This window comes from Aythya marila, assembly GCF_965140915.1.
Source record: "Aythya marila genome assembly, chromosome: 2".
Lineage (NCBI taxonomy): Eukaryota > Metazoa > Chordata > Aves > Anseriformes > Anatidae > Aythya > Aythya marila.
In genome coordinates, this window is record NC_139043.1 from 45,150,114 (window position 1) to 45,438,471 (window position 288,358).

The 288,358-nt window shown below is 39.8% G+C and overlaps 2 protein-coding genes across 2 annotated transcripts; both read right to left on the reverse strand.

The window, feature by feature from the left end:
• Positions 1-29,090: 29,090 nt before the first annotated feature.
• MRPL3 (mitochondrial ribosomal protein L3) lies at positions 29,091-56,695 on the reverse strand. The gene is made up of 10 exons (XM_082754852.1): positions 56,625-56,695; positions 55,606-55,784; positions 54,488-54,579; positions 53,558-53,656; positions 49,626-49,725; positions 48,302-48,362; positions 41,059-41,167; positions 39,438-39,515; positions 38,384-38,461; positions 29,091-29,329 (listed from the first exon to the last, which is right to left on the reverse strand). The coding sequence occupies exons 1-10, from the start codon at positions 56,690-56,692 to the stop codon at positions 29,180-29,182; spliced, it is 1,014 nt and encodes a 337-aa protein (XP_082610978.1). The 5' UTR covers positions 56,693-56,695; the 3' UTR covers positions 29,091-29,179.
• Positions 56,696-62,261: 5,566 nt separating this feature from the next.
• Positions 62,262-241,063, reverse strand: CPNE4 (copine 4). Its single transcript, XM_082754794.1, has 15 exons — positions 240,882-241,063; positions 171,614-171,793; positions 161,151-161,222; positions 158,552-158,626; positions 147,081-147,164; positions 146,076-146,165; positions 112,817-112,915; positions 104,912-104,998; positions 104,232-104,291; positions 100,538-100,671; positions 85,438-85,492; positions 76,310-76,361; positions 71,094-71,227; positions 68,591-68,827; positions 62,262-62,500 (listed from the first exon to the last, which is right to left on the reverse strand). Exons 1-15 carry the CDS (start codon positions 241,059-241,061, stop codon positions 62,369-62,371), a joined length of 1,671 nt encoding a protein of 556 aa, XP_082610920.1. The 5' UTR covers positions 241,062-241,063; the 3' UTR covers positions 62,262-62,368.
• Between the last annotated feature and the right edge of the window lie 47,295 nt (positions 241,064-288,358).

Below are 288,358 nucleotides of genomic sequence, written 5' to 3' on the forward strand. Positions count from 1 at the left end.
TATGACTAATCAGTAAATACTCTAGAGGTCTTACTCTATTATATGAAAAGTGTAATTTAGGTTTAGGTTCGGCGTTTGTATTAATATTTCTCCCTTGGCTTTATGTTCCCATTCCTGTTACTACCCAGCTGATCTCAGAACTAAACAGGTGAAGTTGCATTCCTACTTTATGAGACTGAAGCAACATGTACTGCACTGGTGAGCATTAAATAGCAATCTTTACATGTCCTTGAAGAAACCCGAAAAATTTCTGCCTGTAAGGACATGAAAAACTGTTAAAACAGAGAAGATGATAAATTGTGGCTGACAATGGGCTGCAGGATGAGGCCTCTCTTTGAAGAAAGACCTAATAAATTAAAGGTGACTTACAAAAGCTTTCCTTTTGAAGGAGATAAATTCAGAGATCTGTCTCACAAGAAGTGTGTGTACCAGGGAATTCAAAGAGCCTGCCTGCTGATGAGCACAGAGGCAATGTGTCTCCATCTTCTTGCACTGCAATCTCTTGCAACAAAGCTAGACGTACACCCTCGCGAATTTGCTTTGCATCCTCACATTTCCTGTGATAAAACTTCCCTCGGGGCTTAGTTATTTCTCCATTGTAGCAGCTCCTGTAAAGTAGGTGCTGCCAGGTGCTAAGGCAGACTTACATGCACTGTGTACAAAAAAACTGGCTGTAGCAGCTAAGTCACTTCTGAGGGGGTCGGTGAATACCAAGCTCCACATGGTTAACAGAATCTCAATTCTAATATGAGCCACCTAAGGCACAATGTTGTGGCCTCGGCCTTTTTTGGTAGGAGTATATTTTAGTCAAAACCTGGCTGAGGCACTCAGGATAAAGCCTGACTCTCTGTGCAGCGCCTCACAGTCCCAGGGCTGTCTCAAGTACAGAATTTTGCATTCATCTTTGCTGAACACTGGGATGCTCTGGTCAGGATGTGGTCCCATGGACCCACAGCCAGCCTTTTTTAGAGCAGACCTCAGCTAGTATAGCTAATGAAGAGTACTGCAATCAGCAACAAAACCATTAGGATCTCTTGCTGATTTTATAGAAAAGTAATAACAGCAAGGAAATCCTCTGGAGGATGGCAAGAAAAAGAAAAAAGTACATGAGAAACATAAAGGCAGTTCTAGTCCTTTCGCTCATTCCTCAGATGATGAGACCTCAGACCTTTGTGGCGTTTATTCACTTGATACCAATTTCTAACAAACCATAGCTGCACATAGACATACACTGCACCTTAGGAGGGTCTGAAGCCACGATCCCTGAAACAGAGACTTCTAACACTTCTGCTAAGATTTGAAACATGAGGAAAGCTGTCCTGTCTCTATGACCAGCCACTTGAGGGAGCCAAGATTACGTGCACTAAGAGCCAGCAGATTATATAAACATTTTAGGAGTGTTTTAACTGGAACCTCTCTCTTCTTTTTTCTATAATGCTAAATCTGTTGGGTCAGAAAGTGTTGAGTGCTACTGTCCCAGATTTAAATTTTATTTAATTTAGCTTCCAAGGAAAGTCTTGCAATATTTTGCTGTAGTTGTGTTTAGTCTGTCCCCCTTGATGACTTTTGGTTATGTGTGTCTCAGTTTCAAGCAGATTTGATAGCTGTTCAGATGTCTTAACATTAACTTTCTACAGGTTGTGTGAAAATAGGCAGAAAACAGTCATGGAAATGGGTAGAGAAGTGATATCTTTTTATGAAATCAACTGGTATAGCAGGAAAAAATAAACTTATTGGCCCACAAAATTGTCATTGGGTCCAAGACCAGTATCTCTATTTTAAACATTAAAGACTTGACAGAAGAGAGAGTTATAGGAAATAACTTATAAGTCACAGGAAATCAGGAGCTCGTGGTTATAGAGATACTCAGATATTAGTCACATTTTCAATACAGTCCCTTCTTCCCTCATCCCCTCACCACAACTCCCTCTCCCTACGACCCAGATACTATTTTCTCCCTTCTCATGAAATCCAACTACTACTGTTATGTTAAACCAGCACTTTCTGGAGCATTATGATTCCAGTAGAAAACTCAGAGATTTGTCCTAGTTTTTTAGCCCATGGGATTTACGATAAAGTAAAGATTTCTCCATATAGCCAGGAGACTTCTCAAACTTGTATCCCACAAGAAATGCTGCCTCTCCTAATGGGACTGTGTAAGACTAGGCAAAACCTGTTCAGTCTGAGGATATCTTGCACATCAACCACCTCAGTGACTTTGTGTGAGGGTGGTGGGATCGTGTGCCCACAGTGAGCTCATCTCTGAAGGACTTTGGTATCCTACACATGACAAGAGTGAGTGAGGAAGAAAGAAAACTGTGAGTCAAGGTGAGAGACAAGGGGATACAGAACAAACTAAATAAGAGAGTTACACATAATGCTTACCTAGCTGCTACAAATAACACAGCATACCTTACTCTCCAGTTTTACTGAGTTGTAATCTGTGGATGAGTTATGGGCAAAATGGGTTTTGCAAAGGCCCTTCCTTGAAGGAAAAAAGGCAAGACATGGGTCAGGTTTCCTTTAAAATGCTGTTTAAGTTTCAAAAATGATTGCTACAAGCCTATGGAAATTGACAACACAACCCGTTGATTTTACTTGTAATTCATCTCCATGCATGCTAGGGAATAGTGCTGGTATTTTGGCAGCAATGTTGCATTATGAGCTCTAATTTGTGTTCCTTTTTTTCCCTCAGGTGGATTTATTTCTTGTCCACATCAAAATGCAAAGACTGCTCCATCCATCAGGTCCATGGCACGTAAAGGAGAAGTTATCAAAATGCATCTTATATCCTGGCAAGGAAACCTGGGAGTCAGCAGAAGCATTCAGCGAGCAAATAGGAGCAGATGCCTGAAACAAAGTTTTCATGTCAGCAGGTACACTGTCAAATAAACCAATAAATCAAAAAATAATAGCTAATGACAGCAGTGACATCATTGCTATGCATATTGAAATACAACAACAAGTCCAGCTTATAATGACACTTGACTGTAAGAATAAGCTTGGAAAGACTCCACCTGGGGCTAGGGACAGGATGAATGCATGACAGAACAATGATAGTAAACATTGTGCCTCCTGCCCATAACAAATCTTTCTTCTGAATAGACAAGTGACAAAGCAACAGCATTAAACCCATGTAGCTTTTAAAATGAGCTCATTTTGTAATGCATATCTGTGTATGTCTTTTTCTCACTCTCTTCATATACATATTTATATAAACACACACAGATACAAACATATATTTATTTCCTCAGCAGGTGGAATGGCCTTTAGGTAAAATACCTGATAATAAAGCCTCATGGCATAAAAAACAGCCTCCTTCCAGTAGTCTCAGCTATGCATTGCAGAAGCTGTTGTGAAGGAGTAAGTAGATATCAGCACCATTCACCTTGTGTTGTCTTGTCCTTGTATTCAAGAAAAATGTGCCTATGTTTAGAAAGTAGAATTAGTACTGAAACAATTTTCACATCACTGGTCCTTCAGCCTCCTCAAATAGTATTTGTCGTATCTGCTTTCATCCAAGAGGATGGGGCCACATAAAAGCAATCACAAGGATGGAAAAGTGCTCAGCAGGAGGCGAAGGGATTATCAAAAAACAGAGGAATGACTCCTGAATGTTTTGTAGTCCTGGGCATCCATATGTCATTTAAACTATGTAGAGTGTTAATGGATAGATCTAAAAATAACGAATGCATTATTTATTAACTTATTAGAGCTTTCAAAAAATAGGAGCTGAATTCATTTGGCTAATAAGCTACATCAGATCACATCCATTGGAAGACGCATGTATATAAATTGGCTGAACTTGGCATTTACAGGTCTTTGTGAGGCCATTCAGGAAGTTTTGTTTTGTTTTGTTTTTTGTTTTTTTTTGTTTTTTTTTTCTTTTTCCCAAAGGGATCACACATGGAACAGTAATATTTTAGAATATTTGATGGCATCTATGTGCTGTTCTATATCTGTTCCTGCCCAGCTCCCCATCAGATAAACATATGTAATTCCAGATTTATATCAGAACAAGATTTCTTTGTAATCCCAAGGAAATACGATACCAGAGAGCAAATTAAATGGAGAAAACAAGCCACTAACATAGCATGAAGCCTGTTTGTTGGGATCTCATGACCTTCCAGCCTTTTGGGATGAGTAAAACAAAATGCTGAGTGTGATTTGCAACTGTGACAGCCTGAATGTGCTCTCTCTGAGCACCTGCCCATGCTGTTTTCTTCTTTATTCACATCTCTGTCTAGCTATGGTATATGGATAAAGACTAGCAGGACAGGATGGAGTGCTTCAGTGGAGACTTGTGCTGTGGTCTGATGTCTTTTTCAGTCCAAGGAAAGAGGTTCATGGGTTCCTGGAGACTGCTCTGAATGACATAGGCTAGGTTCAGGAGCAAGGCATTGCTCTTGAATATAATCAATTTTTGTGTGAGTTAGCAAAGTGATAACTGTTCACTGTTAAATAACATTGCAGTGATACACATGGAGATTTATATAAAATGATCAGGAGTTGAGGACTTCAGAGCCTGTGCTGCTCTTCCCGGGCTGTTGGGCTGGACAGTTACAGAAACAGCTCTCCTTTGGTCCAGTTCAAAGTCAGAGCAGGACCACAGGTGTTATGGTCTTCTGTGGGTATAAAATAGAGCTCCCTGCTCACCCTTCTCCCATGTTCCAGCCAGGCATCTCCCTGTCCCCCTGACAACCATCCCTTCCCTGCATACCCAGAACAACTCAGGACAAACTGGTTTTATGCCAGCCCTGAAAGATATCAAGGGAATGAAGGAGAAAAGCACAGAAGTATTTATCAGAATCATGGATATAACCTTTTGCAAAGGGAAAAGCCCTTGATGGAGAAAGAAACCCACAAACCATAGAAAAATTTATTTGGAAACAAAGTAGGAAAGGAAAAAAATATTCTAAGCTCTTGTCTTGAACACATGCATTACATATTTTATTTTATTTTTTATGTATTTATCCACTGTATTCTTCTACAGTTTTTGTTTGTTTGTTTTTTTACAGACTCATCTGAAAAACTACAATGTATGTTAGCCCAAGGACCCAATCTGAATGCACAAGTGCTGTCTGGGTGCTACCAATAACTTCTGAAACTATAGGTCAATTGTAATTACATTTGGCAGGCAGAAGTTTGTTCTACTTACTTTAATCACCATCTTTATTATGAGGGTGGTGAGGCAATGGAACAGGTTGCTCAGAGATGTCCCATCCCTGGAGGTGTTTAGGGCCAGGCTGGATGGGACTTTGAGCAATCTGGTCTGGTGGGAGGTGTCCTTGCCCATGGCAGGGGGTTAGAATTAGATGATCTTCAAGGTCCCTTCCAACCCAAACCATTCTGTGATTCTATGAAAGTGCAGGTAGGTACAAAAATGCCAAAGGATGTTCCAGGCTGCAGGCTGAACTCAGCTCATCTTACAGAAAAGAGGGCTTTACCTCAAAGCACAAGGTCTTAGTACAGGCTGCATATTTTTCATGATACATAGGAATACTTACTGATTTTATGACTTGTATTCCATTTTTTCCAGACGTCCAGAGACTGTGGCATGAGATGCGATTGAAAGAACAACCATTACCCATATTTGAAAAGGAAAACCTACAAAAAAAAAAAAAAAAAAAAAAAAAAAAGGAATAGGTTTTGTTTTGAACTCTTAGGTTTCATTTTTCGTATTCAAAGAGAGAAAAAAAAAAAAACAACTTTTTTTCCTGTTCTACCTGTAAAATTATATTACTTCTTGGTTTTGAAAAGGTCATATCACCTGATGTAGTAATTGCATGCAGCTGTTATGTAATTGTTCCTCATATTTCTATAAAAGGCAGTAATTGGAAGAGTTTCTTGAAAGTTATTATGTGGCAGATACTTCCTGGGGACAACAACAATAGCTATTCATCTGGAGGCAACAGTCCCCCACAGGGAGCTCAGAGCTGCCCGTGGGAGCTGCTGTGGACCTGGGGAAGTTACGTGCTCCGTCTCTTCGCCATGAAGACAAGAGCGGAGCGTGGGCAGATGAACTTTGTCGGCTCCATCTGTCTCACAGGCTCAGTGAGTCAGCTCGGAAAGCAGCACACGCGTGCACACACTGTCCCTCTCCTCAGGACCAGGATCAGAAAAGCTCCACCTGTGAAGGCCAGCAGCCAGCACTGCCTGGCTTGACTTTCCTGCCAGACTTGCCCAAAGGGCCTGCATTGGACCCTGTGTCCTCATGGGATGGAGAAGAAAAGGTCTGGGGCTCTGAATCCCTGTTTTCTGGAACATTCACATGGGAATAAATAACAATATATGACCCTCCTTGTATTGCTCCTTTCTTGAAACCCCACCTCTAGTACTGCATTCTGCTCTGGGGACCCCAGCACAAGAAGGACGTGGAGCTGCTGGAGCGAGTCCAGAGGAGGCCACGAGGATGCTCAAAGGGCTGGAGCACCTCTCGTATGGAGACAAGCTGAGGGAGTTGGGGTTGTTCAGCCTGGAGAAGACAAGGCTCTGGGGAGAGCTTATAGAGGCCTGCCAGTACCTAAAGGGGGCCTTCAGGAAAGCTGGAGAGGGACTCGTTATTACAGGGAGTGTAGTGACGGGACAAGGAGTAATGATCTTGAACTAAAAGAAGGTAGATTTAGATTAGATATTCAGAAAAAAATCTTTATTACAAGGTTGGTGAGGCACTGGCACAGGCTGCCCAGAGAAGCTGTGGATGCCCCATCCTTGGAGGTGTCCAAGGCCAGGCTGGATGGGGCTTTGAGCAACCTGGTCTGGTGGGAGGTGTCCCTGCCCATGGCAGGGGGTTGGAACTGGGTGATCTTTAAGGTTCCTTCCAACCCAAAGCATTCTGTGATTCTATGATTTCCTGCCATTGGCTGCAATGCCCATCCTTCCCCAGCCCACAAAACTGTATTTCAGTCTTGTCATCTCTAACGTTACCTGTAAAGGATGATAGAGGATATGAAGTAATACAGAGTACTTACATATTGTATTTAGATTAAAAACTGACTTCAGAGACTCATATTTTATCAGTAATGTTCATGAGTTTCTGTTAAGAGGGGTTGTAGATTGACAATGCATTTCCCCCCAGTTGTCTGAATTGGATTTCACTGATTTCACCCAAAGGCTGGCAAGAACAAGGTGACTGATATATGCAGAAGCCCCCAAGAGAGTAACTGCCAAAATAGCTCATCTGAGGAGCTCCCCCCCATGGGATTGCCACCTAATGCTAACCACGACGCCAGAGTTAATTGCAGCAGTCAGCTGTTGCATTTCATCTAGACGTCCTGCTCAGTTTAATTAACCTTTTGGGAATCAGCATTTTGTTGACTTACAGTACCTGCTTTGAATTTCTGGCAGTGTTATAGAAATGCTGTCTTGATTGCAGAGTGGCTTGTCTCATTTAGAGGGGGGTGATACCCGAAGGCAATGCTTTTAGAGACCAGTCCCTGGGCAGCAGGTGGAGCCTGGGGCAGCAGAGAGTGGACAAAGGCAGCCCATACCTCTGATGATGGTTTGACCTGGTTCATGCCCCACCATCCTGGAATTGTTCATTCCCCTTCCCCATGGGCTCAGCTGCGGGTTCCTCGCTCCTCCCAGTCCCCTGAGCACACTTTGTACGTGTTCATCACTTTCTGTTTACAGTCATTTCCAAGCATCTTCTTCCTCCGGTTGGCAGCTGCTCTGCCTGCACTTACCAAATAACATTCGTATTCTGCCTCTGAAAAACCAGGAGGTGACAAACCTGCTGCTTGCAAGAATCGATGCCTGTCAAAGGCAAGTGCCACGCAGCCAGGCGAGCTGCTCACTGCTGTACCTGGGAGGGGGACGGACCATTCCCACCCATATGCTCAGTCTTCTGCTTCAGTGAGGTGTTGAAAAGTCTGAGGAAGCATCTGGCCAGGAATGAGACTGAAGTTTGGCTAAGCAATGTGTGTCTTTGGGCTTGTGGCTATCCAAGAGCCTGTTCTACCTTAGGATACAGGTTTGTTCAGGTGCCTTAAATTGTGCTGCCAGAAATACCACCGCTTAAGAAGGTTTTTTTCCAGTCTTTCTGAATAATGCTGTACTGCCACCCTCTCCGATGTTTCATTTATTGACTGTGGCTTTTTCTGTCTTTGCTTAACTCTGGGAGGTATCTTAGGAGACTCTGAGAGGGCACAAGATGAGGTTATTGCAGGGGCTGAAGGGAACAACCATCCATGAGGCTATGGCAAGTCAGACAGCTGTGTGGGCTGGAAGGGACTGCTGCAACCCTGGGGAGCAGCAAAGGGAGGTAACTCTGTAGTGGAACTGGGAGACACCCAAAACAAGAGGGCTGGCATGAAGGCTACAATGCATAGGGCTGCCTTAACAAACCTTGTACTGCTAACCATCCTCATACTGTTCTCCATGTCGGGTGAATCCCCAGCTGTTGCCCTGAGGATTAAACACCACCTCTCTGGGCCTCTCCTTTCCTCTGATGTGCCATGAACTGGACAAGGCAACTGTGAGGGCAGCTTTAGTGAAGGAGCACATAATTTGCTCTCAGCAACTCCCTTTGCAGCGGGTTGACCTTGACCTCCTGCCATTCACTCCGTGGTTGACTTTCTCCCAATCTCTAAGAACAGAGGAAAATCAATGAGGCTTTGTCAAATAATTTTGAATTGTGTTCTGGGCAGAGAACTGAAAAAGCACATTAAAGATATCCCGGATCAATAGGATTCATGCAACATTTGAGCATCACTTGTTAGCTCTCATACTAATGCACTCTCATTTTCGCCACTAGTTTGGGGGGAATTCAATGGGATCTGCTGTAAAAACGGTTTTCTCTTGAAAGGGTAGGAAGTATATCATCTGTGAAAAAGCAGTGAAAATGCTGTTTTTCCCATAATCATATATAATTATCAAAAATACAGCTTTTGCTTCCCAACAGGGATCTATAAACTTCTTACTCAGAAGTCTGACTGTAATTTAACAATATAAATTAAAAAAAAAAAATAAGAGCACAATATAAACACAGAATATTAAAAAAATATGGATCTAGGTCATGTAGAAAGCTAATGCACAGACATTCAGCCATTTTCTTGGTAATTTAGCAGTCAGTTCAGAAGACAACATAACATTTAGTCCCTTTTCAGCAGAAAAAAAAAAGCAAAGTAGTCTGCTATCAAAGGAGTTGTCTTCAGCACATTGTCTGATCATGGTTTGGTGTTTTTTTTTTAATCCAATTTCCAGGTCTATCAGTCTTGGTGTGAAACAGAATAATTACTGCTGGTTTGTAAAGAAAGGTGATAATTTGAAGCACATTTTGAGCTCTTTTTCTTGAGGGAATTTAGCTGAAAAACTGTTCTTTTCAACTTCAGTTTTCAATATTGTAAAACTGCTCTGCCATTCAACGTAGGAGTGACTGATTTGCTGCCATATTGCTTGAGACCACGTTTACTTGACTGCTTGTGTATTTCCATTTCTCGGAAAATTCTTTAGCAGAAAATGCTATCATTAATTTCATCCCAATTGGTTATTTTTTTGAGAAAGTGAATAAGGCTCAACTCAACTGCTTCTGTTCTGGGTTTTCAGGGGGTTCAAAAGGGTCTTTGCTTCATCTGGTTGATATGTTTCCCATAAACAGAGCTAGTCACAATTTCAGAGATTGAATTCACAGCAGTTGCTTTGCCAGGGAAAACATTTTATCGTTCAGTTGTTATTATAAATAAACACAAGGTTTGATTCACCAGTCCACCTACACTCTGTTTTGTCAATGGAGTTAAAACAGAACAGCACTGGTTTTATCAAGGGAGAATCATGCTTGTTGTAGTCTATTAGTACAAAATGCATTTTTTTCCTTCTTCTAATAAAATTATTTATTTTAGGGCTTCCTTTTCTTCCTCCACTCCAGGATACTCCCCATATTATCCTGGATAAGAGCAGAGGTTCATATCTTATCAAAAGCAATGGGTCACTTACCTTCCAAAATCTACTGGATCATTTGAGAAACCCCATTTCGTTTTTCATGGTAAGAAACATTTGGATGGGTTGTTCAGGCTTTACCTTTTCCCCTAAAGATCCAAGGAAATTCCCACTGTGATTACAGTAACATCCAAATTAATTATGTACCAAATTCTCACAGATCTGGAAGGAGATGGGCCCCTGGCATTCAGTCCTGTTTGATGCTCCTCTGCACGAGCTCCTTCTGCTCATTGTGACTTCATGCATTGTGACTCTCACCCTGCCAAACCTCTCCAGCCCTGTGGCAGGGACCAAGCTTCCAGGAAATCCTCTCTGAACATCAGCTATGAAAAAACAAACCAAACCAGCCGAACAAACAACAAAAATACAAACCACCACCACCAGCCCAACATATTGCCTTTCATTGCGTCTGTTTGGATTAAACCCCTAAGCTCCTGAAACATTTTATTTATGACCTTTCGCATTTTATTTTATATTGTCCTTCAGTTAAGCAACAGCAGAGAGTGCATGAAAGTGATGGCTGTTCTGGAGATGATGGATGAGGCTCCCTGCGCTCCCCACTGCTTGCAGCCCATGAGTCATTTGCTAATTTCCTCAGCTAAAACTGACAGACAATTACCAGGCATTTCATCACAGTCAACCAGATTATTTATTTTTTTTTTCAGAGCTTGCTGTCTATCTTTTGATAGCAATGTCTACAAAAACTGCTGCCTACAACATTGTCTCTCGAAGCTTTAATATTTTATCGTTTCTTTGAGTTCTTGCTCTTTTTCCTCTCTCAGCATTCAGATCCTTTAAATATGGCACAATACAGTGCATCTTGCATCTTTGCTGCTCTGAAGATTTGTTATGTACCTGCTTGTTTGCAGCACATTACTCAAGAGCTATTCCGTTAACCATTTTATTAAAATATCGGAATAAATTGCATCGTTGACGGGGATTTATTTTCAAAAGGTTTTCTAAAAGGAAGTTGTTGGGTCCGCCAATTACTTTTTTATCGAAGAATACAATTTCCAATATAAATTTTCCACCTGTGTGTGTGCCTGGTGCTCAGGGCGCCCCTGTGCTTGGCAGCTTCCAGCTGTGATGACCACCTGTGCAGATCCTGGCTTCCAGCCTGCCTGCTCCTTGTGGCTGCAGGCAAGGGCACTTCCCCGACAGCCCCAAGGAAAACAAGTGCACGGATGGGGTGGTGGCTGGGTGCACTGCCCCTGAGGAGGAAGGCTGCTGGTGCTTATTTAAGTCCTTGGCATCTCTGGGAGGTCACAGGCAGGTGGCCCCAACTGATGTGCAATTTCGTTTTTTTTCCAGCCACATTTAAATAAACCAAATGCCTCATTTTAAAGAGCCTGATCTTCCCTTGCAGAGGATGCTCCAGCTTCAGAGAAGTGATGTAGCTTACCGTTTTAAAAGGAAACAACTTCTTTGGTAGGATAAACAATGCACATCTGTGCAGTCAGTCAGAGCTGACATGATCTCAGGAGCCAGTGATATTCCTCATTCCCAGGAGAGCCCTGTGAGTACAAGGCTCTGCAGTTTGTTTTCATCTTCTCTGTATGCTGCCATCTCCTCAGCTTTTTAACTGTGTTCAGATGCTAAATCCCCATCACTAATGTAGCAGAAATAGAGGTGACTAGCTGAGAACACAGACTGGGAAGAGGCTGCATAGGCTTGGTAGCCATCACTCCTGGCCAGGTCAGCTTCATAAACTGGGAAAGCTCCGTGTTAAATTCAATAATTACTTCAGTCTGTACTTCTCAAGCCTGTTTTAGACTAAACTTTATCCCTGGCCCTTTTAAATCAATTTTATTTCCTGGTGTTTATCTCTCCACTTTCTGGCATCTTTATGAGAGAACAAGCATATCTCCTTGGTAAAAAGGCCCTTCTTCTCTTGGATGGCAAGTTCCCCACCCCTCATCCTTGTGCCCCCTCTGCACCTGCATCCTCTGAACTGCATCTTCAACACCAGCAATCAGAGCTGCACAAAGTACTCCAGGCTTTGCCCTCCCTACTGAAAACACCTGGAAGCTTAATCCTGTTGAATGGCATAAAATGTAGAGAAGTACAAAAATCAACCAAAATCAAGCATAATTTGGAAGTTAAAATGTGACGTTAATTAATCTAGTTTCAAAACCTACACACACACGCTCCTCTTATTCTTGGCTAGAGCTTAACAGCTGGCAAAAACTCAGACGCGAGAAATGTTTCCTGTTCTTATTTACTCAACTAAAAATAGCTGTCAGTGTCAAAGCATCCCATCATGTTTGCATTCTCTATGTGTGCATATATGTAGATATATGTCTATGCACGTATTATATAAATCTCTCTATATGCACACATACATATTTATTATATATACACACACATGTAAAATGTATAAAAATTTCTAAACAGACATATATATATGTGTATATATATGCATATACATGTATACACAAATATAAACATATATACTATTTTAAATGAAATAGAACATACAAAAAGAATAGCCATGCAACAAGTTCATATATAATGCGTTTTATAACTGAAAACTACCTTGCAGATGTAATGGCTTATCCTGCCATTCAATCACTCCAGCTTCTGTAACTTCATAAAATTTGAGTTTATGAGTTTTATAGTTACTTAAACTAAATTAAACTAAGAGAGTAACACCTTTCCCTCCATCTGCAATTCCAAAGCAGGATTTGGTAATCACGCATGGTTCGTTCTCATCAAGTATTGATATCACAAGCATTTATAGCTAGGGTAATCAGAGGAGGAAAGGTTACTGTCTATGCATGTGAACATTCATATGCATGACTTCTGCCTATTCTTTGTCTTCCCCTTTGATTCCCCAACACATCAAAAGGCTCACGGAGGACCCAGCTGTGCGGCTGCCTGCAGTGGGAAGGCACTCCAAGGTAGTTTGCTGTCTTATCACAATGGCCCAGAGAAGGCAGGTGGTCTTCCCAGCTGGGCTTCCTGAAAAGGGCTGCCTAAAAATGATTGTTCAAATTTCAGTGCTCCCCAGGAAAAAGTTGAGTCCTTCCTTTAATATGTCTGTTTTTGTTAATACGCTGTCCCAGGCTGATGAGCAGTGCCAATCCTCAGGCTCAGTGCTCTCATCAACCTGCCGAGTATAACGGGTGGCCAGGGGTGGTGGAAAGGGAGCTGGATGCTTCACACAGCTCTGCCTGAGCCAAACCTGGGTACAGTTTATTGGTGTCAAAGGAGCTGCCCTAGCTTACAGCCCTGGCAGTCTCTGTGGATTTCCACCCCAGTTTGCCTTTATTTATCCTATATTTTTGAGAGTCTTTGGGACATGCTGTTGGGAATATCCTTGCCCCTTCTGACCAGAATTGAGCTTCTTTATCAAGCCAGAACATAACATGTCCTTGAGCATGATGAATCCACCCAGACTCACTGATTTTGCAGATATCCTAGACCAAATCCAGGAAATACATGTGGGGGACATGAGGGCTTTGTTTCTTTGTGGTTAACATTACCCAGTGAAAAATCACCTTTTCACATTATGTGGTTGAATGCAACCAGCTGGTTGCCCCAGTCAGGTGGGGGCCACATTCATCACTGAATCTTTTTATTCCTGAAGCCTCTTTCCATCTTTATGGAGAATCTGCACAGTTGGGTCACTTCCATGAGTGTTGCTGATCCTGGCAGACTTAAAGTGGGAGTGTGACTGCACTCTAGGGTGAAAATAAACCTTGCCTTGATAAATACAGAATAATGAAGAGAAAAAAAAAAAAAAAAAAAGTCAACAACAATGAAAAACTCAATCCTTTGGATTTGGCATTTATTTTAAACTGGTATTCCTGGAACTAGTTTCATAACCACCAGTGATAAAATCCAGCAAGTTTGTGACTGCAAATCATGAGAATAGAAAATACATATTTTTCTCAAACAATCCTCTTTCTTTATAATGGCCCATATAAGAGCATAAAGCAGGCCCATAATGATAAGAGCTTTTTAAAGGCAGCCATAACAAAACATTTGTGCAGAGGAAAACTAACAAGGTGGAGTTCAGAACTACTAGAAACAAATAGTTATTTCAAAACGTGTAGAGAAAAAATGCTATCACATTAGATGGAAAATAGTAGCTTTTCAGTGTTTGGGAGAAAATTGTATAGTCCCCCAAAGAACATCCTCACTTATAAAAAAACATGATGTGGTTAAGAAACACATGTAAATAATAATACTGCTATCCTCACAGAAGTTTTATGGATTAATATGGCCCTTTAGTCACAATCCTATGTAAAAGGGCTTCCTTAAGGACAGCCCTTCATGCTGGCAAGCACAGGGATGGTTTTGTGCCCATTCAGGTGACCCTTTACTGTAAAGTAAGTTTCTCTCAACTTCTGACCTGAGTGGGTGGGTTCCTGAAACAGAGCTTTTGGAAAGAGCTCTCCTTCATCCACACTTTCCCAGATGGCTGTACAATAGTGGGGTCAAATGCTGTTTGTAAAAAGGGAAAAAAGAGGGCACAAGCCTATTTAGAAGCACACAAGCTTCTTAAGTGCTGTGTCTGCATCAATGCCAACCCCATCCTTTCTCAGTGACCCAATAACATTCAGAGTTTTCACTATGTCCTTTCCAAATGTCACAACATGGCTCTAATTTCAGCTTTGCTCACAAGTTAGCTTGAGCTGCCAGATAAGGACATGGTAAAAATCAACCCCCACGCCAAAGAATTGAGCACAACTAAAACTCAAGAAGTTAATACCACATGAAGCAGAGGCTTTGTAGCACAGCAGAGAGACCTTCATGCACCTTCCCTGACACACCTGTGTCCGGAGTCCTCTAACTGAAGATGGGTACAGTTTTAAGGTATTTGCACTACATGGGGGTGACAGTCACTTATTTTGGGACAGATTGGTGAAACCTCACTCTCACCTGAGGGAGCCTGGCAAAAATCTTACAAGAATCCCATGGTGCATTTTGTGTTGTCTTTAAATGTTTCTCCACAGAAGAAGGTTGTTACTAATGGAAGCAGAGGAAAGGAAAAAATCTTTGGACACACATGGAGCAATTATAATTAGGTGGGGAAATTACTAGCAATACAAAAGTAACTGAGAAAACTAATGGCTCCTTTGGTACTACCACACTTTTCTCTCTGGTCTTGTTCTCATTTGTTCGTTTTGCACTGCTGAGTGTTGTTTGGTTGCTGGCAGATCAGATATGTCAGCACCTTACAAGGCTAGGAAATTCCCTGGGCTTCGTCACAATTCCTCTTCACAAACACCAGCCCACCCCACACCCCAAAAAAACCATAGGCATCTTCAACATAACCGAACTGGCTGGTGAAAATCATCTTGGGAAAGGAAAACAAAAACATTTTGTAGTGGGTTCCAGGCAGTGCTTTGCAGCACTGCAGGCTGGCGTGGTCAGAGCAGACATGTTCCCTGCGCGCTGCAGGCCCTGGGCCCAGTGCGCTGCCTTGTGCTTCTACTGACCCAGGGCAGGAACTGCTGGTTATCAGTGACTAAAATGATGAACTACATCCCCACTTGTGTCCTGCTAGGTTGTTTTCTCTTCTCTGGCCCCAGCTGTCCATGCCTGGCAGTGAGCAGCAGTTTCACTGCCCCTGTGTGCCCACTCATGTGGGCTTCACTTGGTCTGAGGTGTTAGATGTGCTGTCAGTCTTGCTACATCTGTCTACTTCTGTCCATTGCACCTTTATCTGGAAACCTCTCATTTGCTCAAGTTCCTTCCTCATTATTTGCTTCTCCTGGTTAAATAAATTAAGCACTGTAATGGAAAATACTCCTGTGCCCAAGGGCCCACAGTGAGCCACCCTGTAACAGTGGCTTGCATCCATGCAGGCCATTCACAGGTTTCCTTGGTTCCCTCCCTCTGTCCACGTCCTCTGCTATTCCTTCAGGTCAGATTCCTGTCCCACAACACAGAGCTGCTCCCTTTCCCTCAGAGCTTTGTTTGGAGAGCTGATGTCCCCTTTGAGACCCCCTGCATGGACTTGACAGTGGGCACATTTTCCTGCATGACTTTGTGCTGAGCACACTTCTCAGCAGGATGCAAATGTTATTGCTATTGACAGAGCAACAAAACTATGGAGGGCTTTTACAAGCAACTGAGGACAAAAAAATACCTACACCAAAGTGTTTACAGCTCAGGTAGGAAGAGACTAGCTGTTCAGAGTTCAGCCAAGGTTTTCTGGAGGGAACCAGTGCCCCCCCATCCCAGGACAGATTTCTGGTGTGCTCTGGAGAAAGGAGTGGATTGTGGCCCTCCATCAACCTGTGGGAGCTTTTATCCAGCATCTTCCTGGGATACTTCAGCACCATGCCCATGCTGTGCTCCTTTTGGGCTCTGTAGAGAAACTGTGAGGCCGGGGGAGCTCAGCACTTCCCAGGGCTATCTCCAGTCCTGCCACTTGGCAGGATAGGCTTCTGCAGAGAGGCTGAAAGGATTTTTGGTAATAACAGGAACAGCAACCATTTGGACTTCCCTTCCTGAATCTCCACATTGAAAAGCCTAAATTGTGTCTCGTTTCCCTTCTTCCGTTTCTCTGAAAAGAAACCTAGCAATCATTGTAACAATGGCTCTTTCTATTTTTGATGAGCCTGTGGAGAAAGCTAAACTGCAGAACTAATGGAAACCCAGCACCCAGTCAGAAGAGTTTCTCTGCTTTTTTAATATTAACTGTATTCTGATTAATGCAAGTCAATCCATCCCCAGATCGACACGGGGGTGCTGAACCACACTGATCGAGCCAATGTGCAGCAGCTGTCTTCCTGTTATTTTCACCTCTTTAAAGCCTCCCACCACCTCTCTCTCAGACACTCATTTGAACTCCGCTTAATTCACGAATTTAAAAGGGAAAAAAAAAAATAAAGGACTCAGATTGATGCTATAAATAATTCACAGCCAGTTTTATCCAACACTGGTGAAAATCAGAGAGGCTGAATCTTCAGCCACCATATGTTGAACCTAAGTCATCTATCAGGAGAGGGTGAAATAATATTTTTGGAAGTACGGAGGAAGCATAGGAAGAGGAACTGATGTGACAAAACCAGCTTACCCTTCACTAAAGATGCAGAGGTAAATGTCTGGTGCTAGAAACCTTATCAAGGAATATCTTTACTTGGAGGCACTGCTAGAGCAAGGACAGCCCATATTGCTAAGGCTGTATCTAATGTGCAATGTACTCAGACAATTCACAGCAACCCAAGCTTTTCTGTTCGGCCCCATGTTGTGCAGTGCAACAGGGCTGTTTGCAATGGGTGTCATGCATCCAGCAAGAGCCTGGATGAGGATGGGCCAGTGAAAAACTGAAGACAGAGCCCATGGAAATAGGCAGGTCCATCTATTGTAGCTAAAGATTATTGGCAAAAATAAAGATAACTTTGATGGAGTTTTTGCTTGAAAATGTGTTTACAGTGACATGGTTTGCTCCAGCATGAAACACAGCTAGTGCTTAAACTATAAATAAATTAGAAAAAAATCCTTGTCCTTTCTGAACAAAGAGCAGACCAAAATTGTGCTGTCTTTTATCATATTCATTTTTGACCCTTTCACAGCCATGAAGATCAACTTGCTGGCCTGTAGCTGAAATATAGACAGATTAAGGTGGTCTTCACAGAGTCCCAGAGTGTCACTGGTGCCAATGTGCCTCAGTTGCCTTCCTATCATCTGCACACCTCTGACTCTCCCTCAGACATTCGTCTGAACTTTGCTTAATCTATGACCTCTCAGAGTTACCTCTCCCAGAGGCAGAGGTATTGTCTTTTCTGAAAGGGAAGCCCATTCAATTTAGCAAAAAAAAAAACATATGTAAAGCAAATGTCTGAAAGCATAGGGCCACTTTCTCCACCTTGCTTTGCACCCTAATTAAACACTGACATATAGGATTGCAAGAAAAAAAAAAAATGTAGTCAATCCAAAATGAAAAGGGGTGAATTAGTAAGATTTGTTTTGATAATAAAATTCACAAATGGAGCTCATCTCCTGCTCTCTTATTTTCCTGGCATGGACACTTGTGGGAATGGGGAACAAGGGTTGGATGCAACTTACATTTACAAGTGACTTTGCGTGCTGTTTGAATTTCACAGTGTTTGTGTGAGCATGAGACTAATTAAAGGGAAAGACAAAGAGAAGCTGCTAACAGTTTCTTTTTATAAGAAAAGAAGCTAATTATTAACTTCTTATTTTTGCTTTCTGATTCTTTCCAGGAGTCGAACAGATCTCAATATGTAAGTGTATAGCAGTTCCAGTAAGGTGGTTTTGCTAAGGTATCAGCAAACACCTATTTGATTTTCCCTGTGTAAGAGAGGCAGCATTGCTGCCTGCTCTGCCAAAGGAATTTGTGGTCCAAGGCACAAACCAAGACAACTGCACAAACCCTCCTAGCATAGCCAGTGCAGGGTGGGTTGTCCTGCCTGCTCACTGGGAGCCCTCAGTCCTTGTGTTTGACCAGGAGCTGCTGCAAAAAAAAACCACCTGAAACAGCCGAAATGGCTTGGTTGGCTCCTCTCTGTTTGTCCAATGGACACAGTAAATGAGATTGTGTTTGGCTGCTGTAATTTGCCGGTGACCCTCGAGAGAACCTGCAGGGCAGTGGAAACCCTCTGTGGGCTGCAAGGAATAGGAAATAGCTCTGAGCTCGGAGAAGAGTTATCAGCACTCCCCATAAAGTCAATATCTAGCAGCAGCTGCACTGCAAGGGCAGTGCAGCTAACACCAGCTCCTGCACATCCCACCTGAATCATCACACACTGAAATGCTGGGCAAAACACAACTAATCTTGAAGGGGAAGATAGAGGTGAGGAAAAGTTTTCAACAAGCACTTAGTTTCCTACCATCAGGGCCACTGGTGCACACCCTGTAATTAGATGACCTGGAATTTTTCACGCCGAAGAATAGCTTTGCTCTGACTTTCTGAATAGTGATTTGAAGTCCCCGAGGACTTGCTTGGCTTTGTTGCTTTGCAAACTGTGCCACTGCAACTCATTTGAAACCTGTGCTACATCTGCTCAGCACACAAAGGAGAGCTGAACTGCACTTGTCCATGCAAAATACATACACAAGGTCTTCCTGCTTTTGTTAGTAATAAATTATCAGCAAGATAAGTTCTTACTTTATTTCTCATAAAGGGATGGCTGGTTTACAGATGGGTGAACTTATTGAAAATCTTAGCACCTGAACACTTAGTTCAATTTAATATCGTAGCCCACAGCACTTTGCAGTAACTGCATGAAACTTCATGATGAGAATTACTGAAGGAAGGTAGGAAAGTATTGAATTTTTTAACATTAAAGTAAGTTAATTTTCCTGGATACAAACAAAACTTTTTCAGGCTTTTATTTATTTATTTATTTATTTATTCATTCCAGCCCGAATTTAATCCAAATTCTCTATTGCACATTTACTTTTGGGGGCATAATTAATGTCGCTTAGGGCAGAGACTTCTCCAAGGTACTCAGCATCACCATACTCGAGTTCCCAGGGGAAATCAATGGATGTTTCACTGACAAAAAGGAACTGAAGGGTGCAGCACCCTGTGGTCCATGTCCCTCATTATATTCCCAAAATAAGTCCTCTAAATAAACCTAAAAAATAGTAAACAAAATGAGCTAGCAGCCTTCAGCTGTGCCCTGGGCCAAGCACAGACATGTTAAATACATTAACCTGAGTATGGGAAGCTGCAGGGGAGCAAAAATGGAGGTTTCTGTAACTTGCTGCAACACTTACCACATCAGCAGAGCCCTCAGAGCCCCTCAGGCTGGAGTTATCCTCAGGTTCAAAGGCTTCCCTGTGCTAAAGCAGTGACGGCTGTGACAAGGCTCGGGAAATCTGGGTCTGCAGGGCTCACTGGAGATGACAGAGATCAATTTTGAGGTTGAAGGCATAACCCTGTTGTTACCTCTGGAGGACAGGAAGAGTTTGGCAGGGCAGGAGCACACCTTCTCCAGAGCTGGAAGCACACTCAGTCCCGCAGTCCTCCAACACAGGCCATGCCCTACAGCCACTGCCTTCCCTGCCACCCCCACACAGCCAGTCCTTCAGGTGGCAAGCTCCCTTGGCAAAGCCTGCCCTCCGCTTTCTTCCGAGTTATTGTCGCTGTGGAGACAGCACACCCACACACACTCATTCCACAGAGGTTCCCTTGGGTCAGGCTTTGCAGCAGATCATACAAAACTGTACATTTCTATATTCAGGGATTATATATATATATATATATATATATATATATATATATATATATATTTAAAGCATGGCTTTGCACTGAAATGCTATGAAATTAGGATTTATATCTACAAGGTACATTTTAGTTAATTTTGACAATTTGCCCACTTAATATGTGAACCTATAAAAACTGGAGCTAGATTTTATGGGGTCCAATCTGTAAACTAAATAACTTTGGGGGAATTTAAGTTTTTCTTCGAGTACTCATGCTCTAACCCACAAAGGGAAAAATGGTCAGATCCTGCCCTGCTCTTCCCTATCTAAACAGAAAGAAAAACTGAATGAAGTGGAGAGGGAAAGAGGTGATTGAGGAAAAGCAGGTTAGATTTACATGAAATTAAATTTATTCTCCATCTCTCTGCAGTGAAGGAGCCATATATTTTGTTTCACACAGAAGAAACTTGAACCAGTGGAATTCCACATGCAGAGATAATCAGGATCTATAGCCTATGCTGGCGGTTAATATGAGGTATGGAGAATAAATAAATAATTAAGAAAAAAATGAAAAAAAAAAAAAAAAAGGAGGAAGGATAAAAAGAGAGGGAGAATAAAGCTTAGCTGTTATTATCACCATTTAGGATTTTGTCTGTCAACAGCTTTCTGGAGATGTTAACATCATCTATGCTGTGCAGAACTGTCGGGGAGCTGCAGATGTGATCAGTCACAGGCACTGCCAGACACATGTTAAATTCCAGGCAAACCTGTCAGAGTACCAGGAGTGGAACTATGAAACCCGTCACACCACAGACGTCAAGTAGCAGGGGTGTGATTACATCTAGGTCTGATCCTGTGCTCTCCCCCCACTCAAAAGTTTCACTGTAGGCTGTGTATGGTGTAATGTGTATTGTGCCGTGGGTGTGTATGAGGTGCAGAATGAAGTGTTTCCTCTGCCAAGCTCCTTCCACTCCTTTCTCTCCCTCCCTCGATCCAATGCACTGCATCTTACTTCTTTCTCCACGTCCTGGAGGCTGTTGTGGTGAGGCCGTAACATACCCAACAGGTCACCAGCAGTAATTTAGTTTGTCATTAAACAACTGACAGCCGCTGCCACAGGGAGGCAGATGGAGACAAATGAGATAAGGGCAGAGGGGCAGAGGCTGATGGACACCTCAGTGCAGATCCTCAGCTTTCAACATGAGAAATTCCCAGGTCCTGCTAGCCCCAGACCAAAATACTCTCAGCACTGAGTGTTCAGCAGCCAGCACAGAGGACTGCTGTTTAGGGGACTGTTTAGGACAGCTCATAGGAGTCACTGAAGACAGGGCTTGGATTTAATCCTGCTCTTAATTTGGGAATTAAGGCCCAGCTGCGAGCAACCAGCAGGCACTCTCCTCAGAAAATAATGGAGAGTCCCGATGCCTCTTCTGAAAATTTGTGCCTGAATTTCCCCTTTCAAGGAGGCTGTTTATCTTACCAGCTGGGGTTAAAACAAGCTCATGGCAAAACAAGCTCATTTATTCTTCCTCCAGCCTTGCCCTTCCTAGGAGTTTTTCCAGGGATCCTCACTCACCCCACACATCTTTGTCCTCATTCCCTCATTGCTCCTCTCTCTTTTGCCATCAGCATGCAGGTGTGGAGCTCAGCTCTTCTTCTTCAAAGCCTCCTTCTGTGTAGTCCCTGTGTCTCCAGCACCTCACCAAATGCTTGTCCTCTGTGGTGTTTCAATTTAAAACCCACAGGCTGTGGAATGGAGGATAAATCTTGTACTTTATCAGCAGCTGATGAACTTGTGCTCTCTTGAAGGTTCTGCTTACCAGCTTAAACTTGTACGCATGTAACAGCGTAGTTGGTGGTTGTAAAAATACTTCATAAACAAAGAGCTGGGCACTAATAATTCATTAGTTTTCCTAAATATGTTTGAATAGATGGGACACTTACATATTTACAAAACAGCAATTATTTTAACGTCGATGTTTACTAACTATGAAATTGTTTTGTTGCTATCTCCCTGTGCTTGCAAATAAGCAATTACTTTTAATAATCCACAATGAAGCTCATTAAGTGGTTTAGACAAGGTGACCAGTTAAAACGCTGGCTTCAACAAGAGCGGATGACAGCGTATGATTGTATTTCTGATACAGGCTGCATTTCAGACAAGAGCAAGTCCTGTGTTCGCATCAAAGCTCACGTTTTGGACACCAGTAAACACAACGGGTCTGCTGGTGGGAGACGCGCAGTGGGGGAGCAGGCCAGTGCTTTCCCTGCCTCATCGCCAGTGAAGTTTCAGGACTCCATTTGATTTTCCCCTTCAAAGAGTGAAGGGAACAGACTGCTTTGCCAACTGGAGCAGTTTCACTGAACTGTAAACAGACAGTGCTTGAAAGCCTGTCACTGGGCCTCCCATCAGAAACAAGCAAACAGCAGTGGAGCAGTAAAATGAGCCTTCACCGGGCACACTCTTAGCACACACATAACTGCAGACGTTCACAGATATAAGAGCTGCTGGGCCAGGTATTTTTCAACAGCATGAAAAGAAAAAGCCTCCCTGAGACAACTTCCAGGCCGTGAGTGCAGCAGGGGTGGGTGGCGGGTGCAGGCCGAGCAGCAACGCCACAGCCTCATCAGATTCACGGAGCAGAGCTGGAGAAATCCTGCCCCAGGCTGATAGCCTTTGGGCTCAGAGCCATGCCCTCATGTCTCCAAAGCTGGGTGAGAGAGAGCTGAAGGACTTTCCGTGGCACCTTTTCTGCAGGGGTGAAATTGCAGTTTAGAAATCAACTGGCAATTTCACAGAAAATGATTGATTTTTCTCTTTAAGTGGCATACAGGGAAAGAAGTTTTCTGTTGACCTGTGATCAAGGGAAATGGAAGACGGGGGAAGAGAAATCAAATCTGTTTCTTGTCTATCAGGCTCCTTCTCCATATGTAGTGCTAAACTTTTAGGCCAAATAAAGAAAATTTTGAGGCTAGACTAAGGAAGGCTATGGAAGCTCCTGAGGAAAGATCTCCCTTTGGAAACAGATCTTGCAGTTAACAAACCTCTTGCAGAGAACAAACCAGCAGACAAAAATGCATTTCTTGGTAACTGCAGAGAAAGGTAGAGGGATTTTGAACCATGTGCACCATGAGGTAACTCTCCTATCACCCTCTGCCAAATTCTCTCATGCATGTTTTGTGTGACACTGGGCACATGCATTCAAACTCTTTACACGACTAAGGCACCAAATCTGAATGTGCCGCTGTGAGTTCATTCCTGCATGGAGCAACAACACATTGTTGCAGACAGGATTTCAGGATTTGGTGAGAATCTGTGTAACTCTGCTTTCACAGAGGCCACATGCAGAAAAGCCTCTGCTCCAGCAATGTTGGTCTTCCATTTCAATCTTCTAGAAATAAAATAATAATAATAAAAAAAAAAAAGAGAGAAATATTTATAAAATTACTGTGCCTTGCTTATGAAAGATGAATCATAGCGCTTTTCAGTAGAGAAGCAGGTTGCCAAGGGACCCTCTTCAAGGTTATTGTTTTGAACACCTGCAAAAACTACATTAAAAAAAAAAAAAAAAAAAAGTTTTTCTACTATTTAGAAAGGAAATGAGAAAGGAAATGAAAACAGACAGATGAAAACTCGACTTAGCTGGCTGCAATCCTGTGTCACCCAGAAAAATGTGAAGCAAATTACAGAGCACAAACTGAACAATAGGAAATTGGTTCAAACAGATTTTTTGCTAACAACCTCCCTTTCCAAGCCCATTCCTCTCAAATCCCCAAAAGCTGGCTTCATCCATGGTGTGAGTCCAGTATGTACAGGTTCTTTGGCAGAAGAATTTACACACCAGACTCTGAGATGCAGCAGTGAGCACTGGAGCACAGAAGGCTCAATCTCCAGCGGACGCTCATTAGATCACAGCAAATAATTTAAGCCATTGTCTGCATTCACCCTGGAAACTGCATTTGCTTTCTTAGCTGATTGCCTCTTTTGAGTTCTGTTTTAGTATACAAATTTATTGCCATGAAAATGCATATTAATTTAGTCCAAAAATCAAATTATTCACAATCAGTGATTTTCAATGCATCATGGGCAGTGGCTACATGGGGTGTCTAATTCCCCAAATCACTGGTTGCCCACTTAGATCAGAAAGCAAGACAATACCATGGGGGCTCAGTATTCAAACTCAGAAATGAGTCTGCTGTGGCATGTCAACCATCCATGTAGGTGGGAGTCCACCTATGGCATCCTACAGGAATGAGGAAAGCAGGGCAAATAGAGAACTATGGCATTATTAGTCTTAATATCATCATGGACAATGGTGCTGCTGGAAATCCTTCTTGTGATGCCTACATGCGCACACACACACACCCCTCTAAAATGAGGGGAGAGATGCAAGGAGAAGCTTATTGACAGAAGGGTAGGGGGCTGAACCAGTGCTATTTACACAGCAGTTCTCCCCAGTTTGTATCACATCTTCCTATCTTCACTGATGCTTCCCGAGGTAGGTCAGCAGGCTGCATTAATTTAGTGACCATTAGCCTTAACATATGCCTTTACTACCTGACAGCACACCTTGCTGCCATACCTGCACAGTCCCCAGAGAAAACTGCCAGCTTTATATGGGTTCGTTTTGCTGCCTTGCTTCAAGCACAGCAGAGAATTAATTGAAATTAATTCTCTTTGCTGGTGTGATTTATTTATAATGAGAACGCTACATGTAATTGACTTAAATTCCTCCACCAGAAGCTGAACACTTTCTCCAAAACCAATAAAACCCCAAGATCAAGGTCAGCATTTTTGCATGCATTTACAGCTGTTAAGAGCCATCAAGTGTGCTATACAAACACAATAAACTGTACTACGCTGTGTTGCACACTGTGGTGTGCAACAGTGCAGAGCAACTTGCTGCAGGTGAGAGATGCTCATTAGAGTGCAATTAATAAGCAATGTCTGTGCACTGAAGGGCATAAGAGCTAATTATTAGAAGACACTGGGTACAGAGGCATTCCCAAATGAAATTTCAAGGAGACGTGGGAATGAAATAAATCAGGAGAGCGAGCCAAGCTGAGCAGCGCTACGAATACTGCACTCATGAAATGAATGAACCCACCACTGTTCTCCGCTGAGGTTATCAGGGCAGGAAGCACCTCTCTGCTCACCAGCACAGGGCAGCATAAATCCCATTGCACTGGCAGGAGTGTCAGGCTCACCGCTGCTGCGTGTTATGGAAGCAGCTGGAGGGCACCAGTCAGCCTCCCTCGTGGTTTGTATTGCTATCAGTGTAGTGATATAAAGATGTAATTCAGCAGTTCGCAGTTTTGGGAAGATCTGCCCAGCAACTGTCTTTCTGTGCTGGAAGGTTTTCTATGGCCAAAAGTCCTCCTGGAGCTTTGTCACTTCCCATTCCATCATCATGATTTCATGGACATCTATCTGATTGTGCTATACCTCACCTTTCGGAGGTGTAGCTGGTTACGAAATGCTACATTAGCAAACACAACTCATGAGTTAGATTGTTAAAATCAATAAAGAAAAAAATAATTTTATTATTTTAAGAAAAGCTCAGACCATACCAGACTCTGAAATCCACAGGGAAGGTGGAGGAAGGTGAAACTCTACACACAAACTCCTGTCATCCCTTCAGCTTATTAGCACAATATTTCTTAAATGCTAACATAACACAACAATTTTTTTCCACATCAAGTGAAAATAGCAAAGGAAAATGTTTATCAGTCTCACATAATGACAGAGCAATGGTATTTAGAAGTATGGATTTGCGGGAAATAAACTCTCCTTGTTTATCATCAATGGCTGCAATTATGTTGTCAAGTGAAAGATGAGTGTTTTGATTTCCACTTCCTGCTGTCTTTTTACCTTCAACTTATATTGTATGCTTGCCACTGTTTATTCATGTACCGTTACAGAACCACTGAGAGGGGTTATTAATCAAGAGTATTTATTTTTCAGAGCAGTCACGCCATGCAGTCATGGATACAGCTGACGCTTAACCCTACATCCTCCTCCAAAGCAGAGTGTCGATGTTAAAAACATCCCCTCCCCAAACAGCCTAAGGATGGGGTAACGTGCTCCTGGACACGGAGCACCCACAGCCCTTATGTTCACAAATGCCTACCAAAAACAGGCTCAGTACGATAGAAGTGCTTGGAGTCAGGCTTTTGCCCCGTGTCACAGGCAGCTCCAGGCACAGCTGAATGTGCAGGGGATGGATGCACTGGTGAATGTCAGTGTTTTGCTGGAAATCATAAGAAGAGCTGCATGTTTTCTGATGAGATGGTAATAAAGTAGAGGAGTCAATAAACCTACTTGTGCTCCTGGTTTTAAAAGCACTTCTGCTTTCTGCTGCACCCCCACGTGATTTCTGAGCATCGCAAAGCAACATGGTATGTGCTAGGGACAGCACAGGCCATTTCCCAACCCAAGGACATGGAAGAGCCTGAGGAGAGCACACATGACTTTCAAGCATTATATTCTAAGTGGAGATCAATAATTTGCTCTCTCTGTGCTGAAACAGGGACACAATTCACAGACAATTGAATTCTCAACTGCTTCACCACTAATACCAGTGGCAGCAGAGCTTGCCAACAATTAATTCCCTATACAGCAAAACAGACTACAATGTAGAGTAGGACCCTCCTTTATGGGATGCAAGTCTCCTTGTAACATGTTCAGTTCTTCCTTTGATAACCTACAGGTAACATGGACTAAAAGCTTTTTTATTTTACGGTAGTGATGTTGCCTGTGTACATGTTCCTTACATGTACATATCCCTTAGCACAAGGCACTGCTGGTTCATCTGGGACAGGGGGACTCTGTATTTGCCTAATTTTGCCTGTTTCTAATCCTTAGATTGGACAAAAGACTACCTTCAGGATAGTACCTTCAGGATGTCACTTTCTACTCAGGCAACGGAAGCTAGATATTGAAGCTAAAAAGTAAAGTGAGCAGGAGTAACTGGAGGGGATCACTGAGTTCTGGAGCTTCAGGCTGAGAAACCAAGTAGGAGAAAGCACATCTGTCTGTGACAACCTCCCCAGTGATAGTCCAGGGCCATTAGAAATTAAAGTAATAATACATTTAGTAACAAAGTAATTGAAACAGAAGATGTTTAACTCCGAATTAATAAACAGCTCACAGGAGTAGCTCAAAGGCTTTGGCTCCTGCCCCAGGCAAGCAGCTCCCCACCATTTCCATCCTCCCCCAGTGGCAGCAGCACAAGTCCAGCCCCACAGCCTCCTTGGTGTGGCACCACGATCACAACTCACTCTCCTCTACTTGTGATGCCGTTTCAATATAGGCAAGAAACCTTCTCCTTATGTGAAGTACACGTGTGCTAGCGTTATCCCATAAGCCAGAGCAGGACAGCAAGCTATGCAGTTGAAAACACCCCGATTTACACGTGTTCAGCAGCAAGTACACTTGAAATGCTGCAACTTCTAAAACCTGTTGCATTATCAGGAGGTGGAACAACAAACACCCCTTCAGGAAATGGCAGCTACCCCGTACAGGTGACAAGTTGCACTCCTTGGTAGTCTCACAACCAAAACACGACACCCCACTGGGTGTTTGCTACAGGATATGGGCTTTTTGCACCACACCTGCTGCGTGATACCTGCACTTGCAGAGCCAGTGTTACTGAAGAGAAGGGGAAGCAGGAAGGGAGTGCTGTTATTCAGCATTCTGATTAACTCATTTGAATCACATATTTAATTTTTAAATTTGACTGAATCCAGCTAAGAGGATATTTGCAGAAGTTTTCATACCAGTGCCTCTCTAATGATCTCTCCCAGTGTACTTCTATGTGCTAGCCCTATGTAGCTTCTTTAGTATGTGGTTTCTTCAAGCTATTAAAAAAATTCAAAACATCCTCAGTGGCTGAGAGATATAAAGACAAGAACATCACTTTTAAATTGGTATTAGTAAGGTCTTCAGATTTTTTTTTTTCAAGATATTTGACGCCTTGTGATGAAGCTGCAAAGATGAATAGACAGCTCTACTACAGTATTAATAACAGCTTAAGATATGTAAATTCTTGAACTACTGCAGGGCTTGTAAATAAGTGTTCAGATGGCACTGACAGTTATGCAGATACTTGCGCTTCTGGTATGTGAGAGGATTTACAGTGTTCAAAGACCAGACTTATAAATAGTAAATCACATGAAGAATGAAAGAAGTGTACAGATACCAACTATTAAAAGGTGGCGTAGAAGGAAAACAAGCATTAGTATAAAGACAAATCCTTCACATTTGGCCTGGTTTCTTTGTAAGAGCTCTCCTGTAACAGCATGAGAATCCGATACAGAGACAACTGTAGAGGGAGTGGTATTTCTCCAGAGAGCATACAAGGGATCCTCTGTGAAGTTCAGAAAAAACTGTCAGCAAAGGCAACAAATAGTCTTAGTGCTTCTCTGCTACTGAACATTTCTCATCCAAATACCCCTTCACTGTTCACACTGCCAGCACGCTCTGAAGAGATAGCCAGTGGTCAACAGGATCTTTACTCTAGGAAATTTGATGGGTATCTGCTATATTAAACTCAACACAACATTAAAGCAAAAGAAAAGAGCTCTAGTGAAAAGAAGGAAATAAAAATCAATCCATGCAAATCAACGTATTTTTTATTTCAGGTTATTACGCTTTGTGAATCTGGATTTGCATCTGATTTATTCCTCTCTCAGATGTCCACGCAGATTTGAAAGGTTGTTTTTTTTTTTTTTTTGATTGATCAGTTGGCCAGAATACCTTCCACAGAACAGAAATGCAGAATATGGTAGTATTAAAAAAAAAAAAAAAAAATCAAATAGACCCATTTTCAAAACAGTTTTTCAGAAATGTCTAAGCTTTCACAGCCCGTGACAGAGTACAGAAGATCACCAAAGACAAACTGATGTGCTTTGAAACCTGTCCCTCTGACTCACCTGCTGATTTATACAGATTTGCAATTGATAGTCTTAGGTCTTATTACCCGACCGAAACAGTGATATCTGAAGTGTTCACGTCAGTTGGCCAGATTGCAAGTCATAGGTTTATTCTTATATAGCATTGCAAAATTCATGAAAATAACAAAACTGTACATTTTCAAAGATGTCAAGAACATTATGCATATGTGACAGATGGATCTGTGAACTGGAAAACTTCCTCATCGTACAAGTCTTCGGGTAGTTTTTCATCTCCATCAGCAAAGAATGTGGGGAATGGAGGGTTTTTATTGCAGTCTTTGTAATTAGGCAATTTTGTATCTTTGACCTAAAAAGCAAGGGAAGAAAAGGATGATTAATAAATCTTACAGAGAACTTTCAGACAGCAGTGCACTGAAAATCAAAGAAATCACCTTGCACGTATAAGGAAAAAAAGCAGCATTTACATCACACTTGTGTATCCTGTATAATCACCAGTTACTTTGGTGTCAACCCCAACTATTGGATTTAATATTTTTTTGTACCAAAGTCACTGAGGAGTTAAAAACAAAATAAAACAACAACAAAAATAAACACTGCAAACAAAAATGCTCAAGGAGAATTTATCACTTGTACCATACTGACAGAATGGAAATCTACTCTTAGGAATTCATTGCTCAATATTGTAAAATGTTATTAACATAAATGTATGCGAGCAGGGCTTGTTTTAACTGTGTTTATATCCCATGTTACTTTCCTACGTGACATATCAAGTTATATTATGCAGTGTGATCACCTCTTCAACAACCAAGACATGTATTTACAATACAAACTAATTCTGGCAACCAATCCTATGAAGGTACACATATGAGCTGTATGGGGTCCCTCTGGCTACTGCAGGGCTAATCAGGGACTACAGAGTTAAGTATGTAGGCTTCTTCACCTAGGAATCAGTACACAGGTTTGTGGAATATGAGCCTTTAAGAAAAGTTAATTTCCAATAACTGTAGTGCCATACAGAAATAACTTTCCTTTACTGACCTCTCTACGTGGTGAAAAGATTTAAAATCTAGCCCTTGAAACTCCAATCTTTGAAGAAAATTAGTAGCTAGAGTTATCAGCAAAAAGCAGTTTGTCTGCGGTGGGAGATAGAGAGGTGGTATCTCTGAAGAAGAAAAAAAGAGCTACAAATTTTCAAATAATGAAATTTCATTTAAAATAAGGTTCTTCATTTTTATATTGTTACATACGATCTTCCTCCTGGAGCTGTAATAATCCCTTTCAGCCACCATACCCAATTGGATTAAAAAAAGTACAACTAGATTAGGGAAAATTTTCGTGTAGTGAAGATAACTTGTGTTTCCCCTTACCTCTCCCCCCCCCTTTTTTTTGTTGTCTTCTTAAGAGCTTCTTAAGAGCTGGAAGCTTGTTTCTACTTGGTTGGAAAAAGCCTCACATAAGACAACTGTGATTTACAGCAGAAATTAAATAAAACAATCTTATGCCTGCTGACAGTTCTCTTCTAACAGCCCTGATTTTACCAGATTCATATCTGTTATTACTTGAGCCTTTACAGAAGTCCATGAGGATTCCTGTGGATGAAATGCACAATAAAAGACAAACTGGAGCTTTTAAAAACTGCTATTTATTTTATCCAAAGAAGTTCCAACAGCTTTCTAAATGAAGGTTTATTAAACAAAAGAAAGCCTTCTGCTAAGAATGAGAGAGAGAAAAGCTCAACACATCGTACTGGTTAGGATGGCTACTTGGCTTTTTGAGTAGATCATTCCTCTTCCACCAGACACCTGCTCACTTGTCAATTGCCATGCTTAACTATTGAAGCACCCGTGCCCAGGGCAGACAGCACTTCATGCTACGTATCTACGTGGAATAAACTAGGCTGAGGCATGGCTCCAAAGACCTTTGCTGCAACAGCTCCAGCAATAGCGAGCTCACGGGAAACAAAATCAAACAGCTCCAACCATGCCATCTGAACTGCTGAGGCTGAGAAGTCACATTTCCTTTTCAATAGACTGCTGTTATTTCTTTTACTAGATAAACATGTTTTAGTAACCTCACCAGTTACCCGTTATTTCCCTTCTTCCTTTTTCTCTTACTCCCTCATCCCGCGACACAGCATAAGCCTTCTTTGCTACCTCTCTTCTGAAGTACAGTGAAAGTATACATGGTCTCTTCACTAGCCACAATATATTAGGAAGATGAAAATAAATTGCTTTATTTCTGATATCTTATTTATTTCATATGCATCTTACTAGAGTGTTTTTCTTATTTATTTTTTGTTACTTTGGTTTATTCTCATTTTGAAATAAATATGTAGTAATACATATTTGGGGAGGGCCTCTTTTTAAAGGGCCTCTCCTTTAAATTAAAGGAGGGTGGATTTAGATTAGATATTTGGAAGAAATGCTTTACTGTGAGGGTGGTGAGGCCCTGGCACTGGCTGCCCAGAGAAGCTGTGGATGCCCCATCCCTGGAGGTGTTCAAGGCCAGGCTGGATGGGGCTTTGGACAACCTGGTCTGGTGGGAGGTGTCCCTGCCCATGGCAGGGGGTTGGAATGAGGTGATCTTTAAGGTCCCTTCCAATGCAAACCATTCTGTGGTTCTACAATACAGGTTGTTTTGGACACCTGGAAAGTGAAAGGAACTTAAATGTTTGTTTCCTTCTCCCCTCCCCCCTTTTTTTTCTTCCTTTTATTTTCTTAAAGCAGATATTTAATATCCTAGGACATATCAGTGAGACATCTGTTCTTAACTGAAGGCAAACACAAGACCCTAATCTTTCTCTTGCATTAGTTTATCTAAGTAAACGTAAGATTTCTGTTCAACCTTAACGCTGTTGGGGATAGCGCATTTTGTGCAATAAGAAATGATCTTAAAGAAGCTTCAAGACTCCTAAGGGACCTTTTCAGCAGGCCACTGTACAGTAATATTTCATTTTGCCCCTTTTAAACTCCTCAGAAGCTTGGCAGATCCCAAAAGCATGAGCCCTGGCAGGTGTTAAAGTTATTTTCTTCTGCTATGCTCTTTCTTTTGATCACTATAACTGATACAGTATGTTTTCTGACTAGTGAAAACTCTAGCTCTTTTTCTGTCTTCTTCTACATGCAAAGCTTTCAAGTGCAAGTGAAGTTCTGGTCCTGAAGCATCGATACCAGATAGAAGGCAGAAAGAGGCACGTTCATTCAAAGTTCCCAAAGTTGTTAGACAGGTATAATTATTCCAATCAAAAGAGTAATCCAATTTCATTTTACATCTGCAAACTACAATTAGCAACTTAAAACATGATACAATTTCTCTGCATTTTCAAGAGAATTAATGGATGGCCTACTTTTTATTTAGGAAGGATGCAACACACCAAAAGTTTTCTGTATTTATTATCTCTGCTGCACAACTTTGCAGCATAGTAAGGAGGCTAGACAGTACACAGCCACAGTTACATTTGTTTGCATTAGCATTGTACTGTGCATGACCCAGCACAGCTCTTCCTGTTCTCACAGTGATCTTCTGAGAGCATCCCTAATAAAGGGAAAAATGCCACTGAATGTCTTTCACCTTACTCCTCAGAGTCAAAATCCCACAGCTGCAAAACTATGCTTTAGAGCAAAGAATCCAAAGCTGTATCAAGTAACATTTCACTTCCTTCCTTCCCAAAGTTCACAAAATATATTTTACATTCTAAACTGAAACTGTGTAAAAACAAATGCTTTGGTAACCTTTTACAATAAGGCTGTAGTCTCTAACAGTTGTGTAATTATGTAGAAATAATTAATATATAAACTTCTCTCATAACTGTGCTTAGTCCCTAAGAGAAAACAGGCTACAACTCAAAAGTTTAATGATGTCATGTCTAAGATTTTAAGTAGTCTTCTGCAGGTTTTCTGGCAGTATAAATCCAAGATGTTCACAACTGACAGCGCTGATCCCTTTCAACTCTCTTCATGACAATTCTCAAAGGAAAAAGAAACAAACAAAAAAAAAACAACCAAAACAAAACAGAAGAACACCATGACATTTGTGTAAGTTTTAATGCTCTGTGTTATTAAAATCCAGTGTACTTAGCTCTCACTCAAAGAAGGAACTGGGCTGAGCAACCAGCTAGCTGTTATGATCCATATAAGCACATTCACTGTATAACTCAATATAACATTGCCACTTGACTTGCTTAACTACTGTTAATACTTCTATATATCACAGTACACAATCCTATAGATAGACATTATACATAGTAGTATAAATACACTATAGTATATTCTCTGTGGAGTTTTGTAAATGAGAAAATCATATGAGAAAGTTGAAATTGGACCTGGTCATGATTTTGTCACTAGATATTTAAAACAGTCAAATAATTTTGCTGATACTTAATAAACTGCACGTATGCGTGTCCTATATATTAACAGCAAAAATAGGTAGTATATACAAATTCAGAAATCTATCAACACAAAATAATATGGTCTTAAACAGGCATCAAAACTTAACGCTGAAGTCACAATTCACATTTGCTGTTTAACAGGGCTTCGGGCTGTGTTAGCAACCACAGCCAAGAATGCAAACTGTTTGCTAGACAGAAAAATGTGTTTCAATACTCTCAATTTTAGAAATAATCTCAAGTGTCATGCATTACCCAGCTCAGTTTCTATGCTATTTTTTGAAGTTAGGCAGAAAATTTACTTCAAGAATTATAGCCATTTCTGACCAGTTTTATGTTGTCTTAAAACAAAACGAAACAAAAAAACCCTCACACCTATCTATCAAGGCCCAGGATATGGAACAAAAATAAAGTCAAGGTGTCATACTACTCCTACACATCCTCAGTTTGAGCACAGCACACCTAGCACAGGTGTCAGCAGCTAAAAACACAGACAGCAATATTGGCCAGTGAGATAAGTAGGATGTGAAGTACTACAGACTTCTCTTTAAAAAAAAAAAAAAAAAAAAAAAAAAAAAGAGGGAGAAAGAAGCAGTAGTGGAAGACTTAGAAGTTAAGTTTCTTAGCTCAAGCACAGTACGACACTATAGCAATGGTTTGCTTCAAGTTTAATTCTAGCTTGCAAAAAGGCAGCTTGGTAATCAAGACTGCATATCAGGTGTCTTAAAAATAGGACATGTATAAAACATTATCAAGTCTGAACGATAGCATCCTGTATTATGCCCTATTACAATATCAACTCCATTATAAAGCATCCCTTTAAAAAAAGGGATTAGTCTTATGCTTGTCCATGGAATGATAACTGAAGGGAGAACTTTTTGATAATCTACTGGGGAGACAAATCAAGCATCATAAGGTTCCAAAGGAAAAAAAAAAAACAACAAACAAAAAACTATTAGCTTTATTCTCCTAGACGATGAGCACCACAGTAAGTCTAAAACCTGTAATTTAAGAGGATTCACCAAGAGTAATAGGTATCACAAGAGGTAGGTGATCTCAACAGTGTAACCCAATTGACAAATGTTCACTGTGATGCTACGCTTACAGCAGAGAAGTTCTGTACATTCTAGCATACTCCTAAATTTTCTTAATTTTATTAGACCTTGCCACTGAGGCAGAAATCCATGCTAAAGCAGCCTTTTTGATTAATTTTCCAGTTGGCTAGAAACATTACTTGTGTCAGTTATTTAACTGCGTGGTTCAGCATGCAACATCAAACAGAACCCGATTCCTAATTAAGCCAGGAGTCCATCAATCCTAGTCTTCTGCACCTTCCACGGGGAAGATGAAACTTGAAAAATCTAAGTGCTTCATCTCCGTCTGGATACAGTGCCGATGCACGAAGTTTCCAAAAATACATAACATAAAATAAATACACGCTTTAAGGTGCACTGTGGTTTTAATGGTTACCAGGCAACAAAGAACAGTTACTGAACAAAAAATGCCTTCCTCTTAGAGGCACGCACAGAGAGGAGTATTATGTGGTATTCCACTTCTCGAGCTCAAAGACAGATGGTCCCACAGCCCCTAGACATTACTCCTAACCAGTTTCAGGCAGGTATTTAGTGGAACAAACAGTAATAATGGAAGCTAATATCCCGTAATTTCCCTCCTCGGCTACAGATACAAACAGCCATATATCAATGTATAGAAAGTCAGTCTGCACGTAAACAAGAAAACACCATGGAAGGAAGGCTCAGCTCAAAACAAGCTAAAAATACCACAGATGACTGCAGCAAGATTAAATGAAGATTTTTTTTTTCCTCCAAGAAATTAGAGAACACACATTGTACTGTATTGCGGAATACGCTTTTTTAATTAAATTTTTCTCTTCAGAGATATATTAAAAAATCTTATATTTTTTAATGAATATGTGTAATTGTCTTGGGTTTACGTGGCAAGGGTTTGGTAGCAGGGGGGCTGCAGGGTGGCCTCTGTGAGCAGAGCCCAGCAGCTGCCCCACATCAGATCAGAGCAGGCTGATGGTCCCCCTGCACCCATGGGTCCCACATGGAGCAGATCTCCACGCTGCAGCCCCCCCATGGGTGGAGGAGCCCCCGGTGGAGCAGGTGGATGTGGCCTGGAGGAGCCTGCGGCCCATGGAGAGCCCCTGCAGGAGCAGGCCCCGGGCCGGAGCTGCAGCCCGTGGAGAGGAGCCCACGCAGGAGCAGGGGGTCTGGGGGGAGCTGCCGCCCACCCACGGGGGACCCGTGCTGGAGCAGTTTGCTCCTGGGGCATGGATGGATGGACCCCGTGGGACGGAGCTGTGTGGGAGCAGTGCTTGGAGAGCTGCTGCCTGTGGGAGGCCCATGTAGGCTCAGCTGGGGAAGGACGGCATCCCGTGGGACAGACCCCACGGGGAGCAGGGGCAGAGGGACCGTGAGGGAGTGGCAGAGGTGAAGCAACAGGGACCAACTGCAGCCCCCATTCCCCATTCTCCTGTGCTGCTCATGGTGGGGAGGTAGACAAGGGTGGACTGGGGGGAAGGCCTTTTCAGTCTGGTATTAGTTTCTCACTGCTCTAATCTGCTAGTGGTAAATCAAACTTCCTATGCTGAGTCTCCATTTTGTCTGCGATGATAACTGGTGAGTGATCTCCCTGTCCTTATCTCAGCCCCTGAGCCCTTTCCATCGTATTTTCTCCCCTTTGAGGAAAGGGAGTGAAAGAGCAGTTATGGTGGAGTTCAGCTGCCAGCAGGGTAAAGCCATTCCATTAATTCATGTGTCTTATGAAGGACAATAAAAAACACAGAATGGATTCACCAGCTCAAGGATTTTGAATATGCTGTTGCAAACTACAGACTCCTTCGTATCACCAAATATGTGAGTGGAGGCAATTTCTAAAAAACTTAAAATTTAACTACAGGGTTATTTAAACTAAAAACTCATGAAAATTTGAGTTTGTATCACTTTGGCTAGAAGTTCTTCCAAATATTATGTTATGTTAATCAGGCAGATCTAAGGGATGAAATCCCTGTAACTCTTCCCATGGATCCTCAATCCTCATTTCTAATAATGGAATTAGCTGCAACTCTGAAATGTGTATGCCACAAAGCATACAAAGGTAGTTATCAATTTAAAAATCCAGCTGTGTCTTGAAACGTTTTCAAAAAGGTAACTTGCAAATACATTTAACACAGATTCTACACATCAAAAGACAGCAAAGAGGACAGAACAGTGCCTTGTGTCAGTTAATAATGAGCAAAAAAAGAGCATTGACAAAAAGAAGGCAGTGAAGGCATTTTTTTTTTCTGATATTAGGATAAAGCTCCAATCATCATCTATGGGGAGTGAACTGAACAGAAGTCGCCACTAGAAATGGCAAGCACTTAAATGGTAATGCAGCAGACCACCATGACAATCAAAATCTATTATCCTCTTCATATTACTGATGTCAACAGTTGTTTACTGGATATGCTCAGATGGCTCAGCCCAGCAGTCTCCTCTTAACAAGTTTGTTCTTGCTTAAGAGTACCATTAAGATCAAGCAAAAAGGACAGGGCATCAAGTGTTATTCATTTTTTCAGCCACATTATATTGCTTGTATACACACGAGTTAAGTATTATCCAACAACAAATTCATAATTAAACCTAGGACTAACATACAGCTACCTACCAGTTTCACGTCTCACGGTTAGGAAAGATACTTTCAACACAGTCAAAGACAAGGTCATTCAGTCTGATATACAGATGAAAAGCCAATCAAACTGGTCTTAATTCTATGTCACTGACGCCATGCCCAGAAATTCTGCAGAAAAATAACCCTGAGAACTTCTTCTCCTGGACATTTAACTCATTTTAACTTTTAAATCTCAGGAAAGAAATGTGTGATGTATTCTCCAGGCTTGGAGTGGACATGACAGTCAAATCAAGTTAGAGACACCTCACTGAGAAAAAAAGGACTTATTTCCAATGAGACAAACATAAAAAGAAGCTTCATTTTTCTGTAAGACATCACCTCTTCTAAAAACAGCTCTGCTTTACTTACTGCCCAGTAACTGTGGACTTGTGCTCCACAGCTAGAAAATACATAGAAACAGACTGCTCATAGCAAAATATGCCAAGAACATAATAAGCTTGTTCAAAACATCAGAACTTTCTGAGTTGGACCATTTAAATCCCTACAATATTTCTGAGGATTTTAAACAATATGTTATATGTATATCTATGCATCTGACAATCTTTATAATCAGTGATACTAAAGATGTTTGATGCCCTGTAATCTGTTAAGTCAGAAAGGAAACAAATTCCAAAGAATGTTTGCAGATGTGTAGAATATACTTAATTAGAGGAAAAATCTATTTTGAAAAAAATCCTTAGCGCTATTTTTCTTACTTTGATGGGTATACTACTTCTCACTGTTCCAGCTTTTCATAGACAATCCTGAAACAATCTCCATAAAATTTGCAATTAACAATTAATTTTGTAAAATGTCACAGAAGATGACACTGATACATTTATACTGATTGCAAAGGGAACTCATATCATTATTGTGAACTCCAGCTGTCTTCTCGATTACTTCTTAGAAAGGTAACTGCCACTGTGTATGTGAATGCCTTGAATAATTTTTAAAGCAGTGCTTGCTGTGTATTTCTGTATTCTGTTCATGAATACAGCCCAGATCTCACCAACACACTATGGACTCAGGTTAAAAGGGGATGGACCTAGCCCTGAGGCACTTTCCATAAGGATCCAGTGACTGTTGGCTTATCATATGCTACATGGATGCACAGTGCCAGAGCAAAGCTATGAACAAATGGTTTAGAATAAGCAGTAAACCATGGCTCCTATTAATCACATGTCTACAGAGTTGATCCTACTTGCTTTAATTCTATAGTACAAGATTGAACCCTAAAGAAATGAAGATTGCATTCCACCACCGTTTTTCCTGTTTTAAGAGAGCTGTAAAAAGCTTAGCAGTCACTAATACTAGGTAAATTGAAACTATCAAACATACCTTCACCAGACAATTCGTGTGACCTGGAACAGAGCCATTTACATAGATAATGTCATGTTTTGTGTTGATCCTCCACACCTAGGAGCCAAAAAAATAATTAATGAACTCATTTTACAGACTATTCCCAGCTTCACAAAGAGTAGCCAAGCAAAGCACGAACTGATTAAATGGAGGAGGCATTCTGAAGAAGAACAATGTTCTGCAGAGACCTAGATGTGCCACAAAATTTGGTTACACGCTATTTTGAGTGCATAGCTTTCTACTGCAGGAGTACATTGAACAGTTTTAAAAGGCTCATGGTCAGCCCTTCGCTCAGCATAACACCAACTGAAATTCCTAACTCTCTTTTCCCCTCTAACAGCAAGAGCTGTTGTAGAATACGTTTGTGACAAATTAAGACAAATATGTTCATGCAAATATTATTGAAACCATTTGTTAATTTCTTAATTCTATGAGGTGCTCAACTGAACACGCACATTTTCTCGTTACGAAACATTAGTTCTGGTTAGAGAGCAGCAGCACACTTTTTCACAACCTAGAGGCTAATATGCTTTTGTGCAAACTAAGGAGGTTGCCTGCAGAGACAGTGGGTGTAATAGCCCAAGAAATCCTGCAGGTATGCACACATCAGAATCTAGACAGAAACTATAGTCCCCTTTTCACACAGGAAAGTGAAAGGACACAATAAAGTAACGATGACTTCAGACAACTTAGACTTAATCTGGGTTTGAACACCTGAACAGACATAAAAATATGCATTATAGGATGCCAGAGGCTTTTCCTACTGCAAAGCAGAAGTCTAGGTAAACAGTGAAAAACACACGAGATGTGCAGTGCCACCTGAAATCCTAATCCCCAGGACTATATATACACAAAGGGAGTTCAGATACCTTCTTTGTAAGCCACAAGACAGGAGCACATATTTGCTGCTCGTCTTTCCAACTTGCATACCTCTAATAAATGACAGACAGTACCCCACAACAGTGATGTATGGCTTAGTCCATTGCTTGGAAATGCAACCACCTTATGCACATTCTAATATATTGGTACCTACCTTTAACCCATAAGATGTCCTGTAGACGTTACCCATTTTCCCAGGCATTTTCTTTCCACGGTAAACTTTTGCAGCTTTCTAGATAAAAAACAGGCCCCAAAATTATGTAACTGCAAGCAGTATACTTACACACTTGAGTGCAGCAGCAAGAAAATATGCTGGTATTTACAATGTTGAAAACATCTAATATTGATTAGCATTTTAAATGTAAATTCTTACCTGATGGATGCTAGGTATTACTCTATTTGTCATCTTAAACTTTTGACCTCAATCATAAAAATCACTATAAGTAACAGTACTGTAACAAAGGGATTCTAGCTTTTCTTAATATGTAATGGTTATAGATTCAGATCAAAATCTTCATGTTTTCATTTAGAGAAAAACATGAAAAACAGAAAAAGGTACAGTTCTCTAAAACTACTGTCGAAACATAACTCTCAATTATATCACAGTCAGTAGCAATTGTCAAATTCCCTTGAAATACTTATGGATGCCTGCACAGAGCTCCAGAGCAGCCCTGCCAAAGTTAAGATACACTGTAGTTTCTCCCTTCCCTCCAGTCCACAAGTTTTATAGTGATAACAGATTATTTATTATTTTTTTAAAGCGTGTCATTTTAAATTCTGTTCTGAAAAATACATGTCCTGCTACTGTGCAATTTCTGTATCCGATTTTTGTTTGGCTAAGTATAACTTGCAGAACAAGTGTGAGAAAAAAAAAGGAGGGGGCAGGAATAATCAAAATAATTTTCGGTTCTATAGCATTAGCCAGGATTTGACTCAGTCTCCTGCACCACTCTTAATTATTAATTATGTTTATTTATTTAACTTCTATGCAAGTCTTGATTTCAGGAAATTAACAGCAAGTTCTAGGGGTAAGATTCTGTACTACACAATGCAGGATCACAAAAAAGCTAAACTGGAAAATATCAGACAAATCAGGTTCAGTACTGTGACTCAGTTGGTTTTCATTCTGCTTAGTGAAGCTAGTTTAAAAAAAGTCCTCATTCAGTCTATATGTTATGCAAGCTTTCTAGGGACAAAGTTTTGAAGCATGTGTTCCAAAGAACTTCTAAAGCAATATTGTTTATGGTTTGAAACTTTAAAATATTCCATACTCTGCTTAAAAATGCTAAGTAACCAAGAAGCTATTTTGGGGATGAAAGAGTTCCTTAAGCAGCTACACAAACCAGGAAAGGTGATAAAACAAACTGGGGTTCCGCAGTACAACCACCTACTTCTTCAAAGACTAGCACAATATCTGCAGTATAAAGCGTAAATCCTTTCCAATGTATAAATGCTGTGGTAAAAGATTTTTAGAACTCTCTTTGAAGCTTTAAGACTATTTCTCTCTGCTATAGTATGATGCCATGATTTGCTCAGTTAAAACATCTGATTACTTACCAACAATAAATATTCATAACTTAAGACATACAAGAACAGCTATCTGGATCGTTTACTATACAGGTTTCTGAACCTCCTTTAAAACATTTGGGATTCTCTCCTACCACAGAGTAGATGGTAACAGCTTGATGTTGTGAAGTAATTCATTTTTAGTAATTAGTTCTAAAGACACAGACAAATATTTACATCAGAAAGTGAGAAGAAATAAGAATCCTCACATTGGTAGATATTGCTCCAGGACGTCTGTGAGTTTTAGTTTGGCCGTGGCTTGCAGGCTGGCCTTTAAACCCCCACCTTTTCATAACACCTTGAAATCCTTTACCAATTCTAAAAGGAAGACAGAAACAAACCTAGGTTAGTCCGCCTTAAAATAAAGGTTTTAGCAATAAACAACTTCAGTCAGGCTCATCAACTTTTTACTTTTAGCAAAGTTCCTGAAAATATTTTTTAAATATCTGCATTTTATACCACAAACGTATTTTAGAACAATATTTTAATGTTGCTTTAGAGAATAAGAAGCACTAGAAGGGAGTCAAATATACAAAAAGCCTGATATCAAATGTTCCTTGCTGTGATGGTCCTCAGTACATAGTACTATGATAAAACTTGAACTAGTATCAAGCAAAAAAAAGAAAAGTAACTGTATAACAACACATACCAAAACTTAATGAAAGGCAGTAAGCATCGAGAGAGGGAAGGGATGGCTGCTTAGACTATCATCAAAATAAGCCACGGAACATTTATTTTCCAAACTACAGTAGATTTGTCTCTTGAACACAATTGTGTGTGTGTAATAAAAGCAGTTAACATATTTGATCTGGATCCATCTGACAAATAAGCTCTAAGACAAAATAAATGCATCTTCACTGCCTTAATATTTCAAGCAAATATCATTACTGGCTCTGGAGTTCAATTTATTGCAAGGAAAGGCTCAATAGGAAAAACTGGCTCATCATTGCATGAGAAAAGTAGATTACAGTGCGTGTTTAAACCCGCATTGTCATTTTCCAAAAGGAGATGTCTGTCCACAGGGTTTGTGACCGCACTGATTCATTAACGTAACGAGATGATCCAATTTACAGAAACCCTTTCTCTGCTAACGCACTTTGCAATGCCACAGTCCTATTAGTTCCAGCATTAGACATAGGAAAATAAAACTGGGAACGAGCATGCACACTGTGTGCTGGACATATGGACAACATCTTCCCTACTCCCTGATCACAAAAGTAATGCCACTAAAAACTAGAGAGATGTAACAGGGACCTGAGGGTATCTATGGGAGGGAGGAGCAGGGCTCCCCAAATCAGGGACACACGTATCAGCTTATTTTAAAAGCCTGTACACAGGGCAAGCAGCAACAGTTGGAGAGAAAAAAAAAAAAAAGGCAAGCCAGCAAGCAATAGCTTGAGCATTGAAGGTTGGAAAAGTTTGCTTCCGTTTATGCTTTGAGTGGCTCGTTTTTACTTCTTTTTTGAATCCTTCAGCCATCTGTAGATGTTAATAACTTTGGAAATACAGAACAGAAACTAGAGCCATAGGAAAACTCGTACCTGCTCTGCAAAACCACTGCTACTTGTTTAAAGCTATCTATGTTGGCCATGTTTTCCAAGTGGACTACTCCTGGCATCTCTAGCTGGAAGACAGAATCAGCAAACTCTCCAAAACCAAACCACGAGCGGGTCACGTAACAGCAGCTGTGCAGTTACCAGAGAGCAGACTGGGGGCATGATTAATTCTTCAGCTGCAGAAATGTACTTGCAATTCACAGAAAACCAGACAACCAACTAAAGCTACCGTTTCAAGAGAAAACACTACCGTCAACTTTAATCAAGAAGCAAAATCCCTGACATCATGAATCACCTCAATACTTCATTCAGGTGGTTCATTCTTAAACATCAACAACTTTTAGTCCCATAAATTGTACTTTTCAATAAAATATAAATAAACAATGTTGCTAGAAACGGTTAATATTTGTAAGAGATGCATTTTGAGAAAATATTTACCTCATCAAATGCTCTACCTTCAAAAAGGAGTGATTATATCGAATGATAAGAGTTGCTAGTGTTTAACGATTTATGCAATAGAAAATGCTCAACTACTTTTTGGTCTTTTCCAGTTACACACACATTTTAATGTGAACAAAGATTCAGAGTATATAATACTGAAGGCTTAGGAAATATATAGTAAGTCTGGACTGACTGAAAAAAGAGCATGCTGAAGAACAGATTTCTTTAGACATTTCTGGTTAATCTGGAATACAAAAACTGTCTCCAATATCTGAAATATTATGGCAAAGGTCAAGAAAGATCTCAACTGTGAAACTAGAATATAACATACAGTTTAAAGCTTTACTAACACCCTTTCATCATATTTATTCAATGCTTTTTTAGAATAGTTTCATTTTTCCTGGGTGAAGAACTGAACGAAGGTCTCTGAATTACAAATACACTTTATCTTACGATTCTTTATTAGTTTTCCATCCAACATTAGTTTCCCATCCAACACGATTCTCAATCAATACCATGATTTAAAAGATTTATAAATCATATAAATTCAGTTAAATAATTTATAATAAGAAGAAACTACAGCCTTGTTTCATTCATTTAATTTTTTTTTTTTAAAGAAAGAATAAACCACGTATGGTATTCTTTAGGCACACATCAAGATGAAGAACAATTACACAGATAGTATATGTTTCCTCCTAGTCTCATCCTTTATCTGAAAGGAAGCCAGAGCCAGAGTAAAAAACACATGCAAATCAAATATAAAAAATTAAAATAAAGGAACTACTGGCATCTCTTTAGATCAAACTTAAAAGAAGGACTGTTCATGTAGGCATTTGCTAGCTCAGCCAATAGACCTCTAACCCTCTAGAAGAAGAAACTTCCAACCTAGGTCCTTCTTGACGTGACTGATCTGTTCTCATATAGGTAATGGATTTCTCTATTTTTCCAACTGTATGAAATTTATTTTGCATTTGGAAGCAAACTTGAGATGCATGCTGTTCAACAAATAGTATGGAAAAAAAAAAATCAGAGATTTATAACGAGTTTACATTTATATTAAACTTTCATAACTCTGCCAACAACGAATGCTTGTAAGAACATATTCCACATAAGAATACTGCATCTTCAATTACTTAAAAAGTCTTGTGACTTTTCTTAACATTAATCTAGCCAAAAATCAAAAGATTAGAACACGTAGTTACTACATACTTGTGCACAATTTTTAACATAATATATATGTACTATTTCATGTAATTTCACATTAGCCAAATTATGCATAAAAGATACCAACAAAACATGCATCTCTCCTGGAGTTACTTTTCTTTTGATCTACATCACCACATTATTTAAGAATACATCAAAAGTGATTTCTTCCATTAAGGTCAGAAATGCCAACGTCCCCCTATATTAAATTTTATGCAATCTTTAAAAATAAACATGATACAATTCTAATTTAGAACAAACTCAAACATACATAAGAAAAGGTACAACTCTAAAACCTTTTAATAGGCATAGCTCTGATGAATTCAGATATTTTCAAAACATTATGGTTTGTCACAGTAGGACCTCAATCCAGAACCATTAAACAGAATTAATGTCTAGACTCTAGTCTGAAAGAATCAAGTCACATGTGCAGTATCTGAGAGATGGCTACCAAAAGCCTACATTAAAGTATAACATTTGTCATCCTACTTATACTGTTGACATTTCTTGATAAGACATCTACTACCTGTTGTCTTGGCTTGAATCAAGGACTCCAATTTTGTTCTGACCATGGCAACATTAAACACAATATCTGAACAAGCACGCATCAGGTTTATCTTTAGCAGACTAGATATGTATAGACATAACACCACTTTTCTGTAATACATGGAATTTAGTCACTTACTTTACTTAGCTCCATCAAAGCATGATTACCTGGGTCCCATAAAGGAACCACAGGCAACAATCAAGCATATGCAAAACTAACATAAGCATTAAATGAAATGAAAATAATCATTCTGAGGAATTAAGAGTTTAATTAGACACAGTAGTTCTGGTCTCACCTGCTGGAAAGCAGCTGTTCAAGTCAACCACACAATTTTGTACAGAACCTCAATTTCCAGGTTTGACAGAAGCAAAATGCCAGTAGCTAATGAGCCAACCATCATTTAGAGAACTACTGAAATAAAGCACTGTAATTAAACCACACTTCAGTTTGCTATTAACTTTTCAAATTTAGCTCATTTAAAGGACGATCACTTAGATACTGTAGAGGAAAAATAAAATATCCCAACTACTTAGCCAAATAATTTCAGACAACTGTAAAGTGTACTTTCAGGCTCAGATTAGTCTGTTAGCCTAGCAAAGCTCAAAGAAGCCACTAAGCACAACAGAATTACCACTTGCACATTTCAAAGACAACTACCATTGGCTTTTTCTTTGGAGAGGCAACATTTCTGACACTTCATTGGTTTCCTGAAATGTTCATGAAAACAGGCCACGAAGTGGCAGAAAGTCAACTTTCTTTTGAGATGTAGTCAACTACAACTCAAGCTCCATCCAGCATTCAGGCTGCCATGCAAAGCACAGTCCCACCTCCTCCCATCCTCACATTTTGGCTGCCTAAACTTTCAGACATATTTGAAACATACCTCTGAAAACAAAGGGCAAGTCTTATAATTAAAAATAGCTATGAAATTTAAGGACTGGACTTTTAAATTGCTGAAAATGAGTATTAAGGAAAAAATCAGCACTAAACAAAACTGGCAGCTTGCAGACACACTGTCTACTGTCAGTGTTGTAAAAGCCATGCATATTGTGTTGAACAAAATAAGCAACTTCAAATAAAAGCAAACTGTACACATCTCTAACTGACCCTTCTTCTTTCTGTGTGTTTTTCTTCACAGGAATAAATGAATCAAAATATTTCAAAAGACAGGCAAATGCATTTCCAATGAAAGTTTAAAAGCAGATAGTCCTAAGAAAAACAAACAAAAAAAACACCCGACATTTTATTATCCAAGTCTAATCAAGATACTAACGAAGTCTTTATTATTTATGTGATTTCCAGCATTGCACACTTTGTTGTTTTCTCTGATAAAACAAGTTTCCTGATCATCTTAAAAATTTGAAGAACACATTCACGTAAAAATATTTCTAAAAACTTTACTAGCAGCGATAGAACATTTTAGAAATTATTGGCTTTTAAGTCCATAACAGTTTAAATAAGGAAAATGGAAGTTGCTCCCTGCTATGACTCAGCGTAATACTCTTATGTTGCTTTTCAAGATGTCCCCATGGCTTCAATACAACTCTTAAAAGTAATACACAAAGGCTAATATCAGCCAGCAGACCAAACCTCCACAGGTTCCCTCTTTCTTCAGCAGGTGGAAGCTGGCTCCTTTTCAGTGTGGTTCAGAACATAAGTTTAACATGAAGTATGTTCTCATCTCTTTCCCAAAGTGCAACCCAAATGCTATGCCCCAATGCTGTAAATCACTCCTAGGTAACTTGTTTACCCTTCACCAAAGCATTTCTTGGATGTTTTTGTGACATCGTGAAAGCTGTATTTTTTTTACATGTACAGTAACAAAGAATGATGTATATGGTATTTTGAAAAATAATTAGAAACAAAACTCTACCAAGTATGGGACTAAGCAACACTGCACAAAATTGCATGGAATAAATTAAAAGATCCACAGAAATACTGGAGTGCATGCAAATAATTTAATTATTGCCCAAGAATTAAGGTAATGTAATGATAAATGCAGTGTTCCAAAAAATTGGTAGTTAAGGAAAAAAAAAAAAAGCAGTAACCAGAATGAGAATAAAGCACAGAAAAAGGTTTAAAAATAAAATCAGATCTAGAAAGACTGGGATGATTAGGGGATCATATTAACAGGAAAAAAATATGATGAAGAAAATCCCGACGTCCCTTTTGTTTAAGATTTTTTTCTTCTCCTTTTATACTAGGCACCTGTACATCAGGATCATATGCAATATACTACTAAAATCGGTGGTACAAATAGGTAATTTCCAAACTGGGATTGTCCACACAGATTAAAAATACTGATTTAGAAGATGGGATGGATTCACCAAATACAGCCAGGAACCCAGACCGTTCTCAGCTTGCTACTACTTCAAATACACATTGCAAGATACAAATCGATACCCTATGGCTGCTTACCAGTATCTATTCAACTGCCAACAAACTTTCCTGGTACTTGGAAGTACTTCTACAAGAACAGGGATCTTCTGCATTAACAAAGTGTAACACTCCCTCTGCATGGTACGCCTGTACTCCTGATTATGCGGTACTTAGCTTTACAGACAAGCTGCTGTCTCTCATGGGCTGTTCATTAAACACAATTTAGAAGTTGAATGAATAATACACCAGGTTGAAGTCTTACATAACCACATTCAACATAGAAAAACACTAATTCCAGTCCTTGACCTCCTGTTCCAAATAAGATGCATTTATAAGTGTTTTCAGGTGGAGCTATGTTGGAGCTGACTATTCTGCTGTACTGCTGTGGTACATTTCCCCCTACATGCAGAGCCCTGTGAAAAATATCAGACATTTGTAACTATGACACATGAGGCAATTAGAATGGATGGTATTTCAACAAAGCCATTTTGGTATTATCTCCATTACACAAAAAATTAAACATCAAATGGAGAACATTATCTTGGTAGCACAAGGCAACCAAAATATACTTCACTAAAAGACGGAGATAGGAATTCTCAACTCTCTTGGGCAGTGGAAATCATGCACGTAACAAATGAGGCATGACGAGTCTCCGTGGCAAGATGCCAGCTCCTCTTTTGACACCCTCTACCACTTGAGCCCTAATCTGGCATTTGCAGTAGTCCAAGAGGAAATCATTCCTCCCACGGTAAAGTGAAAGGTATCAGCAGTTGCTGGCAAACGAGATGAGCTGAAATACGAGATAAAACAATACAGGAACTTGACAGTTCTATTGTCTTGCTAAATGTATTCTCTAATTTTATTTTATTTTTTGCTCTGCTGTCATCATGATTCATCTCTTCCTCAAATCAAAATTAAACAGCTTTTCTGAGAGCTGAGGCCCTTCAGCATTTATTCCTTGCTTCCACATACCACAGGCACATTATAGACTTCCTGACTTGTGCTAAGCCCAAGCACCTCTTTCTCAAGCTGTATATCAAGTGCTCCAGCAATAATCACGTGTGCATGACAGACAACCACAGCCCTAACACAGTTTGTTTACCAACAGTGTTGGAATTAAAGAGCCTCAAAGAACGATAATCTGGTATTTTTGATCCAATGAGCAGATTTCTAGATTCTGCCCCTCCCCTTGCAGCTGTATTTCAGCTTTTGATACCCATAAAGCTCTTCTCAAGCCAAAGCAGAGGACAAAAGAAAAAACAAAAAGATAAGTCAACTAGTCTATTTGAAAGAGAAGCCATATGCATTAAAATGCTGGGAACCTACGTTTTTGCAGTAACATCCACGAACTGCCCTGGGCGGAAGTGAGCAGCATACAACGGAGTACCTGCAAAAGAAGAGGACAGATAATGTTTAAGTGCCAAAATCCTCAAATCACTCTCCAGTCATTACCATCCAGAGTGGACTGCAGTCATAGGAAAGAAAGCAACTTTTGTTTTTTTTTTTTGTACAAATGTTATTTGTTCTTTTTTTATAGTTCTCAATGACTAAACTTCAATCTTTGAAATTGCAACTTAGTCACATTTCCCAGTTACTAGCCCAATTTGAAACACGTTGGAAAGAAGAGTTTGGGCTCTACTTAGAAACGATCCAGACACTGGATCGTTTCTAAGTAGAACAAAGCCCAAAATACTTAAATTATTTAAGGCACTCACAATAAACAAACCTGGCAAGAAAACAGAACCATGCTCCCCCTTTATCTACTAGAACCTCACAAAGTGAATTTTTTTAAAATGAAAAGAAGTTGTACAATGCTTCCTCTTTGTTAAGACAGTGTTTCCAAACTAAAGACAGAAGATAGAACTACAAGCACAGGGAATTACCCAGACACTACTTTTTAGTAGAAGTAATGCTGCCATACGTCAGGGACATCACTCATCTGAGTCTCGTCTCAAGCATAAATTCCTCATATTATTTAATGTTGTTTGTATGATCCATACAAACCTTGGGTAATGTGCCTGTTAGCAGCAAGCAACTGATATAATATGAGGTACATGAAGCATGCTATGGACAAAATATATGCTCTTTTATTGTTTTCAATAAATATCATTTTGTTGAAAATCTGCAATTCTGCTACATCTCAAGTTTTTGCTTCAATTAATTAGCCCATACTCCTTCCACACATCAGACTTTATTTTTATCAGTTACCACACTGTCTTAAAACCTCTTGCAGGAGCCTTCTCTAATATCAAACAAAGATGCAAGACGTTAGAATCTCCTACCATATATAACTCATGTCAAAATATTGACAGTTAACTGTCAGAAAAGTACAAAATAAAAGCAGGCTATATACAAAAGCTACTAACACCTAAAAACAAAGAACTTTTTAATTAAGTCTCTTAACTTCTGATACTGATTTTCAGCGAGGACATTTGTTACGTGTTTTACTTTGCAAACTGCCAGAAAAAAAGCATCATATATGACAACAGGCAGCCACATTTAAAGCTTATTTGTGTTCAGTGAAAAAAAAAATAAGAATTCAGCAAGTTCAGGGCAAAACAAGAATGAAATCAACTTTACTTGGTTTAGATCTAGAAGCAGCAGCAGGCATTAACTATGCATATAATGTTCAGTAAATCAAAAAGACTACCTGGTTTAATTATGGCATCATCTGTTACATTAAATGCTGTAACTTTCTGCTTCCGTGGTACTCCAGCTTCTTTAAAAATGTCCATTGCTGCCTCTGATTTCTGTAACAAAGCATAGCCATAAAAAAAAAAAAAGCATAACAAAGTTATTTTAAAATACTCTGTGATCAGCATAGCACAGAAAGTGATTTTACAGACTGTCAACATCACTCAGACATAGCATACTACATTTTTATCTCGAGAGTAGCATTTTAACTCTATAAAATTAATTTAAAATTCCCAGGTCTGCATTTTATTTTCTGTCAAGTAATTACCCTAATTACATCATATAGACAAGAGAGATGAAGATTTCCAAGATCACAAGAAAGCAAGCAGTCATTTAGAATGTACATAAAATGTGTTTTTCATCAGTTTAACTCTTGAAAAAAGTTTCATAATCATTGAAAAGCATTTTTCCCTTTTCAAAGCTGCTAATGACTTAGTTCCACAGCACCATAAATAACATTTGTTCCATTTAACAAAACCAGACCAATAAAGCCCAGTCTTGCAGAAACTTCTACAGAAGAGAATCTAGCTTCAATAAACTAAAAGGGAAAAAGGATGAAGAACAAGTTTACAATTCATGTGTTTTTAAGATACAGCAAGCACACTCAGTGCCAAAGCGCTATTGAAAAAGAAGAGCCCTTATTTAGGAAGCTCACAACCCTCACATAATGTTAAAAACACTTAAAAACAAACAAACAAACAAACAAAAAAACGTTCTCAGCTATTTTAAACGAGACAATTCACAGCACAGCTGACCACTAAGAAAATCCCGCCAATGGAAACAGAAGTGCAGGAAAACTGAGGCTGCAGGAAAAGGTGATGCAGCTGATTTTTCTTCAAATGACTTCTAGAAAGCAATTTAAGCATCTGACAATACTGTCACACTTGGGTAGTCACATCTCCGAGGTTCACTTCTCAACTGTTCTGTGAAATTCTCTCTCAAACAACAACAAAAAAAAACTTTGCATTTTTAGACACAATAATCTGAAAGCCTTTAAAACATTTAGTTTATTTAGAAAATATGCATGCTGTTCTTCCCCTTGTTTTAAAAAAACGTAAAAAAAAAAAAAAAGTGTTATGAGAGGAAGTTTTCTTAAGAATGAGGAAGCAAGAAGTAGCATCTCTGACTTAGACACACAACTATTATCTTTATGGATCTGTCCTTACTTGAGGAGGAAACATGGATATAGAGTCTTTGAAGGTTATTTCTTTATTATTATTATTAAGTGATTTGTTAACTTGATTTCACAGTACAAAAGACTTCAAATAACATTTTTTTAAATAAAAGTTCTTCAATTAAATACAAAATCTCCCAAAAAAAATGGAAAAATTTGAGGCATCAGTGAGACAGCTGCACTAAACTGTAGTGCCATACGTTTGGACGAAAAATAAAGCAGACTCCCCCTCTATAAATGCCTTCACATCCACCCTTTATTTCCACTGCTGTGTAAAACTGCCTCCTAGGACAACATCGAGTGGAGCTCTGGGCTCTGCAGGAGTGCCTGGGAAGAGCTACCACAGTTGAAGAAAAGTAGATGAAAACCAAAGGGTGAAAATCCCTTATTCCTCAAAAACACCCTACAATAGCCTTTCACCATTCTACTTCAGCAACAAGGTTTCCTCAAGCAGTAAAGTCACAGAGATGTATTTCTACTAACAAAACACTGCAGTTTTTCTAAAACCTTCCTACAAGGCAATGCTGAAGAGAATATTAAACAAATTCTAAGATGTTCTGATTTTTAAAAAGACCAACAATATCTTCATTATAGGAAAATGATCAATATGCTCTTACTTAAGGAAAGAAAATATTTTTACAAAAACTGTTATAGCACTGACAGAGTAGTGCTTTGGAGAATAATCTTGTATTAAAAATCATGAAAAACCTCTGTCAACTCGTAATGGGCTGACATCGAGCTAAAAAGAAAAAAAAATATTGCTGATGTAAGATGCAAATACATTTTTCTTAAAAAAGCAATTTGACACTCAAATACAGGAGTTACTCTTTGTTAGTAAAATTACTGAGGGAATCACTAGACTGAATTCATTAAAAAATCAGTAGCTGTGAGGAATCTGAGGAAGACAGGTGTTCCTACGAGGAATTAACAGAAGATAAACTGCTTACAACGCTAATACAATACAGCATCCTTCAGCTCTCTTTTAATTCTCCTATTTGGATACTTCAGAAAGGAATGAAACACATAAAAAGACTGATAACATAGGAAAGCATGGATTCAAACCTGAGCTAAGCCAGAAAAACACATCACTTGCTGGTACCTTGGCAAGTAAAATTGTGCAGAAACTGCATGCCAAATTCTTTCTTGGAAACTACGTAGCTTATACAGAGATGATGGTAACACAGAGCTCTGTTCTAGGCTAGGTCCTCACCATGGATTTGCCCAAGGATATTTAGTCAATTTCTTTATTAAAATAAGCCTAAGTTCAACCAAATTAACAGGTGCTAACTTGGAAAAAGTTATATGCAAGAGAAGCATTGACATAGTGCAAATTGCTAAAAAAGCCCTTGAATCATTAGTTCTTTTATATGTAGTTTCTATTTCTCCTTGTTCATTGTACATTTTGACTCTGACAATCAAAGAATCACTACTAACATCACTTTCATTAAAAGATTCATTGTGTGAGGTCTAATGAGCAAAATAAAACTTGAAGATTACTAGATTCTTATGATTGTTGCACATCTTAAACCAAGGCTACAGTAAAGAAAAAACACTAATGTAATTTCTCCAGGAAAGATGTCACCATTGGAAAATAGAAATGGGCCAAAATGACACAAAAAAACAGATGCAATGATGGTAAAATATGGCATAAATGCACTGAATGAAAGGAAGACACCTAAAAGTATGAGCCTGTTCAAAAAAGAAATCACTAGAATACCCCGTAAAAGCCAACATTTACCATTTACCAAATGAAAAAGCTCCAACTCCCTCACCTCCCCTAAAGCACAGACAAGTACTCATATAGAGGCTCTGGGAAAACCTTCTGTTTGAAAAAAAAAAAAAAAAAAAAAAAAAAAAAAAAAAAAAAAAAAAAAAGGAAATGTGTGTCCTTGAAAGACCAAAATCACAAACTGAGATAATCTGGTTAATAATCACGAGCCCTATTTTTTCTTGCTTAAATCAAACAAGTCAGTCTCAGGATATTGCAAGAAATGAAAAGTGATACTTTATAGAAATAATGGATCACAAAACTGCAATCCTTTGAGGGAAAGCTTTGCTCCTGCTTTGATCTATAATTCAATTTTCCTTGTCAGGAGTGACAGCTCTACTAGACAGCCACAGCCATTGAAGGTGGCTGGGAATTCCACATCAGGCATTTGGGGTGTCTAAACAAGTGAGTGGTTTTGACATCACTGTTGATGAGCTACAATCACGAAGCCATCTTCCTGAAAATTGGTCTTGAACTTTTTCATCAGTAAAACTATATGCAAATTATCAATCTCAAGAGACTTGTGGAAGAATTACAACCACATCTAATAAAATGGTATGGAAGAGTAAGATATAGAACACTGTCATCTAAACAAGTTATGAAACTGAATGAATTTACAGCACGTCACTAAGATGTTTGTCTTCCATTGTCCCTCCACAGACATGGGAACACAGCTAAAAGCCCTTCAGACTCTTACCAGTACAGGACACTGCTCATCACAGCAACTTCCTAAACCCACAGCTTTCCTGGGGAACCAAGGGACAAGAAATTCAAGCAGTTGTTCTTGCTCTTCTCTTAACCAAAAATCAAGACTAGCAGTAGGGAAACAATCAAGGATGGATGTGACAAAAGATCAGTTCCAAAATACTCTGTTCATGCTGCTGTTGTGCTGTAACCACAAGAGAAACACCTTTTCTAACAGAAACACCCAAAGCAGTTCACTTACAAAAAATGGAGATACGTTTTTTCCTCCAACAATCAGCTTAGCTGTTTTTCCTTCTGATTCTTCCTTTGAAATGTACCTTAAAACGTGACAGTCTTGCACCTTAAGAAAAAAGGAACAGTGATTACTTAAGTATAAGCAGATGTGCACAGTTTGAGTACCTAGTAAGGTACTGTCAAGACAAGTCAAACAAAGCCAGTCTGTTTCATTTGTATTCACAAAGATACACACAAGATTTGGTGCAGATAGGGCAGTGTGTTACCCTTTTACCACAGACACTCTTCTCACAATCAATTAAAGGTTTATCTTAGAAAAAAAATACTCCTAAAATGCAAACCGTACTTTCAAGAATACTCTAGAAATTGAATGAACTCTTATAGCTATCTTTTACATGCAAAATGCGCAAAACCCCTGCTGCATGTAGCTGCAAAGCATACAATGAGACTACATTTCGGACTCCAACTCCCTCACCCTGTAAACCTGGTGTCCTCACAGTCCCTGTTTGTCACGTGGCAGCAAAAGGTGAGCAAAAGAGCTTCACCACAGTGAACATCTGCCAGAGAATACAAAGAAATAGCTTCAAGCATACAAAGGCTCAGCAACCGGAGTGAAGCTAATCCCAAAGTGCCTGCACATGACAAAAAAAGAAAAGCTGGGGAGCAAAACCCAACTTTACGTTGTCTTCCCATCTTCCCTGGGCAAGGCATACTGCCTACAGTTCTGCAGCACTTGAATACTCAAGGCAGAAGACAGACCACTTCTAGAAAGTTTAGCAAATAAACAGAATAGGCACAGAGTGCTATGCAGGGCTGAAAGATTGGTTTTAAAGTAATTTCCTGCTATGTAAAATGATAAATTTCACTTCTGCCTGAAACTTCTGGTTAACGATCTGAATACAGTAAAGAGGATGAAATTCTACATGATTTATTTCACCTTAAGTAGTGTGACAGCGTGTTTCTTTCCTGACTTGGTCCATATTGGCATCATTCCCAGTTTCACTGCAACAACGCCAACTCTGACGGAATCTGTAGGTCGGAAGGAAAGACAGATGCAACTCCATGCTTAATATTTGAAAGAATCTATCTCATAACCTACAGAACTCCCTGCAAAGTCTCATCAACTCAGACCTTTCCTATGGAGCTGAAGATGGAGAGAAAACATCGCTGACTCGCTGCGGGTGGGCTGGAAATAACCTGTTCATTGCTTTTAATCCTATTAGCAGTAAAGTTCTGTTTGTTCCAGTTCTGTTTGATGGAGCATGCAAACCAGTTCATCATTAAGATCTATGCTTCAGACTCATTCGTTTGTGAAATCATGACACCCATGCAGAATCCTAGAACCAAAACAACTATTAAAGTCTTCTGTTGTAGGTTTCTCCTATCCCAACCTTTGCATATTTTTGACACTGTAACTGTACAGCAAAAACACCCTGTCAATTCTGGCCTTTGACAGCCCAGAGCTTGAAAAATAGAACACTTCAAATAAAGAATAAATACTTCAAAGCTTGAAAAATCCAACACGCTTCCTAGTAAAGTAAACATTATATATCAGTTCTCTAAAAAAGCATTTAAAACAAGTTCTTAACTTTGTGAAAACTTAGCATTCATTCAGTCCTAGTCAGCACCTGGTCAGTGCCACTCAATGCCAACAAAATGAAAAAAGGACCCATCAAAAAGACCTCCTAGAATGTAAAATACATGAACTTGAAAGTGTTCATTGCTGGGCTGAAGAAAAACCTGTTGCAGAACACATCCCACTTCTATTCAGTAATTCCAAAGTCTTATGGACTAGAACACAACATTAAATTTTTGACTCTTTAAGAGGGGCACAATATCTGACATTAAACAACAATGTGATACAGTCTGCAAATCCATGAGAACTTCCTCATGGATGAGGACAGAAATTGTAACAAGCATTTTGTTCCTTGCAAAGGGCAAGGTGACTGAGGTAGCAGCAAAGAGGGAAACGTAAGACTGAACCCCAGTGTTACTGAATGCAACAACGATAATTTCATCATAATTGTAGTTATTTCAGATGAGAGGCTTTCTTACCTGGTTTCCACTCATTCAGTGGCCATGGCTCATCCTTCAGAGGGCAGAGCTTGCTGGCCGTCTGTGCTTTGTATTCCTCCGCAGTTGTCTTCTTGAGGAACTGGACGTTCTCTTCAGAAAGATGCTCGTGCCACCACGTTGCATCGTTGCCATGCCTGGCTACAGGGCCCAGCTGCCCCCTTTCCAATGAGGGGAAAAAGTTCAAGCGTCTGATCAGCTCAAATAGTGACTCATAACATGTACGTTTGCAATGTACATACTACAAGATTATATCATTATGTAATACAGTGTATTGTCACAAAGACTGAAATTACCGTAGTAAGCTATTCAACCACCACCAACCATTGTCACTCTACCAACTACATGCAGAGTTTCATAAGAAGCTGTGTGATGGCTTATCCTGTTTAATATCTTTATCAATGACCTTACGAGTGGGTGATTGTGAATACAACTGAACGGGAGGGTGCAGCTGACAACGCTCAAGGGCAAAGCTGCCAGTCTGTATGGGCTGGTCAGGAAATCAAGGACAGCGATTACCACCCTGTCTTTAGCTCTGTGGGCAAAGACTTCACCTTTCCAATACCTACAAGGAGGTCACTGACAAGACAGCGCCAGGCCACGCTTACTGAGGCAAAGGCAGAAGAATGAAAGATTAAGTATAAACCAAATAAAGAGGTTTTGATTTAGGGCAAGGAAGATGTGCTCAGCCTGAGGACAGCCAGATGCTGGCACAGGGTCCCAGAGGGGCCGCGCCACCTCTGTGCTGGCCACGCTGCTGTGAGCAGGAGGCAGGACAGAGGGACTGGGGACAACTCCCCCGTGCCAGGCTCGCTGCTGAGCACCTGCAGCAGCCCAGCTGCACCGCCATAACCCCAAAGCACCCCAAAATCCCCAGCCACCAGCACAGTCGCAAAGATAACGATAATTTAATCAGCGGCCGGAGCTGCGGCGACCCCCAGGGCCACAGCCACCCTCCCCTGCCCCAACCTCCCCCCCCTCATCCCGCCCGTCCCCGCTACCTGTGTCCGGCCGCCCCCGCCGCCCTGAGCCGGGCCCCGAGGCGGGCCAGCAGCGCCCAGCCCGCCATGCCGCCGCCCCGCCCCGCCCCGCGCCCAAACCCTTCCGGGCCGCCGCGGAAGGCAGATGGCGGGCGGGAGGCGCTGGGCGGGGCGGGGCCTCTGCGGCTCCTGTCAGCTCCGGGCTGCCCGTGTGAGGCCGGGAGCCGAGGGGAAGAGGCATCAGTCGCCGTTGCCAGCTGCTGTCCCGCCTGGGTTCTTTTTTTTTTTTTAAGCCTGTGTCTCCGTTTTGCCTCGCCGTTGTGGTGTCTGTGTGCGCCCGGCTGGGTGTGTGTGGCGGAAATTTGGCGTTCGCCCCCATAACTCTGACCCAGAAAACCACCCACAGCGTTCACGCTTGATTTCCTGCCCTTGTGTTTACTTCTTGCCCTCCTCCTCCAAGGCAGGCAGTGTGAGCAGAAGCACATCCCCCAGGCACCCCGTCCCGCTGGTGTCCCCCTCCCTGAAGCCAACTGCTCATCTGCACTGACACAGGGACCGCTGGGTCTTCTCTCCCTGGCATCAAAAGCATCAACCCCACAGGGGTACTGCTAAATTTGTGTGTCCTAGTGGGGCCCACCAGTACCTCATGTCAGCACCTTTGCTCCGACAAAGACTTCTATGCCAGCAGGAGTGAGGGGTCTCAATCTCTTCCCAATTTCTAAGCACCGTGACAACCCTACAGTGGTGCCCACCCTACCAAAGTCCCCAGGGAGTAGCAAAATACTATTTATCCCCATTTTAAAGTCGGGGAACCAAGGCACACAGCAAGATTAAGTGACTGCCGAGTCGTGATGGATGTTTGCAGCCAGAGAAGAGGGCTCCCTCGATGCTCACTAGCCTTGCTGCCACGGTTTGGTGCTTTTCTTATCTAGCATGCTGCACAGCTGAAGTGGCTGAGGATTTCGTGTGCCAGCAATTCGCAAGTAATATGTTTCTGGAGAGAAAAAGTTTAATGCTGTACTTCTTTTCACCTTCTTTTGGACATGATGCAACATCAAAACTTTTTTTTTTTTTTCTTTTCTCTTTTTCATGATGATAAACAAGAATTTGACTCTGTCAATTTGTGTGTGGGAAGGGCAATCAGATGGCAAACTGCCTGCACAGTAATCAGTGGGACGAGAATTCAAATGCCTCCTGAGCACAGTGTAAAATTCTTTCAGCAGCAGGAATTACTAACACGTTTTTGAAGAAGGAAGAGAAAGAAAGAGTGCCCATTACAAAATAACCTTCCCTGCTAGTCTGCTGCCTCGAGCAGTCCTCAGAACTGCAGGACCGAGGAAATGGAAGCACCACTTTTGAACTGGCAACCTCCACAAGAGAGAAGGCACCTAGGTTTCACCTGGTCTGTGCTGGGGAGCTCCCTAGCTGTGCAATGAAATGGGGAAAACAGAAAGTGGGGCTGAGTGCAGCCAGCTAAAGGTTTGCAGTGGATGTTACAACCAAATGGGCTGCTGGCCTGACCAGTACCACCCGCAGAGCTCTCTGACTCCAGGAATATCCTCCACTGACATGCGACTCCCCCTTCTCAGCCCAGGGCTGCAGGTACAAGATCTACAAGCCAAGGAGGTTGGATGGTGTGATAAACTGTATTTTCCCTGTAGCAAATGGCACTTCCTGTAAGTTAAGGGGGAAAAAACAACCTAATAAGTGTAACCTTATCTCAGGAGTCCTCCAGCTTATCCCTTCTATTCCAAGAAATGTTAATGTAAATGTACTGATGTTACATGATGTCCATGCCACTTAGCCGTAAAGGGAGTGTGTATAGTGCCTCTTTCACTCTGGAAAGGATGGAGATATGTTTATATTTGCACACTAGGTGTGACTGCAAGACCCACAATCCCAGGTGAGAAAGTTCACTGAATAAGCAGTCGGGTGCTTCCTGGGGGTAAGCCATGTTCTGTTTGTGCAGCCGGAGAGCTGTGCTGAAGGAGGCAGCTCTGTTCTAACTCATCAGCAACCATTTTACTGCAGTACAATATTGAGGCTCAATAAGCCAGATGACCTTCCATCACAACACCCCATGGGTAGGTAAACCTATGGGATGCAGTTGGGTGCTGCGGACTTGTAGGGCTCTGTTGGGCACATCTGCTCAGAGCCAGGGCCTTCCACCTGTGCATTTGTTGCAGTGTCACCTCTGCAACCTGGAGCAAGCCTTGGCTTAGCCCACTTTTGGCTGGCTTTCAGACAGGTGAAACTGTAGACCTTTTGGCTGTCATCAGTTGTGTAACTTTGATATGTGCAGACTAAAGTAAAAGACGTGTTTTAAAGGTGTACAATTATTAATATTTAATTTTCTTCTCATACCTGTAGACTCTTTCATCAAATGCTATCGAATACGATATTGCTGATCACAGTAAGAATTTTACATGGATAGGTTTTACCTTACCATAATAAGCAATTAGCGGTGTATTAACACTTTTTTTCTTTTTATTAATAGACTTAGTTTACCCTACATAACTAAAAATGTAACTCAGCTCAGTATCTAGCTCAAGAATTATGGATGTTAATATATTTTGAGCTAATAGGGATGATGAATATCTTTTGAGTATTCTGAGACTTTGGGATATTGGATTGGATTTGAGTAACAATAAAAAGGAAGGCAGGAATGCAGTAGGCAGAGAAGATACTTTATATCATCAATTACCTCAAAAGGACAATGTATAATTTATTATAAAGGAGTTTTCAGAATTTGAAATGATCCATCAAAAGTCAGTAGAAGTTTAAATTTGCATAAAATATCTACAAGAGAAATGACCACAGTTAAGCCTAAAGGGAGAATGGCCTTTCTAAGCCCTAACTAGAAAAAAACAGGAAAAAAGCCATTTCAGTGATATATTCATATATTTAAAGATATTACTATGCACAAAGCCCATATTATCTTATTGCACTGAGTAACCTGGAGCAATGAAAATAACATTCAGAGCCTCATTAGAAATCCTTTACCATATGACTAGTTTTATCTTCTGTGCATTTTCCTACATCATCTCACCGCACTATTATGTGTTTGTTTGGCATGCTGGAGTCTATATAGATTGAAGAAGATTTCCAATTGAGTTTTCAATATCATAGAAGTGTCCTTTCAATTACTTTGAGGGCTGGTGCAGGATTGCTGATCTATATCACCACTGATGATGATTTGGTTTTAAGCAGACTGCATTTATAACACGGATTTCAAACAGAAAGATCTGCAGCAACTGTGATTCTCTTGGGACACTTATATAGACCATCTACGTACGTGAAAATGACTGATGGGTTATCTAGCTCAGCACGCAATAACCATTGAAACCACCCCTTAATCACTGCATTTTGTGTGGTGCTGCATTATAAAAGCTCCTTGCAACACCTCTGCTGAGGACAAGCTGCAACTGCCCAATTCCATGCAACCATGAACACTTCACAAATAATTTAGCTGAGGATTGTATGTACCAGAAGAACAATTTCTCAGTTTCCTAGTTGTCTTGCTGAAAATTTTCTATTATTTTCCTTCAGTCTGGCAAACAGTAAAGGCTAGCCCCTCCTCAGCTGCTCTTTAGAAGCCTAAATGCATGCCAGGGTAAAGCAACATCCTTTATGTTGGAAGAGCACCATCATGCCTTTGAGGAACTTAAATCATGTTTCAAATACAAAACTCCCCCAGTACCATTAAGAGATATTCATGAATACATGGCAGTGATCTTCATCGTACAGATGAGGAATCTGATGTACAGAAAAGTTAAACAACTTGCCCAGGATTGCAAAAAAAGATATGAAGAGCAAAGAACATGGAGCCATTGATTTTTTCAGTCATGTGCTTTAAGAGTAGAAAAAATGCTCCTCCGGAGAATAGGAGAGGAAAGAAAAAAGGGGGGAAATGGGAACAAGAAACTAGAGATGTCTTAGATAAGAATTAAGATACATTGGCAAAGTGGTATATGAGATATAAGGGGAAATCAAAGCATCTTCCAGCTGAAAGCTGAAATACATCCACAGAGGGGAAATCTGGGAAATGTGCATCCTCCTGCTCAAATGAACAGTCAGCCATTAAATGAAAACGTGGATTTGAGATCTATCAGTTGGGACATCTTCACACAATTTATACCTATGACCAAGTAATACTTGGCTGCTGTTCAATATCCGATCACCTGAAGAAATCTTTACTAGCAAGTGTGAAAGACTGCACTGCAGGATATGGATGGAGAGGAACTGAATGTGCAGTGAAGACAGCCCCATGCATCTTGGCTGCCTTCACTTTATGGTACAAAATCATCCATCAAAGCTGATCCCGTGGAAGTTGCTTCTAAATGAGAACAAGGGAATTAGAGTTCTACACTATCTGCAAAGTCATTGAAAAATACATATATCTAAAACCAAAAAAGCCTGCCCACGGGTGAGATTTTCCAAAATATTCAACGCTGGCCCGAAATGCCTTCTTCTGGAATTTGCAACAAGAATATATTTGCTTCAATGGGAACACAATTCATCCAAAACCATGCACTTTGGACAATCCCACACAAATTATTTTTGGTCAAATGTTTTCTTTAACTTCTAACAAGCTATATCTTTCACTATTGTCTTTTAGCAAACGAGGAAGCCTGAATTCAATCACTAAGAATAATGCTGATCAAATTTGTTTATTTATATATATGCATATTTCAATGGAAAAAACAACCCACTGCTATCATGTTCTTGTTTGTCCTCTTTAAAAAAGTGTCTTGACTATTCTTTTGGTACAAAATCAGTTTTTCTACGACAGACGAATGATGTGTGTGTGAGAAGTTTCAAATTATTAGTTGTCACAAAATCAGGCCACGTAAAATTTCTGCTGGAAAATGTGTCACGCAGAGTTGGATATTGGGTGTGAGATTAAAAAACCACAACACACAAATGAAACAAAAAAAAAAGAATTCCCAAGCATAATAGACTCTAAACGTGGGTAGCCAAAATACAACCCATTAGAAAGCCAGCCAGATCCTTTGGATTAAGTAGATACATTTTATGACATGCAGTCCTGGTGGATCATGCCCTCCAAGCCAGATCTGAACGCTTCGTAACAGGTGGATGTGTTAGGCTTTTGACAAATTGCTGCTCAGGCCACATAGTGAGTGGGCATGTTTGGACACCCATGTTGCAAACCGCTAATGTCAGAAATGCCCATGCTTAGAGCCAACTATCTCTTGAAATAATTTATTACTCCTTTCTTGGGAGACGGAAGTCGAAAGCAGGCAGCTTTGTGGCAGAGAGAGAAATAAAGACAACAACTGCAAAACTGTGTTGTTTTTATTTTAAACATGCAAAATACAGTTCATGCATCTGCCATTTCGAAAAATCTCTCAGTTCATAGCAGAGTAAACCAAAGACATTTTGGCTATCGACTCTCAATAAATATTTCAAAATGCTTTACAGTGTAAAGATAAGAAATTTAGCAAAATTTCAACAAACCTGTATAAAAAACAGATACAGATAACTTTTTATTTCAAGGCGACATGCTGTAATGTAAAGAGTTCACTTTTTTTTTCTGGATGTCTTTTTCCTCATAAAAAGTTTTCAACAATACAACCGCTTAACAGATTTAAGCCTTCGGGCTACACATGCAAAAAAAATGGTTATTGTAGTTAAAAATCACCAAAACGTGCTATTTTTTGTTTCATTTTTAAGTACAGTAGTTGTAGACAGTAGCATTTCTCTTTTTTTTTTTTTTTTAATTTTGTAAAAGAGTGCAGGCAGGTTCATGGAGCTAGTGTCCTGGAAGACTCGTACTCTGACACACATTTTGGTTTTATCCCCTTGCCATTGTAATAGTCCACGACTTGGTTTGGAACTTCAGCCAAAACGCTTTTTGCTAGAGCAGCTGGGGATGCCTGCAGGAAATGGTAGAAAACACAAGTGTTAACCTGTGTCTGTGCCAGAAATGCCAGGGCTTTCAGAGGCATTGGTGCCATGAGATCAAGGCAAGAAGTATGGTACAGAAATGGAAGGTAAAAAAGACTCAAAGTGAGTGGCACTATCGCTGGAAACTCATTTTGTAGGCTGCTTGGGGCATGTACCTGTAGCTGCCCAAAGTACATTAAAGCCAAAAGTGCTCTGCATGTATTTCAGATACAATTTGGACTCTTCTAAATTCAGGGCTAGGGCAACTCTTGTCCCAAACTTCTCTGCACTCTGAGAGAGCACCACATCATGATGTGATAGTCTGCAAAGACTTCCTTCATCTGTACCCAGTAAGGGACCCTGTACAACTTTACAATGAACATGGGTAGAAGGGAGGCCTTCGTCACGTCTCTGCTCTCCATTTACATAAAAATATTTAGTTTGCATTGGAATTAAATAACTGTCAAGAAAATGTTTCGTGCCTAGGCTTTGAGAAGGTTTTAAAGCTCTTTCACCAACATATAAATGCTGTGTGTCACCCAGAGGCAGCTCCTTTACGAACTGATGGCCCTGAGATGCGGAGATGGCCAGGGGCTTTTGCCCCAGCTGGGAAGGAGGGGTACCCCTTGGCCACATGAGACCCTGTGCCCTCTGTTGACAGTGAGTTGCTGCCTCACACACACCCTGACAATGCTTCAGTGGGGCCTGTGGATGTTTTATGGGCAACCATTAACCTACACGTGCTGCAGGGATTTTCTTCAGACCCTGTACCCAGCAGTGATAGAACTGGAGCCCTGTTCCTCCATGGAGCCCCAAAGCACCCCTCTGCCCTGTGTTTTGGATTTGCTTGTTTCTAGAAATTTGGGTTAGAGATGATCGAGGTCCCCAGACCCAGCCTGCCTGACTACATTCCCTCTGAGCCCACCATAAAAACACAGGAAAAATGCACATGCTGAAACTGCTGTGTTTATCTCCAGGTACAACACACGGCTCACACAGTGCAGCTCAACTGATGCACAGGAACTCCTTGCCCTGTGGCTGGATCCCATTTCTTCTGCACACCAAGTCCTTTTTCCCTCCACTAATGAACACTTTCCTTCTTTCTGTCTGTAATATTTTCAGCCGGGATTCAAAACTAGCATGTTGCAAAGTTGTATTGACTGACTTATTGCCCTGCTTTCTTTCATGGGGTTGGATCCTTATGACTTCAGAGTCTTACGATTAGGGTTACATAGGATGTACATGGTAAATATTTCACAGGCATGCTAAGCCAGAGGTGCAGAAAGCCCATGGGGTGTTATAAGTTCTGCTATTAAATGTTACAGTACTACAAATACAAAGATCATGCTAGCAAAATTAGAAATACAATTATTTTTGTCTTTTGTATTTTGGTATTTTGAGTCACAAATGATTAGCAATGAAAAAAAAAAAAGAAACAGTATTTCCAGAATGAGACATTTATACCAAAATATTTGAGTAAGCAAAAGTCCGGAACATTTCTGCATAAACAAACTGGCAAAGCAGAACCCATATTTTGTGCAACAGCACAACAACTGTTCCCAGGTGTTACACAGCAACAGAACCCATTTATTTTAATTCTTCAAAGTGAAATGCATGTTTTTTCACAGTTGCCCTGTTCTTGCCTAAACCTCTCTGCACTGAAATCAGCAGAAAATGCTCCTTGGAGTCAGGCAAATAACTCATTTCTATGTTACCACTGAGAATTCCTGTGTTTTTTTTTTAAATCTCCCTCCCAGGTGTGGCAAAACTTATATACCTTAACTTGCCTTTGTGCCATTTTACTAGAAATACAACCCTAAAAAAAAAAAGGGTGAAAACAGAGTAGGGAAAGAAGAATCCTGGGCCATCACTGCACACACAAACCCTAGCAATCAGGAAACCTTTCTCTATGTTTAAAAATGCTGGGCAGGGGCCACCAGTAGATGGACAACTGTTGCCATTAAAATATTTCACCATGCCCATGATGTCTCTTGGGCCTGAGGCTCTTTTTAATAGGTAGCATCCCCAAAATGGGGTTAAAGGTGATTTCCCGTTTAACAGTTTGGGTAACTTGTACCTTCTGTATGTTTTTGTGGTAAAGCACTCTTATTTCTAGACCAGATGGTGCAAAGCAGCATTTGTGTAGGTAAGAATTGGACCAATACCTTCTGAGCTAAAAATCAGTCTCAGTTCAGCAGTGCTGCCCAAGTGAACTTCACTTGGTGAGTGTTTTGCTATAATGTTTTTGCCCCTGTTTAAATGCTATGCTTGAAGAGCATCCTAGCAATAAACACCTCAAGATGAATAGCTCTCAACTGATGGCTAATACACAACAATCAGATCACCCAGCAGCAGGAAAATAATCCCCTATGACGATAATTGGTATATATTACAAATGGCTGTTGATTCAGTTCTATAGCTTCACCATGCTTAATCTTTAATTACGGCGAATAGTGCAAAACATTGCCTCTTGCAGTGGTGAAGAACTATGCTTTCCACACTCATTTGTGATATGTGTTATTAAGTCACAGTTGTTAGGCTTTGTAATTAAACACAATGCAGAGCGCAATACAGTCTTGTTGCCGCATCACAATTGTGCACAGTAAAAATAAATTTTAAGGGAAAAAAATCAGCTCTTAAAATAAAACTGTGAATTAATTGAGACAGGTGGTTTTCTTCATCTGCATTTCGGTAACTGTGAGCATCACTGTTCTACAGTTTCAAGTGAAGGATGCTCACATTGCTGGGGTGGTGATAATTATAGAGGGAAGAAACTCATTTGGGTTCAGAGAAAATATTTTCCCTTTCTTTTTTATGATGCTCCCCTGTAGTGAAATGCACATATCACCTAATATGATATGGGACAATTATTTTAAACAGTAATGGTTACCTTCATTTTTCAAGCCTCTGCAACTACAGATTTGCTAAGAATCAATACAATTATTAAAGCTTTACTGAAGTACTCCTGACACACTACATCGTGTATAAGATTAAACCCAAATAATAAAACTCTCTCTGTCTTGGGTCTTGAGCTAGTAAAACACTGAAGCGGGTCTGAAGTTTAAAGTATGTGATTATTTGTAACTATCTGAGTAAAATACCTGTATGAGTGCTGTGGAGGATCAGAACCTTCCCTAAAGTCAGTCTTACAAAATAAAAGGTATTCTCTCTACAGGTTATTTTTTAGAACATCCTTTCCCCTCATTTTGATTTTCTCAGAGGGGCAGCTTTTGGATATATTATTTCTGATCTCTTTCAATAGATACGAGCTTTTGAGCTGCAGGCTGAGATGAGAACTGAAGTAATGAAAAAAATATTGTTTGGGTTGACTCCAAATGAATTCTGGTTTACTATTCCAGAAAAACAAATAAAATTGCTCACACGTAACATCCCTCCTTCCGTCAATAGTAGAGGCAATATGGATTTAGGCATAAATAAATACTTGATTTAGCAGAAAAATCTATAAACCCTATACAACTTGACTTGTAGTCTTTCTAATGAGATCTTTCAACTTTTTTTTTTTTTTTTCTACTCAATAGCTGAACATCCAAAGTAGCAAAACTAAACACAAGGTACAAAATTTACAAAAGGGATGTGATTTTTAACCAAATATATCTTTTACTTAAAGCTGTCAATTGTAATACTCTGTTTTATGGTAATTCCTGTATCTGATCAGAACCGATCTGACAAAAATCTCCCAAATTTGGGGTTAAATCTGCATTTTTCTGTGAGAAAAAAAAAAATAAATTTGAATCAAAACACCATACTCATTTCTACCGTGAAAAATTATCTCACTAGTTGGTAGAAAAGACATAGCCTTTTGTTTGTGCTGAGGATAAGCACGCAAGATAGCTGTGAATGTCACTTTGTTTAGAGAGATATTATTTGGGATACTTCCACAACAAAGAAATTCAACCAGAAGTGGCTGTTGTTATGGGCACTCATCCATTACACTGACATTTATTGAAATGCTGGAAGATCACAATAAACAGACTAAATATCAAGTTGCATAAGATATATCGTCTTTTGTGATATACCATATACATTATCTATCTCTAAATGTCTATTATCTCCATTACTGAGACAAAGGGGCAGTAAAATATCTCTATTTAATAAGAGCAATAATTTTTTAAGATCGCTATCCTCTCTCAGTACTGGGGTAGTTAATCTAAACCAACTTAAAATAAGATATACTCTTCATTTGACCAATGCTTGCAATTAAAACCACACGTAGGATCACTCGCAAGTTAACACCATAGGCACAATATATTTGGCACCCCAAGAGAACTGCGCCTGTCAGTGTTAAACCTATTCAATCAAGGATTATTTCAGCTTTGTAATAAAGTCGCAAAGCAAAACTAAAAATAACAAATGCAGCTGGCTTTGCCAGTTCCTTGCAGAAACATATTTTTCAACTAATTGAAGGCAGGTCTAGCACTGGTTCATAAATAACTTGCCTTTTGACACTTTTGCTGTAGACTACAGTGCAGCACTACACACTTGTGATTATCTGATGAAGGAGCATCGTGAGCTATGAGCAGGTCATGCTCATACTTTGTTCCAGCAGATACTTACTAGGTGACTGAGCAGCACTGTCAACACAGAAATGTACATATCTACAATTGGGAGGCAGCTCCGCAGCCATTTGGTGTGGCATCACTGATCTAATAGCACAAGGTGAGTTTTACATCATGCGAGGATCCATTCTTTACATAAAGGTGAGGGCAAGGAGGAACAAGTCTCTTTCTCTTATACCTCAGTGGAGTTTGTGAAAATAAGAAGGGTGTCTAGATCTATGACAAATATGGCAAAATTTATTTTGAAGAGAGAAAAAAGAACAACACTTGAGAAGAGGAAAATAAAGTGAAGTTTTGGAAGTGGCAAAAAGAAAAAAATAATGTCATGTGGTAACAAAGAGTCCAGAAAAAAATAAAGAAATGTAAGCACTGTAAACCCATATGCAGACCAAAACCAACCCAGAACTGAAAACTTCTGTGTAACAAATCCAGAGCTAACGATCAGTAGGGAATGAGAGCAGTTTGGGAAGGGCACTCTCATGATGAAAATGAGCCAGACACATAAAGGAATTTTCAAATCCAATACTGAGAATATCCTTCTTACACACGAGAGAGTAAAAACCACTTGAATATAACGGAAGGAATGAGGGAAAGAAGGGCAGAGAAAGATGGAAAAAACAGAGGGAAAAGGATGGGATCAGCATTGTAAAGGAACACAATGGCAGTTCCACATCTCTATATAGAGGAAAAGGACCCTGAAAAACCAGGCCATGTAGGGGAAAGCTTCTATGGGTGAACACTGTCTGTACCTGGCTGCTGAAAAAGTCCCTGGGACAGATGCTGCAATGTAGGGCAGGTGACTGAGGAGAAAAGTACATGGCCAAGGGATTATTTCAAATTTGGTAAGTTAGTGCTGGGTCTGTCACTTCTCCTCCTCCAGAGTGTCTCCTATAACATGATGGGCTCACACAGGAACAGCTGGCTGAAGGCGCAGGGAAACTTTTAGTAACACCACTTTTTTGACTGTGTTCTTTTGCAGAGTTTGGGGCAAGGTTTGGAGGAAACCAGGATGCTCTGGGTGGATAGTTCTGTCTTTGAGGACTTAGAGATCTGAATTTCAATAAGGAAACAGCCTCCTGGTGAACACTGCGAGTACAAATTCACAGCCACTTCAGGGCTTGGTGGAAATGAAGGGACAGCGTACACATATGGAAATGGAATGCAACAGCCCTAACAGAACAGATGAAAAGAGAATGGAAAAGAGACATCAGGAAAAGCAAGTCACAGAAATCAAACTAAAATCATGGAGGAAATGAAAGTCAGGACTGGCACCACAAGAAGCACAATTTTCCCTCATCTTTACCTTCTTCCCCCTCCCCACCTTCACCATCTCACTGATGGAGCACATTTCATTCTGTATTTCTTCTTCCCCACTTCTGACACAATAATGCCATTGACTTACTGAACACTCCATTTTCATCCAGTTAGGCCCAGCCCCAGGGACCATTAACTACATGTCTACACGTTCACCCTTCTGCAGAATGGATGGAAAAGTCAGCTTACATGTTTGAAGTTCCTAAATGGCACAAACTGGACAATGTCTCGAAGCACAGGCTCGCCCTTGGGAGACCTCAGGATCCCATCATCGCCATCCAGCATCTGCATGTCACTAAAATCGGCGTTCCCCACCCCGACGATGATGACTGACATGGGAAGGTGAGAGGCGTGGACAATGGCCTCCCTGGTGTCAGCCATGTCTGTGATGACGCCATCCGTCAGGATCAGCAAGATGAAATATTGCTGAAGTTGTTGGGTGAGAAGTAAAAATCAGATCATTAGTTAGTCTTCCAAAGCTGCCTGCCTTTTATATAAAAGTGCTTCTGATAACTGTCAAACACGGACTTTTTTAAATAGAAAAGAGCGATTACTGTGACTCAAGTGTTAAGTGCACTTGCCATGCAAACCTCCTCAGCTACTAATTTCTCCTCTGCTGCAGTTTGGCTGTACTTCACATCAGTTCCAGGAGCTGGAGGGAGCCAAGGGATGCACAGTGCAGAAAAGGGGGATTCTGGCTGCTAGGGCAGGGAGAGTCAGGACTTTGGCTCGCAAGTCTGGAATAGACCTGAGATCCTCACTAGCCCTATTTTCCATCTGCTGCACAATCACTTCTGCTGACAGTTTCTGATTACATTTTTTCCCCTTGGGAACCAGTGGGAGGCAGGGAGGAATGGGGTATTGAAGCGTTACAAGCTTGTAGCAGAGCTGTCAGGGAGGTTATGACAGCACTTTGCAGAGGAGCTTTGCTAACAGGCAAGTGGGATGGGTGCAGCCATCTGCAAACTGGAGGGTGACCCACTGGTGCCTGCGGGAGAAGCACCCACCACGGCAGGTTGTATTCTGTAGAGCAATGGGATCCCTGAGGAGAGGAAGGTCACATTCAGGAAGGAATATATCCATTTTCAAACACTTTATATGGAGCCCTTAAGAGAGGTTTTCTCATTCTCTAAAGGAGATCAAGCAATTTTCTGCACCTGTCATTTCTTTCCCAGTACTCCAAGGCTCACCGGACTGGAATCAAATGGGCTATTACATCTTCACTCAGTAATGGGGAAAAGAAACTCTCACTTGGGTCCTTTATGAATAGCTAGGCAGCTGGAGTCATTTAACAAATGTACATTAATAAGAAAAATGTACAGTTCATAGAATTTGGTCACTCTGCATGAGCAAAACCAACACACAAAGCATCATTACAGTTTATTTATATGCAGCTATATAAACTCACATGGAGTTCTGTTCATTGTCTTCTGCCGTAAGTAAAACAAAACATTAGGCAAGATAGCTTTACCTTGAAGAATTGTGATATAAACTAATTTGATCTTCAAACAAACAGAAAGTGGAGAAGCTTAGGTTTAGGAAAATGAAGCAATTTATTCGATGTGACATAATAGTTCAGAGACAGCACTGGGAACAGAGTGAGCCACCTCAAGATTAAGTAGGTATGAAAATACAAATATAGCAATTCCCCAATGTAGGAACGAGATCCTAAATAGTAACAATATACCGTAAATTGTAATGAAGTGACAATCACAAACCCAAATTCATGAACAGAATAGTTTGGGAACTTCAAAACTTCTGCCTTAACAGGACTTATTAAAAAAAAAGAAAAAAGAAAAAAAGAAAAAAAAAGCTCACAACATGAAGAAATCTTAGGGAAAGCTCCAGACTTGATGAGATGCATGTCCATGTGCAGCTCTGTTCTGTTCCTATACATAATCATTCTTCTTACTACAGTGTACGAGTTGTCTCTTACATCCTTGACTACCAGAGCACTGTTCTACAATTGTACATGTAAATGTCTCAAACCTACTCACTCATGTACTTTCTCCCTTTCTCTCGCTCTTCCTTTCTCACATTTGTCTGGAAGGCAGGAGAAAAGTCAGCCTAATGCATTTCAAAGGTGTACATTAAAAACATCATCTATGTTTAAATCTTATAGCCCAAGAAATCTGGCATGGTGTTTATATCAGATGCAGACTAACAGGCTTGTCTCCTGATTTCCTGAAGGCACATAATACTACATGTCAGTAAGAGTAAATTGAAAACTGTATTACTACTGTTTTAAGAGGAATGGTTAGAAAAAGCCCTAGCTGAACAACAACAACGAAGTTTTTACACGGTCTCTGCAAGATACTTGAAAATGGGTAGTCTGCGTAGGGAAACATTCAAACTCCTCTGCTGGTATAATCAACACTGCTGGGGCTTGACCCCTAAATTTTTGTAACTCTAGTCCTGCCATTTGTGTTTCCTCTGTGAAGACCTGGGTGTGTTACAGTCAAAGAGTGCTAAAAGCAGGGAACAGAACAGTGAGGGAAGAGTTCATAGTCGTGACTATCGAAGAGGTAAAGGTTAGATACACTACTCCTACCAACACAAACTCACGTTGACTTCTGTGAAGGCAGTTAGTAAAAACTGTTAAGGCTTGACTCACATACACTGAAAGGCCCTGTTGTGCTGGCCTACAAGAGACAAGGCAAGAAAAAAGGCAAACATAGCATTATGCCCTTACTGAGGCTTCCTTGGTGTTGGTCTCCTCCGATGCTGATTTTGCCACCTTCTGGATGATGGGAGCAATGTTTGTTGGCCCATACAGCTGCAGCTTTGGAAGGCAGCTCTGATAAGCCTCCACAACACCTTGTATTCCTGGCAGGGAAAGACATACAAAAGGCAAATAAATGTGGAGCACATCACCAATATCATGCTTATTTAAAGCATAAATAAAAGGCAGGTTCCTAGTGAGTAAATTGTAAATATCACACAATTAGCAAGGGCTAACAACCTCAGATAATTTCCAAGAAGCTGCTTCTAGCTGCCTTGAAGCTAGTTTGTAACATATAATTCATTATAACATACTGCCCAGCAGTTTTCAATGTCTATTTTTCAGGTATCAGCTTGCAATGCAATAGGTTTCATTCTTCTCAGTTCAAGGTGTAAGTGATCACTTGCTGATTCATGCTAAAAGGGTAGACACAAATTAGAAACCCTTCAACACTTCTCTCTCCTCTTCAGATAAATATTTATTTCTGTTTATCATGGTAGTTACCAACAAATCTACCCTTTGCACTTACAACTTAGAGCTGTCAAGAAATTCAAACATCTTTTCAAATACCTAGCTCCCTTGTGCTAGGAAAACAATTTTTCAGGGTAAATTTGCATAATTGCTCACAGGTTGAACTCGACCATGACCAAAAACTGTGAAATCTTAGAAGAAACAGAAGGATGCTTTCCAGTCTACAGAAAAAATGAGCTTAGTCAAGAAGTTTTGATGGAGAACTAGCTATTTATGGCTTTTTCATTTCAGGATATATAGCCAGACCAGTGAGAACAGACTTCTGCTGACACCCTTGACAGATCACAGAATGGAAATTGGTGTTTTCAATCATTGAGGAGAAGGATTTCTTGAAGTGATGTACATTAGCCTCCGCATTCAGAACTTCCAGCTTACCAGACCTTAAGGATTAAGAGGTCTAAAGTTGGAAAGAAAGTTATAGACTGAAGAGCTTTGTAAAGGATGCTGAAAGAATGCAATGGCTTCAACAAGATCTTGAGCCAGTTTGCACTGAGACTGGCACACTCATGAGATTTTACTCAACCACGTTTACAGGATATGAGTGCAGATCCATTACTAACAAATTACAGGGAGCTGTAATTACTTTACAGCGATATACCTGAACCTCCTACGATGAAATGGTGGAGAACATAGTCTTTTTTATGGATAGTTACAAACATATTCTTCCATTGCAATGCTTGCAGACAAAAGAACACTCTCTGGTTACAGCTGTGATTGGCTAAAATGTAGAGTAATGGCACAAAATTTCCCTTGGTAATTCCAGTGGCTAAATTGCATATTGCAAAACTGGCCCTTTGTTAACTGCCAATTTCAAACCTGCTAAGGACTTCATTACATGTACTTACTGGTCTTGCATGAAGGCCTCATAAATCTTCCCTAAGCTGCTGACAAGATACACTGTGTTTTTTTTTACTTATGCATTAAAATAATATGAGATAAAGCTTATTCCCTGCAGTCCATACAGGTTTACCATGCTTTGTGTCAGGAAGTGCTTGCATCTTAGGAAGCAACATGTTCTAGAAACATCTTTTTTGTGAGCAATCTCAGTATAATATATTTTTGAAATATCTACTTTCCTTATATATCCAAATCCAACAGAGTATGTGAGTGGCTTACCTAGTGGCTGACTTTTCTTGGACTCTTATTTTAGATAGAAGCAATGTGCATCATTCCTCACAATTTGTCTCTTACATTTTTAATTGGAATCCACTTTTATAGCTCTAATGAAATACAGTGTATGCACGTATACATATGTGTGTAGAAGAATGCATGTAAAATGCATGCACATTTATCACTTTCTTCTTCAGACAATAAGACTATGAATACTAGATATAAGACTATATGTAAATAAGTAAATACTAAATATGACTACAAATACACTATACTATAAATAGTAGAAATAAACTAAATATAAGACTATAAACACTAGGATTTTTTAGAATGTAAATAGTGATAGGAGAGGAAAGGTAAGAATATCCATATTTTATGTATCCCAGTGATCTTCATATCAAATATTCTCAGTTTACAACCAAGTCCTATGCATTTCTTCTGAACATGCAGGTGTATCTACAATAGAGTCCAAAGAGTTATTGCAGCTTGTATGGGCGTACTGAGCTCGCCTTGTCTACAGACACTGTATGGATTTACTGGGGACCACAAAACCCACTCATTACTCTGATTTAATATTTATCCTATGCTGAACTCTATGCTGTGCAGTTGTGCTGGACCCAATGTTAGGGGGACTGAGTTCAAAGTTATCTTGGCAGCGCTCACCTAAACTGCAGTTACAGGAGAGACTGTAATGCACAGGGTGGGTTACTCGCAGAGCCAGGCAGGGCTCTTACCAGCTCGTATGTGACCACCCAGAAGGAAGCTTCTGCTGACCACAGGATGTCCCCATTTGCTACTGCATGAGCATCATCCTTTTTAGTAGTCTTGGTGGGTTTTCATGGGAGTGGTAGACTGAAACTCTGGAAGAAGTTTCCCTCATGTAGAATTAAAAATATACGTTTTCTTAGTCAAGTAGGATATGAGGGATTAACTGGAGTACAAAATACTCAGTCCTTATTATGATCACCCCTTTGTTCATTGAAGAGTTGACATTTTAATGTAATCCCTTTTCAATATAGGGTGATACTTAACACTACTGTGTGTCAGTGAAAGCTCATTACTTCCACAAAGAAAGGGATTTCATTCCTCAGAAACAAATCAGACATGTACTCTTTACATTGGATCCAGCCTCTGTTTCTTTGCTTGAAGCAAGATATGCTTCAGCAATTTCTCTGTGTTTTTTGGCAAGCATACTAAATATTACAAGCTAAATAGTGTGGTCACTAAGTATTTTATCTCCCTTCCACTCCTTCCCCAAAGAGCATCCTCTCTTCACATGATGTGCTGGGGTTACTGCAACCTGTGCTACCTAATACAGCTGAGAGCATCTACAAAAATTGGAGAAACATCAGAGAACAACTGGCTGTAGGAACTAATCAAGCATCCATTACAGGCAGATGATAAGCAAGCTGCAGCAGATGATTAAACAACATGTTTTCTGGTCTGTCTCCTTTTCTTGCTTTCATCCAGATGGACATTATTTTAAATGGTATAATTTAGGACACAGAAGTGCCTTTGTATCCTTTAGATGTGTGTATGAATGCTCTAAAATTTCCTGCCTGGTCTTCTTCCATGCTGCAACCCGCTTCTACAGATTCTTAGCCCTAAAAGCCCTAAAACTTTTAGGGGATGGATTAACTTCTCAAATAACTGACTCTTATGTGAAGAACAAATAAAGATTAAATGCATAATAAATACTAAGGGACATAAGCTTAGGCAAAGTTCACAGAGCAGCTCCTTCCTCTTATTTTTTTTTTTAAATCTCTCTCATTTCCACTGCTGTGTTTTCTTTTGCATACATAGGATGCATGAATAGGAAGTTCTTTACTTGCAGAGGGTTTGTCTGTCCAACCTCTGGCCTGCTCTTGGCACTATATAAGTGTGACAGCCTTTTCAAATACCATTCAATCAATACAAATAATTATATAACAAGGTCAGCCTGATAAAAGAATTAGCCTTGGATTCAAGAAAGGCAGTAAAGGGGGATTAAAAATGTTGTCATTACATGGACAGCTAGGGCCTTTTTGAAGTATGCAAAAGGTCAGAAATGTTCAACATTTAGACCAGGAAACAAAGATACACTACATGTATAAACATATTGTCACATAATGCTGTTTTAATTAACTCAGAAGTTTTATACAGATCAGGCCCGTGTCTGTGTTCAGAAGCAGGCAAGCTAATGTATTTTAAAATATGACTTCTTTCCTTGGACAAGACAAAGTCATGAGGTCTGTTCCACACCTCATTTCCGCACCATCAGTGTGAATAAAATCTCAGCTTAAGCTGGCTGACAAGCTTACAGACACATCTAGATCCATACATGTAATTTTTGCGTCTTTTAACTCCTTAAAAAAACTTAAAAGCAATGTAAAAACTGTACAGACGTACTAAGCAGCTGTAGGACTTATGCTCAATTACATTTCAAGCATCTGACCTACAGAGGCTGGAGCAGTCCAACAATCCAAGTGTATCTACAAAGCAGGAATGCTCACTGAACCAAACACAGAGGTCTTGCATTTAAAATGTGTGAAATCTGAAATCTTTTAATGTCTCTTTTCATTGAATTGCTTGTCCTTTCTTCTCTTCCTCACTTTATTCCCCAGCATGTTAATTCCCATCTTGAACACATTCTGCTGACTATACTAGAAAGAAAACCACTAATAAGCCTGAGAAGGGCTGGAAGGAGCAGCTAGAAACTTTGAATGAGAAGTGCATTTAGAAACACTCATTTCAGTGTTTGGAAGGGAGCAGAAGAATAAAAGCTTGTATATTTTAGACAGCAATGATCATCTGGCCAAGACTCTCGGATACGTGTTAATCTAACATTACTTACTTATTTAGAGATTTTTTTTCCTATTATCCTCACCTTTTACAAATGTATGAATCCTGGCAGGAGATTATAGAAACAGCGTCATCACTGCAGACCTCAAAAATACATGACATAAACCAAAATCTGATACAAGAATCTGTCCCCTGACTACTGAGGATTAGTGACTGTTGCTAGAACACTCTTATACATTAAAACAGCTCTCACACTAGTCCTCAGCTGCTTCTCTGACTCCTGTGCTGGATCTCATTGGGATGACTGGCAGCAGGCTACTGGCGCTATAGGTCTTGCCGAACAACTGGCTGTAAACAGAGGGAGTCCTTGATTACAGAGGTGCACAGCGTGCCTTTGTCTTTGCATGTCCTGCCCTTGGTTGTGCAAACTACGTTTCTGTAGCCAAAGATCTGGAATGAACCCAGAAAACATGGCTCTAGTTTTCAGCAATGCCTAGTAATCTGGGGACGTGCAATGCTGAATGTCCAACATGGTGTTCTTTCCGTGGGACCTATTTTTCAGGACATTAATGTGTGGCACTTGCTATGGTTTCTAAAGCTAAGCCCACGGGCTTGGAATCTGTCGGGTTTAGAAGCTGTTTTCTTTCAAAACAAAACAAAACAAAACAAACATTTTGAACAATACTCAAGGGATACGATAAAAAATACAAACATATTTTGCAGACAGCGGAAAATACAACAGTTGGTCTGTTCTGGTGTGTTACCTGCACATTCTGGGTTGTCTTCGTTGAAATTGATTGCAAAATCATGAGAGACCTGCAGATAAATGGAAAGAAGAGAAGAAGATTGTAGTTGGAAAAATTATTCCAAGAGGACTTGTGGTTAAACACCCTTTATATTCTTTCAGTGTTGAACCAAAGAGATCTTTCAAGCTTTCAGCATTAAGTGTGATGTACAGTCCCAGTTGGAACTCCCCGCAAAAACAAAGTACCACAAATGGAATCAAACTTGTCAATAACAACAATGAAGGAAAAAAAAGGGGGGGGGGGTAAGTAGGAGGGGAACATAACGAAAAAACACCTAGGTGTTTGAGAAATCACATAGATGTGGTGTCAGGACTGGGCTACCAATGTCAGCCACATGGGACTGATTGCTGAGGAGAGATTTAAATGCAAGCTCTCTAGATCCACATCTCAGATTGCAGAACAGCTAAAGCAGGTTGTGTTACAGCATTGATAGCACAAGCTCAGCCCTATTTTGAATCCTCCATTCACACATGTGAGCAATTTCTCATTTGAAGGCCATGGGATTACTGTGAAAATAATTTATTCTCCAGAGACTCAAGGAAGTCACTTAGACCCACAGTGAAATAATACTAATGTAAGAAATGTAAGAAGCCTAAGCTGGTTAAGAAATTAGAGTAGGTTTGGGAGAAATTAACAAGAAAAAAAAGAAAAGGATTTTTTCCTTAAATTTAGTAAACATACCATTTTCTCATGCTCCAAATTTGTCTGTAATAAAATACCCCAGAGATATTTTCTAAGAGAAATGACTGTGAATACAAAAATGTTGCTGATTTTCTAATAAAACAATATATTGTATCCTTGGAGGTTTGGGAAAATAATACAAGACTTCTGTATGCATAAATAATACAAGACAATGTAAGTCTCGGTTTCCAGGCTTCCTATATCTGTCTTCACTTAGAGATCTGCAACCACAGCACAAACCTATTGGGATTGAAACTTTCCTCAGATGCACTTTTCTGGTTCTAAAGTTTGTTCTTGTCTGCTTTGCTTCCCAGATTCCTTTTTGCACCGTTCTTTGACCACTGAGAAGGCTTGATTCTTCTCAAGCTTCCTGTTCTCTTCAATTGTCTTGAATGAAGCCCAACTTTTGTCTTGCAATGCACAACGTACATCTATTTTTTGGTTTGCAAAAATGGATATAGCTGAGACTTGAGCAGGCAATTTGACTATTTTTAAGTTGAGCTCAGGTATATCATTCCAGAGTCACGAGGGCATTCATACAGCTAACTCCAATTACGTACCTTTGAGACTTTATAGATCTCTGTAGGACATTCAGAACAACTGCCAGCAGTCCCAGTCATATGGAAAGAAATCTGTTTACTCCCTGTTCAATGGAACATGGATTATTTGCAGAAAGAGATTTATTTATTGGATGTCACTGTTTTATTTGCTAGTTAAGATGACTTCCATTTCTAGGACATAGCGCAGAAATTGATCTATGAATAGATGCTACACACAGAGCACATCCATAGTAACCACTCTTTCCTATATGGTTTGAAAAGATTCCTTAAAGCCAGCTAACTTAAATCAGTCTAATTTTCCCCAGAGTGTGATGTCAAATGTGCCAAATGTGGTCTCTAGCTGGAACTAACCAGAAGCTTTATCATCACTGAAATGTTCATCCTAAAAGTGGCTCTTAAAGCATACACAACAGGAAAGGCACCAACAGAATTAAACTTCAGGAATAACTTCAGGACTGCATCCATAATCCTGCTAGAGTTCTCTGTGAAAGTCAAAATTCAACCATACAAGTGGATTTGTTTACCAAGTAAGAAAGATATCAAATATATGATTACAGAGACGCTTCTCTAAAGGTGAAGTGGTGTAGGTTGGCTAACTAGAGCCACAGAGAGTTTGTCATAGAGAAACAGGATTTTGCTATCATATGCTGTTCTTGCTCCCAGCAGTGAGGTCTACCATTACTTACTAAAAGCTTAAATAAAGTGGGACTTCTACCACAATGGGAAAGGACTGAAATGAGAACTCACCAAAAAGTTGTCAGCCAGATTGGCTCCAGCCTGGAATTTAGGATGACTACACCAAGCATCAGTTGCTTCTTTCAAAGGATTTTAAATTGATTATTCAGGCTACCCTTCTTGGCCATGGGAGATAATGCAGAAAGTCACTACGCGTGTTCCTTGTTGAGCAGGCACAGAAGAGCAGGGCTGTCAGATATGCTTCAGAGGTGCTCCAGAGCACTTCTGTCTGGCTGCTCTTGTATGTCTCTTGGCACATTTTGCCCAGCTGGTATCTGCCAGCCTCATGACCAGCTGCAGGCCAAAGGTAATTGCAGCTGTCAAGAATGGTTGTGTGAGTTTTCACTCACTGATGATTTTTTTTGTTGTTGTTGTTCAATAGCCTTTCTTTTTCCTTTAGGCTTTCTGTTTTTTGTATTAACTGCATCTTAAGAGCAAGAAGTACTGTGATGCATGTATACGTATCGCAGGCTGATTCTTCCAACGTTGTGCCTCTTCAGTGATTTTATTTCTTTATTCCTAATGCATTTGAAATTATAGCAGAAGAAGCACCACAATTCGTTTCCACAGCCATGAATACAATATTTTATTCACACTATAAAAGCATAGGCTGAATGCTTTTGTTACTATTCTTGTTTAGGATCACACTATACAAACAACTTACATGGTTCAAAGCTATAGCATCCAGGCTATTATTTAAGAAAAATGTAAGCAACTGTTTGGACCAATAAGAAAGCCCAACTCTAGAATGTGTGTAAAATGATCCAAGAAGTAATACTGTCTGAGCAATGGCTGCTATTCTCCTAAATCAAGTGGACCTCATAGACTGACACCCTTGTTCACAAGGACCAGTGTTACAATTTACCCTGAAGGCAGGAGAGGAGACAGTGAAAAAAGAAGGACTTGGTTGTTTCCTATGCTCTCTGAAAAATACATCAGAATATAAACAAGATATAAGAATAATGTGAAGTAAAGAAGTTCTTTGAGCAGCTCAGTGATGGTTCACAAACAGGAAATCATCACTCAGTGAAACCAATGGCAGGTATTTTTAAAACAGGGTTCCTCCAAATGTTCAGAACTCATTATTCCCCACTCTGGTATTTAAATCAGCTGGGCTTTCCCTGCTCACGCACTGTTTCCCTTGTGGTGGCTAGAATTCAAGAGGGACCACACCAGAAGAGACTTCAAGCACATGAGATGTTCTGAAGGCATTATCGAACTCCAGCTCCTACCTGATAAGACTCCACGGAAAGCCCAACCGTGTCAGAAGCTGCACTTGACTCTTAGGAGCTTTGGATCTAACAATCAGTGCTATTGTTTTAAACATGGTAAACATGGTGAAAGGTAATGAACTACTATATATATATATACATATATATATATTTAGTTTAGTTAAACATTCAAGGCCTTTGAGGATGAAACTCAAACACCACTGATGCCAGATGACCAAAAGTGGGTATACTAAATGGCATCATTCTGATATTGAATGACACAGTCCTTATGCACTTTCAAAACTGATAAACTAATGGGGAAAACAAGGCAGAAATTTGAACATCTAAGATGCTGAAGACTAAGAAATCCTCAGGGGAAAAGTAACAAGACACTTGGCTGTTCAGCAGCAATCTGCTAAGGTCATTTGTATGATCGATCAATTTAAGAGTCAGGAAATCCTGGAATACATCACACCATACAAACACTGAATGACTGGTTTACATTGGTATTGGGTACAGAGAACTTTGCAAAGAAGTGCAGACTATGGTCTGTGGTGAAAGGCAACTTCATGATGCAGACTGTGGTCTGTGGTGAAAGTCAACCTCACGATAAGGAATGTCCCTGCAGAACTGTGACTGTGTCACGGGCCCTGGATTAAGTTTCGACTATGTACCTGACCCTCTGCTGAGCCCTCCTGCTTGCTCTTAAAAGCCATCCATAAAAGGAATGGAGAGAGAAATTCTCGAGTGCAGAGGTGATTACGTGTGATCAGCCTGGCATAGCCTGCATTGCTGCATAAAACACCAGTCAAAGCTTCCAGCTAAGGACACTTACTCACACTTGGCTATGTGTTAATCTTTTTCCTCTACAGGACTCCAGATAAATTATTTAGCAGATGCCCTCATGACTGTGGGATTATTAAAAGACAGATGACCAGGAAATTTTAGTACCAGGCACAGATAGTTTCTCAGGTAACTTCTCCAAGGGTTTTAACAAGAAAAATAAGTAGCATCATGATGTCCATAAGTACACCAAGTTGTCCACTACAACAACAACATTTCTGAGGATATATCAACTAAATACATGACCTAAAATATTTTTGCTAAGGCAGATTATGGCAAAATTCGTTTTTACCACCATACAGTGCTTCTATTGCCTGTATGTGTACACTGACAGTCACCTGCATACAGAAGGGCAGTTGTCCACCAATGTGACAGTATCCAGGAGACTCCTGCAGGAGTCATAGCCATACTTCCACATGTGTAGGCACAGTCAAGTGGAAAATTAACCTTGATTTAACATTTCCCTCATGTTGGGATGTGATTATAGTCACCTTCATATAGAAACCTCAAAATGCAAACCAAAAAACTTATCTTGGAATCTGGCAAATAATAAAACCCCATAAAAGTGACAGAGCAAATTGCCAGAAAATTTTTGCTCTACACAAAGGCATTTTATGTCACATTAAAATGTTCTATTTTGGCCTCTATATTTTTTTAAATCCTTTTTACTCTACTTGAAATTTCATTCCATTTTTGAAGCAAAATGCTGCTTTGACTCAGAAACGCAATGGTTTTAATTCACTTGTAAATGTTGAAATTGGATACCTCAATTCTTCTGAAAAACTAGTAAGCTTTTTTTCGTTTCCCTTCCTCTAGATTGTTGAGCTCATTTAAATTTATCTCCCTGTCCCAAACAGTTCCAGCTGTCCAGAAACCTCTATAGTGCTGATTCTGGGACTGCCTAACAAACAATCCAACAAATTCAGTCATGTGTAGGAATGCTTTCTTACTCATTCAAATGGATTGTCAAAAATCTATGAACAATAGATGCATACAAGCATAAATGCTAAGAGGCACAATATTGAACACTTGTCTGTGAATAAATTGAAAGCTATTAAGCTACTGCCAGTCTGAAAATTAAATACCGAATGCCTGCATATTTTGCAAAAGTTTGAGACACTAACAAATTTAAAGAATCATTGCTCAAAAGCTATTATTTTCAGAATGCTCATTAATCAAATAGTTTGGGAGCTGGACAGCTTGTGTCTCTGGCTAAGACCACATTGCAGAAAATTCTGCCTGGCAATGCTTGCCCATTGATTTGCCTTTGTACTTGACTTTTGAGCATGCTGCCCAGCTTCCACATCTGAATCCAGGTTGCAGGGAGAAAGTGACATTATATATTTTTTTTTTTTCTTCTTCTTTTGGTCTCTTACACATCCTTTTACTGTGTTTTTTTGCTTGTTTGTTTGTTTGTTTGGTTGTTTTTTTTGTTGTTTTGTTTTGTTTTGTTTTTAAGGTTTGCACATATTTTTGCCCTAAAGATCTTGGAATGTGTGAAGATCACAAAGGCCTTCAGCTAGTCTTAAACAGCACTGATCATAATGTGGAGACTTGTTACTATTGATTTATGCTGAGTAGTGAGTTACAGGCCTCATTTTCCTACAGCTTGTAACTAAGTATGACATGAATTAGACCCGAATCCACTACATCTACTCACTTTGCCCACTATTTTTATCAGGCTGCCTTCCTCTGGCTTTCTCTTACTCTGTTCCTGCCACACATGGGTTGGCCAGCTTTCATTTAGACTTTTATGGAAGCCGTGTTGTTTTACCGTTGTATGGAGGCTCTCATGGTTACTTAGAAACCTTTGGCAGTGGGAGTCATTTCTTCCACAGCTCTAGCAATTTGTCGTCTAGTGGAAGAAATAAAAGATAGCAGCTGCTGGTGTGCAGAGACCAACATGATATGAGCAGGTTAGATCATCTAATAAGGACTGGAGACTCGAAAGCAGGCACTCTAAATTAAAATGAAAAGCTGATTTATCCACATGATGGGGTCAGAACTTAGACATTCTCATAATGATACGGCCTGGATTTGAAGATGTGAATTATAACAGTTATGACACTGCTGTCCTTTAATAAAAGATATGTTATGTCTTGTAATAAATTTGACTGAAAGTATCAAAAGAACATTTGAACAGCAAATGATCAACACTGCTGCTGTAGTGTCTGTACTGTTTCTGTATTTTTGCAGCAGAAGAAAAGAAGTAAGGACAGACAAGTTGCAAGCACTTGTTTGTTACTTGCTACTTTTAATTACACCAGTTTCTTCACTGTTTCCTATGCATCTTGGCTATGCTCCACATAAAGCACTAATCATCGTTGGCTTTAAATTAACTTCATGATACCAGCGTAGACTAAATTATTGAAGGATTTTCAAGATTATCAGTCTTGACTTATTAATACATTCTGTTGAGGCTGACTCCTCACTCTCTTAGAGGGCATATCTTTTGATTTAGATGTGCAGCCAAAGCCAAGGAGGGACTCTAAAGGGCTCACAGAGTTTAGGTAAGATGACAGACATTTGTATTGACTGTGAAGAGAATCACAGGGAGGGATTGAACAATAGCACAGATGAGTGTTAAATCCTAATCCAATTCCAGTTGGAAGTGTCCGTGATAGACAACAAGCTAATTACTTTTCCCCATCTGTTGCACAGAAAGACTAGTCCCCCTGCAAATGTGGTTCTTCTCTTCTTCAAAGTTTCACTACATTAGTAAGCTGATGTCAGAACATTTTGTCTTTGTCATTTTTTTTGGTGGCAATTTTCCACAGTGGAGATTAAAGATGTTATTCTGTCCCTCGCTTGTGTTTCCATACTTTGAGACTTGTTTTGTTTACTCACATTCATGTAATTCACAAGCAAATAGCTCCACCTTAAGTTTATCATTACTTTTCCTGAACTTCTCAAAATGTGAAGGTCCTGATTCATAACATTTCCTTGCTCTGAAAGGTTAGTAACATACAGACACATAAGGGCAGTTCATGCTATTGTCCAAGACCCTTCATGCGTGTTTGGGCTACAAAGTTGAAAGCAAGTCTCTCACTTTCTTAGGAGTACTTGTCAGTAAAAGTATCCAAATGTCAGTTCTGCCCATGCAGTAGAAAAGTTGGTGTTTCTGGTTATAGCAAAATTTGGTTACAAAGGACCCCTGAAATCACTTTCTGGATGACATGTGTCTTTCATCTTGCAAATGAAATGCTCTCACAATCAAATAACGAGACTGTTGTTTGGGTCTAACAAAGTCGGTACATTGCCAACATGCTCATATGACCCAGGGCATGAATGCCACCAGCTGGTTACTTTGGCTGAGAAAGAAGCTGTCCTGTACTGTGAATGCTCAACTGCCATCAAGCAAACCAGTGAAAACACTTCTCCTGACACAGTAACATCTTCCTTCAAGCAGTCCTTCAGATAAATATGTCTCGTAACAGCTGAAAGAATTGCAAGTTTTCCCCTGTGCAATAAGGGTCACCTCAAAGGCGGTAGCAGATCCAGCCCCTGCCACACCACCAAGCTGGTACCTTTGTTTAGGACAATCACAACAGTACTCGACATTGTCACTAATGGCCAGTACTGGGCCTGAAAGGGCAATCTGTTTGTGATGTATAGACCAGCTCACCCAGTGAACACTGCTACACGACCACTAGTAGAGACCTATACATTTGTGGCAAAGGGATGAACATTTGAGAAGTAACTACTGTGTTTTACTAATGTGTCTGGTAGTAAAGGCTGCTAAGTGTGAGTATTCTCCAAAACACTCCCCCTCATATAGCAGAGATGGTTATCAGCTACAGCAGTTGGAACAGATACACAACAGATACAGATGTTCCATATGCATTTACCACATTAAAATTTCTGTCAATGTTCTGGAAGCTGCCTCTGATTTTGGGAAGCATTAACACTGGTTCACTTCACTGATCCTAACACTTCAGGATCACTGCACTGCAAAAACCCTGTCAGGTACAGTCCACTTTTACAGTCCACTTTTTCATAACAGTGCTTTTTTGCTTAGAAGTCAATGCTGTTTAGACCTATGTTGACTTACCTTAGACACTTGTTTGCAGGACACCTATCAAATTTGCTGTATGTCACTACTGGTATTTTAAGCAGATAACAGACCTGCAAGCCATGACAACACACTGGTACATTTTTATTCTCACCTGGCCAGTGTTCACCTCTCAGCTGCAGCCACAGCTAAAAGAAGCAACTCAGAGCATGGGACCTGGATGAAGTCTGCATGATTGCAAGTTCAATGATGCTCTTTTCCAGACAGTATCTGAGCTGCAAAATTCCCAGCTAGTTTTTGGTTACTTATTTGTGCAGAGCTACTATTCTGCCTACTCTTACTCTGCATGTGCAACACAGGATTTGAACTTCTGTCTATTTCTCCTTATGCCTTTTTCTGTTGGACGCTCCTTCTTTTACTCCACTGTCCAACTCATTCCAACACTACCAGGCTGCACATTTATGCTGCCCACAATTAGTTGCATCATCACACCAGATCACTCTTATTTTGTTTTGTTCTGCTTTGTTTAAGAATACCACTTCTCTCTAGTGTGGCTCTTGTATTTCTCTTCCTGGTATTGAAGATGTCTACCACAACACAGAAATTTGTTACTGAGCAAAGCTTTTCTATGGTCTATATCTTCAGGCAGATGTTGAATCTCTTCATTGTAAAGATGACACTCATAGACACTAGGCCACTCATTGAACCACATCTTACAAAAATGGGTTCTGCCAAAGCAGGGCTCACAAAATTTCAAAATATTTTTGGCAAGCGCTGTTCTAAAATTCAGTTCTCCTCTTGACAGACTAACATCTATTAAAAAAGCTTTGCCAATACCATGAAATATTTTGGCAGTAACACACCTATTTTAAGTTTAATCTTGATTTCTGTTTTTAGTGAGGTATCACTGGATGAGAAAACCAAATGAAACACAACAAACAAATGGAACTGCTTCCCCCAACCCTTGCTCTGCATCAAACCATTTCTCCCTTATTTTGTACCTCTTAAACCAAGGAAATGAGAAAATTTCATTTATGCACCTACTTTGTATTCTGGGGGTATCCTTGCTCCAAATCCAAAGGCTGGAAACATTTTGTCACTGGAAAAGAACAAAGAAGAGTTCCCACAGAGAAATGCATTTTGCTGCAATAAACATTTATTCTTCTGTAAGCATTGATCAAAAATGCAAAGCGGCACAATGGCACAGAAAAGTCTTTTAGGTGAAGAGTCTTACATGGCAGAATGGAAGGGTTATGTATTACAGAAGGTAGAGTGTGTGCTGGCCAGATGGATAAGCAACGTGGGAGATTTTTCAGGTGAACTCCTAGTATGGAAGTTAAAAGCACTTGGAGAACACCAATGAATCAAGATATCTTGCACTTCTCCCACAAATGCAATAACAGACCCATATTACCTCCTCTTCTTCACTATCTGGTTGAAGTGTGAGAGGGAGTTGTCTAACAGCCTGTGACAACAGATTTATTTAATATAAATATGGATGTGCTCCCCCAGCTCAAAAAATGGGTTTAGCGAAGAGATGACTGTAATTAAAAGTGTTTGCAAATGTGGGTTCTTACAGTTGTCCAGGTGCAAAACAGATTTCCTAAAATATTCTAGGATTCAGCCCCAGAAACTTGCAGTTTCTATAAGGCTTTCCACCTGTATCGTTAGTACTCCCATTAAAACATGAAATTATTTTCATCAGGTATAGATTAACTGATAACCTAGCAAACGTGGTGGCATGGTAAATTTGCTTCCAAACACTATGGTGAGGTTGTTCCACTCCAATTAGATCTGTAGAGACAAAAAATCCTGATTCAGAGGACCTGGAAGCTTCAAGGCTGTTAATACCCTTTCAGAAATGCAGTAATGTCTCACACAGCCCACGTCCTGTCAAGTTGCCTCTTCCCAGATGGCAATGTAGAAAACAACAAGCTGTAAGGAATGTCTCGTCCCTGAGTCAGCAAAGCGTTTGATCACACACTTGAGGTTAACAATTCACCCAAACATATGCTTAACTCCAAACACATCCTGAAGCCCCTTTGAAGTCACTGAACTGTGCTCCAGTGCTCTGATGAATCAAATCCCTCATAGGTTTATCTGATCCTGCTCACAGAGTTTCAGGGCCTTTGGAAAAGTTGAGTTTCTGTCACCATTACCGACACTTTCCGAAATCAAAAAAGGGGCAGCAGCTTCAAGTGACTTTGTGTAGTTCAAGACATCGCCACACCAAGTGTCAAGTGAATAACTCAACTTCCCAGACATACTCAGCACAGAGAACAGCACCCATTAAACTCACCAGGCCATGTTGTCTGGTATAGTCTGTGAAAAGCACCATGACATTTCTGATACAAGCCAGGAAAAATGAGAAAGAAGCCCCCTCCCACCCCGAAGCTGGAGTTGCCACCAACTAGAGAACAGATAGAGAAATATTCAGTAGATCACTGGGAAACAGTAATTATTGTCGTCTGATGGCTCAGCTCGCACCATTGTTGTTCTGCTACAAAATTTAGTTGCCACATAAATCTTGGGAGCACAATACTGTGTACCATATGTTACGCTGCGTGACAATGGATCTTGGAAAGGAGGACTAACATAATTTGCATGGTAATGAAACATTTTTTTTCCCGAGATGTCAGAAACAAAGTAGCTGCTGACATTTAATGCTAAACACCTGCTGATAGCTTTCTCTTTGATTAAACACCCCCGGAAGTGGGGAAGCCCTTACAAATAGATACAGATGAGATTTCAGGCACACATTTAGAGGGCAAGAAATAGGAGACCATTAGAAAAGAGTCTGAGGGGAGAAAAAACCTTGTTTTACGTCAACAATTAAGCCATGGTTGCATTAGAGAATCAAGCCCTGTGGAGCTACAATTTAATTGATCTTGGGTGAGAGCACATAAAGACTAAAACAGTTTTACTTAGGTGGAATGTAAGTAAGTGTCCAAGTTCAATAATGCAATCCAGAAAGCTGACATGGGCTGCAATTACCCAGCCTGGGAGATGCCCAAACCCATACAGTGACCACATTTGTCCTGTAAAGTTCCTTGAGTGTAAGTGTAGGGAATCTGCAGCTCCATCTTCTGTTTTGCTGTAAGTCAGAGACTTGCCCTGAGTGATAGCTCCAGCAGACTGGATTCTCCTGGTGGCAAGACTCCCACATTCCCAATCACCCAGTGTCACATCCCCAGCAGGAAGCTATTCTGCACCAGAGGGCTCTTCTACCACATCCTCAGGATGCCCACCTCCATGTCTGAATCTCCCGTATCTCCTTTTTGAGTAAGAGCCATGTACTACTACAATTGCCTTGAGACAGAGTAAAGCTTGATCATGTGCACCCTCAAGACGGGCCTCCACATGACTACATGAACTCCTAGAGAGGAGAGGTGTCCTGACAGCTACTCCTGTGCTTAATGCCTTCTCTCAGGCCACTCAGGTAGCACCATGCTCAGTGAGCTTGGCTTCCCCTTGGGAAGATCCTCATTTTCCAAACTTTATACACATAGCCCTGGTATTCTGATCCAAGCTGCTGCGACCAAGGAATTAACTTCCATGTATTCCCAAAGGTTGACCTTTAAGGGAAGGAAGAAGGGAGCCTTTTGATCATCACAAGTGACAATCCTTGCACAAAACAGATGATTATGGTATCCTCTGACAACATCTCTAAACTTGTGGCTGACAGCTTTCAGAATAAATTCCAATTTTAATGTAAACAACAGTTTTCCTCCTATCACATAAAACTAGGTGTTTAGCTAATATAAATGTCTCACTCTGAAGCAAGCACACTTTTTAATGGCTCACTGACATTCTACAAAGTAACCCTCTCTAGTCTTGAGATACAAGGACATGGGCATTGTCAAATCATTGCCCTCAGGCCACTTAAGGACTTTTGACTTGTTTTGTTTAAATGTGGCCAGAGAGTCCTTGGCACATGCAAGTAAATTGCCAGCACTGCCCTGCTGGAGACAGACTGCCAACAGGACAGGAGAGAAAGTGGAAAAACAAGGGGATTCTACAAAACCTCAGATTTATAAAATCCATCAAGAAAAGGTGGATCCTGGCAGAATCTTTACAAAATTACTCTCTTGCATTGTCTTCACACTTTATACAGTTCTGTGTTTTACACAAGTTTCCTTGAAAATTAAAACTTGGCATAACTTCTTTTAAAAAAATGAAGTACTTGACATGAAGATGAGAAGGAAAAAAAAAAAGCATTGGATTTTGACTTTTATATTTGGTTATGTAAGGGCTGTGACTAGTCATGCAAGCATAGATGTATATGACTGCTTGTACATTTTCCTGTCAAACAGGCATATATTACTGAAAGATACCAGAGACTGAACAGTTCTGGATTATACCCTGAATGTAAAATCAAGGACAGTGTTCAGGTTCAGTGTTTGTATTGGTAAATGTAAATTAATGAGCTGGATTAACGTCAGGGCTAAAAGACTGCAGTCTTCTAAGCAGAAATATAACCAGTTACAGACCCTGAGTAACACCTCAACAGTAACATAATGCACAGAAGAGAATGGCTTCTGAAAATATCCCATACTGTCCTTTTGGAACAATGCTCAGTTTTAGTCACCCATTCTTCAAGCTATCTAGTGGAAACAGAGGAAGCACAATGACAAATCAACACACTAATAGGGGCACAGGAGAGAGAGATTTCAGTAAGCTGTACTGCACAGAAGGGAGAAGAGACTAACAAAGGAAATAGTAAGGTTTTGTAAATTGGTAAGTGATACAGATAATGATATCTTGTTCTGTTTCACTTGGAAGCCAATGGTAACTGGAAGGTAAGAAATATATTTAAAGATAAGAAGACAAAAGAATGAACATTCTAAAAATCATGTCTCATTAACTGCTGGTGCCCTCTGACATAAAGTATCATTGAGACCTGGAGTTCAGCTTTGTTCTGAGGATTTTCTTTTCCTAGTAACAAGGAACAGTATTTAGATGAAATTGTTCCACTAGGTGAAATTATTTTATAATCAGGCATTACAGAGTCTTTTGCAACTTCCTGTGAAGCTGCTGGCTTAGATGATGCTGGAGATAGAGGTGGCTACTCATCAGTGTGACAACACCTGTACTCAGAAGGGAAAACAAGAGCCACCAGGACTATGTTATCTGGAGATTAGTTCCTTTTTAAAATCTAAATTGGGAATCTGATTTCTTATTGCATGGAGTAAATGTAGGGGGAAAAATGGCCTATATTTTTCTATATGCCACTTATTCATTCTGAAAAATGAACTTCTGGCTAGCCACGCAGGTAGCTTCTTAAAGAGCCTCAGCATGAAAACCTGCTCACTTTATACTAGAGCAATATAGTTGCAGTAGTTGTACAAAAGATACAGTTAAAGAGGAAGAAAAAGAAACACTGGGAATATAAAAACAACACTAAAAACTCATTTTTGGTTTCAAGCAACCAGGAATCTTAAATTGGCAGCTCCTTGAGATTCTTGCAAGGAATATACCTGTTTAGCATCCCTGGGTATTAAGCTGTCACTTGTAATTTCAGTTTGGGGTCAGAACAGAATTACCAGGAAGATATTTTTAAAGTGCAACACTAGATGCAGCAAAATCAATTACTTTGCCTTTCATTTTCAATTCCAGTCTTAAAAGAATAAACAGTGAATCTCCACTGGTCTACACGCTTTTCCAGTGATAAAATTAGATATTTTTCCTCTGTTAAAAAGAAATTTGAAATTGCCATAATAAAAGGGGAATACCTGTTATACATTTAATTGAGAGAAGTGTGAATGGGGTGGGGAGGGAGAGGAGAGGACAGGGAGAGGAGAGGACAGGAGAAGGGAAGGGGAAGGAACAGGAACGGGGGAGAAGGAAAAGGAAAAAGAAAAATGAGAAAACAGAAAATGACACAAACAAAATAAAGCCATATCTAAACTCAATTAAAATTGCAATCTTTCATGTTCAAGGAGTGATCTGGAAGAAAATGAGCTGAATTAAGTGTTTCTTTTCTAAAGCATATGAATGAATCATGTTCCTGAGTGTATTATTTAGTACTTAGAAGGGCTTGATGCCAGTAGATTCTGAATCATGACAGCTTACAGGGATTAGCAGCAGTTCCAAAGAAGATACAGAAATCATTTGAAATATTTAAACTTCTTCAGTTCCTGCTTTGCAAGCAGAGATAGGTAAATAAAGGACATGATCTGTAGGATCATATAGGGCCAAAAAAAACTGTTTGAGAGGAAGGGACAAGAGCCCATCTGCTTCACCCCCTGCAGTCCTGCACACCCACTCTCACTCCTCCCGGGTGTGTAGGGGTAGAGCCAGGCTGTGGTCCAGCTCTGTCTGCCCTCCGCCTGAGTCAGAACAACCACAAGAGTTTGGCAGCAGCAGGGTTTCCTCCCCTAAAATTGTATTCTGGAGTAGCAGGAATGAACCGATTCTCATACATCTTGGTAACAAAACAGAGCTAGAAGCATGCAAATCAATAGCGAGTCACTGCAACAGCTACGCTGTTTGGTCTGTCATAGACAGAGATGCTACACAATCATGCTGCAAAATCCTTAGATTTAAATTCATTCACTATCTTTAATTACAGCTCTTAGTCACCTTAGGGGAGCTGGAACCTGCTGAACACTGAGAAATAGATACCATCATGTAATTGGGTTTCAAGAATATGAGAGAAGTGCCTGTCTCACCTGCAAGGGAATAATTAATGAAGCAGGGGATACAAATTCCCTGAAGCTAACCGCTGAAAGGCATCAACACGAAATAACTAACAAAGCCAAGTCCAGGTACAATAGATTTAAGCTTCCCCTTGTTAACATTTGAAGAACAGCAAAAGCAGCTCTGCAGGGTAAAAATAGAAAGCAAACTCAGAAATTCTTAGACTGAGGAAAAGTAAATACAGAAAAAAAATAATCATCAGAGTTTGAGAGAGGAGTAGGTTAAGCAAAACAAAATGGCAATAAGATATATTACTTACTAGAAGAATAACTTAATAAAATGGCATATTCAGGAACCAAAATGTCATGCCTTCCTGTTATAATAACAATAAATTGCAATGACCTGATTTATATGACCCAATTCAGTAAAACTTATCTTGAAAAAGTGGAATGTCGTAAGTGGGAGTAAAGTAGGGAAGGGGATGCTGCAAAAGGCTACACTGAGTTACATTTAACTTATGAAATCCAGGCAGTTTCCAGGTAATTCTATGAATTGTAAGAGGTTGTCAGTATGTCCTTGTAGCTTCCAAAACCTTAACTATAGTAAATTGGCCATGTGGCACCATTTATGGAAAACTGTACCATGACTGACGAGGCCATTCTTACACAGACTGTAATTTTGGAAAGTTAAAACTTAACATGACTTTAAGATTTCACTAGGCAGCAGGTTGCTCCCATCACGTAACATGCAGATCATGGGGAACCTCAAACAAAACAGTGCTGGGGCCCTTCCTTCTCGAAGCACAAGCGTAGCTTTCCAGTTTGAGGGTGTACTGCATTAAGCAACCTCCAGAACAAAAGCTTTGCTAGCTAATTTTGTCATTTTTTACAAATGACAGTGAAAATGGTTGGTCAGAGACTTTTCTCTGCAAACAAATTCTATCAGAAAAATGTCTATGTATAAGGGATGTGCTGGGAAGAAGGGAATACAGGTCTGTGTTGGCATAAGTATGCAGGGAGGTGCTAGGAGAGAAATCTCTCATCAAATGTTCTCAGGATACAAATGAGCTTTCTAGGATGAGTGTAATAAAACTGTTACAGAGATTATATTGTGATTTAATGTGACCAAATGAGTAGTTGATGTAATTTTACTAAAATCAAAATGACATCCAGTCAAAATGAAGAACATTATCAAAACAAGCCTCAGTAAAAGTTTAAGTGAAATATACTGATAACTAAACACTCAGCTAGGCATCATTGAATATGCAGGAGGAAACAGGGAAATGCTCTCTGTTATCTGCTGATTTGGAATCTCTGATCAAGGCTGATTTCACATTAATTTGAAAGAGATGGTGAGAATTAAGGGTTGCCCATTTTTAACTGAGAGCGATATGATATACAAATATCCTGCTACGGTCTACTCAGGCAAAAAGTGTCCAGTTTCTCCAAAAATAAGTAAACATGCAAGAGATTTAGAAGATGGTATTCATTTATGGACTGATGGGTTTTCAAATGGGAATAATTGACAGCTTTGCTACATGCTATTATAGAGCGGATGAGTAGAATAATTACATCCTTAACAATGCAGGGAGGAAATTTACGCTTCTGAAATTGTGGAAATGGTTGTGTTGATTGCAAATGTACCAGATACCAAACTGCTGGCACATTTGACATCAGGAAAAATGGCACAACAAATTGCTATCTCCTTTATATATGCTTACGTATTTATACTTATTAATACTTCTTTGTATGAATATCTAGTCTCTACACCACTAGGTGATCTGGTATTTTAGACAGTTCGTAGGGTTTTGTATTTCAAGCCATTCTCTTCAGAAAGAGATGCTGACAGAGAAATCACAAAGGTACCAGTCTGCATAGTACTGGCAAAGTGTCAACTACTGCACGGAACAAAGCTCTTACTCAGAGGAGAAAAAAATAGTAAAGACTGCCTAGAAAAGCCCTGCAGAAGGTTCTGATTTTGATGTATCCACCAGCTGACAGAATGCAGCAGGGTGGAGGAATAGCACACAGAGGAAGAAGTTGTTTTGATAAGAAACTTGGAAGGAACTGCTCATGACTGATACACTGACACAGGCAGTGACTGCCTGGCAGAACAGGCAGTGTAAAGAAGACACAAAGATGAAAACATGGTAAGGGAAAAGGCAGAGCTGTAAAAACTGACAGTATCTGACCAGATACAGGGCAGCTGCAGATTCATATATACATGTAAGTATATATGTATATATACATATATAAGTATATGAATATGAATTGTTATGAAATCCCCATCCCAACACTGTTACAGTAGACTAAATCTCCTGTACTAATTCTTGGGATAAAAGTGGTGACTGTAGAAACTCCTCTTTGGCATCAGTCACCAAATGTAAATCAGCAGACACTGCAGAGGCAAACACTAAATGTGTGTATGCAGGTACCATATAATTGTACCAACCTAGGTCTTCAACTGTTAAATCCAAGGGTTTTCAATCCAGCTTGGTGATTAAAAGTATTAGCAAGCCCTTTTTTGCCTGTGCGGTTCTAGTTCTGGGTTATCCAAATACTTCAGCATGTTTACCCACACCAGAGATAATGCTTAATGATCAATGTAAGCTACAAGTTTTTCTTTATAGGCTATTGTTCTCCTGTTTCTCTTTTGTTTTCTGTCTATGTAAATTTGGTCCTATTAAAGCACTAAATAAAAAGATTCATGTCTTTTCCCCCATGGTTTTTAAATTTGTTTAGATATGCTAATCAGCTTTTTTGCTTAATAGCCTCCAGAAAGGTTGTTTCTGTAATTAAAGTGATAAAGAGATATGCTAAATAATTAACCATATTTTTTATTTATTGATCTGCATGGGTAGATTAAATTTTAACATCTATGGCTCTACATAGTGATTTCATTAAAATTCAATGTTGCATGTAGTGCCAGTTATTCTAGGCATCAATCTTTTGTCCCAGTTTTAATGAACTACTATTATATTACCATCTCAACCAAAGGAAGTTCCTGCTTTTCTCCTTGTCTCTGCCCAAATTACGTCAAGGTATTTAATTCAGAGCCCGCCAGACAAGTAACTCTCAGACTCTTCATCGACAAACCCAGACACAGCTTTGGGATGAATGACCTGGTAAGTAATTCTCAGGGACAAGGCTCCAGAAGTAAAAGAAAAACAAAACACACTGCAAGGTTTAAACTCTGGAAACTTTTTTTTCCACCTAAAGCCTCAATTCAGAATACAGCATTTAGTTACCTACCGACCTTTGTATCTGGGACCAGTTGTACTGATTTATACAAATCTTCTGCAGCATGTAGTGCATCATATATACTTTGTCCTCTTCCTTCTCCGTAACTGTCCACTGCTGGTTACCTCAGGAAATGTGTTTCTGGGATAGAGGGACTTTCTACCTGACTTAGTTTGACTGCCCTTAGTTTTTTCCATTCTTAGATCTTCACAGAAAGGGATGGGCTGGACCAGGAACTCTTTCTCTTTTCAAAATTTTCCTTCTTAATTTTCAAGTGCACTTTACTGCATGAAGGAATGAAGCTTTTGTACATGATTTTCAATCAGAGTGAACGCACTCCCTCAGGCCTAAAATACTGGAGAAGAAAAAATAACTAGCAAATTTTGCATTCTGTTAGCTACTGCTGCAATTCATTGATTGCAGAAGAATTCATTGATTGTTGAAACTCTGACTGACTTCAGGACTTTCCTATCTTTTGTGGAATGTGGCCAGTCTGAATATTTTAGAGATATTCTACACATAAATTATTTCTATATTTTGTGGGAGTAATGTACTTTCTGCCCATTAGTGGCCTTTGGGGATATTGCTCGACAAGTGTGTTTTACACAAGCAGTTTATTTGTTAACACATGATCTTAGCATAAATGTTAGTTTTAGGGAGCTAATTTAGTATTTAAAGACTTTATTTGCCTAAATGAAAAAGGACATTAGTGTCAGGAAATAGATAAAATTTATTTTCTACATGTTTCAAGGGCTCTTGGGAAAAAAAAAAAAAAATCAATATTTTTAAGAGTTAACACGTATTTAAAATAATTAAGATCTAACTTTTGAAATATATTTTGAATACAAATTAAATGAGGACCGATTTTATGGTATTGTTTTACAGAACTATGTAGTAGAACACACAGAAACATAAGCTGAATACATAGATCAGAACAGGGGTTGACCATCAGGAATAGGAAGCTCCATAAATATCCAGTGTATCAAATGCTTTAAGTATTTGAAAAGATACTTTAAGTATTTGAGTATAAAATACTTTAAGTATTTGAAAAGATCTTTTGTCTTTTTCAAAGTAGAAGCATTGATTTGACCATATAATAGGCAACTCTAACTTTTGTGAGTGCTTTTTATTAATCTGGTAAAGACTTCTGAATTTATGTACAAATGTGTGTGTAAAAATTAATCATAAAGATAATCCATGTATATGGGAGATACTGAACAGTGTAACATTTGGGCGTGGAAGGAACAATTAGCAGGAAAGTTTGAATTCAGTAAAACTCTTAACTCCATCTTTGTGCCACCTATACTTTGCATAATACTTCAATGTTTGCTTGAGTCAGGCTAAATTCAATGAGATTAGATAATAAGCTCTAGTGTCTGCTGAATCGGGACAGAGATTTTAATGCAAAAATAAATATTTAATGTTATATAACAAGATTCTTAATAAGCAGAAGGGAACGGTAAGCTACTAACTGCAGAAATCAGATTTCAAACAGAATCAGATTTTGCAGGTTGTGCCATGAGCTTCACTCACAATACCATCATTAAAACCTGTAATAATGTAACATAATTGAGGAAGTATTTAAGCTTTTAGCACTCTGTGTATGTAACAGCATTTATTATAAAAAGGAAGCTATTTTCAGCCCCTTTCCAACTCATTTTCAGGTTGGAAAGAATGAAAGATGAGCTGCGCTCATGGCTAGTTGGTTGTATTCCAGCACTGGTAAAACAAATCTTCGAGATCAAAGGGCCAGCCATTTTAATAAACAGTGTGCACTACTGTTATTGTGACTTATGGCTTTGATCTGCAGAGAGGGAAGCTATAAAATAGCACAAAAGAGAAATGAATTTTTTACTGCATGGTTAAGTGCTAACCATACATATTACATATATGTCTATCTAATATATATTGTACACATACCTATATATTTATACTGATATGGGAAAAAAACTCTAGGCGTATACATGTAAGTACCTTGGTATAGAGCTCTATGTGCTTACATGTGAGATCACAGCAAAACTACACCTATCTGGGGAAAAGTACTTGTTTTATCTAGAGACAGAAGTTTTCACAGAAGTTTCCAGATTGTGATACTGGGAACAGGCTTAGGCATATGCCAGTGTATGTGCTGAGGGCACATCCCAGTACAATTCGGGTGCTGGTTCTTGCCTACAAAAGCAGCTGTGCTTTACTTTGAGGCTTACAGGCATGGTCTTCCCACTGTTACTCAGACTGTGCATCCTCCTGCAGAGCACAGGAGCTCTGTCCCTGTCCACATGCCTCAGTTTCTTTTGATGGAAGCCAGGATGTGTGAAGGTGATGGGACAAGAGGTAGGCCAGGTCCTGATTTGCAGTCAGGACACAGCCAGCCCTTCTGCTGGGACGGAGCAGGAAGAAAGCATTCCCTGATTCCCCAGTTTAGCCATAGGCTTACAAAAAATTGTTGTTCTATGCTGAACATGAGCAGTTTCATGATGCAAAGGAAGAACATTTGGGGAGCAGTTGCCATGGAGAACAGGAGCCATTTAAAATTATTATCACATATCTTACAGAGATTCATGTTTTATATGACATAAGATCTTGGTTCACAAGTCTGATATTTTAACTGTTGAATGATTTTGTCTTTCCTCATGACTGGGTATTCAACTAGTAGAATCTTTCAAATACACCTACTATCCATCCTCTAAAAGTTGCATTCTCTTGAAGGGGTCCAAAAGGAAGGGTTGGACAAAACCACCTTGCAGAGTTGGTAAAGGTAAGAAGAGAAGTCCTAAGCCAGCTGTAGTGCACGAGGGGACAGCTATAACCTCATCTGTCATATACATTTGGCAACTCATTGCTCAAAACATGAAGAGGGAACTCACGCACATTTGGCAGTGATGAAGTTAACTGATTTTTTAGAATCCTAGCAAGGCTGATACTGCCGGTATGGAGAAATCACTTCATTTGACTTCTGATCCAGAGAACACAGTACTAAAATTACTGAGGTAAAGAATAAATATGGAACGAGGCAGAAGCAATTCCTTTTGATACCAAATACTTCAGTGCCCAATGATTTTTCATCATTTTCATCTGTTTCTCTATGCCACAAAAAAGGCTGAGTAGACCTGCTTAATTTCAAGACAAAATTGTAACAGTGATATAATTCTTTATATAAAAGAAAGCTTGTGGAAATGTTTAAATGGATATGTATATTTCTCACTTATTGCTTTATTATGTCCTCTTTTAACATTCATGAGTAATTTATCTTAAAATAAATTATTCTCCTTGGAGCTGTCTGCTTATTTTACCCAATAGTTTCAGTAATAAGTTTTTATGCATTTTTCCCTTTCCAGTATTTCAAACTACATTTTAGAGCCTAACTCCTTAAAACTAACGAATGTTTCTTCTTCTTTTATGATCCATTGCTGTTGTTGCTTAGCCACTGATTATATCACGTACAAACTTTATCTTCTCTCTTATGACAAATGTTGTTATAGTCTGAAACAATTCCATCACATAAAAAGTATTAAGTCTTTTGTGCCTGTGAACAGCTCTTACATTTCCTGTACCATTATCAGATTGGCCTATTCCTTCAGGACTGCAGCATTTCCACAATCAGGTAAATAATCAAAGTCTATTTCTCATTCTCTGAATATTGCTGATGAAAGAATGAATGTTATTCTTTCATGCTTAACTACGCAGAGCAGGGCTATTCATTTAACTGTTTCAGGAGTCCCTGAACCATGAAGATAAATGGCTTTTGGATGAGCAGGGATTATTCCACTGTATCAAGGGATGTGAGGCAGCACTTAATTTGGAGGATTAACTACTTAGGGTTACATTATATTAGGCTGATATGTACAGAAACCTACATTATGAGAAGACTTGGCTTGAATGTATTTTCCGTGGTTTGGGATGAAACAATTTCTGGGTACAAATTATAAAATTTCAGGTAAGAGCACTGCCATCTTTGTAGGCTTGTTTTTTAATCTTACTGAAGACATGTCCCTGTGCAAACGATGAGCATTCTGGCTCTAAACAGCCTTTAGGTTCAATGAGCCCCCGCTTTTCACTTCTGTCTGATCTTTACCTGGGAACATAAATCCTCCTTCAGCATTTGAAGCACAACTGAGCTCATTGGAGCAGTAATGGCTCTGTGCACATTACAGATTTTCAACTGAATTTGAAACTTGTTTTTTTAAGAATTGTAAATACGGAAGATTTCACAGAATCACAGAATGGTTGAGGTGGGAAGAGACCTCTGGAGATCATCTAGTCCAACCTCCCTGTTCAAGCAGAGTCCCCTAGAGCACATTACTCAGGATCGTGCCCAGCTGGCTTTTGAATATCTCCAGGGAAGGAGACTCCACAAGCTCTCTGAGCAAGCTGTTTCAGTGCTCAGACACCCTCAGGGCAAAGAATTTTTTCCACGTATTCAGACAGAACTTCCTGTCTTGCAGATTCTGCCCATTGCCTTTTGTCCTTTTGCTGGGCATCACTGAGAAGAGTCTGGGAATATTACACAAAACAAACTCCTACATAGAACCTAAAATTACTCTGTGAGAACGTTTGGTTCTCTTGTTTTCTTTAGAGAAATTATTATAAGGTTTAATTTCCAGTTTATTGGATCCAACACATGCAAGTATAAAGAAGAGGTTCTCATTTGGCATTTTTCCTCAGAAATCACTGACCATGATGAACCAACTTGTCCATGGGAATGTATTTATTGTGTCAGAACTTGAGAGCATGTATCAGTCAAACACATGCCAGAAAAGTGACACTTCCCCAGGACAAGAAAATCTGGCTTTTGTTCACTCCTAGTCCATAGCTTGTAGGGCCTTAGTTGTGCTGACTGGCAGCAACAGGAATTTTTTGTAGCACAATAGAAGTGAATGAAACTGATGATTTCATTTTAAAATGGCTATTATTTTTCATATTGATTAGAATATGCTGATTAGAATATATTGAGAGAATAATCCTGATTTTTGGATAAATATCTCCATACAGGAGGGTCTGGGTCACTTAACTATTTAATTTTCTTAACAAATGCACCTTAAGTGGTGAAATAAATAAATAAAAACAATCTGTGTGCATGAACCAGCTCTTATTTCTTATTCCTTTCATTATTTTTTAGTATACCAATCCACTGAATTTATTAGTGGATTAATTTAATAGCATTTATTAAATTAATGGATAATGACTGTGGAATTATCAGCTCACTTACAATAAAATATTAATTTTCTCAGGCTCATTGACTACATTTGACCATCAAATTCTTACAGAAATTGTATCAGGGCAGTATTTTCTTCATTCTTTTTCAAGAAGGCATTTCATTACCATGCAAATGGCAGTGCCTCTGAGCAGGCTAATTAGCATATGCGACATGTAACATATAAACCACGGAATTAAGTCCCTCCACAATTTATACAGAAAGTGTAATCAAATTTGACTGGAAATACCATTGTTTTTTTTGAGATCTGGCATTTACACACGGCAAAGTGGTGGGTGGATGTCTATTACATGTGCAAAGATGAGAAAGAATAATTGTGTAAGATACTATGCATCACCAGCAAAGAAAGAACATTTAAAGGAAATGTACTTGGTAATTAGATTAATAATGGGCAATTAATCTGATAGAGACAGACAGCCTATTCAAAAGCAACAGAAGTACATAATGTAATCAAAGCATATTTGGCCCAATTACTTGCATTTGTTTATTTATTTACTGTCATGTTGTGTGCACATATTATCAGTATCTTTTAATATTCATTTTGGAAGATACTGCAATATTTGAGAAGCTAACAGAACACTGAAAAAGACCACAAATTTAAATCTAAGAACAGACACGGCCCCTAAGCAGCTTAAGCAACTACAAATTTAGTTTCAGATATGAAATCTTGGGAACACTTTCCTGTAGGATGGCGCAGACCATACTCCCAAGCGTATGAGAAAGGACGCTGTCAGCAACTGCGAAACAGGCTTCAAGCTTAATACAAATGAAAAATCCACTCAAACATGTAATTTTGGCAGGTGGATAGAAACTCAAAACTTAGCACATATATCAGCCAAACAGCCAAAAATCAGACCTTTCATTGCCATGAAACTAATTTAAACCCACTGTCACTCTCACCAGTGTGGTATGGTACAGTAAACTTTCTGTCATGCAGTCATTTCTCTTACATGACTAAACATGGAGCTACTGCAGCTGGCAGCAGGCAGTCATTGATTTCACACTGTGAAAACACTTTCTAAAGACATCTCTGTTATCAAATGTGGTTATTTACCTGTCATAGTCTTGGCAAATCTCCCCAACAGCTACCAAAGCTTTCAAGTACTCATTGGGTTGATAGGGGTGGATATAGTGCAGTGAGCAGCTGTTCCTAGGATCACCATTGGATGCGGTGAAATCTATAGCTACCTGGAATAGAAGAAAAGTCAATGTGTTGTGGTGCTGTTCTGGGAAAGAGTATAGCCACACGAAACATTTATCTTTACCAAAACCAATTTTCTGCAGAGACTGCAACCTTAAAGCAAAGGTCATTTCGCAGTGTACTTAATCAAATTTGAATGAGGATAGTAGCAATAACTATTTCTAAAAGTATACAGCAGCTAATAAAATAAGAGTTAATAAAACTAAAATGGTATAACTAGAAAAAAAAAAAAAAGCTGGATAATTATTCAATGTGGGGAATTATGCTCTAATAAAAATGAATCAAATTATCTCTAGGTTCTCAAACTTAATTAAATTATTCCAGCTCAGGTAATGTTCAGGACATAAACGTTGTGCAGCTAAAACGTCCCTAGAGAGTTAAAAATTCTACTCAAACTATAAATCAAAACTCCATTCAGGCACATTTCTTAGCTATTTTGCACCTTCTTGTGTCTGTAATAATATTCTCGGTGACTACAGTAAATACTCTGGTGGATTTTTTTATCTTCAAAGCATCTTCTAAGTACTAAATAATTAACCCTCCCAATTACATGGATGATAGCAACCTTAAAGGTGAGCTGCAGGATGAAAATACAGCTTGAATCCTGCACAGATTTTTGTGTTGAAAAGGCTTATGGGAGGTTGTGGGAAGCATTCAATGCCAAAACAAGTATATTAAAGAATCCTTTTAAATTTAATTTCTCCATTTTAGAATTCTGTTTATCCTCCTCACTGAAGAGATAATCTTGCATGCATTTTTCTGTGATATGACTGGCACGGATTGGAAAGCTCTTTCCTGAATTTGTGATGTTGCTTTCAAGGAATTCCGAAGAGGAGCATCAAGAAAACCATCTGGTCTCTTAGAGGGAACAAAGCCATTTACAAACTTCCTTACAATCTTGTTCAGTGACCTCTTCCTCCAAAAACCCTGCTATATCTGGATCTTCAATAGCTACAGATGTACTGAATTCAGTTTGTAGTTCTACTGTGCAGTTGAAATGTAAGGGGCTTGCTGAGGGCTGCAAAAAGAACTTTGAAAGTCCCAGCTTGCCTCTGCGAACGTGCACCTTCCCCAGCTGGAGTCTGCTTGGCACGGGGAAGACTATTTTACACAGCTATAAAATGAAAATGAAACATGACATTTTCATTCTCCCTTAAAAAAGACACAGTCCTGAAAGTTTCTTGTTGCTGTTGCTAGAAGCTAAAAGAGAAATATCATGCTGCATCAACTCAATATGGCTTTTCCCTACCTTTTCTGATTTTCCACGGCTAACTCTTGGCTGAAGAAAAACATTTCTCACTGGGCTCTAGTTAGCTTGCAAATCCCTTTGTCATCTTGATCAACTACAAACCTCCCATGCTCCACAATGTGTCAGTCAGGAGATGTAAGCTTGATCTGGCTTGCAAACAAAGTAATCTTTCACCTCCACTCCCCTGCTCATTGCTCAAGCACTGGAGCAGTAAGCCTGGTAGTTTTCCACATAGATCTTTTTCCCAAAGTGACAGCTTGATTTAACTTGAATAAATCAACGGGAAACCCCTGATGTTTTAAACCCCCTGCATGCATATACGTAACTATCTGTGCCACAGCTGTCAGAAATGAGCAAGAAACTCTAGAGGTTTGTGAAACCTAAGGTAAATACATGGATAATTGAATGGATTAGCATAGTTTTGGGGTGTTTATTTAAATGCTCATGCTATGAATGTTCATACTCTGATGCACTATACTTGATTTTGATCCAAAATTTGGTTCTCTAAGGAAAGACAAAAGATGACCATTGTTACTTGTCATGGTTCCAAAATAACAACACAGATCCCTTCTCTTTTAGCATTACCTGACAGTACTGAGGTCTTGTGCAAATAAGTGGGAGAAGAATTAGAAATACGAAGTTAGCATAACACAGGAGCTAGGCTAAGATCACAAATAAGCTATTCTTGTGATCAGCAAAGCAGGAATCCTTTTTACAGTGCAGAGATTTGATTTTTGTCAGTGTATCTTTAAACATACTAGTTCAAATGTACGAGTCATCTTCCCACATCTAAATAAAAACCTAATATAGCAATAACTCTTAGCACTTATTTTTTTCTCAGTCTTGTAAAAGGGTGATTTTCAATGCACTGAAAATATCCTGTAGAGGTAGGATCCCCTGCTAGATCTGTCAGCAAAGAATCAGCCTGTCCAATACCATGACCCGTCTAAGAGAGAATTTGTCCAATATATCTTTCTATTACAGTTCCTTTTATGCATAGTACACATCCTTTCTGCTGTATTTCCTAAAGTGATGAAAATGTCTTCTGACTACAGACCCATTTGCACTGCCAGCTTCTGAATATTTCTTGTACAGCAGGGAACACTGTCTGATAAGAGATACGGTGTGCTGCAATAAGTGCTGAATAAAAGTAATGGCCTGGAATCAGCACTATTGATCTCTGAAGATGAAGGCTTCTTAATAAACGGTTTTAAAGTGAAGGAAAAGTTTACTTGGGTTTTTCAGAGACATTCTTTCTAACTACAAACTATGTTCCTACAATAGATGTACAAATTATCCAAAGAACACACAGCATGATGTTACCATAGCCCTCATCAGTGCCTTAAATGAGCAGGTACATCATACTACAGCTTTCTGTTACCAAATCTATACTTAGCTTCCCAGTTTCCCTCCCACAACAAGTGCCCTTTCAGATCACAGCTGCATCGTGCTGACTGTACATGGCATGAACTCAATGGAAATGTCATTAACATTAAGGCAACAACAACAGTAAATGCACTGGGACAGTTTCAAACAATTCCAGATCCAATGTCCCGTTCTTATCAGAAGAAATGGACATCTGGAAAGGTGGAAGGCATAGGCCTGATCTGTTGCAGTGGTCTGAAGTAAACAAAGCAGGCCTATGTGAAAAGGAGATATATAGGACATATATATATAAAAGGAGATCATATAATACATACAGAAAGCAAAGAAGCACAGAATATCTTTACTGTAGGCTGCAGTTTTTTGCTTCAGTGCCCACAAAAGAATCTCTGATACATTTCTGAAGACAGCAACAAGCCAGACAAGCTGTGTGTGCTATCATCATGGGTAGTGGTGCAACTGAGGCAGGAAGAAGTAAAACATGCAGTCAGTTTGTGATTAAGTAGAACCACTAGGTTATGAATGAACACAGCTATAGGCACAGAGACATTGACTTCCCCTGGTTCCACGTAGGTAGAAAACTGATAGTGATGAATTTGCACAATACTGTAGCTGGTGGACTTACAACTGAGACCAGCATTAATTTAGGCATCATCTTCTTGCCCCCTGTTTGGAGCCGTCATTACTTTTTGCAACATGATTGTCATTGCTCTAAAACATAATAAATCAGTATGTGCACAAAACTCCTACTTGCATTAGCACAGGTTTATTTTCTGGGCACAATACATTTTGCAGTAACACCTTAATAACTTATTAAGGAATGATGTATAAGATTCTTTTCTTTATGAAAGTGAGGAATCAGTATCTAATGGGATTCTCTTTCTTAAAAACATGTTAGAGAAGTAAGACACTTACTGTAAACTGTATTTGGCAGCCTCCCATGATATAATCTAAGAAAGAATGCATCTTGTGGATCTGCAGACAAGAAATCAAGACATGTAAATTCGCTGTGTACTACTAAAATATCAGAGTGTGGAACTGCCTGAAAAAAAGTAAACTGGAAGAAGGGGAGGGACCAACTGAAAATAAGGTAAAGGAAGAAAGTGTTTCATACAGTTGAAGAAAGGAACAAAAATTTAAAGAGCAAAAATACCTAAATGATTCTAAAACTATAGAAACGTAAATTGACATCAAAAATAGAACTGGGCTCTATTCATTCTCAGTTGGAAGTCAATGAGAATTTTGCCATTGGTTTAAGAGGAACAAGAAAAAATTTGTAAGTTCGGAGATGTGAATTTTGGAAGGACTGGAAGGGAAATACACATGAGGCCATTTGGCAAGCTTGGAGTCATGAATTTAGTACTGCCTACTCCATTGCACAACAGTAGAGACAGGACAAGAGAAATTACAGAGGAACACTGGGGACAGTTAGCTTACTTTTGGGATCCAAGTCCTTGTCTTTACTTTTCTGTAGTGGATCAGTTTCTATTGCTTTCTCCAGACAGTTCCACTTTGTTGTCTACATTTCCAAACACCATTAAAATACATCACTGACAACTTAGAAAAGAAGCAGACAATGAGCAAAACACAAATACCTTGCACTGGTTAAGGATCACAATGCCTGAGTTCTTGTAATTCTTCTTCTTTGCTTTGTATTTGGGGTTAATGCATTCCCATTGCACCTGTGAAAAAAAGAGGTCACTACATGAAGGAAAAATTATGTACACATTGAATAATTAGCAAAGATGGTAGTGTCTGATTTCCACAGTTGACTGAATCCTATCAATAATGGTGCACACACAAGAAATAATTAAAAACATTAACTATGCAGAGAATTAACTTAACAGAAAAGGTCCCGAGGCAAACATCTGTCTTCAGTTGGGTGCATGCGGACATGGTGCTCAGAGAGGTACACAGATTTTTGCATTGTCATCTTCCAGTCCTGTAGGTTCAGGTATTATGTGAGCAAAATTTAGGATCTTTTGAGGTTATTTAAAAAGAAAAAATAAGAAGGAATTTAATACAATTGAAAAATACCCGAGGGAGCAACCTGATGCATTATTTTAGCTGCAAAATTGCATACACAGTATCACTGGTGTTTTCTATTAAACTCCTAATTAGAGAAACTCTAATCAGACATCATGTCATTCTCTCTTGAAAGACAGCAAGACTTTCTCCTTTAAGTCTGACGATAAAACAAAAAAAGTTAACAAAACCACTAAAATGTGGAAAGAAATTGCATCTAGTTAATGATATATTTAACAAATTAAAAATTGGAAGTTATCCCTAAGAATATATTTTTTAAACTTCTTTGCAAATGTTCTGTTTATTTTTCTTTACAAATACTCATTTCTACAGCAAAATAGTCCTACTCTGTTACTGAAATATGTTGCCTTATTTCCATCATGACATCTCTGAGAGTCTTACTGATTTTCATTTTAAATGTTCTGCCTTCTCTGGTTTCAGCCAGACTGATAGAGCCAAACTATCTGACGTTGACCGCTAATTACTACAATATTATTCATGTGTTGTTGTAGGAGCAAAATACATGTTTGCATGTGCAAGTATCCATCATCATTTTTAAAACCAGATTTGTATATGTAATGTGTTATTAAGTAAGGTTAAGAACACATTATTTTCTTTCAGGGAGGTGTTTTCAAGTGCTGAGAGAAAACAGGTGATCTCTAACCAGATGCTGAGTAAAACAAAGAATGTATCTCCAAAAGGAACCAGGTCACTCTGCTAAGAATCCACATTATGACATTTTACAATGAAATATATCTGAGTTACAATACTTTATCTATAGTGTAGACCTTCGTATCGGATTTGTCTGAGAAGAGTGTTTGAGCATGTAAAATCATGTTTATCATATGAACTTATGAAAACGTTGAGCTTCAAGCCACTTCCTAACACCAATTATTTCAATGTCACTGAAGTATTTAAAGCTTGGAGTTCTGTCAAGTGTCAAAAAAAGGAAGGCAAAACATATGGCTCTGGAGCAATATGAGACCTTCTTTTGCACAGGGGAGGAGCAGTATTTTCATCATCGCATTTCTGGAGACAGGCGACAGAGCCAAGAATGGGAAAAGATTAAAAAAAATGGTCCAACTGCAGGAAGCACATCTGCTTGCTTAGCCTACAGCTCAATTATTTGTCTCGTGAAATGAATTTTCCACTGAGAAGACAGGCAGACACAGGCCCACATGTTCAGGGAAAATCCTCCATAAGCATTTTTTCTCTACTCAAGAGAGGTAGTCAGGCTCAAGAAATAAAAGCCCTTCTTTCCAACTACAGAGAGCTTGTTGTGACACAATGCAAGAGCACAATAAGCTCTTTATTTGGAAAAGCAACCTGACAGCGAGGGAAAATCACTGCCCACGTCTTGATATGTTGCTGTCTGGCAAGATGGTTTAGCACAGTTATCTCCAAACTTATTGGAAACATTCCTACAGAGAATCTGTGTGCTGTCTGTACCTCACAGAGAAGTTGTAATATACTGAATAGAGAGATAAAATAGGGGTCAAGATTTTTGTTCCTCACTTTGCCAGTGCACTACACTGGAGAGATCTCATGCTTTCCCTTGAATATTCAAGGTGCAGTTCCTTAATTTTATCATCCTCCAACATGAACACTTCTAAATGTCTATGTTTAGACAATAATGCCTGGCTTTTCCTTGGAAAAAAAAGATTGTTTAAGCCTGAATATAATGTTTATTATGTTCATGTCATTGGTTTCTGGAAGAAGTTTATCCTATATGAGGACCAAAGCAGTGTAAAACTACTTCAGGGGAGAAAAATCTGCTCCTCTCAGCTTCTCTGTGATAACTGTAAAACATACGTAGGAATGTTCGCCTACATTTGGAAAGCAAATCACTAACATGTCATTGGGTGATGTGGATAAGAAAGCAGTTGAAAGAACAAGCTAGCAAATTCCTAGAAAATAGAAAATTAGAAAGCAAGAATTAATTTGCACCTATTATTATCTGTTGATGTGGTAGTAGAGAGAGGGAAAGGGAAAGGGAAAGGGAAAGGGAAAGGGAAAGGGAAAGGGAAAGGGAAAGGGAAAGGGAAAGGGAAAGGGAAAGGGAAAGGGAAAGGGAAAGGGAAAGGGAAAGGGAAAGGGAAAGGGAAAGGGAAAGGGAAAGGGAAAGGGAAAGGGAAAGGGAAAGGGAAAGGGAAAGGGAAAGGGAAAGGGAAAGGGAAAGGACGTCCCTCCCCCGTTTATGGGTAGGCTTAAAAAGATAAGACTTTCACATGAAACTCTCAATCTTTAGTAACATACCAAGACGTGGTTCTGACCTTGCCAGTTCCCACAGCTCAAGTTGAAGATGTGACAAGTGTCCTTTGAAGGAAATTCCCTATACAGACCTCGTCACATCTCCAGCTCTTCCAAAGACAACGGAATTCAGAATACAGCTCTAAGCGGGTAAGTAATAATGCAAAACAACTTTGAAATATTTTGCTTGTACTGTGAGGACAAGCCCAAATTTCAGTCTGCTCTTACATTCCCGGTATTGATTTGGTATTTGACATTGTTTTTATTGATTCATTTTTGTCTCTTAAATTAACTTTTCAGCTAAGTGGAAACTAATGCAAGAGTCTGCAATCTGATGCTAATGGTAAACATTGTGAAATTTGGATTTGTCATCCTGAAAGTCACTTAACGTTTCCTCCAAATGCCTGGCAGCTCTGGGCAATACACGGTCTTTCTCTGTCAAGCACCACAGTGAATCTGAAACAGAAAACTACCTGGTTTTAAGTATCTCCTGTTTATTGAATATAAATACTGTTGCATATGATGATAATCAAACCCCAAACTATTCTTATGTCCCATCTGTGCTTAGCTACTTAAAGAAGCAAAAGCCCTGATGTGAGGCTCATACTCAGGTATCTGAACAAATGGGGGAAACCAGCTGAGATTCCTGAAGGATCACATCCAATCTTGTGGACCTCAGCAGCCCTCCAGCTTGTGGTAATAGCACTAGAGATAGTAAGCACAGTAGGGTTTCTTCCTCCCCTTTCCTTTCTTCCTTTCTGTGTGTGAATACATATACATGTTCTTTTTTTTTTTTTTTTTTTTTTTTTTTTGTAATATAGGAACACACGAACAGATTTCTCCCTTATGTAATTCCTGCATTGCATGAGAATCCAGGTGATTTATGTTTCTATGACATTCTTCTCTGAATCCCTCTGGTTTTATTGCCTCCATGTCCAAAAAACAAAAAATAAAAAACTTTATTCTCATATAACATATATATTTGGAAATAATCATAAGAATACAATAAACTAAGTATTTACTGGTATTTTACTAAAAAATACTGTCACAAAAAGTGATGGACTTGTTCTTAATTTTGTGTGTGTGTGTCAAGATTATGATGAAGGTGTAAATGATGAATTTTGGTGAGAGATGCTAAACAGAATGGAAATGTCTATTTCAGATGTACATTTAAACAACAGGATGTGTTTGCCCCTTTCTTATTGGCGGTCAGTAGGAAAATAGGCTACCTGTCAGGAAACAACAGTCTGTGACAACAAGGTAATTATTAAGGAACAGAAACACACACCAAGCTATTACCCAGACTCACTGAAAAGATTTTTCATTATCAGGAAGTTTTCTTAAAAAGCATAAATTAATTTCACCTGGATCACAAACCAAAGGCCAACCAGCTTTTCCAGAATTCAGTAATTTCAGTCACTGAGAAGCAACTCTGATTCTGAAGGCATCACAACTCAAGACTTGTGAATCTCACCCAGGACCTGCCACATTTAGGAAAGGCATTCATGAATTACTCACACTACTCCTGATCAAAACAGGTGATCAATCATTCAGAGAAGAAATCTTCTCTTCTTCCTTCACACACTACTGCTTCAACCGCTACCAAGCTGTCAGTGCTAGATTCACATTTATTTAAATGATGCCTGGTTTCAAGCACATATTTTCAAGAGATCTCACAGAAGAGGCAAGTCAGCAAGCCAACCATAAAATCATCTGATCAGAGGTGACACTCAACATTTGGAATAATCAATACTCAGCCAGGGTATGCAACAGTCTACGAAGCACCATCACCTCCTGCAGCACATATCCATCCTGATCATCCCAAGAGGTTCTGTAGCATTTGATAGTTTGGCTACGAGACTTGTAATAATTATAAGACATACCTCACTTGAGGAGCAGGTTGAAGAATGGGATAGAATACTATTAGTGCTTTCTGGAGGATGAACTAAGAACAATTAAAAGGCAACCTCAAGATCCTTTTCAAATCCACCAAATGGAGATGAGGTGAACTGGTGAAATGATGTGAAGTACTAGCAGCACACAGAAGTCACACAGTTTTTCCTGCTCACCAACACATACTACTACTATACTACTCTCATCCTTATCAATTAAAATTATATATGACAATTTTTGGAACTGACACCAACTAATACAGATGCTGCTGATGGGCAGAGGGAGAGCCTTGCCACCAGTATAGCCTCCTTTAACTCTGCACAGATTTGCAGCTGGTACTTAAGGAGAGATCCCTCATCCCTGCCAATGGTAAATGTTCCCTCTTATTCTCTCCTGTTGTCTGGGAGACTGAAAAACCCTGGCTGCCAATCCCTAGGATGTTTTGATTATCTTTTGACAGAACTACAGCAATGTACTGTAGCTGGCCATAAAGCTTACTGCACGAACGAAAATACAACCATAATAAAAAGTTTCATTGTGTGTCCTCAGCAACTCAAACAGGGATGTCAGACCTGAGCTCTGCTCTTCACACTGGCTTCCACAGCAGTTGAGATCAGATTTCAGGTTTTGGTCCTCATCTTCAAGACACTCGCTCTTGAGATGCTTTATGAAAGCATGGTTAACGCCACAGACTGAAGGATGCTGTTGGCAGTTTTATTCCTCTGACTGGAAAAAGTACTACATGGAAAACATAACATTTTCTGATCTGAAGCTATGAAAAAATCCCTTCTAGGAATGAAGGGCTACATCTAACCTACCCATCGCTTCACCCTTGTTTAATTACATTTCTCTGATGTGGCCTTCCTTATTAGAAAGGAAAAAAATTCCCTTTCCACCTCCTCTGCCATTCCTTCAACACCCTTTATTCAAAGTAAACACTCCATTGAACATGTTTTTTCTTAGGTGAGAATAAAACTAAGGAAAAAAAAAAAAGACAAATGCTAATCATATCACACCATGTTGCGCGACAGATGTTGAGACAAACTATGCACCCAAGCCGTATTATGGGGTCCACAGCCAACAGCACATATTGCCTTTAGCAGAAACATTTACATCTGAAGGATAGAGGAAAAGGAGAGAAGAAGAAGGAAGGAGGAACAGAGAGAATGGGGAAGAGAAAAAGGGAAAGGGAAATTGCTCTTTGCTGGCCAGCCAGAAAGACAAGTGATGTGGTCCCACACACAAGCAACCTCTCCTTGCAGCATGTGATATCGGGCAATACTTTTACCTCAATAACTAAATTGTTTCCATCATGACCTGCTCAAATTGCCCATTGTGTTATTAGTGCCAACTGGGGCCGGCAATCATCAGGTGCAAAAGCTGTCTGGGATGTGCATATGTATTTTGAGGCAATACTTATTAACCATTTAAATGACTATTATTACCTACTATGTTATCCAATAAAAACTTTTTTTTTTTTTTTCCCCCAGAATGCACTACAAAAAAGAAAGAAGTTAGAAAAAAAAAAGGTTAGAAAAGAGGTGGGGGGAGAAGTGAGTCCCATGCTAGTTGCAATTGTGTCCCATGAGAACCACCTACAACAACAGTATCAGGTTTTGCAGGTACAAGCCCGCAGAGTAACTGCACAAGAGCAATAAAATGAGAGCAACAAGGGAGAAATAATGCCACAACAGCTTAAAAGCATGGAGGAGAAAAGCTTCACATTTACAGTGAAAAGCAGTCCGTGATGTTACAGGGGAAAGGCAGCTTGCAGGATGGCAAAGGGAAGCAACATAAAGACTTAGGCAATTAAGGCAACATTAAATTATTCCTGGACGGCACTCTCTTAATACAATATGAGTTTATATAGACAAGAACAAGGTTTGACAAATGACCATGCTAACGTCCTATGCCCCTGACAGGGTAATCATCCTTTTCACTAGCTGGGGATGAAAAGAGAATACTGTTCCTCCATCAGAATAAAAAATGTATAGTTTATCCTTCACAGCCATTCAGTACTCTGGACAGCAAGCCTCTTGTCTTGTTCAACAAGCTGTTTGGGAAGGACTCTGATGCCATTTAAGAAATGTTTATACTGAAAAGTTTCACCCTTTACCACTTTCACATGGCATCTTTCCCAGCCATAGCCACTTACATTCAAAACTGGGGTGCTGTCATAACACTGCCCTTGTTAACGTTATTCACTCTGGAATTAGTTTGCTTGTTTAGATAGGTTTTACTTCCACTCAGATTCAGTTTGGTTTAAGTTTTGGAAGGTAACACTTCATGTAGGTGATGTAAAAGCTTCAAAAATTTAGCCCAGTCTCTTGTAAACGGGTCTTAATCCTCTAACTTAATTTGACTCTGAGAAAACAAAGTAGGGTTTCATTTACACCCAGGTTCTGTTTAGGATGTATTTGTAACGGGTTAATACATGACTCATATATATATATCAATGGCATTTTACACATAAGCAACATATGCAAAACTCTAGAACATCAATAGAAGATATATGGAAGAATAGTAGAAACTTCTCAACCTATAGAATAGTTTGACTGAACCACTTAATAAACACCTTTTGTCTCTGGTAGCTTGCTATTAACCCATTATAAACATAACCCTAATGTAAAGCTTGAATAAAGTTTATTATGCATTTATGTTTAGTTTTGAGATCACCATGAAGCAGTGACTACAAATTATCAGCAGATTAGAAAGCCAACATATTTAACTTCCCCTCAGAGGATTTATCAAAACACCTTCAGGATTAAGTAGTAATAGGAAATGACAATTTCTCAAATTAGATATGCCAAATCATTTATCACATTCAATAATTACCATCGACTCCAATTTGAAAAGATCAAGCTGACGTAAAGAAGTGAAATTATTAATAACCTAACAACTTCATTTTCCTTTAGGACTACAATTTATAAGACATTTCAGAAACTGATTATTTTTATTATGATGGGTTCAAGTTAGAGCTGATAGCAGTAAATGCAGCACATGAGAAATGGAGAAAGATGGAGAATGACCCTCACCCAAAGAAGGGGCTGTAGGCCAGCTGGGGAATGCTTTGAGTACCCAGATTGTGCCTCTGCTTTGCCATAACAGTACAGCACATCATAGAAACCACATGCTTAGGCTCAGTGGAAATAAATATTAGCAGAAAGAAATGCCTGTGAATGTGAACTCAAAAAACAGCCTAGGAGATAAACAGAACAACTGAACTTCCAAGAAACAATGAGGCAATGTCATCTGCAGCATTACAGAATCGTCTGAGGAACAGAGCTCTACAAAGCTTGTATACTGACACTCTTTGGGTTGTCTCCACCTACCTGTCTCCCTTCCATAGCTCCTCGCATTTCCTTGAAAGTCGAGCTAAATTCTCCAATGAAGTCATGCTTCCCATTGGAATCCCAGTCCCAAACTATGCACTGAGGAGAGAAAAGGGAAAAGAACGTAAGAGCACATTTTTCTTCAGACAGAAAACAGGTTTTATTGACAAGCACTACAGGAAGAATGATGATATGCACTGGATGGAATGTTTCATCAGAAGGAAATCACCAGTGATATTAAAAACATATTCTTGTCCAGATCAAAATGAAACGACAAGTGGAATCTCAACACAGCTTGCTACTGACAGCTTTGTGTTATCGAATCGGCTGATGAAAGCAAGGTCATGTATTTTAGAAAGAAAGGATTCATCTTTTAGCTAGGTGTAAAATTATTATGTATGTTTGCATGTTCATGCTGAAGTGGTGTCTTGAATCAGGAGTAACCTACCTCACTGAAGTGCTTTACAAATACCAATTAATTTTCAAAACACTGGTTTCTGTGGTCAAATGTTACTCTTCTCATTTTTACAGCCAGTGAAGATGAGACAATAGTTACAGAGATCATCTTCTGAAACGGCTTTGATTTCATACACGTCAGTGTTTGGTGCCCATATCTTGGATGTTTTCCAGTGTTGCTCAACAGTCACTACTAAAGCAAAATCCTGCTGGTAGTCATTCACAAATTCATGCATAATTATGAATATCTCAATGAGCTTGAGTTGTAAGAATTTATGTTGCAAACACTTCTAAATAAAATTCAGCTAGCAAAGACAAAATGCAGAGCAGTGATTACAAGCTTTGTTAAATATTAATTTTAAAACTAGCGCAAAGACAACAAAGGGGCTTACAGCATTAAAGTATGAAATCCCTAATTCAGTTTCATGGTCTCACTAGCTAAAGCTTGCATACACTGACAGAATCAGGAGCTTTTACTCAAAGCATCTTGCTACCAAACAACAGTTTTCCATATTATTATTATTAGTTTTTAAGTAGAATTGCTTCAAAGCCACCTCTGCAGCCACACGAGGATTGTGTTGTCATTTGGCTATCAGATGGATTTGAGGATAACTTTGAAGTTGTGGTAGAGATACTCTCTGCTGAGAAAGGCAGGAATGACCACAACTGCGGTAAACTTTTGAGTTTACCCACTGAGACCACCAGATTTTGACTGGACCTCAAGCATTGAATTTTTACAGTAAAGCATTTTAGTGAAAAAGACTTCCACTTCCTCTGGCTACACTTTCTAGCCAGCCTTTTAATGTGGCTTCATTTATACTGAATCACACAGTCAGAGTTGGTATCTGAGCACTGTGGCCAATCCCTTTTCACTGCACCACCAAAAGAGTGGTTTGTAAATTCAATTTGAGGGTGTGAGACTTCACAGAAAGCTTACAGCATAGGCAAAATGACCAAATTCTTTGAGCAAGAGCAAAAGAACAAAAACTTTCACGAGAGAAAGACTAACAACAGCTTAATACAAGTGGGGTCTCACACAAAGTCTGCCACAACACTTATTCATCATCTAACAACCTCCCATCACAGTCATAAGTTGATAAATAGCATTTTCTACACAAAGTATTTATCCACGTGAGGTGCATTGACTTGAAGCATAGGTAGGAAGGTATTTGATCTGTAAATCTAAGCCAGTTCCCTGAATTTATTAAGCTATTAAGAGCTCATGTACCTCAGCTGCCTTTGTAGAAGGAACACAGGTGGTGATTTCACTAAATTTATACCCAGGACTCCTCCATGCACTATAACACCACCCACGTTATCATTTATATTCCTTTTTTCATAATGACGGTAGCCTTTTTTTGAACTTTTGATACTATTCTACTTAGCCTCAGGAAGAGATTTGGTTTGATGCAAGGGGAATTTCTCTGATCCATATAGAAGATGTGTAGCTGTGCTAAAAAGAACGACTCACAGGGAAAGAGTACAAGCATATGGCATATTGCTCCAGACATTAATCTGTTGAAATAGCTCACTGGTCAGCCAAAGACCTGGTTCTTAAGACTGTTATTTTGTTGTTCTATCACCTGTAATTTTGCTTAGTTTTTATGCAGGGAACCCAAAGGAAAATAAGATCTCCAGTTGATATTTGAAAAGTGATGATATTTGTCTCTGAGACACAGAGTTCCTTTTTAATTGCTTTGACATCGGCAGGGAGGGGGTAGAGGCGGGGATAGGGGTTCCTCTATGTGTTTGTTTATAGACGACATTTTATACAGCAGTAATCAAATGAGAGTGGGTTTCTGGTTCTGCTAGTGGTAACATTGCCTGGAACGTAACTAGACACAGTATTTTTATCACTAACAGCCCTGATGAATTCTTCTGATGAGATCTTCATTAAAAGTCACTATGTGCTTATCAACTGCAGTTTTTAGAAGAGCTGGTAACAAAAAAATAAATAAAAAAAATCACAAAACAATTTGAAAATATTTCTATTTCATATAGTTTGAGAAGGCTTCCTTTTCACTTTCCGTGAAATTTCCTATTAATGTAACTCATTTTTTAATTGAAATTACTTTCTAAGTATTTCATGAAAAAATGGATTTCATAGATAAAGCATAACTTAAAAAGATTCTTTTCTCTTCTGTAATGATTGTGCAAATGGTTTAAGATCTTAGAAGGAACACTAAGTAAAAAGATATGTCAAAACCTCGTAGCAAAATCGATAGAAATGTGAAAATGCTGGCTAATTTTCAAAATGTTTTCAGAAAAAAAAGTATTTCACAAACAAACAAAAAAATGTGAATTTTTCAACAAGCTTTACTTTGTCGGTTCTATCTTTACACTCTGTTAGAGCATAAAAACAACAATAGACCTCACAGGCCTCCAGGAAAATGTGCTTCGAAACATTTCTGCTAGAATGCTAACTCTTACGAGGAGGGAAAAGCTCTGCCTGCTGATTTGTTTTGAGAATTTTAACTGGAGATGGGCAAAGTTAAGTTACATTTAAAATGCCCACCCAAGCAGGGATCCAACTTCTTGTTTGTCTCAAGCTAGAGGTTTGCTAACTTTAGCTTTCAGAAAGCCAGATGGTACTTTAATCTTCATACTGGCTTCATGGAAAAAACAAACAATGACAGTATTATCTCAGTACCATTTGCACAATTACAGCTAAGGGAGAAAGGGAGCTCCTGCAAGTACATCCATTACAACTTCCTTTTTTTTGAGAGCTTCACATGGGGCCATACAAATTAATTGTTATTCTCTGAAAAACATGCTGTACACATGAAAGATTCTGCATTTTAACTTCTTGTGAAAAATAGTTTTAAAACATACAAATATTGGGGCCCAGAAGTTTTTATAAAAACCTACTAAAATAAGCAGGGAAGCACCTTGGCAAATTATGCAGAATCAAGTAAAGACCAGATGTGACAGTCAGAGGATTATTTCCCTATGAAATATTTGAAAGATTTTTGTTTGTTTGTTTGTTTGTTTTAAACAAGGCCCTATGTGCTTTTCAAAACAAATCCTCCATAGATAATCCTTTATCTCTACGTAGACCTTAATGTATTCCTTGGCTCTGCCCTCTTACAGGTTGCTTAAGCAGGTGATTAATAGCATACTTACACTCTATTAAAAGTCTCATTAATTAAGCTGGCTTTCCATATGTTTAATTTTAAACACTGGTAAATCAGTGTTCAGATAACTGGGTAAAGAATTCAGTCTTCTACCTCTTGGTTACAAGTTCAAATGCAGGGAATAAAAACTTCTGACCATCTAATCCTACATGGTGATGGAATAGTGTTGATTGGAAAGATGGACAACATCCTCCATCCCTGCATGGTCCTTTCTGTCTTTCCAAAATATTTGCTGCTGCAGGGAAAGGGAACACTGCTTCAAGCTTTCTCAAGGAACTGATGCCTGATTGAGCTAACTAGTATAACTACTAGTATAACTGCTACTGAAAGAGGAGCTCAAAGAATCAAGTCCTGGGTATGAGCACTTTCATTCCTTCAGCTTTTCTTCTAAATGCCACAAAATCAAAGATTTCCTCTTGGGCTGAAATGGAACTTTATCACTGGGGAAAGGAGAGGGAAGGCTCCATTTTAGGAAGAAAAAGGTCTTTCAGGTGGATGCAGATGGAAATTTCCTCTGATTTTATTTCTGACTAGCTTTCTCACTGAGCAGAGACATTGGCAACACTTTCACTACAACGGGAACTTCCGAGCAGCATGCAAGAAAAAATGTATTTGCGCTGGAGCTGCAACTGCTTGGGCTTCTCTGGCAGAATTTCCTAGCCTTGCTACCTCTGTGTGAGCAAAAAAAACTTGCACATTTTTAAAACTACATTTCACTAAAATATCATTTAGATTTTATTAACCATTCTCCAGCTCTATTTAGTACTTATGTCCTACGGTGTGATGATGCTGAGGTAAGAAATTAAACAATTTCCAAATTCAGTGTCTCTCACAGAGTGAGGCAGCATTCTTGTTTGATAATTCAACAGCAAAAGAATAATTCCTACCTCAGCTTTTGACAATATGATCCAAACTCAAACTTTATTTTTTAAAGCTTAATTCAGGTGACCTGACTTGACACAACAAAGTGGTGTCCCAAGTCTCAATCTATGAGTTGAATTGTATTTTCACTAAACAAAATTCCTATGTAATTGTCATAAAAGAATTCTTTCCATGCTCGCCAACCTATTTAGCTCTGACCACAAGGAGAACTAACTAAGAGCGAAGACTGACCCATGTAAGTATGCATTTGTGTGTGTAGGTGCTGAGGTTATTTTCCCAATATATCTTTGGGAAAAAGCTTAAAGTGATTTGTCCCCGTTAGGTTGTCATGGTGAGACAACGGTTATATGTAGCATCTTTGTGCAGAGGTAATGGAGAGACTTGTAACTTAACCTTGTAATTTTTGAACCAGCCCAAAACATGCTCAAAAGGTTAGTTTTTAACAGACTGGCAGTGAGCCTCATGACTAAATCCTATCTGGAGGTTTCTGACAGCTAGACCATGGAAAACTTCCTGAAAACAATCCATTTGAGTTGCCCTCAGCCAGACAGACACTGCAGATTACAGCATGTACAAAGCCATCAAAAACTAAGAAATTCTCAGTCCTGCCATCCTGAATTTCTCCAGCTGTGCTTGTGCTTAAGTCCAAACACAAAGTGTTAGTATTATTTTTGCTGGTACTACCTTGCCACCTAGGTGGAGAGGTATAGCTCGGGACCTCTAACAAACCTCCTAGCAGCATAACAGCTTATATAACTTAAAGCACTTCATTAACCTGGGACCACAAGACACCAGCTTGAGTGGGAAAAACCATATGCCCACTCTCCAGCTGCCTTCTCCCACAGAAGGGCAAAACCGCCAAGAAGGCAGCAGCCCCAAGCATCCAAAATAGTCCCTTGAATATGAGGCTCCCTAAGCTGATCTATCTCTGATGCACGCGGGAACCTAACTCATACATCGCATAATAAAGAGATTTCTCTGTGCGGTATTACTTCTGTATCTATCCTCTGAGACTCAATAAGGAGTGAAATGGATACCTTTTAAGGAAGAAATTATCTCTGCTCATTAAATGCCTGCAGTCCCTAACGAGGTTTTGGGGCAACAGTACAGGACAAGTAGTTAAATTCAGAACAGAAATTGTCTTGTGTGACTTTTCCTTACACTTCTGTGAAACAAGATACTTTGTGGATACGATATGGAGGACAATGCTCATTTTTGGTCCTGAATGTAATAAATTACAGCCAGTCAGTGACAATGCTTTTACCTTTCAGCTCTAAACTAAAGTAACACCACAGTAATTTTTAGGTAAGAGTTTATATGACTCCCAGAGAAACAAAATATTGAGGCAAATGTCAGTGACCTACCCTGCTTCTATAATCACCCCACGTCACCAGGTGGCATAAGTGACCTGCAATCAGTGACAACTTAATTAAAAAAAATAATCAGAAAAGCCCAACAGAGGTGGTGAAAAAAATCTGAGGAAAAAAAAAAAAACTTTACTTGATCTTCAAAGTGATTTTTTTCTGGAACAAATTTTTCTGAGTCTGTGTCTCATCAGGTTTGTTATTACTTCATAACAAAGTAAACCTACTGTACCTCCCTGAAGTATATCTACCCTATTTGGAATACTTCAAAGAAGGTCTTTTTATAGGAAGGTCTTTATCCACTATCTACCCATTCTCCCCACTTGGGTATGAGAAAAGCTATGTGAAATCTTCAGTACAAAAGCTGAAACACTTCATGTTATCCTACTTCCATATTCATGATGTTCCAAGGCTCAAATCTTCATTACCCACATCACAACCCTGGGTTACATACTGGAGAATAAATTAAATTGGCCTTTCTTCCTTTGTATGAAATTCTTCAATCCGTGTTTTCTTCTTCCAAGCTGATCATCACTTAGTTTTCTCTTTTTGTTGGAGAAGGAGCTGTCCTTCTCCAACAATTTAAAATAAACTTTTTTTTTTTTTTTTTATGGCTCATTTTAGATTTCCTCTGAAGTTGGGCTCCAGTGAGAATAGGCTGTACCAGTTGTAATGAACCAATGTTTCTTGTGAGTCTCTCACTGGCTGAAGTAAAGCCTTCTTCAGAGCACTGTAGATAAAATATTTGAACTTTTTCCTCTCAGGAAGATTAACTCCATTTTTCAAACTGTTTCTGAACTACTCAAAAAAACTGGACTAATGGCAGAAAAAGAGCTTATACCCTACATTGTTAGGCTTGTGCAGCCTCTATGAAAGCAACCTAGAAACAACTTTTAAAGTTATCTTCTTGACTACAGAGCCTCACTCTTTTTGAGAACTACAGCCTCTTTTCTGCTGAATTGAATTGACTGATCTTCACAGGTAGGCCAGCATAGCTGAGTTTGCTCCATTAGAATCAGTTAAAATCCCAGCTCCATTACAGGCAATGAGATGTTTCCTATTAGCTTCAACAGGTGCTAGGATTCCATCAATACCATTGTGCTTCACCTCCTGTATGTAGACAGTGGTAATTGATACATTACAGTTGACGGGGTTGTATTGGATTCAGATCCTTTGCCTATTGACACAGAAGAAGATTTGAGATAGACACTGATAACTTCCTCTTGGTTAATGGCAAATGATTCAGCATTTCCTTCCACATCCTACAGTAAGTATAGCACCCAAGACAACAGTCAAAACACAAAGAAAAATAATCTCGCTGTGGATCTCAGCTCATGATCCATTTGGTTTCAAAATTATCTGTCTGAGAGAAAGAAGAGTGAAAGAAGGGAAAATCCACAGTTTTCTACAAAGAATGGTAGGTCCTCTGATTTAAGATCAGAGTGAGTGAGTCATGCTTTATTGATAGCTGCAATACAACACCAGCCTGAGCCTATTTCACTTCTTGCCAAATGATAAAAGGGACCATTCACAGAACCATCATCACCAACCCTATCTCTCTATACCACCACTGGAGATTTGAGCACATCAGCAGTGGCTCTGCAATGACAAGAAGCCTCACAAATGGATGTTGTCTCTACTCAACAGCTCACAGCAGGTAAAAACCACCAGGATAATTTCAAAACCAACTAACTAAAAACCATAACTTGTTGATTACCCTTATTTGTATTACAAGGCTATCTAAGAGCCTCAGACATAGAACTTTCACCCTTTTTATTGCTTACATATGCACCCCTCAGATATTTCCCTGAAATAGAGAAATACACTAAAATAAATTACAACATCTGAGAGGGCAACTTATAACTGGATTTTCAATGACTCTGTAGGTTACAATGGTGACAAAAAGACATCTACTTTGCAGCCATGGTTAAGTTTATGCAACAGTCCTCAGCATATATGGAAGAAACTATGCACTTACTAAACAAGTTCAGCATGGAAGTGAATGCACACTTAGATTTGCGAACTGGCTTGAAACAAATGTCTGTGTAGTTGTATCGTTTGCCTATTAAATTATTAGTAACTACACTTTTTATGGTAAGGACAAAGAACTCCTTGCTAATTACATATTTTTTTCTATTTTCTCATCCTTTCACCCCTAGCAACTTAATATGCAATACGGAAATGGAATAATTTTTATGTATCCTGCTTACATTCATGAAGACTTAATTGTCTGAGAGACAAAAGAGCACTCTGGAGCACCTTTAAAGCAAATATAAAACAGTGACAGTCCATCTGAATCAATGAGATTACAGTTTTTGAGCCTATGTCTTTGCCTGAGTAGTCCATACCATAATGTTAAACTTTTTACACGTAATAAACACATAAAACAATAGCAAAACTTAATAAGAGCAAAAACATTTGTAAGCACTGTCCCAAGATTCATTTAGTGCTTCATCAATGAGATTATCAGTACTTCACACGCAGTTTTCTCCATGAGCATCTCTCCTTATTTCACGTTTGTCCTGTCCTTAAGCAAAAGAAAATACCTTCCAAAACTTTTAGGAGAGATGACAAATCACTTTACTGACATACTAGTGCCTCCCCTCATTAACAGCATGTATCTGAGATTTATACCCACCCGGCAAACAATCTTGTGTACCAAAAAGGCATTGCTTATCACCAGGCTTCTCTGCTGTACCTACTGGAGAAGCTGCAGACACATCAGTGAAATCTATCATAATTTGTCAGTGCATATCAGTAAGCTCTCAGACAGAACAAGACTGTAGTTCCTACTGTTTATTCTCAGTTCCTAAAAAAAAGACTCAAGTTAGCTTTATCTTGTGCTTTCAATCAGCAGATAAAAATCAATTATTGTCTAGAGCAGGGAAGGAAGATGATGTTGGTTGGCAGTAAGAGTACAGAGTGCTCTTCCCTACTAGAGCAGCATGAATCTACCCCTAAACACCACTTGTACTAATGAGGAGTGTGTACACAAAGTGACTGATTGCTCTGTTCTTTCTGTTGTCAACCAGTGGGGGAGTTAATTGCACGTGTCTTTTGTATATCATTCCAAAAGAATGACCTGGCAAATGGCATTGGGTTTAATGGTCCTGAACTAGTCACTCTATTCAGTGGATAATACCACTGTATAAACAGCCATAGAGGTGGATCATCCGAGTTTGGGGTAATTTATGAAACTAAGACTGGCACAGGTTTCAAATATGGGAAGTTTTTAGCATGAAGTGGACAAGAAATCAATTAACAAATATGAAGCAATTCTGAATGTTTACTAAAATAATATTTTAAACCATGTTTCCTATGGAAAACAAAGAACTGAAATATTTAGATTTCTAGATTAATTAGAGACACGATGCATAGGCCACTACAGCTGAAATGGCTAAAATAATATGAGGTCAATGTTAAAGGTTAAACCTAAGCTTAATTTAAGGGTGAAGATCTGTGAGACTAAAGGTCATGATTTCTCTTCTCATATTCACACAGAGGATTTTTAAAGCCATTCTTGTGAAACCTCTGCTGATTTTTTTTGCATTTGTCACAGCAGTGATCACTGCATATAAGTGGTCTCATTTCAGGTTTCCATGTTTTTGTTTTGTTTTGTTTTTGTTGGTGTTGCTATGAGCTTCAGTTAGTGCCCTCATACAAACATATTGTTGCCTGAAGGTGTACCCTCTATATACCTCCTCTTGGTTACTGCAGAGATTATGTATTTAAAGAGAAAATCTCCAGCCTCTTTTAGCACTGTTTTTAAGTTAGTTTTCTGGCAAGAGACTTGGTTTATGGCCTATGTTGTATTTACTGTTGAATTAATCTCCTGAATGGACAATGAAAGCATCTCGATGAAGGATCTGAGCCACTGCACTGCCACAAGCTCTTACGGCAACGTATCATCAAAAATTTCCAGTAAGACTTTAATTAAGATCATGACATGGTGTCTGGATCTTTCAAAAAAGATTACATATCAGCTAAATAGCAAATATTTTCCTGTTTCTTGGAAGCTTACAAGCAAAGAATGTGAAACAGATGGTAACATTCTTGACATATAGCATAGCTTTTATGTAACTGTTCAGACCTCTGTTTTTTCTACACACACAGTAACCTAGTTTCTGTTTTCTCTTCTTGTACTGGATAGAAAATAGACCTTAACAGACTATGTTAACTGTCTGCCTAGAACTATGCAGACTTCCTTTTCTATTCATTTCCCCCCTGTATCCACTCAAGTGTTTCACAAATGTTTCCCATAATTAGGAGTTCTCACTTAAACTACTCCTTGTTTTCTTGGTTTGTCTCTTCCCACAATAATGAATGTCATATTTTCTATAAGTAAATATGCCACATGGTGGGATGGAACCTCAAGAGTGAGCTTGCTGGGAAAACTGATGCATGAACAGGGAGCTCTTGCATTTGCCCATCATCAGGTCTGTTTCCAGCATCTTTTGAGAATCACAAAATCATAGGATGGTTTGGGTTGGAATGGACCTTAAAGATCACCTTGTTCCAACCTGCCTGCCATGGGCAGGGACACCATCCACTAGATTAGTTTGCTCAAAGCCCCATCCACTACCTCTCTAGGAAGCCTGTTCCAGGGTTTGACCACCCTCACAGTACAGAAATTTTTCCTCATGTCCAGTCTGAACCTCCCCTGGCACAGCTTTGAGCCTTTCCAATGTGTCTTGTCATCAGTGGCCAGGGAGCAGAGACCAGCACCTCCCTCTCAGCTTCCCCTGCAGACAGCCATGAGGTTGCCTCTTGGCTTTCTCTTCTCCACACTAGACAAGCCGAATGTCCCCAGCCTCTCAGCAGCCTCTTCTGAAAAAAAGATATGTAAAGACTAGGATATGGAGGGAAGGGAGAAAATTGTGGTAGATTATATAGGCTGAGGAAAGCAGAACCACTGAGATTTCCATACAGGTGAAATGATCTAGAAATCAGGTGAAAGCCTGAGCCTAATGAGGTGAGTGCTTTGTTACAGCATTGAGTGAGGCCAGATTCTTCCCCTATGGAGTAGGTGGGACATTGTGTAATGCATATATATATATACACACACACACTCATACTTTACATTATATTTATATTAGTATATAGTAATATATATTATAAAATAAATTATATAATATATTATTACATATATTGCCCAAGCCAACAATTAAAATAGTATATTATCATTGCTTTGTGTGAAAAGGAACATATATCCTTTTCTGCTTCTTGAACAAGGAAACACGATGTAAGGGAATTCAGCCATATATATAGGAACTAAAAGAAGGAGTCTGACAGCTTTGTGTGAGTGTAGCAGTATACCTAAGAGCGTAACAATATTTCTAAGAGATAAATAGCCCACTGCACACAGAACACACTAGAAAGTAGTTCAGACATTGAATTTTGACTTTTTTTTTTTCCTAAATATGCAAAGCAAAACATGTACAAACAAGTAATTTATTTGATTAATTTTGTATCCCTCCCTCTTAGGAACTGTCTACATATGATTTTTGTGAAATGATATATTAGTTTGAAGAGTTTCTGTGCTTACCCTATTTCTCACCTGTGAGCAATTTGTTGTGACTAAGTGAAGTTTCAAAGCTTGGTTTTAAACAAACCCAATACAATTCTGACGTATTCACAACATATTCACAAATACGAGTCCAAACTGCCCAGCAGTGAAGCAGTGGTGAGAAGCTCAATATTAAGATTTTCAGGAAGGAAATACCTATTCAAATGCAGTTTCTTGGCATGTTTTCCAGTGACAATTAGAGATAATGTTTTCTAGTGTCAAGTTTATCTTTGGGATTTCTCTGTTTGATGATAACTAGCAGTTCTGAAAATATTCCAGTGTCCAACCACCCTTCCACCATAAAATAAACAAATAAAGATTAACCAAATGAAGAAACTAGCATACGGCTATAATTAGTAGCAAATGAACAAGGAGGGAAATATAAAACTTCAGCCTACCCCAACGAGACATGATTTTGGCAAAAGACAGTAGTGAAGAAAAATAGCCTCTACCGGACTGTGACTGGCACTGACATAATTTGAGAGATCCTTTAAATGACAGGGTTACAGGGTGGATTTTTCTGTGCAGAGGCACCCTCCAAAATCAGGAGGGGATCAAAGCTCACTGAAAAAATATATATATATATATAAAATTGCTGCAACTCCAAGTGCTGTTGCAGCATCTGGGAATCTGGGATGTGCCAAAATACTCCTTCAAAGGACAAGAGAGATGACCCTGTTCACTGGCCTGATTCCAGCACAAGCAATTAAATTTCTACCAACTCAACAACTCCTGCAGCTCAGCCTGCAATACTATTATTTGTCGCTTCCTGCCCTGAACTGTCACAGAGCGTTTCCGCATGCTTGTGAGGAGTTGCCACAGTTTTCCCCCAGAGGTAGGTGCCTACCAGCAGCACATGAAGCCTTCCTCACATGCAAGACTTTGCAATTACCGTGTTGAAAGCAACTAAGAGCCAAACCTTTCACTGCTTAGGGTTCTATCATCATCTCTCACTGGCTGAATTAAATCTCGGCGTAGTTGAAGATTCCTAGGTTATAAAGAACAACAAAATACTTGTACTTTTGTGGCCAAACGTCACAGAATAAAACGGAAACTTTATACATATCTGCCCATTTTCCATTTACTTATCTGCAATTCAGGCTATATAGGAGCTATGAGATTAAATGAAAGAAAACGGCTGACCACTTGTGATCTCTCTGTACAAATAAATCCCCTACATTTCAGTATGCCTGCTCTCAAGTTTAAAAACAAAACAAAACACTAGCAAACCCCAGACTGAAGAATATGGCAAGGTAGATGGGGAGAAAAATAATATAATTATAATTCCAGAATATTTTTATGTGTATAAAACTAGCAAACAGTTTTGGAAAAAAAGCAGCAATGCCTGGTACTGCTGAGTTTAGTAGAGGACTTGGGTGATTTGAGAAAGGAAAGAAATGCAGCATTTCGGAAAAATGAGAACTTCAGCAAAGACTGTAGCTTATACTTGAAAACCAGACTTAAAATAGGTGAGCTCTATGTTTATACTCCAAATAAATGGTGGAAGCCACAGTGCTTATATACCTAAGTACTCTTTCTGAATAAGCAATCAGGTACTTAGATTGCTTAAACGACCAAAATTATGCCACAAATAACTGGAGGTGAATAAAAAGAGGCCTAGTTAAAACTGAGCTGATAATTCATTCCCTAATGTCAACATTTTGTCAGATTAATGTGCAATTTCCTTTGCATTCAGGAAAATGATGTAGGTGTGGACATTCTTTCATTACTCTGCTAGGTGAATTACGAAACTATCATTAAAATAATTACCAATGGAAGAAGAAGGTGAATCAAACATTTAATTCCATGTAATTATAACCCCTATTTCCTCTTTAATGTGGGTGATTTATCTTGCTATGATTAAAGGACGTGAGGACACTTAAGCAAAACATGTGCCTGTATCAATAGGGTAGTTATTAAACAATGATCATAATTCAGGAAAAAAAAAAAAAAAAAAAAAGAGAGAGAGAGAGAGACCCTACACAAAGAAGAGTATTCAGGCAGAATAAAGGGATTTGTCTGGCTGGTCACTAGATATTCTCTGAAGACTACCCACAAAGCAAAGTAATTGAAAAAAACAAATCAAAGTAATAAATACCAAGTTCATCCTATTAAGCAACCGCAACTGGAACTAACAGGATTTTTGAATATCTTTTCTACTTCATCATGTTCCTTCTCCCAGTTTCCCAGACCACGCGGTATGTTTGCACATTGCCTCTGTACAATTCACTGTTTTTTAAAATGATATTCTCATACATTCGCGTAAAGCACAAATTACTCTATCTTTAATGACAGAGAAAAGTAAGAAAGAAGATAAAGCACCAGAAACCATATCAAAAGCCATATATTATAAATAATAATAGTAAAGAATTCATAACAGAATACTCAGTAGTTGGGTATCCCTTGGCAGTGGCAGACAAGCAGACAAGTTTCCCTATTAAAAGAGAAAGAGAGAGAGAGAGAGAGAAAGAAAGAGAAAAACCCACAGACAGATGGGGACACAAAAGAAAAACACGAATCAGTCATTCTGATTGTACCCTGTTAATAAAAACAAACAAAAAAATCTCTTAGTTTCCAACAGTTTAGTCAGGTTCCAAGTTCTCCTTATTTGTGATGTGTGCACAGGGACTGAAATTTGCAGTTAAGTGTTTTAGCAGGTTCCAGCACACTCAGTACCATACAGAGCTACAGAGAGTAATGCTACTGAGCTTTATTGTAAGCCTCTGACAAGTCACCAGTTCAAAGATTTTAGTTTAACTGACTTCCTTCTCAAGGCAAATAGTGAGAAAATAATGGAAACATAAATAAAGCAGCTTTTCTTAAATTGTAGTGACTGCTACAAATGACTGATTATTGTTATTCTTCATGTTACTATGTTCCGTGCATTTATTATTGGGAACCACTATCTGAAACCACTTGTGTAAGGCTCTGAACTGCAGGTGGCACCATTATGTCATTATGAAATGAAACAACATTATTCTTGAGACAAATAGGCAGCACAGGAGTCTAACCTACTTAGCAGTGTACTCTATACACTATGAATAAAATTTATGCAATCTAATACCAGTCATATATAGGAAAAACAATTCTCTCTGAGAGAGAGATCATCTGATGCAAAATGTCAACATTAGCTGAAGTAAATGGAGCTGTATCGGTTACACGAGCTGAGAACCTGTCTCATTGACCTTCAACAGCCTTTGGATAGGGCCGTTGGAAGAACACCTGAGGAAAAAAAATCTGCAAACATAATAATGTGAGATCTTTAAAACAGTTGGCCAGAAGTAAAGCAGATATCATCTCTTTACAGAGCAGTCAAGTCTCCTATGGATTGAGAGAAAATGAAGAGGAGACATAATGATGGTGTTTCCATATTTTAGTAAAAGAGCAAGCTGTGTACCAGGAACCCATCCAGTACACAACCACCATAGTCCCAAAATTTGACTCTATCCTGGTACGTAGACTACAAGAACTTTGTGATGGAGTTGGCAGGAACAGGATGCTGGCTATAAACCATTAGGCAACAGAGATACTTGGAAAAAGAGGGAACTCTAACATCACATATTTTATTTTGTGCTATGAAACATGTTAGACCTGTGTCTAAAACCAAATCACGTAACAAAGTGTCCTAGTTATGGCAGCTCTGCAGTCAGCACACACTTTCCTACACCTTTCACTTGCATACACAGAAATATTGCCAATTTGTGATGACTCTGCTGTGCACAGAAACACAATTTCCAGGAGACTTTTTGCTTCCATGGAGCACTCAAAAGAGGTATCTCTTTCCTGCCAGACAACCAGCATGCCATGTGTACAGCACACAAAAGCATTCACTTCCACTGGGTATACACCAGCATGTCAGCAATTACCTTCACTCTCTTTCAGTATTCTGCAGTATCATCAGGAGCATTTTTGTAAGTCAGTAATAGCTGCCAATCTCCCTGTAAGCTAGCCCCCACCTACCAGTTGGATCAATTATTCCCAGGCTATCTCAATTCTCTCAGGGAGACCTCCTTTGGCTGCAGTAAAAATATTGTTGCTGAGCAGTCAGCTAACAGTTGAGATATTAAGGTGAAGCTGAGCAATCAGTGGGGACTCAGAAGTGGAAAGATGAAATCCAACGCAGAATCCCTCAGGAAATATAAAAAGAAACAGGTAAGCAAACTTTTATATAAATGGGCCTGAAAGTACTCAAGGCTCATAGAAACCTGTGTTCTAGACAAGGTAACATCATATAGGATAGAAATTTCTCCATTTTTTTTGTTACACACTTTTGCTTCCTGACTATCCACAATGCATTATTAGGCTGAATTCCAGTAGTGTATTAAGAGCTGGCATAGTCCTTAATAGACTCGAATAACTGATCATACATCTCAGACTTGAAGTGGACTGTTCATTTTGATGACATGATTTCATTCCAGTTTTGAACTATGCAAACATGAGGTGAAATAAAAACATGAAATTTGCAGAGAAATGTCAGCTTGTTACCTGTAATTAAATCCTCACCATCTTACTGCTTCTGCATTATGTTGGAAAACGTATGTACAAAATGCTTCATAGTCAGAAAGGATGAGTAGGTATCTGAGCACATGATGCAGTATCTGGAACTCCAAGAACAATTTGGGGCCAGGAGTTAACTTCTGTGTATTTTTTTTTAATCATCTACAAAAAGGAGGTAACACTCAAGCTAAGTACCTTTTTTCAGATATGCTAATGAAGAGGTCTCCAAGAAGGCCTTGTTGCCCCTTTCAAAGGGAAACATTATGTTAAGTGTTACAGACACCTCATGCAATACTGTAATTCCCTTCCTCAGTGAACAGCCTGACTATCCTCTATATCTCTAAGATCCTGCCTGATACATCTGTCTTTGACAGCATTTGTAAATACACCACCTTTTCCTAATGACAGCATGGGGGAAAAGGGTTTTGTCTCCCTGGAGGACTTTTGTGATTTCAGAAGCCTCCTTCCTCTGTATGAGGACAAACATAAGAGCGTTCACATTACTCTTAGGGACTGAGTGAAGAAACAGAAAATAGTGTTTCTACCCTGTGGGTATGGCACTTTTTGCTTTGACTTTCTGCTCCACCGTTTTCTCCACTTTTCAGTGACAGGCTTTATCCACCAGTAAATGAGCTATTTGAGGCTATTGCTGGGTGCTTTTTTCTTATTCTTCTCTGTTGGAGCCATTTCCCTTTGCATAAATCTTTAAGTACTTTATAAGGTTTTGAACCTGAGTTTTCCACATCAAAGGAGAGCTATTAAATATCAGATGACAGCATCAGCTTTTCTCTTGTTCACTCTCTACAATACAATTATGCGATGTGGATATCCTTGAATCAAAAAGACTGGTAAAATCAGCTCACAATTAGCCAGTGGCATGTATTCAAATTGGTTTTCCACATCTCAGCCAGATGTTCTGGCTTTTGCAGCACTAACTGCTCTCCCTCTTTCTTTCTCTGTCTCATTCTAACCAGAAATTCTAATCCTGCCCAAAATATCTCTCAACGAAAACTTTTGTCAAAGTAGGTGTATTGCCATGAGTTTCAGATGCGGTTGGACCAAACTCTTCCAGTGAACAGCCATCTCTAGAAAACATCTGTTTATACTTGACAGCCACCTCACAGCTCTGCTGTTGAGTGTCAAGAACAAGTGGCTGCGCTCCCTTGTTCTAGCACTGATTCACTCTGTGATCTCATTTTTTTTTTTGGATGCACAATCATATTTGTCTTTTTTAAAAATCCTAGCCAAAAATCTCCTATGTATTTCAGTTAAAAGTACTTGAATTGGGTTGAAGTCATATGTTTTCAGTTTACTTCCGGTTTAGGGAAAGGGCTAGGATACAAAAACATACTTCATAGTCGTTCTCTAGTTTTCCATATTCATCTAAGAGATATACTGTTAACAACATCATTTGAATTCAAAATGTCAAGGTCCCTTACAGAAAAAATTATACCATAATTCTGTAATCATCTGAAGGTTAGATCTAAACTATTAGCAGAAGACCAGATAAATACTCATTTTTTTTTTCTAAGAAATGACTCCTGAAACTTAGTGAGGTCTATTATCCTATGCCTAAGCACAGACCCAGGCCCAAAGAACACCTGCTATCTAATCCCAGCTCAGAAAGCCTTTTCATGGTTTAAGTCACTTCAGTGGTGTATCTTATTTATGCTATTAATATAGTGGATATAATTAAATATTGAAGCACTTCTGTGTGGGCTTTGGAAGTAAATGTAACATTAATAACATCTGTGAAAAACAAAACAAAACAAACAAAAAAACTTTAGAAATGCTGGTATTATGTTAGCTAACCATGATGTCAAAAATGAAATAGGAATGGCTTGAAAATATTCAAGGTACCATTCCTGAATATTACAATATGTTATCTTGTTTGGTTAAGTGATTGTCCAGCTTCACTTATCAGTGTAGGGAAAACAAAACAAAAGAAACAGTGATATTCAGATCTGTATTGCTTTAAAGCAGATTTAGTACAAAATTCAAGGTAATGCAGGAACAAAGTCAGATACAGATATTAAAATAAAATACTTCTTGGCAGATCAGGATCCATCTGTCTCTCTTTATCTGAAATGGAATAGCCATTCTTGGGCACTGAGAAATAGATGAAAAAATTAAGCTTGTTTTTGGAAATCACTAAAGAAACAATGGAGATTCCAGATGAAAAGCAGATTCACATCACCTTTCAAATAAAAGAAAATTTGAAAAAAGGAGTCTCATTATAATTCTTCTTGTAGCCAGTTCTGTCTATCCACGAGATAAGTGGATACAGTTAAGTATCCATGAGAGAGATAGCAGGTGCAAAGTATGAAAAAAGAAACTGACTGTTGCTTAACTGTTGTATTCAGGGTAACAGGACATTGCACATTTTCTGTCATAAATAAATAAGTAAATAAATGACAGAAATGAACTTTGTCAGAAACACTCCTGAGTTCTGAAACAAATGCCCTTCTCTGAGGTGCTTAAGGATAGCACGGGCCAACAATGAGAACAACTTTTCTTAATTGTAATGCACAGGAGATGCACTGGAGAAAAACAGGAAAAGTAGAAAGAAAGGTGGTGACCACTTTATTTTAGAGCAAATTTTCTACCTAGGGTAGAGGGGAAGGAGAGAAAACATGCTGATAAGCCTTTTTCCAGCTACTGCTACGTCATTGTAAAATATGAAATCACTGAAGTCTGGAACAGGAAAAGGCACTAAAGAATTATTACTAGCATAGTGATGCCACATGAAAAATTGATTCTCAAGGAAGAGAAGATATAGGCAGTATGCTCAACCTTTAGGAAATCAAACTAGAGTATAAAAGAAATCATGTGTTAAGCTGTTTTTATAAATGCCAAGCACAATTAATTTCAAAATAGCAGTCTCTTCATAATCATTGAATCAAATTCATGCTCATATATGGTTATGTTTCTCCACTGTAAGAAACAACAGTAAATGGAACATGCAGTTGCTCCTTGCAGTGGTTTAACATGCATTTTAATAACAGTCTCTTGTCGATGAAAACAGCATTTTCATCACAAAGCCAATGGCAGTTTGACTTTTTAAGTACTTTTAACTTCTTGAGTACTACTCCAGATTTACAGGGTATTTTAAGATTCCCAGAATATAGTTGAAACATTTCATCTAAAAAAATATACCAGGTAGGAAATTAAAATGACTTATCAGTGGTCCCCTTTTATGAAAGGCAGCTCAGAAGTGCAGATCTTGTCTATATAAAATGCATTCCTCCAGAATATACTTTTCTACAAAATGAGAGGGGACATCAAGTACCTCACCAATAAAGATGCTGACTAGAGAGCCTGTCCCACAGGAACATCAGCCTGAGCTCACTGCTATCCCCTCTCCCTGCACAGCAACAGGATTATGTGAAGCACAACGCTTACTGGAGGTTGCAAAACTCAGTGCACAATTTTTTCCTGTTTGATCCAAACTAATTAGAAAGCAAAACAAAACAAAACAAAAACCACAACAACCAAGAAACCAAAAAACACAGAGAGTCACCGGTTTTCATGTCCCAGTTGTAAAATTCAAAGGAGAAAAGAAAGAAAAGTATCAAGTAACTGTCTATGAAATGCTGTCTGGAATAGCAAAACTTTGCATTTTTTTTTTTGTTAAGGAGATTTTTTTGATGAAACAGTATGGTAAAACTGTCATATATCCAAATTATTTCAGCTGAACCAAGCAGAAGGTTTTGGTGACAAACACTGAGATGAAAGTTCAGACAAACTTGGCTTTGTTTGGTGTATTTATCTTGCTATTTGGAGACATATGTTAACCATAAGACGGAATGAGCAGATATTTCTCTTCCACAGAATACTTCTCTCTCTACAGAACATCAGAAAGAAGCAAACGTGTAAAAGTCACAAGGAGATCCTCCATCACTGGGTTTTGCACAAACTCTCCTAGAACCTACAGGACAATATTTTTGAAAAAAATCATTAATAAACCTAGATGATTCCAACAAGTAAAACTTGCACAATGCTGAGATATTGTGGCAATGGATATTCTGTGAGTAGCGTTAAGTGTTTTATTTATTTATTTTTGCAAACATTAATGGAATGGCACTTACTATATGTACATCTTTTCATTTCACTCAGTGCTGACAAACAATTAAGTAAGGGAAGCTTTCTGTACTAAACTAAAAATATGACTCTTTCGCAGAATTCGCAGGAATCTGTAGCTTTTGGGGTCGTGAGGGTTCACTGCATCTGCAACTAGGCGAAACACATCCTACATCCAAAACATCACAAGCAGAACTGATTCCAGTACCAGCTTCCGCTAATGCTGTACTCCTTGAAAGACAAATATTAAAACAACAACAACAACAAAATATTGACCACAGGCAAACCTCTGCATGCCTTTCAAGATGTAGAGTGCTTAGAAGTAATATCCTGCAGAGAAAATACTTTGTTATGCAGAAAACCTCAACCATTTGTCTTAAAAGGAGTGCTTGCCTATACCTGGCTGTGAAAGGAGTATCTTCCTTTGGCTTACTTCCTCAAATTTCAGCTTTCAACTCTGAAGCACATCTGAAAATCTGTACTATGATTGGTCTTGATCTTGGACTCAGATGGTGGCAAGCCTGTCCCAGTTCCCACAACAATGACAGTTACATAGTTGAGATCAGAGTGACATGCTGCTTTCCATACAGAGGCAGGAAATAAACAGCCAAAGAAATCCGCACAAGGAGACATATATTGGCAGAAAGGTAGATCAGGCCCTTATTCCTGTAGCATTAAAGATCGAAGGAAAAAAAAACAAAAACAAAAAAACAACACAAAACAACAACCTCAAATGTCAACAGCTTTACAAGTACATGCTTAAAGCTCTGAACAGCCAGGAAAAGGGGAGCAAGTCAGCCTAGGAGAGCATTCAATGAATGTTACATTACCAGGATTCTGTATTTTACTTTCGTAGGTCACCTTTAAGCTACATGTAGTGTTGAGGATTTAAAGCACTTAAGGAGATTAAAGGTTCAAGTGCTGTGAACAAACAAATTTAGGCTACTAAAATCACATTTCTAAATTTTAAAATGTGCATGAGATGATTAAAAGTATGAGTTAGTGATTTTTAATTATTTTGTGCAAGTTTTCCATATTCATAAGTCTGCGTGGAGAAGCACGCACTGCATTCTGATGAGGACCGCCATTATCTCACACAAGCCTAGGTTTCAGGGCCAGGAAAATAAAGTTGCATTGCAGCAAAATCACAGTTTCAAATGTCCATTGTATCCCTGGGGGCTGACGCTATCATCGTGTCAACCACACGTTTTCTGCTGACCTGCTATGGCCAACCACTCTACTCTGTTTTCCAGAGCTGATGAATAAATTCTCATGATGTGCATGAATTCTCCATTCCCATATGGGAATAGCTGGAGCCAGGCCATGCTTCTGCTTCCCTCATTGCAGCCAACCCCAGCCAAATGTCAGAGCAGAGCTACCATGCTAGGGCTATCTGTGACTCCCAGGAGATGATGAGTGGGACTGAACTGTAGCAGAGGGATCCCATACTTGAAATCAAGTAGGAAGGTGTATAGGTTTTCCCACTGTGCCCAGGACAAATACAAGGTGAATTCCCCCATGGCTGGATGCTGACTTTTCCAGACAGCTCAGAGAGGCTGGGGAGCACACTCTTATTGAGGAAATAGACACCTTCCCCACAGGAACCTTTCCCAGGTAATCTGGATGTGTCCTGCTACCTTTCTTCCTTAGCATCAGTATCATGAAATATTTAAGTGACAACTTCCAGCACTACACAATTCATTTACTAATAATGTTTACCACCAGTCTGCAGCAAAACTTTTTTTTTTCCATGATCCTTTTTATTCACAAATGGTTGTTTGTTATTTATTACAGAGAAAATGCCTTTGGAATCTGACAATAGGCAAATTTTTTACTCATTTTTACTCATTTTTTTTTACTCAAATTTTTTACAAATTTTTTTAACCTGGCCATGAGTTGAAGAATCATTTTTGGCACAATTCAAACAAAGTACTCCTTCCACTATTTTGAAGAGCAGAGACTGAAACACTCTTTTCTGTCTAAGAGTAGAATTGTGATTGCTTAATGTCAGTAGCCTACTTTTTTAATTAGCCTGTAAAAATAAGCCTTTCCAGACATCTAATCATCAGATTTTCAAAAGTTTTGCTTGAAACTATAAATGGAGACATTAAAAAACAGAAATAGCTGATAACAAACAGGGATTCTGTTGAAGGGTAGTATTTTTCTGAAAAAAATTTAAACTAATGTAGACAAGAAAGAAATGCAGGAGAGGGCTGTGCATGTATAATCACGATCAGGACAAGTATTTGAAGGTATCCAGCAGAATTCCCTATGCTGTCCTGCAGGTGCCAAAGAGTTGTAAAGGAATAGCCTGGCTTTTCTGTGTGTTTATACACAGCAAACTGGACACTTTTATGCTCTAAATTATTCGTTTGCCTTTTACTTTTTCACGAAGTTGTACTGGAGGTGAAGAAACCATGCACCATGACTTACAACTGCTATGAATATACACAAATTCTCAAATGATTAAACATTAGTCACTCTTTCAGATTAAAATCAATGCTTACATTTCACCTTGAAAGTCAGAAGCCTAGTGGTGCAACAACATTCACCATAAGAAAATATTAAAATTATGTGTCATCAGGTCCTCTTTCTGTCAGATGCTAGTGAATATGTAGAAAAAGACTATATAAGACAAGGGAAAGATACATTCATCTTTATTTCACCATATTCTCTCAGATACTCGCAGTCACCAACTTTACATTCCTAAAGCTAAAGAGAGCATCCGATATATAATGTTAATAGCCACCCAAAGAAATACTAATTTTTATAGTTTTTTTTCACACATTTACAGTGTTTGACCACCCAACATCCTTTGATAATGTGTCCCATGATTTAACTGTATTGTATAGAAAAAAAATATTTCTTTTTGCTTTAAGCATTTTGCCTGTTCTTGGTGCTTATCGAGTTCACATGTTCTGAGGAAAAACAAGCAATTCATTTCCCCCAAATCATTCATGACTTCACAGCTATCTATCTCTACAAGATTATATTTCTGAATTTAGACTCTTTGTAGAAAGAAGCCTTCCTATACTTCTGATCATTTTGTTGACTTTCTTTGTATCTTAGTGCCGATCTTTTTTGCTAAGATTCTTTCGTAACATTTTGAAGTCAAAACAATCCCAGATAATTGTTTCATTTACAAAATTAGTTACCCTATTATTTTTCTTTTTCCCCAGGTCCCTTGCTGATAACTTCCTCTATTTCTTCCCATTTTTAATTTCTTATCCAGAATAAGCTGTCAACAGAAACTATGTAATTTAATATACATTTAAATGCATTCTGCACAAATGGGTAAGTGCAGCTAGCATTCATCCTCTTTTGGTGCTCAATTCAATGGCCTGGTCTCTTGACTCCTGTAGTTATCTGGGACATCTGATGTGATTCAAGGTCCCACATATATTTCCATTAAAACTCTAAATAATACTCACTCTTCAGATCTCTGAGATGCTGCTCTGTAAAATGTTGTGTTATTAAAGAGATGGGGACAAATGAGAGAACTTGATTCTATGAACTAGTCCTGCTGTTGTTGTCACTGTTTAAAAGGTATCACAAAACCCCCTCTTTGTCCAATATTTATTCTCTACTGCTGAAACACTTAAGTATTGGCAAAAGTGTGTAAAAGTCTGTAAAACTGAATTGTTCTTGTTGGCATCCCATGAGATTTTCCATTATGGAAAAGAATTTGTCATCAGTAAATCCTGGAATTTCTCAGAAATAAATAAGGACACTCAGTAGGAACTCCAAGCTAATAACCTGATGACTGACTGTGTAATAGGTGATTAGTAGATCTGAACAAACCTTAGGCACTTGCTGTCTAAAGAGCTCTCTGGGAGATCAGCTGCTGATGCTGTTGTTGTTCATATCTCGTGCCTTCAGAACAAGGACATTTAGAGTCTAAGGGACAGGCCACCCATAACTTTTTTTTCATGACCTGTTCAGAGATCAGACTAGAAGACTCAAGAGTTTGTAATACTGGTGATATCGCAGAACAGTTTCTAACATTACCTGCATACTCTTTCTCTTAAGGATGTACAGACTATACATGTCTGTACTTTTCTAGGAGAGGAAGGATTAGTATGTTTGTGATGTGCAATGCCATCCCTTTGTTAATCACAGGAAAAGCAGACCCAATGTCTGTCATGTTCAGGACATGAATCTTTGACACCAACAGTCTCCATTTCTTCCAGTACTACCACAAGGATGACTGTGTTCAGCTAAATGCTTCTTCTGGGGAATCCTACAGAGCACAGTTATTGAGCATTTAAAAAATCATTTTGAGCTCTACTGTAAAAAATGGACATGTTTATTTAAGATTTGATAGAGTATATAGATTATTACACAGCCAAGCTCTGTGTGTTACATAAGGTTTATACACATTACATACATCTATCTACACTTTACAAATTGTGCATAGTCATTTACCTGGGAGGAAACATATTTTTGGCAAAGGGAAAAAACAGATCTCTAATTTATTTTAACAGAATATATGGCAGGTGAGATCACTGTATGTAGAAAGGTTAAATATCTAATTCCAGTGTGACATAAAATTCACACTTCTCAAGTGACCCCTAGGTACTGAGACATCTTCTAAAATATTAAAATTTAGACACACTTAATAGCTACTTCTGCCCTAGTGCTGCCCAGAGTATCACAAACATTAATTTATAATTAGGTCCCTGAAGACACTTGCTGTAATTTTTTTTAAGCAAATGTATCGTTTTGTCCTGAATTTGTCTCTGTCATGTTCCCTGAGAATACTCTCATTTTAAATATACATACTTTATTATCTGCAATGTGCAAACTTTTTTGTGTGTCAGTATGTTAGTATATAAACTATAAAAATATGATTGATGACTAGAATTTTAAGGTAAGCTTTGTATGTAAGTAGCAAAATACATCATTCATAGCAAGAAATACATTACATGATTTAACAACAAGATAATTTCTATGAGTGTGCAATTTTCAATTTACACAGTAAAAAAGATATCTGAAAAGAAACCAAGGGTTTATAAGTTGGATATGTGTCAGCAGCATTGTGATGCTTTGATTCTTTATGAGAGCCTGAAATGAGATTGTCTGAAAATTACTTTCGCTTTTTTTTCCTGGATAAACTGAAAGAATTTAAAAAAAAAAAAAAAAAAGTATATGAAAAAATTGTTACACATTCATTTTCTCCCATTTTTAATATCATAATATATTTTAGGTCACACATTAAAATGTCCTGTAGACACGAAAGTGTGAGACTGACAGATTTTCTTTAACATCTTCAATACTTTAAAATTCTCTAACTACAGCATTCAGCTGCTTTGCAGGGCTACAACTAAGCCTTAATCCTACTCCGTTTTTGTGAAAGAAAAGCTTCATTTTATTCTTTTTATTCAAAATGGTAGCACTTGTTCCTAAACGTCTGCAGTAAGCAGCTCTGCAGCTTATACTGGTGTCTGTACAGTGTTCAGTGCCTTATCAACACAGTGATTTGAAAATCAGGAAGAAGGCAGAGGTCATTTAATTCAACAGTATCTCCTGTGCCCACCCTCCATCGTGGAACTGATCCTCATTACCAGTGGTTTGCTTTATCTCATATGAAATTGTCCCAAGGATGGGATTTAGTGCTTTCTCAGCTATTGCCCCGTGAAGGAAGCAGACACTTCTGATTGGGATTATAGTCAGCAGCACGTATGGGAGCCTCTGTTTCATTCCAGGGAATTAATGCTCACTTTCAAAGACAGCTCCAGAGATGAGGGAGAGAGATCCCTTCAGAACATTTCTCATATTGCTGACTTTCATAGCAAAGCTGGTTGTATTTATGTATCTTCGGATGTAACTGTGGAGGCAGTAAGAAATTGGAAGATGAATCACAATAAACACAATGTACAAATTAAGTGGAAGAAATGCTCTCTTATTTGCAAAAGATAAAGAGAGAAAACAATCCTTGCATTCCTCACAGCAGAGGAATAAACTCGTACACTGTTTCTTGTTGATTGCCCTCTCTTCACCCTTGTTTCACACAGTGAATGCTCTTTGAAACGTTAAGGTGAAGTTTCTTCATTTTTGCCTCAGGGCTTGTGGTACTGGAGGCCTTGGGGGAGAAAGTAAAAATCTCCTCTTGCAGGGTCAACTAGGAAATTAGGTCTATCAAGATTAACCCAAGGGAAGAGCATGAGTCTTCTGTCTCTTGCTCCCCTGCCAATTTGATTCATATATACCCGCTTCTCAGCAGTTTACCATCATTTTTATCAGCATCCCAAACCCTTGGAGATCTGAATATCAACTCTTTTTTCTACCACTGTATATCAGATGCTCACTCCCTTGTGCAATCCACTTGCACCCCTAATTGTTGTGACAACACTTGCCAGTTAGATAACTATTTTATCTTCAAAGCACTTCACAAACATCAATTAACCCAAATCTAGATTAATTAATCTAACAATTAATTTGCTATATATCCAGCAGTTACAATAATGGAGAACAAACTAAAGCCTATCAAAGTCTGCAGAATGAGTTTCCCTGACTCCAACAAAAAATGGATCAAGCTCATTTCTCGAGTCCACTTCTGTATCCTCAACCTTCACTGCAATCTGGTATTTTCTTCAATGGATTTATCATGAGTACAGCCAAGGAAAGAGGGAGAGTGAAAAGGGAATCTGAGAGCTGAGATCACAGACACCAGGTCTTAATCAGTTTTGTTTTAAGGATGGTCTTCAATCTTGCACCCCACCTGCACAGAGTTTATGGAGATTGATAAAATCAGTCCTCAATGTACTCAGATAAATCAGGGTGCCAAATATACTGCTGCGATTAATGAATTCAGGAGGCACTCGTATTATAAACTGATTGCTAAATTATAGATTAACCCAAACTGACAAAACAGGGTGAGCCATCATAGCAAATTTCCAACAATCACTGTACATCTTGTGAAGTAGGCCACTTGAGTTTTTAATGATCATTGTAGCGGTCCTGCAACAATGGGCACATAGAGAGAATCAGGGTGGATATGAAAGACAGCAAGAGAAACATTTAAGTATTGTAGTATTCTAATAAATTATTTACTGGAAAAGTACAGCTGATGGCTTTTATGCAAGGCAGTCTCATAGAGATCAGCTTTTAAAGTGTCATTTATTTTCATTTTTTAATAATCCTCAAAATAATGGATCATCCTCTCAGAAGACTGTTTAAAACTCTTGCTCTGCTTAAGCAGTACATACAAATATTTCTATTCGCTTTTACCAGATGCCTGTTTCTTTAAGTGAGCTTGTATTAGACATCCCAATACTTAAACCTAAATTTTTGTGTGCTTGTTTTGACCACCACAAAAGAACATTTATTATCTAAAATTATCAGCTCTGCAGTCTTATAAGAACTTCTCTGGAAAATCACAAAAAGATAACATCCTTATAATGACTAATAAATGTTATTCAGGTTACTAAAGAAAGATCTTCACCCTCCAAGAGCAAGGCAATTATTCTAAAGATTCCAGGAAAATGTCTTGACCTAATGAAAAATTACCAATTTACTGAAAAAGCCATTTCAAGACATCTTTAGATTCATATTAAAGACAAGTAAAGATTGAATCCCTCTTTCTTGTTGTTAAAGACTTTCCACAAGAAAGACTATGTATGCAAATACCTCTTCAGTGACACCAGGGTAAGCACAGAGGGAATGATTGGCTCCAACGACATTAATTTTGTGAGTAAATTGAAGAGGAAAATGTAGAACTGAGTAGTTAATCAGGTATGACTGAAATCACCCAATCAAGTAAATAAACAGCAAGTCTAGCCTGCGCTGTAATTGGTTCTTAATGCCAGTTGCTTTCTATATGGAATTAAAAGCGAAAAGAAAACTGCAACAACAAATGAGTGTTCTGTTATGGAGCAGTGTGAAATCCTTCAGTTCACGCTTTTCTAATTATCATTTGATACTGTTTGAATTGTCCTTTGCGCCACACGCTTTCTAAAATCCTGCACAAATCATTGCTGTTGACCATAAACCGTATCTTTCTATATTAGTGCATCAAACACTGTGTGACAGCTAAATTGTGGAAGAATAAAAGCACTAATGGATTTGTTTGAAAGTATTACTTATTGCTTGTCTCTTAAGCTTTACTTGGCCTTCTTCACAGGTTCTGCTCAGTTACCTTCACCACTGGCTTTCAGAGATACTGAGAGCTTACTGAAGGATTACAGTTTATAATATACCTGTATAAGCAGAGCTGTAGTCAAGCATTAAAGGTCACTCAAAGCTTATTGATTTTGAGAACACTGCAGCAATAACTCAGAGAATATCAAAATAACCACTGCTATTTGCTTTTCCTTAACTCAGAATGGAGTAATCAATACACTTACAGACCTTTAATAAACTTTTTTCTCTAATGATCCACCATTTTGCATGAAAGATTCAACACTTTGAAGACATCAGAAAGAAACTTGGTTACAATTATTTGAAAAAGACCCAACCTTCCGCACACCCAACATGCTGTAACAGACTCCAGGGAAGAGATTAAAATTAAAATAAAGTGTTTGCCTATTTGCATCCAGCATGACATCAAAATCTTTTTTGCAGGCTGTGGAAATTCTATTAATATTGTAAGCAAGGAACACATTGTTTAACAGTAACAACAAAGAAGAGACACTGTGTGGATTATCAACTTCAGCAAAGCACAGACTTCTCAAGAAGACCTCGTTAAGAGTGATCCACCAAAAAAAATGTTGCCTATGCCAGGGAGGGATGAAACAATAAACAAACTGGCAACACTGATGAAGATGCAATATACAGATTTTTGAAAGGTAGAAAAATATCTAGTGGACATTCTTCTTTTGAAAATTTTCCCTGTTTGGGTAGAAAATGGAGACGATTTTCTACATACATGTTTCCCTTTCCTTGTAGTTTCTTTTTTACTGTAGTAACCATTTTCTTCCCTTTTTTTTTTTTTTTTTTTTTGGCTTCTTTTCCTCCGTCTTATCCTTATGAGCAGAATGTCTTTCATTGAGGTTCTCTGTACAACCTCAGCAGCAGAAGATATTCTTACTCTGTGCCATGTGCACTGTGTGGTGTGTGCCTCTATAGCACCTTATTAGGTGTTTATTCCCTAAATATTACAATGTATAATACCTACACAAAAAGAGATGATTTTTCAGTGTGTGTTATGAGGACTCTACTAGAACAAGAGGAATCCAGAACTACTAGAATTGATGGACAGTAGAATATCCCTATCAGAGGATACTCACAAAGCAAGCCTGAATTTCAAATAAAACCTTGATGGCAACATACTTCTCGTACAGAAACCAAAACCGAATGCCAAAATTCCACAATTTAGAGGACCTTCAGCACAGCAGAATAGGATAAAAAAAGAAAAAAAGGTCTCAGAGGGATTATAACCCTCATTTGGATTTGTCAGTAATCATCAATGTGAACTAAATCTCTTTAGATATTAGAAAGGCAATGTACTACTTTGGATCAAAGAGATATTTTCTTTTAACTTTAGCTCATACACAAATTGTCTGCATTGTTAGCATTAAAAGAAGTTATGACCAGCACTGAAGTGTGACTAGACTTCTCAGGTGGTTTCAATGTCTGGGAAGAAAAGCTCAGTAGGTTCATAAATCTAATATATCTGTTTCATAATAAAACCTAGAGCAGCAATAATTGCAATAAAGTTTTAGAAGGCATCCTGAGAGGAATAAAAAGTAACTGCTCTCTGTCCAACCGCTAAATAAAGCAAAATTAGTGTTTTTTTCTTCTTTTTTTTTTCTTCTTTTTTTTTTTTTTTTTTTTTAAAGCCCGTAAGGAATTCTAATTAACAGACTTTGTAGAGGATGCTGGTGAAAGACTTTTGAGGGAGATCCTAATTATTGGTAGCTTTGATTTTAGTGACCTTGCACATCTTATCTTTTTAAACAGACATTTTCAACAGGGAAGAATTTCAAATGCCCAGACAGTGTAAACGTTGCTTGGGGTGCAAGACTTAAAAAGGGTAAAATAAGTTAAGCTGAGTTGTTTCAGCGCATTTTTGTTAATCCCCACACCTCATAACACAAATCAAACCACTAAGCTCAGTACCCATGCGATTTCAGTGGCAGAGATGAAATGCCAAGACTTCAGATCTCCAGACAGCCTACAGAGGCATGCATGTTGTGCACTGATGTGTCAAGGGCAGTGGGCAGTGTAACGTGTCTGCTATTGGTGAGAAGTCTCCTTCCATTGGCAAAATTTCCACAATCTGACATTTCCCTTCAAACACTCCTGTTGCCTCCTAAGGCTTTAACTTAAATTATGCCTTCCAGAGTATGTCAAAAAGAAACAACGGGTATGGGTTCATAACCAGCCATCTCTGTAGCACTTGCTATTCACAGTGAGCAGGCAATCCTTGTGAGAAAGTCAGCATAGTAGCTGCACTACACAAAAACTCTTGGTGTTAAATATGGCACAGGGAATCCTTCCAACATTTAATGGTAACATATCGCTATATACTTAATGGAGTGAAACAAAGCATCTGAAGTCAACGCTTCAAAAATATGGTAGTGTGAAGACGGGAATGCTTAGTCAATGTAAATCAAAGTAGAAACAGTCTTACAGCACTAAACCCATCAGAGACACTTCACCTCTCTGATTCTTCTAATTTCCACTCTTTTGTCCTTGCTATCATCAAATTCCTAAGTTATGGTCTGCATAGAAGGAAAACAGAATTGTCAGCTGACAAGTGCTGTATGCTATCTGTCAAACACAAGTGATTCTGGAGGCTGCTTTACCATAGCAGCCTTATCTTACACCCACCACAAGGTGTAAGGGGCCCGAATTGGAAAGAAGCTTCAAGCTTCTTATTTTACAGCCACAATTAATTTTAAAATATTTTTGCATAAAGGAATCTAGTGCAAATCCTACTACTTTTAGCTTTCCTGTGAATATCTGAACTGCAGCCTTAGGCAAATATTCAGCCATCTAAATCAGGGCCCGCAAATATTTGCATACACAAATGAAAACATACTCTCCAAAAAGAGAAGAGAAGAGAAGAGAAGAGAAGAGAAGAGAAGAGAAGAGAAGAGAAGAGAAGAGAAGAGAAGAGAAGAGAAGAGAAGAGAAGAGAAGAGAAGAGAAGAGAAGAGAAGAGAAGAGAAGAGAAGAGAAGAGAAGAGAAGAGAAGAGAAGAGAAGAGAAGAGAAGAGAAGAGAAGAGCATTGTGAAGAATCAGACTACTTTGAAAACTGTCAATAGGTTTGTAAGATCCATTTTGATTTAATTCTCTTCTTCACTCATTCCTTCACCTTCCACTTTCTGCTTCTCTACAGGTGGTCCCAAAATACTATGCTTGTTTTCCTTCACTTCTCTCTCTTAACTCCATATTTTGGCAGTATCATCCACAAATAAATTTAACTATTGTCTCTCTACTCATAGCTCAAAGATCTCCCCCTTTATTTCCAGACCCATCTTCTTCCACCCAAGCTGAAATCTCATCCTTTCTCACACCTTCTCACCTCAATCTTGAAAGGCTTAAAGCATAGTTCTTCCTCTAGAACCAAAACCCTCTACCCTTACGGACTTACCAGTGCCTTGACATTTCTAGGCATCACATTTCATTTGCATCTCTCCCTAGAATTTCTCATCTAAGTGATTTAAAGGCCACATACACACAATCTCATTTCAACAACAGAAATATGATCCATCTCTTGTTCCAGACCTTTACAATCACATTACTAAAGGATGTTGCCCATTTCATTTTAAGCTACTTTATACATAAGCTACTTCTACCAGTGGCTTGCCTTTCTCTAGTAGATCAAAGAACTGCCCAGCCTCCCTTTCCAAGCCCTTCATTGCTCGCTCCACTCAAAAGCAAAATCTCAGCTCCCAGCCCTGCTGGAGCTGTGATGTGAACTCAACATCCAAACGAGCACCCTTTGTGCTTTCTCCAGTGCTTCCCTTTTGTCAGGAAGTAGCAGCCTGGCCATCGGAGGTACCATTAAAGGCACCAGACAAGGCAGGTCTCATTATCCTTGACTGTCCTTTGAATCAATCATGTTACGGGATCTGGAGGATAGCTGCGCTTTTGGTTTTTGTTTTTGTTTTTGTTTTTTTTTCTCTCTCCTGTCCTGGGGAACGATATTGCTTTACACAACACAGAGTAATTTGCTTGTCTTTTATGTTTCAGGCAATAACTCATAGATATTTAATCTACTCCAGAAATTTATAAAATTGCAACCTCCTGGGATACCAAAGTCATTATTCTGACACTTCACATTACTTTCATTCTACACATGCTACCATAAATAACTCCTACACATTCCTTCATTTGCATTAGAATTCCTCTTTAGTCAATACTGTTAATTTTGCTGGCAGTTTAAAATGGAGGCCATTCTTTCCCTAGACCTCATTCTCTATTTCATCTGCTACAACTCTGTTCCAATCTCAGTGGACATGCCAAACACAGCGGGTTTGACCATTTACCAACTAAGAGACAGATGGAAAGATCTTCTGCAACTGCTTCCCTATACCACCTGAAGGAATCTGTTGGAGATTCCTTCCAACATCTCAGATGAACCTCCCACAAACACCTTGGTCTGGCCTCTTAAGCACCTTGCTCTCCATCTACTCCATCCTTTACTTCTCCTTGCTCCATCTCTCATTCTTTCCTCAAACTCCCTCACTCTTTCGGTGCTTCTTTTGCCTTTGGTCTCATCTTGTCTGCTCACCACTGCCACAAGGGACAAAAAAAATACATACCAATACCATTCTGTATTCTGTGTCTTCCTTGTGCATCCCCAGTGCCATACAAACACAGTGTTGGTATCACTGTTGTTCCATAACAACTGCGCTGATTTTGTGAAGTCATAAATCACAATCAGTATGACCAATATAAATTCAAGAATTCACAGGACTCCCTTTTATCTTTTTCCACCCATGTGTGGCATGCATTATAACATGGAGACCAAGCATTTTATTTCTTCTATAAGAGGAAGTAGCTAAACTGGTTGCAGAGCTACCACTTCTCTTGAGCATACTTACACCAGTTGAGTGGTGCTGTGTTCAAATTATTCAACTGATTGGCAAAAACTGCACAATTATTTTTCCAGGTTACTGTAGGAAACATGGAGAATAATCTACTGATTACAGTGGATAACCACTTTTCTGCATCTTTAATTTGATTGTGGTAGCCATAAAACAGCTGCATGATCATCTTGTCTGTCAAAGAAGAGTGCAGAACAGAGTAGGAATCTTCAACAGAAAATGGAAGACACAAATGTTTGCTATGAGTAAAAACTATTCAGAAAGTAGGAACTGCTTCTGACCTTTAGCCTGCGATCCTGGTCTCCGCTGCACAGAGAATTTACAGATACTTTAAAGGTCTTCCAGGCTGGATTTAAGTTATTCATCACAACCTGAGAATGAAAAAAAATGAAGGGAACCCTGAGTATTTGCACATTTCTACTAACAACAGCCACAGTTTAAAAAATAGTAGTACCATAAAGAGGAGAAAACAACTGAGCTGGAGGTATGGTGAACAACATGCATGGGATACCTGTCCTGGAGCAAATTGCGGTTTCCAACAAACCTGCTCTGGAAAGCACCAGAAAGGAGCATAAGTGGGGAAATGGGCCTGCATTCAGCTCACACTACAGAGAATGCCCCAGCACTGCCACGCTACAGTAGGGGTGTAACCCACAAAAGGAAGGCTGTAGGATACATCTCTGAACTGGAAGCCATGGAAGAGATGCAGGCCTTGGCAGTGGGGATGGGCACTATCAACTTATGGACACATGGTCTTCCTTGGTAGAATACTTTATGGGATACATAACAAATAGGCTCATAACCCCAAATACCCAGCATAACTCCAGCCCATACACCTAGATGCTGCTTTTAAAGACAGTGCCAATCATTGCCACGGAAGCAGTAACAATATTGTGGCATAAGAAACAAATGTAAAGGACCCAGATTACAAATCTTTTTATCACAGCAAGCTATGAGGAGCCAAGCAGATGCAACATGGCATTAATAGGAAAATATGATACTGTCTGTAGCATGGTTTGGGCTAAATAAAATATGCATAAGTACTGACCTGCAAACAGAGCACCTGCCAGTTTAATTAAACTTAAATATTTGGCTTCAGTACCATCTTCCCTTACTCTTGTGTGCATAAGTCAAGACCTGATACCCATTAGTAAATAATTAAAGCAGAGATAGAAGGGTTTTTAAACATGGGTGCTTGCAATACTTTTTTGACATTGGAAGCACAAGCTACTCCTCCTGACAACCTACCTTTGTCCTTGGAAAGTAAACCCAACCCTATTCCTTACCTCAGTCCTGTGAACAAGTTGCTGGGTTGCATCATCATTCATCCGGAAAATCTCCAGGAAAGGATCAGATTTGCTGAAAAAATCCTAAAATAAAACATAGGACAGGTTACTCTTGAGAATTCTTTTTCTTTGAGCCTTTCAGACACACTGCACCTGTGCTTTCCTGACTGCTAATGAAAAAAGAGTACCAGTGTGGTTTTAGTGAGACCTCCTGGTGTCCCTCAGCAATATTTCACTCATGTGCTTGTTCCACAAGGACTTCCATGGCACTGCTGTTGCTCTCAGTTTGGCTATTCAATCATGGCAGGCAGAATGGTAAAATCACACTGTTTTGTTTTGTTTTGTTTTGTTTTGTTTTGTTTTTTAACCTTCGTAGACCCAGTCTAGATTCCTGAGCTTTAGCTCCTTTACTGACCTAGCTTGCTTATTTCTGCCTCCAAATCTGCTTGGTCTTTTGACATCAGTTTTTATCATGCAGTGTTCTTTGAAGCATATTCTACAGTGGCACTGCCTTTCATGCTGTTTGCCCACCCTCTCAAAATATAAGTTAACTGGCCAAGACATCATGCTGCTACCAGCTAACACAAGTATTGGCAAGATGGATTAGAGAAGGTTAGAAAAGCAAGTCCTCTTTAGAATGTGAAAACATGAACCATGTAAGGATGACAAACAGAGCAGGTAAATGCAAGAAATTACTTGGCATCTCTGTCATGCAAATCTGTTACAGGCATTTGGGTTCACATACGTGTTGTACCATAATATACCTCTCATGGATTTGCAATTATCTTACAAGTCAGAGCATCCTTAAACATAATTTAAGTTGCTTTCTATAGTAGAGCTACAGTATCACCACAGTCTTTTTAGTTTTAACAACATCCTCTTTTTTCTGCACAATCTGACTGGCTGGAGGAAGGGTTGCTGGGTGTTAGACCTCCACAGCTGGAGGGGAAAAGCCAGCTAACTCAAATTGCTCACTGTGGAGTTAATCCACAGGAGGTGGATACAAATGGTCTCCATCCATCTTCTGGAGTCATGACTCCCATCTTCATTTCCTTCTTCAACAGACTCACATGACTAACTTTATGCGTACGGATATTATTCTTTTCTATTGGCCACATCCCAAACCTCCACAGACCTCTTCTGCACCTATCTGGGGCAGAGAGCAATTCTGTTTGCTCTCCTGGTGTTTCTATGCAAGTGTTAGTATAAAAATAATTGTAATATGCATAGTTAGTTCTACCCTTTTCTCCTCACCAAATGTCCGCCATACTGACAAGATAGCCATTGGAATAGGAACAGCTTTGGATAAGATGTTAGCTAAAGTCTAGGGGCATCATTTTGGTCAAATTTCTCTTCAGCACATTGTTACTATTCCACAAATGCAAGCAAGCAAAGAAATCGGAGCTTTGAAAATGGAAATCAGAATTTGAATGTCTGGAGAAGGAGATGGATCTCTACGGACCGTGCAGTCTTGGGCAAGACTCAAGCAACCTAAAGTCTTTTCCATGCCCTGAAGATGAAATCTGTCAATGCTGCTGTGTTCGATGTGTTGTTCTGTGAGCGACCTGTTTCTTTTTCTGCTAGAGAAAAGGCAATGGTGTGTTTAGAAACTGATGCAAAGCATGTTATGTGTGCATCTGTTCAACTTTATCACATGGAGCTCTAAACAACAAAGCTGTATGTTTGACCATTTTTTCCAATTACATGGTTATGATACATCTAATGTAAGAGCGTGTAGAACTAGCACAAAACCCAACAAATCTGTAACTAAAGAGTTTTCCTCAAGGCCCTGATATAGATTTAGTATGCGGACTGAATTCCGTGCTTGAAACTTCTGGTCTGTAAGGGGCTTTGGTGATCAAATTCTGCCAGATTACTACTGCACAGCAGAGAAGAGAGTGAGGCAGCTGGTTTAATCATAGTGACACCAAAATCCAGAGTGCATGGGATTAAAAATGATTGAGCTGCCTCTTCTTACTCATAAGCATATTGTTTAAGGGTGAGTAAAAGCTTTGTTTAATGGATATTTTATGAAACACAGACTTGGTAAGAAAAGTTATCTGAAAGAAAACACCTCAAAATGATACATCCGAAAGAATGCACCCCGCAGTGCAGAAAACTTCAGAAAGGATAACAGGATTTTGTGTAAGAAGACTCAAAATATAGCATCACTCTGAGCTGAGTATCATGAAAACTGACACAGCAAACCTCAGCACTAGGGAAGTAATTTTTAATATCTGGTTGTAATAACCAAGGCAATACTATCTGAAGGGAAAGATTTTCACTCTGGATGATAGCTTCTATTGCCCCTCCTCAATGTAAAAACAAAGCTTAATTCCTTGCAGAATCAAGATAAAAGCCTCAAATCCTTCAGTATTGAAGATGCTCTGTAACAACTTAAAAATGATATGCTAAATAAAAACATTTTCTTAGTTATTAACATTTTCAAAGCATTTTTCTTGTTATGCTAAATCTATCAGCTGTGCTTTACCTCACATGAGAATCTTCTGAAAGAAGAATAGCAGCAATAAAGGTTTAATGTTTTGATAATTTAATAATGCTTGAATGATTAATGTAATGCTTTTGCTCCTAGTATAATGCACACTGCTCTTTCAGTATGTGTGGCAGTTACACAATATAAACACAAATACATGGTTTAAACTTTAAAAAATTCACCACCTCTGTTTCTGAGCACCTTGTTTGACACATCTTTAGGTATGCTCATTTTCAGAACACGACACTTTTTAAAGCTCAAGTTTAGGGGGTCAAGTCAAAGGTCCCTCAGAAAAGACACTAATCAGTTTTGGAAATGCATCAGTAGCAGGACAAAGCATTTAAGAATTTTTAGTAGTTCAGTACTGAGGTGTCCTGGTTTCAACTGAGACAGAGTTAATCGTCCTCCCAGTAGCTGGTATGGTGCTGTGTTTTGGATTTAGGATGACAGTGATGCTGATAAAACAACTATCTTTTAGTTGTCGTAAAGCACTGCTTACACAGAGCCAAGGCTGTTCCAGCTGCCCACACCGCCCTGCCAGCCAGGAGGCTGCGGGTGCACCAGGAGCTGGGAGGGGACGCAGCCAGGACAGCTGGCCCAAACTGGCCAGAGCCATGTCCCATACCCTACGGGGTCGTGCTGAAGACTGGGACTGAGCAGGTTGGTCAGAGTGTGGCTGCCACCGCGCGGGGTCTGTCTGGGCATCATCACTCAGTGGGCAGCGAGCAATTGCATTGTGCGTCACCGTGCATTCATCCTGGAGGAGAGAAGGCTCGGCGGGATCGTAGCAGTGTCTAGACATCCCCAAAGGGAGGATGCAAAGAAAACAGAGCCAGGCTCTTTTAAGTGGTGCCCAGCAGACGTACAGCTCTAGGTGGCCCTGCTTTGGCAGGGGGTTGGAGCAGATGACCTCCAGAGGTCCCTTCCATCGCCAGCCCTTCTGGGAGCTTCTTTCTGGGTAAAAAACAGGGCCCTTTTATAGCACTGACACAGAAGATGGCGTAGGATGCCACCACGTAACAAGGGAGGTACAGCTCAATTCTATCTTCCACCTGAGATAGCCAAGAGGTTGTGGTGCTCCTGATTTTCTCTAAACAATCCTAGGTTTCTCATGCATATTCCCACTGTCCCTGGCCAATTTCCACCTTCCCAGGTGGAAAGTTGTTCCTCAGTTTCTTGATGTGTCCTCATCAATGGTGGAACGCAAAAAGCGGTGTCACTTTCCAAGACTCCTTTGGGAGAATTAGGAAGTAGGTATTCTTTATGAACAACACTGGGTATGTGGGGGATAATTCTACCCAACACGTACACCTAAGCAAGAAAAGGAGTACTTATTTATGGTACGGGAATATCCATATTTATGCAGTTCACAAGAAAGGGCAGGATTTATGCTAATGGTTTCTCAGAACTAATTATCATATTGTCCCTCCTGCTGTTGCAGGTCAGGTAACCTCTGGTGGTTGCACTTCGGGGCTTCCTGATGAAGGCTCATCGTCTTCTTCATCCTGTACTTCTGTCTGTTCTGTTTTGCACACACTCAGTCATTGTTTAACTGCTTCAGCACTCTTGGTCTTTTAGAAACTCAGCTAACTTCTTTAAATTCTGTTTTGGGCACCATGTTCCTTCTTCAGCCTGGATTTTGTGCATAGAGCTGAATCTTCTTATCACGTGAGGCCGATACAACAACCGAGCAATTTGAACTTTTGGGCTGCTCCTGTCTCCAACACCTTCGCACTCCCATGTTGACTTCCCATCCCCCAAATGACTTCTCACCCCCAAGTCTCACTCACGGACCCGCCACCCACAGCCATTCCCCATCAGGAACAGACATCCCCAAACCAATTCATGGCGGGGACAGCAGGGGAGGGCTGTGTCCAGCCCCCTTCCCCTCCCCCCAACCCCCCTCTTGCTGAGCGATGTGGGAAGAAGTGCAGGCAGAGGCTTTGCAGGGTGGAAGAGTGGTAATTTATTCTTCCTGGGGGAATCGTGGCTGCCACCCCCAGCCCATCCCCAGGTGATGCCCGGCCGCCTGCTCAGGCGGGGGGCCCGGCCTGCCGGCCCGCGTGGTCCCCGTGTCCCGGCTCCTCCTGCCGCACCCTGTGCAGCCAGGATGTGTCCCCGACGTCGGCGTCCTGCGGGGAGCGTGGCAGTCTGCGCCCGACCTGCCCCGCGTGCCACGAGAAGCTTCTCTCAAGGCTGCGCTCCGTGGAGGGGCTGCGCGCCCTGCGCCGGGGCGAGACGCTGCGGGAGCGGTAGATGGAGGGGCTCCTCTGCCCCTGCCCCCGCTGCTGCTGCTGCCGCCGCCCCAGCCGCGCGTTCCGCTGGAACCTTCCGCGGGGTCTTCGGGCCAGGCGCACCACTGCTACAATGGGCCCGCGGCACATCGGGCAGGTGTTTCTTGCCTCCGCCCAGACGTGGATGCACTCCAGGCAAAAGGAGTGCCTGCAGGGGTCCACACGAGCTGCGCTGGACAGCGGGCCCAGGCAGATGGGGCACATCTCGTCCCCGGGGGCATCCTCGGGCTGCTCCTGCTGCCAGCTCATGGTTCCTGCAGCTTCCGCGACGTGGAACCGGTCGTCCTGTGGGGGAGGCTGCCCTGGTGTTGGGTGCTCAGCAGCAGCCCAGGGTCTTCAGCACCTCGATGTCTCGCGGGTCGCCGGCAGGAACTTGACACCTCACGTGTCACCAGCGTTGCCACCAGGAGGACTACTGCAGAGAGAAGCAGGAAGAAAATGTTGTATCAGCAAGCAGACATTAGCTTTCTAGGTTCTACCAAGTTGTCTAGAGTGCTGTAGCTGTCAGCAGTCTGTATATGGATTGCAAACATTGCTACTAGAACGGCAAATATGCTTATGATCGGTTATACTTAGCAAGACTATGCTGACTAGGCCAGATGAGGCACGTGGATGTCTATAGGTGTGAGAGCATTACCGAAGGCCCTTGATGGCTTGCGTGCAACAACAATGGCTTCGCGTATGCCTACAGCAATAGCTCCGCCCGTCTCTCTCTCTTTCCAGCCGTGGAGACTCGAGCTCTCGCCTACCACCAGCCGGACTGGCCGCAGGCGCCCCGCACAGGGCATTTATAGGCAGCCCCCTTCTGTGAGGCCATAGGTGACATCAGCAGGGTTTGGGGTGTCCTCACAGAAGGGGGCTGCCTATAAAAGCCCTGTGCAGGGCGCCTGCGGCCAGTCCGGCTGGTGGTAGGCGAGTGTTCGAGTCTCCACGGCTGGAAGGAGAGAGAGAGGCGGAGCTATTGCTATAGGCATACGCGAAGCCATTGTTGTTGCGCGCAAGCCATCAAGGGCCTTCGGTAATGCTCTCACACCTATAGACATCCATGTACCTCATCTGGCCTCAGCATAGTCTCTGTTTGCAATCCATACACACACTGCTGACAGCTACAGCACTCTAGACAACTTGGTAGAACCTAGAAAGCGAATGTCTGCTTGCTGATACAACATTTTCTTCCTGCTTCTCTCTGCAGTAGTCCTCCTGGTGGCACGCGAGGCGTTGAGGTCCTGCCGGCGACCCGCGAGACATCGAGGTGCTGAAGACCCCGGGCAGCTGCTGAGCGCCCAGCACCAGGGCAGCCTCCCCCACAGGACGACCGGTTCCACGTCGCGGAAGCTGCAGGAACCATGAGCTGGCGGCAGGAGCAGCCCGAGGAGGCCCCCGGGGACGAGATGTGCCCCATCTGCCTGGGCCCGCTGTCCAGCGCAGCTCGTGTGGACCCCTGCAGGCACTCCTTTTGCCTGGAGTGCATCCACGTCTGGGCGGAGGCAAGAAACACCTGCCCGATGTGCCGCGGGCCCATTGTAGCAGTGGTGCGCCTGGCCCGAAGACCCCGCGGAAGGTTCCAGCGGAACGCGCGGCTGGGGCGGCGGCAGCAGCAGCGGGGGCAGGGGCAGAGGAGCCCCTCCATCTACCGCTCCCGCAGCGTCTCGCCCCGGCGCAGGGCGCGCAGCCCCTCCACGGAGCGCAGACTTGAGAGAAGCTTCTCGTGGCACGCGGGGCAGGTCGGGCGCAGACTGCCACGCTCCCCGCAGGACGCCGACGTCGGGGACACATCCTGGCTGCACAGGGTGCGGCAGGAGGAGCCGGGACACGGGGACCACGCGGGCCGGCAGGCCGGGCCCCCCGCCTGAGCAGGCGGCCGGGCCTCACCTGGGGACGGGCTGGGGGTGGCAGCCACGATTCCCCCAGGAAGAATAAATTACCACTCTTCCACCCTGCAAAGCCTCTGCCTGCACTTCTTCCCGCATCGCTCAGCAAGAGGGGGGTTGGGGGGGGGGAAGGGGGCTGGACACAGCCCTCCCCTGCTGTCCCCGCCATGAATTGGTTTGGGGATGTCTGCTCCTGATGGGGAATGGCTGTGGGTGGCGGGTCCGTGAGTGAGATGTGGGGTGAGAAGTCATTTGGGGGTGAGGAGTCATCATGGGAATGGGAAGTGTTTGGGACAGGAGCAGCCACAAAGGTGATCTGGCCCGACTGGAAAAAAGGCTGACAGCAAAAGTCTCCTAAAAGCCTGGGAGCAGAGAATGCCTGCCAGCTGTGGAACTGGGCCTGGCAACCTGCAGCATCCCTGGAAGGCGCTGCTGGCCTCCTGCAAGTGCAGCCTAAGGGTACCTAGGAACCAGAGGCTGTCTCCAGGTGCCACCACCAAGGGCAAAAGCAGGGAACTACAAGAGCAATGGGATGTCTGGGAAGGAGGAATGGCTCTGGGAAAGGCGCCATTCTCAGAGACTAGGAAGCATCGGTGTCTATCGCTCATCTCAGGTGAAACACAGAAATTAGCAGCAGCTTTTGGCTGCTCAAAGGAGGTGGTGTCCTCTGCTCTCTTCTGTCTCTCCTAACAGAAAAAGGACTCCTTCTCGACCCTAAATGGAGCGCCTCTCCCCCTCAGAACTTCCTGTGCTGCACAAATTGTTCTTGCCTACATGACATCCTAAATCCAGTGAACCTGTGCTGGGGATTCCCGGCTGACTCTGAACTCTGATGGGAGCCTCACGTCTTTGCAGTGACACTTTGTTCTTGATTCCTTGGTGCCCACCCCCGGTCCCACTCCTGGGTTTGGTCTCTTCCAAGATGGCTTTTCTTAATTAGCCCGACACCTCTCTCCATGCTTGCCTTGAATCACAGAATATTGCCCAGTGGTGGTTTGTGGCCATGTGTAATAACGAGAACTTTTCAGCAAAGAAAGCCTCCGTGTATCACAGCACCCTACCAACTCCCACTTGCCATCTCCCCACACCCGCAGGCAGGGATCTCATCCCTGAAGGGCTCAACCTTTTGGAAGGTCACGGCATGAACTTCGTTGTTGTCAGAAGCGGGATTCTGTAAAATGTGCACTCCGGGATGCTTTTGAGCAGATGGTAGAAGAACACTGGGAGGTGCACGAGGCTGTCCTGGTTTCAGCTGGGACAGAGTTCATTGCCTTCCCAGTAGCTGGTATGGAGCTGGGTTCTGGATTTCGGATGACAGTGACATCAGTGACACACCATTCTTTTAGTTTCTGAAGACCACTGATTACAGAGTCATTTCATTACATTTCAGCTGCACATACCGCCCTGCCAGCGAGGAGGTTGGGGTTGCACAAGGGGGACACAGCCAGAACAGCTGTCCCAAACTGGCCAAAGGGATGTCCCCCATCATGTTGAGGAGTAGTGCTGAACAATAAGAGTGGGGGGGCTGGCCAGGGTCGGGTGGCTGCTGCTTCGAGTCTGGCTGGACATCAGTCTGTGGGTGCTGAGCAACTGTATTGTGTAACACTTGTTTCATATAATCCATTGTCATAATTATTATAATTACTTTCCCTTCCTTTTCTGTCCTATTAAACTGTGTTTATCTCAAAGCACGAATTTTTCTTTCCTGATTCTCTCCCCCATTCCACTGGGTGGAGGGGAGTGAGCGAATGGCTGTGTAGCGCTTAGCTGCCTGCTGGGTTAAACCACAGCATGAGGAAATACATTAAAAAAGTGGTATTAGCTTTTACTTTACAGACATTTGCTGGAGAATCTCAAGCCTCTCTTAGAACAGGAAAGGCAGTTTGCCTGCCTCACTGCTCATAATTTATTACAGCTATCATAAAAATGTAGCTGCTTGTTATGGTAATTGTGACACAGCTATTAATGCAATAGAACCTTTCCAAAAGTTATTGTTCCTCTGTGAAGTGTTCTCAGTGGATCTCTTGAAACAAAGATGTGCCATCTGAGCTGACTGGGCTTCAATAAAACATGAAAATGCCGTTATACCTTCCAAACAAGTACTGTAATAAAACCATAACCTTTATTTCTGCAAAGTCAGTTAACTAAAGGAAACTTTCTAACTGTGACTTTCTATAATTCTGTACTGAATGTTTCAGTCACCCCTTCAGGAAAAATTGAGTAGGCTTTATTTGTTTTATGGCACCTCTAAAACTCTTGCAGTTTTACATGGGGGGAGTTAAAACAAAACAAAACAAAACAAAACAAACAACAACACAAACATACACTGCCTGATAAATTATACCAACAAACTTTCTTTCATCTGCCAAAAATGTGTTCACACTTTTTTCCCTAGTGAAGGAAACTCTTCTATTCAGGGATCACAATTTGGATAATCTTTCAAGCTTTCCTTTAAAGGGTGGAAGAAGAAAATTGTTGTCCTTTCAAGACACCGCTGATGGTAATGGATTGGAAGAATATTTTTTAATCTTTAAAGTACATCCAGAATCTCCTCTCACCCATTCTTTTACCCACAAGTTGCGTTAGACAGAAAGATATAACTTCTGTCACTTCCACAGACACCAGGGCAGGACAGCCTGATATGACAGACGTGGCTCTGTGTAGCAGAGCACGAGTGATTGCTCCACAAGCTTCCTCTCTCTTTCAGGAGATTCCTAGGCCAGTCCCAGCCCTCAGTTTGCTTCTCTGACATAATCTCTCTGCACAGATCTTCACTCCCCTGAGAAGGGACAGGCATGCAAAACCATGCTTAGGCTTTCACCAGACAGGCTCTCCTCTATTCTCTAGTGGGTTTTTTGAAACTTTATGCGACTTTGGAGCATCCATGCTTTTTCATCAATGGATGAATGGCATAATTTAAGGAACTTCAAATCTTAGTAACAGTAATTACTAGTAGTGCCTTGCATCTACTGACATCAAAGTTAATTTTAAGCCATATCAAAAGCCATAGCCTCTTCTTATAAATGAGATGAGCAAAGTTTCAACCAGATTTAGAGACACGCCTCTAGCGGGAGCAAATTGAAAGACTTATTTCAACAGTGACTGTCTTTTAGTGATTTTCATCAGCTGAAAACAGGAGTTTTGATTCAAATAACAGACAGAGTCACTGCCTGAGTTGCACACTGGGGATTTGTTTTTATTAGATGAATCCCATCTTGACTAGACATGTTAAAATGGCAATAGTGGTCATGCTCTTGCAATATTTCTGAATGTTCCTCCTTAACTTATCCCCGTAAGTATTTCAACTACTCTCTAAAGCTATTGCCCAGACAACAGCGGCCTAATTTGGAAGCGTGCTCTGGCAGTATCTTTTCAGTTACAAACAACAAGAGCCATATGTAACTCATAACATTAACACTAGATCACATTTTACATTTGTGGAGAAAGAATGAGAAAGTGAAGTCCTATTACGTCGTACACACCTTTTCTTTTTTCTAGATGTGACTGTGTGTGGAACAGGAAAAATCTCAAGTGCAGTTTTGGAAATCAGGTCTAAAAATGTCTGTCTTTAGACGAGGTTGGTAAACCTATATTTTGACAGCTAAATAAATTACGTGATTTAGAAACACTAGAAGTCCAGCAACTCTGGAGAAAGTGGTAATTCATCTTTCAGATGAGAAACAAATTAAGGTCCTGATCATTTATGATTGTTAATGATCCTAACCACAGTAATGCTATTTACCTGTTATAAATAAATTCCAGTACTATTAATCACTTTCTGCTTGCCTGAGTTTTCCTGGCAGTTACAACCTAAAATGTTATTCATCAGTTATGGCATGATTTTGAAAATCTGATGTATGTAACCAAAAGTACTGTCATTTGATTTTAAGCTACTTAGTGGTCAAATTTTTACAAGCACATGCTTGGAGCATCAGAATTGTAAACTTTTGTATAGGGCTATCATACGTTTTTAATTAGAGCAGCTTCATATGTAGGAAGGGACTCTTTACCATTATTAAGTATTTACTCTTTACTTATAAAGTAATGGTAGATATTGTGATCCAGTGCAATTGTATACATCTGATCTTTAATTATATGTAAAGCCGTATTATCTAAAAGAGGGTTATAGTCTTATGACACCTACAGATTACAAAGATATTCCCCAGATTACCTCAAATAATTATGCGTCTTCTATTACACTGAAATAACAGAGAGTGTGCCTTACAAGCAGTCACCTAGATTTCCTGGGCTGTGTATTGCTTCAGGTGCTTATTATATGTGTATTGCTGAACAAGATCAGATACTTTTAGCAAGATAGTTCTTATAATGAAGAGTAGTGTTTAAGTCAGTGTAGAAATTCCTTATTAAAAATTGAAAAAGGATTTAACAAATATGCTACAGTCTTTTACTCACATTTAAGCTAGATTTTGGCTATCAGAAAGTATATCATGAGTGAGCTGTTTTCTAGCTTTTCAAATCCTTGCTTCAACTATATCATCTTTGCCTACTTATAGAAAGACTTCTCTAATCACTTCTCACTTCTCTAAGCACTTCTGATCTGTGGCATTTTAAATAATTAAGTTGTCTTAGCAATAGCATAATTAAATTGTCTTGGTTTTAATTAGATTCCCTTGATTTTTTTTTTTTCTAATTACTTCACAACTTAAGGAAAGCCTCATTGTGAACACTGATCTGAAATCTCTGATGTGTTTAATAATATGAGGCAAAAAATATCTGTAGGTGAAAATCTCATCAAATTATATTTGCAGGCATTCTTATAACTTTCAGTAAGGTTAATATCAAGCAGCTTACCTTGTCATCCAATTTCCGTGCGCTGAATGAAAGTTCAACGTAGTCATCATTGCCAGACAATTCCTCAGCAATCACCTAAATGGAAAGCTACATTTGAGTTTTGCATGGTGTAATGAAAATGGAGAAAGGTGTCATTTGCCAATGTGAAGACTGGAGACCCCATTAGGAAACTGGAGTGTGGTACAAGTTAATACATTTCTCTTTGCAATCAGGAAGGACTAATAGCATTCCGTGAACCACTTGCCCAGCTGGGTGACAACTCATTAAGCCTCCAAAACTGAATCATTTTTCATCATGTGACCGTGCCTTATCAAACAGCTGTCAATGGACAGACCTCCACATCCCTCAGGAAGCCCTTTCCTCTAACCAAGTATTTTTCCTCAGACTGGACAATGGAGAATTCCACACAGACTCACAGTGTCCAGGGAAAGAAAAAAAGCTATACATGAGTTGCATTATTTAGGTCTAAAGCAAGCTAAGTTGGAAAGTCACCTTTCATTAGTTGCAATGAAAGGCACATATACCATAGGAGAGTTCTCCTGGTATCATCTGACTGCAGTAGGTACATTTACAAAATCATTTCCTGTATATCGAGTCAGAAGAGAGTAACTCTGAAACAATGTAGTGTCGTTCTTTCAGGTACATAAGATTTACTGACAATGATGCAAGTCACTGTGCTGTGTGATGTTGTTAAAAAAATGAGATCCCAAAGCATCCCTCACGACTAGGCCATTAAAATACTCTAGTGGAGAGAAGGTATTAACTAAAGACGGGATACTTCACAGAAAAATGTTCTTTGAAACGAACTGCATTATATTCTATTTGGTCTTTCTCTGTCCTACAAATTGTCTCCACAGATTACATCACATAAAGAAACATGTTTCCTGGGTATTTCACGTCCACAGCCACACTCTTGGTAGCCATATCAGCTCCCCAGTCAGGGTCTGACCATATCCACCACATGGACCTCAGGTCCTCGAGGATCCACTGGGGCATTTCAGCTGTTCCTCAAATCCACTGAAGGCTACTGAGGTGCAGTGGGTGATGCTTTTACTAGCCACATATACAGCGCCCAGCAGTTAGCCAGGCTGCCTACAGCTGCAATAAATTTCATTAGCATTGTGACTTTTTAAGATCTTTTACCCAGTACCTCAGGTTCAGAAATAATGATAACTAATCCATTTCCACTTATGCTGTTGAGACATCAATCTTTTCACATAGTAATTTTTGTCTGAGTTCAGTTTTCTCCCATTTGAGTAAAGTCAGCTCGCTCTTTTATACCACTGGCCAGAAGCCAATGCAGCTAACTAAGGTCCATGTTTTATCATAATCATCCAATGTTAGACCAGAAGGGACAATTAACTCAACTTCTCTCACCTCCCATGAATCACAGACCAAATATTTTTTTTTTCCAGAAAACTCTACTAGCAGGCCTAGTGATTTTAGTTGAAGTATTTGTGTTTTCACAAGACTTAAACTCCTTCATGTCCCTCATGGAACAGGAGGTGTGTCCAGAACACCACAGGGATAGAAGGAATGAAGTTTGCCCAGATAATCTCAGTGGGCAAAACACATCAGTTTATTTAGGGAGCAAAACTCTCTCCTGGCTCTGTTCAGACAGAAAGAAGACTGGGGGATTTCTTTCCAATCCCAGAACCAAAAGGAGTTTCACCTTAGGCATTCAAGCAAATCCCTTCCCAACCAGGCACCAAGGAAGTCTAATCTAAGAAAGAAAATTCCCTGGGCTCTCAGAAAGCATTGTTTCTCACATTCTGCAGTCTGCTCTGTGGTTGAAGGCCAGAAAAAAAAAATAAATAAATAATCAAGCCAAAAGAAATCTATCTGGTTAATTGTACATCAAGGAAGAAAATCCTTCTCAATCCCCTTCTCAACTGAGCAGAGAGTCCCAAAGCAGAATATTTTATTATAGTCTCTAACTTAATGCAGAGCTGCAAGTGTCACAAGCATGTTAGGGTTAGTGCAGGCAAGCTTGATCTTGCAAACAAGCCAGCAAAGAGAAAGATGAAAAACAGGTAATACATTGATTTTCAGATTTCAAGATACACATGGGGCTGAAGTAACTATCCAGTCTGTAATTGCATTACAACACAGCTAAAATACCTAATATGATAAAGCTTCTGCATTTGGTGTTGGTGTTGGTTGTTGTTTTTTTTTTTTTCCTCACCTTTCAAATACTACCCATGAAAGACTTTTATATTTAATTACTATTTGTATGCAATATTTTAAGTGCAGCTAGAAGTGGGTCAAAATGAATTTCTGAAGCTCTGGAGCTTTGGATAAAAATAATCAAGCAGTACAACTTCTGTGCTGTCACCAAAGTACCTTAAAAGTAGTAGCAGTAGTAGTAAATGTTATGACTTTTTTTTTTTTTCTTTCAAATCATACATTATTTGTTGCAATTTCCTTACACGAAACATTTGTCAGAAACAGTAAAATGAATCTGTTAAATTAACAATTTAAATGCATTTCTCAATCAAGAGTTTCTCTGGTGACTTAGCATGGTGCTTTTAGGGAGATTTAGTCACATTAGATGTCTTTAAATAACAGGAAAATAGAAGTGCATTTAAGAGTGGCTTACTGTTATAGATGACTTCCCTGCTGTATTACCATGTTTGAGAAGGGACTTGGAGAGTTTCCTCTGAGAAACAATCTGAAAAAAAAAATGAAAGGGAAAAAATTAGAATCTGTAGTAAACACATGGCTAATTATGATTTTAATTTTAAGTTGTTTTTCTGTTTGTTTCTATATCAAGGTAGTGCCTTAATCCACAGTCAGAGTCCTAGCACAGTAAGACTACTGCTGAGAAGAAAGTTTCTCCAGGAGTTTTGCAGACAGGATGCAATGGAAGGACAAAGCACCCCGACAGGATCAAGCAGAATGGGAAGAACACAGTTAACCGAGTAATTGTGGAAAACTCAATGTCAGATTTTCCTCAACTACTTTCAGGATGGAGGTAACAGGACGTTAGCAAGTTTTAAATGAACTTAGGTGCCAACAAGGGGGCAGATATATACAATAAATATATCACACTTGCAAAAAAAAAACAAAAAAAACAAACAAACAAACAAAAAAAAAAACAACAAAAAAAAAACACCCTACATTTATTTTTTGCAGGAAATTGACAACCATTTCTAAGAGGACACTATTTTATTTCAAGACATCAAGCACTCCAAACTCAGGACAGCAGCAAGCACCCTGCCCCACAGTTTTTATTTCCAAAGTTGTCTCTTTTGCTGCCCAGGTACCAGACCTCCCTTGGAACTCAGCACTGTAAATGAACTTGTCCATTCACCGATTTACAAATATACTTCAAATAAATATTACTAAAGTGACACTGACAAAACATATTGTTTCCTATCCCAATAACCATTACATTTTCATAACAATCTTGTAACATTTTAAAGTAGACCAGTAAAAATAATAGGAAAGGAAAAAAACTTAGAGCAATGCATAATTGGTAAGCTACAGTTGATCATCCAGTAATGTTAGGTTTCTCCTTTCTCCCTCTCTATAAAGTTAATGCTGTCTTAAAATGTTTCCTTTTTTTTTTTTTTTTTTTTTTTTTGTCCTCTCTTTCTCTCTCTCTCTTTCTTCCACTGGAAAACTTCAAAATGCAGCCAGAGATAGAGGTAATTCTATACATACCTTAGGAGTCACAATTAATATTATTTTTAATGTAACAAAATTGGGACAGGATGGCCCTATGCCTGCCATGTGCTGTGCAGACACTGAGCAAAAGGTTGTTTCTGCCCTAGGAAGTTCTTTCAACCAGCCCTAGGAAGGTTGTTTCTTCACCTGGATGGCTAATCCATAATACTTCAAATAAAAGGAACCACAAATAGAGATCTTTGGGAAAATACACAGAAATACTCATTGTAAGAAAGAGGCAGACATCAAGGGAAAAAGAACAGCTCCAGGCACTTTGAGAGAGTCCTGGGCATTACACACATTTCAGCAATAAGCCAAATCAGTAAGAAGCAGACAGAATCAAAACAGGGTGAGTAATGCGAAATCACAGCCAACCAAAAAAGGTGCTGTGAGATAGAACCAAATAGGACGTAAATTTTGGTCTAACATCACCACGGGGATTCATCAATTTTCTGAATTGAACATGGAAATAACACCTCTGATTCTACTCAGCTACTGTCATGATGGAGGCAGCCGGGCAGAAGCAAGCCTTAGAAGAGTTTTAAATGTGAGACATGGGTGTTACCACAGGGCTGGACAGGACCTTCAGATTCCCTTCACCCAGCTCCCCAGTCCTAATGCAGGACCAGCTACCACTGGCTCATCTACACCTGACAGATGTGTCTCAGATACCCAGATGCAGAGAAATGGTCTCCTCCAGCAATTTATTACACTACTTGTTATCCTCATCATAAATATATTTGCCTAAGAACTATCCTGATTCTTAGCCCATTATTTCTGTCTAATGGGCCATGAATAACTAAGAATTGTTTTCCCTTTCTCTTTCAGGCAATCTTTATATCTGAAGGCTAATATATTTCTCCAGTCTTTCCAAGAAATGAAGTATGTCCTATTTTTCCTTTTTGACTAGATTTTGGACAACATCAAACCATTATCAACACTCTCTGCTGAGCCCTCACCAACTCGTCCATATCCTCCTCTTAGAACAATGCTCAAAATTGGACATAATACTTCAGATCCTCCTTATGCAAGAGAAGCTTCTAATGTCTTGCAAGCAACAAGTCTTGTACTCATATGCTCTCGAATTACATTTGACTTTTTTCTGATCACCATGACACTGATGCTATTTATATTTATGATCATTTCAGATTTTTCTTTGCCAGCTGTTTCTAACCCTGCAATTTTGCATCTGGTGATTACTTAAATGGGTAATTTGCACTCCTTCTTTTTGGACTGCCTTCCGTAAGCCAACTGCTGCCATTACCTTATTCACATTTCCAAAATTAAGGATTTCACCAAAAATATTGGTCTGTGGCTGCAAGCAATGCAGCTCAGAGAGCGTGGAAGAAGACCAGGAATTTCAGAATTCAGATCTCCTTGTTTCCTAGGATCTTGTTCACTGCAACCCCTAAACTCACAGCTCTCTTTTCTTGCCAGCTCAACAGGTTCAAATAAAAATTGTTGCGTTCCTGTGAACCATGAGAAGCAAGTTACACAATCTTGTTTGAGATTCTTAGATGAAGGGTGATACATAATTATCATAGGTTATTCTTAATATATTATTAAATTGTGGGTTCTGTATCTGACACTGAATTATGGCATCTGGGGAGCAGGACAGATACATCTCTATGACTTCTCTGCTTTCCCCAAGGCATACATACAACACTGTAAAATACATTAAGCTCTTCCACTGAAAGCTGTGGGTGTTGTGTAGCAGAAACCTCTTCAGATATGTTAAATATATGTATCCCCAGTATGATGCAGAACTTGGAAGGGAAACTGTCCTTCAGCTAGCCTCCTTTAAAGACAGCAGGACTTTTCCTAATGAGTGACTCAGATCCCTACAGCTCCTTTTGCTGCTTTGGAAAATTTTGTAGCTTTCAAGTGGCATTGGGCAGACAAAAACCTAAAGCTTGGGAGCTCCCATGCAGGTGACAGCCAGCTCACAGCTCCAGAGAACTTAATTTATTCTGATGTTCCCATTACTGGATCACATTAATAAAACTAGATCTCTAAGCCATTAGCATTGTTATGACACAGTGAGGGCTCCACATATGTAAATATGTGCATTTGTGTGCAAACACTTACCAGTTGTTAATTATATGGCCAGCAAAATGAATCTTCCATCTGGCAATAATGTGCCAAGATCATTGCCTCAAACTGTCATTAGTGATTTAGGATCAGCAGACTATCATTGTGATAACTGATAAGAAATCAGTATTCTCTAGCAGGAAATTGCCCTTTTCATTCATGCAGCATACAAAAAGCATCTCACTGGTGAAAAGAGCCACTTCTCCAGATGCTGCCATCAATTATGTAACATATTTATTGTTTACGTATCGGTGTAAATCATCTCCTGAACATCATCATAACAAGTATCAGCTAATGTGATTGCCAGAAAATGAGTCCTAGAGAGCAATAACTCATGGGCCTAAAAAACATTTGCCTAAGTTTAGGGTTAAAGAGATGCCTGAACTTGCAAATTGGCTTATAATTAACCATCAGGAGTCTTGGTTTGACTTCTACTTAAAAATTACCAATTTTAAACTTCACTTTCAGAGAAAAGCTTGTGCAACTTGATGTGAAGAAGTGCAGGATGTAAATGCCCCTATTCTTTCAAAAATTCAGACATTAGAATCCACTTACGACCTAGTAGACCTCATTACGTTTCCAGAACATGCTTTTTTCATGAACATTTTATTAGAAGCATGACCTATCGGTGAACAAATGGATGTAGAAACCTCAGAGATTTAAGAGGTGAAGCGAAGAGAGAATTAAGAGGTGAAGTTAAGGTTATTTGTGGTGACAGCCATATATAAATTACTACACAGTCCTGGTCTAAGACAGCCACATGTCTAATAATATGTATCATACTTAATACATTTGCAAGAGGCAGGAATAGGAACAGAATGTAAAAGCAGCTGCTCTGTTTTATAGAGGGGGGCATGCACATGAAGTGATTCCTATTTCCCTCCTATGAACATCATCTCAACTAGATTTCTGGTCTGTGCTGCCAAGGGATATCAGCTCTGGGTAAGACGGAGGCAAGAAATTCCCCTGAAGATGCTATAAATTTGCCTTACTACATCCAAATGCAAATAGGCTAGCGACAGATCTTAAGAGATTGCTGTGATTAAAAATGCATTCCCATGTTGCTATTTGATCCTATCTCCAATTTAAAATATATAAAAGGTGCCTTGCTATTTTTATTTAAGAAATACAAACAGCTGCTACATTTTGGATAAAAGCACCAAGGCACTAACACCAGCTGTGTATAGCACATCTTATTCCCCAGCCACTTTTGAACCCACCAAATACTTTTTATGAATGGTGGCAAAGACACAGCAAATATACTACATTTTAACACGAAGGGAGACCAGACAGCAGGTAGGTGCCAGTGGCTTTAACTCTATTCTCATGAAAAAAAGGTTTTGGGAATGAGTTCACAGACAGCAAGAAAACCCTGCAAGAGAAGAAGTTCAGACGTGTGTCCATAATGAAGAAAATTTCATTCTCTATAACTGCTAACACTTTTTTTTCTTTTTTCCTGGTAGTGCCAATTTTATTGCTGTACATATACTTGCTGTACCATACTCATCTCTCTTCAAGATTTGCTTTGTTCCCTGTAGTACTGATCAGCTCACAGCTTTTTTACATTTGAATTACACCTCTCCCCGGTCCTGTTAAAGATCTGTGCCTGAAAATAGTCAATCAAAACATGCAGAAAAGAAAGATATCCATATCACAAGAGACAATAATGCTATCACAGGAAATAGCTTATCAATAGCACAAAACGTCTTCGAATTTAATTAGTATGTAGCGTATGCAACCCATTTATGATTAGTTATTATTATAACTCATAATAATAGCAAACTAAATTTTAAATTAGTTTTCTAAAGACTGCTACAGTAATTCATACAAAAATATAAAGTATGTAAAAACAAAGCAGTACAAACTGTACAAGTAATTCCATTAACTTTGACTGGCAAGATTAATGTAGAACTGAAAAATCCTACAGCTTCAGAGATCACACTGCAAAGGCAAACCCAAGAGTTTCCTGGGGATAACTAAGGTGTTTAAATGGTTAGGTAAAGTTAGGAAGTGTACTGCGTGAACAACTTCCTTGTGCTCTGAGTCAGCCCTGCTAGAAAATGACATTCATATCTAATAAAGTACATTATTCATCCCACTAATGAATTGAGCAACTTCATTTGGAGGAGATCAAAGGCCAAGTATTTAAGGGTATTTAGATACCTAAGGAGGCATACAGACATCTAATGAGATTTAGGAATTCAAATACCTTGAAATAACTGGTCGTATGTCTTTTGCACCACAGAAGCAGTAGAGCAATTATTAAACAAATATTGTCATACAGACAATTTCAATTTAATTAATTCAGGTGCAATCATGGCTCTCTTAGCTTTTCTCTAATTCAAGAGCAAAGGGATTTGCATTGGTTGAAACTGAAGTAGTAAACATTTTCAAGTGCATAATCTGTTAATGACATATAGTATTAAAACCACACAAGAAACAGCAATGATCATTACCAAAAAAGTTTTCAATACAATCTGTACAGATATGCATGTATGAAAAATATGAAATCTCTAAACTATACTTGAAAAGGTTTTGAGGGGCCAAGAAGTTCATCTGCTTTTTTCTGTACGGGTGCTACCAGTTGAACAACAGAGTTACGGATTGTAACAGTATTTTAACACCTATGTAAATTAAAAAAAAAATCAAACAAATCACGGAATCAGAGATGTGAAAATGGTAGAGGACAACTTTGACAAGTAATAAAAGAAAGCCACAAATGCTACTCCCATTACATACAGCTGGAATGGTTCACAGCATTTAGGAAATAACATCTTTACTGGTTCCTATAATTTAATGATGTTGCAGGCACAGCTGAGTAGGGATCAAGAATGTCTTGGCAATACAAGTGTGTTTTCTTCTTGTTGGAAGATGATTATTCATTGAACAATTTTTGTGAGTTCAAAAAGATCAGGCTGGGACTTCTGGGCAAGACTTCAGAGCAAAAAAGTGCTTCTAATCCACTGTCCTGGAACTTAATTCCTGTGTGATTAAGAACTGAACTTTGGCTACTAGAAAGTTTGAGCCCTTACTGTATTAACTTATGTAATTTTATTGCATTATGAAGTTTATGCAATACAAAACAGAATACTCCAATAAGAGAGCTCATAACACAAGAACATTAACACACAAACAGAAAAGGGTTTGGGGTTTTCCTATCACAATTGAATACCATGACAATTATGTTATCAATTCTTTGACATAATTTGTCCCTCTAGGATTTTTTTCATTGTTTTTCTGACAGGTAATAATAATAATAATAATCCATTTCCTGCCCCTTGAAACAAACACGGTTTTTCTGAGTGACGAAAAAGCAAAAATACAGAAATACAAAAGCTTCATTAAATGGGGATTCATTTGGAAGTGATTAGTTAGGGTGAGTGCCTAAACACCATTCCTAGGGATGTGGAAGGGGAAAGTGATAAAAAGGGCACAGAGAAGGGGAAGAATTTACTGTTACAGACAGTATCTGTAAAACCAGCAACAAGGATGAGGTGATTCATGGCACCTAAAGCACCTGTATGAAAACAAGAGGTAACCTCTATAAAGTGATGTCCCAAAATAGCTGTTAAAATATTACTGATCACGATTTCATTACTTATCACCAAGACACTGGTACCTGTACTTACCAGTGTCTATGCAAAGAACAGTAACTACTTTGAAGAGCTAGTCTTGAAGAGCCAGAAGACTAAGAAGTCAGATGCAGAACCTGATGGAGCATCCCAAGGCACTTAGGTTGCAGTGGTTGCAGAGTGCCAAGCTATTGCTCTATCCCAACACTCCTGCTCCAAGGGAAGAGAGCTGTCATGTGCAGCAAAACCCTTCCAGAATTTCACAGATATGCTTCAAATTCAGACCAATCTTTGTTGGGTTACAAGCACAACACCACAAAGTATCTTTGCTTAAGTACATGATTCTATATGCCATAGGACTGTACTGCTTCATTAACTGCTAAAAAGTGGTATTGATAGATACTAGATATTTTTATACAGTTACTTAGAAATGAACTGCAACATGAAAAATATTAACCATTTTTTTTAAAAAGCATAGTCTGCTGTTATGCATCTTAACCTACTATTTAGCCATTTCACTTTATTTAAGTAATAAATAATACAGCATGGAAAGCTTAATTGGTTAGAGTATAGTACTTCTTGTCGATGTAAAGTTCCTTAACAAACTCCATTTTATAAACTACTATAAAATCAGATCACATTTTAAGATGATGCTACTAACTGAGAAAAATTTGTTTGAACTTTCAAGTTTAGTACCTTCTCTAACATTTTAGGGCTTTCTTGAACTTATTAGCATACCAATTGGTAACTAACTTTTCCACAGAACGTATTTGCTAGCACTCTGCAGTTCAGCACATTACCAGGACACTCTGAAGATGCTGGTAAAACTGAATGTAAAAGGAGTGAAAGGAACAGATTTTTTGTACTTAAAACAAAACAATAACAGAAAAACAAAACAAAACAAACAAACAAAAAAAACATCATTAAACCTCCCCCCTAAATTTTCAAGAGAGAATCTGCTATTGGTTTTATATGAAAGGAGAACTCTTGAGCATCATGATGAAAAAACAAATCACTTTAAGGAAATGTATTTATTTAGTGCACTGAGTTTTTGTTATTTACACTCAGCAGGCATCTATCCATGACTAGTTGCTGTACTGTGTATAAATACTGCAGCATATGGAATGCCTGTTGACATATCTCTTCTTCACATCCAGGTATAACTGACTGAATGCCAGGATGCTGTTAACCACACTATTTACCAGCAGAGGCACAAAATTGGCTTGTCCCAGCAGGAACGGTAGAAAAAAATGTTGCTGAATATCCAGCAGGGTATCCATCAATGGTGTATGTTCAGGACCTAACAGGCTACAGCTTTTACTACTCTCTTGGGACACATATTCATTACAGCATTTGGGAGAGGACAATTAATAATAACACTTTCTGAAGGACTGAATTTCTCTGTCTTTCTCATCCAAGACCCCAAATTTCCAATTGACTTGTACTAATTAGGCTGCATGTAAGATGTACCCAGACTGGTATTCCTAAAGAACGACAAAGCCAAAGGCTGAACGATGTCAGCCTACTGCATAACCATTCTCTGGCCTTTCCCACTACATATTACTGTGATAATTTTCTTTAAGGTAGGAGCACTACATAATGTGGGCAAAAATGTAGGTTTACTATACATCTAAATGATGATCTACCAACAGGTCCAGGTAACTGTGAATCTCTTATAGATCAGCTATTACCTAGAACAGAGCAAAAGAAGTTGGCACATTCATGGGGAGCAGGCAGGGAATCAGTCCTTCAGACTATGCCTAAAATCTGCAGCCTGTCTGGATGTCACAGATAAGACCTATTTGCAATGGGAAAGTGATTTGACAGGCAGGAACACACAGGCACGCAAAATCACAAAATCACAGCATTTTATTCAGCCATTAAATTAATGTAGAGCAACAAATTCACGTCAAAATTAGCTCAGGAAAAGCCAAGTCTCTATTACCATCATAAAAAAATGCAGTAATTAAAACAAACAGCTAAATCTGAGTTTAAGCTCCATATATATAGCCTGTGCTGTAAGATTTTCAATTTGAACTCCTCATAATGGCTTTGCTTCGATGACAATCCCAGCACTAACAACTTGGGGTTTAAAATCAGTTTAGAAACTATATAAAGTTAAAACAAACAAACTAGAAAGTGGAATAATAAAAATAAATAAATAAATAAAACAGCAAAAAATCTAAGCATGGGATCAGAGCCCTCAAGGCTGTGTTACTATGAACAGATTTCACACTGTTATTATTTTTTCTTGGTTACCATTAAAATTACACTGCAACCAACCCAGCTGCGTGCTATTTATAGAGATCAAATCATTATAAAGACATGTTTATGCTACAGGCAGCAGCAACGACATTTTTTCCCCTCGTTTTCAAGTCAATTAGGAGAGAAAAACATTGTAATAACTTTCTCTTTCTCGTTCTCCTTGGCATTATAGGAACAGTTTATTTTCATTGATTAAGGCCACAAAATACCCACAAGTCTGTCAAAAAAGAACAGACTTTACTAACTACCAATACTTCCATGTTAAGCTTTCAAGTTAGTAAGTATAAATACATTTCTTATTAATTCTCTCACTGAATAGACTTCTCTTTCAGCTTGTTTGATCCAAATGGCTTTGACCATTCTTAAATAACAGCAATAAGAGAAACAAAAGGATTAATGTGCAGTGGGTGCTGAAGGAACAGCAGAAGGTGAGAAGTAAGAAACAAATCTTTGCAGCATCTTCCATTGCGAGTAACACTGTGTAGAAGTTTATGTAGAAACACTGCAAAAAATAATCTAAGCAAAAGCACTGCTTGATCTCACCACCCAATCTACACCAGACCACAGACTGGAAACCCGGCTTACACTCAGCTTAATGAAACTGAGACCACCTGCCTCAGCATTACTATTATGGACAGAATGGAGACCTGTGTTATAAGGCCCTACACAACAAAAAGCCTGCCAGGTAGAAATAAACTCTGTGATTCCTGGGATGCTGTAGCATGCTATCAGTCAGCAATATAAGAATTTGCTGCAGCCCTGGCTCCAACAACCTCTAGATACTGATCCTGTGGATCACCATCTATATCACCCTTAAATTTAGTCACCAAAAAAGTTAGGAATGAACCCTAAACGAGATGTCTAGACTCTCTTGGTAAGCAATGGAGAAAGACAGGTATCTCATGAAGGCAATTTATCCTAACCTATGATGGGTGCCTCAGGTGGAATGAATCAACCGCTGGAACTGTTTCTCTCCATTGAACTGAAGATGGAAATCAGAAGAGTAACTTAGTCTAGACATCTAACTTTAGGATGACTGAGAGTCAGGGAAATGAATCCAACTCTATCTCTCTATTTGCCACTTCACCAGGCACTACTCTATGTGAATAAAGTGTATTTGTAAACAAACCTTGGACTTGGAACTTGCTTTAAATCCCATGTAACACTGGGAACCACAAGTTGCTTCCCAAATCAGCCTATCTATTAGCACTGACATAATGAGCTTGTGCTTTTACTGTGCAAGGCCAATTGCTCGTGCTGTTTCCTACAGAACTGGCTGACTTGAAGCTCCACTACACAGCAGTAAATCAAACCAGCAGAAATTCTTAATTATCCTGTTCAAAGCACTGATTAAGAATTTTGTCATGAATGACAAATCTCACCCATCAGTCTTTTAACCAAATGATATACTTCATATACATTGAAAAGATTAGCGACAAGAGAAAAAAACAGCAGTGATACCTACTTGTCCAAGAGTGCACTCCATGCCACCAAGAAAATCTGCCTCCTTCAGCCCATTGTGATTGCTGCTAATGTCGTGGACTTCAAACCTCAACCGCTGCACCTCTTCAAAATAGAAGTCCACTGTGAACAGCTTGGAAAAGACGGGATTTATACAGGTTCGAATCACTTCTGTCCTGTCAACCTGCCAAATGGAAAAGAGGTCGTATGAGTGGCTTCTCGTTCTAGCAGTGATGGATTATAAAGAGTCCTTCAAACACAGTTTTGTTCAGTTATCAGGATTGACAGCTGTGACTGTGACCACAGGCACTACCATTTGTATGGGCACCCACAGCTGCCTTTTCCATGTAGGGCTGGCCGTGTGTACAAGGCAAGGCCAGCTTCCCTTGCCTCTCCCTTCTAGCACATCTTTGGAAGGGCTTGGTAGGAACACAGGGCACAGCGTACAGCCTCGTTAGCAGGGTGAACAATGACTGCCCCAGCTGGGTATATGAGATCAGACAGAAGGTAGAGCCAGTTGCTGAGCACAAGCAAAGGAACTGTCTTGTGCTGGCTCTGTAAATATTTATGTAAAACCATCTATAAAACAACTCAATTGTGATCAACAGAACCACACTAAGGATGAATTCAACCACTCAGGAAAAAAAAGAGAAAAATCTTATAAATGCTATAAGGATGCATGTAAGTTTGAACTAAATCCCTACAAGACTTGTTACCTCACCAAGTTGGTCTTATTTTCTTATTAGAACCATTTAAAAACAAACGAGAAGTCTGTGAGCAAAAAGTGATATGATAAAGTTATCATGCCTCAGCAAGTTATCCCCTTTCAGTTTAATCACAATAATTGATCCAAGACATGTTTTTAGCACAACTAAGACACCTAAAGCCAGCATACCTCACCTTGGCTTGGAGATGACTTGCCACATATAGTCTGCTAGTCTATCATTGGATGGCCAAATCTTCTCTACCTGGTTATAATTTAATCACTTTGGAGCATATATTCATATCTTTAGATGCCATTAATTTTACTTAACACAGGTAATAACAACCTTTAGCTTCTTCCCTAATGCTAAGCAATTTTTAACTCAGCATATATACATAAAGAGCCTCCCGGTCACAGCAATATTTCTGTGCTTAGATTTAGCAGAGAGATCATGGGAGACAATGAGAAATTTCCTCTCCCTCTAGGAAAAATATGGTCTGAGTTTCCCCTAAATTGTCATTGCAAACAACAGTGGCAGAGTGGTATGGGATAACTTGCTCTGTGATTATCTAGGGATAATAACTGTGAAATTAACTATAGAATAACTACAGAATTTACATCTCCAGCAGTACCAATCCATCACTACAGAAGAGCAGCAGAGTGATGCAGTTTTATCAAACTAAGTGAAAAAGCAAGCAAAACCCCAAGAAATTACTCATTTTGGACACCTTACATGACTAAGGAGTAGAGAACTGGATAGATAGCAAACAACTTTTCATAAAAATATATCAATTTTTCCACCTTGCCAAGTAGCATTACAAGAATCTGACTGATTATATGCTTCTTACTGCTACCTCCAAGCCTTACAACTGCTTAAGAAACACCAATGAATCTACATTTTTATTTCCTAAAAAAAAAGTGTTCACTGAGTGTTTTCCAGTTCTCTTAAAATGCAGTTCTTGGGTTTCCTATTTTTGAAGTAGGGCTTTGCTACTTTTCATTATGATGCATTACTGGTGACAGCGAAAGCAATGAAGCAATTTCCTTTTTCTCAGTCTCTTTGCTTTGGTACAAAACAAAAACAAAACCCTGATAATTCTGTAAGATTAAAAGAACTGATCCTAAAATGAAGGAGGACTTGGGCACATCAGTCACAAGACAGGAGGTGGTTCGTGTGCCATGGAACAGACAAATTAAATTGCTCAGAGGAAGAGTGATGAGATCCTTTGTCTGATTCCTGATCAGGAACATCTGTTGTGCAAAAAATGACAGCCACTTGCTTCACTTTCCAGAGTTTATAACACATTAGCCTTGCTAGTAGTTATCGGCAAGGACACAAAGAGTCAAGTAAATCAAAAGTGGGAAAAAAAAATCATCAGTTCCTGGTAGCAGAGATTTATTTTAGTGCTCATGAAAGGTGTCAGATTGACAGCTCTAACCGCTGAAATCCTTTAGTTAATCATCAAACAGGTGCTACCAGTCATCAAACGGATGCAAACCAGTGCTACCAGTGCTGTCTCCTCACACAGCTATGTCAATGTGCTCTGACTATGACAAAACCATCACATAAAGGACAGCAGCCACACTTACAAGCTCAATTCTTAATCTCTTTGCTTAGACTAGGCAAAAACGATGGTTCTGATAACAACGATGCAAAGCATAATAAGAATAATGTAAGTGGGAAAGGATTTTAGATACCTTACTTCAGGTGCTAGGACTATTTCAAAAAATTTTTGATCTCTACTTGGTATTAAAGTGGCTTGAATTCTCTCTAACTGATACAACATGAAATATTCACTACTTCAGGTGTCCAGTCAGTTGAATGGGATGTCCTGAGATCTCTTCTAAGTAGAAAGGGATTTGATCCATTCAGTCATTTCATGAAACACTGAAGCAAGAGATCACATATTTAAAACATTTAAATGATCTGTTTTAAACTTTTCTGTATAACCACTGTAATCCCCTAAATTCATTCCTTGTAGGCCTATAAAATGCTAATTTAATGGCAACCAAATCATTTAAATTGTTTAACTGGTATGGTAGCTCTCCTCAGGCAGTGACTGAAGTTTTTCTGTCATTGTTTCTCCTCATCTCTGGCACGCTGCTGCTGTGATATGAGGAAACTCCACTGTGAAATGCAGATTTATACTTACTTATGCTCAGCACAGTTTAAATCTGTGACTGCTCAATGGAGTGAAGTGCCTGAAAATGGAGGCACGGGTCTGGACACAGTGACATTAAGAATTTCAGTCTCGCACAGCAGTAGGACACTGCTTGCTTCTTCCAGCCTGTAACTGACTGACAGCCTTCCCTTGACAGACACTGTACTGAAATAAAACCATTCCACTGAGTTTCCCCAGTCTTCCCACATTATTGAGATGATACATCAAGCCAGCATGTCAGATCGCTGGATTACGTGAGAAAAATCTATATCGAAAGAAGCAATGCCAACAGCTCCACAATGATAGAAAACTCTTCATGCTCCTCTCAGCAGCAAGCAGCGTACAATAGCATTAAGCCCTATTAGTCTGCCCTGTTCCCAGTCTGCTTTGTCAGCAGTATTTCAGTTACTCTCTGCTTTGCCTAGAAAGTCTAACACAGTCCTTAGCACAAGAAGTCCGGCTCCATTCCCTCGCTTTGACTACTGTGCTGCAGGGCTGAGCACCAGCAGCCAGCCGGTATGATTCATGCTGGAGAAGCAAAGGGTGAGCACAGAAACTCAGTAAATTCACTTAAAGTGAAATCTGGAGATACGCTTCAGAGAGATATGCTAACCCTGAGCACAAGTCCAGCTGACAAGACATCAACCAGCAGCTGACAAGACATCGCCTGCATGCCAAAACAGAACGATGAACACCATCAACCATATTAAATTTCCATTACTTTTGTTAAAGAGAGCTTTTAAGTCCAACAATAGGATGCTACAAACAAGCAGCACTTAAACTTTTTCTCCTGTTACAGAAAACACCGAACTCTAGGGCAACCTAACCCTGAGGGCAGGTGGATTTCTCAGGACACAGGCAAGGGTCAAGCCCACAGCTTTCGGATTTGTTGACACCTGACGTTTGAGCCATCTGCTATTTCTGGACTTTGCTGGAACAGGGAATTTCTCCCATTCATTAAAGCAGGATGATTTTTCAGAAGAAAGAATGGACAGCCACATGCACCTTTGAGCTGTGTCATCAGCTAAAACTGACCTTAAAAAGAGCAGTGCTTCAGCTGCCACCAGGATCTGAACATCTGCTTCGTGGTACGGCTTCAGCAGCACATTCCCTTCAAGGACAATTTATACAGAAAAAAGGACTTGCATCTTCCCCTCCCAGGATGGACTCATGCTGCTTTCCCTCTTCATCTCTTTAGGCCCTTGTCACTCCACAGAAGGCGGCACCCTGCTGACTAGCTAGGATTACTTGGCAGACCCATCTGGATGCAGCCACCCTGTGAGCTTCCCCTTAGGGAACTGTGAATGACATACAAACACCAAAGTAGGCCCCCACAGCATAAAGCTCCATCTCAGTAGAACGAACTAAAATATTGAAAAGGACTTCTAGGACCAGAAGACCTTTTCCCACCCCAAACTTTGGAGGTTTGATTAGGTTATTGCAGGCACTGCAGCCAACAGAATCAAACAGGCATCCCTAACCTTCTTACTATTTCTCCTCTGTTTCTTCAGGTTAATCTTATTTACCTCACCAGGCTTTGCTTTGTGCCTTCTGAATCCTCCCATCAAATCCAGAGGAAGCTGGAAACTACATCTGAAAGCTTTCTCTCAGTATTATTTGCTGTGGATGGACAGAAGTGTTTGCCTGGTTTCCCATCTACCCGCAATCACAGCTAAAGAACTACAAAATTGCCTTTGCAGTCAGACAACATCAGATTAAAGAAAACTCAAAGGACGGATGAACAAATAATAAATTTCAGGCTTCTCATGCTGTTTGTAACTTTTCCTCTGTGAGCTACAGAAAAGCAGGGAGCTCTGTAAAACTGTGTTCAACTTGGTAACTTCAATGAGGAAAAAAATCTTCATCCTTGCTATAATTTCACTGATGGAAGCAGTGCCGTGGTTAAAGCACAGGCTGAGGATCTCCTCTCCATTTTCTATCTTCAGTTGAAAACGGAAGTAAAGGAGAAAAAGTCAGCCTGAGGGGATTTTTTTTTTTTTTTTCTTTTTCTATCAAAATCAGATGAAGTATAAGCTATTATATACACAAGGATGAACAAGGATCAGACAGAAGTTCACTCTGGTGAAGTTCACCTGGTATGTAAGGCTTAAAAATGACCATGAACACAGCTTTCCTACTGTGCCATTGGGAACCAGGGAAATGGAGAGTTATCTAGGACCTGAAGCTCTCTGCCTCAAGGCTCTGCGTGAGCATTTAGCACAGGTCAGCTCTGTGGAAGACTCACTCATCCTGGGCAGATAGAGTGGAGAACAAATAGATACCAGCTATTTCTTGCAAACATGTAACTAGGACAACCTCCCCCAAATTTTAGGTAGCTGTTACTTGATATCTTTGAGGGATCAACTTTGAGCAGCCAAGAGTCAATGGGCTGTGCAGAATTCATCCTATTCTCATCAAAAGAAGACTGTGAAATTTTGATCGCTCATGAAAAAGCATGGGAATGCTATAGCCGGTAATGATATGGCAGCCTAATGAGCTAACAAAAATCTTTGGTCTACAGAACCACGATCTTAAAATTTATTCATGTCCTGTGTTTCCTTTGGTGTTTTTTCTTAATTTAAAAAAAAAAAAAAAACAAACAAAAAACAACATAGTCGAAAAGCCATAAACATGTAAATTCCACTAGAGTGTGGGTTCAGCTGTTTAGCCAAAGCACACTCTTTGTGGCTGTTATTTCAGCAAGCTCTTATACCAGAAAAATAAATTTACCATTCCCCACACATTTTATAGACCAACAAGGGAAAAACAAGAGGCTGTATTTTCAGTAGAAGCCATTATAAAATGCTGATTAAATCCTGAAAAATCACATTTGTCAGCTGAGATGACAAAATGTACAGAGGTGAAGGGCTAGCATTATTTTTAGGTCATCTGAATTTTAAGAAGACTGAAAATTTCCATGATACAGTACCTTACATGAAAATTTGATATCAAGCAGAAAGCAATTTACACTTTGCTTGGCAGCTCCTGAGGATGTTATTAATATTTTTTATTATTATTAACATCACTTTCGCACCATCACATCTCTATTCCACAAACAAAAAGTCATCCCAAAGGTCACTATAATTTATAGCCCTTGTTTTCAATTTAATTGATGTTTGAAAACAGTGAAAAGAAACCAGCAGACCTTTAACTCTTTTTAGGTGATTGAGCTCAAAGCTAAGGAAAATCCTGACAACATTGGCAAAATGCTTTTGGCAACAGATTGGCTGAAAGAGAAGCATTTAACATGAATGGTCTGGAAATTATCTGCAAGTATTTTATTTTATTTATGTGCTATAAATACCAGATAGCTTATAAACCTCCCAGTCATCACCAGGAAGGCCTGCTGGCAAGCACTGGAAAAATTAAGACATAGGAACAGCCCAGGCCTCAAGGGGCTCCAGTCCCTGAGATGACAGCAGAGAAGCAGCATTGTTTCTTATTTGGAAAGTTCTTTGTTTAGGAAGCCCATTTCTTTGTTCACAACCAATAACTGCCCTCTGCTTAATTCCTTATCTTTCTCGGTTACTTTTTATTGTTCTTAACCAGGAAACTGAGATAATTAATAATGTATATTATGTACAAATTCTTCGAGAAATTCCTGGATGGAGTTTGCTTTATAAAATCATAGCTTTGAAAAGAAAAATGTCATTGTTTACAACTGCTTGCATACATTTTTTCTCATCCACCCAGAAACAAAATAATAACTACAATAGCCTAAAAGGCATGCAATATTGCACTAGAGGATCTATACTGATCCCTGGAAGACTACAAGCCAGTATAGATTTCAGAATCTCAGCTGAGCAACCTCAAACTCTGAAGTCTATAAAACCTGTAAAACAATGGGGAATATGCAGTGCTAACAACCAGTTAATGTTATTCAAGAGCTGAACGCAGAGATAATTTCAAGAGGGATGGGAGTGATGCTACCCAGTATGAAAAAAGCAGGACCTAAACTGGTTGGGAGCCCTTCAGCCAAGGGAATCTCCAATTTTCTGGAATAAAAGAGATCTCTGTGTAGGCTACAAAAGCCCACTTTCTAGGAATTATCATTGGTCTCCTCGGTATGTCTGAGCTTTCTAGGTTGCATGAAGACTGGAAAGTACAATGGTCTCGTTGTTCTTCAGAAAATCTGATATAAGGGATAAAAAGCTAGCACTCACCTAATACATTCATGAAATTCACACCTCCTGAAGACTGTACATACCTAATTTTAGTTTAGGGAGTTAAAGGATGCCAAAGTCTTTTCATCCTAATGTCACAAATCCCAAGTCTGGGCCACAGCAATGATTTTTAGTCACCGTATGGAGCGCAGTGAAAGCCAACTAATTAAAATTGTTGCTACATTGGGAGACTTTCATGTAATCCCCCTGGATCGTTGATTGCTTTCGTGATAACATTGTTGATTGGACTCCATCTGCATTTGTCAGTCCTGGGATTCCTGTTCTGCCATAGTTCTTCAACAGCTTCAGTTGGATTAGACTGATACAATCTGGGTAGATTGTGACCCACTATTTCCTACCATCAATATTTAAAAATTACCCTTCCAAGCAATAATAATAATAATAATAAAAAGTATTTTTAACACCACATACAAATATTAAATATTAATGTTATCATTAAAGTTAATTAACATCGTATTGATTTTAAGAAAAATATTAAAATGTTAAAGTGTTTAAAATATTAAAAACACTTAAAATATTAAAAAGATAAAATGCCTTGTAAGACAAAAGGAGTAGAAGGCTAATTTGTCCTAGGACTAAAATGAAAAGTATCTAACATATACACACAGTAATCAACTATGCAAAGCACATGTGGTTAACGCAGGGATGAGTCATAATTGCGGTGTACCAATAAGTATGTAGATGATTAGTTGGTAACCACCTTTCACTTTTCCAGTGAAAGTTTCATTGGAGCGTGAACTTGGTTTAAACAAAAATTTTGAAGCCTTTGTTTGCTAGCCACGTAGTTTTGGTGAACCTTTGGCCCAGTAATTTTGAAAACTCATCTCCTTCTCCTTGACATCAGAGATTCAGACCAAGGTCTCTGCTATATTTGATTCAGACCAGAAGTGCTAACTTCTGTTCCTTCTTTCACAGGTGATCACCTTAACCACTAGGCTATTAGTTTTTCTGTGTGGTTTCTCTCTTTGTTCTGTTTTTATGTGTTGCATAATTTTCATTTGCACCCTGTGAATTAGGATTTGGCAAAAAACATGGAAGAGCAAAGAATTCCAGCTCTGAACTTTTACCTGAGGACAAACTTAAATGCAGCAGCTTCTCTGAGCCTAATTGCAGAACGTTTTCAGTATGTAAAATCTGTAAAACATGAAGCTTTTTCTGTCTCTTGACCTTGGGTTACAAAGGACAATACTTCTTGCATTAGCTGCTGCACTGTGAATATTCCAGCCAGTTTTGAAGAGCCAGTTAAAGAACATTTCAGTGAACCTGAAAAGCATGGTATCTCTTTAGAGTATATCATTAACTCGGTGTAAATTAAGGTCTTTCCAATGAACAATGATTAAGTGGACAGAACACTGAAAGGACTGTGATAACTCAGCAAGATAGTAATAACTGGCTTTTCCAGAAGACTTTTTACATTTTGTTGCATTTAACACGGGAACACCTGTAATTCTGAATTTTTATGTGTAATATCCTGAGCCCTGATAGAGATCAGAAGAACAAATCTGAAGAGAGAATGTCACTTCAGGTATTCAGAAAAGACTTGGGCAACTTCTTCAAGAGACTGTGAATTTCCTGTAAAACAGCATAAGGATTTCGTCCTTCCTTGAGCCAAGGCAGAAGCTGAAGCCTCCAGGAGTGGCTTCCCCCAGGTGCTCAGGCATCTCTGGTCTTTCAGACCCTGTTACCATTGCCCTGGTAAGGCTTCATGCTTAAGTAAGGGGTTTGTGCAAGCGCTTTCACCAAGTATGACTGCTTACACCATGAATTGTCCTCATGATTAGCTACAAGCTGTGAGCCAGAGATAACAAAATACCCTCATGGAGATACAAAAATTTAGGCTTACATTTCCCAACTAGTTGCTTTAAAGCCTTGACTTTTACAATGATTGTTATTTTACTTAATTTGAGGTACATTAAATAATTTGTAGTGTAATATCGGTCTGTTGAGATGAAACTGGCACTCCCCAAAGAGAGCTACTGCTTAGCATAAATGCTATACCAGAACTTTAATGCTCTTCATGTGCTGTGGGGACATTTTCATATAGGACCCTCTGCTGTGATCATAGTATCAGTAACAGGTGATTTTCCCAAAGCTGCCCAAAGGACCCTCCCTGTCTATCTCTGAAATCATTTCTTCCCACTCCAGAAGTGTTTTGGGCAGACTTCTGTTAAATGTGAATTACCACTGTCCCTCTGGTTTTAATGCTGTCTGCCAAATACAGCAAATTACTACAGCTCAGGAGCTACCTTTCTGTATTAACATCCATCTTAAATGGATGCATATGACTTAAAGTCAAAGTTTAAAAAAACATTGAGGAGCTCCATGGAGACTCCAGCTGGTCTGCTTGAGTTTTCATCCACTGAAACCATATTTATAATGCTTCCAGTTTGCTTATGTCAGTGCACAGTCTTGACAGAGATATAAATATATAGATGTCATTGATTCTATGATTTAAATATAAATCTCTATCAAAACCAAACCTTTCTGTCACCTGGACAAAGTCTACTGCTTGCAGAATGTCAGACCAGAGAGATGCAGCAGGAGCAGAAGCTAGGCCAGACAGTACTTCTGTAACAGGGAACGAGTGGCACCTCTGAGCCTTGGGCTCCCAGCGCCAGTGCCTCCTCTCTCCTGCTGGCACAGGCTCTCCCATCCCTGTAGGGGTGTCCAGCCATCTCCCTGAGGCTGCCTTTGCACAAAGCCAGCAGCTGCAGGAGACAATATTCTGAAGACCATTCCTTCCAATGTGACCATGGCCATGGACTGAAGCTCTTGGAGCTGGCAGCAGTAAGAGAGCTGTATTCTCGCCTGTAACAGTTTAGCTCTTGCAGGGTCATTAAATTGAAACAAGCAATGATTATGCTACTCCTGCTAGAGGGTTCAGACAGTAAATGGAATTACTCACATCAAAACCCTTTATCTTACTCTGTCATTTATCTCACTCTGGTAAGGCCTTCAAAGCCGTAACAATCATGTAACATGGACAGCTATCCAAACTCTGGAAATAAAGAGTGCTGCTTCTGAGGTAGCCAACACATCCCAACTCAACCACAAGCACTGCAGAAGGACCTCACAGAGATGTCCTGGTGGCAGGAGATATCCACGTGCTGTGCTCCCTGCGTATGTAACAAGCACTTGGCAAACATCAACTTGAGTGGGTAATGACCCGCATCGATTCATGGGATAAGGTGCTGAGACCCACTCAAATGCAATTTCATTGGCATAAAGTAAGTTTTTCATCCAAAGCTCTAGGATGCTACCTCAAAGCTGAGCCCTGAAGCCTGGATGCTAAATCTTCCTTTACATTATATTCCACATACAGCCCGGATGTTAAAATGCTGTGAAAATTGCCATTTATTATTACCCAACCTTCTTTTTAGGTCTAGTGTTTCAATTCAATCTTCTTTCAATTCGCATGTCCCTACGGACACGGACTTTTTGTAGAGGACAAGACTGGTTCTTCAAAGAGGCAACAAAAATATTTATATATCATACCATCTAGCTTCACTTTCCATTAGCCATAGCATGCTAGCAGGCAGTGCGGTGCCTGACAGGGGGCTGAAAGTCAGTGCATTATGCAGCCATTTGAAAGCTCGTTTTCAGCCATATATTCTCCACACAGTTTCCCCTCACTTAGAAAGTGAGCCCAGGGAATACAGGTCTTCACTGACAGCTTCAATTTCATTGTTATCTGATTGCTCATTTTCAGTCTGCTGGTAGGGAGATACAAAGTTTTGTTGGTTATTTTCGTGCAAGAAGGGACAGCTTTTTATCAAGGAATGTATGCATTACTTAACTGCTTTTCCCCATAGAGGTGGTATTTTAATGTTTCCTGATCAGCTAAGTTTTAAGTTCTTTAGTTTCAAAGTAAATTTTGATTTTATTTTTTTTTTTCAATTCACAATGCAACGCAGGTCCTGGCCTGAATGACAGCAACAAAAAATGCTACAACAAGATTGGCTCAGAGAATATGATTTAAAATCTGCCAGGTATCTGGAAGTCTCTTTCTCTTTTTCTTTCTTTTTTTTTTTTTTTTTTTTCCAAATACCATTGCTAGGGAGTCCTCATTTCATTGCCAGAATAGTGGAACACAACTAGACTCTGCTGCAGCGTTGGGCTACAAAGAAATTAATTTAAGCATGCTCCAATATACATGCGAAGTATTTATTTGCTAATTCCACCTTTCATTATTCCAAAACTGAGTTCCAGAATTAATCTACACTATTCCCACCTTTAGGTACTTGCACCCTGGTCAAATGGTTTCCACAGCAATTAAATACATGTTTCTTCTTCACTTGCTGTCTTGGAGGGAAAGAGATTTACTAGAATTTGGACAACTGTGTTGCAGTGCCAGCACTTTCATAAAGAAATGCAGATGCTTGCTGCTGTTGAGCAGCAATTAAGCCTGCAAAGAGGCCTTTAGAAGAGCATGTGACTGCCCAAAATTGGCCTGAAGGAGAGAAATCTGGCATCATAGCATTTCTCGTGAAACTGTAGGTAACTGAGGACAGGGAAGAATAAAGCAAAGGGAAGATCCTTTGCTCACTGAGTATCAGTGGGACTACATTATACCAAGTAGGAAATCTACACTGCTTCAGTAATTTGCTCTTTAATTAACTGACTATAAATAGTGATTTGGTAATTTATTTATACTGAGAAAGATCTCCTGCCTCATACGCTCAGGTAAGTTAAGCATAACTAATATGGATTCTCATATGGGTTAATGAATTATGTCAATTGATACAGGCCTAGTCAAGTTGTTAGTTTAAGAAATTCATTTGCTAATGAAGTGCTCATAATTAAAGATTTATTAACTTTTAATGTTGCAATTCAACTGCTAAATCAATTATATCATTGAGGTATTAGCAGCAGGAAGGCAATGCACTACTACTAAAGATACACACTGCTTTATCAAGCTTTCCTGAATTCCCATACCAAAAGTAACCATTTAAAAGGTCAATTAAACTTGACTCCTGTCTTCCCACAAAACTGGGGAACTTAGGCCGTGTGCTAGGGTGGCTGCCAAGAAAAATAACAGATTTCTTGTGACTCCTGTCCATGATAAGCACCTCTGATTCTTTCTTTTATTTTACACACACATCTTAAAAAACAAAAAACTTGTCAAGGGGGTTGCCATTTGCTGAAATTATAGCAGCCCAAAGGCCTGATCTGTTACCTAGGAACATTAGTGGAATCCTTTCTGTGAGCTATCACACATAAAAAAAAACAAAACAAAACAAAACAAAAAAAACAAACAAACAAACAAAAAAAAAAAAACAGGGTAATAGAATGTGGCATTATTTGTTTTTCAGCCCAATTACACCCATATTCTAGCATGTAATAGCACACAACAAACCGATGAGAAACTGTGAGCAAGTGTAGCTGAACTATGTAACAGTTTTGCAGAGAGCATCCTATCAGATTCCCAACTCAGGGTCTGCTGGGTTTGCACTAGTCTTGAACGATCTCAGTGAGTGCTGGTTCCTGTATTTATTTAGGAATATCTATTTCAAAGAGATTTCTAAAAAAATACAAAACACAACAAAACAAATCTTGTAATCAAGCCCGATGCTACCCGCAGATATACAAGCTTAACCTGAGATGACCACAATTTTCCCTTCCTTGAAAATGACTGCAGTCAGGGACCTATTACATACAGGAACCATTTTTTACTTAATCTGACTTGCTCACACAACCACTTTGAGCAGCAAGTAGCTGCTTGCTCTAATGGCTGCTGGCCCTCTTGGAAAGCATTGTGTCTTTCAGTTGCTCTCAAACAATATGCCTGACATGCTCACATACACCAGACAGACACAGCACATATACACGTCAATCCCTTTTATATTCAGAGATGGATTTATAAAATTATTTGGTATATACATAGTTGTGAAGAAGGCATAAATGAGCAGAGCACACCAAATCCAGCCTTTGTATGCTTGTCGGCAACAGCAGGTATGCTATGCTTTGACTTTTTAACTACTGAACACAGGATTTTATCATAAATGACAAGTGTTAGTGTTGTAGGTACTACCATTAAGTAAAAGCAGTGCAAGTATCCACTCATATTTCCTGCTATAATACTCTGTATATTGTAAATACATGTTTATTGGTATAAGTTATAAATACCCCATATTCAATATTATGCTAATAACTATATTACTCTAGAGTTGGAATTTGCAAGGCAGTTGGGAGCCTAAATCCTCCAAGTCCCTCAAAAGTTTTAGCACCATGTTATTTGAGATGATAAGGACAGAAAAATTAGGAAGTTCCCTTTGTGCACAGCAGAGCTTTGAGCTCAGAAGGGAGGTTTTCTTTGTCTGTGATTCTTCAGCAGCTGATTTTCTGCTTTATCAGGTGTCTTACCAGATACAAGGCAACACACAATTATGTCATTTCTTAGGAAAATAACTGAATGTCTTCAAAAATTCATTGTCTGTAAAAGGAAGAAAAACAATTCAGCACTTATGCCTGCATTTGCAAGAGCACCCTAATTATATCAATTAATTAAATACATCATTCCATTCCAGAGGGTATTTTCATTATTTTTCATTCAAGAGAGAAGATTCTAACATTATTCAGTTTTTACAGTGCTTCCTCAATTTTTTTTTTTTCCCCAAACTTCATTTTACTACCAAGTCATTATAATTAAACAATTTCCCATCTCTGCAGGCTCTCCCTTTATTTCCTAACTAATCTCATTGTCCTTCAGATCCTGTCAGTCAGAGCTATTATTTCATCCTGCTTTATAGCAGGCTTCAGATGTGCCATACAGAGGCAAATCAGGCCCTGGACCAGCAACAAGCTAATTAAACCTTTACTTACTAACTCAGTCTGAAAAGGTGGTAATAATTCCATGGCTCAAAGAAAACTCACTTCAAGGCTTTCCTTTCTTATTTAGGTGGTAAGCTTAAGAAAATACAGGTCTAATAGCACGAAGAGATGAACCTAAGACAAGGTATATTCAATCAAGGTGAAATTATACCTTCCAATTTCTTTCTTTATCCCCTTACATTACTGCACACAATAAGGGAAAGGGAGTTGGGGATTTACACACCAAGTACAAAGGGTACGTAAAAGATCACTGACGACTTCAAAGAAGAGCCATTTCCTGATGCCGGATCTGTATATTCCACAATGAGACAGTTCAGCCCCGGCACTATATGGTCTTAACTTACTGCCAAAGAGCTAATAGCATACAGAGCACACAATCCTGTAAAAGGAAATCCCAAGGTTGTCCACAGCTCTCACACTTCCCCTTCCCCTGGCTGCAATGCCACCTGCCTCAGGGGACCAGGGTGATGGAGCTTCTTTAATTAATCACTAAGTAATTCATGGGCCACCTTGCCTTTATGCATAGGGTGGGGAAAAGTAATTTTGCCAACACTGATGAAATGCTGCGAGCTGCCTCTGGGATGGAACACATCACTGAGAGACATTTTGGCTAAAATGTCCTGCATTTAGTCCACTTAAAAAAAAAAAAAAGTCAAATGCAACTAAATATGAACAAATATTTTATTGTCCCAAGAGGCTGCTGTACTCGAATCACAAAGAAATAATACATTTGGCAGTAAGGTTCTCCATGCTTCACCTTTCAGGGAAACTAAACCTGCAACAAGCAAAACAAAGCTCTAAATGGATTTCAGCTCTCTCATGGTGTATCTGAGGTCTTTGCATGATGCCAGTGATTTTGAAGTCAACAAAACTCTAATATGCATTTTCATGTCTTGCTAAACAATGGAAATGGAAAACAATGGAAATCAGAAGCACTGCTATTATGTAACTGCATTGTGAAATGCATTCAAGGTTTTTGCATAAAACAGATGTTTTCTAAACTGGCCCTTCTGCATAGTAATATGCTAATGTATTTTAGTCATACCGTTTTTCTACTGATAACATACCCAATACAACATCAGAAAACATACCCAATGCTTCCATCCAAAAACAATTTCAATACCTGCTCTCAACATATCCCTTCTAAAATTCCCATTGACAAGCCTTCTTTTCAATATCTTCTCTGTGCATCATGGCATTTTTGAAGTGAAAATGAGAACTCTAAATAATGCTGGGTGAAAGTTTATCTTTAGACCTGGATGACTAAAGAAAATTGTTACTGTTTTGAAGGTTTAAGGCAGAAGAGGAAACACATTCTTGCATTCTCTTCCCATTTAGAAGAGAGTTACAGCAATACACTTACGCATCTTCACTGAGATGTGCTCTTGCTCCACCAGGCTGCCATCTATCTAACTAAGACTGGCATTATGTACTCTCAGGTCCAGTGTAGCAGAACCTTTAGCACTTTCCAAAGACTGACAAAGTAATAAATAAATAAATCTCTCCCTGTAGTGATCAAATATGAAAGTAATCTTGGCTGAACCACACAGTGGAACACAGGAGCTTGCGTATATCCTAAGAGTATTGTCTGTGCTTAGGTCTCAGTGTCAGAGCCCCGAATACTGATTCTGTCCCTGATGGGGCACTGGTAGCTTGCTGCATTTGTGCGAGAAGTCCTGTCTGTAATCCCTTACCTCTCAATCTGTTGTGTGCTTGGAGCTCCAGCTGCCAGCCCTGAAAAACACTTCAACATACCACACCGAACAACTTACTCCAACATGGCACTTCAGCTGAGGTTGTTGAGCCGACTCTCCTTGCATACTGAGATACAAGTACAGCATCCACATGCTGCTAGGCTGAAGCAACTGCATTAATGGTCTAGCAGAGTGGCATACCGTGAAATGAGGAGAAGACAGGTGATTAGCTAGCATGGCTGGGGAGGAATAAAGGCTAGGGAAAAGTGACAGCAGAAAGATGAAGCTCCCACGATACAATCCGGAGTGAAACGTTGTTCATCCTGCTATCTTATTACCATTCTGGAAGAATAAAAAGGCAGCGGTATGAAAGAAAAATTGTCACAGACACCCACTGCTCTCTTCAGCTTCAAATAGAGAGAACCAGGTGAAGCTGATAACAACCATGATAAAGCATATGTCAATATTGAGATACAACAGAGATGCAACTCATCTTCAAACAATCTGCATCTCCAGAAGGCCAATTTGTTTTGCATTAAGAGCTACCCTTTCTAATAAATTTCTGCTCTCCTGTTTTTGATAGGGCAACCCTTTCATTTCATCAGAAGAAAGCAGCTCAAGGAGAATGCCTTTTTTATCCAGTCATGTTGAAAAATGCGAAGAAAACAGTACAATCAATTAATTATTCACTGAGATTGAGACGCCTGGTCTTTACCCTTCTTCTATTTGTCTACTTCAATTTTCTACCTTAGCCTTTATTTTATAGGTACTAAAGGATGGTTTCACATCTCTCCCAGTTTGAAAGTTTTATTTTGTCTCTAACATCGCTTGCTGCATTTGTACAAATCAAATCTCTCAGGACTAAATACATTCAACAATGGCCTTTTATTTCAGGCATCTTTGATTCAGGGCCCATTCACTGAGTTATGTGCAGTCTGATTTTTAGGGCTGCAGAGCTCCCAGGGCTCCAATTGATTCCAGGGAGGATTGCAAGTGTTCAGCACTTTTGAAGGTCACATCCAAACCAGTGAGTGGCAGAACAGCCACAACCCAGCTTGGAGGTTTTTTGCAAGAGCATTCGGCACCTCCAAGGTGTGGGAGCAGAGAGGAAACACAAGCAAAGAGGGTTGCACGGAATTTATCCTGGGAGTTGCACAAATTTCTGCTGGGATACTGCTGAGAGACAATGGGAGGAAGGTAGGTCAGGGAATTAGTAAATGCATGACAAATTTAATTGCAATAATCTTTTCCATTCTTTCCAGTGTCACCAATCCTCTTGATTTTGCTGCAAGCAAGTGAGTTTTGGCACCTCTCATGAGGATCCCAAACGACAAAATACCACTTCTCTTAAAGTTATTTTCTTCATGTTTTTAGGGAAAAGTAAAAAGAGAGAAAGAAAACATATGGAGAATTATCTAATAAATTGAAAACTGGATGTCAGCAAACAATGAAAAGGAAGGCAACACTTATTTTTCTTAATCTTTTCTAATGATCTTACAAGCTGAAACAGTTGATATGATGGCCTCAAATGTGTGAAGTTGGCCTGGTCGACTTCCATAATCCCTTCTGTAATGAGGTGATTGGTTGGGTCACATGTAGGGAATAAATCCTGGATTTCATTCTTTTAGATTGTGGTATCTGGGGTTTCAATTTGGCATAAACTGCCAATAAACTGCATCTCACTCGGCGATGTGGCCAACAATATACGTAGGACTATCACAAAACCATCAGTGAAAAATAAAACACAGAGCTAGCAGTCATTACAGATGCTGAGCCCTGCTAATAAATGTTTATGTATTAGGGACTCTCCATTATAATTCAAATGGACTTAATGCTCGCTACCAACAAATTTGCTGGAAATTGCATGCAACCACCAGGATGCCCTTAGTGATCTAATCCATAGCAGTTTGGTGGTTAATGAACCCTTTGGAATGCAAATCACTTATCTCAATTTCAGAATCAGTTTTGGTGTTGGGAGGGGCAATCTTCTGCTAATCCAGCTCACCATTAGAAAAAGCTGTTTCACTCCATTAACAGCATAAAGATATTGCCGAGAAATCGAAGTGTTGATGTAATACGTGAAGATGTGTACAGGCTGCTGACAAAACATTTTTAAGGGGCAGGTATGCCACAACACAGAGGACAGCTCAGAAGAAAACGTTTCAGCCGTGACCCCATTGAGAATAATGAACTATGATCCTCATGAAGGAAATTGAGCTAATTAATCAGGTAGAGAGGACCCACAACTTTACAGAAAGAGTATAGGTGTGTACTTTTGGTTTCTGGAAAAAAAAAAAAAAAAAAAAAACCTGAATCAAAAATTATAAAACAAGACACATGATTGATAAATCCAAGCAACCTGCTTCTTCATTTTCTCCCCATCGTTTCACTTCAGTCTGTATTTTCTTTCTAATCATAGTCTGTTCAAGGCAAGAACTAGCTCTTCTTAGATATGGTGGGGATGTTCCTATAATCTAATTTAGCAGCAGACTATTTCACCACAGGCAGAGATATGGGGAGATTTCAGAAGGATATCTGTGCAGCTGCACCCATCTCAGCTGATGGGGAAGCGTGTATCAGCGATAATGCAGCCTAAAGCTGTTTAATGCTGCTTCCCTGCCAGTAAATCCAAGCCTGATGTATCAATATTCAGAACCCATGCAAATCCACAACGCAAGAGAGCTGTTCTTCAGTCATTGCTCAACTTCTCGGTGTTTATACAAATACTACTAGAATAGATTTGTTGTTTTCTCCCTCCTTTCTCCCCATTCTCTTATTGCTTTTTATGTACTGCTCTATTTATTGCAGGGAAATTATTTTATTTGGTGTACATATTTCAAATCTTCCAGATTTTGCAAGACTCATCAGATACTAAGTTCTCACAGAACAGTAGGCAGCACTGCAAGTTTAACCCCGAGTCAGTAAAGCATTTATGCACCTCCTTTCACGTAAGTGCAGGATAAGTCTCCCCAGTTTTAATGGATGACCAGACTGCAAAAAGGTAATGAAGCACCAAAGTGTTTTGTGAACTGGAGCACTTCATAATACTTTCATTATGTACCAGTGTAACTCTTAAAAGTCATATTTGCTAAGAATTACAATATTGCTGTTTAAATTGCACACAGGTCCTGTTTTAATTAGTCATTGCTAGGTGAAATTTTAAGAACCTTTCTGAAGTGACAAAGACCTAAAATTATCTCAAGAGTTTAAATGAAGCTTTGCTTGCAACAGTCATAATTGTGCCTTCAGTTAGTAATGCTGCACACAACAGCACAAATATTTTCCTAAATGTTCAATATTATTCAGTCTGATACAAAAGCTTTGCTCTTGCTTATTTTCAAGCACGTATCATCTAGAGGCAAAACTACCGTAGTGAGGCAGAGTGCACAAACCCTGGGTTCAGCAATCCAACCACTATCAGTGAGGCAGGAAAACTCAAGAAGACCTGGGCATCCGAAGTGGTAGTGAGCCTGCTTTTTGTGACATCTCTTTAAAGGACTGTTGTAAACATACTCAGTTATACAAGAGAAAAATCCACACAGATAAACCACCACAGATTTCCTGTGCAACAGAAAGTCATGGTTTTCAACATCAGCACCTACTCCACATAGAGGTAACTGGATTTTGTAATATGTATCTTTAAAGAAAAATAAAAATCTTACCTGTATTCTAAAAACACCCTCCACAGAAATAGCATGATGCAGAATACCTTTAATCAACTCTCTCAATCATGAAACCTCAGGGGGCAGTGATTCTATTCCTTTGTCTTCTGCAGGGGACACTTGTAATTTAAAAGCAATTTCTTACTTTAGTGTGGCATGGAATTACTATAAGGCAAAGGTTAAAAAAAATATCCAAGTAATTACAAGCTGTTCAGAGCATTATCTTGGATTTTTTACCCCTGCAAGATAAACCCATCATACTGTACACCCAAACTCTTAATATATCACCAATCTTTTCACAACGTGACACAGCAATGTAAACAGCTAGTCTCAGAAAAAGAATTTAGAAGGACTGGGTCAAGTTCTTTTTAGAAGGTAACTTATGTAAAAAGCTGCAAATGAACATATACTTTGTAGTTTTCGTCAGCTATAAAACAAATCACAAGAAGAAAAGAAAAAAAAAAAAAACAACAACATTTCCAGAAGTTTCTGGATTATTTTTTATTTTTTTTGGTCATGCTACTCAATTGCTGAGATGTTCCTGGGTTAAAAACCAAAATCCTGGGTTAAAAACTAAACTTTGCCAGTAATGCTTGGATGATGTATGCACCAGGGAAAACTGCAGAGGGTCAGTCCACTCCAGAATTCCAAATTTAAGTTGAAACTGCGCTTAAATTCCAGTTTCTGTGGATAGATGTCACATAGGGGATTGTTATGGTAAATCATCCAGAAGCTTGAGATTTTGAGGAAAGGGACTACTGATGGTACCTGCATAAATGTACTCCCTATAGTAAACAACAAGGAAAATGAGAAACTAATAATGTTCCCATGTTAGATACCATGTCGTTTCTTTTAAGAGTCTTTTTGCTTCTTCAGTTACCTATGGAGATAATGATACCACAAATATAGCACGGAAGAAAGCTGCCAGAAGATCTGAAGGGGGCAAAAAGACGAGAATGTACTGCTGGCTTATGATGGTGGCAGACTATTTGCTGTCTACTGTAGTAGCAATCTGAAATTCCAAATCTTTCTGAAAATCCACTGCTCATCTTACGAGCCTATTTGAAGTCTTTGTGAGATATTTTGAAGGGCAAAATATTCCCACATGACACATTTCGTTGCAAGACGTGGGAGTTACTTCAAGGTGGTATAAAGTGACATGGGAGGCCTGTCAGGTGGCATATGGAAAATTTAAACAGCATGTGCAGGAGTGTGCATATGGTTAGGAGGCTCTCAGCAGCGCTAGGAGAAGTGGCCAATAAACAAGCAAGATGATATCTCTGAGTCGGTGACACTGCACTGATCACTTACAAGAAAAGACTTGTTGGACCTGGCTTTATGTGCATCCTGTGACAAACAGAAGAAAAAAAAAAAAGCCATCAGGTTCATACAGTGCTCACCTGTTCACAGCAGATTTACATCTCAACAGAATTCAGTGTGTCCAGTCTAGCGTGTGTTCTCCAGCAAATACAGACTTGCTTGCTTAAAGAATAAAGGTGCTTTTCAAACTGGATTTGACAGTGTTTCATAAAACTCCTGAAGAGCAGGGAGGCTGAACGCTCTCCTCCCGAGCACTAAACAACTACCCACACCTTCTGTCAAGTACATCTGTTATTGCCAACCGTATCGTCAACACCTCTATTTACAACTTAACACATTTTCAGTTCACATCATTTCCAAACTGTGTGCACACACTACTATCCCCACCTGCTTCCCTAAAACCCAACCGCATGCGTTTCATGGAGGAGTTTCATGAGAAACAGAGAAGCAGATTCTCAGGCAGCCTGTGATGGAGGCCACAAAGACCTGGCTTCTCTACGGGTGCTCCAAGCTGGATAAACCAGCTCTTGTCAAGGAGGTACCTTAAGCCTCTGACAGACAAATGCTGAGAAGCTATATAAAAATAAGCATTAGTTGGTATTTGCCCTTTTTCCTGTACCTTTCTCCATGCAACCATCACTGGCCCTTGTAAGAGACAAGCAGCTGAGCTAGGGAGACCTTTGGTCAAAAATTGGTCATTTTTTTTTGTAGGATCTGTCAGTAGTACAAGGCTGTGGTAGCCCACCTTCGCTTTGGAAAAAGGAAGACAGAATCCAAGCATGTCCCATCAAACCTTGACTGCTCTACAGGTCTTAGACAGCCCAGAGACAGCAGGATGCAGAATAACATTCGGGAGGAAGGCTGTACACCCCATCCCTCTAAGCTGCAGACCTTACAGTGAACACACTTCCACCACAGGCTTTACTTGTCACACCGAAAAACAATGGAGAGGAGTCAGCAGCAACAGAAGAGCTGCTGGAAATCCAAACTAAATATGTTTCTATGTCCATATGTCTTTAGATTTTCACACATATAGAATCTGCTCTGAAATCTGTTCTCCTGAACAACTGCTAACAGAAGTGGCATTAGCCATCCAATAAAACACTTGCTAATTATGCACACTGTTTACCAACATTGCATCCAAACATTGATATTTTCTTCCCATTTTTTTCTTCATGTTTGGAGCATCCTATTGCCTGGATGCACACATACTTCAGTTGCTGCTCACATATTATGAGGGAATTACGGGAGGGGAAAGGGTGACATTTTAAGATACTAAAGAAAACAACAAACTGCTTAGTAACGTGCTCCAGAGCAAATGATTACTGTGATGATTGTCCTAAAGAACTCGTGGTGAATGTACCGCCCACTTGCATTAAAAACAAGACGATTTGGTTTGTTTTCTGTTTTAAATGGCTGTCTCTACGTTGGCTTTACAAACACAAGGACTTGCCTGTTCAACCTTGTGGTCACTTTAGATTCTCTTTTCTGCTTTAAGAGTAATACCTTGTTTCAAGGTTGTAAGGGGAGAAGAAACACATCATGAACACATCAAGTATAGAATTATAAAGTTCACATCAACAAATTACAAAATATCTCTCCTTGCCCTCGTTAATCTTCAAAGAAGACGATAAAAAATCTCTCTGCAGGAGTAATTTACTACAAATTTATTCTGATGCATATCATCAGTTAGGGGAAGAAATGGACCTAAATCTGGATGTGAACACCATAAACATCATGGGTATTCAGTGACAACACCAGCCTTAAATGGGGTGTTTAGCTTCAGGAGAAGTAACTCAAGCAAAAGCTCTAATTGCTTTAAGGTTATAGAATACTCCCGAAAACGCTAAAGCTCAGGAAATGTGTGGTGAAGCTACTATGAGCTTCTGATTCCTTTCCGGCAGCAGCATCCCTTTTAGCAAGTGGAGACTTTTGCCCACAGTTAACTTAAGACATATGCAAGTACACTGTGAAATAATAAATGAGAGTTATTAAAACTAAAGAGCAACCCTGAGGAAATCTGTCCTTACTTTACCTTCCTCCTGGCTCTAAATACAATTACTATAAGAGCTTCTTCTATTGGACTGTTCCTGGTAAACAAGGAGGAAATTCTGCTTAATGTAATACTACACAGGCAACAAAATGCTCATCACTTTAAGGGAAAATCTCCACCTCTTAGCCTGACAATAATAATAATAATAATAAAAATAAAGAATCTCCCATAAAGCTTTAAAATAACAGAATATGGAATAGCAGGATGTTTTGAGAAAAATTAGGATAGCCTCAGTGTAACCCAGAACTATGGAGCTACTGAAAGTGACTGATATTTTCTAGCCTGTATTTTTCAAATGACAAATGAGAGGTGTTTTATTTTTTTTTACTCTTCTTTAATATATATACACACATTTATAGCCATAGTATATATAGATGCTTTTAGAAATAGGTACTCTTAGTCATATTTGCAAAGGACTTGAACGCTTCAATCAGAGGAGGAGGTTTTTGGTATCTCTGAACCAGACCATGTTAATAGAGTTTTTTCCATCTTTAATATCTCTATCCAGATCTACATTCTTTAATACAGAGATAAACCTCACTGCCGTGCCCTTACACAGTGCAGGTTATCAGCCCTCCATCCACTTGCATTTCAGTCAAAAATGTATTTGAGATGCCAACAGAGCTCCAGATCATGCTCTTTATCATTCAAGTGCGTTACCATCTCACCTTGAAAGACATCCAGGAATTTTCAAAATTATATGCAGATGTATACTTCAGACTAGACAACCATAACACAGAGGGAATCAAAGCCAATCTTCCTCTAGGGGTTCAAAATCACCTATTTTTTATTTTTTTCAAGCAATTGCTCCTCTCCTCCCACCTAGTCACATCTGAATGCCACGGAGAGCAAGGTAACAAAATACCTATAAGCTTTTCTTGCTTCAAGGTATCAAAGTCAGGGTGGCAGGGAGATGAGGAAAGAGGCATTTTTACATCACTCTTTCAATCTAACAAAGGTACTACCTCACTCCCACAATGTTTCCACCAGCTGTCAGAAATATCTCACATATCTGACAGCTACAAGAGATATTAAATATCAGTGTTTTAACAAACTTCTACATACTGATTACTGATTTTCTGTAACATTAGCAGGGGCTTATTGCAAAAGAAAGATTCTTGATATTTAGATTCTTGATAAGCCAGTGTAATAGTTGTCACTACATATTTCAACAGGATTTTGTGCCTAAGACAAAACATTTCCTGGTTTTGGAGATGTGAACAACCGAGATAAACTAAAACATGAAATATAACAAAAAGCTTTGTAAATAAAGCTACACTTCTCTGAAAGCTAAGGGGAGAAATGTTTCTCCCTCTCCTTCCTTCCTCTCTCCTGTTGCAGAAGGAAATTGATTTAACCTCATTTACTGCTCTCTAGGAAGAACTCATTCAGCCGAGGGCTTCCTATGGAGCTTCCGTTTGCTGTACAAAAGCTCCAAATGTCACCACATTTACAAAAGAACACAGCCTCTTACTCAAAGGGCTTCAGCATAGTCACCAAGACAGGTTTCTTCCTATGAGGGTGAACACTTTATTGTCAGGATAAGCCGCATGTTTCCATTAATGAGAAGAGGGTCTGGCAGGCAAAGAAGTTCCTGGCCTAGGTTCAAATACATCCCACACTTGCAGCTATGGCCTTTCATTTCTACCTGTGTGAGCTGGTTCACAGGGGACTCTGTACATATCACATGTATGATGTGTTCATGAGGTTATCTAAGACCAAACACACTTAGTCTCAGCTTTGCTGAAGATACTTCCAAATTTTCTTGAAATTGTTTGCAGGCTTTGCCAGCCAAGGGGCAGAGCTGGCTGTACCCCCTAGGAGCAGTTTGGTGGTATAGCTGCTCTGGCAAAACGCTGTCTACACAAATCCGACCTGTGTTCATACTGACATTACATTGCCTTGAAATTGTTTCGTTGGGGGTGAAGAGCAAACATATGTTGTAACAGCGACGCTTGCCGTGCACACAGGTGGTTCAATCCACCATCATATGGCATCCGCTGCGGGCAAACTAGCTGTGAAAAGGCACAATGCCAGCCAAATACAGACATGAATAGACAATGAAAGAAAAAAACTCTATATAATCTAATGCAAGGAAACATTCAGCTTATGAACAGTATATTCATAGTACGGGAATTCAAGGCTTGGGAGAGGAGGGGGAGAGAGATGGGGATATAAAATAATTCAGAAGGTGCTTTTCACCACTCCCTGTTACATTCTCCTAGTGTGCAAAAAATAAATGACCTGCTTTTTCTTTCTTTTTTTTTCTATACTGTGTACACATATGCATATAAAGGGCACAAACGCATCAACCTAACCACGAATTCTCTGCAAACCTCTGTGCAATATGTATGTATACATATACACAAATCAATAGCAAGTGCATTCTTACAGAGATTCCACACTTTGGTTATCTGTGCCTTTGAAATCCAGCTGGTCATGTGCACTTGGTGTTGTGCTAAAAGTAAACAGGACTGGTAAAGAGAAATGGTTGACAAAAAGACAATGAAAAAGGCAAGATATAGTGCTTAGTACTGTCTAAATGAAAGTATCACATGACAGAACTTCTCAGTTCTCTTTCAGCAGAATGAACAGGAGATTAAAAATTCAACAGAAGTGTAATAGAAAACAAAATGAGGCTTTGTGGCCTCATTTACTCAAGTAATTTGTATTCCAGTTGGCTGGAATACATATATAAATGCAGTCTTTTCTTCACACCTTCTTGTCCATGAAGTTCCTCTGTACCTGCACAAAGCCATTTAAAAAAAAAAGTCCCACTTCCAACCAAAAAAGATTGCTCCAGTAGAAGCACACACCTGAGACTCTTTGCACTGACCTGAGAGATTTGCTGAAAGCCTGCACAATAGTAAATGCCCATCATGAAGAGAAATGCAAAATGGTTACACTTTCTTTGGTATATGTTCTAGTTTAACAAAGAGAGAACATTTCCAAATTGCGTGCTTTTTCACTTTTAATGTGGGCAGTAATTCTGTGTACATTTTAAGCATGCTCACTGATATTTTCTAAGTGACAAAGATACAGCACCACAGCAGTTTGCAAACAGCTTGGTTTTTCTCACATAACAAATGCCTCCTGATGAGACTCTTTTGACCAACAGGAAGATTTGGAAGTCTAATCCACTTTTATGTCCCTTCCTTAAAAGGTGAGAATGATTTTTCTCCTTACCTCTCTCCCACCCAGAAAAAAAAAAAAAAGGACAAAACATCACTCAACTGTGTGAAGATCTTTTCCTTACTGAGGTATTTGCTGAGCATACATCACGCACTGACAAAGATAATTCCAACAGGAACATGCCCTGTTCATAGAGAGCCTTCAGGGTCGTGGCAGGGATGCTCAAAACACCTAAGTTAACTAGTCCTAGATTTGCATTCTTTGTTTTCTGTGAGACAGCCCTCAGTATTTCCATATGAGCAGTCTACTAGGTTTACCATATCATCTTCCACCCACAGAAATTCAACTGCAGCATAACATTTACGACAATAGACCCCGGAACCACTAGAAAACTTCTGACCATACCACAAAATATCTCTCATAGCACTGCTGCCCAAGTCACAGAGCACAGGTTCCCTAGGTATATTATAAAACAATGCATTTCACTTTGATTTAACAAAAGAAGAAGAAAAAAAAAAGAAATAATAACAATAAAAAAGTAGGGGACAGATGTATCTACTAAGTCCTGAAGAAATGTTAGTCAATGCTAGAAAAAAAATAAATTCAAAAGGATAAAAAGATATAATCAGTTCCATTCAAACCGCATAATGAAAATCTGGATTAGTACTTTATACAGGAAGACAGAACTTAGCATCTTCTCTCTCAAAGCACCACTGAGTAGAAATGAGATCAAACTGTAGAAGGTTCAGCCAGGTCACATTTTGAATTTAAATTGATCTTGTTTGGTTGGCTTTAATAATAATTGTCTCCAAGGTATCCTGGAAAGTTATTACCTAAAAGAATTCATAAGAATTCATTCTCTTATCAATCTACTTCTGCAATTTTCTTAAAGGAAACCCACTTGCAAAATGTATGCTGTGTAAGTTCTCTGCTAGGCTTTCAGAGTATGTGCTTCCCGATAGCCCTCAAGCACCTGAATCACAGGTTATATACAAATGAGGTAATAACTGTAGCTTTCACTTCCTTAGATTTTGTTCAGACTGAAGTCCAAAATCAAACAGGAAAGCACTTTAAAATACATTTAAATATCAATAAGCTCCAGCTAAACCAAGCCTCTAAGTTGCACTTCAGTGACTCTTTCCTCACCAAAGCAGTCACTCAAATGCTCAATAATACAGGTAAGTCCAAGTAATAAAACATTTAGGTCCAAATGAAATAATCGCTAAGTACAAATGAAATCAGTGTGGTCTAAAACGGGCACATAAAACAGCCCATGACAAAGCGTTTTACTAAATATGGGCGATTAACTGAAATAGATGTCTCTTCTAAATAAATAGAATTTGGTTTATATGTTATTTGCGGGATCTCACACAAATAGATACAAAAAAAATCCTATTAATATCATTAGCAATGAGTGAAATAGTTAAAAACCTGTATTACAGAAACATCAGGTATTGTAATTCAGATTTAAATTAAATCAGTTTCATAATTTCATAATTCTTTGCAAGGTTTTTCCTTCAACTAACCTCCACCCTAAGATCCTGCTAAAGCAGTCCTTGCAGAGATGCCATAAATCAAACATTGCACAAAGCTACAGCACAACCTGAAAGAGATTTCTGATCCCAGGAAAAAATCTCTGAATATTTCCAGAGTGTAAATTTAGGCCAGATGTGCAGAACAGATGCTCACAGTTTTCTCTGAGCGGCTCTCCTCTGAAAAGCCAAATCAAACCGATCAAAGAAGTCTTATTTGGAATCAAAGATTTGATTCAGGCATGACTGAGCACCTGCCAGAACCCTGTTACAAACTTCATTATTTTTTAATAAATGAAAGATGAAATATTTATTCCATCTTTTCCTAGAGCTGTCACTTGCACCGAATACCTTCTGGATGACCCAAAGCCCAAAGAGATGGCGATATCATATTCTCAGACCTGAAGGGAGGTGAAGCTGCAGAAATTACAGTCTTGCCATAGAAATAAAACACAGAAAAGTCTGGACAACGTTTCCAAGCAAATGGACTGTATGCATTATTCTCTGTGGCACCTGCTGTTCCATTAAAGTCTAATAAAACTAGCTCAAAGAAGCTTCTGTTTCACGTCACAGGGGCTCTCTGAGCTGGTACCTCTTAGTGCTCAATAATTTAAATACTGTATTAATGCATTTAGTGGATTCCCGATTGGTAGCAAGCCATAGATGACCAGTGATGCCTAAGTGACTGCAACTTTATTTTAAGGCAACACAGCCATAGGACAGGGATTGAGTCACAGCCCCTTCATGAGCAAATACACAAACGTCTTGACTTAGCGTCTCAAGGATTACCTCAGTTTAAAGATCTCAGTGCCAGCAACAGGAACAGTGTCTGTCACTTCAGGAGAACTTCCCTAACCCATTAACTGCAGCGCTGGGTGTTTAAAGAAAGCCTGCAATGACTGTGTAAGGCTCGCTGCCATTAGGGAATTCCCAAGTGCCTGGAGGTTCAGAGAAACTATGGAAGGCAGCAGCCTGTGCAGGGAACAGATTTCCACAAAATGTCACAGCGTGGTATCCTACCAGTTCTTCTTCCCCTCCATTTCAGGTCACGGAGCTCAGCAAACTGAGGCAGACTGGGGAGAGCCAGGTCCCTGGTCGAGCAGAAGAGAGCACAGATCTAACCACACCGATTGTCATAATGGTGAAGAGATTTGAGGACAGGTCTGAGTTGCTAGCACATATAAAAGTCCTTGTCATCCCCTGGGGATTAAAGATATCGATGTTAAACCAGAATAGCTGTCTAAGAGACAAGCAGGATTGAAAATGGCTCATTTACTGGGAAATGAGTGCAGTACAGAGAGCCCCTCCATCTAGTGGAAACGCAGTCTGAGACGGCTATGGATATATCAGCTCAGATTCAAAATCCATAGCATCATGCTGATGCCAGTGGGATTCATTGGCTTGGGTGACAATATTGCTACCTGTTCCAATCTGTCTTAAATCTGGATGTCTCCCTGCTATAGATTAGTTGGACAGAACTAGCAGCTGTTGCAGTGTACCAGAAGAGAGGGAAATGGAGCAAGTTATCCCAGGTCTTACAGTCAGATAGTGGCAAAATCAGAGCAGAAGCCACGTCCAAGTGTAGGGCCACTCCCTGAACTGTACTTCCTCCGAGATACTATTTAAGTCAATCTGATATGACTTCCCAAGAGAAATGCTTGTGTGGCATCTGCTAGAGGGTAATATAAGTCCACCCCAGAAAGTGTTAATAAACACACTGATCAGTAGCAATTTATCACATAGATGATATGAGGAGATAAAGAGCACCAGGAAACATTTTGAGAAGACAGGAATAGCAAGAACAAAAGTTTCTCTTGAAGTATCTCTGATTACAGAAATATTTGGCAACACCAAAGTAGTAAGAAAGCAACCAAGAAAAGGCTGGAAGGTCCTGCAGACAGATAAAGTGGAGACACCTCTAAATTCCACAGTATAAACCGAGCAGGGTGAGGAAGGGTCCAGCATGGTGGTTTTGCACTGGGAATTGCATATTCATTACACTTGGAATACAATTTAAACAATCAAACAAAAAAGTTCTATCCTCCTGAAATTGCTTTAGAAACGAGGCGTACTGCCAGCCTGACAGAGTACTGTGGAACCAAAGGTCTCCAGGTGGGGACCTACCTGAGATTTCCAAGGTCCAAAGCTCATGGCAAATCCTTTCAGAAGAAAATTTCAATGTGAATCATAACTCATTCAACTTTTAGAAGTGTGAAAAGCTTCTGAAACACATCGGACATTCTGAGCCCCACCAGCCTAATTCTGGGCACATCTAAAGGCAGCATTACTCTCAATACAGCACTCTTGTGCCACAAGTTATATGATGCCTAGAGCATTACATTGCATACACACACACAAAAACACCATACAAAGCTATGTGACTCCCTTGAGAGAGAGGTTGTTTAATTGCAGTGTTATTTTTAATCAAATACTTCAGTGGTAAAGCTGCCAGTTGACTAACATGAGGATAAGGGAGAGAAAAATGGGCAAAATGAAAAATTACACATGGTTGCACAACCCATCAGTGCTGTACAACTTGGCCTTTCTGCAGTGCTTTTCACGCAAACATTTCCCTTTACCAACATAAATCAGCAGAATTTACTCCTGCTTTTAAATGTACAGAACTGGAAGGAAATTAGCAGACTGTGATGTAATTTTAATTGCATTAATATGCAATAAAAGTATGTTCTTGGCAGAAAATACTATTACGATGCTACTTATGGGTTTAAATATTAAATACGACTCTCTTATCCAAAGCTTGTATTCTAATTACACATTTTATTTCCTACCATATATTTGTCTTCCTAAAAGCAGTTTTGGAAACAAATGACAACCTTCAGGTTGGCTAGATTCTGTTCTTTTTAATACAGCCAAAAGAGATTTAATTTGAAATCTGACATCACCTTAAAATATGATCATGGTATACTTACAGGATATATTCATCTTAATCATTGAAAGGAGTTAGATGCAATTGCTGCAGGTTTTAGATATCTTAAAGTGTAAAGAAACCTATGTGTGAGAATCACATCAATATACAGATGCATCTAAATCCCGTTAACACAGAAACAAGAACACAGATTGAACCAAAAAGCTAAAGTGAAGACTTTGTTGACAATTATCAAAGCTAGCAACTCATTGAAACCTACCCAAAAGGAGATGGTTCCTGGAATTCCCTATGAGAGAGGACGATGCTATGCCTTCCCATAGGAACATCATGCCCTATTGCCCAGCTTCTGCAGAAGCCCCATGCGTGCCACTATTGCCATGCCACAACTTCAATGTCAGCTTTCTCGCTGACAAAATTAGAGCTGGCCAAGTCCAGCCTCATTAGGTACGTGGTCTGTAATCATCTGAACTGTTGGCAACAATTTCCCTGGGGAAATGGTGACATTTCCAAATTGCCTTCTTATTTGAACCGTTCCACTCTCATTAAACTGCATTTCGAGTGGCTAGTACTGCAGCAGACCAGCAGCTGAGAAGGCCATTGTCAAAGCTGTGGCATAACAGCTGGTAAATCTGAGAAGATGTTAAGCTCCTTTTTAGAACAGCCCCAGTTAGAACAATAGGAGCCACCACGCAAAAGAGCCTGTGTGCAGGAGCAGCACTGTGAGTGCAGTTGGAGCTGCCCTGAATGGCTGAAAGAAAAGGCACAAAATTGGTTTTTGCTTTGGTGGGACTGTGTAGATGAACACTTACTGCCAGAAAACAACAATGAAACCCAGAAAGGGCAGAAAGCCTGAAATGTCCATGGAAACACTTACATATCGTGACCCCAAGAGGTAAGAGAAGCTTTTTTCCTAGAGTGCCAGTAGAGAGAGAACAGACTATGGGAATCTGAAAGAAGTGACAAGCCTGCTATTATGATTCCCAGAGTGTCCCATGAAACCATACTTCACATTTTTGTCAGAAACTGTATGATTTTATGATTTATTTTTTTTCTCTTTGTTTCTTCTCCCCAGAACAACAGATACCTACAATACACGACCTTAGAACTGCAATAGCAACAGATGAAGTAACGCACTCTATGCAAGACAAGAAGGGTGGCAATGACAAGCAGTAAGAAATCCTGAGACTGGCAGGGTCAGAACCCAGTTCTGTAGTAACTATTTTAGCCAATTCAAACTAGATTTGAAGATGATGGTGCTGCTTACTGCTTAAAAAGCAGCAGAAATGTTGTTGTATGAACAAGACAAATAGGTTAGTAGGGGCTTGTAGGGTCTTCCCTCAGTTTCTGGAGGGTGGATATAGCTTCTTTGCCTGAGCAAAACAAAACTTTGTATTTCTTGGTAGCTCGGAGTTATCAGTGAAATTATACCAGTGCCTCTCATCGTGTTTAATTTCAGTATCATACACAACAGTACTGAAGTTTCATCTCCCCAGTCTTACAGTTTTGGCAGGAAGAGGTTGAAGCATACTCTGAACTAACTCACAAAGGAAAGCTGTAATGCCTCCCATGTTACACTTCCTACTCCTACAAGAACCTTCACAATGAAGCATTCTGTTATAACCATCTTTGTTCTCTCTTATTACTATTCCTACTTCTGCTTCTGTCACATCTTTGTCATTCAGAGAACAGAGAGCAAATTAATCTGTGTCAAAAAGACTGGAGAAAGTCTAGCATATTGCTACCATTGAAGAACTGAAACAGTTCTAAAAAAAAGTACTTTAAATTCCAGATTTAAAACAAAAACAAAAAATCCAGAATCTGGATGAGCTGCAATTTCAAGTACCATCACAGGCAGTGATGACAAAAAAGGTCAGAAATTATTATAGAAAAGCTAAGAGTGGATTATGCACAGGCAACAAAAGCAAGTCATCAAAACCTTTTCCTTCTTGTTTGTTTGTTTATTTATTTATTTATTTATTATTATTGTCTTTTGACAGGAAACCATGGGGGAAAAAAGTGTTTGCTAGCTCTTGACAATTGCTGGTTAAAACACCTGAGTTACTGTAGATTTCTTACATGTAGTAGTTGCCTAAGTTACTACACATTTATTTATTTTCTCTTGAAAAAATCTTCAAGATGTCTTCATGCAAACTTGTAAGCATTCATCTTTTTTTTTTCATACATAGCTACTTCATTCTTGATATTTTTTTATCAGTATTACTGTTATTTTAGCCAGCCAGAAAAGGAGAAATCAACACAGGTCTTTAAAAGCTTTTTGCAAATGTTAAATAAACTCAGAAGTACCCTAACTGCTCCCCAAAAGCAAACCCACTAATACTACACTACTTATTTCTAGCATCCATTGCACACAAGCAAGAAATCTGAATTTAGAAATCTTGCTGACAACCTCTGTCTCCAATGGTTTCTGTTATCCCCTTAGCTCAAGTTCATATATTGCCTATTACTTTAATATCTGATAATGCAGTTATCTATTTTAGATGTAGGAGAGCCAAGAGTCCTTTGTGTTAGGAAAACCAGTGCTAAAAGCATATTACTGCCACTGGATGCAAAAGGAAAGACAGCACTGATCTCATTATTTTCAACAAGATATACAGAACGTGAAAGAATGAATGAGGCTGTACAGAAAGAAAAAGACGGGTACTCCTGCAACCTCCCCTTTATGAGTTTTTGTATTACAAAAGCACAGCTCAGCTGAAAACAGCTTAGAAAACAGAAGATGGATGAGAGAACACCGGTGATTTAACACTTTCCTCTTTCTAGTTAACAACAGTAATATTCAACTGATTTTAGTTGTTCAGCTTTAAAAAATATATATATTTCCACATATATTTATCAGACAGAAAGCAGATAATTCATTTGTTTTATCTAGGATGACTGTCCGTTTAACTCACCAAAGCCAAAGATACTGGTATTCATTCTGAAACGCTGCATATTTTCTCAAAGCAATAAATCTACTCATCTCTAAGCATCAGACTCTTTTCTGTGGAAAACGTAATAAGGCTAAATCAGATGAAATAAATACATTAAGGACTCTCATTATTCCCTCCATCTGTACATATTATTTACATAACTTTTAATTGAAGATAAATGCACCTATATATGCTAAGGGGAACATAGCTTCAGCATTGAGTGCTTCCTTTGATTTCTGCTATTTGGCATCAAGTACAAAAGATCAGGTCCTGTAAGCACCAGACAGTTATGTGCAAAACTGGATGATCCACAGAAATTGTACCGCAAACATTGCTTAAGCTTAGCTGTGTGTTTTGTAATAAACTTGTATTCGGAACCAACTATTTTAATTGTATCATAAAAGAGATTTTCATGGGGTCCATCAAGACTGTCTGCACAGAGGTGCTCAAGAAACGCTTGGAGAGAAAAGGAACTCTTTCTGTGTAAGCCAAAGCATCTCTAATAGCTTTCTGGCACTGATGAATGTTTTATGCCCAGTTCTGCCCCTTTTAGTTCCAAAAAGTGGACTATCGCTCAGGACAGCACTAAAGAATGTGCTCAGCTGAACCAGATCTTTTTCAGAGATACCTTCCTAAACAGAGATCCAAAGCCACAAACATAATTAGGAGTCAAAGTCCCACAGAAATAGGGATTTAGGTTCGTAGGCTTTCCTGCTGAAGGTTGTTCTGGTTTATGAAGCTACTGTGCAGCTAAAGGAAGGGAAGAAGAAGAGCTCTGCAAGGCCAGAAGTGCACAACAGCATCATCGCAGACATCCCAGGCTCATGTCTATAAATCATCATCAATTAATTTAGCTGCCCAGATCTCAACAGGGCAAGGACTGCTGAACACCAGGGCCAAAGAGCTCTCTAAGTAATCACTGTAGTCCTGGTTTGCCTCAGGAAAAAAAATGTTGGCCTATCTACTTACCTATCTGTATACTCATTTAAACTTTTTGTACTTTAAAAATAAATGTCTGTACTCACTGAACGTAAATATTCATAAAACAGGCAGTTTATTTTAAGGCTATATTTAAAACTACAAATTTTTATTAAACTAGGAAGCAATTAGAAACCTTCGGAAAGAGTGCTAGAAAGGATTATGCATTTAACAGACCCCATCTGGTTCCAAAAGTATGTATATATGGTATTAAAAGATATTTTCTCCCACAGGAGTGCCAAACACCGTTCTTCATGAATATGTATAATTAGATGTTCTCTGTGAGTGAGAAGTAGTAATTAATTCAGTGTTAAACATCACAACCTATTACTTGAACTCCATGGCAACCAACATTGCCAAAAGAGAAAATGAAATTTCAAAGCCTATTTTTAAATTATTACAGTTACACATTTCTCAAAATTTCAGTGCAAGCTTGTACTATTTTTGGCTAAGGACAATTGAAGTTAACTCGTCTAATTGGTAAAAGATCGAAGAGGCAACTGTTGATTTTTGTTTTCATTTTTAAGAAGGCTTGGAAGCAGTGAGTTATTGCTTCCACGACATCCAGGGGTTTGAAGGCATGGAAGAGAAAAAGTGGCTGACATTCACAGTAGTCACGCTGCGGTATGCAGCCATCTTAAGGATGCAGTCCCAGTGTTCTTCACAGTTTCAGACGTGTTGCTCTCACTGACTGCTCTGACTGACTGGGCCACGAAGCAGGGGTTTAAGGGCCTGATCTTAATGCTCTGACTGGGATCTTTTACCCTTGAACACACTAAGGGTAAGGTAGGCTGGAGACAGCCACTGAGGATCAGCTCATCTCCAAAATGTGAATAGCCTGATTTAAATGTGGATGTTTGTACCTTTGCATTTTTTTTTCTACCTGAATGATGAAAACAGGAGCTATAAGATTTCATGACCTTCGACTTAGGAAAGTGGGAACAACAAAATAAAAGCCAATGGCACTCCAAAGGCAAACTGCCATACACCCAGAGAACTGGCTACGGACCTGCAGAAATGCCAGTCTGAAAGAAAAGGGTAGCAAAGAGTGACAGCTCCTTGGAGAAACAATGTTAGTGTGACAAATACATCCTGCCCTGTGGGTGGAAGTAAGATTGCGTACATTGGATGGATCTGACTGCACCTTGAGCACAAGTACAGTATGAGTTGATACTTTCAAAGTCAGGAAAGAAAAAGCCATAATGAGATGCAATTAACAAATGCCATCAAGAATAACAAGAAACTGTCCTGTAAGTATTTCAATAGGAGAAGAAAACCAAAAAAAGTGGCTGTTTACTGAAAGAAACTGGGAACCTGCCTAGGATTGTCACCCGGAAAGCTGAAATTTTGAATGCCTTTTTCTTTCACATCATCATTTCATTAAACATCAATTAGGTCTCATAATTAATATCAGCAATAGACGGTGAGACATTAGTCTCTTATTGGGAAAGAAAAGGATTAGAGAATACCTTGGTAAGTCAGACATTTTCAGTTTGGTCTGCCTGCTCTTGAAGAGCTGCTTGATGAGCTGTTGGCATTTATCTTGGAGGTCCCCTGAGATACAGTGAGTTACCAGAAGACTACAAAATGGCAAACAAGAAAAAGGAGCCACCCACCAGCTTAACTTCAATTCCCAGAACTGTAACAGAATAAATAAACTACTGGTAAATACTTCGGGGAAAAAAAAAAAAAAAAAAAAAAAAAAAAAACAAACACCAAGAAGATGAATAACAGACAGCACAGATTTGTCAAGAAAAAGCCCCATCAAGCCAATATAATTTCCTTTTATGACAGGATAATGGCCTTTGGGGATAGAGGAAAAACAGTAGCTGTCATATGGCTTTATTTAAGTAAGCTTGACTTTTATGTCATGTGAAATTCTCTTAAACAAGGCAGAAATATTAGGAAGCTCCATAAATGGTTAGAAAATGGTATTCAGAAAAAAATTCTCATCATAATTAGAGAGATGCATGCATTCAGTGACATTCCACAAGGAAACATTCCAGACATGGCATTATTAAATATTTTTAATGAGCTGAACAATGGAAAACAAGTTTGTTAAACAGCACTCAGCTAGGAGGGCCTTTCAGTATTTTAGAGAGTAGGACTAATACTCAAATTGTCTTGACAAGCTGGAGAATAGGTTGAAAATAGACACTGCATGTGCTATGTGTGAGCAGTATTAAGTTCTATATTTCAGCAGGAATAATCAGGTATATCTGTGCAAAATAGGGAATACCTGGCTAGAGGGAAGGCAGTCTGTACATCAGCAACGAAACAAATGACTGTTGGTCCATCATGCTGTTGGGAAGAAGAGAATCATTTTACAGCAACTTATAAGGAGAGGTGCAGCTTATGAAATGCACAAACTAAATCTTTCCACTCCACTTTCTGTAGCTGGAGTGCCCTGTTCAGTTTCATGCACTGCAGTTCAAAACAGATATGATCACCTGAACCATGTCCAAAGGCAGAGCACTGAAGAATGATCACAGGTTTGGAAAATATGACTTATGAGGAAAGACTGGACAAACTGTGTTTGCTGCCCTGAAAAGACTGACTGCAAACAGCTGCTTCCAAGAGGAGGAAAAAGTCTGTCACTCATGCTCAGAGGATCAAAGTGCTGAAAACTGTAAGCAAAACTCAGTTTTGATGCAATAGAAAGTACGGTTAAATGAGCTTAAAGAGTAACACAGCACTGGAAGAGGATGCCTAGGGAAGCTCTGGAACTTCCATTGCTGGAAGTCTTGAGGAAAAGACAAGACTTGCATCTGCTTTCAGAGCACAGAAAATTGACTTGGTCCTAGCCCTTTCCAGTTCTGTGATGGACAAAGGATCCTTTAAAAGGAGAAATAAGGTATCCAGAGGAAGCCAAATCTAGATAACCTGCTCAATCTACTAAGCATCAGTACAAAACAGACATGCCTCAGTCCTTACCTGAATGTGAAAGGAATGGGTAAAGATACTGTAAAAAAAAAAAAAAAAAGTGCTTTCCTTAACACCCATCTAAGGCTAAACCAGGCAGACCTGAGTGCCTTAGTGCTGCCTACTGCTTCAGTCAAAGCACGTTTTGTGTGTCAGGGATTGCCAGATTAGGTTTCACTTCAGAATCAGACACAGAGAGAGGAATTTCATTAGACACAGGCAACAGGTGAGCATCTGAATGAGTAAACTGCTCAGTTTCCAGGGAGCTCACACCATCTACTGGATGGCTGATCCTGCTTCCCAAACAAGTGCTGCCCAACAAATGCAGCAGCTTTTGTCTGCACTCATCTGAGGGTACTAACAATCTACTTGTGGTCCAAAGAAGGCAGCTCTTCGGTTTTAGGTCAAGTTCTCATTGCATTTCCATTCTTTCCACAATATTTCTCAATAAAGTTTAAAGGACAATTTTCCCTTTCATGTCACAATACTCATTTTCTCCAATGGGGAGCTACTCAAGTTTACCCACTTTCTCAAAGAAGAAAAAACATCTGACACTAATTGGACAAAAGTCTGAGTTCCCCCGGTTGGCTACTGGATGTGATAAGAAATCACAGAGCTAGGTGAGACTTCTGCCAAGTTCTCTCTCAAGAAGATCTAAGAATAATAACTTGCAGCAATTAGTGGGGTATTTGCATTCTGCTCAAAAGCGAGACTTCACAAATAAATCTTGGTTGAAAAGAGTGATCGGCTTCCTCTACTTTTTCTGAAACGAAGTCATTTGGAGAACCCAGGGTTGAAAGCAATTACATTATGGATGAACTTCATATACCAGTGAAACATCAGAGCATACCAATCTGCAACTTATTGATACCCCAAGGCTGCTCCTCAGTCGATAGGAGATGGCCTGGCTCCACTGACTGCAGCCGAACTATGCGAGTTTACACCAGCTGATGATTTGCATTTGCATTTTCACTAGACTGCTGCGTAAAGGAATCTCCAAAGTCTTCATGGGAGTAATCAATCAACAAGGAGCATGCCTGCTGCAAATGCTAAGACACTGAGGTGATTGATACTACACTGAAAAGGAGTGAAAGACTCATCCATATATGCCATTTGTGCCATGATCTGCAATTTTAATGCTTTTTACCTAATCTTTTGTCAGAGTTTACAGGATAGGCAACATCTCCAAAGAGGTTAATTTCTTGATGATTGATCCCATTTAAATTACTTTCATATAAATGAAATGCATTGTATCTATTGGGACATACCATTCAAATTTACTATCCAAAATTTCATTTATTGTTACTCCCTGGGGTATATTGGGAAAAGATAAATAATACCACCATCAGTCAAGTGTTTAAACAAATTAAAAAAAAAAAAAAGAAAGAAAAAAAAAGAGGAGAAGCAAACCACAGATGATGCTCCAAGGCCAGGGTCTAGCACTCTGCTGGCAACGCTGGGGACAGACAATTTTGGCAGTACGATGACACCTTCAGGTGAAGCACGACAACCCAATGGGATAGTTCAAGAAGACTGTACCACCAACGCTTCTGATACCAACTCTTCCATACCTGTGACTGGCTAAATAACAGTGACCATATGTCTTTCCCAAAGCACGAAGAAGAAAATTGTAAGTGTATAACCCGTGAATAAGTGCTGCATGAAATACACGTACCAGCTTGAGTGTGACATCCTGAGGTAACACCTTTTTCATGATCTCTTAGCAGCAATGTTTCTTATCAAAGAGCAGTGCACTCTCTACGAGAGATTGCCACTTCTATCATGAAAAACACTGCTTACATAGGTGGATCTTATCTTTCAAATATCCACTGTAACATGAGCATTTAATTGGCATGACTGTCAAGTAAATTTTAAGAAAAGATCTTAACACATGAAGATGTCCTACAATAAAATGCCATAAATTCAAAATCGGTAACATACTAGTTGTTTTGCAGTGGCATCCCTGGTCCTCAATAATTCTTCCCCCTGAATGCCACTTCAACTCTTACCACTTGGCTTTTCACTCACCTTGGCAGCTTGGGATTTTAGGAAGCCTGCACTACATGGTCTGAGCAGCTGAGCCTTTAAATCAAAAAGAGGACATTAGATGCACCTCAGAGGTAGTCAGATTATTCAGCTGAAAGGGTAAACTCTTTGTATTCACAAGATAGATTCTATTTATACCACTTTGTTTTTTCTCTTACTGTGTTGAAGAAATAATTATGAATAATTAAAACAAAATGTGTTTGTAAAAAAAAAATATAAATAAAGATTATTTTGTGGGGAAATCCTCCTCAGAAGCAAATCTAAAATGTTATTAATTTTCTCTCTTCTCCCTGAAACTAAAGAATGTTTGTTTGTAATGTGAGGTACATAATAAGAAGTCATCCATTATCATATTACAGCTTCTTCAGGTTCTTTATTTTTTGTTGCTCTAAAATACCATGCTACAAGGTGTAGGAATTAATATTTTCTTTTAAGCAAACACTACTTATTTCTGAAAAAAGTACTGAAAATATCACACATGGGAGGGAAAAAAAAAAAAAAAAAAAAAAAAGGAAAAATATGACAACAGAAAGCTGGTTGAAGGTAAGTTTTCAGTTCTCAGCTCCAAAGATGATGCCTCAAGCCAGAGAAGGCAGGACACCTGTGCCTGAGGGGGCTGGATTCAACCTGAGACTGAAGATAAGTGAACTTAGTGCCTCTGGGCAAGCCAGACATCCAACGCTCCCATTATGACCAATGGAGCCTTGCAGAGCTGGGGAGGCTGGAGAGCCAATTCAGCCAAGCAGCTATCAGCCATCTCTCCCGTACAGTGATGCCTCCGGATTGGCATCTCCTTGCATCCAGGCTTGGGGAAGGCAGGGGAAGCACGCAGGGAAGCACAACCAGAAGAAAAATGAAAACCAAACCACAAACAACCAGCAGCTCCACAGGAACCTGATGGCCATTCAAAACCACCTGCTGTCACAGCCTTGTCCCTTTCTGCAAGCACCTGGATCAATTTTGGAGGACTTAGGTCAGTTTTAACTAAATTTGAAAGAGAGAGAGAAGCCTCAAAGAGAACTGACTTCTGACAAGTTTAATGAAAATTAGAGTGAATTAGCACTCTGAGCAAGAGTAGTAGGGATGTTTTTTGTTAGTATTTCCATTTGGTATGATGCAGAATTAATATTTCCTCTTGCATAGCAGAAAAAAAATAAAATGGGAACACATCAGATAAAATGCTTGTCATTTTATGACACGTAATATTATTACTACATATTCATAGAATGGCTCGAGTTGGAAGGGACCTTACAGATTATCTAGTTTTAACCCCCCCCCCCGGCCATAGCCACCACATCAGGTTGCCCAGGGCTTCATTCAGCCTGGCCTTGAACACCTCCAGGGATGGGGCATCTACAGCTTCTCTGGGCAATCTGTTCGAGGGTCTCACCACTGGCATACAGCTTAAACAAACACATACACACCCCTTGCATTAAAAGAAAAAAAAAAAAAAAAAAAAGTGACACGGTTTCTTACCTACTGTATATGATTTAAACCAGGCTCTCAAAGCAGCATTAAGAATTTCATGGGATTTCCTGAGCTGTGTATCACAGTGGTGTCTAAGTTCTCTACAATCAATGTCAAACATATCCACAAATTTTCCTAGACAGCAAATGGCATCATGTTCATCACATTGCAGCTGGGAAGCGCTGCCTTTTCCCTGGAAAAGCGAATGCATCTTTGAACATTGGCAGTAAAACTCACTGCATCATTAGTTGCCACTAACTCTCTACAACTACCTGAAAGGAAGGTGTGGGGAGCTGGGGGTCTGACCCTTCTCACAGATAACTAGTGATAGGACCAAAGGGAATGGCCTCAAGTTGCACCAGGGGAGCTTCAGGTTGGAAATGAGGAGACATTTCTTCTCAGAAAGAGCAGTCAGGCACTGGGACGGGTTGCCCGGGGGAGTGGTGGCGTCACTGTCCCTGGGGGTGTTCAAGGAAAGGTTGGACGTGGTGCTTGGGGACATGGTTTAGTGGGTGACATTGGTGTAGGGGGGATGGTTGGACCAGATGATCTTGGAGCGCTTTTCCAGCCGTAATGATTCTGTGATTCTATGATAACTAAGGAGGTTTGATTAGAGCAGTTTATACTTCATGGGTTGTATGGCTTGAGTTTGATTCTGAAGGCTGGTTTGCTTTCATTACAATGTGTTTTGCCCTAGGCTAGCCATTAAATGGCAGAGCTTTTTCCTTCACAAGAATGAGTTAACCAGGAGGCTCATACCTGCCTTGTAATATGTCAACCCAAACTGAAGCAGTTTAGCAAAATCACAAGCAACTGAAAACGTTTTAGCATGGAAAGCATCAAGGGGCATTCATAGTCTTATCAGTACTTTAGTTAATATATGAGTGTGCTATTAGCAGTTCTTGGTAAGCTCATTACAGTATAATTTCACAATAAAGCACTGTGGTGGTCTGAACTGTGAAGCATCCTTAGTACAGAAGCACTGATAACCAACCGAAGTGATGTTCATCTTGTAAAATTAGAAATTTAATAGCTGCCACTGAGGACAGCAAAGGCAAAGGGAAGAACAGAGCAGAAGAAAGGATGACATTTGGAGAGCTGAGAACAAAAAGGCAAAGTAAAAATTATTTCTGGGTAAAGATGCCAGCTATTGCCAAATGTTGCTTGACTGAAATACCAGAGAAGTGAGGAGCTGAAATTTGCTCCTCCCTTTTGCCTCACTAAACGCCAAGTCCGTAAAAAATTGCAAGTCAGTCCTCAGCATCTGAAATAGTAATGATGCCTTCAAAAATTAAGAGTTGCTGATTTTGTCGTGGTTTTAAAACAGGTAGGTATTCAACGGTTCTAAATTTACATGGATATACTTGCTCCACACAAATCAACCCACTCATTTTCTAAAGAAAAAAAAAGTGTAACGTCATTATGCCAGGCAGTCTGGCTTTAAGGAAAGCAACATATTTTAGGTGATGATTTCCTGCAGGGCACAACGCATCCGTTTTCCTAATTAGCTCCCCCTTGTTATTAAGTTGGCCTTTGCCGTTCCATACTGTTAGATATGACGGTGATGAGGTTGAAGGAATCTATCTGCAGATTTAGTAGCCCATTTCTTCTGGCCTCTGGCCTGTTGTCACTGAAGTCTGAGCTATGTGTGTCTGTGAAAGAGCAACTTGTAAGAAAAGCACAGGCACCCATTGTGCTTCTGAGACTGAAGTGGCTGCATCCATCTGGAAATGCAGCTGAATATCAACCTGAACCATTAAAAGTCAGCCCGCAGTAGGAATCTCTAGTAGCAAGAAGCACAATCTAGGAGAATTTTATTTCACATTCATTTAGATGTTGGCAGTTATAGCATTGTACAATGATTTGGCTGTTTTCCAGAGAATACATCCGGGGAGACTATTCAAGAAGGAATGAGAAATAGAGCGGTGAACTGATATTTCCACGTCAGTGGGAGGAAGACGAGCGAGACGTCAGGCTGACAGTGTTGCTGGGGTGATAAAAGGATATTTAATGGTAACCAAGTATAAAACCCAAATTAAGGAGTTGAAAGCCAAACAGGAATCAGTTTGACAAGTACCAAGAGAGCAATGGAAGTGTAAATCATCCATTAGTCTCATTTGCTAGGGGTGCGACAGCTTATCTGATTTATGCCTCCTGTTTGTAAGACGCTGTGCCAAACAGCAGAGTTAGGACTTCTAAACAGCCAGAGCGGTGTAGTGCATTAGTAATGGCAACAAGGCACCAGAGCAGCAGCCCAAAAGTTTGCCTGACACAGTGCTGCAGCCTGAGAGGTTAAATCAAGCCTCAGACTGGGTGGCCAGAGTAGCACTCACCCCTTGTAAAGCACGAGCAGCTGACTTCACACTGTGCAGCTTGGAGATCTGTGGCGAGCTTTGATTTCTCAAACTCTTCCAGCATGAAAAAAAAACGCAGCTGAGACGCTCTAGAGTCACACTGAACTTGGCACCTGCACGGTGCTGTGCTGGGGTGAGACCCACAGGCACCTCAAGACGTGGCTGGGCCAGAGGTCCCCCAAGGAGGCCACGTCACAGCTGCCTGGAGCCCTGCTCTGCCGAGGCTGCATTTCCAGCCCTCACACACAAAGCTGTGAGCAAGCACCAGGCACTGTGATGCAGGGGATCTGGGGCTACAAATGGGATTTGGAAGAACATTTCCTGAGCGTTGCAGCCAGACCCTCTTCCTGGACAAAGGCTTTCCAGATATGCAAGCACTCCCGAGGGAGGGAAGGGGGTCTCTCTACCCAGATAATTGATGCAAAGCAAGCAGGGAGGATCAGAAACTGCTCTGTGCATGTTAATCCTAGTATTAGTGAATATCAAGGATATAAGATACTAGTCTATACAAATCTGACAAATTTTTGTGTTTAACATTTTGAATATGTAACCAAAGACTAGCATATGTTATTTTTACATGGCATTTTTATTGCACACAGTTGTTTTCATCCCCTTAGGCTACTGTATGAACTAACATGCAATACACAAACTACTTAGCTTAAGGAACAGTCCAGGTCACTAGTGTGAGATGCTAGCACACAGGATGTTCAGTCCATATCCTCCTGTTTGAGACCAGATGTGAATATGGACGTGAGAAAGGAGCTGCAGGACAAATTTCCCTTTGTGTCAGGGCTACCATTTCTGTTAGAAACCACGCACGGCTTCTGAAGTCGATGTACTAGGAACAAATCTTCCCTGCTCTCCTTTTCTTCACCTCTCTCCTTTCCTTCTCCTCCTAGCACCTCCAGTCTGTTATCAGTGGTTGTTGCAACCCAAGGGTTTTAAATAAAATATGTAGTATAGTAAAGGGTATATGTCTTGGGAAGGTGTAAGGCCAACAAAGGTAAGAATGATGTGAAAGGAACTTAAATATAATGAACAGAAAACTGAGGGAACAGAAAACTGAGCCTGCTGTACTACTTGCTTCCCACCCAAAATCACACTTTCCTCATGTATTAATTTAAATGGATGCTTGTCTGGGAAAAAACAACAACAACAACAACAACAACAACAACAACAACAACAAAAACCCTGACTGACATTGTAGCAGGCTGCAGAATCATCTAAATGGCAGCTTGTAAGCATGAAACGATAGTAGTACACATACAGTGTAAGAAAATGGCAAAGTTTGATTACTTTTCCTCTACTGTCACAGGACCTGGCTGGCCCAAGGACTAGAGCTTTTCTATCTACCCAGAATACGCTTTTATCGGTTCAAATGGATGATTAGGAAACTTCAAAAGCACAAAGCATTAAAAGGGAGAAAACACAGAAAGTCGGCAAACCTGATAAAGACAATTGCTTTGCCTTTGTAAACTTCTCCCTCACCAAATTTAATTTTTTTTTTTTTAGAAGATAAAATTATGTTAAGTATTCAGATGTCATATTGTCATAAAAAATAATAAAAAAAAAAAGATGAAAGGTACTCAAGAAACAAGTAGTTCATTGCTGAGAAATCCATTGCACCATTCAGAAAAGTAATTTTTACTCTTTTCCATACTTAACAGTTGGGAATGGGGACAGAAATACTGAAGTCATCCAGATTTCTCTATGAAGTCAAATCATGAAACTGCTCATTCTATCGCAGGGGACTCTATAGGCATGTGAGGGACTGTCATTTGGGGCAAGAAGTGGCAAGGTGTCTTCCTTCATTCTTAAGGCATGCGTATGAGAAGGAGGAAAAATCTCATTTGTTGTTTATACCTGGTACTCCTTCTGCTTGTGAGTCTCTTTAGTTTGAGGAGTGTGAAGAGAGAAATGACACTACTTCCAAAGATTTCCCACCCCTGCAAGATGGGATATAAGCAGTTTTTATGACAGTCACACAAGTGAGATGAATTTTGAAAAACTACTTACAAAGGAAAAAAATCACAGCAGAATAAATCTGTCCCTCAGTGATAGTCACTCAGACTAAACCTGACTGAGCTGCATCCAAAAACCAGATGTACAATTTGATTTTTGCAGCCTGTGGAGAGGAGCCCACACAGGAGCAGGGGTCTGGGGGGAGCTGCCGCCCACCCGTGGGGGACCTGTGCTGGAGCAGTTTGCTCCTGGGGGATGGATGGACCCCGTGGTATGGAGCCATGTGGGAGCAGTGCTTGAAGAGCTGCTGCCTGTGGGCAGCCCCCTCACGATAAAAGGAAGGCCTGCACCAGTCAGGGCTGCAACATCACAGTAATTCCTCTGTCAAGGTTTCACTTCATGCCAGAAGAAAGGTTCACAGCACATTCCTTGAACTGCTGTCTTAAAGTAAATAGCTCTATTCTTCATCTCTCTCTCTCTCTCTCTCGCCATATTACAACAAACTTCCAACGCTGCTATTCTTTTCAATGGGTCAGTAGCATTTTCTGGATTCAACACTTGCCTGAAATAATACTGATGTCAAGGATAGGGTATTGGGAAAAAACAAACAAACAAACAAACCAAACCAAAACATACAAACAAAAAACCCCCCCCCACACACCAAAATAACAGAGAGGGATAGAAATTCTGTGATAATTATAAATGAGCCCACACTTAAAAACAAAACTCAAGCTCTAGCAGAGTTTGGGTTCAGAACTATGTTTGAATTTTATGGATTTGCCTCATTTTGGAACCCCATATTAGACGCAGGTTGTGATCCAGCTCCTGAAATACTGGGCTGGATTTGGTGGTAACATCAAGAGGAAGGCTCGTGAAAAAGTTTCTTTGGGTACTGGAAACCAACCTGCAAGCTGGATCCTGCTTATGTAGCGAATACATGGAGGTAGACAACGGTGTTAGATCACAGACAAGCTATTCCAGGGCATATAACAAAGGAGATAAGGTCTAATGAACTGGCACAGCTAGCTATTCACACCAACATTTTAGCAACTCCACAAAAAACAGAGGCAACTTAAGCTTCTCCACATAGAAGGATATGCACATGAGCAGAATTCATACCCGAAGTTCAGGAAGCAGCTCAACATTTGGTCCTATTGTGTCATTTTTTAACTTTATTTTTTTTTTTTTTTGCAGCCACGTGTTTATTTAGCTCTAACTTTTCAGGGTAAGGTCCATCTGTTCCTTTGGGAACAGATGCTACGTAGCAATGACTGAAACAAACACCACTGATTTTAACAACTGTTCTTAAACTATCCTCTGGTTTTATGCTGCCATCAAATTGAAGGACAAACAACTATGGATATTAGGGTAACAAAACCATCTTAACATTAACTTCTGTCCTCAGTTTAGATCACTTACAGATCAAAGAGACCTAAATCCATCTTAAAATCTTTTGTATTTCCAACATAATGGGTGTGATAAAAACATCACCTAAAACACATTCTCTTGCTCACACCATATATCTGATTTATCTAGCTACACTGACAGATCTACCTTCACCTTGCAAAGAAACAAGGACATTTACAAACTTCAGTGTAAAGCTAAACCACTGCAGAATGCCTAGTCTAGAAAGCAAACTTCACCTGAAAAATCTTATCTTTAAGAATATTAAAAGACTATTATTTTCATGATACTGGTTGATACAAAGCCACAGGATTTGCAATTAAAGTACGCAGAATCAGAGTGCAAAAGTGCTGTGTGTGTAAATTATGCATGTTTCTTATTAAATCAAATCCCTTTCACTCCTCTCCTCCCCCTCCCCACCCCCTCTACTTATTACACAACTCGTCATCTCTTATTTACATGCCATATGATACACAACCCAAATAGAGAGGGCAAACATCCACGAAGTGTGCAGGAAAGGGAGGTATTTGCATATAAGGCATGAATATGTATTAGCAGGCAACGCATTCCAGATACATATTTTAAAAGCAAGACTGTTTATTTTGACAAGCTTATTGCTAGAAATGCCACTGTGTGCTCCCCCATGCCTCACAGCCTGGAGATGCTGTTCTGACTGAATACACAACACCCATCTCAGACAGCCCCGAGGGATCCTGCTAAGGCATTTTCTACACGAACTGAAAAGGAAGTCACAACACTTCTAGGTAGAAACGGGAAAGTCTTGGGGACAGAGGGAGAACCCTTTCCTATTATTCTTTCTTTCCTCCTCCTTTGCTCTTCTCTCCTTATCTCTGCTCAGTGTAACCTCTCTGTGAAACGGCAAACTTTGAAAAACTGGCACTTGCTGGATGAAGTACGCTTCTAAAAACTGAAAGAGAATAGTTTTGTTTCTGAAATCAAAATGGGAAAGCAGTCCACAAGGGAGAGAATTCCTTTGACATTGCTTCTTATTCATTCAACATTTTTGCCCTGCTTTTCTCTGCCCAAAAAGTGTTCCTGATAAAGCTTAAATTTCAAGCAAGTCCCTTCTGTTCCCCAGGTTTCTTGTGTAACCCAAGGCAATCACCTAGATCACCTATTCTGGGATTCTCCATCTGTACAAAGAGCACAACAGCACTTGTCAGCCTCACAGAGGTGATGCAAGTATAATTGAACTGGTAAACAAATGTTGTGTGAGCAAGATAGATAAGCTAGATAGGTAAACCAGAAGCCAAGCCCTCTGGCTCTGCCACAGACCGTGCTTAATTCTCAGTTATGTTTGATTCTCAATTCCTCACCCACTGGTACAAAGGCACAGTACTTGACTTCCTCTTTAAAATGCCTGAAAGAATGAAAATCTGCAAGATAACTGGCCAAAACTTAAGCAGGATGGCTTTCTTTGTTGTGTTACAATAGAAATGTCAATTTTCTCATTACATTATTCAAGCTTTTATATTAAAAATAAACAAAAAATATGAACTCATTCTTCTTTTTGAGTCAAAATGTTGCAACATATGGCTGCTTGAAAGGAACACAGTAACTTTTAACTTAAATGTACGCAAAGAATTGTTTTCCCTTCAAATCTTTTAAGATAGCAGCTTCCTTACAAGTCCCCAGCTCCCATTGCTCCTGCACTTCGCTAACACTTTCTGAAGTGCATGAAAAAATACAAACATTCTCGTTTTTAACCCTCTACTTTTTTTTTTTTTCTACTTGGAGCTGATATGCAGTTAAAGCTCCCTTATGTCTTTCTCCTCTTCTGTTTTTTCCCTCTCTTCTCTACACACCTGCATGTTTTTTGTAGCTTTATCCTGAATTTCTGAGCAGCTGTCTAGAAAAGAGTTAGTTAACAATAGTCATCACAGTAAAATGTGCTAGGCCTGCAGCAATGGTACTTTTAACATCCACAGGAATGAGGAAACTGAACAGGTTATTCTAGACAACTGTATGATCTGGGATAGGTGGTGGTTTTTTTCTTCAATCAAAATGACAATAAAGGTCAGATTTAGGGAAGGAGCTGGAATAAGGTAGGCATGTTTTGCATACCAATGAGACTGAATGGTTATTTGAAACATAACCAAAGCTGTATTCATACCCTTTAAAATGTAAATTCTAAGTTTGATTGCCTGTTCAGAATCCAAAAGATTATACAGTAGCTCAGATAAATTCAAGTCATTGAAATAGATAACATATGTATATAAATATATGTATTTCCAGTTTCTAGCATCCCAAAGGAACACTTATTCTTCAGACAAGGCCTTTCAGAGCTGTTTTCAGCTGGGGCAACCACCTGAACCAACCTCACCCTGAAATTCCCTAGACCTTATTGAAAGCTGTGTGGTTATTCAATGACTGTGACAGCAAGTGACCTCCACAATTGTGACCTTCAGTATTAAAAAGTTTGGAATTCATAGTTAACAGTAACGTCACTGTAAAAAGACTTGCATTTTTAATACTTTTAGGTGGAAATACATATGCAATGTGTCTGACAAGGGGCTACACTTTGTCCTCCCTCCCTTAGACTACTAAGGGACATTAAATATTCCTTACAAGCACACACACAAGTAAACAGGCATTTATGATTGAGGTGATCCAGTTTAACTGATGGTGTACTTACATTAGTGTTTTAATTCAGTCAGAAATGTAATTTTGAAGCCTGTCACCTGATCATCTATTCTTACTATTCTTTGACATAATGACATGCACAGATCCATACTCCTTTCATACGAAGTTGAACTGGAAGATGCACTCCAACCACTAACGGGAATTCTTTGTCTTGGACAAGACTAAAAAAGAAGATTAGACTAAAAAGACTAAAAGATTTCTAGTTTCAGAGATCATTTCTGAGCTACAGAGGGAGGGTCCTGGGTAAGCCCAGTTGGAGCAGACCTTTGTGAAAACAGGAGCACAGAAAATGACCACAACCACCATCCACGGCCATGATATGTCAGGAGAGACTGTGTTTCATAGATTTGAGGCTAAAAAGCGAGGACAGCTTATGCCTAAAGTGGTGTGTTGGTGAGCTTGCTGGGGGAGAGACAAGAGATGCCAAACAAATAGGCAAGATCAGCCCTTGGGAGATGGAAAACCCTGAGCTGAATACCTCTGAGAAGTTCAGCTGGACCTGGTAAACTTCTTCATACTACTGAAGGAGAGCTGCAACTTTACTGACCATTGGGGGATTTCGGCTTTCATTTATTGGAAAGGCCATCTGATGTGGTTTCATCAGGGTTTGTCATCCATACAGAACACTCAAGGGAACACCACAATTAGTTGTGTGGAGCCGTAAATGAAGCCATCAGTTAACACAGCCCTACCCTGCAGATACACCATGTTACTTTCTTTTGTTTCAGTCTGTTCCACAGCACCTGCATTGCTGTACACACCGGTAATAAAAATCCTTATACTGCCTTTACTGTATCATGTATTTTTATATTAAACACTGTACAGTATGCCAAAATAGAGAAATGGAATTAACTCAAGTACCATAAAAATTGCAAGAACCCCACATAAGCTTTCATTTGTGCTTTGTGGCACAAGATAATGAAACCTATAGGTTTTCTTACACAGTGGAGGTACAGAATCTATTGTTATGGTCAATTATATTGTCAAACTAGAGCAAAGTACTACAAGCAGAAAAACCTACACATACAGAATGTCCCCTTAATACCCTCTGGGACTTCTTTGGCGTTAATTTTACTACCTATAATGAAACTGTTACATAATTTCAGGGTAAGAAATAATTTTGACATAAGAAATAAACAAGGTAAAGAGAATCAGTCTCTTAACATTACTTTCTAAGAAATTTGTGAGAACTTAAAGCTGTATTATTAGAGAATATGCAAGTGAGATAAGATGAAATGGCAAATAAATAATGGCAAATAGGAAATAAAATAGCAATAGCACTTCTTATATAGACTCTTCCCTTCAGCTCACAATAACCTCATACCAGTGAAAACCTGCAAACAAATTAAAATACCTCACTGTCTTCTGAAAAGAAAGCCTACTGACTTGGACCAGACTATTCACAGTAATAGCATCAGTGCTCTGAACTTGCAAAATCAAGGACACATCACAAATGCATATGACTTGTAATGAACATATAAAATTAAAAGATACTACAAAAAAAAAAAAAAAAAAAAAAGTTAAACCTATTTTAAAATGTCTCGTCTGGGGAGGGAAAATGATAGCTTCTGACAATATTCATTGATTATAAAACCTTCATACAAATTAGTCAGATGTATTTCGAAAATAATTCTGTTTAAAATTCAGATGAAACCATGGCTTGTCTAACATCCTACTAACCTGCTTCTCACGGAATTAGAAAGATAAACTAATAACGCAACATTCACATTTTGCAATCATTAAATCTTATTTTTCACTTTCAGTGTTAGTGCACCAATTTTAAGGAATTTTATTTTAAATCTTGCCAGTTTCCTAGTTAGCAAGTAATCAGGAATTACATGAGAAGGGTCAATATCTACAACAATTGCTCTATTTTTTCAAGTTCTCCCCCCACACAGTGAAAAGCAAACAAAGCAATCCTGACCAGTCTAACCCACCGAAGGCCAGCTCTCCCACACAGTGCCAGCAACTTCCCATCCTCTCTTCAACTTGTTCTGTTTTGCAGGATCATGTGTGAGCACATCACCAGACTGAACTGGATCCAGAAACTGATCCAGCAGAGTCCACAGGAAACTGAGAGCACACACTTCCCCACACCTACTACTCAGCTGGGTCATTTCCCCAAAGCAGGACCTGCCACAGTAGTGCCAAAATAACATCACACACAGGGTAGAGGAGAAGCACCTCTGAAGAGACCAAGATAGAAATCGAGCCACGGAGGACCTGACATCACATGGCCACTGTAAGTCACCGTTCTTCATATACCAGTACTATTTGTAAGGTGAAAACCATACTCTGCAGAAGGTATCCCTAGAATAATGTACAAGCCACAAATCCCAGTCACAGAAAAATGCAGCCCAGTGATTAAGCTCAATTTGAAAAAGCCCCTTTGCTGAAAGGGAAGCTTGCTTTTTGCAGTCAATGGGATGTTGCTGCATACACAGTGATTCATGCACACTGAGCTCAGAGTGTGCATAAATGTTTGCAGGATCAGTATCAAATAATCACATTCCTCTTCAAAAGATCTCTATATAATCTGCAGGAAGATTCAGACCAATTATATATTTCATGACTAATTATTCTAATTAAACTGACTGGTAGCACATTAGTGATTCAGACAGAAAACAAAATATTCAGACTTTACATTCTCCTCCTCCACACTCCAGTGAAATCTCTAATGTATCTTATGATGTTTTATTTATCTCAACCCAAAGGCAAAAGTACACTGAGCCTTCCCCCAGCCCCTTAAAGATACCTGCCCAGTATAGGGAGATGCTAATGCTGTATAATGTCATCCTAACAGTTTCACAGCTCCAGTGGATAAAACATTTCTATATTGGCATACACTTCCCCACACCATCACTGGGCACCACCACAAGTTGTTGCAAACTGTTATCATGAGCTGCCTGTTGGCAGCTTCTCACTGTATTGCAGCTATTTGTATTAGTTTCTTGCTGGTGGCTCACATCACAGTGAATCTCCAGTGACTTACTGACGCATTGCTACAGCCCCAGCTGCTTGCAATCCCATCTGCACGTGTCTGCAAGGGGCTAATTGCTATATGGAGAAATGGAACAAAACCCCCTGTATTTATCAGGGAATATCCTGAGTTGGAAGGGACTCACAAGGATCATGGAGTCCAACTCCTGGCTCCACACAAAAATCAAACCCTATGTCTGAGAGCGCTGTCCAAACACTTGAACTCCAGCAGGCTCAGTGCCCTTCCTGGGAAGCCTGTTCTAGTGCCCTGCCACCCTCTGGGTGCAGACCCTTTCCCTAACCCCCAGCCTGACCCCTCCCTGTCCCAGCTCCATGCCGTTCCCTCACTCCTGTCGCTGTCCCCAGAGAGCAGAGCTCAGCGCCTGCCCCTCCACTCCCCTCTTGAGGATGCTGTAAGGCCGCCATGAGGCCTCCCCTCCATATCTAGGCTGAACAAACCAAGTGACCTCAGCCACTCCTATTACATCTTGCCCTCTAGACCTTTCAGAATCTTTGTAGCACTCCTTTGGACACTCTCTAATAGTTTTATATTCTTACATTGTGGTGTCCCGTACTGCACCCAGTGCTCAAGGTGAGGCTGCAGCAGCACAGAGCAGAGCGGGACAATCCCTTCCCTCGACAGTCTGGCAGTGACGTGCCCAACGCACCCCAGGAGATGGCAGGACACACCACGGACTCACATTCAGCTTGCCATTAACCAGATCCCTTTCTGCAGAGCTGCTCTTCAGCCTCTAGTCCCCCCAGCCTGTACGTATAGCCAGGGTTGTCCTGTCCCAGATGCAGAACCCAGCACTTGCTCTTGTACTTCACGCAGCTGGTGATCGCTCAGCCCACTAGGCTGTTATGATCTCCCTGCAGGGCCTCTCCACCCTCAAGGGAGTCCAACAGCTCCTTTAGGACAACTATTACCTCTTGCTGAGAATGGGTGTCCCCACATTGCCTGTACTTTTGAAAATAAAACTGAGAAATGATGGCCTTGTGTCACTCTATACAGGTGAGTAAGGCAACACAATAGCCCTGTATAGGGCATTCCAAAAGCAGCCATTTTAATGAAGACTCATGGTTCATAGTCAAGTGCCCACTATACTAATTTCCAAAACTGAGGCTACCTGTACAGCCAGATTCTCTTTTTGCCTGTGCATTACAACAAGCCTTAGTTACGTGATCACCTCCTCTTTCCCCTGCATCTCATCCCCACAAGGTCCAGTCTCACACTGGGCACAGGGCAGACCATACACAAATGGTGTACTGAATATATGTGAAGAACTGTTTCATAATATCTTCCCTTTTACCTTGGACAAATCAATACACTCATCATTTTCGGTGATGCTTGTGAACATTTTACCGATGCCAACACTCTCCTCAAATCCTGAAATGATGTGGTGCAATTGACCGCTTTTACATGCCTCTAGTTTCTTTCAAAACTTTTAAGTGTCTTCTGCCAGTCTAAGGAATTTCTCCTATGCATGAGCCAAAGGCAAGAAAAATCAGAGAGAAATACGTGAAATAAAATATGTTCAATAAATCAAAAGAGCCCATATTCAGTTCTTTTTCTTAGTGATATTCTTAAGACAGCTGGCCTTGTAAGACCAAGAGGAGAAGATCACGATCTGCAGCTCAGCATGACTGGGAATTGGAAGTACTTCAAAATCTGAAGAGCTCAGCACCGCATTGTTCAAATCAATTCCTCACCAAGTACTCAAATAAAAATAAAATAAAATAAAACACTTCTAAATTACCCTACAAGGTGCTGGCCCAGAGTTACAATTGCTTCTAAAATAAGATCCAGGTGCTCTTAAAATTCTAAGGCAGCCTTTTAATTTTCAATTGCACTTCACAGCATGTGCAATGAATGCTGATCTTTAAAAAACGTGTCTAAATCAAACACTTCATATATTGCAGAATAATTGTTTTGTTTTAAAATAAAAACAAAAAACAGCCAAACCTATCTCGTTGTAAAGTGATGAGCCATGCTTAGTATTTTCTCTAAGCAGAAGATAACCAAAAATAAAAATCCGTGTATGCTTTGTCATTTTTTTCTTTATGCTCCAAATTAAAACTTTAACTGCAGGGTAAGCTCCTCAGCTGTATCTGAGTTACTACTACTCAGAGGTTTATCATTATGATTATTTTTATTGTGACAACACCTAGAGAATTAGATAAGGTCTCATTATCCGTTCCGTATAAAACAGAACAGATACTTCCTGCTCCTAAGAGCTTACATATAAGTAACTTATAAACACAGACAACAGAGTGGGAAACAACTGGGGTAAGGGAAAAAAAAATAAAAAAAATACTTTAGGTCTGAGTTTGCATATTTATATTTTTAGAATAAAACTGTAATTTATGAGATTGGACACAAGATCCCTGTAGCGGTTTTTAAGAGATTACCTTTAACAGTGATGGTGATCCATCACACCTGTATCTACATGAAATGCCACTCTATAGATGCAGCACACACACTTTTATCCAGAGATATTGCAACTGCTGTAAAAAAAAAGGCAAAAACAAAACCCACAAGCTAATCCTGCTATAAGCCTCAGTCAAGCACGAGCCCATCTCGTATGTGCCAAGTTTTGGGTCCACTCAGGTTATTCCACTAAGAAGGAAAACTAGGGTTAGTGTCATGCAGCTTTGATGTAAATATTTTGATGTAAATAATTTTAAACACTCATTAAAATGTCAATTAACCAAAGTTTTTACTTCCTCAACCATAAATGTCCTTCAGCCAAATCTCAGATCCAAAAGCCTATTCTTTAGGCTTTTCTTGGTACCACCCACCACTGCTCTCCAGCCTGTATTACAGTTTCCATGTTTACCTCTCTTTAGACAGAATCTCACTTTGTATCTGCATCAATGGCTCTTCTAGCTTACCTTACTTCCATCTTTCTGCCATATACACATACACACTATCCCCAAATGTAACTAGCTTGAGCCTCCCACCCAGAACATTCAGGATTTCCAGTAGCTCTGTATCTGAGCAGTGTTTGAATGGTGGTCACAAAAGAAGGTTTAGCCTGGCGTATTGAACACTGGCCATGGGCAATATATAGCTGTCAAGAAATCAACAATCATGTTATGAAAAAGCTCAAACTCCTTTTGGAGCAAACTAATCCATTATAAACAAATCTCTTCAGTAGTATGTGCATCACACCAGCCTTCCTTTGTATTTCATGTAGTAACAGCAATTGCTGGCACAAAGTTGACTTTTGAATGACAATCCTGGTATGTAACGTGGCCAGCAGTTTACTTACACTTCTACATACATGTTACATAACTGCAGCCTTTTCAGGTAAGGGGAGGAAAAACTGAAATGAAAGGAAAAGCCAGACAGATGGTCGGTAAATTATGTATTCTCACCGCAAAGATCCCCAGGAGTAGCCAAATTATACAGCAGTTCACAAGAGACATCAAGATAAAAGTGTGTGCTCTTTAAATAGACTGACCTCCAACTCCAGCTGAAATCAGCAGAAAAAGCAGAGTGATACAATGCAAGGGAGGAAAAAAATAATTAGCCCACATCAGCTGTGCTCCAGTAAAATGAATAAGAGCACATAGCTGCTTTAAAAGGGGATATACAGATGGAAAGAGGCATACTGTGACAATATAAACTCTGAACTCCATCACTGTGGCAGAATCTTATTTAAAAATATTCCCAACTCATACAATTAAAATGTATTCAAAAATATGGGCTTCCTTGGTTTCAAAGTTTATTAAAGATGCATGTATTCCTTGGGGTTCTTAGTATTACCCTTCCAAAAATAACACGAGCAAACTGCTGACACAGTTCTCCTAAAATATGAAGGAAACCTTCAGGCTTTTGAATGGTTCCTTACAGTACAATAATATTTCCTTTCATTCTTTAAGTCCTAGCTATATAAAATGGGAAAGTTTCATAATGTAATAAAAAAAATCAGAAACAAAATATCTAGTTGAGAGAGATGCACTGTGTTATTTTCCATTGAACCTGAGACTTGCAACCACCTTTTTTTTTTTTTTTTTTTTTTTTCCTCCACATAAAGCAGGGACACCTGAAGGTCAGAATACAGTCACTTTAAATCATTACAGTACTGGATAAATCCTAAAAAGCAAAATCTATAGAATAAATTTAAAAAGGAGCATGCAAGCCCTGCAAGTACTTTATTTTCAATGCCAATAATGCGATTTGATGTTGAGCAGCAAATCCCCAACCAATGAAAATTTGTGGGAAAAAAATAAATCTCTGGAAGTTTAAAAAACAAACAGCATCACCAAGAAGTTGAACTGCAAAATAACACTTTTGTGAGGACCTGGAGCTGCATGTAGAATTTTAACTTTTACTAAGTATAAGTCTCACTCTCCACCGTGGGGTAGTTATGATACATCGTTTAGAGAATCTCAACAGGTTCCTGGGGAGGAAGCAGCTATATATATATATATATATATATATATATATATATATATATATATATAAAAAAAAAAAAAAAAAAAAGTTAAATTGGCTCTAACAATCTGGAAGTGACCTAATCCCTGAGCTAAACAAAAAAACATCAGGTAAAACCGTTGACCCTACAGATAGAAGGGACACTCCTGACACTCCTGACAAAATCCATGAATAGCTTTCTTTATAAAGAGAAATAATAAGATTAATGCAAAGCTGATAAAAGAACTATCTTGTGATTTACATAAAAAAGGACCAAGGAAGCAAGCAGGCAAGCACAGGGCCTTGAACAGAATTAAGCATGCAGCGGGCAGTAAATATACCTGAAATGCTGGATGAGCTGACAACATAAAGGCCACAACATCAAACGGAAAAACAAAAGAGCAGGTCTTTAAATTGCATTTTTCTGTGCAGAATAGGAAAAACATGTATGGCAGCTGGTATGTCCAAAATAAGGTAGGAGAAATGAAGATATGGCTTTAAACAATAAATGTCACTGTCGGTGACAGAACAGTTCATGCACCCATGGGAATCGAAAGGGCAGCCGTAAGGGCAGCCATGGCAGTAAGGTTATTGAATCTAGTCCATAGTTAGTGTGACAGTGACATATTATAAGCTTTTAAGTTTACACATGTAGCAAGGCTACAGCAGACTAATCAGTCCTCAAACAGCATTTAAAGTTAAATACAACAAGGTTCAGTGACCACCGTAATGTTTCCCAAAAGCAGCATAGAGAAGTGATTTGTTGCACTTGGTTCTACACCAGCAGCCAGTTCTATACCCACGGCATGTATCAGCTTGCTGATGCCATAGTAAGATAATGAGTTTTTCCAAGCACTTGAAGAACAAAAGCCTCCATACCCATATTTTCATGTTGATTATGTATAGCAAGACAAAATGTAATTATCAAGCTGGATAGTTTTCTGCTTCGAAACCACAATTTCATGCGCATGCAGGTGTGGAACAAAAACTAAGCATCTCACAAAATGATGAGATTTACCTTAGATACTTGTAGTTAATATTTGATTATGAATTTCAACTAAACTGTAAAGAAACTGGCTTGAACAATACAGAAGACAATACATACTGTATCGTCTTTGAACTTGGCAATTATTGATAGGGAACTACAGCAATGATTCAATTTCCAGTGACTTATAAACTATCCCATGGGAGATTATTTAGACCAAGAATTGGCTCATCACACATTTTACCATCTTTAAGTATGACATTTTGAAAAAAAAGCCAAGTAAACCTGTCAAGCCTGATCACCCAAGCAACCTACACCCAGGCAGTACAGGTGTTGTATAGACTGTCCACAGTGTCCTGAGATTTTTGGTGAGTAGCACTTGTGTAGAGCCAAGATCAGTAAAAGTAGTTTGCTTTCCTGCCAGCAGCAGTGGTTTGCAGGTGGTAGCCACCTCCGCCAGGAACACGGGACACTTCCAGCTCTGAGCTTTACTCCTCTGAGGTAATCAGTTCACACATCACCTTCTAGGATCTTCTTTTGGAAGAACACAAAGAGTAGTAAAAAGAACAAAAGCAGAAGTTGTGGTTCTAGCATTTTACTGAGATGCAGTCTTAGCTTCCAAAGTGAAAATGTAAAACAACTAAAAGCAAAGCTGCTGCACAAGCACAAGAAGAACACTTTAGTCAATGAGGTGGTCTGCAAGCTGTGAGGTGACGGGCAAAAAGTCCTTTTTATTTGACAAGTAAGATTCAAAAGAGACAGAAACCTATTGTGAAACAGTTTCTGCTTTTTTTTTTTAATGGAAATCAGGATGGGAGGGGAGTAATTTATGCAGAAATACCCTTTGGTTTTGTACTCCGCTCTGTGTTTGCTCTAAACACCCACAAGTATCACAAACAACTTGAATACTACAAACTACACAAAAAAAATCTCAGTTCAGAGCTATGTAGATAATTGATGCAAAGTGGCTCAGCTTGAATTTTATTTTTTTATACGTGAAAGTCAAAAGATTTCAAGGAGAAAAAGAAGAAACATCAATCCTTTCCATTTCTTAAAATGGAAAAAAATAAAAAAAAACACGCAAAGACTGAAAATATCTGTTAACAGATAAGATCACCTTATCTATATGGAAATGTAGTTTGGACACTACAATTTTCAGTTAGATTTCATGAGGTCTACATTCTGGCCCGATTACAGCGTAACTAATGCAAAAATATTTTTAAGCTACTACCAAATATGAGCGAAGATGAAAAACACTTTCAGGGAAATTGCTTTTACTTTCCTTGGCATAAACTTAAGCTCCAACAGTCCATATCAACAGGATGGTACCTTGTTATGTGCTGATTTTAAACAAAATCAACTTCATGGATCTGGTATCTCTGGGCAGCAAATATTGGAATGGAAGACTTCTCAAAGAACACTGACATTGAGTCTGCCTGTTTTCCTAAATCGGTTGTTCTCAGTCTTTTGTAACGGCTCTTCCCTTGCTGGGACCTTCATGAAACAATTCATATTGAGCTTTAAAATCCCTCCCAGTAAAAGCAGAAGTTCAGGTTGCTGACAATCTGACTGCCCCATTCTGATCCTACAGGTTAAGAAGCAACGGACCAAGTCAATCAAATGAGTTATCTACTTACAAACCAGCTCCAAAGATTCCTGTTTACTGTAGGTTTATCACAATCTGTCAGACTACTAAAGTCAAGTCAGGCTTAAAATCTGTCCTGGAGATGCGTGAAGTTTGTGTATCTGTAATAAATAGCTCATGAGAGGCAGACATATCGCTGAGCTAATCTGCAATGCATGTCTGCCTGCCCATGATAAAAGCAGGCTTTCACTCTTCGTCTGGAGTTTAAAAACTACATGTCTGATTGACAGATAATTAAACTGCAGGGAAAGCGAGCAAAAGGATCAAAAATGCTTTTCTTTGAACATTGGGCTGCTAATGGCAGCGTGGTAACTCCTCCCATGCAGAACTGTAGCATTTCTTCTCTCAGTTTATACCAAAGCATACTCAAAGCAGCCAGAGAGGCTTAAAGCCAAGTGCAGTGATAATGCATCCCCTCACTTTACAGACTGGGACTGGATTGCAGCAAAGTTCTCCCTGAGGTAATTCAACCACATGAGCTACTGGTATTCTGTGATGCCTCTTCATCAGGAACCTTTTTTTTTTTTTTTTCTTTTAAAGTAGCATTAACATTTCTCTAATTACTTATATGTTTATTATCAGCTCTTTGTTTTCCTTCCTTTGCTGAATGCTACTGACAAAGCTCTTATGAAGAGTTATATCTGCAACAACCTAGTACAGTATCACATGAGAAAAGGCATCACAGCTTCTACTTTACAACCTTTGTTTTAACTCCTGAGTAGAGAGGGATGGAGAGAAAGCAAGCTCTTTCTTAACTCACTCTTCACTGCCGTCAATTTTTTATTTATTTTTTAGCCTTAGACTGCAAGGAAACCACTGTTTAAGATTTCCCAACATCTCTGCCTTCTCAGTGCAGGCTACCCCATCTCTGCCCCTCGGGGACACTTTAAAACAAGGGTACTTCTGCCCCTTAAACTCCTTTACCTGATGAGTCTGTCTTTCTGCTTAAAGGCTGTCATGACTTGCTTGTGCACAGATAAGCCCAAGTGTCCTTTTTTGTGCAATCGGGGCTTACTACTATAGATTTTACAGACTATTATGCTGATTTCTTTCTGCTGTAAAAGAGAATTATTCCCAACTAGACATAATAAGAAGGGTATTTGCAAGCCCTCAGATCTGTTCATGACCATATATATATATATATCTTCCATGTAAGATGAAGAGTAGTAAATACCATACACCAGAATTTAGCCTTACAGGTGACAATAACTTGATATCTATTCTGTAGATATACAAATCATGACTGATTTAAACAAGCCAGTTATCCAGTCTTGCCAAAGCAGCATAGGCATTGGAAAGCCTTTGTTTTCCTCATGTCATCATCATTTTGAAAACTTTGTGAATGCTCTTTCTTTTCCTTTTACTTTTTTAACTTACTTACACAACAAAACAACAAGAGTTGACCTGGTTTAAAAAGTAAATATTAGAAAGCTCCTGTTTTATTAATATCACTGAGACCCTTGTTTAAACGTCACAGCTCTGTGGAAAGCTATTCTGAGAAAAAGTTGTGAAAAGTTAGTGAAGCATGAATTGAGTAGTACCAAACAGCATGGCTACAGGCAGTATTTCCAAGCATGTCTTAAGACAATCAGAAATACTGATGAAAATTCAATAACAATAACGAAATATTCACAACTGTGGGGAAAAACTTAATTCAGGTACCTTGTTTATGGGGCAAAAAGCTTATTAAATAAATTGTATAGCTTGCCAGCCAGAGTATTTTGACCTAATGAGATACATACAAGGATAGAAAACTCCTTCCATTGTTTTCTCCATATTTCACATCTGCAATCACTCACCAGTTCAGATGAAGCAAACTTTTCAGGCAGCCTAAAACTGTTCAAGATATTTCTACCAGCAACAACACGCAGATGTTTGCAAAGACACAGAAATATGGTAACCAGACACCCAGTCCAGTTTCCTCCTGCACAGGTACAAATAAAATACATGTGTCTATTATGTGTCTGTTTCGCAAAACCATGGTAGTACACTAACTGAAAATGGCACCTGCAGGATGGCTATATAGAAATTGCTCTCAAGACACTGTTCACTGGATCATGGAACAGGATGTAAACATGTACAAGTCATTCAGCTTCTCATCTAAGTTAGTAGAGTAAACTGTTTTTAAGCAGGTAACCTTTTCCTAAATGTGACAAATTACTTTGTGATCCCGCTTTTTTTTTTTTTTTTCATCCTTTTATTTCCATGGTTCTCCCAGATTTACCAGATGGAAGACTCCTGAAAATCGGTCCCAACAACAGACACTCCCAGTAGAGGATGCTCCAAGCCATGGGACCAGGGAGAGACCATGTTGCTTTTATCACCTCTCCATGAAAGTTCTCCCTCCTGACTTCCCAGGAGTACACTTGTTTCTATTCATTTATGCAAACTATGAGAAAAACTTCTTCATTGTGCAATGACATGAGGACAGGGGACCTGAAGAGATTTAGTTGGACAGATGGGACCTGAACCCATCATCCTGCTGCTGCTGCAGGAAAATATCCTGCAGCTCTGGTAGAAGGGAAGCAGCCAGCCCAAACACGACCACTCTCAGTAAGAAAACTGACTTCCACAATGCAAGTTTTCTCTTTCCTTTATGCCTACATCACGTTCCACAAACTGCACTACAGCAGCAGAGATTGCTGTTTGAGCTAGTGGAACATTAAGATATTTCATATATATTGACTCAAAGTGACAGCATCTGACTTCAGTTGAGACAATCTGTCTGATTCAAATGAGTTTAAATTTAAAGACTAGTTGATGTAAAAAGAGAGAGAGGAAAAAAGCACTATGGCTACGTCTAAAAGCTGAGGCAGGGAGAAAGCTCAAGAGAAAGCAGCAGTGATGGATAGGATAAAGGATAAAGGCAAAAACGGTTATTATAAAATGGATTTAAAATAAATAGTCACTTATTACTATCTGGGGTATAAAAAGAAAAATCTCATCAAAAGCTAATGAAGTCCATGTTTCTAAACTAGACACAGGAGGAAAAAAATTCCCAGTGCCCACTTTAATAAAATATTTGCCAACACAAACGATTTACAACCTTTAGTTTTCAGACTTCTGACTTTGCATAACAAGCTGGGAAATAAAGAGAGTTGTGTTTCTTTTTAAAAATGAGAGTACCATAAAATGCAATTCTACATTTTGTGTTTATGCATATATGTTCATAAAAATGTACTCAAAGTATGAGATGTTAACAGAATATTATGAAAGATGTTCTGTAGAATATGAGGGAAAACTGCACAGTCAAGTCCCACCTGTCTTGATTACAATTAAATGGTTTTTCAAAAAGCTTGTCATTTTTAAATACCCACATCAGGCTCCAAATTTACAAGGAAAGATACCAAACTAACTCTGTTTCTCTGAAGAGCTAGTGATTTGGCCTCTCTGCTTAAATTGTAGAACAGGACCATGCCCAAGTGAAAAAAAAAAATCTTATTCCTGAAACACTTAATGACAGCAGCTCTTCAACTGACAAACCCATGGAACAGAGTAGGCCTGTAAAATCTTGAGTGCTGGAAAGTAAAATATCCAGTGAGATGAATTCAGGCTGAGAGTGGATTGAGATAAAATATTCAATTAGCCTATAGCCTGACCCCACAGACTTCCAGTGGTGGTCGAGAAAGATGAGCTGACTTTGTCACTCTCACCATACAGAAAGACTTATGCGTAATTTATCAGCAGCAGAAAGAAGCCAAAAGCAAATCTTGGCAGCAACAGAGGCTACCAAGTATTCTTAAGCAAAGAAGCATTCATTAGTATCAAACAAATACCTAATGAATGAGAAGAAAGAAAAATACAATATTGAATTACAAGGATACAATAGGCTAATAAAGCCATATACTTTGGCACATTGTTGTGGAGTAAATAAAATCACAGCTTTCTGTCTGAGGAGTCAGAACAAGAAGGCTCTAACGTCACCTGTGAAACTCTTAATCATCGTCTTCTAGTAATACTCCTTGGGAAATGAAAGCAGCAAGACCAGTCCTATTTCTTCTTATTGGGTGCAAAGGTGAATAATCAACACTTGTGCTAACAGGTCACTGTTTGCACAGATCTGTGCACAAGACTAGGTGCTCTAAGGACCTGAGATATCTGGGTGGTACAAGCCAGACAACTAAGACTGTCAGCTCCAATCATACATAGTAGGCCCTTGGCCCCATGCTACCATTAAAAAGAATCTCATTGCCCTACTTTTCTGATGAAAGTCTTGATCACTGCAATTAAAGACTCAATTCTGCCCCATTGACTTTCATCAGCCAAGACCTGCGTAAGTCCAAAGGCATTTTCAATAAATCTATTGAAATATTTCATTAAAAACTTGTCCTTAGTTTTGGTCAGAAAAAATGTAGGTAGTATTTTCAATTATCAGACCCTCCCTACATCCAGCAGATAAGAAACCTCAACACATAAATCAGAAGTTGCTTCACAATGAGAGGAGCTAATTTCATGAGAGCTGTTGAGTGAAAGCACCTCCCTTCCACCAAATCATTCATAACCTGATATAAAACATCTCAGCAGGACTTCATAACACTTTTTTTTTTTTTTCCAGAGAAAAATCTTCATAACCTGGTATGTTCATCTTACCATAATCTCAACCTTACAATTTAATTTGTACAGGATGTCTGTTCACCAAGTTGAAATGTTAGCATGAAAAAAACATCTAGAATCTGCTCTAGCTAACATTAAAAACCATAAAAATAACATAAAAAAAATAATAATCCCCAAAGCCACCAAACATCCAGTAAACCAATTCTTTCTGATGCCTCACAGCTCTTTAAAGCACAGGAAAAATCTCAAATTACTGCTTGAAAATCTCTATGGGTATATTGTAAAAGCTTTCAGCGTTGCATCTCTGAAGTATTTTGAAATAAAAGTGGTTCATTCAACCAACCATCCAAACTAATCTACGCTCCTTGATGGGATAGATATACTTAATCTTCAAAATACAGGACATTACAGTTGTCACCTAACGCAGTGACAGACAAATCAAAAGATTAAAATGCAAAATTGTATTGAGAAAATGAATAGGGATTTTCAGTGTCCCCTCCAACGCAGGAACAAGAAACTTAAAATGGATCAGTAAGTGGCAGTTTCAGAAAAATAAAATAAAATTGCAAGTAATATTACCTTATTCAACAACTACAGAACTGTATGTCCCAGGGTATAGCAAAAGCTTATTTTTTAAATAAAAAAAAAAAAAAACTTTTAAAATGATTTGAAACTGAGTTATGGAAATTAAATCTACTATTGCTAGTTACAAAGGCATAAGCAACCCCTTTAAGAAGTCCCTGAGCTGGACACTGGCAGAGCAAGCTGGAAAGACACTTTGACATTTCCCTGATCTCACACACACTTCTTCACTGTCACCAACCAGCAGATGCAAGACAAGGGTTAGACCAGCCTTAAAGCTGGCTCTGTATAGCTACTGCTGGGGGTAGCTCTTTTTTCTGATAATTAAACCTTTTCCATCCAAAGGCTTCATCTATTACTCTGTTCATCCATACGAACTGAAAAAATATATATATAAAACATCAAATAAATACAGCAAAGAATATATATATTCTCTTCAGAGTGCTTTTGTAATTATTTTGGAACGGTTCAGTAGAGTCATGGAACGTGTCGGCCCACAGACTCCCCTATTTCATGGCTCGTTGGCTTCTGTGGTGGGCTGTAACAGCCACAGATGGATAACACAAGAGAGGCTTTTGGGTATCTATGGAAACAAGTAGCAGAAGTCTGCCTCAAGGTCTTCTCTTCAGATCCTTCCCCCATGCTAGGAAGGGGCAGGGAGCCCCCCCCCCCATCTTCCAAAATGCAGAGGAGCAAAAGGAGGCAGCAGACACTCGGAAATCTGGAGCTGAGGCAAGTGAGGAGGCAGAGAAGGAGGAGGAAAGAGAAGAATGCTAGAATTAAAGAGAACTAAAGGGAAAAGCAAACAAAGTTGGAGAGCAAGACAGTATCCTTCCTGTAGCTTGATTCCTAAGTAGCCTATTCAGTAGACTCCACTGGTATTTTGTGTGTTAATCAGTTCAATGCATTTCCAAGCCAACTTCTCTCTAATGTTTGCTTACACGAGGGTCCATGCAGCTGTACTGGGTTAGTGGTCAAAGCAAAAGAAAAGAGTGAACCATTTTCCTCTGGGGGAGGTGCAAATCAAACCAATCCTTGAAATCAAGTGCCGTGCTAAATGACAAGTCACTGCCTTATATCTTGAAAACATCAAGATGAAAAGTTGTGGTTTTCCCCTATGCGCTTCCATCAAAACTCGCTGGGTTTCATTGAATTTGTGACTTCAATCACTGTTTTAATGAAAAAGTAAATAAAAATATATTTCAGTAAACAAAGCTATCCATCCAACAAAAATCACCCCATTCCATCAACATGAATTTTAGCAACCGCATGCTGTCTTCGGTGCTGTTTTATTTCCTCTGCTCTTACTTCAAGATTAATAAAAACTTAGAAGAAAAAAGCAAGAATGCCTGTTGACTCTTTAAATACACAAGGTAGCAGATACTCCATGTCCTGCTGCAGAAAGCTCTAAGAATACAGCTACAGGAAACCCTCCCTGATTTCCAGACATGGTTATTGTCGTCCAAAGCTGCCCTTCTGTTTTCATAGTCACAGCCAACATATTCCATCTGGTTACATCAGGTTGTATTACACCTCCTGATCTCATGGAAACCTCGTATGATGAGACACAGCTCAGCAACATACCCGATTTTCGGAGTAACACGTGTACTTGCCATATGCAGATAACAACCTGTGAACAGGGCCAAGCTACTTTCTCAGGAACAATAAGTTAATGACAATTTCCGCGCTAGCACATCTCAGATGAAGACTGCAGCCCAACATGCAAATTAACATTTATAACACAAGCACATTCACGCTGCAGGTGGGTAATATAATCATTGGAGAAAATTAGTTTATCATCATATACCTTTGCCTGACTCCAGTACCCCATCCAGCTATTCCCCATCCTGAAGCTTAGTTCAGTAATTAAACTTGAATTAATATTGAAAAACAGCCATCAAATGATTCTCCTAAACAATTAAAAGCATGCCACATTTGGCCATTCTGCAACCATAGCTGCCTAAAACTAAGGCCCAGAAGAGCCAAAATTCAACCCTGGATCAGCAACTTGTCTTTTAGTAAATACGGATAGTACAATCTCAAATTCTGTTACATCACACCCTGTCATCTCAGGCTGAAAATGCAAACTTCTTGCAAGAGAAAGAGCAGATTGACCCCTTTCCTGGGAGACACAATATAGCATTTTAATTCTACATTGGTGGAGACAGCACTTTCCAGACAGCATTAATATGCATACAGAGATAGGCGTGTGGGGAGCTGTGTGCACACTGTGCATGAGCATGTTTGTTTTTAGGGAAACATCTACCCAGACAGGAATATAAAAAAAAAACAGCAAGTATATCTGTGCCAGAACCGGGGACAATACTGAGGCTGCTTTGAGTACTTGTGTCCTGCATGTGCTCCTAATGCTTTCACAGCTGTGCAGTACCATGGACACCTTCCAATGACTGTTCTTTGAAAAACAAAAGAAAACAAAACAAACCCCACAGCCATGTTATAGAAACTACACGTGCCGTTTCCAATATCTGAAAACAGCGCCTACCCGCTCTACAACAGCACAGATATTTTCATTCTCTATTTATACGTGTGGGTGACATAATTTATACAAGCGCACACATGCACATACGGCACTGCAGAACTGCAAAAAAATAAAAATAAAATAAATCTTTCTCCCACAGGGACAGGCTGCCATGTTTTGTCAAAATTTTCCCAAATATGCACAGATTCCTCACTTTCAGCATCATCTGCTTCTGTAGAGTGAATCCACCAATTCACCACTTCCTCGCATCTCTAGTTTCATGGGCAGTGCGATCTCAATAGGTTAAAACCACCAGCTTCAGCTGCCTCTGGCCCATTTGGGGCTGTTCAGGCCATCCTTACCATCTTCCATACATTTCTACAGCACCTACTTGCAAGAGCACAACCACATATAGACCATAAACTGTATTTCAGGCACCTTCAACCCAGCTGCTCCCTATTCAGAAGCCCTTAATGTATACTGAAATTTTGCTGCAATCTATTTGAAGACATCAAACCTATAAGGGCTTTCCAGTGTCTTTAAGTTCACAACATCTTCATGAATTCATTAGATCCACAGATACAAAACTCTTACGTTCCAATTCTCTTTGTGTTGTCATTCAGTAACTTCTGCATTGAATGTATTCACTTTACCAGTAACTAGATTTTTTATTTTTATTTTTTAAATCATTAGTCTGTCTACAGTCTCAGGTCTTGCTGGATCACTGATTGTCATCTGCAGATGATTCTTCCAGCCAAATTATGTCTTCAGATATACCTGAGCGACTCTGCTCAATTTAATTCAGCAATTGGAACTTAATTAAAAATTCTGTTGAGAATGTGAGGGCCAGAATAGGAAATGGCTCATCATGCCAGAGCTGTATTAGCTTTGCAGCACTGATAGGAACACGAACTAATAAAAACTTTTTGTTCATACTAAAATGAATACCCTGGACTTTCATTAGACAGTAGGAGCAACTGCCGTAAGATGACAATCGTATCAGCAAGCAGATCTGTTCTGCAAGAATTTCTCTATTCAAGCACTTTTCAAATTAAAAACCACATCAAATGAAGGGAACCTCCATTGCAACCTAAAAATACATAATTTAAATCTACTTACCCTCCCCATAACTGTCCAGGGAGAAATTGTGTGAAATGTACTCAAAGTTATTAGTTATTCGGAGAACTGAAATGGCCCCAAAAGTTTGGATCTGTCCTTTCCAATCAGGAGCATTTCACTTATTTTGACATTTAATTCACTACTTGTTTAATTCCTACCACTTGAATAATTCCATGTAGCATAGCTAAATGCTCCTTTCTGCATGACTAGCTAAAATTCCTTTTTTTTTTCCCCCTACAATTATATCATCTTATATTTCAGTTACATGAAGACAATGAATTTCTCCTATGAAGAAAGACTGAGATAGCTGGGGATGTTCAGCCCAAAAAAGAGAAGACTCAGGGGCGACCTTATGCAGCTTTAGCTTAAAGAAGGCTTATAAAAAAGACAGAGAGCAACTTTTTGCTGAGGAAGACAATGACAAGTGGGAATGGCTTTAAATGCTTTAAATTAAAAGAAGGGAGATTTAGACAATTACTTTTACTTAAAGACTTGTTTTCTACAAGAGACCTACCTAATGCTTACACAGCAACAAACTGAGAAAAGAGCAAGACTACAGACAAAACATTGAAGTTTGCTCTGCTGGTGCTGACCCTGCACTGGAAAAATTTCAAAGATCCACAGATCAAAACCACACAGTTGGAATAAGACTGCTGAAATCTGACAGACTTGGTTGAACATGCTAAATTAAAACACACAACATTTTAGGATTTTCCTTTCTACATATATTCACAGGTTGTTTTGCTTTTTTTTTTTTTTTTTTTTTTTTTTACAGAAAACTGTTGTATTCTGAATGCTGAAACTGTTGAAAAGTGAGGAATAAATACTCACTCAAAAAGAGAGAACTGGATTTGACAGATACCTTGTTTTCTCATGCATATGCTCCATAAAATTTCATGCCTTTTAGCTTGATTAACCACAGACATTCAAGTGTAACTTTTAAGTAAAATAACCACCAAGATTTCATTTAAAATCTAACATTCAGTTTAATGGTCTTCATTAACAATTTGAATGTTTCTAGGACATCCTGTTTCTATTTATCATTCAAATGGTTTCTAAGATTAAAATCTCGTGTTATCTAAGATTAAAATCGGTGTTATTTTTTTTCTTATCAAACGTGCAATCTAAAATACAATGCAAATTGATAAGGCAAATGTATTAGCTTTTGCTACTAACTTCAACTATGAATCCAACTGCAATGCTCAAAATTTGAAAATCAAACTGCTGTTGTTGAATTCCATGCCAACTGGTAATAAATACTCCTCTCTTCCACAGCATTTTACTTCTTTTGATTGGAAAGCATGTTATAATGGTCACTATCATTCTCTCTGCTGTTATATAGCTTTTATGAAACGAGAATGTCTAGAGGGAAAAGTTTTATGATGCTTTATACTTTAATCATCTTAATTTTTAATAGGGATTCCAAAGAGAAGTTCAAAGTATCATTAAGAATCTGATTCAAACTGTTAGAGTCAATGGAAAATCTATCGTACAAGATTTTGCCACAGGCTTCCAATTGCTTTTTCTCTTTATTGCTCGTGCTATTTGAATTTTGTCTCAGTTTTGTTATGCCATTCTAAAGCATCATAAGAATTATTTTCATTTTATTAAACACTCACCTCAAACCACTGGCCATGTGACTGCATTTTAAGGATGACACAAGGGTCTGGTTTGGAGAGGGCATCCCTATCTGATATGCCTTTGCATGCAACTCGCAGCTCCACTTTAGTCAGGCATGGGCTGTTAAAAATTCCCAGGGTATTGGCTGCTGATTCATAGATGTTGCTCATTTTCTTCATTCCTTTTCCTGTAAGGAGAGAAAAGGTCCATTTAGAATAGTGCAGGCCCAGTACATCCCTTCCATCCATGCAGATGTCAGCACAATGTTCTGCTAGCCTATAAGACTCTGCCATTGTGAACAAGAGGGGAAAAAAAAAAAGAAAAGTTTCTATGGAAGAAAGGAACACATCATCCTGTATTTTCCAAAATAAGCCAACTTCAGAATGAAACTTTCCACCATGCCCCTGAACTTCGGGGGTGAACCATGAACTTGGCATACAGCCCTGTTCCTGCTTTCAGGGCCACATTTTCCCTGGCAAAAGGGCAGACAGTGGTAATTCTGGATTTCTCCTGAGAGTGCCTTATTCTAAGGCTTCATTAAATTTGTTCAGCACTCTTGCAACCTGCAGGAGTACACCTAAAAAGCATGCATTTCACCTTGCACAAACTCTGTATGTAAATTCAGCAGGTCTCTTTCATATCAATCTTAACTTCCAAGATACATTTTACTCTCTATTTCTATGCTTATCACTGAGCATTACTTCCTCCCAAACCCAAGAAATCACTCTGGATTGATGGTCTAAACAGTAGGGCAGGATATTTATGCTGACAATTCTTGTTGTTATACCCTGTTGGCTCTTTCTAGGTCGGAAACCACTATTATGTGATCACACACAGCTCAAACAGTGGCAACCTCTGGCCTTGCTTCATTACAAATGCCACACCACCACAAACACAAGTGTTGCAGCTTGAGCCTTTACTCAAACAGAAGCAACAAAAGACACTTTTACTCAAACAGAAACAACAAAAGAAATTTTTAACACAGAGTAAAAAAAAAAAAAAAAAAAAAAAAAAATTAAAAAATCACTACACGTTCATTTCTCATCAACAAAGACTCTGGGAACACCTCAATTGGCTCACTCATTCTGAGCTTCCCAATCTGGTCCCTAACAAGAAGGCTTAGTCCCTTATCACACCTCTCCTCCCACATTTATAAGGGCTGCAAAAGATTAATTTCATGCTTTTAGAGGGCAGGTTTATCATACCAGATCATCAACAATTTTTTGGGGGGCTGTTTCCAGCCTCCTCACTGTCTCTTCCACAACACCAGAAGTTAATGACTTTTTTTTTGTGCTCAGAAGTTAATGACTTTTGAGACTGTTTTGATAAAAGTTAAATCTTGGTGTTTTGGAAAAGAAATTAAAGTTTTCTCTCTGAGAATTTATAAAATCAAAACAAAACATCTTCAAAAAGTCCAGTTTCCCTGTGAGTTACAGAGGCAAAATTTGAAAAGTATTGGTAAATTCAGAGTAAGCAGACTTTGCAATGCAGAGTCAACATATAAGAAATACAAAGAAACTTCGGGAACTCAAGTTTGAACAATGAGTCAGACAATCTGTTCTCCATGCAGATGAAAGAAAAGCATGTTAACAATTTACAATTCTTCAAGCCCATCCAAATTTATACAGCAATTTACCCTACAGCCACAGTTGGCTGTGATAACCCTCACCCACACTGTTGGATTCAGTATGTTTCAAAGTCAAATGGGTGTGGATGGACTCTAACCACCCTCTCCAGCTCAGGACCTATGGGTGTATCTCCTTATGGTAAAATTGGCTTCTTGAAATGTGAGCCACCACCGTCATAGTTTCCCACAGCTGAAGATCACAACAGCCTCCTTCAGCCCTCTCCAGTTACCTGCAAATTCTGCCACCCAAACTGTGTTGCTTTGGACTTGCCACTAAGAAAGAAATGTGACCAGGAAAAAAATAAAAAATAAAAAATATAAAAAAAAAAAAGGTAACAGCATTAAGCTGTATTATTAAGCCCAAAGAGAATAGTCTGCTTCTGTACTGTGTATTCCTATATGCTGGTTTTGCTTCTCATACATTTTTAGCTGAGACTCTTGAAACTGCAAATAGACCAGCATCTCTCAGATCTTGAAGTCTTTCCCATTTTGTGCTGGGTCAATTCACATGAGTAATGGCAAGACTGCAGTCCTAGCCTGAAGGCGATAGCATACACAGGGGAACTAGGCTCTAGCCTAATCTGAACCACTTTGATAAAATCATAAATTGAGGAGCAATGCCCTGCATGCAAGAGGGACCTGATATCTGATATCGCAGCTAAGCACCACAGTAAGCATCTGGGCAAAGTGCTACCAAACCTGTTGATTCAAAACTGCATTCGTGAGACCAGTTTTTGTCTTTTTGTTTGCCGCCTTTTTTTTTTTTTCCCAAAAAAAGAGGACAGAGAAAGGTGGTGGCAACTTTGGCAAAGCCACTAAAGGCTGCTATTTAGCTAAAAGTTACATAAACAGTTATATGTATTTTGCTAGCAAATTTTCCATACTGTTTATTTAATATATATTTCTGCTTTTTCATTCTATTTATAATATATCCCTGCTACGTGATGTCAGGTACCTGCATCTCCATCAACTGGCATTTTAAAAAGTTAGAAACTGAGGGGAGGGGGGGGAAGGACTGTTGTCTAATTATTCGTCATACTATAATCCCATCTCCTTCAGAAAGCTGTTCAACAAACTCATTCCACACATTTACGAGACATTTTTACATGCTGCCCTTTCCAAATTGAAATCCATTTGAAAATCGGGTTAATTCTGTCTCATGCACATCTTCTATCATTAATGAAATGTCATCCTTTGTGCAGAAATAGGTTGATGATTTAATTAAACCGGATGATTTCAGTACTAAAGAGAAGGGGGGAAAAGTAGCAGAATGAGGTGGAGAGATATTTTTCTTCCTCCCACAATAATTATATACTGTTTTTTTTGGAATGGTGGGTTAAGTATAAAATTATATTTCTTTTTATCACTAAAACTATTACTTCATCTTTTACAAGTTCTAAATTTATCAATGGAAAAGATCAAGCCATAGTCTTATTCTTTTGTCCCATTATATTCTTTTAATATAATCACCAGTTTGGGCTGTTGCACTGATGTCATGTTACCAGGAAGTTGGGAGCCTGGGAAATAGATTTTGAGCCTACTGAAAGTGACTAAAAAAAGTATTATTTTACGTAAATATAGACAAGTTAGAATGTGTAAGATATTTTTTTCCCCCAATTAACTACGTACATTATTGATGGAGAAATAAATTATTCATCTTTCTTTGCTACAAGCTCTTCCTTCTTCGTTTCATTATAAGCAACTTATTCTTTCAATGTCCACATGGCTTTAGAAGGCACTGATTAAGCACTGTATCTGTGAGAGGAAAACTACAGCATAGCTAGGAAAAGAAGCGAACAAAGTGATCGGTCACATACTACCAAATTTCCAATTCACTGCTCCATACATTCTTTCATTTCCAGTTAAGAACAGCAGTGTATCACCATGTGCTACCCACACTTCACCTCCCACACAAACTCAGTAGCCAGTGCTAGACTGCACGGAACAAGGATGCAAGATCAGGCCTTATGTTTTCACCTCTCCAAGGTGAAACATCATGGAAGAAGGTAACACCAATTGAAAAAAAAAATGCTTTGCCATCTTGAAGTACACTGTACTGAAATCTAAAAATGTATTACATTAACAACAACAAAAAAGTGTGAAAGACCTTGATGTACCCTATGGAATATGAAGAAAAAGCAGGGATCTTGGAAGACAGTTCCAGTCTCCCAAAACTATTATATATCTGACATATTAGAGCCACTTTAGTAGAAAATGATGCATTCTTCTGATATTTTTTAATTGATTCATGGAAAAGCTGTTTCAGGCAGGGATGAATCTGTGGGTAAAGTTGCACCCCTGGGGTTGACTGTCCAGAAAGCAGCTTTGGGACAAAGGACCAGGGCGTCCTTGTCGACACTGAGTTGAGCATGAGCCAGCAACGTGCTCATTTGCTGCAAAAAGAAGGGCAACAGCTTCCTGGGCTGCCTTAGGCAAAGCATTGCCAGCAGGTCAAGGCAGGTGGTCCTTGCCCTCTACTCGGCATTATTGAGGCCACATCTGGATGTCTATTTGTGGACACCCTAGTACAGGAAAGACATGGACTTATTGGACCAAATCCAGGGCCATCAAGGTAATTAAGGGACTTGAGCATCCGTCATATGTGGAAAGGCTGAGAAGCTGGAACTGTTTAGCCTGGAAAAGTCAAGTCTCAGGAGAATCTTAATAATATGTATAAATTCCTGATGGTGAGAGGAGTAAAGAACGAAGCCAAATTCTTTTCATTGGTGTCCAGTGACAGGACAAGAAGCAATTGGTACAAACTGAAACAGGAAATTCTGACTAAACAAAAGAATATTTTTTTTACTGTGGTTGAACACTGGAACAGGCTGCTCAGAGAAGCTGTAGAGTCCCCATCCTTGGAGATACCCAAAATGTCTCTGGACACGGCCCAAGCAACCTGCTTCAAGTAGAGGTTTACAATAGGTAATACCCAGAGGTCCTTTGCAACTTCTATTATTCTTTGAATAAACAGAAAACAACAAAATTGTCAACCTTTTAGTATACAGACTTCCTCTTTGAAATGTTGTGTTTCCTGGGTTTAACATAGGTAGGTTCTTTTCAAGGTAGGGCCCCTTGACACTGAAACCATATAGAAAATGAAAAGACAGACATAAGCCAAGTATTTCTGGTAACTGAGAGCCCTCCAACAGCTTCTGTGCTTACATATTTCATTAAAAGCAACAGCACAGAAGTCCAAAAGTTTGTTGCTGAGTAAATAACTGGATTACACTGAAAAACATTATTACACATTTGCCAGCTACCTCTTTTTCCTTTAATAAGGTCTGAATGGCTTAAAGTTGAGTCACGTAGTGCCTAACGAAGGTAAGGATCTCTGTGATGTGAAATATAAACAGTATGTGCTTCTGCTCCAAGATCTAAGAATTGTGAATAAAGCTCACACAAACACACACATCCACCTTGTTACAAAATGTTGATCCATGCACATCTTTGGAGAACCTCATCACAAAATTACAACATGGCTCCTTAGACTCATCAGGAAATAAGCTGACGATATCTGAAGCTGGATATCAGCTTTTCCCCTGTCCAGTTTGTCATTTTGCTGTCCTACACACACACCATAAACGTGCAATCTCAGGAAGCACATCTGATTGCTGTCTGAGTGAAGTATGGAGCACCTATGGTACCTTGTGAAGAATCAGAGAAACGTGCACACTCAGCCTCACCTCCCGTTCAGATAATAAATGAGAAGAGAATGAAAATGATGGTGAGATTTAATGCAATAACTAAATGCAGAGCATTTGAAAACAGGGCTTGTTATTCAGAAACCCATACTCCAGAGCGAAGTACACACAAATGGATTTTGGGACAGGAGCTTTGCCATTACCGTATGTTGAGGGCTGTACCTGAATCATTTGTTTTACTGGCATCCTGGTCAGGAAATGAAAATGAGCCAAGAGCATCAGTGTGCTTCTGCACAAGTACATTGCAAGACACTGCTCCCAAAAAGGTAAATAATGTCTATAGAATGTAACTGTGGTAGGAAATAGTAGTGATAGCTATATGAAATATAACTGTATTAGTTCTAGGAATGAATAACCCCCTTCAATACACGGCAAGGCCTAAAAGCACTGGAAGCTGTAGCACTAGCTGCTCCCTACTTCTTTCTACTTACAAATTATATGCAGAAAAGACATGCAGAATTCAAAACACTCCATGTTTTGGAGCAGCTGAACTCTCTAGATACTTAGTGCTCCATGGATTGCAAGAGATGGAAAACCACTCGTCCACCCTAAAAAGTGCAATCCTTGTAGCACTAGAAAAGCAATTTCCTCTAGTTCCATTTGAGATTCTCACTTTATGTTACAGCTCTAGCAAAATCAAGGTGACATTCCTTTTGAGGTAAAATAACTAGCTCTAATTTACAGGTAGAATCTGAATAAGTAAAATGGCATTTCTGAAAGTATACTGAACTTTCTATTGTGTTGGATCTGAGATCCACAGAAGTCAGTGAGAAAAGAACCCATTCATTTCAATAAAGCAGCTTTAGCAATATAGTGCCCCAAGTGATCTTGTCTTTTCCCTGTGTAGTTTATCATTTGGCAACACAGTAATGAAAAATAATCATCAGGCACAAAAGGTTCAAGTACATCAGCACTGCCTCTTGGGGCCCGACTCAAGCTCCACTAAACACATTCCTTGGCTTCAAACGTCCATTTCTCAGGCCTTAAAGATTTGATGTGCTTCCATGATATCTCCCATTACGATACGAGACCAGGTTACACAAATTACAGTATCAGCAAGATTTATAGAAAAGGATGAAATTTTACTGGGACTCTGGGTAGAAAAGCTTTTACAAATTTCTTCTGTTTAGCTACCTGTTGAACTGCAGTAACACACAGGCCATTGACCCCTTCAGGGAACGATTCCAACTGAGATCAGCAATCCTTTTTCTTTAAGAAACATTATGGGATTGGAAAGTCCCAGTCCCACTGAATTACTTCATGAGGTATTGGCACCAAGGCTTCCTGGATCATGAAGAAGCAAAGTCCGTTCCTTCTTGTTCATCTGTGTGGCTGGAGAATAAACTTTCTGCGAATGAGCTAAGATGGGAATTCATATTGCTCATGAGGTTCTGATTCAGCAAACAGATTAAATTAATATTCCATGCGCTTACTCAGGAACTTGCTAAAACACCTGGTTGGTCCAGAGCTGAAGATAGGCAAGTGAGAGCCCAGAGCAATAACACAGAAAGCAGACCTAACTTTATTGTGACTATTCATCAATGATTGGAAACCACTGATCAGCCACAACAAGCAGTTCTCATTGCCCTCCACTCCCGCTGTAAGGCAACTTTTTTTTCACCATAACATTTTTAAAGCATAGGGGTTTCTGTAACCTGTTACACTGTTTGACCAGTCTTACTGTGAAGTATTTTTTCCTTATGTCTATTCCAAATTCCCTTGCTGCTTGCTGTAGCTGTGACTGTTGCCTCATGGCCTTTGTGCACCTCTGGAAACTTGCTTCTCACTATCGTTCAATACTATCTTAAAACATGAAAATTCAATTACTTATCTTTGACCACACTCTCCTGATTATCAGCCACATCTCTAATCACTATACAAGAGTCTCCTCCTATCAGTATTACAAACTAATGCTGGTCAACATCAACTGCCACGTAAATTGCTACTGAAGTTTAAATGATCACAGCTAATACAGACAAAATGCCAGCTGTCAAAATTAATTTGAATATAAATTTTTGTATAATGAGAAGTCAATAGGTTAGGTAGACCCCTCCACAGGGTAGCTTGTGCAATTAACGATACAATTTTTCCTCCCTCCCTTTGATTCTGACTCATACAACAATTAATGAGGATTATATAAAGTTACAGCTACCAAAGTTTGAAAGATCCCTTTGCAAAATGAGCAATAATAATAAACTCAGCAAGCAAGGAGTATCTAGAGAATCCACAGCAGTGCTATGGTGAACAATGAGACAGATCTGATAGTGTAAGTAATTTACTTGGACAGAAGGGGAGAAGGTTCAGAACAATGTGCCAGCAGTGTAAATGGAAATATACACACACTGACAGTTCAAAAGGACTCATTACCATAGAACCAGCTGCTTCGGTTTTAAGGGGATAACAGAAAGTCACAGAACAGAAATTGAGACGTCTAATGTATGACAGGACAATGTACAGAGTTGTGCTGCACCTATACAAATGACTTTGTTTCAGTTAAGGGAAGGGAAAACCCCACAAGACCTGGAGCACGGAGACATATCTGAATGTGCTCATTTCTGGCTGCCCTGAGTAGTCCCCACTGAAGTCAAATTGACTTGATGCCATGCAAAGGATCTATCAGAATCAGTAGCTAAAATACTTGTATTGTGTACAAATTAATCTAGGATTCTCCCTTGTTCCTTTATGACGTGGCTAACACCACCTGTCACCTCTTCCTTCTCAAAATTCTCACTGCCTTCCCACTTCCACTGCTGTAATATGTAGGAGAAAACTCAAAATCATTAACATGTAAGACAGGAGACTGAGCAGATAGGAGAACAGAATAACTTCCCTGGGGATACATGCAGACAAAAGCAGTCCTCCGCTACAGGAAAGCAGGACTGATGTTTTTTTAGTGGACAAGTGCAGAGACTTTTTTTTTTTTTTTTTCAGAATTAACAAAACTCTACATTATTTACATTCACTGTGTTTGTATCAGTCACCAGCTATCTGCCTCTCCCATGACCAGGCTAGCTCACTCCGGGCTTTTTTGTTGTTTATAAAATGGCATCTTCTAAGCCAGTGTAGTGTCTTAACGTGGTAATGGAGTAGATTTTGTTTGGAACAGTGTAGAAGCCAGAGAGAAGACAGACTTATTTGTATCTTGACACACTAACAGCTAGCCCCTCAGTTGGACTCTTATTCTCAGTCTTGTTTCTTTAATAACACCCATCCACATCCCTCACTTACAACTCAATACTGTCAAACAGAAGCATTAAGCGGTCCCAGTGTTCCTCTTCCAAATCATGGAACTGGTATATTTTATCTCAGAAAACAAAAGAAAGTGAATTCATCCTTAATTTCCCTTCCATTTTCAAAGCCATTACAGCTGATGCTCTACAGCCCTTTCCCACAGCTATAAAAGTAAAAAATGACTTTAAAAAGTAAAGGAAAAATGTCAGCAGAGTCCAGGCTGCCCTCTAACAGGACTCTACAAGCTAAGGATTCATCGGCAGGACTGAATAACATGAAAACCCAGTGAAATTCAGGCTGCCAAGTAACTGATTTGCCTATTAGCTCGGCTATTGGGTCTCAGATTTCTGCTGCATTACTACTGAGATGGTGCCTGAAGCACAGGTAGCTGAAATCACAGGGACTAGGCTTGATGGAAAAACTCTGGCCCATTGGATCTTGCTAAAATACCATGCTAAGGAGTTTCACAAAAATCTATCCTCGTATATTCAAACCATTAGGCCCAGACTGTAAATAACTGTGTGTGTGGTTTGTGAATGTGACATGTAAAGATGGTAAAAATGACAAAAAAAAAAAAAAAAAAAAAGTTACTGGATCTTTCTCTCTAACAAATTACTTTAAAGCTGCCCTATCATATGAAACATATGACTGCTTATCTCTAAAAGTTATTATGATTTTCTTATTCTTGCCAGTTTACTTTTCTACTTGTATTATGTGATATCTCTAATGAAACAGGCAAAAAAAAAGTTTAGTTGTTCTCAAGATATATGTTTTTAAAACATGCTATGCTGCTTTTTTTAAAAAAAGAAGAAAAAACAGCTGAGTTAGGTATTAAATGGAAAACAAAACAGTGTCTGGCTTAAGAGCTCTGAAACTTTCCAATATGGTTACTTATCTGAGAATCTTAAATAATTAAGCTCAATTGATATTCCACTATACTTTCAGAGAAAGATTAGTCTGGAACAAAAATCAAATAATCCCAGCACTCCAAGTTGTAGTAGTTACAATTCTGCTATCAAATAACCCTAGCTAAGAGCCTTCAGAACATATTTAAGCCAAAATATTTTAAAAATTAGCCAGTTCTGAACAACAAGAAAGATTAATACCTTACCATTTTAATCCTCCCATTGTCTTCTATGCATACATAAAATACATTTGAAATGGTAATTACCCTCTACCCACCTCGCAAAAAAACACTGGCTCTCAGCTACAAGGAAATGCAGCAGCAAGTTGTGTTCCGCAGTTACACTCAATTACACTGAAGTATGTATATAAACACATATAATGCTTGGAAGAGTTTATCCATTTACAGATGTAACATATTGCAAACTGCTCATTTTCCGCAACAGATGGCTCTAACGGCTTTTACTGTAGCAGAAAAAAATAATAAAAAAAAAATCCTACAAGAGAAGCTGCTTTCTGCTGCTAGTCCAAAGATAGGAACGTCAAGAACAGCGAGGGAGAATTTCCCAAGCCCCATTCAGCTTCTGCACTTGCAAGCAAACAGAAGGTATACTTACTGCATGTTTGCTTAGGCCTTCTTAGCAGAAAGAAACCAAATTTATCCACTACAGAGGAGCGTACCCTGCGCCATGCTGAGCCCAAAACCAGGACAGTGCTCTGAAGTCAAACTGCTCCATCCATTAGGACAGAAGCTGAAGAAAGGCAACACCTGATAGTACTGAAAGGAGTCAAGGAGTCTCTCTCTCACTTCGTGCAGCTCCCCCAACATGCTCGATCCCTTTTTCAGCACCAGCCGGAGCTCCCGTGGGCTCCCAGGACTCAGTTACCCAAGCAGAAGCCTGCCCACCCTTTGGGCCTGCTGGGCAGGGGCCAGCTCTGTGTGCAGAGCAGCTCCTGCCCTCAGCACACTTCTCTTTTGATGGGGGCTCAGTGACAACAGGTCGTGCTCATACTGCTATTTTAAGTTAGTCGAGTAAGCCTTTCTCACCTTCGTGTTCTTTACTTTGTGTTTTCATTTGGAGATCTGTGATCAAATGTTTGAAGAGTCACCCGTGTGACTTGGCCAAGCACACATTGCTGCTGTCTCGGCTATATCAGCCAGGGGTACAATCACATTGAGGCTCCAACTGTGGGCACCAGCAAATCCTGAAGGAGAAGCAAGCCTACCAGCCAAATTGCATTTATTTTGGAATTGTTTATTTATTTCCTAGGTTATTTTCTACATAGGCTTTCCTCTGTAGAGCTATATCTGCATCCCTAGGAGGAGTGCTTTGCAATCCCAGTACCACCATACTGTGACAGACTCAGTCTCTGAAGAAGCCAACAGCTGGTTTTGGCGTCAAATTAATTCCTAAAAGCATTGCAGCACGCTGTCAGCTCCAACTTCTGTCAGTGCCAAAGACACCACTGGTGCCAGTGCCTCACCATTCCTCTGCTGGCACGTCGACACTACACAGGAGCAGTGCTCTGAGCTACCAAAGTTACGTCCTAACTAACATGGTGAGACATGGCACAGACTCACGCAGAACCTAACCTGGGCCCTGGAAGCAACACAGCTTTGTCAGCAATGTTATAGTGGAGCTACTTACTCCTGACACAATGCCAAGCATTTGGCTTAACATCACTTTTGAAAAGAAGTTCTACAAATCCAAGACACCAAGTGTTTCCAAATGTTCCCCTCCCTCGGGAATTTTTGGGACTTGGTAAACATTATTGTTAATGATTAATACAGATGAGAAGCAAAATACTTGCAGTGTCTTTTAGAAAACTTCCTTCATCACAGGATTAAGAGTTTCTGAAAGGAACCTGTGAATACACACAGGAGTTCTGTCTTCCTTGTGAAATCTGAAAGTCAACATCAACCATTGTTAGCACACGCTAGCACCAAAAGCCTAAAACAATTCAGCTTTGCTGGCTATTACAGTTTGGAGATGGAGGAAATGGGTTCTCTGTTCCTAAACAATACACATAAAAAGTAAAATGCAATGAGGACTCGTATCACTGGTACTGACAGAAGTCCTACCGCCAACCACCACACTCTAAGAAGAACACGACATCCCTGCAGATCTTGACATCCCTACTTGATAGGACAGTATTTCCTTCAGTTCACGTTAAGTGAGCAATACCCCAAAGCTCTGGGCACATTGCACAGGACTTCACCTACATTCATATGCCTATAAATGACAAATTTATACAAAGTGTAATAAAGTAAATAAACCACACAGCCTAGCTGCAAGTTAAAACGACAGAGAGAAAACAATGCCAATACTCCTGCAGTGATGGCACTTAAATGAGAAGAGATGCATGAGGCTGGTGTTGAAGTCCCAGTCATATGTTTCCATTTAAGAAATATAACAGTTCTGGTCTGACTTTCTAAGATACGGTGTTGTATGAATCGAAGGATTAATTAAAAAGGCATTCCTAGGCTCTCTCTCCCTAAACCTGTAAAACCAATAATTCCCCCCACCTCCCAATGCTTTGTTGAAACTCATCTGCCACTGCAGAATATATAAGGGTAAGAAATTTCACTCATGAATCCTCAGTTCTTCAAAACAGTATTTTATATCAAGGACAAGAGGTAAAATAAGGTAAGTGGATCCATCACAGAAAAAAAAAAAATGAATTCTACTAAAGAATTTACCATTATTTTTAAGGGAATAGGCAACGCAGTGTTGTTTTGCTGACCTGTTGGGCTCTGCTCCATTATTTAAGTCTGTACTTTATGTGAATTGCATTTGAGGAGTGTAAGTTTTTTACTGGGTCAAAACAAAGTGCCTTGAAAAAAAGAAAATGCACACTATTGGAAATATGCAAGTCAGTTGCTACCGCACTATCAGAGCAATGAGAAAACCCAAAGCGTGCACAAGTTTAGTTCTGAAGTGAGCATTTATCTCTAGAAATATGGTTTAAATACATGCTCAACTTTCACTATGATGATAGCACTCACCTCACTGGACACTAATTCCACCAGATTCTTTACTCTTGGACAGAATGAGTCAATGCCTAATAAATATTTCACAGTGAAAACAAACACTCTCAGAAACCGAGAACAGAATATTAACTGAGCTTGAAGGCTATATTGTAAGATAATATGTAAAACCTGGAGTTTTCTGTAGAGAAAGCATGATTGTGATTTCTCTCCAAACAGAAATTTATCAACTCTCACACACTGTTTATTAAAAGACGGATACAAAGCATCAAGGGGATTACATAGGCAAGGAATAGCACCATGATATAACAAATCCATTTGTAAATGGTGGTAGAAGACCTATGAAGATAATCTTCACCCTAAACATAAATCGCAGCAGTGTAAGAAGCACTGAGGAAAGAAAACAAGCTTTTTACTCGAGAGTAGCTTAAGTCGATGTCCAAGTTGCTGGTTTGTTTGAAGCATCAAAAATAGCTGCAAGTTTTATAAGCCTAAGTTCGAGAGCTGTCAAAACTTCACTCAGAAGTGATGCTTACAGTTTTGGTGAAAAATCAGGGTGTGAAGCCAAAGTGCAAGATCTGGTCGTGCCTGTCAGTCCCTCCACACTTGTTTCACACCCTGCGATTGACCAAGAAGAACTTGTACTGACCTGTTCTTGGCCTCACCACCAAGAAACAGAAACATTAAAACAGGCCTGCCTGTGCTTCTTGTGGAGAAACTGGCGCTGCCAAAGAGCAAACAGTAGAAGCCCATGAAGAAGCCAAAGTAGCCAAAATGAAGCCAAAGAAGACCACTGCTAACTAAACTGGGTTCCAAGCATCCACGAGAGCTGCCAAGAACTAAAGAAAACAAAAAATTTGAGAACACACTAACCACCTGATCATTGCTCAGAGCACAAAGTGATCTTTTCCCTAACCAAGTATATCTACATTTTAACTTCAAGGAGGACAGTCATTAGGCTCTATACCTTTGATACTCTTAAAATTAGGAATCAGCATGCTGGCAGTAACCAAACCAACAGGTAATACCAGCAGGTGACACCTTGATTGCTCTTTGAATATTCCAAATACACGAGACATTTAAAATGTCCTCTGTGTTTATTCATGTCTTATCCCGATCTGCATTAATCCAGTGCAAATAGGTCCAATAGTCAGAGACAGATTTTTGTCATAACTTTTTAACAAATGGTGTCATCATAATTTTATATAACTATTTGTCTCATGCATGAACATGCCTTGGTCTATGCAAGTGTCAGGGTATCCAGATAAAAAGGCTTTTATGAGTGCGGAACCAGAGATCTTACATTTCTGTTCCTATTCAGTTGCAGATGACTTGGTTTTTATCTTCTTTTCTATTGACAGCAGCCCCCATAGGTAAAGTGATTGGAGTGGAGCACACCACCCACACACATGTGAAAGTTATGAGAGCATGGGCTCACAGTAAACGCACAACCTCACGGTGTCAAAGGTGTAGTTTCAGTGACAGATTGTTAAACGTTTCTTCATATCAATCAGCATAATCAAATCTGGTTCTGGGTACCTATGGAACAGATCTACTAAGAAATTCTAAAACATTCTGAAAATATACACCCGTTTTAAAGCATCTGGCCATTTCAGTCAGAAGCACTGTCTGCCAATTGCAAACCTTGTAGCAATTCAGATCTGACCTGCTGAATGATGTATGACATTTGTTATGCTGCAGAGCCCAGATGCAAATTTTACCTGTGATTTCTGCCCTCTACAAAAAACTTACACAATAACCAGGTGCTTGACTGCTGTTGCACTAAGTCTGTAATGAGAAGGAATACACAGTCACACCATTTAGTGCTCTAAACTTCTCCAACTTTGGAGTAAATACATCAGCAAAGACTAAGCTGGAATATTAAGTTACCGTCATACATCAAAGTGAGATGTTAATTTGCTGATATGTTACAAGGAAACTATTTCTATATTTCACTGAAGAATTCTTCAAATGATTCACTTGTGTAATATGTTATTAAATGAAGCACATAAAGAGAGCCATCTTAAACATTAATTTAATTGAAGGTAGAAATAGCAAGGACAAAGATTTAATACTTACTGGAGGAAAACTCCAGTTGTTTTTACAAGGTTTTTACCATAAGCTGGAAAGTCTGGCACAAAAGTGTATTTCCTAGCTGAGTTATCCTTTCTGCAGGATTTTAATTCTCCCCTTTTTACGGGGAACGTGGGCATTTTACAACATGTTAAGAAAACTGTTTCAGTCAAGTGATTACAGCAGCATTTCTTATTTAGTTGCTACTGCTGATATGGAGCTTCAGCTTGCCTTTTCCATTCAGCTCCTTTTTCAGCTTCTGGTCAGCTGTGTTCTTTCCATCTACAGCAAGTACTTTACTACCATCTTTTCCACCTTATGTTTCTGTCAAGATTATGCTTCCAAGTGAGATAGTCCTAGCAAAAAAATCTCAGAGCAGGTTCAATATACCTACATCATGTTAGACAATGGTACCCCAAAGGAGCTCTTTAATTCTCAACCACTGACACTTTGACATCGGACAAGCTGCTGTATTGCTTAAGTCAAATTGTACTAGGTCTTCAATACATTTAATGGAGGCAAATTTTCTCAAAAGGGTAATTCAGGTTGAAAGAGAGCTCTTTAGGTCTCTTTTCCAAGCCCTACGAAGCAGGCAGAGCAGGCTGCTCAAGGCCCCATTCAGGTGAGTTAAGAGTATCTCCAGGAAGAATCTGGCTCCATCTTTGCCAGGTTCTCCTATAATGCAACTAAGACCAGCACCTCTTAGCGTCTTCTCTTAACAGTTCAGTTTGTTCTCAGGTCCTTCCAGGACTTCCTTCCTGTGACTTTATAGACTTATTTAACTTATGCGTATCAGAAAAAGTTCTGATTAACTCAAATAAAGCAATTTAGGACAAAGAAATAAAAAGATGACTGCCATTTTCTGCATGTTAACAACATAAGACAAGACTGTAATTACTTGAAGCAAACAGCATATACCAAACAGCTTCACCAAGGCTAAATTATGCCTGACCAATCTGGTGGCCTTCTAGGTTGGAGTGACTGCATCAGTTAACAAGGGAAGACCAACCCATGTCATCTACCTGGACTTCTGTAAAGCCTTTGACACAGTCCTACATGACATCCTGGTCTCTAAATTGGAGAGAGATGGATTGGATGGCTGGACCAGTAACAAGTGGTGTCCCTCAGAGGTCTGTCCTGGGACTGGTACAGTTTAGTATCTTTATCAATGACATAGACAGTAGGATCAAGTGCACCGTCAGCAAGTTTGCAGATGACACCAAGCTGAGTGGTGCAGTTGATACACCAGAAGGAAGGGATGGCATCCAAAGGGACCTGGACAAGCTGGAGAAGTGGGTCCATGTGAACCTAATGGGGTTCAACAAGGCCAAGTGCAAGGTGCTGCACCTGGGTTGAGACAAGCCCTGACATGAGGACAGACTGGGAGAAGAACTCAGTGAGAGCAGCCTTACAGAGAAGGACTTAGGGGTTCTGGTGGACAAAAAGCTTGACACAAGCCAGCAGTGCATGCTTGAAGCTCAGGCAGCCAACTGCATCCTGGGCTGCATCAACAGAGGGGTGGGCAGCAGGGGAGGGAGGGGATTGTGCCCCTCTGCTCTGCCCTTGTGAGGCCCCACCTGGAGCGCTGCATCCAGCTCTGGGGCCACCAGAACAAGAAGGATGTGGAGCTGTTAGAGCAGGTCCAGAGGAGGGCCACAAAGATAATCAGAGGGCTGGAGCACCTCTGCTACGAAGAAAGGCTGAGAGAGCTGGGGACGTTCAGCCTGAAAATGAGAAGTCTCAGGGGTGACTTTACTGCAGCTTTTCAATACAGAGGCTGGGACTGTATCATCTTCAAGGTCCCTTCCAACCCAAGCCATTCTACGATTCTGTGAACTGGAGCTGCATCCATAAATGGCTCTACAGCAGGCAATTTACAATATGTGAAATCTTCAGCTGGTCATACCCTATGAACAAAACAGCTAGCTCTTGAACATCTCATTAACACACTGCCTACGGAGTAACTATTAATACAGAGACAAACATCTTTCATGGGGGTGGATTACTTCCCATGCATTCCTTTAAGGGACACGCAAGAAAGGTAAAACAAATCATGTGAGTTTAGTCTGGGTTGTTATAATGATATTTCTGAGCAGAAAGGTGGATTAGTAGCATACGGTGATAATAAGGAGGACTGCTGGAAACCTCATCTTTTACTCCTCGGTATTTCTGAATTCCTAAATAACTCCTTCCAGTCAGTGAACATTTGAACTCAGACATATGGTGTCTGGAGATTTTCCCCCCTACTCAAAATCTTGCTCAGTAAAAGACTGCATTATAAAAAAATAAGATAAAATAAAAAAATAAACTTGCTTTTACCTTCCAGTTGTTTAAAATGGATTATAGTTTCTCTGTGTTTAAATTGCTTAATTTAAATTGCTGTACAAGTTAAAAGGTATCAATCTTCCCAGTTTCCTCAGCTTATCTATCCGCTGCCCTTTACAATTAGTATTTCTTATTGCGGTGAAACTTAGCAGTTTGCTAGAAAAATTACTGCTTTACTTTCTGCCTCATGTTCTAAATGAGAACACTTCAAATCTGCCCATTATACAACATTGTTTAGGAAAATCCCAAAGAAGTCTGGAAACAAATAGGTTGGTACAGACTCTAATAGGGGCTCTCAGTTCTGTTATTAATGTCACGGCTTTCTTAATTGCCAGACAGGTTGTAATTTTTCAGTTTGGTGTAACCTGCATGTCTGATAAATGCGAGCCTTGCCTTTCCTTAGTGGTAAAAAGCAATAACCAAAAAGTCAGCTCAGAGCAGGCGGTGTATTTTTCTCCAGCCTTACCACCAGCACTCCCATCTTTGATTTCTTATCTTTGAACTCTCTTGTTCTTGTATTCTTTTCAAAACAATAGCCTCCGACTCCCCTAAGAGCAAGATAAAAGCTCCAAGCCATTAAAACTTATTTTCCCCATCTAAAACTAGAGAATTAACTCTATCTTTAGAACTATATAAAAGGTCACACAGAAGTTTTGTGCCCCCCAAAATGGAAAATGCTTCCTCAAAAACAGCTTGCTTACTGCTCTCAGTAACTACTTACCGCTTTCAGTAACAAATTGTATTTCTGTTTACATTAAGTTTAGTCTAACAAAGGACAAAAGGCCACAAAATTTGATTGCATGAAAATTCAAAATATATTGCCCAAGTATCAGTCCATTCCCCCACAGTACTCAAGCACTTCAATTTTGGCCATGAAAAAAATAATCGTATTTAAACCACTCTAATTGCAATGGTATGTTTCAGGAAATGCTAATCTTTTATTGTTAATGACACAAAGTTAAGGAACCTTTGATATTGTTCCTTAAACGCTCACAGGCTCTAGCCCTATTCTGTCACTCTGATATCTTTTTCATTCACAATACAAACCCACAGATTTGTATTAGTTATCAAATATCAAACAACATGTAAAACTGCATCACTTACCTAACAACCAGCAGCTATTAAGCTTACATGAGGACAAAACCAAATGTTTATGGGGAAAAGAGACATCATGTCAATCTAGCCCGGCTTAGTTGGATGCCTGACCTTACTTTACCTGGCAAGTACTAAGCTGGCAAGTACTGACAATTGCATCACCAAGATCAGGACCTGCCATCAAGAGACCCTGAGCAGCGCTTCCTCGTACTTAACAGTACAATACATTTTGTTCTAAGAGGCTAAAAGAGGCTACCCAAAGCGTAAGCTAATTTAAACTGCCCCATGCAGAACACCAAGCAGCACCTCGGCTTCACAACGGTACATAACTGCGTGTACGAAAACCTCACATCCCCAAACAGCAAATAACTGAAAGCCCACGCTGGTTCTCACCTTTCCCCTTTCCTCACAGGGAGCACAGACTGGTCCTGCTTCTGTCCTTGTCTGGCACCGCTGGAAACCATTTATGGCTTCTCCACTGCTATGCATTTATTATTTTTAAACACCATTCTACTCTCTGCCCACAATACACTTTCTAGTCATCCGCTTTCGGCTTTATTTTCCTTTCCCATTCTCTGTAAGAATGTCCCATCACACACAGCTGTCATTCAAGGTCAAACCACACAGAGGCAGATGAATCCCTTGGATAATTAAGTTTGGCTTGATAAAGCTCCGTGACTACCTGAACTGAAACATTTGGGTAATGTAATTCATGATGGAAAGGGTACGGAAAACAGGAGCTACGTATCAGTTAGTGGTTTGTTGCACTCTAAAGCTATCAGCACTTACTTAGGACCATCCAGTTAATTTCTGCTATTGCTCAAATAAGCAAGACCACAAATGCACAACGTTATAGTCATGCCTGTGAGTATGGGCTCTACTGGTGACCCAGGAGGAGAAAGCAGCACCTCTGGCTAGTTCCCTCCCTCCTGATCATGGGGACTCTAGATGGGCATCCATTCTGCAAACTACACTTTAAAATACGGGAAAATGTGCTCAGTGGGTAGGCAAATTCCACAGGGCACTTGTTTTGCTGTAGCACTTTGCCCTTCACAGTTTGTGCTTATCCAACCACCCTTGGGATTTCCTACGCTCCTCCAACCATAGATCAGGAGATTGTTTAGGTACAAATTACTGCACTGTCTCCAAGTTCACTAATTCCAAGTCAAAACACAGAGCAATGAATGCATCAACAACAACAACAAAAAAAAAGATACCGTTCTTTCCAAATAACAAAAAGTAAGACTAAAACCCTTTCTCCTTTTTTATCTTTAAATAAATAAATCCACCCTACTCACATCTTTAGAGCAGATATTATGAGGTCTGAATGCTCAGCTGCTGTGACATGAAATAAGAGGACTACTCTTTTTCCAGCAGCCAGTGTTCTGGCTTGAACAGAAGACTTGGGGTACTCATTTTGTCCTCTACTACCAACACAATAGCAGTACCCACACACTTTTCTCTTCTTTGGTTAGAAAAGAAGTATACGGCACAACCTGCTGATAATCAAAACAGATCAATTGCTTCCCTTTTGGAATGACAGGGAGGTTTGCGTATGACCAGTCCCACAACCAGCCCCCAACAAGACCAACCACTGTCAAAAGCCAGATGCCTCCAGAGCCAGAAGCTTAGACCTGATAAAGGCAGTGCCAAAGGCACTTTGTGTAAGAAAAAAACAAACAAACAAAAACAAACAAACGATCAAAAACACTGTTTAATGCATTTAGCTCAGTTATTTTAAGGTGTTTATGGGGACAACTATTGGCACCGTGGCTACAGCACTGTTGAGAAGGGCCACAAAAGCCAAGAAATGGGAAAGGACTCAGACCATTATGAGCTCCAGTTCTCATAAAACCCTTTTCAAAAACACTATACCCATGACTTTCCCTTTGTATTTACTCTTCTCTACAAAACTTACCTGGCCCTTCTGCCCCATCTCCATGTTGGCCATCTTCCCTATCTTTTTTGGCAGGGATGCGATGTCACTCACATTATCAGCTTTGGACAGCTGAATCTGCTGCTCTAGAAAGAGACTTCACGGATAAGAGGCAGGCTGCAGAGGACACACACTGTGGCACTGAAGCTCTCTGCCTTCAGTAGGAACAGGTGCTCTTTGAGTTGTGATACGGTTAATTCAGCTGGCAGAGAAAAAAAGAGTAGATCTGGACCGCTGAATCAACCATATCCAGTAGGCTTCCCTGAACAAAGCCTGCAGCCTGCTCCAAAAGGGGTGATAATTACTACAGACCATAATTACACCAGGCCCACCTATCCTCACTCTGCAGTTCCCTGTCAAAGCAGCAAGTGACTAAACTTTATTAGCGTAGGCATTTTCTATGCCACTCAGAGAAAATCCTCTTTTCATGAGATTTTGGTCACATACGGTCAAACCAGAAGGAAGCATCACCCACTGTCTGGTCACAGGTATGCACACACAAAAAAAAAGGAAATCAATATGTATTGTGGAATGTTGTTTGCTGCCTAAATTTTATTGAACAGCAAATACACTGAGCACATTACCACCTTCTTCATGGACATTCAGCAAACACAGGGAGCGAGACAAAAATCCATTACATAAAGTATCCTTTCAAAACTATTTGCTCAGTTTAAATCTTTTTATGGCTCCGGAGTGGCATTTCCCCGGTGTTTCTGCAGGATTCGGGTGCAGTTCTCCAAGCCAGAGCCTTTTCCCATTTCCCAAGGCATTCCAGCAACTTATGTGAGAGCATAACCCCCAGCACACTGAGAAAGGAGATCAGACCCTCACACTAAGTCTTCAACATATACATATGAAAGTGGTACTTCTGTGTCGAAGACATGCTTTCAATAACTGTTTTTCACCCAGATCAAAATAAGTTTATGCTTTTTTTTTTTTTTTCCCATGTTAGCATTCCTTGATCGAAAGATGAGCAATATATCTATGTATATTTCCAACCCCCCTAAAATGCTCTCCAATGCTATCACAATGAAGTATTGTGAATCTTCCATCGCAGTTACGCCTAGCTTGCACTACTTTTGTTCTTTGTAACTCCCTTGATTATAAAAGGAATTGAATTTTCACCTAATTTTAGATCCCTTAAAACACTGTAAATTGCATTGCTGGGTTGGAACATAAATCTTTACTGCTCAGGATATTTTTCCACCTAAGGAGAAGTCTGATAAATTGCATCATGGATCACGCTTGAGCAGCGAAGCATTCAGATAAATATTTTAAATAAATTTGTTTTATATCATTTAGTGTCGGGGGAAAAAAATCTTAAAGTGACTGAGCTGCACTGAAGCAGTTGTTCTACATGTCTTCCCAGCAATTAGGTCATTGGAAAAGGAAGAAATTCCCTTCCAAATTTTGTCTTAGTTTGGAGCCTGCTCCAAAACCTACGAGAGTGAATGCAAAGATGCCATTTACTTCAAAGGGTAGTGAAGTCCCTGTAGACACATGATTTTGCCTCATGTGATCTTTGGAGCTGGAAAGCTATGTAGTGGCTCATCACAAACCCATATGCTCTCGAAAAGAATAAGGTTGCCACCTCAAATTGCAAAGGCCTTTCTGTTGCAGGACTGTCACAGAATAAAAATGGCACATCACTTCATAAATGTTGTAACGCACACAGATAGGAAGTTCAATTAAGTTCAAAAGTCTTCTTTTCCCCCTGGCATTTCCTGATCCTTGAGTGCCTGGCTTTGCTGTTAAAAGGGAAAGCTGCACGAAGTATGCCAGATTTATTTTGAAAGCAAACCATAAGCAGTCAATCCGTTCCAACAAACACTTGGTGGAACCAAACTCTTCCAGACATCAACAAGACAGAGGGATTTTGCTGCATAGATATCTGCCATTCAAACTAAAGTAAAATGTGACAGCAGCAGTCTGTTTTCCTCAGCTGTAGACCACAGCAAAGTCTGTACGAAGAAGCTTTGCTCGTCCACTTCCAGTTCCTGTCACGTGGGAGAGCAGATTACTGTGTGATTATACATGTATTGGCTGGCATAGGCATACAGTACTCGGATTTCTGTAGCAAGTACACTAAATACAAAAGCTATTGTGCCCAAAAGAGCAGCAGAGGTGATGGGAGGGCAGCACTTGGTCAATAAATGCATCCTTTATTTCTCATTGGGAGCTCCCCCAAGAATAGATGTAGAACAATGGGAGAAACAGAAACCTCAGGTCCCATTCCAGCCTGTAGCACAGCCACACACTGCTCCTTTATTCATCCTTCCAGCACAGTTTTCTACAACCTCTGCCTATCCCGTCACTTCTCTACCCTGTACGCAGTCACTGTTTCTGAGCTTTATTCAGGAGCCACTAATCTTCTACCAGATTTCCTTGTTCAAATGGTTGCTGCTCTGAAGAGCTTCCCAACCCACTCTGGTCTCCCTACCACAATACTTTACTTGTTTGGGGTTGGAGAGCAGTATTGGTTGGTTAGCTTAAAAAAAAATAGCTTTGTCTCTTGCTCCCCTCAGCCACATCCAAACTTTCTTGCTCAGGCAGTTTTCCCTATCCTCCTCCTAACCAACTCTAAGCCTGTATTTCTCTTAGCTCAGCTCAGCCCTCCTCCTCACCACCCTGATGCACTGCACCAGTCTCCCCATTGCTCTCACCTCCTCATGTGAACTCCCCAAACCCAACCAAGTTGTTGCCTGGCCCATCCAAGTACCTTGTCTAAACCACAACTCTCCTTCCTCCCACCACAGGGAAGAAATGTGTTTGTTCCTTGTCACAAACACACCTCTCACTCCTTTCTGCCAGAAGACCAACTTGAAGAGAGGCTTGGATGCTAGGGGAACAGCCGTAACATGCAAAACCTCTCCTAACCTGACCCTGTGGCTCGAGGCTGAAGTGTGTTGAGTGGCTCTGAAATAGACACACTTGCATTCTGGTGAGCAATCAGAGCTCTGAGATACCTCGGCAGATTCAGCAAACATTCGGATTGAATGGCTTTCAATCTAGTTTACAGCAGTTCTTATATACACCTATTTTTGGCTGATATTCTTTGGAAGAGAAGATTGAAACTGACAGATTTCAATTCCCTCATCCACAACACAGAAAACCCGGTCTTGTTCAAAGCCAACTGTAATTATTTAAAAATATAAAAACATTGTTTTCTTGGGACTTTACTGAGGGATGTTTTGTCACTCCTTCGCAGTTAGTTGGTTGCACATGGCATGGAACACAAATTCCTACAAAAAAAAGTTTGTCAAAGTCCATAAGTATTTGAAACTGGAGTATGTTAGTGCGAACTATTGGACAACCATAATAAAACCTGGCACTGTGCCCTTTCATTTAATGTAAAGGGATACAAAGCTGTGTCTCAGCTGTTTTAGGATCGTAAGTATTGAAGACCACTTTTCTTTCCCCTCACTCAACATAGCAGAAGATAACCAACCCTCTAGAGCTTATTTGCATTCTTTAAAATAACATCTAAACTAACTTTCAGCATCCATCAAGATGAACTTCTGCTGGCATTACTGCCTGAAATAATCTCATGTGATTCATCAATTTGCACAGGACACTGTGAAAGGCTCCCCACATTCTGAAGAAATCAAGTGCTTCATCTAATCCATGTGCCTTTCTTTTTTTTTTTTTTTTAATTATTCATTTAACTGTGAGAACAGAGGGTTGCAGGTCTGGAGTTATTTATAGACACTGAAGCGGAGAACAGGACAGAAGTCGCTTTCCATGTTGATTTTGCCGGGGAAACTCAATGCCTGCATGAAGTGAGAAAGCTAACGAGATACTAACAAGACAAAATCCCAACCCAGTGAAGCCATCACATTATATAAGAACGCTGGAGCACCTCATGGCTTTCTGTAAGGGCAGCTGGCAGCTCAGTCAGTACCTTTCAATCCAGTTCACACACTTATCAACTGGAAAGCACTGAGTGATCAACCAGTCCCAACGGGGCACATATCAGATCAAACCGTAGTGATAGGAGCTAGCTAAACCTTTCACAATTGTGGCATAACTCAATAAATCTTTTCTATGTTAAGGTGTTTGACAGGCTTCTTTACAAAAGGAGAAAGGAGCAGCTCAAAGAGTTACCATTGTGGAGGTTTCGCCCTGGTAATGCCATCTCTACTAAAGATCTGGCCAAGAGGACAGACACCTTAAACATTCACAAATATTAAGTGAGGTGTAATATTAGTTCTCAAAGACATGTTGCATCATCCTTTGAAAGACCAAGGCAAGAGGAAATTTATTATTTTTTTTTTTAAGTGATTTGTTTGTTAGATGCTGTTATTTTTTCCCTTAGTGTTACATTTCACCCATTACATTCATCAATAAACTTAGCAGGACACTGCCTGACATTTTAAAAAATGCAATCAATTATGAAAAGGCATGCTGTTTGAGAAAAATGTATCCCACACTGAAAATACAAATTTAGTAACTCTCTCCAAGCTTTTAAGTTAACCTTATTATTATCCACGTTGAAATAATGTCCAGAGGCACCAGACCATTGTGTAAGTCACAGCAGAGTAAATCCGTAGAGGAAAAAAAAAAAATGCCTTGACCTTATCTAAAGTTTTCTGTTGGACACGTCTGAAATCCAGTCGTTCAGCCACAGGTGTTCATTCAGTACCCTCCATTTCTAGTCGCTGAAGAACAAGAGGGATTCTCAAGCCAACTCCTCCCACAAATACAAACGATAGAGCTTACTTGGGCTGCCACGAGCCAGTCTTCTTGCACAAAAATCAAAGCGAGCACATTCTTGGATGTTTCAGATCCCCTTCCCAGCAGCTGGGAGGGACTCTCCAGTGCTAGATCTCTCCGGGGCTGCAATGACCAAAAAGATGAGCAAATCCACATTTAGAGAGAATGGGAAAGGACAGACACCATTCTGAGGAATCACATAATTCCTTCTCCTTTTGAAACCCTTTGGGCAAGTTATCTACTCTCATACAAAGACGAGGTTATTTCTTTTTAATTGTGCACAAAGAGCAGAAGATGAAGTAAAATAAATTATAACTAAAAGTCTGTAGACCTGCTACAGTATGTAGCTGTACACTCATACTTACCATATCATATTTCCTAATATCAGCTGTTTTAGATGTTAGACACTGTTAGCATCTACCTTCACCTGAGGTGTTGGAGCCTTATCAGCACAACTGTGCCCAGGCTTAAACCATCAGTATACAAATAAGTCTTGCTTAAAAGAATCTAATGCCAGTCTCTTTATTGCTCACCTAAGGCATTTATTGCACTTGGTAAGCTATGAAGAAGGGCAGCCAGATTGATCCCAGGATTATAGGATGGGAACTAATGGGAACTGTTATAAAATTTTAATATATGCCATCTTCCAGACGAAAGGAGACTCCGAGGGGAACTGACCTTTGAGTGCAGAAACCTTAATAACATGTCAACAGTGGCTTTACTTTTTCAATACAAAAGGGAATGACAGTATCAAGGAGATCATACTATAGTTGTACGGTATAGAAATAACTCTCAAAGGAGAGGTTTATGCTAGACTTAAGTGAATTTACTGGTTATATAAAGACTAAAAAAAACACAGCGCCAAAGAAATGCTGATATAGTTGCCATTGATTTCAAGCAGATCTGTGCCAAACAGCACCAGCTATGAAAATAGCTCTGTAAGCGTCATCTCATCTTAACTTCTGATTATACTCCCACAGTATTGACACCCTTTTTAGCAGCACAGTCCTCCTTCAATTTGTACCTTTCCATTCACCACCACTATTATGAAAAAAAAATAAAAAATAAAAACCAAAAAACAGTCTGCTCTAAATAAGCAGCGTATTGTTTACAAAATAGAATTTCACAGAAAACAAAATTACCTGAGATTAAATTTACCAAACATTTTTGGCGAGAAAAAAATGTAGAGTCAGAATAACTTAAAATTGCAAGGGAGGTCATCTCATCAAGCCCAAGGGAAGAAATATATAAAAGTCTAAAACCCTAATTTTAAAATTTCAGAACTATTTTTTTTAGGTGAAGCAGTCTGCAATTGAAGCCATGTTTGTTTTCTAAATTTGCTTTTAAAAATATGCATGGAAAATTGGCACTTTCAGATTGATCCTTTCCTATTTTACCCCAACTGTTCTGGAAACATTCAGCAGCTTTCATCGCTGCCCGCCATCTCTTGATGACATGGCTCCATCCAGACTACATCTACAATGGGTTTAATCCACAATGGGTTTAATTCTTTCCACAAGAACAGATTTAAAATCTCTTACACATTCGATGATAGGAATGGTATAAAAGAAAAAAAGAAAGAGAATGCCATCACCTTCAAAAGTGCCATTTAAGAAGTAATTCAGTGTCTCCAGATGAACAGCATTCAAGGAATGCATGAGCTTCAGAAAGATCAATAGTACCTTTCACATTAGGAATATCTTACTTAGCCGCCATGCAGAATACGCTCTATAGCATTGTGCAATATTCCCAAGGGCTTTTATTATAAATGCAGAATATAATATGGAAAAATTATCAATTCTTTTTTCTGGTGTTTGAATTTGCTATACAGGTAACTGTCACGCACCCAGCCAGGAGCTAGCAACTAAGTGAATTACACAAGCCTAAATAAAGCATAAGCTATCACCCGTAATAACGACACACTTAAATTAATACTGGCCTTGAAAATATTTTACCTATTAGACCTAGTAATAATGACTGGAAATACTCAGCCATTTATTACAAATTCATATCCAGACAATAGTACTGAAGAAAAACCTGCCTTCACCTTATAGAGTCACGCCCAGCCATTCATTGAAAAGCAAACACACGCAAAAACCCCGCATTGGAAATACAAGGTGTATGCTTAATACACAGCTGTGGGGAAATGCCGTGCACTTTCCTGCTCTTATTGACTTTGTGCTGGTTGTCATGTGAGAGAGGAACTACACAAGGTCTGTAAAGCAGATGTATTTCTGCCTTTGCACAGTGCAATACCATTTGCTGAGGTTTCCTGTTTACTTTCCCGATCAATTAGTCAGGTACCTGTGCCTTACACAATGCATGAGTTTTTAAAGCACACAAGGCCTAATTACTGTCCTAGGTTAAATAACTAAACTAGGATTAGCAAAACGTTAATCCGGGCATTTGCATTCAAGAAAGGCGTCTAAAAACAAGCCAAATCCAAATAAAAGCACTGTCAGGAAATGAGGATGGAATTATCTTCTACAGAAAGGACGTCCTGCCAAACCTAGGAGTCACAGTGAAAAACAAGAAAAGTGTGGGAAAAGCCCTTATCACACAAGGGCCAGCAGGAGAACCAGATCTCTGTCAGCAATAAGAGTTGGCTGCATTGGCAAAGCGTTGTCAGCAGGTTGAGAGAGGTGATCCTTCCGCTGACCTCAGCAGGGTGCTGGGAGTGCCGGGTCCACTTCTGGGCTCCCCCATGTAAATGATAAGACACTAGAACATGGTTTGGGAAAGCCAAGTTCAAATTCTCAGTGCAATTTCCCAACAGAGCTTCAGCAAATCACCCTATCCTGTGTTCGTTTGTGGTTTCTTTTTTGTTTTTCAGGTGTGTGTTGGGGTTTTCTTTGTTTCTTAACGATCTAATCACAAAACTGATGGTGAGGATGGGTAAGACGCACCCTCCAAATGACATGCTGAAGAAGTGATTACATAGAGATGGTTCTGGGTTTTGTACCTTCCGCTTTGAAGGTCACACACGTGTATATTGCTTGAGCTCTGAGTGCGGTATTTCCAACCCAATATTGCAGCACAGCAATAACTTTAGCCACAGTGATCAATTCTCCAGTCAGTTTTCAATATGCATCTATGAAAGGGTATTAACACCAGGAGCGACTCGGAGACCTTACATCGATTTACAATATCTTTTTATTCTGTGCGGTTTATATTCATGGTTATCTCATCTAGGAACTTCAACAATGATGTTTTTTCCAGTTTCTACAGCAACAAACAGATAACGTGGTCGCCCACCTCCGAAGCATGCACAGCCGTTTTGGCTAATAGTGCAGGCTCAAATAACCACAACAAATATGCCTCACAGAATGACTTTTGCACAGCACTTTACCCTATTCTACAGAGTCAAGCAGAACTGTAAAATCAGCGACACAAATCAAAACCTTGAAAATTGCATTACCTTAATACTTGAATTTGCCATGAAAAATTGCCTAAGCATATTTGTAGACTTTGTAATAACTTTAAAAATTGGTTTCTCATTATCTACTTACCTAAATAGCAATTTTACCCTTTTCTGAACATAGATTATTAAATTAGAATAGGTTTAACCATTTTCTCTTCCTGCAACCAAGCTCCCTGAGACTCAGGAGACCAGAACATGCCTGATGAAACCGAGCAATTCAGTAACTTGATTAAAAGGACTGGGCTGCTCAACAAATAGGCCCAGCAAAGGTCCTGTGTTGAAGCTTTCATGTGCCAGCCTTTTAATTTCAGAATGACATTCAATAAGGGCAATGAATTAACTAATCAAAAGGACTTGAATGAGTGAGTTAGAGGTGGCTGAACTTGAACTGAGAATGAAAGCATGCATGTAGATGAATAGAAAGGATGAAAACCATGCATACTCTCTCCTTTAAAAGCACAATACCTGCTGGCATACCAACCATTCCAGCACTTCAGAGGTATGCTGGCACCCCTTATGGAGGGCAATATATGATAGAACAAGGACTCACTGGGAGATTCCCTCCATCATACTACTTTTAAGTATTCATACCAGTATTTCCTGATAACCATTTCCATGTCCCTCACTTCACGTTTCCAGCCTCTATACAAGATGCCCCAGCAGTTGGGCTGCAAAGCGAGCAGTGCACTGCCAGTGCCAAAAAAAAGGTCCCTTCAGGCATAACCGAGCTGATAATCTTATTACTGGGAGAATTATAAGCAATTCTCTCTGCTGTTAATCCAGAGGCAATGCAATTCCGTAGTGCTAGGGATGGTACGTTAGTACCAGCAGTTACCGTACCAGTCACATAATAATCTACAATCATTATCTGGATGTGCTTGGAATGGGGAGAGATGTGATGATACCTGTGCTTCAGAGGCATTCAGCCCATGCCATTCAAATACTGCACGGAGCTAAGGCAGTGCTGTTGGACACTGAATGTGCATTTTTGCGTCCATCTGACTGGGTCTTCCAGGACACCCACTGGTCTTTTGCACCCATCTCTGCTGAGCAAGGGGAATTGCAGACTTCCCAGAGAAAAAGCCAAAGCAAGAGCCAGGGAGGAAGTGAGACGGAAACAGTTATGAGGAAAGAAACAGACTTTTTTTAGGGAATACTGAAGCACATCTTTACATAATATAAAAGGAGCGAACAATTGGCAGATGGATCAGGCCCAGAGGGTTCCTGTAAATGGGGTTACATCAGGCTGGTGACCTGTCACTTGTGGGGTTCCCCAGGGCTCCATTTTAGGACCAGTCCTCTTCAACGTTTTCATGAACAATTTGGATGAAGGACTTGAAGTTTTTTTGAGCAAGTTCGTGGACGATGCCAAATTGGGTGGAGCTGTAGACTTGGCCAAGGGTGGTGAAGCCTTGCAGAGAGATCTGTACAAATTAGAGAGCTAAGCAATCACCAACGATATGAAGTTTAATAAAAGCAAGTGTCGGATTCTGCACCTGGGAAGGGGCAACCCTGGTTATACGTAGAAATTGGGAGACAAAATACTAGAGAGCAGCTTGGCAGAAAGGGAGCTGGGGGTTTTGACTGACACCAAGCTGAACAAGAGCCAGCAGCGTGCCTTGGTGGCCAGAAGGGCCAACCATATCCTTGAGTACTGTGTGCAGTTTTGGGCACCACAGTATATGATATAAAGCTGTATATAAAGCTGTTAGTGTCCAAAGCAGGGCAACAAAGATGATAAAGGTTCTAGGGAGGAAGATGTATGAGTGGCTGAAGTCACTTGGGTTGTTCAGCATGGAGGAGACTGAGGGGAGACCTCATCATGGTCTACAACTTCCTCACAAGACAGAGTGGAGAGGCAGGTGCTCAAATATTCTGTGATTGTGATACATGCTGCACCTAGTGACAACCACGCTATATGCCACCAGCCAGAGCATGCACATCCCACACATCGTTCAAATCCATCTTGCGTGTCTTCAATCTTTTAGAATTAGCCTTTTCAATAGCTCTGTCATCTCCTTTTCCAGTTCATGAGCAGCATCCACCAGGGTCATGAGCAGCATCCACCAGGGCTACAATACCCACCTAGACTGGCAAATTTTAATCACTTAAAAAAAAAAATAAAAAAAAAGCAGTTTTTCCTAAAACTGCTTTTTCTGTTTAAAAACTGTACCAGTCATAACATTTCTTCAGTTACTGCAGCCTGAATGCTATTTGTACTTTCTCCTTATGCTAATGGACTATAAGTAATTAAATGATGTACAGGAGAGGCTGGGAAAAGCATTTATTGGACTTCATGCACTTTAAAACAGCCCATCTTACAGATGACAGATTCGGGTCAGGGCAAGTCTAAAATGGGACACTATCACCTCGTACAACACAAGGAACAAGTAGGTAGTGCCCTTCCCCCCATCCCAGCACACCCTCAAAGAGACACAACTTAAATTTTGTTCCTTGATGCTTCAGAAACCTTTGATGGAAACACATACAGAGATTTCATCTGCGCTTTTATCTTCCCCGTAGTCCTGCATGGCACAGTCCCATAAAGAAAATACTGATCTGACTTCACTGCAATCAGCAAAGCACAAGGACTGGACAAGAGCTGCAGAAATTTGTATGCAATTAAGTGTCAAGGCAAAAGGGAGGAAATATACATAGGTATATATATACACACACAAGTACTTACACAATCTTTCGTCACTTTATAAACTAGCAGTCTCTAGGGGAGATCCATTTTCACTTTTTTTTTTTTTTTTTTATAAATCTAATTTACAGTAGGCAAAATAAGAGACAAAACTAGAAATACAGACCTCTCAGATCTGTTCCTATGGCTGCCAGAGATGAGTAAATGAATCACTGAAGGTGCTTTCTGGTTTCTTGAATCCTCATTGCTAAGTCATCACATCTGTCCTAGTCTACCACCAGAGCAGTGGAATGTACTGAGCTTCTCCCTACTCAACTTGATTTTCCCCAAGAGAGCTTCATTTTACTGCAGAAAATCAGAATAAATGTTATTTACATCAAAACCCAGGCACGACTTGACTGGATGTGTACATTTTAATAACTGTAGTAATATAGCACAGGTTATCTAACGCGACAAAGATGGTAACTGGTTACAGAATCAGGACTTTGTCTTCAGGGTGGAAAGGATCCTTGTGAACATGTTTGATAACCTGCATCAGAAACTGAATAAAGTTGCACCTAACTTTTAAAGCAGGGCTATAATTTGAGTGACAGGAAAAATTTCTAAGAAAAGACAGATTCTGAATAAGACTTTGAATAACAATGAAATCACCACAACCATATGAAGTGCTTCCAAATGTTAAATACGCTGATTATTAAAAAAAAAAAAAACACCTTATTTTAAGGCTGTCATATGGAGTATGCCCAGCTGACAAATGGTTTGCAATCTTAGTACAATATTTTAATTTTTTAATAAAATGAGCTTAACGTTGTTTTGCCAAGAGATCTGCTACGTAATGCTGTAAATAAATTCTTATATTTCATGTATGGAAACGTGATAATCTGAAAGATTTAGAAATTTTAAGAAATTGTTTGAAACAGCTTTCCAGATTGCTGCTACTTTGAAGCATGCTAGAGGTACTTATTAAGGGGGAGGTAAAAGGGGGTGTCCTGGGTTTACGTAGCAAGGTTTTGGTAGCAGGGGGCCATAGGGGTGGCTTCTGTGAGAAGAATCTAGAAGCTGCCCCATGTTAGGTAAGGGCCCTGGTGCTGACCAGAGCCGAGCCAATAAGCAATGTTTGTGCCTCTGTGAGAGCAGATTTAAGAGAAAAACAAACAAAAAAACCCACACTGCTTCTCAGCAGCTGGGAGAGAAATCCTTGAAAGAAAAATCTTTGCACAAAGTCCCAGAACGTGTTTTTCTTTTTGCTTCTTTAAAATATTCTGATAAATTAAAAAAATGTTAGGACACTGCATAGGAATAACCAGCCTGCTAAAACTTTTGTATAATCTCACTATATATACCCTATATAAATACCCTAGTGGCTAAGGAAAAAATGTTCCCTGACTTTTGTGGGCTGAGGTCCCATCCCTTAATATTTCCCCAAGGCAAATATTAAGGCATCTGATGCACAGTGGTTCCTTCTGCTGTTTATGACCTACCTCTTAGCAGCTAGTTCTTGGGCTACAGGGTTTTAAACCACCTGTAATCAGTTATCAGGGTAAGGCTGGAGACAGATCCTCTTCCACTACCACAGAACATGCCTTGAATCCACACAGCGTCCCCAACCATGTCTAAGAGGTCTCACCTGCATCTGTGCTCCCCTCCCCTTCAAGCCCCACAGATTCTCAGCTCAGGAAGATGCACAGTTCATCCACATCTTGGTTCTTGCCTACAATGAATGCAGCTGCTTGTCCTCTTGATAACAATCAAAGGTGATGCTGATTCTTCAACATCACTCACTTCTGAATGCATGTGGCTTTCAAAATAACATGCAGTACTGGAAGCAAAGGACAGCGCATTGAAACATGATTTAAGCCACTGTCTTCAACATTCCTCCAAACACTCATTTGACGGCCAGGCTGGAAAATAACAGAGCTCTAAAGGTTATTAGGCTATTGTTTATGACAATGGGAGTGTGAAAGTTTGCAGTCATGATAACATATTCAAGTTAAAAGAGAAGAAAATTGAAGACACGATTAAAAAAAGCCTGTACACACAATAGCTCCGACTGTCCCTTTATGTAGCTGACAAAGGAGCTTTCTTCCCTAGTCTCTCATCAATTTTATTTTTTTTAATCTCAACATATTATAAAGGCTGAGAGAAAAAGAAAAATTAATTTAATGGATTTTTCTACGTCCATTCTGCAAAGCAATTTTTAGTCTAGAAAGAGGTACTTCAGTTTACCTAAATTGACTCTTGTGGGTATTATACTTAGAATGAAAGTTTAATAGATGTTAGCTCAGTTGAGGAAGTAAATAGCTCATGGAAGACAAATGGCTCTAAATCTCTTCATAAATAGTAATTTTTCCACAAGTGCTTCCACATAGCCCAAAAGCATATGCGCTACTAAAATATAATAGGCAACTATTTCCACCTGTCATTTAATCTGGTGGAATAGAAATTAAACATAACATTGTGATCAGGCTTCTGCTCTCTCTCAAATATACATCAAATACCACACAAACCCTTTTTTAAGGGGAAATGCACCCAATTGTGTTCTGGGCTGGGAGTCCAGACATCCCTGTTGATGCTACACTGCCACAGATCCCTGGTACGACTGCAAACAACCAACACTTGCAAGAACTCACAGGCTGGTTAGACGGTGACTTCAAAGGCAGTTTTTCTTTTTTAATCTTCTCTGCCTTTTCTTCCCCTTCAGCCTTTCATGTTGCCTCTTCCTTCCCTTGGGGCTAAAAACCCACTTCCAAATACACACCTCACATAACTGACACCCTGAAAGGGAGTGAAGGCAGATTGTGACCCTGCATTGCTGCCCTGACAGCCCTCGCTCTTGGATGCTGTTTTCCCCAGAACACCTTCATCTCTGCCTGCAGGAATAAGAGCAGAAAAACCAGAATTGCCACCGTCCCTGAGAGCTTGTAATATCCTGTGCAATAGCAATACTGCTTGGAGTTTCCGAGCAAGTTGAATTGGGCAGAGGGAGAGTTGACACAGATGTTCATTAGGAAAAAAAATAAACAAAAGCCAACACCTAGAGTTTCAGTCCCTCTGTCACCCCAAGTGACAGATTCACAATTTCCATCCATCTTGCTAAGTGCTTTCAACTAAAAACTGAGCAAAAATTTATAGCAGAGTTGTTGCCAGCCCCGTCCTTTTGTCCAAAATATATCAGTCCTGGATGGGAAAGGGTTCAAATCCTTCCTCTGCCCAAGAGGATTCAAAGGGTTTCCTCTCTCCTTCCCAACCTTTGTGCTCCTGTGGGTGACATCCAACAAAACACGGAGCCGGGCTGAAGCCTGAGGCACGGGGCCTCCTTTCCCCACCATGGCTGATTGAGCAGGGAAACCAGGCAGGATTCTTGCATCTGCTGGCCTAGCTCCAAAGTAAGTATTTCACAGGAGAAAAACAAAAAGTTTGTCTACTCACAGGAATTGCTCTAACCACTGGCCTGTACACCAAATGGCCAGGGACCCCTGTGTTCTGCTGCCAGGAAAACTACAACTTCAGGTGAAAACGGAATATTTTGCCTTGATTTCATTTGATCCTTCCTAATGTGAAAACCAAGTTAGGTGAAGATCTGTGTCAGAACAATCCAAACAAGCATTTGAGGTTATCTGGCTCACTGGCCAAACAACCAAAGAAAACACATTATTTGCCCTACTCCGCAAGTAAACATACATGTTTCCTGACACATGAAAGCCAGAAAGCAAATCTGCTTCAATCCAGGTCAATGGATTAGAAGTACAACTTTATAATTGAAAAAATAAGAGTTATTATATAACTCTGAAATAATTAGAAGTATTTTTTTAAAATTGTTTCAATCTGAATATGGTTAAGGAGAAGACATCACAAAAACCTTAAATTCTCTTTTAAAGTACACTAGCAGTAAGAGCTTAGTAGAACTAAGGACTAGACATTAAATGAGTGTTTAAAAAGAGATCCTTTTTATCTCTGATAATACAATAATGCTCAGTTGAAAATCTTTATAAATCATTCCCTTAAATAGAACACAAAACCCTCTTTTTCAGATGTCTACATTTAATTTCAGGACAGAAACAAAAAAAGTGGAGACCAAAAAAGCTAACAAGAAACCAAGGTGACAATACAAACAACATATAATGTTAAACTGTCATCCTGTGCTTTCGTTTTAGTGTATTTTATTTATTTATTACTTGTTTTCTACCTATCTCAGTGTTTTTTGACACCTTGTAAAACTTCCATAAATTCCATTTTTGGAAGTAAGCTTCCATAATTTCCATTTTTGATGAAGGCAAATGGAATAGACTCACAAAACTGGGCCCTGCAAATACCGTAATGCTTCTCTAATCCTTTTGGGTAAGGTAATTGTTCTTCAAAGAAATAACTAGAAGCCCATAGAGTTCACTGGTTACAAATTAAATAAATACACATTTTATCCTAGACCACTCAGCAGGTATAACAGTCAAAACCTAACTAATTTTTGGAATCAAATCTCCAGGTGTTGGAGAAACCTCTCCTACGAGGACAGTCTGAGAAAGCTGGGGATGTTCAGCCTGGAGAAGAAAATGCTGAGGGGTGACTTTATTGCAATTTTTCAATACCTAAAGGGGGGCTTATTAAAAAGATGGGGAGCAACTTTTTGCTTGGGCAGATCACAGGAGGAAGGGGAATGGTTTTAAACTAAAAGAGGGGAGATTTAGATTAGATGTTAGGAGGAAATTCTTCGCTCAGAGGGTGGTGAGGCACTGGAATGGGTCACCCAGAGAAACTGTGGATATCCCAGTGTTCAAGGCCAGGTTGTACAAGGCCCTGGGCAACCTGATCTAGTGGATGGCATCCCTGCTCACGTCAAAGAGGCTGGAACTGTATCATCTTTAAGGTCCCTTCCAACCCAAGCCATTCTATGATTCTACAATGCTATGATTTAAAACAGGAACATGCAGCCTTCTTAATCCAAAAGCCTCACACCAGCATCCTCAAACAGCTTCCAAACATCTACCCAAGAGAGTTAAAGAGAAACCCCAGAGATCATTCAGTAAGAAAGGGATGAGAGCAGCTCTCATGAATCACACCTAGATAACACAAGGGATTTGACTGTGGGAGCTGCCACAAGGAGCTCTTTCAAGCACAAAGGCAGGCGAGAAGGTATTAACAGACAATTTGGGTAGGACTCTCTGCAAGAAACTCAACAGCTCCACCTCCACCCTTACCACCTTCCTGCCCTTCTGCTGCTCATCGCTGACCACAGCAGACATCCTGGCAAGCCACTTTCCATTGTGGAGTATCATGAACTAAACAAGCCAAATGCAACTTCCTCGCTCTTCACAAGTCTCAAAAGACATTTCAAGCTGATAGCTAATGCAAGACATTTTCCACAGAGGTCAGCTTCAGTGTTTTCCTCCTCATACATGGCTATTATGAACATTTAACACCAATCTTTTGCTTACACAGAAGCCTTTAACAGTATACTAATTTTCTGACCCTTCAATGCATGAGTGACTTGAACTTTAACTTACTTTCCAGCTTAGTTCCACTGGGTAGTTTCCATCTGCTTACAGGATCCATACTCAGTGAAATAAAAACAAACAAAAAACCAAACACACACCCCACAAAATCCACACTATAAAAATTCTTTACTATCAAGGCCAGGGATAGGTCACATCGGAATTAGCTAACAGAAACTGAATTTGTGGTCGAAGTTATATCCTCACTAAGCCAAGGAAACCACAGTCAATAAGAGATCATGTTCAGCCGGAGCTTCTTGGCAACAGCTGTATGAGAAATGCTAGGGCTACTCTCTCCTTCGTTCCCCAAATGTTTCAGAAACCACTGGGCACTGCTGCTTTCGCAGGTCTCACACGTGCTGCTGGCAACTCACGCGGTGCTACTTTGTGAGCATTTCTGAGTGCAGCTCATATTTTGTAGTGGGGTTGTAGAGATCGGCTACAAAGCAAGCCACTCGCTGTATCCATCTTCCCCGATTCTCTCAGGCTGCAGGAGAAGCGGACCATTTCAGACCGATCAAACCCTCAACATCCTCCCCGTGCTATTTCATTCCACTGCGATTTAGCCTCTGGTCACACGTCTAAAACTCAACCCTTTTAAAGAATTAGCATCTGACAAGTCAGGAACGGTTAGCAGGGAATGGATACAACAGCGTGAAAGAATTATTCACCCACTAAATGGGCTGTTAAACATAACTACTTCCACAATAAAACACTACCAAGGCGTAAGTGCAAATAAGCAAATTAAATCTGGTTACTTACTAAAGAGGGTGATTATACAGCAACTGTTTGCCCACAGTAAAATGCATTACAGCTAGGAAGGTAATAAAATTCAAGTCATGTAAAAATCCGCTTTTTGCTAATTATGTCCTACTATGCCTACAAAACAGATTTGGCTTCACCATCGTCACTTGTCAGAGACGTGTTTCATCTTATACTTAGTACAGACCAGGTCTAGATTTTTTATTTTTTTTTAACAATACATAGGCAGTATTTATTTAACTTTATATATACCAAAATATTTAACTTTGGTTCAGACCAAGGCGACTTCCACTGCAGACAAGAATAGCTACTCTTACAAGTTCTCCTGGCCAGCTCTGCTGAGAATCACTGCCAACCTTCAAATGCACCCCTTTAACCAGTTAACACCAAAACGTTTTAAGGATGTTTCCTCAAAAAAAGTTTACTAATCTTTGAACCAAATGGTTTCCAATATTCTTGACTTCTTTACTTTAAACAAACAAGGCAAAAACTAACTCAGGCAGCAAATTCATCCTATAATTGGGTGAACGCTTGGAAAGAATGCTGCTAGAAGAAATTGCAGCTCAACATAAGAACCATCACAATTTGTTGTTTCGCTACAATAGGAAGCAAAGATCATAGATGGATGGAAGAAAAGCCTTCTTCTGCACCAGGCTCTGATAAAAATGGGGATTTTGCAAAGTATTCAGTCCTGTGATCCGTTCAGTTGTTGTTGCCAAAAACAAAACTAGTTGGAAGTTGTCCTGTAACTGCTGCAATTTCATTACTCTCAGACTAAATACTTCACTAAAGGAAAAGTCCCACGCCACACATAACCACTCTGGTGCATAAAATAATTCTTAGCAATCCAATTACTTACATTTTATTGCAGAAATTACAAGATGACTGATGCGTCAGGCCAGCCACCTTGCTAACACCTGAGGAATGCTTATGCCACCAAGTCTGCAGTTTCAGTGGCATCTCTCAGATGAAGATAGCACAGCCTCTGTCCCTGTTCATAAGCAGCATGGGAAGTCACTCACATCACACTTTACATAACTAACACCAGAAGAGGGGTGGATTTTCCCAAAGATGTCAGGCTAACAGCTGTGCATGATAGCAAGCGATAGGGAACTGCTTTTCATTGTCTCTTTCTATATGGATATGGATATGGATATGGATATATGTGTATATAAGTACTTTTCTCTAGCTAAACTAGAACAGCAGAAAGAGCAAAGAGCAAAATCAATAGCCAGCTTACAAATTAGTACTATTACCTGATGCACCCCATCATAAATCTTAGGTCACAGAAAAACAAAACCGGACTACTCTCACAGTATTAACTCTTGCTATTTTATATCAGAAATACGTTGGCTTCCCTCACATGCTGCATGGAGACCGATTTCTTTAAGCAAGTTTTGCCATCTGCGTGGAGAGGATCAAGCATAACTCAGTCATTTTTTTCTGGACAAATTTATAAAAAGCACAAAGGATGCAACTGAAATATCAATTGCCCCCAAAACTGAAGAAACCGTAACCCAAAAACCCATGGCAGACAATTGGTGTTTTGAAAACTTCCAGATAATGGAAATTGGTTTCTTCAGAGTTTTTTTCCAGTTATACTACCGCACTAGATTTTTTTTCCTAGTGTTTCACCTGATTTTTCACTGCAGATATCAAACTTTCAAAATCTGTAAATTTACAAATACAAGAAGTAGTCAAGCTTTCTTTCTTTCCTGACATCCAAGACACAACTGGTGAAGGCAATATAAGCTTTGCATTTCACAACAGCCAAAAACTTACCTACTGTTTCTTTGTTAAAACCTACTTGTAATTTCTGATCTTTGTACCCCCTTATCTTATCCTTAAGTATCTTATCCTCTCTTTTTAAAGCCTATTTTTATTTTCCCTTCTCTTCAATTTTACCTACTGGACCGCCCCCTCCATTGTTCCTTTGCATCCCTTGTCAACATTTACAGCCTCACCTTCCTCTATCTTCTATTTCTTTCAAAGGGCTTTTTTTCTTTCTTTTTTTTTTTTTTCCTCTTTTTTTATTTTTTTTAAAGTTCTTCCTACCACAGGCAATCTGTATCAGCCCCAGGCCAAGAACCAATTATAAACCACATATGTGTCAAACGTATACAAAAACACACTGATGAGTAAGAGTCCAGCACAGGGTAGGCTCAACTTGCACAGCTTTCCTGCAGACATCCAGTTATTTCGAAAGTAGATCAAATAACCTTGCAGTTACTATTCACTCTGTGTCCTCCTAAGGGAATCAGCACAGTATAGCTTATCCTGATTTCACACCTCAGCTTTGTGTGAATCTTCCTCCTAGGGGTTCAGCTGTCTGTGCTCCAAGGCCTAGTTTTGACGCAGCAAAACTGCATAACCTTGGATGAAACTTCTAAGGAAACTGCCAGCTTGCAAGAAAGCAGCGTGACAATACTTAGACTACAGCCGTGGTAGAGAAGAACAGTAAATTTGCAGCCATGGGTAAGAACCTTAAGAAAACGGTAGCGGTTAGCAGTTCAAGAACTCAAGTGGAAGGAAAAAAAAAAAAAAAAAACAATCAAAAAACAGAAGCTAGCAAGTAACACTAAGAATGAGCCCAACCAAGAAGCAATAGAAGCCAGCCTTCCCCAATATCGACAGCTTCCCAGCCAGCAAAGCCTCCCCAGGTGCCTTACCTAGGGGTGGCACGTTAATGCTTTGCCTGGTAGCTCAGTAGTGCCAGTTACCTACCACACATCTTAGTCAATCAGCAACTAGTTTAAAGTTGCATATATCCTGCTTTCATAGTCTTTTTGTGCGCACTAAAGGGTGAACATACCGACCAGAGAGAGCATTCCAGCTAACTGCAGTAGCTTTCCCCCATGGGGCTGTTTGACAGGGTCTGGAAGAGCGACAAGCATTCAAAAGTCTTCCTGCTGCTGACCAAGTGCACAGCATACTTCTTAAAATTCTACTTTTACACATGCACTGACAAAATAAGAAGTCTTTGATCATATCAAGTCCCCATGAACTGGATGCTTTATCTTCATGCGCAGAAACTGGAATACAGTCTTCTTTATCAGTCCATGGAAGACGTTTAAGAATCATCTAAAAACCACTTCTCTAACAGAATTGTTCTTGCAGTCAGTGTTATCCAATGTTGTAGTTACATTTATTTTTCTTACTGACTGGATTTGTTATTTGGTCTTTTTTGGGTCTACTTTGTGGCGTCTCTTCCTCGGGCTCATAGTTGAGCACAGACTGCCTACAAACAAGACTGAAAATTCCACCCTAATAAAAAGGATTTCCTTGTATAATCAGACAATGTCGTATCACCCCTTCCTGGCCTTTATAACATTACAGACATGAGACAATATTGAATTCAACACTAAGGTATAATCTCATAAAAACACTTGTTTAAACATTTTTCCACACCTTTTTGTGTACACTGTTATAAATCAGCCATTCATTACAAATCCATCTTCAGACAAATGATGACTTAGTCTCTTGTTTTCTAGATCTGACATTTTATACGCATGTTGTAACTACAGTTCAACAAGCATTTATTTTGAAGCATCATATCTTAGCCCCTCAACAGAGAGGGGCACAAGGTATCTGAGATTGTGAAGAAAAAGTGACTTCCAAAGTTCACCACCTCCCCCAGTTCAGACTATTCTCTAGTCCTATGGCACAATTCTTTCTTCTGGAAGATAATATTGTGTTTGATAAGAGGAAGGGCTGATGCTGCCATTTTTCCTGTAAATTGCATGGGATCTTTTATATCAACTCAAAACTGGAAAGGAAAAAAAAAAAAAAAAAAAAAAACAACTTATGTCACAATGAGAAGCAAAATTAAAGTTTAAAATTAAAGCAGCAGCTGATCTGGCTGAAAAGACAAAAGGTCTTTTCCTAAATTCAGAGAACGTTACACATGGCACAAAAGTTTCTGCTTGCTCATTCTATGCTTGGCTATGGCCAGCTCTCACTTGGACCCAACACTTACGTAACATTGTATTTTATACAACTGCAAAACAACCTACAATCAAGCTGGAGCATGGCAAACCTTCCATTTCTTCCAAGCAATGGAAGCTGAGCCTCAGCCCAGACCATTAATACAAGCTTAAAAGACTGAAAGCCTTTATAAGTTGGAAAAAAAAAAAAAAAAAAACACAACATACCCAGGCATTTTCCAAGCCTGCAACCCCTCACAGGGAACTGGACATTAATTAAACCACCCTGGCAGAGAGGCTAGTTATATTTCCTGTTTCTCTTGCTCTTCTCCATCTATATTCTAGTTCCATATGAATATTATCATATTTAATATATATATACACACTATTACTGAACAAACATTATATATATATATATATATATATATATATAAAAATAATATGCATATATAAATATTTCCCCATTTCTTTCATCACTATGCAAAGCCAAGCCTATCTGGCCAAATGTCATTTTAAATCTTTCTCAGTAAAACTTAATGATCCCATAAAACTTTCACTACCAATTAACAGCCAAGTAGAAGCATCTGTTTCTATCTGTTACCAAGACTGATGTACAAAGGCAACATTTGCACCAGGAGTATACAAATGATGTGCAACTCCATCAGCTGGCAAATGCAATGGTAACTGCAGCAGTTTTTTCACAGCAATTAGCATAAGACCAAATAAGAAACAGCTGTCTACATTATTTAGCATCCTGCTAGCTGTGGGTTATTCACTTGTCCACATTGCCAAGGATTTTAATGGCATCGACATCAGTGCCAATCACTCACCTCCTTCACCCAACTGCACAGATACTCTTTTAAAGCAGATTTTTCCCAAGATATTGTTTATTCAACGATCCAATTATGCATGTATCAAAATATCCAGATGCTTATTGACAGAATCTTTCTAGACGGCAACTAAAATACTGACAACCCCATTACTTGATATTACTCTGAGCCACAGGGACAGATCTTGCTGAAGAATACAATATTCAGCCTCTGGACAAAATACTTCAGGGATTTTTCTCCTCTTGCAAACAGAAGACCAAACAAATGAGAAATTAATCTCAAGTATCACCCATGTCAAAGGTGCACCCCACAGCCAAACAATTGGCTTTGAGAAGGGTGCTTTGCCCTCTCCAGATGCATAGCGAATTTCTGTCTCACTGTCTGACAACTAATGACAATCCAACTAACATTTAGTGATTAATTTGCATTAAATAATGCACTGGAGGAAATTATAGCAGGCAGTAGATGAGGAAAGTATGGATTAATTGCACGGGTATTGTGCCAGAGCACTCCACAGCTCACAATCTTTTCCACCAAGAAAACTTTTTTTTTTTTTTTTGCTTATAGTATATCTGTTTTCTACCTGTCCAGTGTTCAACTACACTGAATCTTATTCCACACTACTGCAACTCTCCGTAACAGCCACTTACAACCTTTGCTGATCCATGAATGACACTCATTAGTGAGCTAAATGCTCTAGGTACTCCCCCTTAATTAATCTGACGAACATGCCTCTACTGAGGATAAATGGGGAATCAAAGGGCCACAAAGATGCTCAGAGGGCTGGAGCACCTCTGCTATGGAAGAAGGCTGAGAGAGCTGGGAATGCTCAGCCTGGAGAAGAGAAGGCTCCAGGGAGCTTTCTGTGGCCTTTCAATACTTAACAGTCTTATTTTATACTGTAAGGGTAGTGAGGCTCTGGCACAGGCTGCCCAGGGAAGCTGTGGATGCCCCATCCCTGGAGGTGTCTGAGGCCAGGTTAGATGGGGTTTTGGGCAACCTGGTCTAGTGGGTGGCGTCCCTACCCATGGCAGGGGGTTGGAGTTAGATGATCATTAAGGTCCCCTCCAACCCAAGCCATTATGTGAAAGTCACAAAGGGAGCTACAGCCCGGAGTCACTGCTCTTACCACAGACAGCCCATTTGGCCAGCAGTCCAGCACTCCATCCTGAGGTGCTTCTTGCCCTCCTTTTACCAAAGACACAGTCAGACCTTTCATTTCCTAATTTGACAGGCTTGTGCTGGGAAGGTTAACCTGCCTGGGTGCCGGCCACCCCGTCCCCAGGACCGTCCCAAGCCGTGCTCAGCATCGAGCTGCCCCAGGACGGGCTTCCAGGGGGCCGATTTGGGCCGAGCCGGGCTGCACCCGGCGGCCCCGGGCGCTCCTTGCGCGCCCCCCGGCGGCTTCGCCCCGCTCCTGCGGCGCTGGAGCGCCCCGGACAAGGGGGAAACTTCGGGGAAGGTTTCGTGGCACAGCCTAAATTAAGGCTCCGGCGACGCCGCGGTTCTGTTGTTGTCCGGCAGCGGGCACGAAGCCTCTTCGTGCGGCTCAGGTGGCCCAACAGCGAGGAAACGTGGCACGGCTGGCATCCACCGCAGCGCTTGGGTCTGTGTTAGGTTTTTCAGAGTGTGCTCTGCTCGTGCGATGTGCGGCTTTTTCTAGGGCGCAAATGCCACCTTCAGACTTCCCTGCTCTGCAAATCAGCGCTGCCTAAGGACACCCACATCAGCGTGGAGAACAGACTCTGAAACCGCAGCTAGAAGGCGACTGTGCAGCCCGCAGTATTTGCGGGAAGAAGTGGCAAGCAATAGCAAATTAACACAATTTCTTTTTGTTAGTTTGTGGGAGATGCACAAACCACAATTGGCTCACTACTGGGAGACAGCCTCGGGGGCTTTGGCTGCCCAAACCTGAGCCTAGGTGGAATAAATGCCCCCACTGCCAACAGCCAGCATCTGCTGCTGCTGTTCACATGCGTGCACTAGCGAAAGACACTTCAGTTCCAGGCACAGACAACAGCCCAGCTGCTCAGAGCAACATGCCTTGCTCAGGTTTTCCTGTCAAGAACCTTTGTATTAATAAATAAATAAAAGTTCAACTATTTAGCTACTTTTTTGACTGCGTGTTACAGTTTTCAGGTACAAAAACGCGGTTACCATTTTGACAGCTATCCCAGCCCAGCTCTTTGCAGGCACGTATTCTTCCTCAAAACTTTCTGCTTGCTTAAAGTCACCTTACCAATGAAGTATGCTACAGCAGATGATGTTAGATTTTAGTTTGGATACTTCTGCAAAGTGTTGCTTACTAAAGGTTGCATCGGGAACCATACTTCTGACCACGGGGTATCTCACCCTCAGATTCCCCACCCTAACAATCCATTAACAGAGTGCTGTTTCCTCACTGAGGCTACCAGGTCATTTTAAAACATTCAAATAGCAAACGTAAGAAGAGGGAAGCACCATAATAAAATACTGCTGCCCACCATATAGCATGTGCATGCAAAGACACAGAAAGCCACATAGCTGAAAAACATTTTAACTTTGAACATTCCCAACCAACCGCTGGATGCAAGAACTAGCAATGCCTCTCTCAAAGCATAGTTCAAACAATCTATAGCAATGAAGGCAGACAGCATAGGTAGGATTGCCAGGCTAAAGCTTTTACTATCTGGCTTCAACTTTTTGCTCTTTCAGGCTTCCCAAGTGACTCAGTGAGGCACTTACTCTCTCTGCATCCATGGCACTTTCCTATCCCACCCCTGTGAAGATAAACCAGCAATTGTGATCCATCAGTGATGGCTGCTACATAATGCCTTCTGTAAAACAGCCTCAGACACATAGCACCTCACCATTAGCTTGTCTGTGTATCAGGAGCTCTCAGCTTTGGCATGCTGCTAAGAAGAGAGTTGGTCCCATTGAGCTGATGCTTGAGGTACAAATATCAAGTTCTTATCCATAAAATTAGCTCACCATAACTCCCCTCACTGCAGTATTTTAAACTGGGGTACACTTAAGCACGCTATTCCAGGAAAATGTCTCCCCAAAGTTAGGCTTTATAGCTCAGCTAATCAAACTATTAGTGTTCTTCACATGCATATTAAGAATCTCTGTTGATTATTTTTTTAAACAGTTTTCTTGAACACTTAACTCCTGTGACATTTTTTCCTCTTAAGGTTTCAGCCCAGAGAAGCTCTTAAGAGTAAGTTTATGAAAAAAAAAAACTAAGGCGTGCACTTCAGGATATCAGGTATCCAAGTCTCCAGTGTGGCCATGAGGTTAGCAATCTGTCTATCTACAGACACTGAATTTTAATGTGTATATTCTTACCAGATGGAGGTCTCATTGTGGGAATATCATCACCTTCAGCACCAGAGCTAACAGTTACACTGCTACTTCAGAAACACTACCTGTTTTTTTTGTATCCAAACCCAACTACCCCAAACATAGCAAATACACCTGCTTCAGAGGGGTTTTAAGGCTATAAGAAACTTTCCAGTAACTTGCATTTGAGCTCCACACAACGCAGCACAGTGCCTGTTTCTCACTCAAGGAACCAGACTCTCACAACCTGAAATCCTGAGGACCTCAGAATGAACTGGAGAAATGCCATCCCAAAAGAGCTTTCTCATCCTAAAGCAGTTACAGCACAGAGAGCGCTCCTCACCCTCCAGTCCAGTCCTACATTGCTACTACTTTAAGTAACAAGAAAGTTTCTGTTTTATTTTACTTTCTTCCACACTCTAACAAATGCATTTTTTACAGCAACACTTGCAGCAACAACAACAACAGAGTTCCACGAGCAACTGACAGGAGTCCCTATATCTGCTTACTGTGAAGTATTTTAGGAACACAGAAAAAATAGAAGAGCAATAACTGAATAGTCAGCTCACACGTGAGGAAACCGGTAACCAGCAAGCTTTTCTGTGAGCAGCGCTCTGCTTTCTGCAATATTTCTGTATAACACAAGAAAGCAAGCTCCTCAGGGGTGAGGCTGACGGAGTACATGTGCCTGTACTTATCTTATTACAGAAAGGTCCCTGCTTCTTGGCTAGGGCTTCTGAGGCACAGCTGCAACACAATCAGGGAATCAAATTTCTTCAGGATAAAAAGAGTGGGCTTTACTGCTATGAAAACACACTGAGAATTTCTAAATTTCAGTGTGATCAAAGACTGTCAAGGGGCTGGCTCCTGGAAGCGAGGCACCTGAAGTAACGGGACTTCACGGCACTTGGCTGGAGCAGCGACGAGGAGACCCAGGCGCCAAGTTACCTAACGGAGCGCAGGCTGCGCGCCGCCAGCACATTGTGTAACAAACCTCAGGACAATTTCACAGGTCCCCATCAGGCGAAACTCCCCGCTGGTTCCCACGAAGCAGCTCTAAGCGATCAGCAGCAGCAAGAAAACCTTGCCTCGAAACGAAAAGGCTTATCCCGAGCACACGAGATCACCAGAACTCGGGGAAACCCCAAACTCTCTCGCTTTAACGACCCCGGGAATTTGTCCCGTGTTTAATCTACCAGCCACGGACATCAACCTCACCAACGCTGCATCATTTTCGGTAGAACAAACCAAAAAAAAAAAAAAAAAAAAAGGAATAAAACAGTTTCTCAAACAACCGCCCGCGACCTTTAACGCCACAACCCCACGGCAGCCCGGCACGGTCGGGAGAAGGGCGACGGCTCCCTCAGCGCCCCGTGTTTGCTCAGCTCTGGGGGGGCTCCCCCAAATTTCGGGGCTGCCCCGACGGTTCCCCCTCACCCCAAACCCCCGCCATGTGCCGTTACCAACGGCCGCAACCGACGGGAGCCCCCTCCACTGCCCGCCCGCCCGCCAACTTCCCTCAGGGGCGCCGCCCGCCCCTACCTGCCCGCCTGCCTCCGTCCCGGCCCCGCTGCCCGTCAGCGGCTGGCGGCAGGGCAGGAGCGCTGTCCCTCCGCCGGGGCGAGCCCCATGTGAAGAGGAGCGAGGGAGCCCGGCGGCTCCACCGCTGAGGGGAGGGATGGAGGGGATGGGCGGAGGGACGGAGGAGGCGGGCGGCAGCTCCCTCCCTCTCCCTCTCTCTCTTTCTCCCCCCCACCCCTCAGCTCGGAGCCGCCCCGGCCCCGGCTGAGCCCGCGGCAGCGCCGCCTGGGGGTTGAGGCGGGCACGGAGCCGCCCGGCGCTGCCTCAGGGGCTGGGAGCACCTCAAGGCCGGGGGGTATCGCCACAGATCCTCCCGATTTGGGTTAAGCATGAGGTGAAACACACGCTGTCACCACATCCACATGTCACGGCGAGCACTGCGAGTGCACCAGAGCCCGCAGGCTGAGGGAGGAGCAGCACCGGCTTCCTCAGTTCGTTGAGGCACCCCTGGTGTCTGTGGACACCCAAGGGAGAAGAAGGGAGAGCATTGCCCCAGCAAAGCAGAAAATAGTTCCTGTGGTTAAAACACACCACTGGGACAGGGATAACAGGAGTCACTCTTTGACTTTGCCCACCCACGGTGGCCACTCAGCTCTCAACCGACCGAGCAGCTGTGGTGATGCCAACTTGTGCCATGGCTCCCCATCTGTATAATCTCATTTTTCTTCCCTATCTCACAAGATTTTGATTAAGATAAATTCAGAGGCCTCTCCCGGGCACACGTATGTGACAGTGACAGAACTCCTCTAGCGTATGCACCGAGAGAGAGATGCCACAGCCGCATCCTGCCCTCCCCTGAGCAGGCATAAAGATGCATACATACAACCTTTGTGAAATTAAGATTTATCTAGTGATGCAACTAGTCACGGAAAGGAAAGGACCTCAAAACAACGACAAATGATTCCTATGCCA

Coding starts and splice junctions, on each gene's coding strand:
- CPNE4 (XM_082754794.1), bottom strand. CDS start 241,061: ATGAAGAAAATGAGCAACATCTATGAATCAGCAGCCAATACCCTGGGA. Junction 158,627..161,150: donor CAGGGAAGTCATCTATAACA/GTAAGCCACTCT, acceptor CTTTCCATTTAG/GTGATTGCTGAGGAATTGTC. Junction 85,493..100,537: donor ATTTGCCAAGACTATGACAG/GTAAATAACCAC, acceptor GTTCTTTTCCAG/TGACAAAATGTTTCCAGCCT.
- MRPL3 (XM_082754852.1), bottom strand. CDS start 56,692: ATGGCGGGCTGGGCGCTGCTGGCCCGCCTCGGGGCCCGGCTCAGGGCG. Junction 53,657..54,487: donor ACGCTGTCACACTACTTAAG/GTGAAATAAATC, acceptor TTTTTTCTTAAG/GTGCAAGACTGTCACGTTTT. Junction 38,462..39,437: donor GGACATCTTATGGGTTAAAG/GTAGGTACCAAT, acceptor TTTGGCTCCTAG/GTGTGGAGGATCAACACAAA.